At 36.2% G+C, this 243,793-nt stretch overlaps 4 protein-coding genes across 9 annotated transcripts; 1 reads left to right on the top strand and 3 right to left on the bottom strand.

Moving 5' to 3' along the window:
* Nucleotides 1–21,310: 21,310 nt before the first annotated feature.
* FMN1 (formin 1) lies at nucleotides 21,311–146,055 on the top strand. 4 transcript variants are annotated; one of them, XM_060687456.2, is made up of 19 exons: nucleotides 21,311–21,708; nucleotides 35,539–37,419; nucleotides 50,501–50,676; nucleotides 62,443–62,560; nucleotides 78,934–78,995; nucleotides 88,323–89,059; nucleotides 90,765–90,915; nucleotides 95,010–95,097; nucleotides 100,182–100,243; nucleotides 102,411–102,499; nucleotides 108,004–108,133; nucleotides 108,834–108,980; nucleotides 112,024–112,083; nucleotides 115,236–115,356; nucleotides 127,290–127,382; nucleotides 134,525–134,576; nucleotides 135,650–135,799; nucleotides 141,962–142,046; nucleotides 143,474–146,055. In XM_060687456.2, the coding sequence occupies exons 2-19, from the start codon at nucleotides 35,661–35,663 to the stop codon at nucleotides 143,516–143,518; spliced, it is 4,125 nt and encodes a 1,374-aa protein (XP_060543439.2). In that variant the 5' UTR covers nucleotides 21,311–21,708; nucleotides 35,539–35,660; the 3' UTR covers nucleotides 143,519–146,055. The 4 variants fall into 4 exon arrangements, with proteins under 4 accessions (XP_060543439.2, XP_087731523.1, XP_060543440.2 ...); XM_087875397.1 differs by lacking the exon at nucleotides 143,474–146,055 and having other exon boundaries at nucleotides 141,962–142,115; XM_060687457.2 differs by lacking the exons at nucleotides 50,501–50,676; nucleotides 62,443–62,560.
* A 19,895-nt stretch (nucleotides 146,056–165,950) lies between these two features.
* On the bottom strand, nucleotides 165,951–180,294 carry GREM1 (gremlin 1, DAN family BMP antagonist). The gene is made up of 2 exons (XM_034417913.3): nucleotides 180,169–180,294; nucleotides 165,951–169,877 (listed from the first exon to the last, which is right to left on the bottom strand). Exon 2 carries the CDS (start codon nucleotides 169,874–169,876, stop codon nucleotides 169,328–169,330), a length of 549 nt encoding a protein of 182 aa, XP_034273804.2. The 5' UTR covers nucleotide 169,877; nucleotides 180,169–180,294; the 3' UTR covers nucleotides 165,951–169,327.
* A 10,467-nt stretch (nucleotides 180,295–190,761) lies between these two features.
* Nucleotides 190,762–205,908, bottom strand: SCG5 (secretogranin V). 2 transcript variants are annotated; one of them, XM_034417918.3, is made up of 6 exons: nucleotides 205,620–205,908; nucleotides 204,083–204,322; nucleotides 198,184–198,333; nucleotides 197,207–197,319; nucleotides 192,376–192,429; nucleotides 190,762–191,400 (listed from the first exon to the last, which is right to left on the bottom strand). In XM_034417918.3, exons 2-6 carry the CDS (start codon nucleotides 204,306–204,308, stop codon nucleotides 191,296–191,298), a joined length of 648 nt encoding a protein of 215 aa, XP_034273809.1. In that variant the 5' UTR covers nucleotides 204,309–204,322; nucleotides 205,620–205,908; the 3' UTR covers nucleotides 190,762–191,295. The 2 variants fall into 2 exon arrangements, with proteins under 2 accessions (XP_034273809.1, XP_034273810.1); XM_034417919.3 differs by lacking the exon at nucleotides 205,620–205,908 and adding an exon at nucleotides 205,525–205,544.
* Nucleotides 205,909–207,372: 1,464 nt separating this feature from the next.
* Nucleotides 207,373–221,477, bottom strand: ARHGAP11A (Rho GTPase activating protein 11A). Of its 2 annotated transcripts, XM_034417916.3 has the most exons (12): nucleotides 220,980–221,281; nucleotides 217,962–218,029; nucleotides 217,421–217,517; nucleotides 216,932–217,185; nucleotides 215,920–216,080; nucleotides 215,688–215,834; nucleotides 215,481–215,555; nucleotides 214,139–214,306; nucleotides 212,978–213,113; nucleotides 212,064–212,169; nucleotides 211,125–211,251; nucleotides 207,373–209,942 (listed from the first exon to the last, which is right to left on the bottom strand). In XM_034417916.3, exons 1-12 carry the CDS (start codon nucleotides 221,103–221,105, stop codon nucleotides 208,555–208,557), a joined length of 2,853 nt encoding a protein of 950 aa, XP_034273807.2. In that variant the 5' UTR covers nucleotides 221,106–221,281; the 3' UTR covers nucleotides 207,373–208,554. The 2 variants fall into 2 exon arrangements, with proteins under 2 accessions (XP_034273807.2, XP_034273808.2); XM_034417917.3 differs by lacking the exon at nucleotides 215,481–215,555 and having other exon boundaries at nucleotides 220,980–221,477.
* Nucleotides 221,478–243,793: the final 22,316 nt, after the last annotated feature.

Raw genomic sequence — 243,793 nt, 5'->3', positions numbered from 1 at the left:
GCAAAAAAAATTGGCATATGATCGTTTATATCTTTATACAAATATTTGCAGTTTAAATAATTATTGTATTTGTAAGGCTTGGAAGCCACTTCAGACAGCTAACTCAGAGCAGAGTACAACTCGTCAACATGTAATTTGGGTTTAAAGACCACATCAAATTCAAAGCCAAATAATGATAACGGATACAATTTAAACATATGTAGATCCTCTGGTGGAAAGGTATTAGAAGTATGTGCAAATTGAGCCAGTTGACTTCATGGGTTTCTTTTTTTACCCCCTACTCTTCCTCCTCTCCCTTTGGGGATGGTGGTCAAAATCAGTAAAGCTGGTAGCCATCACCACTTGACTAAGGCTCTGTCCTTTTTAACATTTGTGATGTATGTAAAGCAGTTAAAAGGGGGGGTCTTGATTTTTTTTCATCACCCCACCATAGATATCCCTGCTTTTTAAAATCAATATATTTTTTTAAATGGGAACCCTAAAACAGACAGCCCTCCTCGGTAAAATAAGATATATGGACTTCCTAAAATTGACATTTTTTCCCCTTTACTAAATAATCTAAAGCAATGGTCCCAAATCTTTGCAGCTTGGCGGCCTGGCTGGAGGGGAGAGAGGGGAACCAGCTTGCATGAGTGACGGGCCGGTGGGCTGGCACGTGTGCAGCTCCACTCGCATGAGCGGCGGGCTAGCGCACATGCGCACTGACCTTCTGCTCGTGAGAGTGCAGCTGCATGCGCCTGTGCGCGCCAGCCCCCCTCTCACACATCCTGGTTCCGAATAGGCCACAGCCCAGTGGTGCAACACAGCCCAAGGGTTGGGGACCCCTAATCTAAAAAATATCAATAAAGAACATTCTGAAAAATATGTTAATCATATGGAGCAACCATTTCTGAATTGAAAAAAAAACCAGATGCTCAGTAAAGAGCAATAGAAAACCCCATTTTTTTACTGCCCACTATAGGCTATTTGACTGCCAAGGTAAGGTTTAGTAACCCTAAGACATGTTCATTGAATTAGCCAAAAAGACTCATTTCACATAACTTAGTCAGTCATAAACTGTGGTTTACAATTACTGTGGTTAAACAAACACAATTTAAAAAGTTATAACACTATCTAACTTGATGTGTAACATGACGGAACAGGAAAGTTCCAATGCACTGACTCTTCAGCACCTCATATCCTACTGAGTACAAGGCATAGTAGGGTATAGTTAGAGACATACAAAGGCTAACTCTGTGTCCCTTCTTTGCCCATCATTCCACCTGTTCTGTGCCTATGAGCTTGCTTGCTTGCTTGCCTGTTTAATTAATTAATTTAGGCACCACCCATCTCACTCACATATTTCTTCTGCTTTTATTCACAGGCATGCATACCCTTTTGACTTTTTGACTGCTAGGATGTACCTAGCTATTTGCTAAACTTGTTCTTTCTCTGTCATTTATTTCCTTTAGATGCTTCCTTTCTGCTACAGTTATAAAACCTGCCAATCACTGCTCAGATTAGACTCCTATTCTCAGTGATGCTCACATGCCCCAAGCGCTCCCACACCCAAGAACAGAGAAGAAGCCTCTGTTCACCATTAGAAAATCTTCTTACCACTTAAGTATTAGTTCTTTGAAGCTTAAACTCTTACCTAAAGCAGGTAAAATCCACAACAATCTGTACTGAGCCACCTGGAATTTCAGTGGATTGTAATTCAGTCAGGCAGTCTGAAAAGCCTTGCACTGATTCATTTTTGGAAAAAATAAAAACACGCCTCATTATTTTAACCACTGATTGGGGTGGAAACAAAAACCAAAGGAACAACATTGAATAAGGGTCTACCTTTCTGAAAATAAATCAGTAGCATAAATTCAGAAGTCAACAATTGACAAAGAAATGTAATTACAATTGTTTTATCTGGAATCTATTTCTATGTAGCTTAAATTATTGCTACATTAACTTTGAAACTGCTGCAGAAAAAATAATTTGACAATGAATAATTTGACAAATTTAGCTTGTTTTCCCTTGTTAAGAATTTATAACAAGGAATTACCTTACCTATTTAAAAGGCGTTTGTCCCTGACTGACAATTCTGGATTCTTTTGTTCAATTATCCATGTTTTTATTTTCTTGGCTGTCCACAATATTCTCTGAAGTCTTCTCCAACACAAATTTCAAAAGCATAAACATTTTTTCTATACTTTTTTGAAGTCCAACTGTGACTTTCATAGTAATACCACTGCTTGCACTAAGGTGGATGGACTCAGAGCAGTGGTTGGTACACCGTTGAAGGACTGAAAAACCAAGTTAGGGACAGATAGTCATGGAGATAATCTATATGTTCGCTATGAGTCAGCATCAACTTGATGGCACATAATCTGTCTGTCTGTCTATCTGTCTGTCTGTCTGTCAATCAATAATATAATCCAGGATGAACAATATTTGACCTTTTCTTTTAAACCATAAATCACAATACAATTTTTGTTCTGCCTTTCAGCTTCTCTTCATTTTGCTGGGATTCCACAATACAGAGTTCTTAGTGTTCAAGGGTTTATGTCAACTCCATGAGCATCTGCAGGGGAAGTCAACAGCGGTTTGAAAAGTAAATAGAAACTCTGATTCTTTTTTGCATGACCATGACAGTATGCACATATTCAAAAGGGATGGACTTTGGAACTTGACACTGCTTTCTAATGAAAGCACTGAGAGCCTGCAGACACTACTAACTGACTCTATTGTAAGGCTAGTACAATGTTAAAGGATAACCTTCCTCAACTTCCAGTTGTATCTGTCTGCATCTTGCATAATTCCCAGTCAGGACTATAAGAACAATCTGTTCTTTAATCCAATTTAATAATAATCATGGGGGCTGATCTGGGATATAAAAATGAACATATGGAACAATACATTTGCTCTTCCCATACTGATCTATAAATATTCACCAGATGGTATATATCTGTCAACCTTAAGAGGAAGACCAGACAGATAGCATGACCAAATGAGCTTATTCTACTTTATTTATACTAGTTTTTCCAACTGGCAGGAAAGAATGAAGTGAAATTGTTGAGTTACCATCTCTTTGGAGTTAAGAAAAGAAAGAAAAAACAGTGTCCTTGGCTATTAATGATCATATTACCAAAGACTTTCTCAGATAACAACACAATGGGTTTAACTTTTAAAAGGAAAAAAGGTTCTTTCAGATGAAGATTGACTGAGATGCTCGAACAAACGGAAAGGTAGTAGAGGATTGCAAAACAAAATTAAAAGATTTTTTTTGAGAATAATCTTCATAAAGGCACAAATGTATGAACATTGAAAAGAGACCAATATACAGTAGCATTAGTACCTAAAAAAAAAGAACAGGACCTGACTTTAACAAGAAATTATTGACCAATATCTTTATTGAGAAATGACTATAAGTTGTTTCTAATGCTTTTGGCTGAAAGATTGAGAAGACTTAACAGGACTTTAGTCATTAAAATCTATGTGGCTTTTGCCTAAAAGACCATTACAGGATAACATTAGAAATGTGTTGGATATTCTGGAGTATTTGGAGTAGCAAACAAGCTGAAAAGCAAGCTGCATTAATCTTAGAGAAGGCCTTTGATAATCTGAACTGGACATTCTTGTTTAGTGTTCTGGAAGATACAGTCTTTGATGTTGTTAAATGGGTAAGATTGAGTTAGACTTCACAGAAAGCACAAATCTCACAGATCTCATGGAGAATTTCTTGTGAGATTCAAAAAGAGACAAAACAAGGAAACTAGTATCACCACTGTTGTTCAATATAGTTCTTGAGGAACTAGATAGAGACATAAGTCAAAATGAGATAATTTTTTGAGAGATTTAAAAACTTATAAGTTAAGAATGTTTGGTGTTGACCTCTTAGAGGGAGTAGAAATATCAATGGGAAAATCAAAGGATTTTAATATGCTAGCAGGTTTAAAGATTAATAATCAGAAGACAAAGATATAACAAAAATATGAAAAAAGATCAAATAGTACCAATGGAGAAAAATATTTTTAAGATTGAGAAAAAATTAAAATATTTGGATATTACCATGACAAATATGAATTGCATGATATTTCAAACTAAATATGTTAAGACATGGAACAAAATTAAAATGGACATGTTAAGACAGGAAAAAAATAAATTGTTATTGTTAGGGAGAATTTCTGGCATAAAAATGAACATTTTATCTAGAATGATGTTTTTATTTCAGACAAAATCTCTTTTACCAACTGGTATTTCATTCAAGCAATGGCAAAAAGATATATCTAAATTTGTATGGCAAAAGAAAAAAAATCACAAGTTAAATATAAACCTTTAAAAGTTTACAAGGTACATAGGAAATATGCAGATGATACCCAATTATATATCTCCACTCTTGGTGAATTAAGCAATTCTGTGAATGTCTCATCCCAGTGTCTGGAGGCATGAGGGTCTAGATGGGAATAACAGACTTCAGCTGAACCTTGGCAAAACTGTGGACCATGCCACCTTTGTTGCTGGACCATGCTATCTTTTGTGCTGGATGGGATTACCCTATCCCAGACATACCCAATGCACAACTCTGGAGAGTCCTCCTGCTCACAGTGACTCATGTCAAGTCACTTACAGATTGGACAGTTGCAATATACTCTACATGGGTTTCCCTCTACATTTGTTTCATATTTTACTAATGATCACCACATGCCTTCTCCAAGATCCTCTTTCTGGTCTTCAATAGAAAATGGCATACATATAAAATGGAAGAGCTTACATCATGTCATCACAATGTACATTTTGACATCATTGTGACTAACTGCAAACACCTCTGCTAATTGGAGTCAGGCTCACTGACCCTTATTTTCACAGACATCAAATACTATTAAGTTTGGATTTATGCAGGTGTGTTCCATGGGGCATAAATCCAAACTTAATACTCTTCTATATATCGATTAAGATTGGGAGAATAGGATTTAAGCAGGGGTGAAATGCTCCCGGTTCGGACCGGATCGCCTGATACGCTAGCGATGGAGGCAGGTGGTTCGGAGAACCAGTAGCAAAAATCCCTGCCCTCCCCCATGCCCAGCTGAGCTGTGCAATCATCAGAGACTTTTATTTTTATTTTTAAAAGCATTTTTTCTACAACCTCTTCGGCCGAAGAGGTTGTAGAAAAAATGCTTTTAAAAGCCTTTGACGATCCCAGCTAAGTTGTCTGATCGGCAGAGGTTTTTTCTTTTAAAAGCCTCTGGCGATCCCAGCTGAGTTGCCTGATCAGCAGAGGCTTTTTTTCTTTTAAAAGCCTCTGCCAATCAGGCAAGTCAGCTGGGATCGTCAGAGGCTTTTAAAAGAAAAAAAGCCTCTGCCGATCAGGCAAGTCAGCTGGGATCATCAGAGGCTTTTAAAAGCATTTTTTTACAACCTCTTCGGCCGAAGAGGTTGTAGAAAAAATGCTTTTAAAAGTAAAAAAAAAAAAAAGTTGGCCACGCCCACTCAGTCACATTACCCCCATCACCACCAAGCGACCCCCATAGAACTGGTAGTAATAAATTTTAGATTTTACCACTGGATTTAAGTCTCCACACAATTCACTGAAGGTCCATTTTAATTTAAATCAGTTTTGGGAAAATTCTTAAAATGTTTTAGCATGGATATCTTTTATATGTGATACAATGCCCATATATCTAGATTACAGATACACAGAAGGATTTATGTACTATGTTGATTCGGTGCTTCAAGAAGTATATACAGATAGCTCTGATTCTTTGTAGAGGTTCCATTCCAGCATAAAACCACAGGAACCAAATCACAAGTAAAGAGATCTTCATATAGAGGAATTAGAGGGTTGGTAGAAAAGTCCATGGTCATGTATACTTTCCATGAGCATCTCTTTTCTCTTCCTTTGATAGGAACATTGTATTTGCTTCTCCTTTTGCTCACTTGGTCATGGTGGATGCCACTGGGTCAACCCAGTTGTAAGTCTCCGCAACTGGAAACAAGTTGTTGTTGCTACAAATCAGATTATTAATAGATCTGGCAGTGTTAACTCTATATTACAAAAAACAAATGGGGTCAGTCCTCAAATCATGAAAACCTAAAATAAGAGGATATTAATTCCTTAGCGCAAGGTCATGGAACGATACTACATGGACAGTGGTTGAAAGACTCTTACACTGTGTTTCTCTAGCATGTCTACTACAGTATAAAGTTTACCTAGGGACCATGTGCACAACACTAATTTTCCTAAAATATGTATTTATTTAACTAAAGATTCCGGCTTGTTGTATAATTCAAACCCTAAATGGCTGCCATCTTGGATTGTCTTAATTTGGGTGCTGTTCCTAGATAAGACTATCTTATCTGGGTTGCAAAACTGAAGACAACCCTAGATAGCAACAAAGAAATACAAACCTCGGCTGCTACCGTGTTTCCCCGAAAATAAGACCCTGTTTTATGTTTTTTTTTAACCCTGAAATAAGTGCTTGGCCTTATTGCCATACGCTCAAAAGCCTGATTGGACTTATTATCAGGGGATGTCTTATTTTGGGGAAAACAGGGTATCTAGTAATCATCCAGATTTTTGTAACATAAATATGGGAAGCCATACTTTCTTTGTTGGAAGTTGAAACTGAAGTAAGAATTCACATGATGACATTGAAAGCCCTTTAGGATTCGAGCATCGTAATGAATCTTAAGTCTCAAACTGAAGTGACATATGCAAAGTGGAGTAAAATAATATTGTACAATAATTGGTTTTTATGATAAAAATGACTTGTAAAGATGGCTCTGCCCATTGGGCAGGTACAGGCTAAAGCCTCCTCAGGTGGCCTAGTTGTCTTGATTGAATTCAGAAGCTAAGCAAGTTCTGGAATGGTGGGATACCTGGGAATTCCAGGGTTCCCAGCTACACTAGGAAAGTGAAACATACTGGAAGAAGGTAAGGGCGAACCAGTAATGTAAGCAGACCCCGTAACCTGGACCAATTCACTCATAAGAGTTGAATTCCACTCAAGGATCTTGATGTTTTACATGCTAAAAGATTAAGATGGAAAGAGACATTCAAGATAAATGGAAATCCCTGAATCCACAAAACTTTGCAAGTACCCAGTGGCATCATATACTGTTAAATATTCAGTATGTCAGCTTTGGAAGCCATATTAACACCAGAAGCTTCCACGCTGCCAATTTCTTGCACTTGGGAAAGTAGGAGGGGGTATTCAGGAGAGTGATTGTAGTTAGACATAATAGCATTCTTCCCTTCGGTCAAGGTCATGGTGTTTCTGCCTCTGGAGGAGGAGTTGTTGCAATGATGGCTCAAGTTGGGATGGATGATGATTGGGCCATGTGACAGACTAATGGGTGCAGGGGCTGGATTTGGGGTTTTGATTTACTGAGGGAAAACCTGGAACTCTCAGATTCGGGTTTTCCCAGATGTGCCAGTATACCTACTCTAATAAATGGAACTTTGAGAAATGCTTGCCTTGGAGTTTTTAATTGGAATTGGGGCTTTCTGGAACGTTGACACAGTATATGAATACCTGTGAATACCTCTACCTATGGAACAATTCCGTAGGTAGAGAAACTTAATTCTTGCAAATATATCATGCAAGTAATCATGAAATTATGCAAATTATGCACATAATTATATATTGGTTTGGACCCATTCATGTCATTACGCACACCATTGTATATTGATTTGGATATCTACACCCACCCATACACAATGTCACCCCTTAACATTAAATAATGTTCCACATTGGATTGCTCTTGATCTCTCATCAGACATCAATATTACTTGTTGTGAAGTCTGAGTAATGTGTTAAGAACATAATCGACACAGCATGTTCAAGCAATAACAATATATTGAGAACTACGTGCAATAATTTTTCAGCCATTTTAGAGTTTCTTCCCTGCAGAGTCATTTTGTGAATAAACTTCCTTAGGAATGTAAGAATAATATCTTTTGTCTGAGAGCCATGGATACAGATAATCAATTTCAAACAATGCTAAAACTATGCAGTTACGAGGGTAAAATGCTTGGCACTTTGAAATACATGGCAGGCATGTTTCTGAAATACATTGAAAAGGAGAAGATCACAAATAGAGGAGCCATGGTTTGGTATTGTACATCAATAGGTGTACTATATTATATTTAGATTTTATTATATTATAATAAATTATATTATATTTATACCCCTTTGGGATAGTATTGAGTGGAGTCCCCAATACGTGCACTTTAAAAATATTCAGTTTTGTTTGCCATTTTATGGTTTTATTGGTTATAATGGGCTATACTGTTTTGAACCAATTATTTTGAGATTTTATGCCAGCCAGTCATATAAATTGAGTTGGGCAGTCATATAAATGAATCAATAGATTAAAATGTCAACCAACTATTATATCTGAATCTTCCAAATAATTATCTAACATAATTACATAATCTTACATCACCCACAGATGTGGAATGCTGCCTAAGATATAAGGGGGAAATGCATACTAAAATATCACACAGATTTCTGATGAAGAATAAAGTCAGTGCTAACATAATATTTGTGAAGCGCTTACACTCAAGAATAAATAACAAAATCCTTATTGCCAGAATTTGTATTTCTTAGCATTTAAGAATGAAGTTACATACAAATAGCTATATATCTAAAATGAAGAAAAAACCTAGCCTGAATTCTAACAGATGAGTGACTTTTAAAAATAATATGAACCAGACAATAGTAAAACTATGAGAAGGAACTATAAAATACAATATAGAAATGTCTTTCTTTTGATTCATTCACTTAAAAGCCTCATTTTGTTCTAACTCAGAATTGCCAATAATTCTTACTAAATTTCTCTGCCAAAGTCTGAACAACATTTATGTCAATGCATTGAACACAGGTTAATATTTTTATAGAAGACAAGTAGTAAAAAGTATGACTTAGAACACAGGTGACAAACTTGTGGCGTCACGCTGCCATCACATGCGTTTTGTGATGTTTTTCCCATTCATGGAGCTGGGGTGGGCGTGGCCTGCGCATGACACATCTGGCCTGTGGGTCGCCAGTTTGACACCCCTGACTTAGAAAGTCATAAGGTTTTTTTTGGTTCCAAATCATGGCAGAAGGACTCTATATCTGACCAATAGCTATTAGTACTTTACAAAATAAATGTTTTGCAAAGCATATTGGCATCCCTCCCCGAAATATTAGAAGTTGTGGAAACGTCCCATGCAGCACCTTTGAAGGTTTTTCCAGGCAGGTTGTACATTTTTGTATGTGTTCAGCTACCACTTCTACTAGAACGGCCAGAAAATTGAACTGTCTGTGCACAGACATTCCCGGGGAACAAGGCAGGGGCAACCAACAAAAGGATGCAGCCTCTACAATTTGCATTTAAGGGTCACATATCAGGATGGAAATATGTAAGTGTAAATTTTGCATCAATATTGCCACACATATGTTATAATTTTGAGGTAATTTTGGTTTGCTAGAGAATCAAATGCCTCTGTGTGCATTCATGCATACATTCCAATAGGTGGAGAACGCAACTGCACTAACCCCCAGCTGCTACAGCCTAGAGGTGGATCTCTTGCCTCACAATTAGGAGGTTATGAGTTTGATCCTACGTAGAAGCAGATGTACGGTCTCCTGCTTGGGTAGGGGGTTGGACTAGATGACCTGCAAGATCCCTTCCAACTCTTTTAATCTGTTAACCCTTCTAGAAATCATAGTTTTCATACTATACAAAATGCTTTGTGATGTGTCCATTTTAAATGCTTTGCACAGTCCTTTTGGTTGGAACTGAAGGGAACTGAATCTAAGAACATTTGAGCCCTCACCACTTCTGAAAAAAGATCAATTACCAGGTGGAAGAATAAAGCAGAAGAGCAGGTTTTTAGAACGAATAATTTCTCATTAGAGCAAATGCATTGTGAGCCAACCACTCTCTAAGACTTAGAATGAGATAGATCTTACTAAAGGCAGAGGATGTTGCACTTCATAAATACGCTTGGGATCGCACTGATAATCACTGACTTTTAGCGATCAAAGATTTTCTAAATAATACCTTCAGAATAAATTACAATTAAGAAAGTATATTTCAAAAGACTAACTCATATTCTTTCTCTTTTCTACTATATGACATTCACTGGCTTTTATTTACATTTCTTATTAATCTAATAAGAGAACTGTATGTTTTTTATTTCCCTGGATTCATCATAAAGCTGATTATTATTGCCCAAACTTAATGTCATATGAAAGGAAGATCTATTTTTAGTACCTAGTATTATTTGAAACTGCTTGTGTTTTAAATTGCATAAGTGTTCTATTTACTACTCTTTGAAGCTAATTCATATGATCATTTCCACTGTATAGCAATGATGGGAAAATCACGAGATTCAACTGCAGAGTTGTGTCAAGATTCCAGTAGAGGAGAATATTTGTAATTTAAGATTGAAATGAAGGCTCCTTGGTGCTGTCTGAGCTTGGCTGGGGTTTGCAGACATTTTATTACCCAAATCGGGCAATGTCATCAGTGCATTGATGTTTGGATAATGAAACATCTACAAGAAAATAATCAAGCTCAGAGAGCCCCAAGGACCCTTCACATCAAGATTTCTTTTTACTGTTTTTTCTGGTCATTCAGAATATGTAGAGTTCTATTTATCTGAACCACTGAGACGCACCAAGGTAAGGAGCTGGCAAGCTAATACAGATCATACAACTAATTAGTTTAGCAATAGCAATAGCACTTAGACTTATATACTACATCACAATGCTTTACCCTCTCTAAGAGGTTTACAGAATCAGCATATTGCCCCCAACAATCTCATTTTACCAACCTCAGAAGGATGGAAGGCTCAACCTTGAGCCAGTCAGGATTGAACTGCTGGCAGTCGGCAGAGTTAGCCTGCAATACTGCATTCTAATTACTGTGCCACCATGGCTCTGTCATGTTGACATTTTACATAAAACATGGTTTCTTTTCACAGAGTCAGTCCTTCCATTAAAACCTCAGTATTGCTGAAAACCTTGGACATAATTATGTTAGCATTTATTTATTTCCACAGTGGTGGTAGTTTTGGCAAAGGGGAAAATCCACAAGTACTCTTCTTTTCTTATTGTTTTGTTGGAAATCTTAATATTATTTGCACAACATTAATTAAAATTATTGACGTTTTATTGTTTAGATAACTTACAGTATTAGAAGTAAAGGAAACAGAAATATTCCATCAGTATTCATTACAATTTAGGATATAGATACAAGTAATCCTCGAGTTACAACTATAATGGAACCTGTCATTAAGTGAGGCATCCACATGATTGTTTCACTTAACGATTCCCATTCCTGTTCTCCCTGATAGCAACTGCACAGGTTGTTAAGCAGAGCACAGAATGCCTCAGAGGTGGGGAGGCCCTGGAAAGCCTAGCACAGACCAAGGTCTGCCTGGGCTCCAAGGCCTCCTTCTGTCCTCTGGGACATCTCATCCCTCAGGGCTCCTACAGACCTTAGCCATGCTTCCCACCCTTCCCCAGGTCACATCCACTCTTCCCTATCCACCCATCCCCCATCACCAATTGTGCACTTACCTCTAAAAGATCTCTGGAGCTCACATTGGAGAGGACAGGAGGCTGCTCCATTTCTTGGCATCCCTAGGCTCCATCCCAGAAGCAAGTGCTGTTTTTGTAAGATTGACCAAGATTGACCTTTTCCATTGTACATTTCCACAACATAATTGGAAAGAATAAGATTTTGCAAGAAAAAAAGTAAATTGGAGTGAAAGTCAAGAAGGTAATTGAAAACAGATCATATAACTAAGGATTGGTTATAAGACAAGAAATGTAAGTAAGCCCGCTGTATTTTATCTCTTCTGAGCTTGATCAAGAACCCTTTATTGTACAAGATAATTATCAATAACTCCTATTATAATGCCTGCCGATAGATGCACACAGAAAATCTTCTTTAAATTATCAGCATTTAAATCCGGATAAAGTCTTGAATGTTTTTCTTCAATAATCATCAGTATTTTTTTCATTTCTCAAATATTTGGTGATGCTCTGAAACTTTGGAAACTACAATTTTAATATATTTGAAGGAAGTAGGATTAATGACTGCTGCCATAAACTAATATTAATTTAAGAAGGCAATCTTAAGAATTTTTTAGAATAGGATTTCTTCTTTGAATATGTGAACAGCTTTCTTCATGCTTTTGTAGAGTAAGAAGGTAAACATCAAAGTTAAATTTCTTATTTAATTTAAGTCCATTGATTTTAAAGAGGCTGCCTAGCCCTAGTAGTTTTAGGCACTTCTCTGACTAATCAGAGTGAACACAGAACCTTACACTTTGTGGTCTATCCATGATGATTAAACCTAAGTGCTGTAGATACATAGGATCCATCTAGCATGTCAGTGCCATGAAATTGTTCTCCTCTCATTCTGAAGAATGGAAATTGATAAAGCAGAGAAGGGGCTTCAGTATTGTTTATAGATTAGAACAAATGGGGTATCTCTTCCCAAAACTTGAGCTATTGCTCCAAAGTACAATACAACTAATAGGAGGAGAAAGGAATATTAGGTATGTTTGCCATCTAGAGTTATTTATAAAAATAATAAAGGTGGGATAAAAATGAACGAACCAATGAATGAATGAATGAACAAACGAACAAATAATATTTTAGCAACACTGATGTTCTCAGTGTTGGGACTATAGCAGTAGTGGGTTTCAAAAATTTTTTACTACTGGTTCTGTGGGTGTGGTTTGGTAGGCATGGTATGGCATGGCATGGCTTGGTGGGCGTGGCAGGGGAAGGATACTGTAAAATCTCCATTCCCACCCCACTCCAGGGAAGATTACTGCAAAATCCCCATTTCTTCCCGATCAGCTGGGACTCGGGAGGCAGAGAATAGATGGGGGCGGAGCCAGTCAGAGGTGGTATTTACCAGCAATTTTGTATTTACAAAATTTCCGCTACTGGTTCTCCAGAACTAGTCAGAACCTGCTGAAACCCACCTCTGGATTATAGCCTCCAGAATTCCTAATTTGTGAGAATTCATAAAGAAAGAGGAAACTTGGATCAGAAATAGAATTGTATAATATTTTATCCTGTGTCCTTGTTCTATGCATCTCTGAAATCCTGCTATAAAAATAGTAACATACTACTATTGTTATTCATTATTTTAATGTAAAACATAAAAACTGCCTAAATCTTATTTTATGGAATATGAACTTATGCTCTGATACTCTTTTAAAGCAAATATGTATTTCTGAAGGTAAATGCACTTGTTTAAATGATAAAGACATATAATATAATTATTACTGTATGGAGCCTACTAAAGTGAATCAGTCTCATACTGTTTATTGCAAACTACTTACTAACTTATTCTGAAGGAACTGAACCAAATGTTGTTTACAGGACTTCTCTTCATGAATACTATTATTGTCCCTATGAAATACATACCATTTGTTGATCATCATTCCATTAATTATTTGACTTGAAGAACTTAAACAAAACTTAATCTCAGCTACAGTTATTTCCCATCTTTCAGCAGAATTCTTCATCAATTTCTTACTTCTAAAAATATACCTGTTAGCAGCAGCATTTCTTATATATATGTTATAAATAAAGGTATTAACTTTAGTTGTCCTATAATTTTATGAGCCAAAAAAGAGTAGTATTAAAATTCTTTATATAGCACGATTCATTCATATTCTGTGGTTGTGTAATTCATATAAATCTATCTTAAACATAGGATAAGTGAAGCAGAAGGCTGGAAAGCTGATTATGTTGCTGAGTAGAGATGAAGAGAAAATCTCTTAGATTAGGATTTACTTGCCACATGCCCTACATTGCTGATTCACATAACCATTTCATAAAGTTACTTTAAAAACTTTTATTTTAAGCATCATCAGTTTTTGACTCCTGGTGACTGCCTGGGCCTGCAATTTCTTGGCAATTGATGATTTTTGTTAGTGGTTTGCCACTTCCTCCTTCCTAGGGCTGAGAAAGAGTGACTGGCCCTTGGTAACCCAGCTGATTTTGTGTCTAGCAAACCTAGAATTCCCAGTTTTCAACCTGATGCCTTAACCACTACATTAACCTGGAACTTTAAAAACTACTTTTTTAAAAAAATAAAGCATATAATAATAGTTTTCCAGAAGTCTACCTTGCATGAAGGTCTTTAAAATACCCAAACGGTGCTATTGTAATAAAGTGCTTTTAGGACTGTCAGGGTATTGTTACATACCTGTATTAGAGAGGTGATGGCTACAATTAAAGAAGATATTTATATACTCTACAAACATACTGTTGCAATATTTTCAGGATCAGACTCAATAATAATAATAAGAGTTAGAGGTTTAAATATATTTCTCTTTAATTATAATAGGCATTCTATATTCACTGAATATTCACAGATAGAAGCAAAGAAAATGGTGAAGGTGGCTCCTTATATATACAAAGGGTGGAGCCAAGAGTGGGAGTGGTGAATTATGAATACATTAAGAATCAAAGAATAAGTTAACCCCTGATATCCCATATATACATTATTTACACATTAGGGAATAAGGCATTTACATCTGACAAATCCCCCTCTAAATGCCGGTTCGCTATACAACACCAATTACATTCAGATTCAGGACAATATAAGACATACAATTTGGAAGTTAAGTATTTGTGCTGTTTAGAAGGTAAAGGCTTCGTCAATATGTCAGCTAATTGTTCAGAGGTATCACAATGCACTGCTTTGATAAATCCATCTTGAGACAATTGTCTCACATGCTTAAATTTTATATCTATATGCCTGGATCTTTGCCCAATGGCATCGGATCTAGATATTTCAATGGCTGCTTTATTGTCTTCATGCATAACAAAAGGCAAAGTAGGTTTTTTCCAAACATCTGAAATTAAATCATTAAACCATACAAGGTTATTTGCAGCTTTGGATAAACAAACATATTCCGCTTCTGTGGTTGAAGTGGCTACCAGTTCTTGTTTACCAGTGTACCAGTAAACTGGACAGTCATTTAACAGAAAAATATAACCAGAAGTACTTTTTCTGCATGATATATCTCCAGCCCAATCCGCATCTGCGTAACATGTAAGTTTTGGTTCTTTATTATCATTTTATTATTATTATTTTTATTATTATATTCTTTATTATCTTTATTACCTAGGTTCTAATACTAGGCAAAAGTCTAATGTACTTTTCAGATATCTTAAAATTCTTTTGACAGCTTCCCAGTGATACATTGTTGGTTTGCTAACGTGCCTTGATAATAAATTGAGTGGTAATGCAATATCTGGCCTAGTCCAATTAGATATATAAAGAAGTGAACCTATGACTGATCTATAAAATGTATTATCCTTGAATTCAGGGGAAGATTCATCAGTATTTCTAAGGAAATCAGTTTGCATAGGAGTGTCACAGGGTTTGGCATTGTTTAAATTGCATTTGTTTAGAAGTTCAATAATCTTATCTTTCTGAGTAAGTTTGAATCCCCTTCTAGTTTTGTTAATTTGTACACCAAGGTATTTGTTTACTTTACCTAGAGATTTTAACGAGAAATGTTCATTTAGCTTGTTTACAAAGATTTCTCTTCTCTCTTTGTGTTTTCCTATATATAAAATATCATCTACATAAATCAATACAAATTCAATGTAATCATCACTCTTTTTGACAAAGAAACAGTTATCAGCAGTGGTAGCGTTGAAATCCATGGTCTTAAGTACTTTTACCAAGCAATCGTACCATCTTTTGCCAGATTGCTTTAATCCGTATAAACTCTTGTTCAATAGCCAAATTTCATTTTTATTAGTGTACTGACTGTGAGGTGCTCTTACATATATTTCCTTATCTAGTTTTGCGTGTAGATACGCAGTCTGTATGTCATATTGAAATACATCAAGATTGAGTGCGGATGCTACTACTAGAGCTGTTTTAACACTCTCTGTTCTTACTGTGGGGGAGTACGTGTCAGTATAGTCCTCCGGATATTTTTGTGCATAACCTTGTGCAACCAATCTAGCTTTGTATAGGGTATTGCCTCCTTCTAGGTTCTTAATTTTATAAATCCACCTGGTACCAATAATTGTTTTATCTTTAGGTGCAATCGCAGGTGTGAATACATTTAATCCTTGCAAACTTTCCATCTCTTTTTTCATAGCTAGTTCCCATTTTTCCTTTTCTTCACGAGGGAGTTTTAATACTTCCTCATATGTATTAGGTGTTATTTGTTCACCATCCATATGCATTATGTAATCTCTGTATTTATTTGGTATTTGATTTCTGTTGTTCCTAATAGTTCTTTCAGGTTTGCTATGGTAGTCATGCAAATATCTTGCTTCCTTTTTTGTTAATGTGTCTGTCTTTATTTTGTGTTGACTATTTGTCCATGTTTTGGTTTTGTTTTTATTTTTGTTGATATTTTGATTTTCTATTGTCCCTTCCTCACGAGATTTTGTATCTTTGCATTTATTTGGAAATATTTCATTAAGATGTAATTTAGACCAGTTGGCCTGTTCATGGAACACAGCTGTTCTGGAAACTATAAATTTGTTATTATTATCAATGAATCTGTACCCTTTGGTGCCAGTTTCATATCCCATAAATCTTAGTCTTCTGGATACGTTTTCTCCCTTTCTTCTCAACTGTTTAGGTATGTGTACGTCTGCAGTGACCCCAAATATGTGCATGTGTGCTAATTTTGGTTTCCTATTATACATCACCTCATATGGTGTCTTATTCACAATACTGGACCAGGTTCTATTTTGAGTGTAATTTGAATAATGTAAGGCTTCTGACCAAAATTGTTTGCCTAAACCAGCATCCTCTAATGTGCACCTAATCATGGTTTGTAATGTGGAATTCTTTCTCTCTGCAATCCCGTTCTGGAACGCAGAAAATGGACTAGACATGTAATGTAGCATTCCTCTATCCTTTAACCATTGGGAGAATTCTTTAGACATGAATTCACATCCCCTATCTGTCATAATTTGTTTTATTCTGATATCATGTTGTGTTTCTATGCGTTTGTAAAATTCCTTAAATTTTTGAAAGGTTTCATCCTTGTGTTTTAATGTGTAAACAAAACCATAGCGACTGTAATCGTCTACTATTGTTAGGAAGTAACGTTTTCTATAAGTGATTGATGGAGTTAATGGGCCAACTAAGTCCATGTGTACTAAGTCAAAAATTTTGTTAGTTGATCTGGTGGATTTTTTTGGCCTGGGACTAGTTTTTAGTTTAGTAGATTTACATACTGAGCATTCCAAATAATTTTCACAATTTTTTATTTTGACACCTTCTGCGTGTTCAGTCATTTTTTGTACTACAGGAAAACTTGCATGTCCTAACTTCCTATGTAAGATATGAGCACACTCGTCATGAATTGGTTTACCTATTTTTGGTTTCTTCTCATTGTGTGTATCTGTGTGATCATGAGATATTTTACATTCATCATTGTCACTGTTACTAATATTTTCATCATCTGCCTCAATACAATCTTCCATATTTGAATCAATGTTATGTAACCATCTTTCTTTTGTTATCAGATAGGGTAGGCCTCCTTTAATCATCACAGTGCCTACATTTGTTTTATTCTTCTCTAAAGTTGCTTTTCCCTTTGAGAAAACTATATTGATGTCAGAATCTCTGCTTAGTTTTATGGCACTTAGTATGTTATGAGGTATTTCTGGTATTAACAATACCCCCTCTATTTTTCCTAGACCAGGCAAGGTCACATTCCCTCTGCCTAATACTTGAACTTTTTCTTGATTAGCTACCTTTATTACAAACTTATCTTCTGTAAATGAAGATAATATATTTTTGTTATTAGTGGTGTGATTAGTTGCCCCAGAATCAATAAGCCAATTATTGTTCTCATTTTGTTGCGTTTTAGTGCTGTCTTGTTTATTTAGTCCATTCAGTGAACCAGATTTTCTCTCTTTTGAATTTTCTCTGTCCCCTCTACTTTCTCTGTAATTTGGTGGGCTTCTATATTTATGTCTATCTGTGGAAGACTGTCTATAATTGTATTTATTCCTATATTCTGACCTATGTCTTTCCTTTGAAATTTTGGGACAATCTCTTCTATTGTGTTCCCTGGACCCACAATTGTGGCATTTAAAAGTTTCATTATATTTTTCTTGGAAAGCTACCTTCCTAAAAGATTTGTGTTCTGTGTGATTGCTATAACGATTTTTTCTTGAATTGTCTTCTGCTATCAATTTGTTAGACAGACTTTCTATTGATAAATATCCTAGATTGATGGTGTCTAAGTGTGACATAAAACTATCCCATGATGAATCAAGTGAGTTGATAATAACACTTTTCATTGTTTGATCTGAAATCACTTCCCCCCTCAAATGCAGTTCAGCTCTTATTTTGTTTAAAGATATTAAATGCTCACTTATGGAAACCCCTGGTTTTACTCTGGAAGAAAAGAAGTCCTTAGACATTCTTGTGGTGGTAGCTACACTATCGCTGTGAAACAAATTAAACATGCATTGAATTATTTCTGAAACAGTTAGATTTGGTTTGATGCTATGATACATTGCAGGAGACACGCTAGATATTATTAAGAAAAATGCCTTATGGTGTAAACAATCTATTTTTAAAGTCCAAGGTCTTCTTGGGGGACTAGTGATAAAAAATAGTAAATTTTCTTTCATAAAGACAACCTGGAGCTGTTGATACCATTCTTGCAAATTAATGCCATCAACCCTAAGTTTTGGGAAGTCACTGGGTAAGTTTCCCACATTATTTTGTCCATTACTTACAACCTGAGGTAGTCCGTGGTCTCGCAAGTGTAGGAAATTGCAAAACGGCATGGGGATGCTCGCAACGAGTCTGCGCGGTTCTCTGGCCAGTTCAAGTCTTTCCGGACCGTCTACGTAGTTTCGCACATGCGCGTTGTTCATTTCTTCTTTGGCGTCGTCGTGGAAGGTTCTCTCCATTGTAGCTCGCTCGCTCTGCTCCTCTTCAGACGAGGCGGTCTCTGGCTCGGTCTTAGGAGTTCTGATGGCGGCGACTGTTCTTCTCTTTCTTTTGGGTGCGTTGGCACTTGCTTCGGTTTGCGGTGTAGGGCGGAATCGACATGGCTCTCTGGGCTCGGGCGTCGTCGCTCTCGAAGTCAGGATGGGAGCGTGCATGTCTTGAAGTATCGGCTTGTTCGCTTGCTTCTTCGTTGGCGCTTTGGAAATTTTTAATTTCGGCCCAAATGCAGCAAAAAGCGTCTTCATTGCTGACTTTACTTGGGATTTCGTTAAGTCGTCTTCATTTTCTGATTCTGGCTCTTCCGAAGAGTTTGAATCCTCCTTTTCACTTTCGTTGTCTGATAACGTTTTTCGCGCCAGAAATTTTGAACTGAGCATTTTGATTGGCTCTGCTTCGCTCACTTTGGAGGCTTGTTGAAACCAAGATGGCTGCCATTCAAAATTTCGCGCGGGATCACATTTTTTCTTTTTCATAACGACTTTCTCTGTAGTCATATCACTCACAGTTTTTTGGTCTTTGGGTTTCTCTTTAGCGATGTTTTTCTCTCTCGCTGCTCCGCTGTTCTTCAGCATTTCTTGGAGGTTCGCGATGAGGCTTTCATCATTCTTCTGGCTTTTTAATAACTTCAATATCTCTGACCTGAGTTCGTTATTTTCTATTTCGATTTCCTCCTGGCCATCATTTTCATTTATTAATTCTTCTTCTTCAGTGGTGTATTCTTCGGATTCTCTCGAAATCGCGTTTGTGGATTCGTTGATTATTTCTTGTTCAGTTTCTATTTCTTTGCTGTAGGCCCTGGTGTTGGGCCTATCTTTCTTAGACATTTTTAGGTATTTATTGAGTCAATTAACCATCCTCTGCTACCAGCTTGTTGCAATATTTTCAGGATCAGACTCAATAATAATAATAAGAGTTAGAGGTTTAAATATATTTCTCTTTAATTATAATAGGCATTCTATATTCACTGAATATTCACAGATAGAAGCAAAGAAAATGGTGAAGGTGGCTCCTTATATATACAAAGGGTGGAGCCAAGAGTGGGAGTGGTGAATTATGAATACATTAAGAATCAAAGAATAAGTTAACCCCTGATATCCCATATATACATTATTTACACATTAGGGAATAAGGCATTTACATCTGACACATACATCCTGACTTTTCATATACGCATTTGATACTTAAGATATACATGTACAAACATTCCTAATATATAGATGGTAAACTGTCCATCAACAGAGGCTGGACCCTGGATGGTTATCTGTTGGAATGCTGCAATAATTATTTCCTATGCTGTGTGATTGCGTGCGCATCCATGTGTGTTTAAACAGATGATTTCCAAAGTCCATTCCAACTCAAACTTTTCAAATCAAAGTTCTATGATTTTCACATCTCAAAAATTCTCTAGACAGCTCTCCGACATCTATTTCTTGAATTTGTTTAAAATAAGTAACAAGATACTGTAGAACCGTACCATACCTTTATTAGTCCTCGGTTGCATTTCGCATTCTCTTTCTTTTAACATATTAGAAAGGCTCCTCACCTACTTCTGGAAGAATTCAGGGACAAAGACATTATTTAAGTCCACTTTCTTTCCTTTCCCTAACATTATTTTTACACCTTCCCACACCAACTCTTAGCTTACTTTATATATACCCCTCCTGCTCTTATTATCAACCTGTACTTGAAGTAAATAGAGAATTTGGGGCTAACTAATATGTGCCTTATTGTCAGCGGGGAATAGCAGTGTGGTGTTTAAATATTTCAAGAATAAGATTGTAAGGCACGGAGCATGTCAAATTCATCATACACATTTTTAAAAATGCACAATATGTATTTTATGCATATATGTATATGTGTGCCAATGTAACAGCTAAAAGTAGTATATATAAAATCCAAAACTTTTGAGAAGATTTGCTACAGTTGTTAAATATCATGAGGTGCTCTTATTACCTTTGAAAATGTTTATCATCTAATGTTCCAATTGCATTTTACATGGGAAGAAATCCGTTGAATTCCTAAATAAACACAGCTGCAGCTGCCTTGCATTTTCCATGTACTGTTTTCTTTTATTTCATGAAACAGCTTTCACGTGCTTTATATACTATTGAAATCTGTAATAAATAGCTGCTCTTTGAAAGACGTCAGGCAACTCTTTTGATTGATCGTAACGCTTAAAAAAAGATATATATTTTTTAATCTGCCTCTTGGGTTTTGAACTTCAAAGCTTGTACTTTGCAGTACAGATGAAATGTATCCATTGCTTTGGCTCCAATTTAAAATGAGATCCGTCCCGCCCAAAGGAAAACCCCTCTGGAGAGGAGCAATTACAAAAAGAAATAAACAAGGGCAGTCTTCCGCGCTCACCTAACGCGCCCTCGACCTGAATGACCAGAAACAGATGCCCATCTCTCATTTGCGGTGATAACCCGCCCTCCTCCGTTGGTATAACCGGTGTCTTATGCTGTTGTTCTATTGGTTTCCGCACCAAGCCGGCAGATTATTGAGGCTTCGGATTGGCCAGGCGCCCTGCCAGTTTTCTATTTCTTGAAGCTGCCGCACAGCGCCCTGTGAATGAACGAAGGGGACTGAAGGTTCTGAGGGGCTTCTAGACGCAAGGAAGTAGCAGCAAGAGCGGCGGAGGGGAAACTCAATAGCAGGAGATAGCTGCAAAAACAGCCCCTTTGCATCCTCTCTCATTCTGCGTCTGGATCGCCGCCAAGAGCTGAGCCTAGGAAGACTGTCACTTCTTGTAAGGTAAATAGCTTGCGTTGATTTGCCTCTTGCCGGGTAAGTCGACTTGTCAAGTTCTCTGCAGGATCAGCTCTTGCCAAAATAAGAAGACTGGTTATTCTTGGACTGCACTCAAATAAGAATATTCTTTAGAGAACAATAAACTTCTGTCTTTCTCCCTGCACTTTTGCATCATCAACCTTTTCTTTTTATCCAGCACCTGCAGAAGACATTAAATCCATTTATTTATGTATCAAATGTATATGGCTGCCCTTACAAGAAGTGACACTGGGCAGCATACACATTTTAAGGAACCTTTTGCATCTGGCAAGCATATTTTCTTCCCCCTCCCTCCCTCCCTCCCTCCACAACTTTGCAGGTTTAGGAGCTGCTTTAACTAATACAAGACTGAATTTAAAGTTAAAATAAGGGACTCTTCATGTTTGCAGTCCAGTATAATGCGAGCCCCTAAATGCAATGGATATAAATTGCTGCAGATGATCCTCCAAACAGCTTTGAAAAACTGCTCCATATCTTCCTGATTTTGGTATGCTATTGACTGGAAAGAAATGATCCTGTTTATAGTTGTCTTTAAAGTTGTTACTACTGGAGTGGCCACACTGTAAAGGCAAGCTTTGCATTTCCCTGAAATTAATAATATAGTTCAAATAAAAAAATCATATATTTTTCATTTATATATATTCATTCATACATATATTTCTTTTACATATAAACATATACATTACAATATTGTACAATATACAATATTACATATACTTTTATATGTAAGAGAAGTTTGTACCAAGTAAAAGTATACATATGCTTTCAATAAATACAAATCTGGAATAGTATTTTAATGTGCATTGTGCAAAATAATAAGTTGAAGCTTAATGCTTTGAGATAGTTCTTGCTGCTGACTTAACCAGCTTCAAAGTGTCTGCAACACTGATACTGTAAGACTTTTTAGATTTTAATTCATATGAACCCCAGTTAGCATGGCTACAGGCCAGATAGTTGGAGCCAGTGGTGGGATTTAGCAAGTTCGCACCACTTTGGGAGAACCAGTTGTTAACTTTCTAAGCAGTTTGGTGAACTGGTTGTTGGAAGAAATCATTAGGGCAGAGACCTGGTTGTTAAATTATTTGAATCCCACCATTGGTTGGAGCCAACCAGTTTGTCTAACTCTGTTGTAAGCATGTAGAAAAGTTTAGTGTAATTTACTATTCTCCATGTACATTTGGGTACAATACTGATAATGTTGATAGCACCTACAGGCTAGGTTTTTAGTGGAAATTCTAGCTTAAGCATTTGACCTTGGAAAGAACATCCATTTAAGAATCGGAAATGTTCGTATGTTACTGATGGTGATGGTGATTATTTGAACAAGTAGGTAACAACCAACTTTCTTTGCTACTAACTAGCAGTAGTATGGATTTTTTTGCAGCTCAAATACGGTAGGTTTAGATAGTGCTGATTTCACATTAACACCCATATTAGAAACAAATACTTTATTATAGTTGTTGTTAAAAAGTAAGTTTTGAAATTGAGAATTAAAGGAAAAGAAGACAAGCTTTTTCTTAATCTGAAGCTTTTTTTCTTTTTCTTTTTTCTCCCCCAAATGACAAGCAAAGACAGCTGAATAAAAGCAGTGAGGGAGGTAATTAAGTGGAGAAACATTATTATGGACAAAAGTTAAACAGTGATCTCATTCATGCTTCCCTGTCTAGAGTTGCTTCCCTTAAAATGTTTTTGAAAACAATTAAAATTCTTAGGCTCCATATGTGGGCTACTAGAATCTAGACAATTTCATTTTTTTCTAGTTGTCTTCAATGTTATGTTATTTGAACATCATTGTACTATTATAACGTGATGTTTTCATTCTTGACACTTGCACATGCTGCCACCAACTTTATGATGGATTTTTTATTTTAGGTCAACATAATTCCAGTGAAATCACTTTTTCTTTGATTTGTCCACATCCTGTTACCAACAAATAAGTATTGAATTTGTACAGAATGTTCTTGAATGAGTTCATAGTTCCATATGGTTACTTTGCTGTACTCAAATTATGAAAATGTATGACTTGGAACCAAGTATGCATGATTTATTTTTCATGTCAGTGAAAAAGATTACTTATTTTATCTTTTTTTCTTTCTGGAAAATTCTTCATAATTTTAAGCCTTTGCTTTCTTAGGGCTGGGTGTTGCATTTTTCAGTAGTATTTACTTCTCAGACTGCATATAGAGAATTGCAAACATAGCTTTTAAATAATATTTCATAACCTCCAGATGTATACAATTAGAGATGATAAATCTATCTTTGTATGTAAGCAGTTACAATTCTATAGTGCAAAATGATGCATGGGTATTCATAGCCAAAAGTTTTGGATAGTATTCATATGCTTAGTTTGCATATCAGCTTGTTTGAATTGAACCTCCAGAGGCAACCATTTCACTGGTTAATTCTTCTCATCATCAGAAAAAATTCTCCTTAGTTCTAGGTTGGCTGTCTTCTTAATAAATTTCCATCTCTTACTTCTTGTCCTTGGGTGCTTTGAAGAATAGATTGACACCCTCATCTTTGTGACAGTCCCTAAAATATTGGAACACTGCTATCATGTTGCAGTTTGTGTACATCTTCTGATGGGAATAATTCAGTCTTTTTATGGACATTTATGTTGCACTGATTGGCAAACTATTCGCCTAACTAATTATTCTTAGAATATTTCTGGGGAAATTTACATATACAATGGGTATAAATAATTGCTGTATTGGCCAAGAAAGAGCCTATTGTTTTTTTGCCCCTACTTGACTTGTCTGAGGCCAGTAGATCTTAGATACTCAGAAGAATTAGCAGTATGGGAAATGAGCATTGCTGCTATTCCTGTTCTGTAAGAATAATGCAATCATGTAAATTCTTTTTTAAAAAAAAAATACTTGTATTAAAATTTCCAACATTTAAAACACAAATTTACACTCATTACAGCTTTTTCATATCAGTGACAATATCCTTCGCATCAATCATATTTACATAAATTCTATTTCTATAAATCACTATCCTATATCATCGTTTAAATTATAATAATATCTATTCACCTACAATTATATTCTCATCGATATTATAGATTTCTTACACATTTTACATTATATATTCTACTTTTTTCAACTTACTACTTACTACCAAATTTGGAATAGATAGTATACCTGGCTTTAGAATAAGCATAAAATTTAAGGTATAAGTTGTAAAAAGCAATCATGTAAGTTCTTATACACCAATCTGCCTCAACGTGGTGCCTTTACATTCTGCTTTTGGACTTTTCCATTTTCATAACTTTTATGAGAAAGGATATTGTTCTTATGAGCCATTGACTCAACCCAACAGGATTCTCCTTGTGTTCTTTGATAATACCAAGCACTGAACAAGGGACCATTAATTACCAAGCCATTAACTATAGTCTGCTCTTTTCTTCTCTCAACACAATGCATTTTTGGATTATATACCAAACTTTCTCATTGGAAGAAATTGAAGAGTTATTAGTTGATAAGAATTAAACAAGCAGTTTTAGACTGTTTGTTTAATCAAGCACTACTGCTTCAGTGACTCCATCCAGCCACCTCATACTCTGTCGTCCCTTTCTTCTTTTGCCCTCAGTCTTTCCCAGAATTAGGCATGACTCACTGGAGAAGAGCCTAATACTGGGAAAGATTGAGGGCAAAAGAAGAAGGGGACAACAGAGAACGAGGTGCCTGGATGGAGTCACTGAAGCAGTAGGCATGAGCTTAAATGGACTCCAGAGGATGGTAGAAGACAGGAAGGCCTGGAGGAACATTGTCCATGGGGTCGCGATGGGTCGGACACAACTTCACAACTAACAACAACAAAAACAACAACCTGTACTGCTGCGTAAATCTTTTGAAACAAGGTACTTCAAGACACACAGACATTTGCATAAAGTAGTGATTCTGAATCACTAAAGGAGCATGTCATTTTCAGGAACATATGGCTGCTTTTATAGGTGCTTCTAGATGTCTCAGCATGTGCATGGATAATGTGTCCCATTATTTTTTCCTAGCAAAGCTAAGCAGTTATGTATGCATACATATTGATTGAAAGAGAAAGTGATTCATATAGATTCTTGCCTATTGTAAAGATCTTTGGTTGTGGAGCCTTAATATTGAATATTGAGGATGTTCAGCAACTATTTTTCTCTGCATTGTACCTCCTTTACCAAACCACATTCCAATGATCATATCTCATCCAAGCTACTGAGCTGATCTAGAAAAGTTCTAGGTATCCAAACCATACAGTGACAAACACATCACCATGCACAGAGATATTGATATTATTATCCACAGTTCCTATATCAACTCTAAGATACCAAAAGATAACTTTCATATTGCATTATAGTTTAAATACTGTATAAAAGTAAACATATATTGAATTAAAGGCAAATATTTGTAGCTCAGGGTTGAAATGAGGGTCCTTGGTGTTCTCTGAGCTTGCTTATTTTCTTGCAGATGTTTCATTACCCTAACTAGGTAACATCATCAGTGCTAGGTGACCAACAACCAAGTAAACAATATCCCAATTAAGGAACTGCAAAAGAGCCATCAGTTAACAGCCCAATTTAAGAATGTCCTAAGACCGCCCACATCCGCACAGACAAGCAAGTCACCAGAATATAAACTGACAGCAAAAGCACTCTTTACTAGCACTGATGACGTTATCTACTTAGGGAAATGAAATGTCGGCAAGAAAACAAGCTCAGAGAGCACCAAGAACTCCTCATACATTGAATTATAGTTTTGTTTCTGTATATACTTCTGAGCATTCCTTCTACCCTTGTGAAGATACTGAATATATGTATTCATTACAGATTCATAATTATTTATATTGGTTATTTGTTCTTAGTTTTGAACAATAATTTGTGTGTTCAAAGATTAAATAAATTGAATTATAGGACAATCATGCAGAGTAACAAAAGGAAAACAATGCTATACCATTAGCACAACAATTTTCCTAAGAATTCAATTCTTAGGAAAAGTACAGTAATATAGTAGTAGTACATTAGAACCTTTAGTCATGACCATAATTCATTCCATAATTTTGGTCACAAACCTATTTGGTCGTGACCCAAACCTAATTTTGGAAATTTGGCGCTTACAAAAAAAATGGCGTGGAACGGGAAATCGGCTGCGAAAAAAAAATGTGAATTTTTTGGTCAGAACCTGATTTGGTCGTGGTCAGAGGTGTTCATGACCAGAGGTTCTACTGTATTAAATATTTCCAGCCTAGTTTTAATGTATTACATTAAACGGTAAGTCTTTAAATAGTTTTGTTTATAGCATTCTGATATGCTATTTATACAGTATATCTTCCATTGAAAACAAATAGTTAGAAATAGACCCAGGAAGAAATTTTTCAGCAGCTTATAGGGAATGTGCATCTCTCTGGAATACATTCAGGATATTTGTTGCATGTCCAGTGTATCTATTGTCAATGACTTGCTCCCATTTTTTTTTAATGACATTTGAGATTTATACTAAGTAGAATATAACATGAACATAAATGTATATGTTTAGCTTTAATATCCATGTCATATAGAAAGTTCTGAAGAATTTAAAAACGTGCCACATATTTGATTTCTGAAGTGGCTTATTATTAAGGTGTTTTTGTTATGATTTAATATTTTTGTTATAAGGAGAATTGGGTTTTGTGTGACTTGAAGAATACCAAATAACTTAGTAATTGGACATTAAATTCTGCTCTAAAGGGTGAACATTTTATTTGACCTGAAATTGGGACTTCACATTCCAAAACAAGTGAGCGATATGATTTATGATTGAAAAAATATTAATAATCCACTAGTTATATAACGTGGTCCATTTGATTCTTCATAGTCTCTCCTGTTTTTGCAATAAGGGTTTCTTCTTTCATTTTACAGTGGTACCTTGGTACTCAACTGCTTTGAAACTCATTAAATAAATTTTGATGTGAAAATTTTGTCCCAGTACTCATTGTTTGTTTGGTACTCAACACACAAGCTAGAACTTGTTGGTGTCAGCTGTCTTGTGGCTCACTACATTATTCTTATGGCAAAATTTGTTTGGTACTCATCATTTTTGGTACTCATCATGACTCCCGGAACTAATTAATGAAGAGTACCAAGGTACCACTGTACTTGAATTCATGGTTGTCACTGCATTTTTGTATTTACCAGATGAGCTCATATTTTTGGATTTTCAGACTTACCATAGCTTGCCAAGTTTCTTATCAGTAAGCAAACTGCGCATGTCCACATTCCTTCACTTACTTCTATCTTTCTTTGTTCTCCTGCCAAGAGGTCCGGCCGCAGAGAGGTGGCCGGCAGAAGCTTTGCCAAAATGTAATTAATTTAGATAGTGAGATGTTTTATTTTCTTTATAACAAATAAATGAGTTTTTCTTAGAAGTTATATCTTCGGGTTTATTTTCTTAAGTATGCTTCAAGGAAAAGTCTCGATCCACGTCTCTAAATCAAGGTGCAATTACCCAAAAGCAGAATGGGATTAATTAGCACCCTGACACCGGTGGGACATGTTTAACTGGCTTAAAACTTGTACAGACCCCTTGAAATAAGACTGACATGTATTAATTTATTTATTAGCTTTATATGGCACTGAATCGTATAATCAATATTCTGCTCAAAGTTTTGAAAAGTTTTGAAAATGTGTGTATACAGAAGCATGACTAGAATAATTCTAGCATCATAAATAGAGCAGTTGATTGCAAATGAAAAAAAAATCCTACATATCCAGTAGATCTACTGATCTAAAATAGAATGAAGCTATAGGCTATAGAAAACAGAGTGACTCAGGGCAGCCCATCAAAAGGCAAACAACCAAGCCCCAGTTTAGCCTTTCACAAATTGTCACACAGCCTTCCACAACCTATGGTGTTATTGAAATAGTTGAAATTGCAAATTTTAAACTTCCAACACTCTGGGACTTCAAGTTGGCTGGAAGACCATGGTAAAATATAAATAGGCTTTATATGGCTAATTACTTGGCTGAAATAAAATCACTAATGTGGTTGAACCTCTATACCCTCTAGATATTTTCTTTTGTCCGTAATTACTTTTTCTTTGGCTTTCGATTTGCACTTAATCTTTTTCTTGTTTCTGGGCCAGCACAATATGTGAAACAGGTAAATGTGAGCTTTTTGTTTTAGAATAGAATTCTTTATTGGCCAAGTGTGATTGGACACATGAGGAATTTGTCTTTGGTGCATATGCTCTCAGTGTACGTAAAGAAAAAATAAAATATATTCATCAAGAATTATAAGATACAACACTTAGTGATAGCCATAGGATACTAATAAGCAATCAAATCATACTAGGAAACAATAAAAACAATATAAGTTGTAAAGATACAAGCAACATGGATATAGCCATAAGTGGGAAGAGATACTGTAGGTACTAGTAAGGATGAGAATAAGAATAGTAATATAGTCTTAGTAGTTAATTTGACAGTGTTGTGGGAATTAGTTATTTAGCAGAGTGATGGCATTCGGGGAAAAACTGTCCTTGTGTATTGTTGTTCTGGTGTGCAGAGCCCTATAGCGTCGTTTTGAACGTAGAAGTTGAAACAATTTATTATTTGTTGGAAGCATTTTAAATATTCTGCTTAAGTAAAATAGATATGAAGCAATACATTAACAAAGGATGTATTTTGGAGAAGAAGGGGCTTTAGAGATTAAAAAGAGTTGTTTTTATTTATCTTTATTTGATTAATGTATTGATCTAAGTTATATTGTTGCTCATGTATCCAAAGAAAACTGATCTGAATTTCAGTACCCAGTGAAAACAGAATCAGTAGAAGTTAGAGCTATAAGTACTGTGCAGATCTGTTTCACATATAAAAGAATCATCATTAGTGGGAGGGGGATTGCTTTCAGCTTAATAAGTTGCATGAATTTAACCACTGTGATTCATTCTTTACCATGCAAACCCAGCTGATTGTGATTTACTCAACAAAATATGGTCGAGAAAGAATGTTCTCATGTCTAGGTCATCTCCTGTTACAGTAATCATATATTTTTTTATGGATCATTTTCTTTTTTCTTTTTAAACTTCTCTATCCAGTCAAAAGCTCTAAAATTTTAACAGATTCCAGTCCACAAACTCAAGATCAACCATGTTTAGCTAACATTGGTGAGGCATAAATAAACTATATTTAAAATTTTAAAATACATAATGATATTTCTTAGCTATTAAATGTACAAAATAGATTTCCCTACAATGCCAATTTTCCTGCATTAAACTGACATTGGCATATATGCCATCAACCACTGAGAAGAAGCAATTTTATATTTTGAGTCTGAGTCAGTTTACGAGTAAGATTTGTTCAACCTATGAATAAGCTGAACAAATTCATTAAAAATGTGTCTATATTAGGAGTTTTTGATTTTTGATACATAGGATCAGTTTTGATCTGTGCTATACTAAGAGTCTTCTTTTTTTCTTTAAGCAGTCATGATTTGCTAACTGAAATTATGATTTAGAATTAGGCAAGTCAAATCTAACAAAGAAAAGAAGAACCTTGATCATCATAGCTTTTTCCCTAACTTTTTTAAAAAATTCTCCTCAAATCAACGGCTAGTTGAGGCAATTTACTATCAAATTACATAAAAGGACAAAATGGAACCATTTCCAGCAATCAAAAAGAGCCTGATTAAATTCTATGTCACAACAAAATGAAGCATCTTCTTAAATTAAGATATAGGAGTAATCACTGAGTTTAAAAAATCAGCAACCTTTCCAATCTTTGCAGTCATCTAGTGATCATCCAGATTTTTGTAGCCCAGATCCAAACATCTGGATGCCCTAATCTTAGCTGAAAACATAAATAATTTGAAAGAATGTTATCCTGCTCTAATAATATTACTTAAAGAGATAAACATAGGATCCCAAATGCCCTCTGGAAGAGTGCTATCTTCACATGGTTCTGGAAGGCCATGTGTCAGGGCTAGTCAGGGCTAGTCTACTTTCCAATGGGAAGCCAAGGAGTTGGCACTGCTACAGAAGAGCAACCCTTTTGTGTCTTGCTTTTCCATATCTCCTGAGAAACTACCAATAGCTTTCCTGGCAAGATTGAACTGGCCAAAATAACTTGGTGCTAAGCCATAAAGTGCTTTAGCAATAGCAATAGCACTTAGACTTATATATCACTTCATTGTACTTTACAGCCTTCTCTAAGTGGTTTACCAAGTCAGCATATTGCCCCCAACAATCTGGGTCCTCATTTTACCAGCCTCGGAAGGATGGAAGGCTGAGTCAACCTTGAGCCGGTCAGAATCTAACTCCTGGAGTGAGCAGTGAGTTAGCCCCACAGTATTGCATTCTAACCACTGCGCCACCACGGCTCTATTCTAGCCACTGTGCCATCATGTCTCTTTAACACCAACATTTTAAATTACACTGAAAAGCCTGTAGGAAGCCTATAGTGTGTGGTAGTGTATAAAGTTTTTTTTAATGCCTCTAGAAACCTCTTCTGAACTGTTGTCAGAGAAATCAAATGGTTATGTCTATGCAGTCTCCAGAAGTCAAGCTTGATGGGATTTAACAAGACATCAAACATTGACTTCTATTTTATCTAAGTAGTGGATAGGTTGTGGGGGAGCTTAGTACATTTTTTTCTATGGATCTTGCTTGTCCAGCTATAAATAGCTTTTTGGAAAAAAGAGATCTATGTAGCTTCCACCCGGATGATATTCAGGAAATCTTTAAAAACTTGGCAGTGCTCCAAGGCTTTGAGATACGTCGTTTGTGAAGCCCTAGCTATGGTAGAGTTGTTGTTATTGTTATTTTGGTGTATGGGATATGGTTGTTTGGACACTTCAGATTTTCCCTTTAATGTTTTTCTGTTTTTTAAATGGTAAGCTGCTCAGACTTGTTCTGGAGTCAAGTGGGCTGTAAACCTAACAGGTGATGATAATTAAAATAATTCTTCAACCTGCTGGATATTCATCACTTAGAGGAAGATGAAGAGTAATGCATCCTCTTGAAAGGCAGTGGCAAATCTTACTTGACAAAATATGGATATCAAATGAATGGAGTGTATCTGTCTTTGAAAAAACATGATGCACAAGATGTACTATCTCTTTTGTTTTCTTTTTAATTTCTTTTACAAAAATAATTGCCTGTCAATTTTGCTGTGATGGAAATAGTCTGAGGAGTTCATTAAACAACATACACAATGTTCCTCAACATGAAGCAGAACTTTATAAGATATAATACAGATCTGTTGGAGAAATTAAATTAAAAGAAGCATAATATGATTACTCTCTCTATTGCTTCTGCCATGCTATTAGCCCACACTCATACATCAAATTCTGTTATTTTTAACTAGGCAAGAAAAGAAGCAGAGAATAAAACTATGGTTGAATCACCATCAGAAATGAGATGCTTTTTTATTAAATTTAAAGATCAAAACATTTTTACTCATGGCTACTTCATATTTATTTTAAAACAAACATTTCATTTGCTGTGTTTGGTTTCTGTGTGGTACAAGGACCAAGATCTTCCCAATAGAATTAAGATATAGGTAATCCTCGAATTATGAGGTGACAATGGATCCTTCTGGGGATACTTATGGTTCAGTCCTGAAATTCTGATGGTCACGTGACTGCATTTCAGAACCTTGGCACTTTGTCCACATTTACAGTCATTTGAAGCAACTCATGGTCAAATGTTCACCTTTTAGATTATTTTTGCCAAAAAGCAGCATTAAGTTCCGATTTTCAGTAAAATGGCCCATAGTGAACCATTAATTCACTTAACAGTCACAGCATTCATTTAACAACTGCCACAGAAAAGTTTGTAAAATTGGGTGAGTCATGTGGGTGATCTGCTTTACAATTATCACAATTTACAACCATGATGGGCAGGTACCATTATGGTCATATGTCGAAGACTACTTGTGGTCACCATAATTATTTTTGAAAAGAACTTTATGGAGAAGGGTGTAAAAATTGCTGAACTGAACATAATTTAACTAAGAGAAAAGTAGCTTGTACTTCTGAAGCTAAATTTCATGCCTGCATTAGGTATGTGCTTAGGGTCTACAACACATTTTAAATTTAAAAAAAAATACATGAAATTAACAGCAAAATCAACATTTGCATATCTTCTCCTAAAAATAAATATATTTAAGATATTATTCCTATGTGCATGTGTGTGTGTGTGTGTGTGTGTGTGTATACATACTGCAGATACAATGTGGATTTTATTCCCTGTAATGTATTAAAATAATGACATCCAGGAAAAATCTTATAACCCTCAGCATCCAGATGATCACTACAATAACAGACTACAAAGATAATTGTGCTTAGGACCTCCAAGAGTCTTAATGCGCTCCTGGTAGATTATTTATGGTAGTTTTTCATGTGATCAGATGAATCTAAATTGTTTATTGAAAAGTTAAATTTAGAATCCTTACAAATTATGTACAGCAAGCTGCCTAGCATGCTCATTAAGCCATAATAAGAACTACTGTAATATTTTTTACTGCAAGTTCTAAATGCAACGTGGAAAGGGAAATCATGCTGCATTTATTACCCAGGGATATAGCTGAGAAAAAAATCTGATAAATTAAGGTCTGATAAACATTCAACTGTAATCCATGCTTACATAAATGTTAAAGTATTTAAGTTTGCACAGCCAACTCATAATAGAAATGCAATAGCTATTTATTTATTAAACAAATTTATACAACCACCCTTCTTACACATGCTGATTCTGGGCAGCTTACTAAATTAAAAAACCACAGTGTAGAACCCACAAACCTCTACCTGTTCCCCCAGCAACAACAAAAACAAACCAGATACTTGATCAGTTTTGCATCAACCTGGGTTCCCCCAGACCAATGGCAAACCATGGTCTGGGGGAACTTCAGGGCCTTTTGGAAAAACATTAAGTGGAGGCTAATCTTATCTCCAAGAGAATGATATTCCATAGGGAAGGAGCCACCACTGATGAGGCCCTTTTTCTTGGTCCTGCTAGATGTACTGTACTTCTCTAATAGATGGACTCACAACATATCCTGCGTTAGTAATAGGCTGGATAGATGTAATTGGGGAGAAGCTGGGATAACCAGGGCACAAATCATGTAGGGCTTTAAAGTGATAACATGCACCTTGAATTGGACCCAGAAACAAATCAGCAGCCAATACAATTGCCACAAAAATGGTGAGACATGCACAAAACTATGTGGGCCACTGCATTTTGAACCAGCTGAAGTTTCTGAATGCTCTTCAAGGCCAGCCCCATATAGAACACATTACAATAGTCCAAACAGGAGGTGATTGGGACACGGGGACTGTGACAAGGGCATGTTGATCCAGGAATAGGCCTAAACCATGAAAGGAGCCAGATAATCCATTTCATCCAGAATCTATTGGAGCTGCAATGCGACCATCAGCCTTCTTGAAGGGCTGGGGCATCACTCCCCCATCCAAAGATGAATTGATCATTGCCAGTACCCACCCAATGTCACTTTCCAGGAGGCTGTTTCCACCCAGGGAGGACACATATCTAAACCCATGTGATTCAGGTCATATTCACTAGAGTCATGTTCATTTCCTTTGGAACAACAGAGTCAAATCATTCCAAGATAACTGGGCAATACTCCAGGGATTTCCTCTGGACCAGTATCTATGCAAATGTCTAACTGAAAATAAATCCAAGTCACTTTAATTGCCACAAAATCGGCAAATTCCTCAGTACATCCTTGCAGATACAGACCTCTGAGTCCTTACCAGGAGGAATCAGATCACCTTCAAGAGGGCCACTGTGTGATTGTTTGCAGATGCACTTAGTATGGAGAAGTATTTCTGCTTCACTGCCACAAGATAGGCTTTAATAAAAGCATTTACCCATATTCAATCAAGTTAATACTTTGTCTTCTACCAGCAGCACTCTAGATGTCTCTTGTTTCATTTAATCCCTCTCAGTTCCTCTTATACCATGGAGCATGATAAGGTCCATGGGTCAGGAGAGGTCATGGGTGCAATCCTATCTAAAGCTTCATTTGTCCTAAGTCTTGGCAGAACTGTGCAGCAGATCTTCAGTTATAGTCCCTATCTCCCTCTGAAACGCATCAGGGTCCATCAGATGCCCTGGGTGTCCTGATCTAATAATTAAAATCAATTACAGATTTAATCACTGCCATTTATTTAAATAATTAATAGGTTTTAAAAAATGCTTTACTTCATTTTCACTGTAGTATCAAGTAATCAGAAGGACATTCTGTAACCAAGTTACAATTTCTAAGGATATCATTTTCTATGTTGCTGAATTATGGAGAAGGATCTTGGCAGAAGAACTTAAAGTACAAGCAAATTAATATGAAATGAATTTGTTCCTTCAGGTCTCTCACTTCCAAGATATTTAGAGGTTTAAAGATATAAGCATCTTGAATTTGATTCAGATGTGAACTGACAGAAGTGAAGACTTTACTATAAAGCCACCTTGATATAACTATACCTAGTCAACATTTTGCACCCTCTAAAATTTTTGAGCAATTTTCAATGGCAATCCAATGTCTAAACAATGCTGTAGGTCAACTGGATTACTAATGTTGCTCCATTTGGTTCTGATGTTGCTAACGGTTGTTAACCACTACAAACTGAATCAGCATACAAATGTCATAAATAAGAAAACTAGTGTGCTCCGTTATATGCATGCCCTGTACATTTTAGCCTGCTACAAAGATTTTAAAAATATAGATAATAATGTAAAATTCTTAGTTCAAAACTTTGTTCCACTGTGAACTCAGTTTTACTTTTTTACAGTCTCCTTTTTTTTCTCTTTCTGCAGGAAACATCACCATGGAAGATTAGTCAGAAGCCTCTTTTCTTTCTTTGCATCACATGATGTGTCATGCAAAATTAGAAATGTTAATCTCATAACTTTAATGCATGATTAATTAGGTAAGCATAATGGAAGGCACTCACACGGTCCTCCAGTTGCATAGACCCATTATGGAACTTTGCTATGTCAGTTTCTATCTTCCGAGGGGCAAAATCACAGGATTCACATACAAGGGCTGTGTAACTCTGGATAAATCCAGTAAATGTTTTCATAACTGCTATCAAGTGAAAGAAGACTCAGAAGTGGTTGGATCACAAGGGCAGAGCTGCAAACACATTGGCGAAATCTTCTTTAAACAAACAACTACTGAGAATATTCTCGCTGAGTTGTACAAACTAAATGCTGAAAAAGATAGAATCCTAACAACTCTGCTTAGTTCAAGCCACATACTTGGAGTTAAAATGGGAAACCAGGATGGAAAACTAAAAGAAGTTTCAGAACATTTGAAATATAAAGAGGAAAAGTTGGATTTCAAGGATCGGTCAGACTCTTTTTCTGGATCCACACAGAAGTCTAGTCTGAAAAACAGAAAAAGAAGAAAGTCTAGCAAACAGAGAGAGAGCATTGAAGAATTCATAAACAAGAATATCAAAAGGAAGATATCTGCATCTTTGGATCCTCCGGCATTACACTACAAGGAAGCTTTATCGGGAAATGACAGATATCATTCTGATGATTCCTCCAAATGTTTCATGTGTTCTGATGAGAGGAAGGTGGAATACAAAAGTGAATTATCAGATGTGAATAAACCTCCAGAACTATCAAAGAGAAAACAGTGTTTACTTGAGGACTGTCAGGTATTGGAATCCGATTCAGATCTCTCTGTTTCTTTCTCTGAATATGACAATATTGTTTTTGGGCACTGTTTTGCACATTCCAGCCATAGTCTGTTAGATGAGGTAGAGGGTACCTTTAAAGCGATTCAGCAGAGCAGTCCTTTGCTGAATACTTTCCAAGAAAAGTTAGTAACTGAAGAGAGGTGTGATTATAGCCATATTGCAGGGATCTGCAATGGTGCCTCTGAAATTGGAGAGCTTTTAAAAAGACAAGACATGAAAGATGCTGCAGGATACAGTCAGGTGTCTTATGCCACCAGTGAAGAAAGCAAATTATCAACTGGTTTAGGTGCTACCACTGAGAAAGGTCATGAAGGAGTTCCTCAACAATCTAAAGCAGAACAAGATTATTCTTTTGAGGAAGCATGTAGTCCAGTGAAAGCAGTCAATAAAACCTTGCAGAAAGTTATACAGTTTGACAGATTAGATGAATCCACAGAATGGAAGAAGTTACAGTGTGCTGCAAGCCCATCCAGCTTCTCACATGAAAAAAGAGAAAAAAGAACTGCACTAACCCAGAAAAATAATAATCACTTGACCTTACACTTGCAGACACCACCTGAGATTTGTCAGCAGAGAACCAACAATAAGCAGGAGGAGAAAAAACCACCCTCTCCGTCTTTAGTAGCTATTAGCAATGTTTTTAATCGGTCATATCCTTCATCCAATACACATACACAGATGTCTCCCCTGCCTTCTCCTTTATCCTCAAGTCCGCCAAGTCTGAAGCTGCACCACCGAATACTTCCATTGACTGCCCTTGATCTTGAAAATGAATCTGTTGGCCATTGTGCTTCGAGACATTCTTCTTCAGACTTGTCACTGTGCAGTGACTTGGAAGCACAGAGTCATCTCAAGGTTTCTGAAAGTGGAGATCCCAGCCTTTCTACAAGACAACAAGGACTATGTCGAGATACCAGTAAGGATAACTCTGAAAGAAGCAGCCCTCAGGAAAAAATCAGCGTTCAATCTCAGCATCAACTGCTTTCAGGTTAGTCCAATTTTACTATAGCTATAATGCCAAAATGAAGCACATCTGCTCAGAACCTTTTTAGCATATTCTCCCAGATTAATTATTAGATGGGCAATTAAAAAACAGATGTGTTTCCTTGATAGTATGAGTGACATTCATCTTATTTAAACTCTTGTAATTCTTCCCCCCCCCCCCCACATTTACTCGATGAATTTTTTGTTTGAGCTGCTATTTTATTTATATATTTATTTATTTTGCATCCAAAGCTTCTCTTCAGGTTTTGCAATGTTCTTGTTTGGGCATATATTTTTTTCCTCTTTACAAAACACAGAAGAATGAAACTAAAAAAAATTTTTTTTTAAAGACATGAATCCCCAACCAATTCTCAGCTCTAGTTAAATCAGTGCTGCTGATCATATAATAGAGTGCTTAGGCAGAAGTAGAGGATAGAGGTTGTGCAAATAAAAGTGTTGTTATCCAGTAGTAGCACTTTGAATTGTTTGCACATCATCTTTTCTCAACCTCACAGGCTCCAGATGGGTTGCTACTATATGTTGGTCAGGAGTTCTCAGACTTTTATTTCTTTAGCAGTTCATTTGCTTATTTATTCATTCTATTTATATCCTGCCTTTCTGCTCCGGCATATATTCGCTATCTGAAACTATATTAAAGCACTAGAAATTGTAAGTAACTATCTGAGCCTTCTAATTTAAAATGAATGTTTTGGATATGTGTGCATTTCAGGATACGTACCATTCTAATCAAGGAGGCAAGGGCATGAAAAAAGGGAAAGCTTTGATCTTGCAGAGCTTGACACATGTATACACAAACACACCAGGTGGATGCCACTGAATGAGAGAATTGGCAGAAGTGTGATTGGCTGCTTGACACTGGGCTATGTTGGCCATTGTCAAAATCAATCTCTCTATAACCTTCACAAACTTGTCCAGAGTATGATTAGTTTCCTAATTTTGCTCTTGAAGTATGCTTTTTAATTTTTTTCCAACTTGTTTTTCTATAGATTGCAATCAACACATGCAGAATCATAAAATAATGTGAACTATCACTGCAATAGCTAAGATTAACAGGGCCATCCTGCCTGTTAGTCAGCTTCTTCCTTTTTCTGCTGTCCTGTCTAGTGTCTTGTACAATTGGCTGCTTTCTTATGTACCCATTTAACCATTACTCTTTTGGGGATGAATTTTATGGCTTCACTTTGAGCCTTCTCTTATTCTATCTCCTGCCTAGCTGTCATCTGAGTTTTCTTTAGATTTAATGCCTATGCCTCAATGCTGATTGTTGTTACATGCGGCTTATGATCACTCATTCATGTACTCACAACCAGATGAGGTATATGGATCTTGCAAACCCAACCCCTTTCTATTTGAATTTTTCAAATAGGTGCAGCTAAAGCATACATGTTCCTGGTCAACAGCTGGGAAATAATTAGTAAACCACACAAATCTTTCCACCAACAATGCAATACACAGAGACCCAAGGAATTCCAAGTAGCAACAAAACTAATGATAATGTACATGTGCTCTCTCTCACACACACTCACATACACACACATACAAAGAACATCATCCCCAGTTACCCACCTCCTTCTCAAATAGGCTACCAGACACTAGATAGAGGGATGGAAGCAGTGGTGGGTTTCAAAAAATTTTACTACTGGTTTTGTGGGTATGGCTTGGTGGGCGTGCCAGGGGAAGGATACTGTAAAATCTCCATCCCCTCCTCAATCCAGGAAAGGTTACTGCAAAATCCCCATTTCCTCCTGATCAGCTGGGACTTGGGAGGCAGAGAATAGATGGGGGAGGGGCCAGTCAGAATTTTTACTACCGGTTCTCTGAACTACTCAAAATTTCTGCTACCGGTTCTTCAGAACTGGTCAGAACCTGCTGAAACCCACCTCTGGATGGAAGATGGCAAGCCGGATCCAGGACAACTGAAGAGAGGACTGGCATTAAAACCATTTTATCCCTAAAATTCCTTGCTTTGTTAATTTACAAGCCTGGTAGCCGACAGTGGGAGTGGGGGATGGGTTCTGTGTTCTCAGACCTATCCTCCATTGTCTGCTTCAGGTGACCTTTCCCCTTTGATTCCTTAACAACTTGTTTTCTTCTTATCTATCTCCTCAAAGGGATCTCTTCAACAAGAATCCTGGTTTTCTCCTCTCTGCTTACATGTCTGCTTCATTTTAGAATGAAGCATTCATTTTTGATCGTTTCGTCCTCATATAACCATGTATAAAAGAAACCATGTCTGGTTTCTGAAGCACTCACTACTTTTATAGTTTTATTAATTAAGTGGATGGTCTCTTACAGAAGAATATTTCATAAAACAGTGGAAATTAATTTGGCAGAAAAAGAGGCTATTTGAATTAGCATGGAGAAAATGCTACTCTGCTACTACTGAAGCTGGGCCCTGTTGCCTGCCACCCTGCCGTGGTCCAGCTAACGTTTCACTCCTTTTGTTGTAGCTAGCATGTGAAACTGGATCTTTGATCTCAAAAGAAACAAGCTTAATCAAATGAAGTTAGTCAGAAAGTCTTGTGATAAGTTCCTATGTGATATTCTTGGCGTAATGCGTTTATAAAACAAAAAAGACCTTTTACTGGCTCCGTGGAAAGCAGACAGCTGATACGATGTCGGTTGATGTGTTCTGAACAAATCCTGTGAGGCAACGTCTCCAGTTTTAATTTTCCAATAAGATATCCTTAAGCAACAGTTGGCATTTTCCCCCTATATAAAATGTCTTTCTGTTAAAAGCCAATTATTGAAAGGAACAAAGGGAATGAAGCTTGAGTGAAACCCAAACCAACAATTTTTCACATAATCACTAAAGGGGTTTACAAATGTCCTTTAAGTGTATGAAATGTACTTTTGATGATTGAGTATATTAATAAAAAAAAAAGTGTAAGTGTAACCCTCACAGGGTTGTTTGGGGAAAATAAGAGGAGGAAAATGTGTTGGATATGTTTGCCACCTTGAGTTATTAGTGAGAATAATAAAGATGGGATACAAAAAAATGAATAAAATATCATATAACTAATAAAATAGAACCTAAATTGACCTAAATTAATGATGATACTATCTTAATCATAATAATAAAATACCAAACTAATAGACTAAATTTTTGACACGTTCTAAAAACATGAGCTCATTTAAAAAGGCAACGAAAGGAGTTTTCACTTATTAAAAACAGTAATTTGTCCCCTTTCTAAAGTTTAAGGAAGCTTAAATATATAAAACACATGGAAACAGACTTTTTAAAAAGATCCTGAGAAACAACTGCGTTTAATATATGTTTTGTTGAACACTTCAAGAATTCAAATAGGCCGTTGATAGGCAATGATGATCTGATACAGTAGTTTAAAAATAAGCAACATTTATGCTGGGAGTCTTGATTGCTAGTCATCCTCAAGACCAGAGGCTGTTTTGTCATATAAGAAAAGAAAGAATCTATGAAGATTCAAATCAAGTGAAGAAAAACATCATATGAACTTGAATATTCTGCTTTTAGGCCAGTAGCCATAGAGGTTTTAAAGACAGAACTAGACTCCAAAGTAATCTATGATAAAACCCCTAGCATTGTCTGGATTTACAAGAATGCCTTTGAGTCCACAGTGGTGTTAGATAGTTAGGAGATTATGTCACTTACTCCACAATTTGTGGCTGGGTGTGTCTTCCATGACAACTATAACGTGAGTAGGCTAATCTCTTATGGCTATTCTATGTGCTCTCAACAGGTCCAAAAGGCCCTGAGGCTGCTTATCTATATAAAATTGATGCTGTTTGTCTTTCCCTCTGTTTCATTTATTAGAAGCCCATCCATTTTTGGGGGGGGGGGGTGTCTCTCAATAAGTTTTATTTTTTTGACAGGGTTCTAGCCTAGCAATCAATTGCCATTGGAATATTTTCTGTATAAGTAGAGTGTTTATACTAACAATTATTCTAATTCTGGTAATTGAAGTCCACACATCTTAAAGTTGCAGAGGTTAGAAACTCTGTTCTAATTTGTGAGGTATTTATTATTATTTTGTCTAGTTTTACATTCACATTGCATTTTATGTAATATTCAGAATTTTAAAATAGCTGTTTTCTAATTGTTAGATCAGGTTCTTGGTGATGCTTGGTGATTTTTGTGTTTCATGGTGAATCAGTTTTAAGCAGTGCTGATGATTTGTTTTGCTCAGGTGTCAATCCTTTAAAGAACGGAATCTCCACAATGACCATTGAAATTCTCATTTATTTTTATAGGCTATAATAATGAAATATTGAGAGCTTGACAGAGTTTCTCTTTTCTTACTCTTATAAAAAAAAAAGAATCAAGGCAGATCAGTATCCTTCTCACTCACTCCTTTGTTACATAAGCTGATGCATATTAACCATCTTCTAGGTAGAGATTTTACTTCTTAAAAATTTACAGTTAATAAGAATTGGTTCCTGGTTTCCAGTGACAATACATTCAATTCTCTTTTAGAGTATATACACAGGAGCCATGGCTTCTGCAGGAGGGAGTCAAAACAGTCAAGATGGCAGACAAAGCAATCCAATCCAAACTCCACTGCTTTTATATGTGTGTTGACATTACAGGAACGTACAAAAGTGGTGGGGCTTAGATGGAGATGCTGCATCTGCCATCTTGCCGATTTTGACCCTCTCACCCTACAATATCAAAGGAGTAAAATCAGAAACCACTTTCCATTGTCATTTATTTAAAAAAAAAAAACAGTTGCAAAAAAGGAAGCTTGTAAATTAAAATGTCACAATAAAATATGATTGCATGGAAGAAGAGAAACAGATGCCCAATGCTGAAGAACAAAGGAAATATGTTTTCATACATCTGCATTTATTTAAAATTATATTCAAACATTTGTTTAAATATTTTGATTAAGTTTAGAAAGTCTTCTGTGCAAAATTTCAGAGTGAAATAGTGCATACTTCTCTACTACTCATTAAAAAAAAGCCTGAATCTTTTTTTTCATCTTACTTATTAGAAGTTAAAGTGAGTCTTAAAGGATCTATTTTTTCAGGTTAATGGGCACTCCTGAATTAGAAGAGAAATGCTAGCTCAGAAGCCCTTCTGACCAAGTGAACCAGCTTTGCATTGCATAGCGTACAGTGTACATTTTTTATTTTCAAAGCCTTTTACACTAATAAAAGGAACAAAGTTAGGCTTTTTGTATTAAGTATGTAAACCACAGGATTATCAGGCTCCTTGCTGATTTCTTGGGCTCTGTCTGTATTGAAGAACATGAAATATGCAGGATTGCAAATGTTCAAAAACAGTTTGTGCCATCTGGATTCTTAAATTCCACTAAAGGAAATTTTATGATCATATCCATACCCTGAAATCAGTGGACCAAGGTGTGGACACACCCTGGAATAAAGTCTTTAAAAAGAAAAAAAAAAGGCTTCTGGTAGATGTGCATAATATTTCATTTTTCAGTGCTTAGAACAGTTTTTCCATCTCATACTTATAGTCCTTTTCTAAATATAATGGAATCATAGATGCACAATTCTTAGTTAGCACAAACAGATAACACAAACTGAACAGATCAGTTCAGCACAGATTCAGATGTTTTTCAAATTAAAATTGATCATCAAATTCTTTTTGATCTGTTTTGCTTTGATGTCACCTTGAATTCCTAGTTTAGATTGCTATATAGAATACATTAGTATAGATAAATACACTATGGTTTTCTGTGAGCTTCTGTGATTGTTAGAGTTCCATGCATAGTACATTTATTATGCTGACAGATAAAACACTGGTTCAAATAATTAAGTGGAATCCCACTTACATTTTTGTATCATATCGGTGAAAGTTTTACTGCGATGAATGTTTGGTATTATGGTAAATTTTTAGTCCTTGAATTTCCAATGCTGACCACTATGCTTTTCTTGAGTGTAATAATATAATTGATAGCACATGGAAAACGTGAACTAACTGACAAAAACTATTTGAAGAGATCAGAACAGGCTGATTTGGCAGAAGGTTAATTTAAAAATTTAGAAGGTGATTTAGCTGTGCCATAATTTGCTAATTACTGTAATTGTGAATAAATGGGAAACATTGTTCTTCAATGTTCTGGAGAAGCACCTTGACCCCTTCTCGATTGGGACAATGATTAATGGCAGTCGCTCCAGAATAATGGAGATAAGGATGAAGGATCCTGTAAGGCATAGCCCTTCCCCTATTCCAAATTTTTTTTCTCTATTTCATCCTATCTGTTAGGGCATGTCAGAGTGATATAAACAATTGTGAAGCATTGTGATGCAAGCTGTACCTCTTTTATACATGCATAGTGATGTTGCCTGTAGAGTTTTGGGAGTGATGCTACAACTACGCTTTCATTATTCTTGGGATATTGTTGAATGAAAATATTGTGTGATAACAATCCAGGAGATTATCTAATCCATTCCCAAGTCCTCCCCAGTATTTTGCCTCATTGTAGTTTCCTTTAATCTGTTAATACTATATAAACAATCACAACTTCAGTTGTTTGGGATGGTTCAGATTGCAAAAGATGGCATTCTGAAATATATGAGAGTTTTTAGTATTCAAGGCTCTATATACACACAACTAAAACTCTCCTATTTGTCATTTTCAATTAGGCAAAACATAGGAGCACAATTTTTGAATAAAAGTACCTCAAGTGAGCTAATTTAAAGAATGTGTCCAAAATCCAGGACTTATGATTCCCATTGGGTTGAAATTTGGCAAAGATGTCCCATCATACAGATTTTTCAAGGCTTTAGCAAGCCTCTTGAAAATCACTATTAAAAAATTATCCAGGTCCTTCTCTTGGTCTGTCATTTGTATTTTCCTTTTGAAATTTAATTTTTTAAAAAACATAAGCCAATTTCTCTTCTAGATCTAGTGAAGAATCCTTTTCCAAGTCATTCTTTTTGCCTAGCATTTATAAATCCACTTTTGATACCATCTCTATCCTGTCTGATAAATGTTCTATCTGCCATTTTTTCAATAACATATTTTGAACATAGTCTATCCATAGAAGCAAACATCTTTATTAACATTGTTGATATTGATACTGATTTCAGAGCCCATTCTTTAAAAACCTCTTCCCATATTTTCATTGTTGTAACTTTTGCATCATTTTGGAGGGTTGGGTTTTTTCCTCTTTGTCTAGGCCCCTCTGGTGTCCAATTTTTAAAATCATGAAACTACATATCAGTTATGTCTTACAAAATCAAAACCAGAACTATTTCCCTGAGAAACTGTTTGTTCTTTATAATTAATTCCAAATTAATTATACATGTTACAAATGAATTATAAATGTTCCAATATTCCAAGTTTATCTGGACCCTTGGACCATTTATAACTTTCTAAAATCAAAATCTTAGATTCAGATTCTTTAAATTCATAGGATTATAATTAATTAATTATAATTAATTTCATTCAGGATTAAAGGAAGTCTCAAAGGGAATTTTCAAACTTATCACTCCAATACTTTAGAAGTAGTTAATGAGCAATTTCCTAAAGCGATTAGCAAGTGAAGGTTAGCAGAGTTAGTGCCCTTTAAAAGCTTCCAAACATGGTTAGGAACAAAATAGCTATTCCCATCATCTCTAGCATGGGAAACCATCTCCTTGGGTGGAGTAGCCATCCAGGACACACAAAGACTATCTCCCAAACTCTCCTTACCTATAGATATTCCCAAAAAACAGTCTACTTACCATCTCTTCATTCTCCACCACTTTTGTTGACTCCACTTTTTCAGAAATGTCTTCAATCTGTCATTCAGGAATCCATCAAACTATATTTTAGCCATTTAGAGGGAATAGCCAATTATACCTTTTATGGTGACTGTATTTTAAATAGTTTATGCAGTTAATCTATTTATTTGTTAGTAATCACTGACTATATTTCTAGTAACAGCCATTTGTAGGAATTCTGTGCTACAGTCAATATCAATAAAATATATTTTACACGTTTTCCTTTCAGTTTCTAGAAAGACATTCTGTTGAGGTTTTTTCAATAATAATCTAGCTACCGTGTTTCCCCAAAAATAAGAGCCTGTCTTATATTTTTTTGAACCCCGAACTAAGCACTTGGCCTTATATTCGGGGAGGTCTTATTATTTTAGGGAGCGTGGAGCAAGATGGGGCTCCTCTTGGCATCTTACCTGATTTCCAGCTCTGTGTTTTAATATTTTCAGGGAGGGCTTATTTTTTGGGGGGGAGGCTTATTTTAGTGCATGCGCTCAAAAGCCCAATTGGCCTTATTATCAGGGGATGTCTTATTTTTGGAAAAACAGGGTATTTTATTATATACACAATCATATGACCAACAGAATCAAAGTGTTCATCTCTCATCTTGAATATATCAGAAAACCTAAGTTTGCTTCCTGTAGCATCATGCATACTTTAAACTGCCAATGATAGGTTGTCAGAAAAATGCAAACAAAAAGCAAAAAAGCCTTTGCTCCTTTGGTTTCATGAGGGAAACATGTTTAATTTCAGCATTTGTTTTTACCAGAACTTGATCTCATACATTGTTTTATTCATAACATTTAATAGTGTTGCTTTCACCACATTTTCCTATTCAAGCATAAATCTTTCACAAAATGCAAGCTGCCTAATCCTTCTTCTCTGTTAGTGAAATTCACAAAATCCATACATACCTTATGTTGACAGATTTTGTGATTCTAAACCATGACATTATGTTTTCTGTGTTGTTGTTGCCTTTTACGCATTACATTGTTGCACCCTTCAAACTGTAGAGGGCACCAAATCTTTTTTTTTTTAATTCTTGGGATGATAACCTACTTTGCCTTTTTTTTTTTTAATTTAATTATATTTTAATGACAAAAGAGAAAAAATAGAAACTGAAAACCCTTAGAAAAATTAATCAAGAAGGGCTGGAGCATATTCTTTGATCTGAAAATTCAACCTTTGGTATATCTGTTCAAAGTCTAGGAAAGTATTTCGTTAGAAGGTACCGAAATAGTATGTAGGAGCAGCTATGTCTGTCTTTTCTTAAATTGCAACAAAATAAAATTATTTTAAAGCCTGTGAAAAATCCTACTGGATCAGCTCAAAGGCTCGTCTACTTTAGCATTCTACTTCCCTTAATGGACAACCACATGCCCGTGGGAAATCCATAAGCAGGACAATGGGAACTTATTGCAAGCAAGGTGGTTCATGCGTATGCTAAAATCAGTGCATGCTGGCCTTAAGCCACATGTCACAAATGATGCTATGTACTAACTGAATTTGGTGCTGATTCAAGGAAAATGTTTCCTTTGCTATTGGTAGCCACATCAGCTGCTTATCTGGGGCAGTATAATAAAGCATCTCAAAAGATCGATGAACAATGAGATGGATCCCAAAATCAAAAGACTTCAGTGAATGGGCTTCAGTGAAACAGCATCCAGAAATTGACCAGAGCTATGTTGTCATTAATGCTCAGTTGGGATTTTTACCCCTGGTTTATTGAACAAGTTTATTGCTGAATTGGATATTATGCTGAGCCAAAAATCAACTAAACGCTCTGTTGCATAACATTATGGACCTAATGTTTATATTTGGAGTACTAAATTATATATTAACCAATCTCAACCAATCTCATTGTTGTGCACTGACAATAAAGATTTGAAACTTGAAATGTTAAATATTCAAGAGTAACTTGAATATCACTTGTAATAAACTGTAGACTTTTTGCATTCACAATTATTGCTTTTTCGTAATTTTTGTCAAAAAGGCCTTCACTGTGGTCACTTTCTCACCATTTTATTATTTAAAAACTACCATATGAAATATTGAATTAGGATATAATCCTGAGAAATAGCAGTTGTAAAGCTGTTGTGTTTGAAACCTAACGAAATTATGTAATCAAGCAAATAACTTTTCAGATTCTATTGAATTCAGCTGTTTATGCTACAGGTCAGTAACAACTTATGGTAAGCCTCTTATTGTATATTTACTGGTGGCTGTTGACATTCTGAAGAACTGTCCTACATGTATATATGTTTCAAGATACTTGTGTCAGTTATTAGGTTAGGTATGCAAAATTCCTATGAGCAAAGCAAATTTTAAACTACATTCTACATGTCTCTTCTGTGAAAATTGTAGATAGCAAATATCCAAATTTTGACCAGTTGTACAGCAAAGATGGTGTACCAGAAATTAAACATTGTATTGTAGTGTTTTGGCTAAATAAACACACACTTGATTTATGAAAGTAAGCCATATTCAGTAGCTTGGAAAGAAGGAGAACATCATGTCTTTTGAATCTACCTTAACTTTAATGTATTATGAAAAGTTCTTACAGGTAAGATAAATTGTATTCATTCAAAAGTCTTGTTGATTGTGAAGTAGCCAAAATGTTTTCTCATATTTGTATATGATGCATGTACTATTTAGATCATACAAAATCAACCTAATATTCACCTGATGTTTCTGGTCATAGCTGTGCAATTCCTTGCCAATCCCAAAATTGATCAGAAGTGGTCTGAAGTGTTTGGTATCAGATTTGTCACCTCATATTTAGATTATAATTTAACATACCGGTATATACTTACATCAATCAATCATCTTAATGTATTTTATTAATGTTTAGCCACCTTTGTGCAATTCTGGTAAAATATTTGTAAAAAATCTTCAGGAAGAAACTGAGTCAATATTGTTTCAGTACTACATATATCAACTTCAAAGTTCTTTCATTCCTTGGTTTCATTCCATTCCTTTGATTTCATACAAACATTGAGCTGGAAGACATCTTGAAAATATTCTAATCCAACACCCTTCTCAAGGCAGGAGACCTTCTATCATCCTGGACAAATGGTTGTCCAGTCTATTCTTGAAAACTTCCAGCGATGGAGCTCCCTTTCCTTCCTTCCTTCCTTCCTGTTTTAGCCGTTGAATCAATATTAATTCCTGGCACCTGCCAGAATTAATCCATGCAGTTTTCTTGGTAAAGTTTCAGAAGTGGTTTGCCACTGCCTGCTGCCCAGAAGAATTGTCTGCTTCCGGCTGACAAGGTATGACTACCCTAAGATCACACAGCTGGTTTTATGCCGAAGGCAGAACTAGAACTCATGGTTTCCCAATTTCTAGCCTAGTTCCTTAATCACTACATTCTTCAATGGCATACAAATGAAGTGAATGAATGAAACACACATTTCAAAGCTTATGTGCATAATAATGAAAATGGCTTTGAAGTCAGAGGGCATGTTAAGGATATGATAAAAAACTTCTGGGTCAAAGTTACAAATCTTTATCAAGCTAATATACCATTTCATCTTCATTGCACAATTCTGTCATTAGGCTTTGGCTCAGGGGTGAAATTCTCCCGGTTTGGACTGGATCGCCCGATCCGGTACCAATGGCGGCGTGTGGTTTAGAGAACCGGTAGCAAAAATCCCTGCTCCCCCCCCCCACCATGCCCAGCTGAGTCGCACGATCATCAGAGGCTCTTTTTTTTAACTTTTCAAAGCATTTTTTCTACAACCTCTTCCGACAAAAAAATGCTTTTAAAAAAAAAAGCCTCTGATGATCGCGTGGCTCAGCTGGGATCATCAGAGGCTTTTCAAAGCATTTTTTACTGCAACCTCTTGGCCGAAGGGGTGGTTAAAAAAAATGCTTTGAAAAGTCTCTGATGATCCCAGCTGAGTTGCCTGATCAGCAGAGGCTTTTCAAAGCATTAGAAAAAATGCTTTGAAAAGTAAAAAAAAAAAAAGTTGGCCTCGCCCACCCAGGCACATTACACCCCCCCACCACCAAGCCACGCCCACAGAACCGGTAGTAATAAATTTTACATTTCATCCCTGCTTTGGCTTATCAGTTAAAATGTCAAATAGAAAAAGTGAGTGATGTTAATATTCAATCTTGCAATAAACTAATGGTGTAAAGCTGTTTTTCTACTGAATTACATTAATAAGGTAGAGCGAATACTTGAATTGAAAGTTGGAATCTAGTTTCTAAAGTGTGTGTTGTTTATCATACAATCTGGGAATTAGGAATTGAAGTATAATTACAGATTTACAGATTAACAGAGTTGGAAGGGACCTTGTAGGTCATTTAGTGCGACCCCCACCCAAGCAGGAGACCCTAGTCATATACACTTAAAGGGAGTGCAGTAGGCAAAGGGTGTCCATATGTCATATTGCCTATGAGTAATTAAGGAAATTCCATTCCACAAAGTATCAAGATTTCTCAATAAATATGAAAATACAGCTTCTGATTTCTGTCTGCCTGTCATGTTACCCTTCTTCACAATAAACAATTAGAGAGGCAACATCAGTGAACTTTTAATGTTCCAGTCTCTAGTTATCTAAGCAAAAGAACTGTACACACGAATAGGATGAATTACAGCTCTCAAGTAAGCCACATATATAAGTCTTTGTGGCTCATAACATTAGTAGGCAGGATCAGGGAACCCATGTGTTGTTGGCTGGCAGCAGGGACAGGATCCCTGTCATGAATGAAAAGCTATCACATTGCCTCATTCAAGTGTGATACATAAAAGAAATTAGAATGCAGATCCGTGCAGATCTGTTTCTCAACAGCGTACAAATAAACGTGCAGCCGTGGTTAAGATCACCAGCTCAAAGAATGACAATTCTGTTCTGAGAAAGGTAGAAAATACTAGAAACAGGCCCATCCATATTTCACATACTTCTCCTTCACAACCCTCAATGTTTATGAATAGAAAAAAAACCCTTTTCTGCATATGGGAAAAAAACTGCAGTAGGGCCGATGCCATCCTTCCTATGGTGGCCTATTTGTCTGAAGTTGGCTTTGAGGCATCTCTTCAGAGACATCTCTATGCTTGAAATAGTGCACTGCTTCCTATCCATGCCTACATGGATTCTTTTTTAATTCTTTATTCCATGTTCAGAGTATGAAATCAAGTCACGACTTCACTTTGTATTCAGGATGTCCTCATTTGTAAATGGGGGAGTATATTGTTTCTTAAATAAAATAGTGGTGCTTTTTAAGTCTGTTAAGTTGAAAAAAAAGTAAATTTTATGTTGTTGTGACATCTATTTCCTAATGACCTTCAGTTTAAATTTTTTTACAGTTGGAGATAATTCTCTTTCTTCTTCATGTTTGTTAAAACCATATAGGTTTTCCAGTAGAAACTGCTTGGAAGAAAAACTCAGAACAGGCAGTTAAAACACCTGTCACATATAGAGATGATGATGCCTGGGTTTTAGCTTGCAGGTTGAGGCAATCTGATCCTTCTGTCTATTTCACTGAACCAGAAAGAGTGGACAGAAGTCTATTACATCTTGAGCTAAATGTAAGTACCTTTATGAAATACTTTATTGCTGTTGTTTATTTACGCTATTATAGATCTGCTTACTGGGTTGGTTTCCCCATAGTTAGGCAATGATTTTTTCATTTGTTAATATAAAATATCATTTATTGCTTTTACATTCTTCCATCAGCAGTGTGACACAGCCTCAGCAATTCCTTGGCTATTCAGTCAGTCTGTTAAGGATGTAATGCTCTAAAACTAAGAAATTATCTTCTTACAATCATACATCAGATTTTACACAGTTATTGGTAACTGTTACAGAGATATAAGAAACTGAAATTGTAGATACCGTGTTTCCCCGAAAATAAGACCCTGTCTTATTTATTTTTTTGAACCCTGAAATAAGCGCTTGGCCTTATTGCCACGTGCTCAGAAGCCTGATTGGGCTTATTATCAGGGAATGTCTTATTTTGGGGAAAACAGGGTAGCTCTCCAGGCAATAATATTCAGTGAAGTCTAAATTTGAAATCAGAGTTCCATAAATATTTTGGAGTTTTTTCTTCCTGTTGTTTCATACCTTGTCTTAAAATTTGTTCCATGTAAAGTTGTATTGAACTTTATCTGTATGAGTACAGATGCTCCTTTCTCCCATTTCATAAAGGCAGATTGTGGAACGCATACTCTATGTATTAGTTTTTCATCTTCCATTTATATTATATTTTATACATATATATATACATACATACATACATACATACATACATACATACATACATACATACATATATATATATATATATATATATATATATATATATATATATATGATTAATTGTGCTGAAAATCAGTAACTGTTGATTGAAAATAATATTTATTATTTAAACTAGCAGCTAAATCTATACCTCTAATTATATAAAATATGAACTTCCCAACAGCTGGATAATCATGGAGCCTTGGCAAGTTCTTATTAATGGTGGAGAAGAATTTGGCAAAGTTATTTTAGGGAGAAGGTGGCACATTCTCCTCTTCGGAACTTCCTTCCTTCCAAATTAGCTGAAAGAAACCCTTAAAGGTAATATTATATAAAAGTGTTGAACTGCCATTCTCCCTCTGAAATAACAACCATGTGAAGGAGACAAGAAACAACAGAGAGAAAATGGTGTCAGAAAGGACATACCGTATTTTTCAGAGTATAAAACACACCGGAGTATAAGACACACCTTAATTTTTGGGAGGAAAACAAGCAAAAGAGAATTCTGCCTCTGCCTACTTAGCATCAGGTTCAGCCGCGTCCTCACTTCCACTCAATTTTGATAACGAGCAGCACATATCTTTTTATCTGTTTAAAACAAACCCTATCACTACGCGCATTTAACTGGAGTGAGTGCGGTGGGGGATGATTTACATGGGGGCAGAAGAGGGACTTGGCACCGAAGGCTCCGCTCCCCAGACGCCCCCATCTTCCTACCTATAGCCGTAGTTATTGAAAGCCTGGCTTTCTTCCTTCTTTGGCCTTCATTATGGTACCTTTCTATTTTGTAGGAAGCATGGCTTTCTTTCCCAGTTACTCAGAGGCTTTGGTTTAAGGTGGTGCTGCTTTACGCCACCCTCCTCCTCCTGCTGCAAGCAAGAGGTGCCTCAGAGACACTGCTGGGAAAGAGGCTGTCGATTACTGAGACGTTCTTTTCAAGAAAACTTATTGGGGTGCTCCTGCGATCCGCAGGAACTACTTGCTTTCCCCGAAGAGACCCCTCGCATGCTCTGGGGGGAGGGTCAGGGCACAGCCTGAGGAACGAACCTCTTTGGGATGGTCTTGGGGGGGGGAATCTGCCCGGCGGCTTTGGTGATTAAGTGGACTCCATTGTTCATGGCTGGTCCCCCCTCTAGCTGCCCAGCGGGCAGTTCAGGGCAGACAATGGCCAGGATGACTTCACTCCCCAGCAATGTGAGGAGCTGCCGCCACCATCTAAGCCCTTTCCATACCCGGGAGCTTAGCAGGAGCCCCTAAAGCAAAATGTCCCTCCTTTCAGCAACCGCTGCCTGTGGCCGGATTCCCCGATGCAATTCACAGAGCTGTGTTTCAGGCGGCGGCTGGTTCCCCTGTAAGGTGCATTGGGAACCGTTTTTGGATTCGGGGAGGAGATCGCAGCACTGCTGCCTGAAAATGCTTTCCTCCCCGATGCACATTGCAGAGCCACACACCCTCCTCAGCAGACTCACCTTCTCTTTCCTCCTGGCCAGATCCGCCACCTGAAACGCAATGTACTTTTTTTGCCTCCGCATGCCCCATTTTTAGAATTGGGAAGGAAAGCATTTTCAGGCGGCAGATCCACGATCCCCTTACCAATTCCAAAAATGGCCAGGAGGAAAAAGAAGGTGAGTCTGCTGAGAAAGAGGAGGAGGGCGTGCGGCTCTGCAATGTGCATTGGAGAGGAAAGCATTTTCAGGTGGCAGCGCTGCGATCCCCTCCCCGAATCCAAAAACGGTTTCCAGTTCCCTGATGCACATTACAGGTGAACTGGCCGCTGCCTGAAACGCGGCTCTGCGAATTGCATTGGGGAATCGGGCCAATGGACAGTGGTGGCTGGAAAAGAGGGACGTTTCGCTTTACGGGCTCCCGCTCGGCTCAGCTTCTGGGTGCAGAGAAGGCTTAGGCAGTGGCAACGGCGGCTCCTCACATTGCTGGAGAGTTAAGTCATCATGGCCATTGTCTGCCCTGAGCTGCCCGCTGGATGGCCATAGGGGGGACCAGCCATGAACCATGGGGTCCGTCTTTTTTGCCAAAGCCGCCAGGCAGATTCCCCCCCCCCCCGACCGTCCAAAAGAGGTTCGTTCCTCAGGCTGTGCCCCGACCCAGATCCCTGCCGCCTGGAACCACCTGAAAATGTGACACGTGGAGCCCAGAAATATCCAAAGGGTGGAGGCCGGCAGGTGGGCGGGACTACATTTGGACTATAGAATGCAGCCAGATTTTCACCCTTTTTTGGGGGGTAAAAAAGTCCATCTTATAGTCCAAAAAATACGATACCCTTCTTTATCTATATAATTAATATCAGGAGCTTCACATTGGATATAAACTAAACATTGTAGATTGCATTTCTAATAAAAACGAATATTGAAATAATGTAACAAAGTACTATAGCAGGATAACTTAGAAATACGCCAAACAGGTTTTTTTTCAAATATCTGTTTTTACATTATTCCTATATTTACTTACATTTGAACAGACTTTATTTTTTAAAACAAAAGTCCACTTATGTTGCAAAATTTCAAAATACGCAGGATGGGAGTGGTGGTTTCTATCTCTTAATTATAGAAGATGTTTTAAGAGCCTCCTAAGAAGCGGTGAAATCCACTTACTTTTGCTACCAGTTCGGGAACGGGAGTGCGCAGATGCATGCACAGATGGTAAAAAACCGGGATGTAATGATGTCCCAGCAGGTGGGCAGAGCCTCCCACCACCGGTGCTACCAGTTCTGTGAGCCAGATAGAACCGGGGGGGGGGGGGATTTCACCACTGCTCCTAAGTTCTTGCAAGTATTCCTAAACTTACAACCATTCATTTAATGTCCAGCACTGAAAAAAGTGATTTGTGACAAGTTTTCACACTTAACAACTGCTGCAACATCTCCATGGTCATGTGATCAAAATCCAGGGGCTTGGCAATTGGCATATATTTATGACAGTTGCACCGTCCCTGGGTCATGTGATCAGCATTTGTAATCTTCCAACTGACTTCCAACAAGCAAAGATGACAATGAAGGAAGCCAGATCTGCCTAGCAACCTCATGTTTCACTTAATAACCACAGTGATTTATTTAACAACTGTGGCAAAAGTGTCATAAAATGGAGTAAAATTCAGTTAACAACTACCTTGTTTAGCAAAATAAATTTGGGACTCATTTGTGGTTATAAGTCAAGGACTACCTATATTTATTTACTCTGTAAATTGATATCCTGCTTTTCTGTCAGTTGGGCTTTCAAAGGGGCTCTTAGTATAAAATGTTGTCTATTAACACACAAACACACCCAGTGAACACTGAACTACTATTAGTACCATTTCTTAAAAACCTTGGCTGAAGAAGACAATTATTTCTTTTCTTGATTGGAGAAAAAATGATATCGAAATATAGCTCCTTAGCTTGAGCATGAGACATGGGTCACTGCATTGTGAAATTTGGTAAGAGCACTTCTACTGCCAATCCTGAACAGGTTTATGCCAAGAAAGGCATGTTCTACATAAACTCTACATAAAAAAGGGCATCTCAACCAGTGGTGGGTTTCAAAAAATTTTCTACCAGTTCTGTGGGTGGGCATGGTGTGGCATGGCTTGGTGGGTGTGGCTTGTGGGCATGGCAGGGGAAGGATACTGCAAAATCCCCATTTCCTCCCAATCAGCTAGGACTTGGGAGGCAGAGAATAGATGGGGCGGGGCCAGTCAGAATTTTTACTATCGGTTCTCCAAACTACTCAAAATTTCCGCTACCGGTTCTTCGGAACTGGTCAAAACCTGCTGAAATCCATTTCTGGTCTCTACCCTAATGCTTAGCTTGGGCAGGGGTTGAATTAGAAGACCTCCAAGGTCCTTTGCAGCCCTATGACTCTATGATCCTCAGGACCTTTCATATGAATGGACTTCAGCTTCCAGAATTTTCCCACTAGCAAGCTAGCTGAGGGAATCCTGGAGTTGTCGTCCATGCAGATTAAAGTTGTTCAGATTGAGAAACATTAATTTAGCTAAACAAGGTGAAATCTTATTAGTATTTAAATGGAAGACTGCCAGGCTTGAAAATTAGGTTTGAAAGACAAAAACATCCTAGAAAAAAACATTTGCAAATTACTTTTGCACTGTTGCCAAGAAAATGACATGTCCACATAGATAGCAGGAATTAAAGTTTACTCAAGGAGATTATTTTTTTTTTACTCCTGGCTCATCAATTGTCTTTCCCATTTACCAGGTAAGATGAATAGATAAGTCTGAAAGAAAAGAATAAATACTGAGATATAAAAGGAGGTTACATTTTTAAGGAGGTTTACATTTTGTCCAGGAAAGCTTTTAAAAAAAGCTTTCCTGGACAAAATAGGCTGCCAAGCCTGGAATGAGTTTTGAATAATAGCTAAATTCATGAGTCTATCCAATTATCAAAACCATATTCTATAGCAGATTATTATTTTGTTATTTAACTATTATTTATTATTTAGGTGTTTTAATGAAAGGTGCTGCATAATTCATTTATTATTTCACATGGCAGGGTATTACAAAGTTTGATAGGAGAATGAGAGAGAGAGAATGAGACAGAGTGACCGGTGTGGTCCCTCCATTCTATCCTGCATTATGCTTTTTATTAGCATAACCTTAGATCACTGATGGCTAACCTTTTTGTTGTTGGATGCCGAAAGTATGTGCATGCACGTGTGACAGCATGCGTGCGTGACACCACCCATAATGCAATGTGGAGGCCCCTCACGCATGCGCACATGACCCCCCCATGCTCCCCGCACATGTGCACACAACCCCCACAATGCTCCTCTGCCCCCCCGTGCATGTGCATGATCCTCCCGCCCCGTTATGTCTACACCCATATCTATACATTGGTATCTCTATACCATAGGTGTTATGTCTGCCTTGTATGCAGCTTTACTCCTCTTTAGCATTCATCTGCATTGTTTTGTGATGCATTTCCTACCTATCTAGTATTTACCTCTATTTGCTCCTGTGAGGTACTTACTGTTCCTGTTGTATATATGTATTTATATTCTTGATGGCTTCTATAGCGTTTTAACTGCATTTTGATTAAAACTACTTGAAACACCTGCAGCCTCCTGGGACCAAAAACAGGCCGCGGGGGGCACCACACAACTCCACCTTCCCCCCTATCCCTGCACATGCGCACTCATCTCCCGCATGCGCCCTGCCCCCATCCTGAAAATTATCTGGCCGGCGGGAGGTGCACATGTGCAGTGGAGCTGAGCCAGGTGACGACTCACATGCCGACAGTTAGTTTATTATATTATTATTTTCTAAACTAAGATTATTAGTTGAAACATCTCTGGTGAAATTGTAGGTTTGAATGAATCCATGAGTAAACTGAAGCTGAAACTTCCTCTACATGGTGCAGAATTCAGTACAAAATATCTCTGCAAATTTGAATCCATCTTTGCTGTTTTATGAATAGTTAACACACAATTTGATTTAAAGTTTGCATGCAACTGTAAATGCCCAAGATCTCCAGGTTCTTCTTACTCTCATTTAGGGTCATCAATATGTTTTGCTTCCAAATAAGCTCCCAATGGCATGAACTTGTAAGAGGAAGGACATCTTCTAATTGATTCTTAAATTGTTTGAGTCCTTCTAAATACCGGAAGCATTTAACTATAATCTTGTTGCAGTAATAACCTAGGCTTTAATGTGTGAAGCACATTCAGAGATGATATCTGATAATGAGATTGTTCCATTAGAATCATAATTTCTTTCAACAATATAGTAAATAGAAACTACAGTATACCTTTGTAATGTAATATTACATATGAAGGAAATCAACACAATCCTTTTCTTAAATCTATGCCAATTCCCTGCTGTTTTTCAATTTGTTAAATTTGTTGAAATTTATAGTTTAGTTATATCATGGTGTGAGGAACATGGCCTTGGCAATTATATTTGAGAAAGACAAGACCTTAGAATATACTTTTCCAGTGCTAGAATGCAATGGAGAATAATATATTTATTAATTTTATTCACCCTCATTTAATTTAGCCTTGTGATAGAACTTTGGACAAAAAAAATCTTCCAGATGGCACAGTCCAAATGTTTAAAGATTTCTATGACACTAATAATCATTTTTACTTTATTTATCAATGTCAACAGCAGATATTGCTTGCATTTATCAAGTAAACATATATATATGTACAAGCTGAATAGATGGAAAGAGCTGTGACCTATTTAGCCAAAGCAAATAAAATCTCATTACCCTGTCTACAAATATTCCACTTAAGATGTTACATCACTGGTTTTAATTTCCAAAGCACAATAATTAGACTATAATTATATACATTTTGAGTAGTAAGACGTTCATCAAGGTGAGCAGGCTATGACTGTGTTCAAAAAAAGGGAATTTGGGAAGGTGTAAAGGGATGGCCATGAAAGAAGGAGGTAGAGGCAATGATTAGTTAAGAAACTAATTTGAGAAAATGTCTCAGACATACCTTTTCTAATTCACACAAAAATAAAAAGAAGAAAAGAAACACATTCAGGCTTCAGGCTTGCAGGATTCCTCTATGGCTGTTATAATAAAAGTAGTCTTCCTCTTTATGGCATTGGTTTCTTAGCCGGGCCTATCTTATAGGATTGACAAAAAGGCTTTCTTTCTTCCTGCAGAATTGGAGGTTTCTCTCCTCATGTAAGGAAACTGTGCCCTTCTCCATTCTCAAGGGTACACTATGTCCCATAAACAGATATTGAAGAGGGAAGGAATGAAGGGATTTAATATTACACCTAATTTATTTTATTTTATTTTATTTTATTTTATTTATTTTTGTCAAGCATATATAAGAATACAGATAAAAGTATGAACATGATTATGAATACATGAAATGGATACGAATAAAAAGGGACATTAGGACAGGGACGGTAGGCACGTTTGTGCACTTATGCACCTAATGGAATAGACAAAATGTATAAAACTATATTTTAAAAACCTTCAAGGTTTTTGCAGCCACCAAAAGCTGTGGGTGAAGTTCCTTAAGCAGCCCTGTCACTAATTTCTAATGTGATCGAATGTATGGATTATTATATTAAAGAATTATCTTAGCTTCTATTAATTATTCTATTTCCATTTAAACTAAATTAATATTTCTTTTTGCTTTGGCCTTGTCTGGTTTTCAAAAGCCAATGCATGCCTCCAATGTACCCTGTTTTCCCCAAAATAAGACATCCCCTGATAATAACCCCAATTGGGCTTTTGAGCGCATGGCAATAAGGCCAAGCACTTATTTCTGGGTTCAAAAACATATAAGACAGGGTCTTATTTTCAAGGAAACATGGTAATTCATCCAATAAATTTTATATTTTAGGGGGGGGAAAAATTACTGATAAATGTTAAGCAAGTAAGCTGAAAACCTGCTGCTCCTTGACCCACTTTACACTATTAAATTTTATGCCAGCAACACTACCTGTTCAGGATGCTTTCTTTCATAAAATGAATAAATAAGATCGATCACAAGTCCTTAACTGCAGAGGTATTCAGAATTCAAATAATTGTGTGTATAAAGTATATATGCAAATCCCCATGTGTACATTTGAAAAGACAGCGGAAATACATATTTCCAAATGTCCTGTTCTCTCAGAGTTAATGAATATTCTCTCTGTTTACTTTGCCCTCCCATATAACTTCTAATCCGTGGGTGTGGTGAAACTGGCTGATTAGTACCTGTTTGTGGGCCACAGTTTGCAGAGTTTGAAACACGGTAATATGAAACCAGTCCTCTTAGTTGATGTTCACTCGCTGCAAGCTACATTCCAGACCAAACCTGCACCAAAAGCGGAAGAGTGTTTTCTTTTTATTATTATTATTCAGCTTCAAGGGCAGTACAGTCAGTTAACTTCCACTCTTCAACATTTGGAATTCTCCAGAAGACAAGGCATGTTTTAGCAAAGAACTTCAAATAAATTCCAATCCATCAAGATTTTCCACAATTTCTGATACGTAGCCGCTCTGAAGATTTTGCTAAAGCAGCTTTTGACCACAGTGGGGATCTTTCTGAAATTTTCTGCTGACAGCTTTTTGTGACTCCTGAGCCGGCATAAGGAAATAGCAAACTGCAAGTACCAGTTGTTCAGTACTAACCTTTAACTCTATTTTCTAGAAAGTAAAAAGCTTTGGAATTCACCAAACTGTGCCTTGTGCGTTCAGTCGATTAGTTTGCAGATTTGCCTTGACAAAAAAAAAAAAAAGCCTTTTGTGTAAAAAGTGTTGCTGCTGAGAAAACGTGGCATGCAAAATGAGTGAAATCTTCCTATTTCTTCTGTACTAAAGTTGTAAGCGTTGGCAGGGATTTGTATTTCGTACCACTATGTTGTAGGAAAAACAGTGTATGATTTTGAGAAACAGCTTCCCTCCATAATGATTCAATTTACTTACTGAATGAAAAAAACATTTCTTGGAAGCAATTATATAGACATAACTAGTTCTTGTTCCAGGAATATATGTGTGTTTTGATTTGCCCAACATGGAAAAAAATAGTGATTGCAGTAAACTGCCTAATCCAGGGAAGGAGAAAGAGACTGAAGCAAGCCATGCTTTCTTAACTAAATTTTCTATGAAAGCACTGTTTGGATTTAGAGATAAATTAGAACCAGGAACTTCAAATCAGCAAGTGGTTTTAAAAGGAGTTCATAATGTCAATGGGGATATTGATAGCCATGTAGACAAAGAGGATGAGAAGAACATAGTAAATGAAGAAGCTGATCTAAATACAGCTGATCTGCTTCCAGAAACGGTGCAGGAGGAAAGTAATGTTCAGGCTGTTCCAGAAGCTGACACAAGAGACATATTTGTTTTGAAGGCGGTCTCAGGAATGGATGATTGGGCTTCAAATGACCCTGCAGAAACCATTACTGGTGCTTCAAATGTGTGCAGAATTTATGCTGGAAACTTTGTTGATTCTGAAGATAATGACAGCATAGATAATACCTCTATAGACTATGCTTTTGTCTCAGATGATCATCAGGCTGATGTTTATGGGACAAGAGACTTGGAAACACAGCAAAGGGAGCAGAAGGAGCCATCCCTCTCCGATTCCTATTCTAGCCACTCTCCTTTGTGTGAATTCAGCAAACAAGATTATAAGGATTCCATTCTTGTTCAGGGTACTTTGGCTCATACAAGTGACACAGAATTAGACAATGAGGCTACAGATGTAGACTCACATGGAAATGTAACAAACTACCCTGTGTTAAATTGTGCTGTATCATTGGAAGATAATTATCAAAATAAAGAAGACACAGAACTATATACAGAAATGGGTAGTACTATAGCAGGGGATAACACAGAGCCAATTCTACCAAGTTGCAAATGGCCGTCAAAAGAAATGGAGGATACAATACCAGAAATGTATTCAAGTTCAAAGGTTAGAACACCAATCAAGGAACCTATTGGTTCAATTGCTACAGCAAAAGATATTCAGGAAGCTGAAGAAGAGCAGGGATCTCTTTCAAGTAACTGCAGCGCTGATTCTCCTACAAAACCAGCTTTGAGTGAAAAGTCCTTTCAGCTCCCAGCCTTCTTTAGTGGATTACGTGTTCGAAAGAAAGGGTTGTCTGCAGATCCAGAGGAAACTATCACCGAAATCAAACAGAAAGACAGTGATCTAGCTATGCTCAAACTAAGACAGCCCGTTAAGAAGTCAAATCTTGCACCTGAGCCGGTAACCAAGAAGAAAATATCAGAGCCGAAAGGTTCTCCTACCTTTCTAGAACAGCTTTCTCAGTTGTTAGGGCCTAAAACTGAGGAGAAAAGTATTGATGACGTAGTACTAGCATCTGGAGAGGTCCAAGAAAGGAAATCTTATGTGAGAACGGATCCAAGTGAAGAAATGAAACCAAGTCCTGCAGAATCTGCACTGGATGCATTTAAAGCTTTATTTACACGTCCTCCCAAAAAAGAGACAACTGCTGACACTTCAGAATTAGAAGCAATAAAACGCAAAATGAAACATGAAAAGGAAACTTTGATGGCAATATTTGAGAGATCTAAACCAAAATCCGGTGATGCAGCCACAGAAACAAAACCAGTAGGTTGATTGATTCTCTTGTGTGCTACATTTAGAATATAGTTGCAAAAGCCTGGAGTTTTTGATATTTAGGTTTCTTGAGTGGGAAGAATTAAAATAATGACAGTAACTTCTAATGCAGAAAATGTACCACCAAACTGAGGCTGCCCCCCATTTTATTTTTCTCAGCACAGTACTAGATTATCTTGATAAAAGTTGTGCATAAAAACAATATTGTATAAAATAGCAATGTACATTATGCAAATATAGATTATAAATTAATAGGCAAAATCTTGTATGGATGAATTGTCAGATTATATTTCATTTAGAGAGAGAGAGGTGACAATTGAGAGGCTTATTTCCCTATAATTTATAGATTTGTGACTTACTCATTATTTTAATTTGTTTTTAAACAAATCAACAATTAGTCAACATATTGGTAGGCAAATACTCCTGGTAAAAACATTTTAAAATAATTTGTTTATATCTAATGCATTAACATTTTGCTTTTGTCCAAGAGATTTAAACCAGGATCATGATATATGTTACACTTTTATCTTTAAAAATAAACCTACAGGGTAATGTAAATTGATGATTATTATGCTACACAAATTAACACCATGGGTGTTAACAACCTGGACATTCATCTAGTTTGACACTGTCAATTTAATCTTGTGCCATTGTGTGTTGTCTATCATTTTCTATAGTTGGTAATCCCATGTTTGAAATGTATATAAAGATAACAAGCTTACATGGAGTGTTAAGTTACTGTGATACCTTATACAAAGAGGGAAAAATGCAGAAGATGATCCACTAGTAAAAAAATATAATATGATTAAATTCTACCTGAACCACATAAAAAGTCCCCAAATATGTGCAAGCTTTCATTTTTATTCCTCCTCTTCAAGTTAAAAGTACTGCAAAATAAAAATAGGAAAAGAAGAAAAAAAGTGTATTTACAATAATTTATAAAGTTAATGTTGAATATTGTAATACATTTTTTATAATACATTTTTCTGTGGTTTTGTTTTGTTTTATCAGGCTGATGTAATTCCTTCAGAACAGGATGACAAGACTCCAGGAAGACTCCAGACTGTCTGGCCCCCACCCAAAGCAAAGGATGAAGAAGAGAAAATAGGCTTAAAATATACAGAAGCAGGTAACTGAAAACAGGGATACATAGAATTAGTAATGATAGATTTCTTACATGAATGTTTACACAATGTGCTTGAAAACAAAAGTTATTATATCATTTCCGGGCTACAGTTTCAAAGGTTGACATAAGTAAATGATTTTGAGGCCAAATAGTTCTGTTCCTTATTACAATGCTAATAATAATAATTATAATTATAATAATAATTATTATTATTATTATTATTATTATTATTATTTTATTTCTATACCACCCTTCTCCCAAAGGACTCAGGGCGGTGTACAGCCAATTTAAAAACACAGGACACAACAATGATTAAAAATTAAAATAATTAAATAGATTTGGCCGATTTAAAACCCCAAAAATTTAAAATACCCCAATTTAAAATTATTATGTTGATAGCCCTGCCTGGCAGAACAACAGGGTCTTCAGTGCGCAGTGAAACACCCGGAGGTGTGGTTAACCCCTCTTTATTGAAAAGACATAGATAAAAATGAAAGAAGAAATGCAAAATAAAGTGCAGAACTTTCTTACTGAAAAAATAAATCAAGAGGAAAAAGACCAGCATTGTTGCAACAAGGAAGGCTAGAATGGCATTTTAGCAGAAATGTTTTATACTTTGGTGGTTTGCCTTTTGGCAAAGCATAGAATGCCTAGGAAATGAAATATTAAGCATTTCATACTTTGACATCCCAGCTTTGACATTCTATAGAATTCCTAGACATTCTATAAAATGCCTAATTTCACATGTTGATGGTAACCTATATAAAACGTTATCATGGTCCATGACAAGTGAAACATAATGAAAGACATAGGAACGTAACACAGAAAGCATTAAAACGTATATTTGCAAGGTTCTAAAATTAGGAGTTAATAGCTTTATGATATGTCACGTATATATTAGAGTTTCTGAGCAATCCTCCTTAAATGTGATATATATGAGGATACTTTTTAAGGAAATCTTTTTCAAACTATAACCCCAAACTTTAAGAATCATGATGATGTGACTGAGACTCTCAGAAGGAATCCATAGCATCCTGGGAAACAGCTTTGACTCCCCCCCCCCAAACAACTGTTGGATTGGGCTAGGAAAAAGAAACACTGTCACACTCCCTTGGGGAAAAGTTTTGATTATATAGAATGTGCTCTAAATGGCATTTTCACTGTTCGCTGAACATTTAACAAAAGAAGAGAGTTTAGAATGCATGGGGCTGCACTCAAAGATTCTCATCTAGTTTGAGAAATGCCAGAATTAGTCACACTTCAGTAAGAAAGGAAAAAAATTATTCATGATGTCTTAATCCACTGATCGTCAGCGAAGGGCTAATACCTTATAATGTGGGCTGCTCTGGGTGGACACAGTGTTCCAAAGACTTGAAATATTATTACTTATCTAACACATGCAGATTCTCATCACAGCTATTCATCGTTTTGAGCCTAAAATGTTAGCAACTTATTTACAGTCACTTTTGAATCAGCCATTTCCCTCCTAATGAGGGAATTTAGGTTGGCTTCCAGGTGAACTTTTAATCCTAAATGACACAATCAAAATCATTAGCTGATTTTTGTGCTATAATGACTTCTAGAGAATTCTCCCAGGCTATAGCTGTCACAGAACATTCTACTTACATAACAGTATAAGCACCGAGCTGAATCCAGCTCCTTTTCTGAAAATAGGATCATTTCCTTGGTTGACATCTGCTCAGGATATTTTCATCAGTAAAAAAGGAAACATTCATTAATACCCTTTTTCAACTTCTCCCACTATTGCAAATAATCATGGACATATTTAGCTGATTATGGGAGCATGGTGAGGTTTACAGAACAGAATAACAGAGTTGGAAGGAACCTTGGAGGTCTTCTAGTCCAACCCCCTGCTCAAGCCAGAAACCCTGTACCATTTCAGACAAATGATTATCTAATCTCTTCTTAAAACCCTCCAGTGTTGGAGCACCCACAATTTCTGGAGGCAAGTTGTTCCATTGATTAATTGTTATAACTGTCAGGAAATTTCTCCTTAGTTCTAGGTTGACTTTCTTCTTGAGTAGTTTCCATCTATTCCTTTGGAGAATATGTTGACTCCCTCTTATTTGTGACAGCCCCTTAGATGTTGGAACACTGCTATCATGTTACCACTAATCTTTCTTTTTATTGAACTAGACATACCCAATTCCTGCAACTGTTCTTCATCTGATTTAGCCTCCAGTCCCCTAATTATTTTTGTTGCTCTTCTCTGCACTCTTTCTAGAGTCTCAACACCTTTTTTATATCGTGGTGACCAAAACTGGATGAAATATTCCTATTGTGCTCTTATCAAAGCATTATAAAGTGGTGCTAACATTTCATGTGATCTTGATTCTATCCTTCTCTTAAGCAGCCTAGGACTGTGTTGGCTATTTTGGCAGCTACAGGACACTGCTGGCTCATATTTAAATGATTGTCCACTAGGGAGAATTGTCCACTAGATTTACAGGGTAGGGGAATATCAACAAAATTGCTGTGCCATCTCTTCTGCCAGTGGACCTCACCTTTGAATTCCATGGATATCCACTCAGGCAGATTTTGAATCTAATCCAATATTTGATTTATACTATATGCCTATTATCCTAACCCTAACTTCTTGACCTTGGCAACTTTAAGATGTGTGGACTTCAACACCCAGCGTTTCCCAGCCAGCTTTCTGAACTAGAGTTTTTTAAAAATCTCAGAGAAGAGATTCCTGACCCGTCTGTTCTGCGCAAAGAAATTACAGACATGACCATATATTTTGGAAAGCTTGATTGAAGAGCAACTTTCCCTTTTTATTGTAAAAAACTATGTAAAAATCATTAGAAATTTAGAAAATTGGAATTTAATGAGACAGTAGGTATAATATTATTAGGGTCATTACTTGCTGTTGCTGTGCAATAATTATTATACCAAATAAGTTTTGCACACACCTAAGCTTTAACAATTGCATGCTTATTCACCATGTGATTGAGTGAAAAGGAAATATGTAACTGAGAGTGTATGCACCAAGGCAAATTCCTCATGTGTCCAATCACACTGGCCAGTAAATAATTCTATTCTATTCTAGATAGATAGATACAAACTATATAGATATGGATTATAGTTACAAATGCAAATATAAACAAACAATCTAAAAAAATATAAAAGAAGAATTAGGAGCATTAGATGGCTTAGAGCAGTGGTCCCCAACCCCCGGTCCGTGGACCGGTGCCGGGCCATGGAGTACCTGGCACCGGGCCGCGCAGCGGCCGGGGGACATGAACGCTGCAGCGCAAAGGCTCCTGGGCCGTGCGCAAAAGCTCCTGGGCCGTGCGCAATGGGCCGTGCGCAAAAGCTCCTGGGCCGTGCCCCCACCCCTGCGCGCGCTCAGCGGGCCGCGGCGATAAAAAGGTTGGGGACCACTGGCTTAGAGGACTATCAAAGGTTAATATGTGGAAACTATATCAAGCTACAGAGCATTCTAATATGGTGAATTAAGTGCTCATTAAATCTACAGCAAAAAACATCATCATTTTAAGGGAAAACCCACATTCTTATCAAACGTGTCTTTCCTCACTACAAAATAAAAAAGGGCATAGGGATTGAGCATTTATCAGATTAACTGCTCTAATTCAGTACTGTCTGGTCATAAATTTGTACTCTCTAGACGGAAACATTTATGTACCACCTCAAATAGTTATTTTTCTGCTTATGGAAAGAGAAAATTGCATCCTTAAAATATTTATATAAAAATAGTATAGAGGCAAAAAAGAGAGGTTCTTCGTTATATTATTTGTCAATATGTAAGTATTATATTTCATATTACAACCATTGCTTGTGGCTCTGACAATGTACTATGCTCAAAATGATGCTGTGCATTTCAATTGTACTGAGGTACTGTGTATCTAATTATTTACTAAAATGGCTTTCTGTCTTCCCACTCTGAACAATGGCAGTAATTTGAATTTTTTTCTGATACAAGTAGTATAAAAAGAGAACTTTGATTAGCTGACAGTGTTGGAAATAATCACAGTAAGACATAATTTATTTTATGTTTTTCATTTTAACTAGCATTTTCTGGTAAGTTTATATGTTTCATTTCCATTTCATCGCCTTTTACAGTTATTTAATCCTGCAGCAAAGTCATGCTGTTTCTATGGCACCTCAATTTCCATGGCAACAGACTGTGAAGCTATAAATACTATTTTTAATTTAGTGTGAGAAAAAGAAGTAAGGTTGTGAATGAAAACAAAACCAAAGTACCTTAACTGAAAATTGAAAATAATAGTATTTGTCATAAAAAAGCAGATTTCAGTTGTAATATTAACTGGGTTACAGTATCTAACAATATGTTTTAATTACAATAACCTGTTTTGGGTTCGAGTGATAGGTGATCTGGCATTTTGAGTGATTTCAAGTCACAAACTCACAAGTTTAGTTTTCCTTTTTTCATGACAAATGGAAGGTTTTGAAGACTTGCCCATTGTTTATTAATCTGCAGATTTTTGTACATTCCTGAGTAAAATTGTAAAAATCTTCATTCTTTTACTATTTTTGGAAATTATGTTTTAGCTGAGAAAAATAAAATCCTTCTAAAGAGAATTGAATCAGATGGTGCATTAATTTAACCATATTTTTTCTCAATATGGTACTCTTAGGGATACTGGATACCAAATCCCAGTCAAGCCAATTGGTGCATTGACTTGGGGATATGGAAGCTGTTGGTGAGGCCATTTTGGGAAACACTGAATTGCAAAATAGTACTAAATAATTGTACTATATGTGTTACAATGTCAATTTAAATTTATAGTCTGTAAACTGCTTACTTTGGAAAAAGATTTCTGTCAAACAGGTTCCATTAAATTTAATTTACTTATTTATATAACCTATACAATATTATTTGAATATCCTTCATTGTCAAATACTGTATGTAACAAATATACTACCTTTTATAATTAAATCCATACAATGCTGAAAGTCCTTTTTTTTTAACTCAAGAAACCACTCAAATGATAAACAAAAGCTAGCGAACCCTTTTGTGATATAGTTCTGGAACAATTGTCTTTTTCTAAATAAGATTTTCAGTTCTTTATTTTACTATTTTTAAGAGTAATCTAAAAGAAGGCATAGAATTTACATGTGTACATCCTGTTATAAACCTTTGTGAATATTCTATGAGAAGATCCAGAATTAATTTAGATGATGTCATGAACTGAAGTAGCAATAACAATATATCTGAACTATAATCTGCTGTCCGTATGCATATCCTCCATGCTGAATGGCAAACCAATCTTGTGTATCGCTTTATAAATTGTATTTATAAAACCCATGTGGACAATTATGTTCTAGTTGGATGCAGTGATCAATAATGGTTTGTACTAAATATAAAATAAAATATAAGTGAATCTTATTAAAAGAATAAAAGGGATATGGGTGGTTACGGCACATCCTATAATTCAAATAATGTTTGTATCTGAAATGACTCTTTAACAGGGAACTATGTTGTATGACACAAAGTAAACACTCCATTATTATCATTCCTTTGTTTAAGATGGGAAATGGGAGTGTGAAGCATACCAAAGGCATGTCTATTTAACTTTCTTCAATGTTTGCCAGTTGGGCGTAATTATTTGCTGGACTCTAATTTTGAATGTTTGGCCTTACAGCAGAATAACTACTCAGTTTTATCAAGTGATCTGGCAGTGGATTAATTTTTCTCTAAGTCATGAGGCAGCCACATATTTACCAAAATAAAAAGAGGGATTATTTATGGGGCCTAATTAGTGTTGTCTATATGATAAATGAATAGGCATGAATGTGCTGTGTATGGACAAGGGAGCAAGTGCTTCATAGATATCATGTGAATGTAAATATGGTTGAGCATTTACAGATAAACTAAGTAGAAACTCAGGAAAAGGTTTATTTTGACTGATTTGCATTTATGCAAAATTATCTTCCTGTATTTTTTTTATGAAAAGTTCAGTATCTATAGGAATAACATGTTGCCTGAATTGTTTTTGTAATCTTTAAAAAATTAAACTGGAATAGCAAAGTGCCAAATTTACCAAACCTTGAACTTCCACAATCTCCAATACTAAAAATCATTGAACTATGCCCAACTGCCAGTAACTGCACCTTAGTTATTATTTGTTTTTGTTGTGAACCTTGTTTTGCTTTTGTTGTATTGGCTTGTTGAGACACTGGTCTCCAGCAATTTTTAATTTCAGAAAGTTTCCATCATCTGACTACTTTTGTTCCTGATTGTTATTAATATTGTATATTAATAGTGTATGTAGAAGACAGATTAGAAACTTTAAAGCAGTGTTTCTCAACCTCAGCAAGTTTAAGATGCATGGATTTCAACTCCCAGAATTCCCCAGCCAGCAATGAATTCCACTTGCTGAGTTTGAGAAATACTGCTTTAGACTGTTGGAAGTGCAGAGTTCCATTGCTATTTGCAAGTATGTGTAGTTGTTTGAAACCTTTTAATTTAATTGAACCTATGCCAATTCAGTGGCTGGTGTTGATTTTTAGAAAGTTTATATGGACTTAATATGGCATACCTAGGGTTATTTGGACTTGGAGGGGAAATAAGGTCAGCTCTGGTTAGTGTTTGGATGAGAAACTATGAGAAAATACCAGAGCTATAATCTAGACAGGGAAGTTGTAAATTCATCTAGAAGGCAACAGGAAACAATTTCTGTATTATATAGCATATAGACTTCTTTATTGGCCAAGTGTGAATGGACACACAAGGAACATAAATTATGAACACACAGTGTACATAAAAGAAAAGATACGTTCATCAAGAATCATAAGGTACAACACTTAATGATAGTCATAGGGTAGAAATAAGCAATCAAATCATATTAGCAAACAGTCAATATAAATTGTAAGGATACAAGCAACAAGGTTACAGTCATACAGTCATAAGTGGGAGGTGATGGGAGATAGGAATGATGAGAAGATTAATGCTAGTGCAGACTTAGAAAACAGGTTTACAGTTTAGGGAATTATTTGTTTAGCAGAGTGATGGCGTTCGGGAAAAAGTGTTCTTGTGTCTAGTTGTTCTGGTGTTCAGTGCTATATAGCGTCATTTTGAGGGTAGGAGTTGAAACAGTTTATGTCCAGGATGTGATCCAATAATGGATATGCTTGACTCAAAGGAGACCTTGACATAAATGAATGAATAGATAGGAGAGGGACAGGGAGGGTGGGAGGGAGGGAGGTAGGGAGGGAGGGAGAGAGAGAGAGAGAGAGAGAGAACAGTTTCTGGAATTGGGTATATCTTGTTTAATAAAAAGAAGGACTAGGGATGACATGATAGCAGTGTTCCAATATCTCAGGGGCTGCCACAAAGAGGAGGGAGCGAAGCTATTCTCCAAAACACCAGAGGGTAGGACAAGAAGCAATGGATGAAAAGTAATCAAGGAGAGAAGCAACCTAGAACTAAGGAGAAAGTTAGAACAATTAATCAGTGGAACAACTTGCCTCCAGAAGTTGTGAATGCTCCAACACTGAAGGTTTTTAAGAAGAGATTGGACAACCATTTATCTGAAATAGTATAGGGTTTCCTATCTGAGCAGGGGGTTGGAATAGAACATCTCTAAGGTCCCTTCCAAGTCTGTTACTCTGTTCTGTTCTAAATATATGTATCAGTTGACAAATAAAAGCCTTCTCTATAGCTCTTAAAGTATTTTCCAGAGGTTCACGTTGCTTCTTGGAAATATATTTCAGAACTAAAATACTGTGTTTCATTGAGGAATATATAAGAACACAGAATGTAATAATATTTAATTGGAAAATATGTAGGAGACATGGAACATTAATCTGTTAGTGTAATCCAGATAAATTAATATTTTCTAGGTTACAGAAGCTGTAGTTTTGAAGATGCAGTCAGAATGGATTCCTCAGCCTTTCTACCTGAGAATCTTATACAGCATATTAGAGAGATTGAACCTGGGATTTTGATGTATGCAAAGATGACATGTAACTGTGAGACAGAACTAGGATACAACTATGGTCACAATATCATCAGTACATTACAAAATTGAAAATATGAGTTTTATTTTACAAAAATCTGATTCAGTACAGTACCGTTGGATGCACTTCCAGTGGAAAATCATTCAACTGCCACCATGAAAACCAAAATATTTATTTTTCAATCTACTTTTCCTTTTCTTGATTTTATGAAGTCCTAATATGACAGAGTTTTTATAACCTTTTTATTGACCTGTTTGCTGCATTATAGTTACTTGATACTAGAATGCATAGTTTGGGAGAGTAAGGTGCAATCATTCTACCAACGTTTCTTAAAATGTTTACATTTGTGTAAAGAGTCTGTCTGTTGTTGGTCTACATTTTATGTATATATTGAAGCGTCTGTTCTGGAAATGATACTGAATTTACCATGACCACTTTTTTTTTTTTGCTCATACTCAATAGTTCTAAAGATAATCACAAATTGTATACATCACAGATTAATCTAGAATGCTAGGATTGCTAATTCTAGAACAGTTGGAAGCATTTTCAATTGCCTGGATTAAATGATAAATCAATATATTCTGGTTACAGTAACTATGTGTTGTGTTGTAGTTAGTTTTCCCATCACTTTCAACATATCATTTGTATTCTCTGTCAGTAATTACTACTTTGAGTTGTTGTAACATGATGCTTGTGTCATGAGTGATAGTAGTTGGCCACCTTCTCTTCTGTCAGACTTTTTACTGCCTTCAAAGTTGCAAATGATTTATTCAAATACATTTAAAGTATTCCTAAATCGATCTTTTCTATGCCTGTATTCTGACTCACTTAAGCCTTTTGCATTTGTTAGAAGAAAAAAAATGTTCCAAAATGTTGGGCATTGTACCATGCACAGTTCACCTTTGTTGATGCACCTTTGTTGATTTGCAAAGCAAAATTTTATCAAAGCTTTAATAGAAATAATTCACTTCAATGTTTTTAACCATGCAGTTCGATTTTAACAAAGCATAAACTACTGACATCTAGTGGCTAAATCAGAAACTTGAAGAATATTGAAAATATATCTAACATCTTCAATATGAAGATAAATGTGAAAATTACCGTATTTTCCGGCGTATAAGACGACTTTTTAACACATGAAAATCTTCTCAAAAGTCGGGGGTCGTCTTATACGCCGGGTGTAGTTCTCCTGTAATCAGGCAGACCAGCCCGAAAGGCTCTGACGAGCCTTAAATGGCTCTGGCGATCCCAGCTCTGGCGATCCCAGCTCTGGCAATCCCAGCTGAGTTCCCTGCAACTCAGCTGGGATCGCCAGAAACCACGTAAAAGGAAAAAAGTTTTTTCCCTTTTACTCTGACGATCCCAGCTCTGACGATCCCAGCTGAGTTCCCTGCAACTCAGCTGGGATCGCCAGAACCATGGCTCTGACGGTCCCAGCTCTGACGGTCGATCCCATCCCAGCTGAGTTCCCTGCAACTCAGCTGGGATGGCCAGAGCCATGTAAAAGCTTGCTTACCTCAGCTGCTAGTCGCAACGCTTGCTTGCCTGAATCTATTCAGGCAACGCAAGCAACTCCCTGCCTGCAATCAAGCAAGGAGTTAGTTGTGGACTTCAACTCCCAGAATTCCTCAGCCAGCAAAGCAAAGCTGGCTGAGGAATTCTGGGAGTTGAAGTCTACAAGTCTTAAAGTTGCCAAGGTTGGAGTCCCCTGTTCTATTGGGTAAGTTTTTTTCCCCTTTGGGAGCTTTAAAAAAATAGTCAATTGGGGTTGTTTTAGTTGTTCTTTTTTAGACCTAGTCATTTAAAGTTCAGGAAGTTTTAAATTTAGCTTTCATATAAAAATAAAAATAAAATAAAATAAAACAATATTTGTGCAGCTTTCTGAGATTTAGTGTGTTTCTGTAGTGTTTCACTCCAACTACACAAACACACAAAATCTCACAAAGCTGTATGTGGAATTTTGTGTGTGTAAAGTGTGAAAGTTGGTTTTTGGGACTTTTTGTGGCTGTGTGAGGTTCCTGCTTGTTGCAGGGGCCATTTTGGGTCTAGCACAGCTGCTTTTACATTGTGGGTGAGCCAGTTGTGTTGTGTTGTGTGTGTTTAGAGTGTGAAAGTTTTTTGGGGGGGCTTTTTGTGGCTGTGTGAGGTTCCTGCTTGTTACAGGGGCCATTTTGGGTCTAGCACAGCTGCTTTTACATTGTAGGTGAGCCAGTTGATGTTTTTTAATTTTTATTTGGTGTACATTGGAAGAGGGGCAGTCTTATATGGCGAGTATAGCCCAAACCCTATATTTTAACAGGAAAAGTTGGGGGTCGTCTTATACGCCCAGTCGTCTTATATGCCGGAAAATACGGTAAACTGAAATGAGAAAATATTTTAAAACTTTACCCTTGCCACCACTTTTTCTGTTAAAAATTGTTTTTTCATTTGATTTTCTCCCTAAGAAAAAAGTTCCTAGGTCTATAAATTTTTTAAGCTTGTATTATTATAAATATTTGTGTGGTTACTGGTGGTTAGGGAGGTCCAGTTCATTATTTTCTTTTAAGGTGATGTCTGCTTCTAGATGCCATTTCTTTTGTATTACATTTTTTTGTTTATTAATATTGTTGTGAATTTTATATTTTATTCACCAGCTAGGATTACTTTGGTGAAAAGTCTGGCTATATAAATAGAAAATAAAGAAAGAAGGCCTCTTCAGATGTTTTTGCCTCTCCAAATACAGTATTTTACTTAGAATCTGTGGTAAGGCAGAGTAACTGTGGTAAATGGAAACATTTTATAAAAGGATAGCACTGTACCTTCAAAACAAAGACATATTGAGAAATGTTCTCAGTCTCTCTCTGTTCATCCCCTACTTCCAAGTGTTGCATTGGCTGCCCCTGCTGTCTATGTTTAAAAAACTACTTATTTTTTCAAGGCCCAGCAACACGGACTTCTTTCAGTACTAAGCTTTGAGCATTGCATGCTGTAGATATTAGTACTTTCCTACAAGACTTCTTAATACTTGCTGTACTGATGACTTTATGGCTGCTGGGCTTTCTCCAAAATTAGCAGTTTTCAGTGCTGGTAAGTGAGGAGGAAACAGACAAGCGGGTGGACGAGCAGGTTTCACCTCCTCAATCTAGCAGCCTCGGCTACACTGATATCACAGGAGGGTGTGTCAGCTTGTGTGTTTACAGGTAAATATGGTGAAAATGCCTGTGTAGAGCCACTGTTGCAGCTTTCCGCACTACTATGATGTGTGAGCTAGGGTGTTTGACTAATACTAGGGAGATCCAGTCTCAACTTCACCCAAAGTCATGAAACCTCAATGAGTGACTTTTGGGCAATCATTCTCTCTCAGTTCAACATCCTTCACAAGGTTGTTGTGGTAGGAAAGAGCACTATTTATTTTATTTATTAATCAGAGTTGTCTGGCCACCCATCTCACGGAAAGTGACTTTGTGTCCTGCCTTGAGATCCTGATGAAATTATGAGGAGTAATTCTAAGAAGCAAGCAAGTACTGGCAGCCTGTGGGTCCCAAAAGGTTCCCCACCCTTGTTGTAAAGAGCCACTTCCTTTGTTTTAACAGCTGTGTGTTGTGGAAGGAGTTCCTCTTCTAGCTCTGCCCTCCACCAGTGAAGCTCTTAGGGAGGTGGAAGAAGAACTCTGCTTTATCTGGTTCCCCTGAGGAGGAGGTTTTACTGTATAGAGGTGCTCAAAATGATAAAAGGACTGACAATGAAATCCCATTTCCTTCTTCATACAGCTATGAAGCATAACCATAATGGTAACCGTGTTGGCAAAATTCAAAATCCAGATCATAAGTTCTTAATTAAGTCAGTCAAGATTTAATAATAACAACTCTATAAACTTTTGAACATCTGTAAGGTATACCGCACTATGAAATTGCGGTTCTCATTTCCAAAATTGCTGTAAAACAGATTTTTCAGTGAGGTTCTGTACTGTAATCCTCATGTTTCTTTACAGAATCCTGCAGCCAATCCTTGCCTATATATAGATTGGTTTATAATATAATGCCCTGATCTGTCTTCTCTTCTGTTAATCTAATTTACAAGAAGGATTGAAGTACTTGTTTTGAAGGATTTCTCATGAATATTTCCAGCCTGCTTTAAATGTAATAATCCTGAATAATATACTTATCAAAGGCAAATATATCCGCACAGTTTCTTGTTTATCATCTGAGCTTAGCTGTTATTTAATGTGCAACAAATACTGAGCTTCTGCTGTCTTATCTAAAAACAAATATTAGTCTTCATCTTAAATCAGATTAAAAAAGGTATTTTTGTCCTATAACACAATTTTATTTCTAAAGGATTCTCTCCAATATTTACATCTTATAAAGATCTAAAATGAGTATGCACTTTCAGCAGAATTGCCAGCAATAAAATCGGCTTAAATTCTAACTCAGCCAATTAAACAAACTCATGAGCGTTTCTTTTGATTGGCATAATGGCATTTGGAGAACTGTCATCACAAGTAGCCTCAGCTCTTGAATCAATCCCTCATCCAAGTACCTTCTGGACCAACCACTTGAACATTGGTGCCTTCTCAGTTTCTTAATGGCACAAGCAACAGCAGAAGCTCAATCTGTGCTTTTTCTAATTTATTTATTTATTTATTTATTTTTGCCCAAATTGCAATTAGTGCAGCATTCTTCTAGGACAGTGATGGCTAACTTTTTTGCCGTCACGTGCCAAAAGCGGGGGGAGTGTGGGGGGATCATGTGCATGCACCCATAATTCAATGCCCCCTGTGCCCCGCGCATGTGCGCGTGAGCCTCCACCTCCTGCACTCCCCCAGCTTTTGGCACGCGACAGCAAAAAGATTACTGGTGGGCCCAGTAGGCCCGTTTTTCGCCAGAGGCTTTCTTGGAGCCTGGGGAGGGCAAAAATGGATTCCCCCCACCCCCCCTGGAGGCCAGAAACGCCCCGTTTCCTGACTTCCGGTGGGCCCAGAAGGCCCAAAAATCAGCTGGCCGGCATGCGCATGTGCGCTAGAGCTGAGCTAGGGCAACGCTCGCATGCCCACAGATATGGCTCTGCGTGCCACCTGTGGCACACGTGCCATAAGTTCGCCATCACGGTTCTAGGACATCTTTCCAGTCCAGTAACCTTACAGTAACCTTACTAATATGGCCAGAAAGTTTTGTATGACCTGGTATTCAGTTGTCCAATTCTATCAGTTGCTGATAGAGTCTTAAATCCAACACTTTTAGCAGCAGTTCAATGTTCTTGGTGTCCCTTGCTTTTATCTTACATTTCAGCTTTCATGCTGGTCTGTTGGATTGAAATAGAAGCACTTTGTATAAGAGAATGACTAATTGTTTCAATTTAATTACCATAAAAAACATATTAAGGCTATTTTTTTTTTAATTTTACTCTTTAGCTCACTTGATATCTCTTAAGGAGACACAACTGGGTTGATAGAAGATATAATCCATTGGTTTTGTCTGCGCCAAGCTGATGTTACATAAAGGCAATGTCTATCTGATGTGAGGGCCATGTATATGAATTGTATAAAACCATATTTAATTGATCTAGGACAATAATAGGCCTGCTAGATAAAAAATTTGTGTCCAAGTTATTATTTTTAAGTAAAAAATAAATTAACAAAAGAGGGTGTGTCTTTGATGTCAATAAGATGTAACAGATTGCTTAAAGTTTTTTTCTTTGCCCTTTTGTGAGAAAAAAAAATCTAATTGAAATAAACAGTAGATATCAGCAGTTCATTACTGCAATGGGCATAGATTTATTTTTTCACTCTTGGATATATTTAATTTGGCTACTCACCTAATATATGTAGTTTAATATAAGAACTATACATGAGAGAAGAAGAAAAGAAGAAATTTCAGGGTATTTGAAGTTACATTTAGCTTATAATCAGGAAGTGATGTTTTGTTTTGTTTTTTGTTTTGTTTTGTTTCGTTTCATTTTGTGGAGGGAGTTGTACTTTTTTTTTTCAACAAAATCTTAGTCAACTCTACAACAATGTCTAGGAAACTGATTTGACTTTCCAGTAGCCAACTTTAGGACATGATGGCAAGTGGAGAGGAAGTCAGTTCAAATCTATCATTTCCACAATCATATTGACTTCTGGATCACAGTTCTATCTATAAATTTTAATAGCCCTCCGTTCATGAAGAAGGCACCTCAAGATCCAGCCTCTTATGCATAGTAATAGACATGATATTCAAGAGACAGAAGATGTCGAATTTCACTTTTGTATCACAAGTTCATATTAATCTCATAGAAATATATTCTTCACTTGGATAAAAGCCAGTTGTAGAAAAAAAAGTTCCTTTAGGTCAACATGAATTTATGACAATATGTACAAACTTTGACAGAGAAGGAAGAATACACCTTTCTTAAATAAGACTGAGGAGGAAATGATAAGATTTATTAGTACTTGGGATAACAAAATGTTTATTGTTCTTCTTTAACAATATAAATATACATACACACACACACACACACACACACACACACATACATACATACACACATGCTTCATAGTTTTATTTTCTTTAGAGAAACTATGGCAGTTTTGTCTAATTCTATTTTGTCTATGATCATTTGATGTGGGAATACTAGTACACAATTTTGTACTGTACACAATTTTACCTTATTTAATTGAATTTGCTGTGAATTTTTATTTATTATTGGTAGGTCTTTCAGTAATCTAGCCACTATGACTCCAATATAATTTATCGAATAAGTATATTGAATTTAGATTAAATAGCAACCAATTTATTAAAGTTAATAGCTATATTTAGGGAAATGCTATTTTAGAGTGTTTCTGAGTTATCGAAGTGAGAAAGTGGGACCTTCATATATAGCTATCAAGGTTATGATAGAATATCTCAGATGGTCACCAAGAGACAATTCCATGTGCATTATTTCATAAGTATGTTTTGATTATCATATGTGTGTATCAGTGGTGGGTTGCCCCCAGTTCGCATCGGTTCTATAGTAGAACCAGAGGGGCCTCCTGCTGGTAGTAAAACCAGCGGGAGGCTCCTCCCACTGACCCTGATGTCATGAAAATGTTTCTGCGCATGTGCAGAAGAGCGCGTGAGCAAGTAAAATGAGCGTGTGCGTGTGGCCCCGTTGTGAACTGGTAGTAAAGGTAAATAGAACCCACCCCTGGTGTGTATAGATTAACGGTCACTTACGTTCTTTTTCTCCCATTTCTTTCACCATCCTAATATCATCTTAAGTTTTTCTTTTCATAAGATACGTTTTCTAATTCCCCTACTACAGGTTAGGAGTTATAGAATGTATTATATATCAAAACACTTTCCATTCCATATTGCCTTTTTGTGTTTTACAAACCATTGTTTAGTTTTGTTTGTACAATATACAGCAGAACAGCAGACTGTTCTATTACTAAAATATCATTACAGTAGCAATGTAGTAATAACATAGAACGTTGCTAACGTTGTAAATATATATACATAACTCCTCCCTCTTCCTATGTTTCAGCTCTGATACATTTTCTGGATTATTTTTAAGAATTCCTAAGTCAGGAAGTGCGTGAGCACTAAAGAATCAGTCACTCACTAACCACAATATTCATCTGCTCATCCACAAGAGTCCACACATTGTGCTGACTTGAGACTAAGCTTTGTGGGAGGTCGGAACAGAGTTGGAGTCATTCAGTGCCTGTCTGCATTCTTAAGATACTCTATTTCAGTGTTTCTCAACCTTGGAAGCTTGAAGATGGGTGGACTTCAACTCCCAGAATCCCCCAGCCAGCGCTGCTGGCTGGGGGATTCTGGGAGTTGAAGTCCACCCATCTTCAAGCTTCCAAGGTTGAGAAACACTGCTCTATTTGAAGTAGCTTTTCTGAATACCTTTATAAGTGTCTCAGTAACCCAGCACATAGAGATACCATTCCACTAAGTTCTACTAATGATACTACATGCTAACCCATATATTCATTTTTTGCTTACTTTCTAGACATAGTTATGGAAAAGATAAAAATGCTTATACCAGTATTACCCTAGAAGCCATGACATATACTTTTCTCTCTCTTTTTTTGTCATTTTTAACTGTTTTCTTACAAAACCTTTACTTTTTCTTCTTTTTGAAAATGTATGTAACACCATCACTACAATGTTTGTGTTTTGCTATTTTTTGTTATTACCTAATTGAACAGCAATAAAATATAAATAAAAATATTACCCTAATAGCCATTAATACAAAGTGAAAAGCAAAACAATTTATTTTGGCAAAATGTAAGCAACTTGTGCTTCAATATATTTTATAGTTTCCACTTTATCGTTTAGTGCATTGCAGCCAGGAAAAACTGCATGATATCAGATATGGTAGCTCCTTCGATATTTGTGCTGGCATCTCAGGAACCTTTGTAACATTGGTCTGACATATTATTTCACTTTTTATAGAGTACCATTCTGTGATTTTGCAGTTAAAAAGGGAACATAAGGATGAAATTGAGAAACTAAAAGTAAGTATACTTGGGTATTTATTTCTATAAAAATATTTCCTCTTCCACTGTCGAAATGTTATATAAATTTGTTGAAAGTTCTTATTAGGCATCTTTTGTATTGAAAATATTTTTCATCTTCAAATATTGTCAGAATTTTAAACAGTCTCAAATAACACTTCCTTAGAGACATAGTAGACCTCTGTGAATGCCAAGCATTGTTAACTGTTAGAGACACCACAGGATAATATAAATCAATCTTGTCCTATCATTCATGCTGAACTGTTGACTTCATTTATCTTAAAGGAACCATCCTGGTATTTAAAGATTAGGAAAAATATGACTTTTAGGTTAATATATTTGCATTTCTTTGGTTTGCTATTTGCATTTATTTAGTTAGCTACACATGGCAGGAGAGAAAGTTGAACACCTTTCATATGCGCTGTCTCCGATGCATCATCTGGCAGGACAAAGTTCCAAATAGCGCAGTCTTGGAACGTGCTGGAATTTCTAGCGTGTATACACTATTGAAACAGCGACGTCTACGCTGGCTTGGGCATGTCGTGAGAATGGCTGATGGTCGGATTCCAAAAGATCTCCTGTATGGAGAATTAGTGCAGGGAAGGCGCCTCAGAGGGAGACCACAGCTGTGATATAAAGATATCTGCAAGAGGCACCTAAAGGCCCTGGGAATGGACATTAACAACTGGGAAACCTTGACCACCGATCGTTCAGCTTGGAGGCTAAAGACACAACATGGCCTTCTCCAATTCGAAGAGACACCTGTTCGGCAGGCTGAGACAAAGAGGCAGTCCCGGAACCAGCAAAATCTGGGAGCTGGGCAGGGGACAGAATGTATCTGCCCTCAGTGTGGAAGGGATTGCCACTCTCAAATTGGCCTTTTTAGTCACACTAGATGCTGTTTTAGGACCTCTTTCCAGAGCCCGATACCATAGTCTTTTGAGACTGAAGGATGCCAATGAATGCCAGTGGTTAGCTATTTACTGCAATTGGGTTTTCAGGAACAACGATTTAATGTCTGTTATGTAAGAACCTTCAGTTTTTGTGTTATTTGGTAACAGTATATCTAGTTAAACTGATCCATTGCTTCAGAACAGGGCCGTCTTCACAGCATTATGGGCCCCGGGCAAAACAGTGTACTGGGACCCCTATAACAACTACTCACAGGAATAAAAATGTAAATGGTTGATAAAATTGTATTTATTTTATTGGCACTTCCAACAAAATTGGTGTTGAAACATTAAAAACATGTGGGCTTTTCTCATCATCTAAGGGTAAAAAATCAGTGTTAATTTCTATTAATGCTTGTTAGTATTAATTTTTTAAAAATGCAGTAAAATGTAATAAATATGTTGCTGTATTTATATGATAGACAAGGTGCATTGAAGGGTTAACATGCACAGATTAGTATGGGGCCCCTATGCTCGTGAGGCCCACGGGCAAGTGCCCATCAGGCCCATGCATTAAGATAGCCCTGCTTCAGAAACCCACACATCTGTCTGATCTGAAAAGAAAAGGATATAGAATAAATAATCTCATTTACAAAAAGTAATACTTTTATTATTCTATTTTCCTTCATTAGTAAGTATTCCCAACACAAGAGTAAGTTAAATGAAAAACAGAAGCATGTGCCATTGTGTATTGCATTTATATCCAGGGTACCTGATGCGTACATAAGCTTTTTTATAGTCTTTGTTGATAATATCATTCTTCTAATTGTAGTTAAATATTTCCATTGGACTATACTGTAAAATGTAGCATCCAGTATACCTATTTGATATACCTCGTGTCAATTGTGTTGTGAATCCAAAACCACCTGGGTCTATATTGTTTCACCCCACTGATTGGGGAGCAGGTGGGGGGAGGACAATGCATTTCTCAATTTCTGGGTAATGCAAACTTGGGAAGGTCAACTCTTTCATCCTTTGAGACATTTAAAGCAAAATGGTTGGGACCTTATGGTTCTCCAGATGGTGTTGGATCAGTCCTCATCATTACTAACCTATGACTATGTTGGCTTCCATCAGAATGATCTTCTGATGGAAGATCATTCCAACAACATCTGGAGGATGACGGGGTTCCTTGTCTGTTACATACAACCAAATCTTATAAAAATGCATTTAAAAAAAAATATCCACTAGAGGTCAGTTAAGCATCTCTTTCTTTTCCTGGTAGAGAAAAAAAATGTTACAAGGTTAGTTGCTTCCTGTTTTCTCCTATCTTAGAAATATTAAGATTTTGTAGAATGTCCAGGCCTCTGGCTATAATTTTGCATGCTGATGGAGTGGAAAATTCAGAACTTAAGTACAAATACTCAAATGAATTTTCTTTATTGAATATGAGCAACTAATTGCTCGTATAATACGAGCAACTATTTTTATTTATTTTTATTTTATTTTTGATTTATATGCCGCCCTTCTCCGGAGACTCAGGGCGGCTTACAATGCGCTAAGCAACTAATTGCTCGTATTATAAAAAATTGTCCTGGTGCCTGGAGGCCGTGCGGATCTGAATGGAGAGGAATAGGCTCAGGCTCAACCCATCCAAGACCAAGTGGCTGTGGTTTCCGACATCCCGATATAGTCAGTTGGTGCCATCACTGACTATTGGGGGCGAATCATTGGCCCCCACGGAGAGGGCGCGCAACTTGGGCGTCCTCCTGGATTCTCGGCTGTCTTTAGAAGAGCAGTTGACGGCCGTGACCGGGAGGATTTTTCATCAGGTTTGCCTGATCCGCTAGTTGCATCCCTTTCTGGATTGGGACTCTTTACGCATGGTCACTCATGCCCTCGTCACCTCCCGCCTGGACTATTGTAACGCTCTCTACATGGGGCTCCCCTTGAGGAGCACCCGGAGGCTCCAACTGGCGCAGAGTGCAGCCGCGCGGGTGGTAATGGGAGCGACATGGTGTTCCCATGTAACACCCCTTCTGCGCGAGCTGCACTGGCTCCCGGTGGTCTTCCGGGTGCGCTTCAAGGTTTTGGTTACCACCTTTAAAGCGCTCCATGGCTCAGGACCTGGGTACTTGCGGGACCGCCTACTACCACCAATAGCCTCCCACCGGCCGGTACGCTCCCATAGAGAGGGGCTCCTCCGGGTGCCATCGACCAAACAATGCTGACTGGCGGCCCCCAGGGGGAGAGCCTTCTCTGTGGGGGCATCTACTATCTGGAACGAGCTCCCCCTGGAGATACGGAGGATCCCGGACCTGCGCACCTTCCGCCGCGCTCTAAAGACCTTTTTATTTCACCAGGCGGGCCTGGCCTAATTTTCTCCCTCTTTTATAAAAGATTTTTAATTTTTAATATTTTTTAGTATTTTATATATTCAAATTTTAAAATTGGTTTTAAATTGATTGGGGTTTTAATTTGTCTGTGCTAAAACTATTTAATTTGATTTTAATTCTACTTTTTAAATTTTGTATGTATGTATGTATGTATGTATGTATGTATGTATGTATGTATGTATGTATTGTTTGGCTGTGCACCGCCCTGAGTCCTTCGGGAGTAAGGCGGTATAGAAATCAAATCAAATAAATAAATAAATAAATAAATTGCAAAGCAAAGCTGAGTGTTACCGTATTTCCCTAAAAATAAGACCCAACCAGAAAATAAGCCCTTGCATGATTTTTCAGGATGCTCGTAATATAAGCCCTACCCCAAAAATAAGTCCCAGTTAAGATTGTCAGCCAGATGGACGCATTTAGTACATATTTCCCCGAAACTAAGACCTAACCAGAAAATAAATCCTAATGAGTCTTTTGGAGCAAAAATTTATATAAAAATTGGTCTTATTTTTGGAGAAATATGGTAGTTATCATAGTGACCTCTTCAAAAGAAGGTGAAAAGAAATAACATTCTATGGATTAAGAATTAGGGTGCACTTTCATTAAATTCTTTAAGAGAATTACAAATTTAATTCTTTGTTAATTAATCAAATCAGCATTTTCTGGAACATCTCAGAGAGTGAGATCTTCATATGCTTATCAGTTTTTATAGTAGATATCTTTTTATTTTAATGTTAATAGTTAATACTAATTAACCTTTACTTAAATTAATATATTAGATTAATAAATACTAATTTATTATTATAAGCAGTCTTCAAATTTAACAGTAAGGTAAGTCAGGATCCTAAAATTCAAAAATTCAAACCCTGTATAAATGTTAGAACTAAGTATTGAATTTATATCGTAGTACAGTTAGTCTAACTTAAAACCACAATTGGGATTAGAATATCCATTTCTGAGTATGGTGATTGTTAAGTGAGTCATGCTCAATTTTATGATTTGATTTGCCATTGTTATTAACTATGTGGTCATTAAATGAATCTGCCCCCCCCACTTTCACTTTGCTTATTGAAAGTCAGTTGGGAAGGTAGCAAATGGCAATCACATGATCTAGAGATACTGTAACCATTTTAAACACATGTGGTTGCCAAGCACCCAATTTTTAATCCTGTGACCATGGAGATGCTGCAATGGTCATAAGTATGAGAACTGATCATAGGTCACTTTTTACAGTGTCATTGTAACTTTGAATGATCACTAAACAAATGGTTGTAAGTTGAGGACTTACAACCAGAAAATTGCCCTTGGGCAAGTAACGCGTCAAAGTGAGGTGGCAAACTATAATAGAATACAAAAGAATACTGTGCCACCTTATATTTCTACCAGATTCGTTATTTATTTATTTATCTATTTATTTATTTATTGGTTTGATTTATATGCCGCCCTTCTCCGGAGACTCAAGGCGGCTTACAATGCGTTAAGCAATAGCCTTCATACTTTTGTATATACCTGCTTAGTAGGGATTTCGCCCCCCCCCCCACCAGCGGTGTTCTCTTTTATACAAAGTCAGCTTATTGCCCCCACAAACCGGGTCCTCATTTTACCTACCTCGAAAGGATGGAAGGCTGAGTCAACCTTGAGCCTGGTGAGATTTGAACTCGCAGTAATTGCAGGCAGCTGGTGCTATTTAACAGCACTTTAGTCTGCTGCGCCATCAAGGCTCTGTTATGAAATAAACTTTACCAAATGTCCTTCTGTAAAACTTATTTGAGTCCTTCTGTAAAACTTATTTGAGATTAAGTACTATAAAACATATGTGTACTTTTGCGTTCAAATATTTGCGTTCAAATATACATGTGTAGGATTGGGCTATAAAAATGTGCATTTTGTTGCTATATCATGTTTTACAGCTCAGGTCTGGTTACTCAAGCACACCCATTTGTTTATTTACTTTGCAAAACACAAAGCCTTGTTAGACAGTGATAGGAGGGTGGCATGATGAGACATGAGTCACTTCCACCTGCTAAAGCAATATATTGCTAATGGCAGAACAAGCTGTTAGGAGAAGTGAGAGATCTACCACTGTTAGGACTAAAAGTAGAAGAAAAGCTGTGTCCAAAGAAGAGATGAGTTACACCAGATCAAAATTCCAGACACTCTAAGTAAGGGCCTCTTAGGATGATAACACAATGTTAGTTCAGGCTAAGAGTCCCTAACTAATTTCTAACCTTGTGAATTCATTGGGGGCTCTAAAAACACCAACTTCCTCTGTCTGTTATAAAATATGCATATCAGTGTATTATATTTCAATATATTCAAAATATTTGTTTACGGTTAGATATTAGATACACTATTGGTTATGTGTCTTAATTACTGAAAAAGTTTTGAATTGGTAAATTTCTAGGAAGAAGGTGATTGGAAATAGATGTGTAGATATTTAAATGCCTTCATAGGGCAGTTGTCAATTTTCCAAATGTGGGGTGATTGACATGCTAGCTGGTAAATAAAAACTTTGGCTTTTGCAAGGTTGATTTCCAGCAGTTTGGATCAACAATAAGATGCTAGCATCTGGAAGCTATGTGCATAGTCCCACTTGGGATACACGCACAGCAACACTGAAAGAATTAAACTGTTTTGCAAGACAGAAAAGAGGCTGAAATTCCCACAATCTGAGTTTTATTTTGGAAACAACTGCTATCATTTCTCGTTCAGTCCACATTTATTTGGGATCATTATTTCCTGTTTAGAACAGCAGCTGTAGAAAATGCTTACTTCATTGGCTTGTATGAAAGGCAAGAGCTCTCTCAGAAGTTGTCCTGGGCTTTTACTTGGACAAACTGGTAGAGCATGAGAAAGTTGAAATGCTAAGCTGGAATCTTTATTAGATTTGTGTGTTCTGGGTTTTGCTCCCTGCTTTGCTTGGATAAGCTAGCTTCTTGCTTGTGCAGCTGCTGCATAGGTAGAGCAAGAATAATTTTTGACAGCAACCCAGCTGTGGGTGCACAAGCCATGAGCCTTGTGCATGCAGAGCTGACTCAGAACTCTGGGCTAAGTGAAAAACATGTTCTGACAGCAATCACAAAAAAATTCAATGGTGCTTCCTTTTTCTTCTTCCAGGCATTATTCCTGATCTATGGCAGGGTCCATTTCCAATCATGTTTCCTATTTCCCCATAATTCCCTGGCAACTCATAATCCACAATTTGAAAACACCCTGTAAAGTAACTCATTAAGTTTTACATGGAAGGATATTGAATCCCAGCTTGGCTATTATCAGTTGTTTATCAGGAGGCAACATGGTTTGATGCCACAAAATTATTAGAATCCAAATTATTTCTAATAGCTCAACTTTATTGATTGTTGGAAGCTGTCCAGAATTGTTGAGAGTTGAACAGCATGCAAGTTTAATAAATTATTATAACATCAACATGAAATCACGGCTGCCAGTTCTTTAGCTGGTATTGGCCTTCATACACATAAGTGTCCTTCACAAGAAGCTAGTATGTCATAAGGTATCAGTTTGGTATATGGGCGGAGTTAAGCAGTGTCCCTTTGTAATAGAAAGAAGAAAATAGTTACTTTGTGATTTATTATTATTTGAAATTCAATCATTTTTACCAATTTACCGGATGGCTAGAGGAGAGAAAGCATCACTTCTGCTTGATGTCCCAACCAGAAGATAATTTAAAGATTTTCCCAACCTTGGTTTGGTAATCCTTTCTGGATCAGAACCTTTATTCTTGCATCCCTTTAATTTTTGACAAACTTACATGAGTAACAATAACATGGTACTTAATATTTTGCTTATTTGTCTTTTGATTTAGCAAGGGAAAAAATGCACATATATGTAAAGGTAACTTGCCCTGAATCAGACCTCCCACGTGCAATAAGTTTCAGGTCTGTGGAAAGATGTGTTTGTAGAAGCACATAATAAATGATTATTGCAATATATTCTGTCCATCTCTAAAATCCATAGGGAATAACGGGGAAATCCTTTAGAAAATATGTCATTAAACAGCTGCATTTGTCCTGTAAAGCCTATAGTGCTTTAATAATATTCTTGACTGGTTATAAACTGCTGCTCTATGCCTAATATATTCTATTTCTTAGTATATTTGATATGCCTGAAATAAATGTCAGTAGAATTTTTATTATTACCAAAGAGAAAGCTCAGCTGCTTGCATGGCTGCAGATTTATACTATATTTACTTATCATGGAAGACATATACAGTATTGATAGTATTATGAATTTAGGCAACCTAAATGTTTTCATACAGACTATTGGCTTTTCTTCCAGTTCATGGAAGAAACTAAGTAAAAACAATGTGACATGCTCCAAGATGTAGAGAATGGTCTTTATAATGTTTACATAATTCTCTAATTGTCTTTGATCTTCAGAGGAAATTATTTCTGATAACTTTTGATATAGTCTCAGAATTCCCCTTTACCCATTTCCCCTCAAAGAAGAATGTCTGATGTAGGATATATGAGTTTATTTCAAAGCCTCTGTCAGGGTTCCAAGTAACACCCACAACGAAAAGATGACTCTGAGGCTAGAAGTTCCTCAAAGTTCCATTTTATTAGAGATGTCATATTGGCACATCTGGGAAAACCCGAATCTGAAAGCTTCCAGGTTTTCTCCACCCAAAAGAAAATGCAAGTCCCTGCCCAGCACCCACATGTCCATCACATGGTCCAGTCAATGTACCATCCCAACTGGAGATGCCTCCCAGTCACACCACTCCAGGTGCAGGGCAGGATGTCCTTGACTCTCAAAGAAAAGAATTTTATTATGGCTAGATATCTCTCCGTTCCATACAATCTCCCCTCCCAGTTTCCAACAGTACTAAATGTGTCAGCCCTAAAGATCCAAAGTAAAAGATGGCTTCCAGGACTCACAGCCTCTTTTTTTTTCTCTTATGAAGTAGTGTGCAACATTTTTGTTTTGTTTTCAAGGAAAGTAGAACTGATACAAACTGAAAAGTCATTATTTTTTTCCCTACAGTCAGAAGGCAGCACATGGGACTGTTCGTACCAAAATTATAATGTACAGATATTGTATCTCAGAATAATCAGTACATGAGTAAACTCTCACCTTTTTAGTGGGAGGAAAAACAAAGCGGAAAGCTCAATAAATCATATGCTGCCAAGATGCTCATTAAGGAAAGCTGTAAAATTAATAAGAAGACTTTAAATTTTTCCTGTGTAAATATGTTGCTGTAAATACACCTGTTTTTGTAGACAGAGCACAATAATCTAACTAACACACCATGGCATTTTACTTATCATAAACTCATAAAACTAAGAGCAATTAATAGTGCAGATTAGCTTCCTGAAGTCTGGTATCTTCCAGATACATTGGGTAAACTCTCCTGTCAAGAATGTTCTTTTGCTGTAGGAGAGAAATTTAATTCTGACATGCCTGGAGAACAGTAGTTTGGGGGAGACCACTGTAAACCATCATAAATCAGTGGTGAAATATAAAATTTGTTACTACCAGTTCTGTGGGCGTGGCTTGGTGGGGGGGTAATGTGACTGGGTGGGCGTGGCCAACTTTTTTTTTTTTTTTAACTTTTAAAACCATTTTTTCTACAACCTCTTTGGCCGAAGAGGTTGTAGAAAAAATGCTTTTAAAAGCCTCTGATGATCCCAGCTGAGTTGCCTGCTTGCCAGAGGCTGTTTTTTCTTTTAAAAGCCTCTGACGATCCCAGCTGAGTTACCTGATCGTCAGAGGTTTTTTTTACTTTTAAAAGCATTTTTTCAGCCAAAGAGGTTGTAGAAAAAATGCTTTTAAAAATTAAAAAAAAGCCTCTGATGATTGCCTGGCTCAGCTGGGCATGGGGGGGACGCAGGGATTTTTGCTACCGGTTCTCTGAATCACCCACCGCCATCACTACCAGATCGGGTGATCTGGTCCGGACCGGGAGCATTTCACCCCTGTCATAAATTGTATGCACAATAAATAAGGCAAATTGTATGCACAATAAATAAGGCAAAGGTTCACAATGGTTTATACATTGATTTTTCAATATTTTTTCGCAGTCTGAGTTTGAACTCCAAGTCTTTCGAATTCGAGGAGAACACGCCCTATCAATAACAAAGCTTGAGGAACACATTCTATATTTAAAAAATGAACTGGAAAATAAGTTATACAAGCAAAGTGAAGAAGCAAAGGATGCCTGTGTATCCACTGAAGATGACAACCCACCAAAGATATACAGAAATGTATGCATCCAGACAGATAGAGAAACTTTTATAAAGCCAAATGAAGATAAAACACGGATACCAAAAAATAATCAAAAAATTCCAAAGAAACTTTCCAAACCCTATTTGAATAACAGTGTTTTGGCTTCAGCTGATCGTAAAGAAATATGCAGTTCGGCCCAAACCTCAGGGAATGTTTTTTCAAAGTTGGACCAAACAGTGCCGCCTCCTCCTCCTCCACCACCACCTCCTCTTCCTCTTTCACTATCTCATTCAATCCCACCACAACCACCACCGTTGCCGACAAGCTTGAGATCTGCCCATCCACTGCCGCCGCCACCACCACCACCACCACCACTTCCTTCAGCTTTTGGTATTCCTCAGCCATCTCTACCTCCCCCATCAGGGCCACCTCCAACAGGAACAGGACCTCTACCGCCTCCACCCCTGCCGCCACCATTGCCACTTGGCTCTAATTTTTCATCAATAAGTCAAGGTCCTCGAAAACCTACAGTTGAACCCTCTTGTCCCATGAGGCCGCTCTACTGGAACAGAATCCAAATATCAGATAGCAGGTATAGTTATGTCGTCTTGCTTATACATCGAAGGTATGGGTATATTGTTTAGCCACATACATATATGCATACATACATATATACATACAAACATACCATATATACATGTGCATGGATGTGCAATTCACGAAAGAAAAAGTGAACGAGGCAAAATTATGAGAAATAGTCAAATAGATTAAGAGAAATTTGAATAATTTGTTTACACTGCTTCGTGTTATCAAATATTTTCCCCCATAACTCCTATAGTGTTCTTGTTCAGACCTATGCTTGTGGCTTACACAACAATGTCATTTGACATAAAGTATTCCCAGGTTGACCTATCATATAGTTGCGTATAAGGGCCTCAGAGAAAAGAGTGAAGGTGTTCTTGCAGCTTGTAGCAATATTTTGATTTATTTATTTTTTTACATTTTTGCTGCTATATTAAATGCATGTTAACTATTGAAAAGAGTGAAGCATTCACAAAAAAGGAAGATAATACTATAACCAATGTCTTGGTGAAATCTGACACTTTGCAAAAGCAAATTCACCCTTAAAAGTACATTTTGAATGAGGAATTGTCTTCCTTATCTACCCTTAGCAATCGCTCGTACATTTCTTTCTTAAATATTTTTTTAAAAATACCTTGGATATAATAGAATGCCAAACCTGTTTCTCATTTCCCTGCTAATTACTCTTGGTTGAAATCTCACAGAACAACATTATCCATGCCCCATAGCACCAGTCTGCGGATGACTGCTTATAAGTAAATACCATACAGTCTGTAAAAACCTTCCCACTCTCTAGGTATGAATATGATAGCAAGTTTAATTATTTAGTGACTCAACTTATTGTCATAGAGATAGTGACATGTTTGTCAATAATATCTCATTGGTCCATTTGCTACATTGGCTTCCCTTTACCTTTCCTTCTCTTTCTTTCCATGACCATATCATGGAAAAAAAGACTAGAAACTGTATTACATGTCAGGGATAAGTAGAATGTTGTTTGAGTGACCCCTACTGGAAGGAAAATGTCAGTTGCTACTACTGAAGAAAACATTTTTTTTCTTCAGAGAAAAGCAATCTGTCTGGAATAATTTCTTTTGCTAAAAGGCAGTGGAAAATAGATGGGAAAAAAAAGACTGTTTATTTTTTCTTAGATATAGACTGAATTGTAGATTTCAGCATTTAGCAATAGATTTTGTGAACGTTACAAAAGGAATGTGGGTAGAGTATGCTAGAGTATTATGTGAGATAAAGTTTTCTTCATCTTGTTCATCCATAGCAATAGTGAGAAAATATTGATTGGTTTCAAATATTGTGATAAATTGCTAAATCATGCTTTCCTTTAATCACAATTTGTTGAAGAAGACATAGTAGTCTCGTACAAATTATTCTGATTCAATTCATCTGTCACACTAAACTGACCATGATATACATAGCCAACTATAATAATAGAAGATTTTGAAGAGTTACATTTCTACTCAAAGCTTTCCTAAAAAGAAAAGTAGTATATAGAGGAGACTGAAGACAGAAGAAAATCCTGTTGTTCATAAAATAAAATATTTGTAATCTATGAGATACCAAAACAATTGAGGTAACTGTTGGGCATTATACATTTCTTCATATGAAAAATTTCTTTCAAAAGTGATCTAACCCATCTGCAAAACATCTGTACCTTTAAGAGACAATTTATGAATGTTTCTCTTTTTTTCTTATTTTAGTGAACAGTCAATGCCAACTCTTTGGGACTCATTAGAAGAACCCAATCTTTGTGATACAAATGAATTTGAATACTTATTCTCAAAAGAAGCAGCTCAGGAAAAGAAAAAAGCACTAGCTGAATCTTATGAAAAGAAAACAAAAACCAAAAAGGTATTTTTATTTTCCAACTACTGTATTTTTAAAAAAACTAATTTTATTTTAATGATTTTGAGTTTAGCATAGAATAAAAATTACAATATCATTTAATTTTTAAAAAAAAAACTGTGGCCAAGGAATACAAAAATTGGACAAAAGTAATCTGTTTCTGATTCGCCAAGAATGTTTATGAAAGCCAGCATCTGGATTAATTTTTTTCAGACTTGTTTCAGGCTGATAATTAGCCCTTTAAAATAGTACTTCCATCAAATAAAGAACATGACTGTTAGTACCATATCCTTTCATTTCACATAACTGTAACCTAAAATTAAATCTTCCTTGGTACATATGCCATGATATTTTGGCATTGCCCCCAACTAAATGTATGGACCTGCTTTTACTTTTAATACCAATCAGGCAACAGAAATTCAAAGTTATTTTTAAAACACTGGTTCATATTTTACAATCTTCTCTAGATGCTAAATATGAATTATTTTGCTTTGAAAGAAAACAAAATTAGATAGAATGAATCTATATTTTGCACAAAACTCTCACTTATAGCAATAGATTGGTATTATTCTACCTTTCTTAAAATAAAAACTGGATTCACACATATGGGTTATTTGATTGTAAAATAAGATGTATTTATGCAATTCACTAAGCCATAATTTACAATGAAACCAAGTTACATGTATAGTTTTGATACTAATCACTAAGGGTCTAAACAACACATGATCAGAAATTAAATGTGGTCAACACCGCCATTCTGTGATCTACTGTCCCCCTAGAAACAAATCATGCACTTGTCTTATTTCAACTGCATTTAAACCATTTTACTTGTCTTATCATTTGGCATCTTAGAATGATTCTGTTTTCCTACCCATGGCCATTTGTTTATACAGTTTTGATTTGTACTAAATTGTTTGAAGGAAAAAGAGAAGGAGATGTAACTGAAAAGCAGATAGTTATACAGTAAGTACATCATGAATTAGGGAGCTACAGACAATCAAGATGTATTACTGTATTTTTCGGAGTATAAAACGCACCGGAGTATAAGACGCACCTACCTTTTTTGGTTGTTGTTGTTTTTTTTTAAGTTTTTTTTTTTTAGGCAAACACACATACAAACATACAATGTACTTTCTTTGAACAGAGTATTTGGCTGGTTCACAAATTTAAACAGTGTTTAGTTATTTCAATTAAATTTACAATTTCTATATTTCCTTTTGCCATATTTATTCCTCGTCTATTTTTTTAAAAAACCAATATTACCCTTCATCCTCATCTCTAATCTTAATCAAATTCAATTTTTCCCTTCTATTCTATATTATATCCCTTCCCATTGTCATCTATTTTTATATCCATCCTCATATTGGTTAATTATGTAATATTACAATTGTTTAATACAAATTCAACATTTTTAGATAAATCAATTAGTTATATAACAATCTTTTTTGTATATTAATCAATATTAACATGAATATTCCAATTATTTCCATGCAATCCAATTTCTTACAAAGCAATTAATTATATTTACCAATAATAATAAACCAGATAATTTCCCCCATATATTCCTCCAAACCACAACTTAACCATTTCTGCTTTCAATACAATATACAATTAATAGTATCTCAATTATTACAATTCCCTAGTTAAATAGAGCTTTTTTTCTTTTGTGTTTTAAAATCTTGAACTCTCCTCTTTTGCCCTTTCTCATTGTTTGCACCTACCTTTTTTGATGAGGAAAAAGAAATCTCTCCCTGCCTCATTTTGTCATGTTGCAGCAAAGAGCCTGCTTTACTTTCAGTTTCATTTTTTCAGCATAGCTAGGGGAAAAAAATCTGCTCCAGCACTCTTTGCAGCTAGCAGCAGAGCCCTGCACAAAATAGCTGAGAGCAAATCAGCTGAGAGTCGGGAGGCCGATCTAACAACTTGTGCTAATTAACCTATGCTGAAGCTGAAAGGGGCTGTTTTTTCTTGCTGTTTGCTTACAAGAAGGTAACTGCTGCTTGGCACAGGCCAAAGGGTGGGGGCCAGCGGGTGGGCATTATACATTTGGTGTATAAGACGCACCTAAATGTTCACCCCCTTTTGTGGGGTAAAAAGGTGTGTCTATACTCCGAAAAATACGGTAGTTACTAGTATCTTGATACTAGTATCTTTGCGAGGTTTTTCAGAAGTGGTTTGCCATTGTCTCCTTCCTAGAGCTGAATGAAACTGACTGATTCAAGGTCATCCCTCTGGCTTCATGTCTAAGGTTGGACTTGAACCAACGATCTCCCATTTCTAGCGTGATGCCTTAACCACTAAACAAAACTGGCCTTCTCGATGTATTGTAATGAGGCCTTAAGGAAGCATATCTGCTATTCACCTTCTGCTGTGAGAAAGTATATGTATGAAAAGTATGGTTATTACCTGAAATGCTGAGTGAAAATTGTCAAATACATAGCTCAGATAATATTTTTTGAAATTTAAATAACTCAGTTTTGCTGTGGTTTATTATTTGCCATATGCCAGTTTATCTTATGGAAGCTAATGTTACCAAACTGAGGCTATTATACTTTCCTTGTACAAGAAAGGGGATAATTTGTGTCACCTGCATGATATAAATAAGGCTCCATCCATCATTTAAAGCTTTTTAGTGCGGCGATTACTATATCAGTGACAGAAGATAATGGGTTTTCTGCCTCTAACTGGCTTCATATAATTAGTAACACATGTTCTCATTTACAGTGAATGTCAATATTTTGAATGAGGAACATTTTTATATTTTAAGAGAATGTCATCAGGTTTATTGCTTATTTCATAACTATGGAAGATTATAAATGACTATTTCATGGTATTTCTGAAAACGATTTGAGAAGTCTGCATCAGCATTTTATAACATCCTCTAGGCATCAGTACCAGAATTTGACCAGTGTAATCTTGCTGTGAGTTTCAGCAGCCTTTACAATGTAAGATCATTGCCAGATGTCACACAATTGTTCAAACATTTGTATTTATTTATTCAAACATTTTCTAAACTCCCTGTTCCTTAATACATGACTTAAAAGGTATTCTTTGGGCAGTTTATTATAGATAAACTCTTGCATTCTGTAGATTTGTAACAAATAGGTTTTCAGATGAGAAGTTATTTATAGACTATGTGATTTTAACACTGTTATATTTTTGCAAATTGCTATTATTCTGCTGTAATAAAGGAAAATTATTCTTCTCCCTGCTAACAGTTATGTTATGAAGTTATGTTATGTTCTGTTATGAAATTGTTTTTAGTTGTTTATTTATTTTTTTGCACAACAATACCAAACCATGTTAGTGTTGCAAGAGTTCTGTATCTTGGTTCTGACAAGCTATTCTCTTTGAGCTTTAGTTATTCTGAAATCAACATCTGTGGTTTTAAATTATGTTAAAAATAACCCTCAATAGTTATTTGCAATTTAAAATGGGATAAATGGGGAGAGGCTATGCGAGTTCATTCTGATCGTATCTCTGGGGCATACTTACAATTTGGAGAAGCATCACAATAAAAGTTGTGGAAAGATTTTATTTTATTTATCTAAAATAATATGGCAAGCAACGAAAAAAGAATCAGTAAAGGTTCTAACCAAACTATGCTAACAAATCTGGAAAATGACACAAGAACCAACAGATCGGAAAAGGTTAATCTATATACCAATACCAAAGAAAGGAGATTGAGCAGAGTACAGATAGTTCTTCAGAATAAAAGGCTCTGAAAGAAGCTTCAGAAAAAAAGTCTCCAAACAGCTTCAGAAAAAAGCCTTTTTTTTCTGAAGCTCTGTTTCGGAGGCTTTCAGAGGCAGAAAAAAACGTTTTTTCTGAAACAGAATTTCAGAAGTTTCAGAGGCAGAAAAAAAAGCAAGGGACGGAGCTCATAACCAACAAACCTGTTGCTAAAATTCACCACTGGGGAACAGTTGATTGGGGGTATTCCAGGAGGCCGATCCACCCACCAATCAGCTGTTTTCTTATTTTCCTTCCCCAAAACTAAGGTGCGGCTTATACTGCGAAAAATATGGTAGTTACTAAATTAATATAGAAAGCTATAAATATAATTTTTTTCTGACTTGATTGGATATTTTTATTTCCAGATTATCAAATTATTGGATGGGAAGAGATCTCAAACTGTAGGAATTCTGATATCCAGTTTACATCTGGAGATGAAGGACATAGAACAAGGTAAGCATTGCTTTTATTTTAATGGAAATGATATGCCTGAACATTTTTTTAATTTTATATCCCTTTAATAACTTGACTCAGTATATCCATGTATAAATGTTATATCACGCATTACATCTCTGTTGAACGTTTATTACATTTTTTTTTCAGTTATTAGTAATAGTTATTCAATATGTACCTTCTCCCTTCCGTCAGAAGATCCCTGCTGGTCTACAGCAAGAGCACATCTTGCGCGCATCCTGTCATCTGAAGATTAACCAAAATGCCTTGAAAAACCTTAAATCATAAAAATTATTATCTTCTGCAACCGTTTTTCACATATAACTGAAATCCAGAAATTCTTGGTTCTATTTGAAAATTGCCTCCAGGCTTTTCCATATAATTTATGTTTTAATAAGTATTCTGCTCTCAAATCACAGTTGGCTTAGTGATAAGAAAAATAAATATCTAGTCATGTAAAGGTTCTATATTATGTGAAATTAATCTTTAGGAAAACTAAAGTTTGCTGTGGAAACCTAACACATCTAAAATAAATCTTTAAAAGGGGAATTCTTAAGGGTGGTTTTCTTTTCTATTCTGACACTTTTCTACTTCTAATCCTCTATAAGCCAATAACTGACATATTTCACAATTTCTATATAGTTAAGCAATATGTTGATCCATACATCTGGGAGACAGATGTTTAAGTTTGCATTTGATTACCAGCCAACAAATTGAAGACTGCCACATTTGTGAAAAAAATCAGCCACAGATGTTTTTTAGGAGAGAGAGTGGCATTTGTTGTTAATAGAAAAGGTAGATCAGTGCTGTCTGTCTTGTTTAAAGGGATTAATATTAGATAAGGAGAGTAGATAGCAATTTTATGGTTTGATTTGACTTCAGAATCATAAAAAAATATGAAAATAGTTCTAGGCCAGTTTAAAATAGGTTTTATGCCTCATAAAATGAGATATTTAATGCAGTAGGTGGTTCATTCTCAGTTTATTGTCTTCTCAGATGGAATCAAAATGATTCTCCTTTACTCCTATTATTTCCCCATTGACAAGAAATCACCTTGTAATTCTTCTTGTTTCAAATTAATACTTAATATGAAATTTTAAAATGCTATTTAACAGTTTTTGGACATTTTTAAGACCTGTTCATTCCAAAAGATTTGCCAGAATCCTTTTATTATTATTGTTGTTGTTGTGGATCAGCTGAGATTAAATTTCCCACTCACCTCCCTGCTCTTTTCCACAATATAAGCGTATTACCTCCGTCTTTGCTTATGATTTTATAAAACTGTTGAATTATCCCCAGCATTTAAGACCACATTTATATCTAAAATAGATTGCTGTGTTAGAGCATTTTTATAAAACAGTAAAATGGTAGAAGGAAGTTTTAGTGGTACTGTTATTAAAATGCATCTGAAGTCATTAATTGATTTTTTATTTTTATTTTTTGCATATTTTGCTCATTCAGAATTTAACATTTAATAATAGAACTGGTCTTATGAGCTTTACACAAGTTTGGACAGGATGTGTTGATTGCTGACATTGTTTCTTCTTTGATTGCCTTTTTTTGGGGGGGGTCTGGTGCTGGTTTCTGCTTCTCTGGGTTTGATTAATAATAGTTTTGTTAGCATTACCAATTAGTTTATCAACCGTATCAATTTTTGGAAGCTGCAGATTTTTCTGACTTGATTCTGGCTCTGATGTAAATTATAGACTAAGACATGTGGGCTCCAGTTTGGGTAACTAGTTTTTTTTTTTTTTTAATTTGATTTATATGCCGCCCTTCTCCGAAGACTCAGGGCGGCTTACAATGCGTTAAGCAATAGCCTTCATACTTTTGTATATTTGATACAAAGTCAGCTTATTGCCCCCACAATCTGGGTCCTAGTTGTAGATAACCACATATTTTTAATGATATTTATAGCTCTTAAAACTACAGAACACTAAAATGTTATTTCCTTTTGAATAAATGTATAGTAAACTTTAAATCTTGTCTAGTCGTTTCTTATCCATGTTCTTTGTGTTGGGTTTAAAAGAAAATAGTGAAAGTTTGCAATTAAAATGTCCTTCTATTAGTACACTCAGAGGAAACATTTGAGTAGAAGTATATGCTGTTCATGTTGCCTTATTGTGCAATATAGCTGCCAAGTATTTTTATGTCTGTTTTTGAATTTCTGATTCTGATCTGCTTTTTATCCATGCTGACAAGCATTATGTGCTAGTGGGGGGAATATTGCACTAATTATCCTTATATATATATATAAATTATTATGAGTGGGGACCTCATTATGAGAGGTATTATGAGAGGTAGACGAACCCAATAAAATTACTAGCTTCCACAGCTTGTGGGGTTTTTTCCCCTTTGTGAAGTCTATATAACATATTCAAATCCAGCTGCCCTAGTCAGAGGAGAAGCTCACCAAGATTACTGTAAATGCAAAATAAGATTTCAATAGTGATTTCAGGATCTAACTTCTAAATATGTCAGTCCAACTGCCAAAAAAAGAGAGGTTGGTCACTACTGATACGCAGTTAATTAAAATTTAAGATTATTTTACTAGGAGAACTTTCTGTCAATATAGTCATTTTATGTTTGCCAAGATAGCCTAGTGTCACTTTATTTTTGAAAGGAACATCAATTTTTTTAAAAAATGCCCCATTCCAAATGCAATTAAATTAGCCTTCAGCAGAAATGCTTTTTACTGGTTCTACCTGAAAGAGTAATGATCAAGTTGTTTCTGAGGTAACTGATGTTCTGTCATTATCATAGTACATAGTATGGGATCATTCTGCAGTAATGGGTCCATAAATTAATCAATTTGTTCTACAGAAAAAAATATGATTGAATCAGGATTACCTAATATAAGTGCATGTAATTTCATAATGCTCATATATTCAATGTAAATTCAGTTGTAAGCAACCAGGAACAGGAGTTGAGTTCCAAGCATTTCAAGTTTATTACATGCTACGTATACAAAAGAATCTAATTGACTAATGGTCAAGCAAATTGGCACTAGATAAGAGTCAACAGAATTCACAAAGGATAGATTTAGTGGGTGCAAGGGGACTCCAAATTGAAGGGGTATTTGACCTCGCTATCGGACTCAGCCTGATCATCTCCTACAGTAAGCATCCGTTCAATGCAATATCTTAAACAGATATCATATTTATTTTTTATTTATTTTTCACCTTTATTATTGTTTTATACATAATACTCCTTCCTCCTATTTTCCCCACAACTAAGGTGGGTTGGGCTGAGAGATATGATAGATCTTCAGAGAGACAGATGGTAAATACAGAGATGGAGACATATATATATATATATTTGACAGGTGATACAGGAATTTAAAAATAGCGGGAAATCACCTGATTTTTCTCAAAGAAAAGTTGATTTCCCCAAAGTTCTCTTATTTACCCCCTCAACCAATACCACCTTTGAAAAAGTGCCTTGCACCTCTGATGGTGCAATTGGGAACTCCATAGACTGGCAAGTAGGAAAGGGATAAGAAAATCATTATACTCAGACCATTCCGATGTATAATTATTTATATAAACAATTTATATAGCCTGATTCCAACTTAATTTTAACAGGATTGTTAAAATCTATATTTTAACTAACAGGATTAGTTTTTCAATCTATATTTCTTATATTCAAGAAATAACTCTGTGTAACTCTGAACTCTCATTCACCTTTCTTGGCATAAAAAGGTAATGGTTTAAAAATTACAATAGAAAATATTTTGATTAATAGGAGTGCACAGTTAACATTAAATTCTACTTTTTCATCTTTTCAGAACAGTGAAAGCTCTATTATATATGCAAAACCTCTATTAATAGAAAAATTGTCCTTCAGACTGATTATGTGGGGGAGGGGTATAAATTTGTTCAAAATAATAAGAGATATTAGGTATTTCTATTGTGAATGATGTCTCAAACTGATAAGGTGATCAATATCCCACAAAGTTGGGAAAAGAACAATCAGCAAGAAAGGGATAAAACAGGACTATTTCTCATTTTTTTTCCTGTTGTATTTCTCATACAACTCTGAGTTTCTAATAAGGGACATTTTACATGCAAATGATATTTAAGTAACGTATCTGTGCAATATGCAGATAGCTAAGTGGTGGGACGCCACTTGGCTCAGTGGCTAAGAAGTTGAGGTTATTGATCAAAAGGTCGGCAATTCAGTGGTTTGAATCCCTAGTGCCGAGTAATGGGGTGAGCTCCTGTTACTTGTTCCAGCTTCTGCCAACCTAGTAGTTCGAAAGCATGTAAAAAATGCAAGTAGAAAAATAGGGATCACCTTTGATGGAAAGGTAACAGCGTTCCGTGCACCTTTGGCGTTTAGTCATGCCGGCCACATGACCACGGAGACATCTTCGGACAGCGCTGGCTCTTTGGCTTTGTAATGGAGATGAGCACCGCCCCCTAGAGTCAGGAATGCCTAGCACATATGTACGAGGGGAATCTTTACCTTTATCTTTAAGGCTACGGTGTATATGTTTATTTATATCCCATCTTTGTTACTTTTACAAATAATTCAAGGGAGGTTCTACAACAACCCTGTGAAGTGGGTTGGGCTGAGAGAGAGTGATTGGCCCAAAGTTACCCAATTGGCTTTCATGGCTTGAACTTGAACTAGATTTGACTCACTTCTGCTTCTATTTCATTAATATTAAGCATGTTACTAATTATTATCTCATAATTAATTATGATCAATATTAAATATTGATCATTAATATTGATTTAATATTAATAATATTAAATATGTTGATCATGGGATACTTTTTTCTGCTTTGTGTCATTTATGTTGTCCTCTATAAATTATTGTAAATTATCTAATCATCTAGCATGTATCCTACTGATCCAATCTCCAGAGCGGATGGTCAGTAAAATATGTATTTTTAAAAATAGAGAACTGTAGCCTTCATTTTTTTACAGTGTGTTATTCAGGGAGAGTTATAACATTGGCAGCATACAAGAAGCATTCAACCGAAAAAGAAAACATTCCCCAAGTGTTTTTAGTTCATGGCAACAGATAAGCAACAAAGTCAGTTAACATATTAATGTGTTATTTTATTATTTCAACAGCTGTACTAAATATGGATGATTCAGTAGTTGACCTAGAAACATTGGAAGCACTATATGAAAATGTAAGTAATGCTGATAGTTTATTTGAGCGTTAGAAGTAAAACCAGATGAATCTCTCCCTTTGGCACAAGGCTTTGGACCATTATCTTTCACCAAAAAGTATATTAAGAGCCAGTTCAGCATACAAAACAGCATCATTATATGAATGTAATACAAAACATCAAAAACTGCCCATAAAACTGCATTCTGAACCAGCTACAGCTTCCAAATATTCTTCTGGGGCAGTCCTATGTATAGCACCCTACAGTAATCAAAACCACAATGACAGTCCTTTTCTCCAGCCATAGTTGTTACCTGTTCATCAAGCAGTAGCCCTAAATCATTCACTGACTCCAACCAGGGAAGTGCATCTTCTGATGGAAAATCACTGGAGCCAGGCAGCCTTAAAACCCTTAGCCACTCATTTTGCCAGGGTTAAGCTGAAGCCTGTTCAGCCCCAGTCCAGACCTTCACAGCCTTCAGGCACTGGAAAAGGTGTTCATAATACCGATTGGGCCAATTTGTGTATTTTGTAATAATCTGTATTAAATTACTTAAAGTATCTTTATCATTTTAGAATATTTTAGAATTAAGTACATCAAATAATAATAATGATAATGGTAATGGTAATAATACTAGCTTTATTGTCATTGTACGTGTATACACAGTATACCCATACAACGAAATTCATTTAACACCCAAAGACCAGGTTCAACCCCACAGGAGTTATGGATCTCAGATTTTGGACACATTCTATAAATTAGCCCATCTGAAGTACCTTGGTTTTAAAATTATTGTCCTAAAATGCATTGTTTCACCCAGTTAGAACTTACAGACACAAGAATTATAGTAATATGCAGATTTTGTTCATAAAAACAATATTTTCTTACAAGCAGATTTTTTTTTGCTCTGAATTAGAGAAGAGAATGGAGAGTAGACTGGCTGAAACTCAATCTGAGCTTAGCTAGTAATGTCCAGCAAATAATAGACCAGATATTTTGCAAATTCACTTTATCTCAGCAGGCAAGGTCTCTAGAAGGCTAGTAGCAGAACTGAAGAAATAAATACTGCTGCACAGAGGCTTGAGTTTCAAGGAAACTCTACAAATTATTTCCCCCATATTATTGCTGGACTAATTGTTTAAAGTTGGTTAACTGATTTTTAAGATATTTCTAAAGCAACTGTCAGATGTGAAAAAACAGGACCACACGTGAACACACTCTCACCCATCACAATTCCCCACCCCTAAACCACCCAAACATCCACACAACAGACCATGTAATGCTGTCCAACAGCTTACTGATGGTGGTCCTTTAGTTCATTGTTGAGTGCAAATATAGTTGTGGGTTAAAAACTATTCAGAAAACATGTGGTCCGAGTTTTAATTGTTCTGTATCTTCTGCCAGAAGGCAATAGTCCAAAAAGATTGTAAGCAGGATGGGAAGAGTCTCTGACTTAGTCACAATACTTTAATAGAGCAACAGATATCAATACGCCTATACATTATGGTTTAAGAATCCCATTTCTTAAATGACTGCTGAAGTTGTTTCTCTGTTTTGTTACAAAACAACATTTTTTTTTAAATAATAAAGCATTGGAATTGGATGATTGGATTAATAGGTATCTCTGATCACATCTTGAGAAGAATGAAAGAGAAAAAATACCTTTTTTACAGGAAGCTTAAGAAATCTAATTACTTGAATTATTATTATATAAACCGTATCTTTGTACAGCTATACAAGCTCATCAATTTATCGAGATTCCCAAACTAAAGTTTATATCTATGTTTCCATAATGAATTAAAATATATATATCATAGAATAACTTTTTGTTATTCAGAGATCAGTGTATAGTTTATGTATGTTGTTAGTAGTGTGTATAACAGAACAGAAGATTGTACAAACAATGTAACCGGTTCAACCTAGAAAGAGAAATATGGTAATGGAAAACATTTTTTTCTTGTAGGTCAAAAGCAGCATATAATATGTGCTGCATATATTTTCTTTCTTTGTACTTTTAAACAAGTCCAATTTTTGCACCATACAAATGTAAGATGATCTCAGTTTTGATTGTAATCAACTACACTTGTCAAAGTTAATTCAATCTTTCATACTTCCAAAAGTAGAAGTATGCTTCTACTGCCAGATAAGAAAGATAATCTCATTGTTATTTTTGTCACTGACTCTACAGAGAGCACAGAAGGATGAACTGGAAAAAATAAAGCAGCATTATGACACTTCAACAGAAGAAGAAGTTAAGCTTCTAGACAAACCTGAACAGTAAGACCAGATGGGCAAGGTGCCCCATGTATTTCCCAGTCATTCAAAAGAGTCTTGAAAAGCAGAATGCTTGGTACAGCATTATGACAGAACAACATGTCTGAAGGAATTCCCAAATGCCCCATTGTTGTTTGTTTTTCATTTCTCTTTGGTTGAGTATGATTCTTAGTGACTTCATAAACATGTTCACATAGTTTTTTTGACAATAGTATAGAAGTGGTTTGGCTACTGCTGTGCTCTGGAAGCTTTAATGTTTCCCAGTCTAGCCTATAATCCTGACATATTTTGCTTGTTTCCAAGCCGTTTCCTAGTCTGGCTCTCCTTAGCTTTTACAGTTAACCCAAGATCAGCTTCAGACTGCCTCCTGATGTAGATAGCCCAGTCTTAGGAGATGTATATCTGTTCTTTTGCTAAAAATCTCAGAATGCAGAGGCAGCTTCTTCCGTTGCTAAATCTGGGAGGAGAACTTCTTAATTAATCAAAATATTTGCTATTGTAATTTCAAAGCATTACCTTTTTTATGCCAAGTAAGGTGAATGAGAGTTCAAGTTACCCAGAGTTATTTCTTGAGTATAGGAAATGTAGATTTTAAAAACTAATCCTGTTAGTTAAAATATAGATTTTAACAATCCTGTTAAAATTAAGTTGGAATCAGGCTATATATTTGGTTAAGGACACCCCTAATTGCTATCAATTCTTTCCGTAAACAAAAAAAGCACTGGAAATTCAACCCAGATTGAAATTCTGTGCTTTTAGGAAGTTTTTCCTACATCCCAGTCATCTCAGTTGCAACCTTTTGGAGATGGTAGAAAATGCCACAAGATGTTGTATGGTAATTGCTGCTGCTGCTCCTGTTACTAAAATAACATGTTTGATGCCATGTAGCATCAAGAGAAGAGTTTAAGGCAACTTATCTTTCCCTTGCTGTCAAGTGGAAGTATTTCATCCATTTTTTTTAAAGAGGGTGAAATGGGAGAGAACTTTATGCTTCCAGTGATGGTGAGAAAAGCACTAAAATGCTATGGTATGTGGTTTTACATTAGAGATGTATCCTGGTTCAACGATACAGCAGGAGAGAAAGATTCTTCTGGGTGCTAATCAAAGAGAGCTTTCATAGCCACAGAAGGAGCTGATCAAAACCTGCTGCTGTTCAGATGTTTTGAAACTGCAAAAGCTATGTTGGGAAAGAATTCAAGGGTTGGAGTCTCAGTGCATCTGGCAAAGACTTTTTCTCAACTGTCAGAAATGAAGTAGATACTGCTAGTTTATATGGCAACCTCCCAAACTTGCTTTTTATTTAAGAAAATCCACAAATATGTATATAACATCCAGTTTGGCTTTCTAAACTATTCCTATTGAGTGAGAAGCTTAACATGGAACAACACTTATATTTTACCTGTTATATTGAATCCACTGAAAGGTAGAAAGGCTATGAACACTTCCAGCGTATTTAATCCTTATAGAGATATAAAGATCATAACAAAAGAAGACACTACGCTAAATTAGAGCCAGAATTCTAGTTCAGTTTAATTAATGCATAACTGATTAAAACGTTGATATCCTTTGTCTCTATAGAAATCTTCATGATTATGATATAATGAAGTTTGGTTATTCTCAAGATAAGAATTGTTCTTGAAAGGAGTAAAATAATCTCAAACAGCAACCAATTCCCAGCAAAGTAAAATTAGTAAAGTGATTTGCTAATAATAATAAAAACTAAATTTCAGATAAGGAGCCTTTACAGGATCTAAAGCAGGGGTGTCAAACTCAATTTCATTGAGGGCCACATTAGGGCTGTGGTTGACCTCGGCGGGCCAGGCAGGCATGACCAACTGAATGGGTGTGGCCAACTGAATAGCATGGCCAGCTTAACACCACTCCCCAAACTGCTGGCATGTTTCTTCTTCGCATTGGGTAAACTGGGCCAAAGCCACGCTGGCCTGATCTTTCCTCTTCGCACTGGGTAGACTGCGTCAAAGCTATGCTGGCCTGATCTTTCCTCTTCACATATGGTAGACTAGACGGCCCCGTGGACCAGATCAGACCACATCGCAGGCCGAATCTGGCCTATGGGCCTTGAGTTTGACACCCCTGATCTAGAGCAATGTAAAAGCTTGGCATATTCAGTATATCATCATCATCATCGCTGTTATCATTATCATCATTTTAACCACTGTCTATCCACTGTAGGATGAAGGCCTCTTCTGTATGTTTCCAACTAATATGATCCTGAGCTTTCTTTTGTCAATTGGGCCTGCAATACTTGCTGATGTCGTCAATCCATCTCTTTCATGGATGCTTTTTATCAAGTGGGGTCTATTCTATGACTGCCCTGGTGGTCCACTTGCCATCAGTTCTTCTTGCTAGGGACCAACCCATTTCCATTTCAGTTCTTTTACTCTCTTGATGATATCGTATACTTTCGTTTGTGCTCTAATCCATGTGCGGGTTTTCCTATCTTGTCTTGTAATGCCAAGCATGTATCTTTCCATGGCTCTTTGCGCCATTAAAAGAACTTTTGTATTGATTGTGAGATTAGTGTCCATGTTTCACCGGCATATGTTAGAGCACATAGGACACACTGATCAAAAACTTTTCTCTTCATGCATAGGAGAAGTTGTTCTTGAAAATTACACTTAGCTTGCTGAATGCCTGCCGACCACATTTAACACGTCGTTCAATTTATTATTTTATTTTATTTTATTTTATTAAATTTCTATACCGCCCTTCTCCCGAAGGACTCAGGGCGATGAACAGCCAGAAGATAAAACACAGAAATACAAAAATTTAAAATAGATTAAAAACAAATTAAATAATTTGGCTGAATTTAAAATACCCCATAATTTAAACAGATTAAAATTTGTATTTAAAATTTATATTTAAAAGGGGAGAAGATTTAGGCCAGGCCAGCTTGATGAAATAAAAAAGTTTTAAGCGCGCGACGGAAGGTGCGCAGATCCGGGATCCTGCGTATCTCTGGGGGGAGCTCGTTCCAGATCGTAGGTGCCCCCACAGAGAAGGCTCTCCCCCTAGGGGCCGCCAGTCGACATTGTTTGGCCGACGGCACCCGGAGGAGCCCCTCTTTATGGGAGCGTACTGGCCGGTGGGAAGCTATTGGTGGTAGCAGGCGGTCCCATAGATAACGAGGTCCTAAGCCATGGAGCGCTTTAAAGGTGATAACCAGAACCTTGAAGCGCACTCAGAAGACCACCGGGAGCCAGTGCAGCTCGCGCAGGAGAGGTGTTACATGGGAGCTCCACATTGCTCCCATAACCACCCGCGCGGCCGCACTCTGCGCCAGTTGGAGCCTCCGAGTGCACCTCAAGGGGAGCCCCATGTAGAGCGCGTTACAATAGTCCAGACGAGAGGTGACGAGGGCATGTGTGACTGTGTGTAGGGAGTCCCGATCTAGAAAGGGACGCAGCTGGCAGATCAGGCGGACCTGATGAAAAATCCTCCCGGTCACGGACTACCATACATAATAATTTTTAATATCTATTTGTATTAGAATCACTTCTAGTAGTGAAATTTCCACTATTCTTCATTGTCCGTCATTTTTTCATTAGTTTCATCAGAGATATTTGGTACTGTACGAAGTGTTTTTCTGGTGGTGCTATAGATGTAGCAGATTCAATGATGTTTTTGACTATTTGCTCATTTTGGTCTGTAATGTTCTTGTTTAACTCTTCCAAATCCTGCAATAGAGCAATTTGACAGATTAATTTCAAAATTGCTTTTCTCCTCTAACAGCGTATCATTCCTCTAACAGCGTATATTCTTTATTTTTATTTTTGTGACATCTTCATCATTTTTATATGCTGTTTTCGACAGATTATCTTCACTTTAGCTTGTACCATTCTATGGTCACTTCCAACGTTAAAACAATTGATGACAGTACAATTGCAGAATATGGTTTTATCATTCGATATGATGTAGTCAATTTCACTTGTGTACCCAAATGGACTCTTCCATGCCCATTTTCTGCTATCTTTTTTCTTGTAAAATGTTCCTGTCCTTCAGCCAAATCTACTAGACTGTTGCCTCTATTATCTCGTTCACCACTTCCATATGGGCCAGTTGCTTTTTCTCCAGGTATTGTTTTTCCTATTCTTGCATTAAATTCACCCATTAATATTTTGTATCAGCATTTTTCTTTGTCTTGAAGGTGGGTCACATCATCATAAAACTCTTCAACCTCATCATCACTATAGCTTATTGTTGGTGCGTAAGCTTGGATGACTTGAAGCTTGTATTGTTTGTTCAATTGAATGAAGCATTGGGCTACTCTGTCTGATATACTTTCAAATTTTACTGAAATCTTTCAGTTTTTGGTTGAGGAATAAACCAACTCATCATTCTTCAGTATCTCTAATGTAGAGTAAATGCCCAGTCCTGTCAAGTTCAACTAAATTTTCATCTTTTCATCTTGTTTCACATAATCCAATGATATCCCAATGCATATTGTTAGTTCAATCAGCAGTTCTAGTCGAGCATCTATTTTCATTGTTCGAATGTTGACCTTTCCTATGTCCAAAGTCCAAAGGTAGCCTGATTTAACCCAGTGATTCTTAGCATTCTCTGCCTTCAGGCAGGTCTTCACGCTGCCATGGGTAGCTGCCCTAGGGCTCCCAGGGGATGAACGGCCATTTTTGAGGTTGTATTGGCATGTGTAGGAATAGACCATAATCTACCATGCTAGTTCAATGTGGGTTGGCAGATGAGATCAGTGTTAGTCTGGGGTATCCATGATGGCCTGTTTCTCTTGGGAGACCTTCTGGACATATATATGTCCGATGACATAGGCCATGATTTCATTTACCCACACAAGCCCCTTCACCTTGTCAAGGCTGCAATCATAGAAGGATAGAAGGAGACTCAATATATGCTGGACTATAATTCCAGTTATCCCCAAACAAGGCAATTAACTGTGATAGTATAGATGACTAATGTTGTGATCATCATACCTAAAAAGTGCTATATTAGCCTCAAGACTCTAAACATCAACTTTTGAAAGAAGTTTAAGATACAATCTTGTATCTACTTTGCTACCCTATGGAAGTCAGCAGGATTTACTTTTAAGTAGATCTGTATTATTGAAAGTAGAATACTTACGTTATGTTATTAAATAGAATAGAATTAAAGTTTTTATTTTGAAGATTAATTATTTTTAGGAATAAGCCTGAGAATGATAAAATTGTCATAGAATACTTACTCATTGGACTCTAATCAAATGTCACATAACCACAATAGGACTAGAACTTTTGTTTTTAGTTTTGTTTCTCTCCAGCAGAGGGTGGTATCTCTACCTTTCTATTTCTTTCAGACTGTATTATTGTGCTGGAATATTGAATTTATCTTTTTCAATAAAGAGAAAAAGATTGTTTATTTTACCAACAATTTAAATCATAGCAAGAACTTGTAAATATTTCTCTGATATGTTGGATTATATAATATAAAATGCAATCACTTGATTGAAATATACATGATTGCTCCTATTTTCACAGATTTTTATATGAGTTATCCCAGATCTCCAACTTTGCTGAACGTGCCCAGTGTATAATCTTTCAATCTGTCTTCAATGAAGGGATAATTGCAGTTCATCATAAAGTTGACATTGTTCATCATGTTTGTAAGGTACTTGGGACAAAATTTGCAGCATTCTAAGGTTTATTATACTTCACTGAACATGACTATTTCTGAGTAAAAATGATAGAAATTTGATTCAAGTCTAGATAAAGTAATATATAATGTTGTGCTTCCTAACAGATGTTATTTTCAGATTTTATAGTTTTTATGAATACCAAGTATTTTAAGTCAAAATTACTTTCTATTAAAAATTAAAATAATTAAAGGTTTAATAATAGCAATAGCATTTAGATTTATATACCGCTTCATAATAGTTTACCGCCCTCTCTGAGTGGTTTACAGAGTCAGCATATTGCCTTCAGCAATCTGGGTCCTCATTTTACCAACCTCAGAAGAATGAAAGGCTGAGTCAACCTTGAGCCATTCAGGATTGAACTCCTGGTAGACAGGAGCGTTAGCCTGCATTCTAACCACTGCGCCACCATGGCTCTATAATAATAGGCCCAAAGTCATCCAATTAACTTTCTAGCTGATAATTGTTGAATTCCTAATTCAATATTCTACTAACTTGAGCAATGTAGGCTCTTAAAATAATTTCATGGCCTAGAATTGATTTTATTAATTATAGAATTATAGCATTTCTATGTTAATATATTTCACTGTATAAATTTATAAAGAAAAGCTAACATTAAAATATTTCTTCCTGTAATATTTTTCTGATATTATAAATTCCTGCTACGTTTTTCAGGAGTTGATCACAATGAAAAGTGTGAAAAATATTTTAGCTTTGGTTCTGGCTTTTGGAAATTATATGAATGGAGGAAATCAAACACGTGGTCAAGCAGATGGATTTGGCTTGGAAATACTTCCCAAACTAAAAGATGTTAAGAGCAGAGTAAGTACAGTATGCAGATTAAATGAAGATTTTTAGTTGAATTCAATCTTTCAATTAGCAAGCAATGTTTTGTGGATAGACATCTGCTCCTAACAGAAATGACACTAAGTGGTGATAGGTCATAGAAGAGGTGTGCATTCTCCCTGATGCAGTTTTTTGTTATGTACCCTATGATCCTGCAGAAGATGACCCAGGACCCAGTCTCATCTCTGTACCAATCAAGCATTCCATGTCCTGGTTTCTCTTCCCCACCTCCATTTGCTCTTCTAGCACACTTTGCACTTCTAGCACACTATATTCCTTTGATATAACAGGTAAAAGTCTTTGAACTACCTGAGAGCTAAACTTTAGTTTTACTTGACATCTTAATTTCTCCAGGGGAGCTCAAATAGTGGAAAGGAGAGAGAGAAAGAGAGAGAGGGAGGGAGAGAGAGAGGGAAGGAGGGAAGGAGGGGTGGGGCCGGGTATGGCAAATAATTGAACAACTAGTTCTCTGCCCTAATGACTGGCTGGGTAGGCGTGGTTGGAGGGGGTCATGTGACCTGGCAGGAGTGAGTGATGTCAAGTTGGCGATGCCCACCCAGGATTTGTGGCTCCCGGTGTTTTGTTTTCTGCGGGAAATAGTTTCAAATGGCTCTTTGAGTGTTTAAAGTTGCTGACCCTGATCTATACACATGGTAATTGAGGTATATCTTTTATTACTCTATTTTACTATTAATAGTTGTTAAATGAATCTGACCTCCCCATTGATTTTGCTTGTTAAAAGGTCACATAAGGTGATCACATGATGCCATGAGACTGCAACCGTCATAAATATGAGTCAGTTGCCAAGTGTTTGATTTTTGATCAGGCGACCATAGGGATGCTGCAACGGTTGTAAGTGTGAAGTCGTTTTTTTCAGTGCTGTTGTAATTTTCACTAAACAAACTGATGTATGTTGAAGATTACCTGTCATTAATCTGAAATGCTTGTTTTTTGCTGGGAGGAGTGATGATGGTGGAGTGGGATTTCTATGTTAAATTAAATGATGGTCTGAAAAGCATAGTGCCTACTCCTGACACTCCATCACTATGAATGTCCTAAAATTTTTGATATTGTTTGATTCCACATTATATAGAAAGACACATCAGGTAGTGATTTGAAGCAAGGGGCCATGGGAAAGGAATTAATAAACAAGAAGCCATTCAGAGTGACGTCAGAAAGTAAGCCTGCTGAAGGACATATCCTTCAGAACCCTGGACAGGTCCTAGGGAAGACTACAGTATTACTAATGAGGGTTAGTTGTGACTGAATTCTTGGGAGCAGAAATGAAGAATCTGTAGATGTCCCTCATTCTGGCCCCAGCCTTTCTCTAGGCCACGCCCCTCTATGATAATTAGGCTGTTAAAAGCTGGCAATGGTCCATAGGAGGCTTTATACACAATTCATTGTTCGTAAGGTGACCTTTAGATTTTTTTTATATCTCACCTTTATTAATGTTATAAATAATGCACGGCAGAAAACATACTTAATACTCTTTCCTCCTCCTGTTTTCCCCACAAAAAAACAACCCCGTGAGGTGAGTTGGGCTGAGAGAGAGAGACAGGCCCAAAATCACTCATCTGGCTTTCATGCCTAAAGTGGGATTAGAACTCAGTCTCCTGGTTTCTAGCCTGGTGCCTTAAACCTCTAGACCAAACTGGCTCTCTGGCCTTGATGATGCAGTGCAATTGGAAGGAGAAATGTCTATAATTTTTTGAAAATGACTTTTCCTTTGAGGCAATTGTATTACAACAGAATGATAGATCATGCAGTGTAAACTTTGGAGATCATCTAATCCATTCCCCTGCCATGGCCATCCAGATTCTATTGCAGCACCTGCATTATCTTACTGTTACAATTTTTTTTTCTCTATGCCCAATTGAAATCCAAACAGTTTCCTGTCCTATTTTCTGGAACAACTTTGAACACATCTGCCTCACCTTTTACATGCCAACTTTTCAGATATTCAAAAGAGAGCTAACATGTCTCTTTGCAGATTTCTCTTCCCTGGGCTAAACATGTCCAGCTGATTCTTCCAACCTCTTAATGTCTTGGTTTCTTTTCTCTGGTAGCTTTTCTCCCCAAACCTAATATTCCTGTGAGAAATCTGAGAAGAATTAAAATCTCCATCATTTCTTCTATGATCGCTACCATGTTTTAAATTCAATTGGAAAAAAATTTCCATTGATACTTATATAATATTCTTGCCAAGCCCAATTACTCAGTGTGTGTACACACAAAACAAGAGGGAGAGGTGGGCCTGAGAATCCCATTTTCTGGGCTGCTGACAAATTTTAGAATGGAGATCAGGTACAGACTCAGATGGCCTCATTTCACCTGAGTCCCTGCCCAAGTCATTACTGATGATCATTACTGATCATACAAAAGCATCACTTTTGTATGACAGAACTAGCCACAATATGACAAAAACTTTATAAACCTATTTGATTCTGTATTATCCCCATTAATAAGATAAAAGTTTCTTGGATGAGTTTCTTCCCCTTAAATTGCTGAAAAGAGAAATACAACAATAATAGAAAACAGTAGCAATTTACTATTAATAATTTATACTATTTACTATTATAAATTAGTTTTCACAGAGCTTGTGGTCACTTCACTTTTTTTTTTTTAATTTGATTTATATGCCGCCTTTCTCCGAAGACTCAGGGCGGCTTACAATGCGCTAAGCAATAGCCTTCATTCTTTTGTATATTTATACAAAGTCAGCTTATTGCCCCCACAATTGGGTCCTCAATTTACCTACCTTAGAAAGGATGGAAGGCTGAGTCAACCTTGAGCCTTGGCGAGATTCGAACCTGCAGTAATTGCAGGCAGCTGGTCTTAATAACCAGCTTAATAACAGGGTGCCTTAGACCACTGTATTACCAAGGCTCAACTTTTATTAAGAGTTTAGGATGTATAAATTACAGTAAAATATTCTTTTCAGTCTATATTTTTTTATGTACATATCCCACATTTTCTGATATTTTCAAATCTTATTTTTCAATTCTTCCTCTTTTAGGATACAGGAATCAGCCTTGCAGATTATGTTGTAATTTATTACCTACGCCATTGTGATAAGGTAAGTTTTTATCAATTATTGCACTGTGTATATTATTTAAGAAGGTTCTGTAGAGTTATGCTCATCCCATTCCTGTATGAGAAAAGAAACAGGAAGGGTAAGGATAGTAAGCTAGCACACAACTGAAAAAAATTAAACCTGTTGTCTATTATTTTGATTTTTGTTTTTTGGCATCTTGGATTAAAGTTGAAACATAAACTACATGAATAGCTTTACTTGTCTTCCTACGTCTCCTAAACCCAACAAAAAAGACCTTGTGGGTGTGGGATCTTCCTTGATAAGAATAATAAATGAAAAATTGTTTAAAATAGCAGAGCCACCTCACTAGTTTATTTACTTATTTTGTTGTTGTTGTTAGTTGTGAAGTCGTGTCCGATCCATCGCGACTCCATGGACAACATTCCTCCAGTTCCTGTCCTCTCCCATCCTCTGGAGTCCATTTAAACTCACACCTTCTGCTTCAGTGACTCCATCCAGCCACCTCGTTCTCTGTCGTCCCATTCTTCTTTTGCCTCAATCTTTCCCAGCATTAGGAACTTCTCCAGTGAGTCCCTCCTTCTCATTAGGTGGCCAAAATATTTGAGTTTCATCTTCAGGATCTGGCCTTCTAAAGAGCTGTCAGGGTTGATCTCCTCTAGGACTGACCTGTTTGATCGACTTGCAGTCCAAAGGACTCGCAGGAGTCTTCTCCAGCACCATAATGCAAAGGCCTCAATTCTTTGGCGCTTAGCCTTTCTTATAGTCCAACTTTCACAGCCATACATTGCAACTGGGAAAACCATAGCCTTGACTATACGCATTTTTGTTGGCAGGGTGATGTCTCTGCTTTTTAGTATGCTGTCTAGATTTGCCACATTTTTCCTCCCCAGGAGCAAGCATCCTTTAATTTCTTATATACTTATTTTGTACTTATAATAAATTTATATGCCACCCCTGGATGACTCTGGGCCATTTATGAACAGCAAAATGAAAAATATAAAAATATAATTAAGATTATATTTACAATTATTACTCTATCACCCTTCTCCTGAGGTCCACAGGCTTGCTGGCATAATCAGGCCTTGAGGGACAAGGTCACTCTCACCTCAGGGGAGAGAAGATTTCACATTGCTGGTGCCCACACAGAAAAAAGCCTATCACTTAGGGCCTGCCAAATATAAGTCCCTAGGTGATGGAACCCTTAACATCCCTGCTCTATTTGATTTGGTAGGAGAGACAAATGAAACTGGGAAGAGACTATCCCTCAAAGTGGAGCATTAGCCAGGAACCAGCTGGTTCCTAATTAACCAGCTAAATGTAGTTGTTTCAACTTTAAAAGTGTCATGCTAAATATACAGCAAATGAGTATATTTGAATATGTATTCAAAATATTCAGATTAATAATGTATGAATAAATAGTATGAATAAATAGTTAAATTTTACATTGGCTAATGAATTCATATATTTTAAATGCCACAAATAATACATATTAAAATGTATGAGACTTGTTAACATTAAAATATTTTTCAAAATTCTACTTTTGCCAGAAAGTTTAATTTAACCACATTTGCAGTCTTTCATAATTTTAATACTATCTATATTTTAAAGGGAGCAATTTGTAGATCTAGTCACATAACTTTTGGATTTCTTAGATTCAAGAAACATTTAAAGCCTTTATTTGAATACTTCACTAGATATACAAAGATCAGATTTAATAGTTATCAATAGGATATTAATTTATATACACTACGGAGAACTATATTTTAACTTTCCAGTGCCAAGACATTGGAACTGTGAATTTCTGCAGATCCAAATTTAATGATGGAGTGAAGATTTCCATCATCTTCTTTCTTTTAACAACCCCATAATCCCTTGCGGGGTGGAGTCTGAACAACTGAATGGAGCTAGCAGAGTGTTTACTGGATGGATGCCCTTCCTGTTGCCAATGCAGAGTTTTGTTCAGCAGATATATTCTCATTGTGCCAAGAGAGAGAAATATCTGCCTCTACCTAGGATCAAACTCACAGCCTCCTGATTGTGAGGAGACAGCTCTACCTCTAGGCCACCACACTACTCTGGAATGAAGATTTCCATAAGTAGAAAATAAAAGTATGGGGTTTAATTCGTCCTGGAGCACCCCTCAAAACTTCTTCAAAGAGTTGTGATAGTATAAGTAATAGCGCATAAAAATAAAGAAGAAAAGGAAGTATTTATAAATCACTCCTTTTATTTATTCTTGCATAATAATTCTCTGGATTAAAGAATGTCCTATAAAGGGCAAAACACAGTTACAAGCCATTAAATTACAGTTAAAAATTAGGATTTGCTTACACAAAGATAACTTTGTATCTTTGTTTTCCTTGGCAATGCTTTTCAATGAGGTGCCAAGGCTAAGATGAATGGATAAACAGAGAAAACATTTCCGTGATGACTTGAAAAGTTACTATTCATTAACCAGACACTTTTGACACTCTCCCCATTTAGGGAACTGTGGAAATAAATAAAGTTGCCAGACATAAATGTGGATGTCATCAGCCACCTGTGACATCACAAAAGCTGGATGTTTTTGAGACTTATTCTCTCTGAACAAAGATGGTAGCTTATTTATCAATTTATTCATTGGATTTATATTTTGCATTTCTAACTAGGATAACTTGCTATATCATAGTACAAATCAAATAATTAAGAGCCATTAAAGCATGGTTCAAACACCCACAAAAACCACATTGATAAAAGAGTGTGCATTTGGTCAAATAAACTTTATCTCAGAAACCACAGAGTTTATCCATCATACCTGCCAGTAAAAAAATAACCAAAAAGGAATTTAGAATTTTTGGCAAAAAATTCCACAACTTAGAAGCCAAGCCCAAGGCAGAAGGAGGTATGAAAGAGGGTAAAAGCTGTGCAATTTTAAAGGAATATGCTATAATAAATACAATACAATGAAGTTTTATTAGCATGGTGAGCTGTCTTTAACCAAATATTATTATGTACTACAAATGTAATTTGAAGATCACAAGCATTTAATTGGAGGGATTCCAATGTGTCTTCATGAGAAAGGGGTATTTTTTTTAACTTGCATCATTTATTTATATTTATAATTAAGGAAATGTATCTGTTTCAGTAGGACTTATGGTATTGTTACAGTAATTGTTTTTAACTTCCTTGTTTAGGAAGCAGGAACAGAAAAGAGTGTATTTCCATTGCCAGAGCCCCAGGATTTCTTCCAGGCATCACAAGTAAAATTTGAAGACGTGACAAAAGATTTAAGAAAACTAAAGAGAGATCTAGAAGGTAAATAAAAATATAATTTTCTTTTGAAAATATGCTTTTGGACTTCTGAGTCTTCCAAAATCTTTTCAGACATCTTCCCAAGTAAATTGGCTTTGGATTGCAACTTTGGGTAGATTACTGCTGTTTGAGCTGCACTACAGCAAATCCATGCTATTAATTTATCACAGTTAAAAACAAAGCCAACAATAAATATTTTATAATGATGACTTTAATGAAGAACTTTAAGTTCTTCAATGTTAAAAGAACATTGCATTTAAGAACTTTAAAGAATATTTGCTTGAAGAATATGAATTTTAAGCAAATGTCTTCTAAATTTTCTATTGGATTAAATTTAACCTTGTAGATGGAATCCAGTATGTATAATTGGCTCTAATTTTGTAGTAATATTCAGTAAGCTGAATAAAATAAGCAATTTGGGATAGAGTTGACATAATTTACATATCAGTAAAGGCTGTGCTTGCAACTCAAAGCAAAAATTCCATTTGAAAATGATTAAGTTCCTTTTAAACAGAATAGTCTCTTGGCTGCAGCGGGTAGAACTGCTGTCAAGATATATTCTCAAAAGAAGCTTCTACTATTTATGGATTCTCATTGCTTATAGATCAAACACATTGTATCAGGCCATTTTCCAACAAGGGAAACAAGAATTTCAGATCTAGGCCTTCTGCTGTGACTTAAAAGAAATTAATAAAAGTCATTTGCATATTTTTTTAAAAAGATTGGCAAAATTAAATTGGGAGCCATCATAAATTATAGTATGGATATAAAGCATCTTAATGCATATAAGTTATTGGTCACTTCTGTTCTCTCTAAGCAGAAATTTTCTTGAGAAATTCAAGGATCTCTATCCACAGTTGTCAATAAAATTTGTCATTAAATAATTTATTCTTCTAGCTAGCTATCTCTGAATAAGCTCATATTTGTTCTAAAGAAAATTTCAAAGGTCACCAGTGGTAAGGAAATATCAGTTGTTGTTTATTTAACCTTGGCATCCACGAGTGCTCTATCTTCCCTCATCTCTTGGTTCTGTTAAGCCCTCTTGGCCTACCCTCCCCTATGTTTGTTCATGCTGAAATAGGATCTGCGTTTGATCTACCATTTTCAAAAAGTATAGTTTTCCTGCTATACATTTGACATGCACAAGCAGTAATTATTTTAACAGGAAGTCAATAAAATGCTGGTTTTATTGTAGTTTTTTTAACATTGCATATTACTTAAAACAAATAGAGGAATTAATAAAAAATAAAATTAATAAAATAATAAAATAAAATATTAAAATAAAATAAAACAAAATATTATCTTATTTTACAGCTCAGTCAGAGTTAATATTAGAATCTGGTTTACAAAATGAATTACTCTACCATAATTAAGTGTACCTGGGTCCAATTATGAGTTCTACATAGGGTAATAAAGAATACAAACAAGAATACAGACTCCAGAATAAATTTGAATTCTTGAATTTATCATGTCATAATTTGAACTGCTGTGATACATGTAGTATCTATTCTGCTCAGTCCTACAAAGCCCAAAAGGGCATAATATATCTTCTCTCCGTGAACTGAAAATTCCACCTTATTTTCCACCAAAGGTAAAAAGAACCTGGTGGTAAAAACTGAATTTTGGTTAATAGAATTCTTTATTGGCAAAGTGTGATTGGACACACAAGGAATTTGTCTTGGTACATACGCTCTCGGAGTACATAAAAGAAAAGATAACATTGTCAAGAATCATAAGGTACAACACTTAATGATAGTCATAGGGAAAGAGATCAATAATAAGAGATCAAGAAATGGATTTTACAGGAAACAAGGAACATTTTTCCTTCAAACAACTATTTTTGTACATTGTTAGACACAGTACCATGTGAAATGTTTTAATTGAAAAGGATATTGTTTTAGCATGTGCACAAAATATCTGATGAATCTATGTAGTTTCTGGCAACCATTAAAAAGCTGTGGCTGTTGGCAAAATACTAGTAAAAACCTAAAACTGAAACAGATGTCATTTGCAAAAACTGTCTTCAGAGAAGGCTACATCCAGCTATCCAGACGAGCACAAAATTTCCTATATACATTAGATGGACCATATTAAGTTTAACTGTTTATATTGCAGATGTTACACATGCTGTAATTATCCATATCCTTAAATTACTTTTGGTAATATTTAAGAGCTTTACCATCATATTAATTTATAGCTTCAAAATTTTAGACATGCCGAAATAGTGAAAACTTGGAAACTATTCTTAGTTGTAATTGGAAATATTTAAATATATATTTAATGTATTGATCTGTTAATACAAAGATAGTTTCCCTCATCAGAAAAAAATAAATATCCATGAATGACCTAAAAACTTTAAAAGATGTGATTTCTTTTTATTTCAAGAGAAACAGTTATTTCACCTAATGTATTTTTCCCATCAGATATGCATGCACAGAATTTATGACAGCCCTTTTGTTGAAGTCAAGCTTCAGTTGTATTCAAAATGTTAAAAGTGTAGCTTTTAAGCAAGTTAGAATTAAGTAAAGCAAAAGCTAAAATTCAAATGAACTCTTGCCACCAATTTCTAGATACCACAGAACCACAAGCTCAAACAAAAATGGAACTACTGGCAATTTCATCCCTTTGAAGAGATATAGCCAAGCTTTTTAAAAGGATAATACTTCAGTTAAAAAAAGTTTAAAATATTCAGTCTGAATTTCTGTCAGTACAACTATATATTTTTACTTATTGGAATATAGGCAACACTCTGCTTTATAAATTAGTCTATAGGTTAAAGAGCTGTTTTCACCAAAGCTGGATTTTGGTTGTTCTTGTCTCACATTGAGACAAAGCGTGCTCAATCTGACTGGTATGGTCCTTATCATTAGTACCACCCTAGCAACATCCTTTCCCTATCTTACAAAAAAAAAATTATGTGGAAGTCATCAATTGACTAAAGCCAGGATAGTATTGAGAGTTGAAATTGAAGAGAGAAAAAATGGCAAGGAAGGATGAATTAACAAATTAAATGAAAGAACAATAGGTAACTCAAAGGTCTATAGCAGTCTATAAAAAGGTCTATACCTTTTTTTTTTTGGCTGTGCATCTAAGCATCTCTAAAATCCTAATGCCACCACCCCTGTGACGTATAATTCTTTGAGTCTTGTCTATGCATATATTAAAAAGTGTTGCTAAGGTCTAGACTCTAGACACCACACGTTTTCGAATTGCCCCCATTAAAAATCAAATTGCTCCCCTGTGAGGCATGGGCCCCACATTGGGAACCACTGCTATACTATAGTATAGTAAATTTCATGTTTATAATAAAAAACTGAAATGATAAGGATAAATCCTAAATATAGGACTGGGCATTTCTTCGCAGCATCAAGAGTAGATGTTGGATAGGAACGGATATCGAAGTAATAACAATTAGAAAAAAAGCAAAAGGAAATAATAAACCTGTGAGAATATTTTTAAAAATGATAAGACTGCATATGTAAATAGTGAAACTTGATAAATAGTAAAATATGGATTTGTTTGCTTTATGGAGTGATTTTAAAATTTGTTAACATGTATGAAGATTCATCCATTATTCTGTCTTGAATGACATACAATAAATCTTGAGCTACTTTGTGCATCCTTTCAGGCATTGGAAAGGTCCTATTAGTTTTCTCTTCTCAAGGCAAAACATTTACAAAACCTTCTCTCTTCTTGAAATGTACTCCCCTGACCCTTCCTTTTGCCCTTCTTTGCCCCTGTTCAAAAGGAAGACTAGGCTTGGAGAAAGGCAATTCACAGAATGGCTCAAGGAGACTCTCTCCTAAGCCTGTTTCTAATATTACTATGAGTGGAAAAATACAGATGGGAAAAGTAATAGTGAACTAAGGAAAAATGGAATAAGCCCAAGAGAATGATGAAAACCTCACCTCTAATAAGGCTAGTACATGAGTAAGGATTTCTTCCAGTTAATGGAAGGCCTAATATGAATTACTTAAGCAAAGAAATCTTTACTGGTATTTCAGCTTAGAATGATTACATTTTTCATTTTCCCCTTTTCAAATGCTTGGCCACATTTGCTAAATCCAAACAATAGTTTTAAAGCCAAAATACTGTCCAGTGTGTTAGATGAGTTACTAAATATTTAACTGTGTGAAAAGTTCTTACTTTGTTTGTTTTATTTATTTTTACTTTGATTTATTTTCTGAAGCTTCACAGTATAATAACATAGGGTTGATTTTAAAAAGCTTAATGTCAGGGGTAGCATGTCCCTCTACAATAGTACTATTTAAAAAAAAAAAAACCTAAGTAACTATAGAATGAAAGCAATAATTACATAACTCAGTTTTACCCAAGATTTTCTGAGATTTATCTAGCTTTATATTTCTAAAAGTTAAGTCTGCAAGATGGGTGGGGAGGAGGAGAAACATAAAGGGAGGGAGGGAGGGAGAGAGAGAGAGAGAATATAACCCTGAATTAGTTAAACTATAGCCCTTGGAATGGATCTCAGCCTCATTTCACCCTCATTTGAAAATCACACTGTAAGTGATCAATTAAAAGAATAGCAAGCTGTTCCTTACCTCTTCAAATGTGGGTGGAGGAAAGAAAAGAAGCGAGTATTTTTCAACCTCACCAGCTTTAAGATGTGTAGACTTCAACTCTCAGAATTCTCCAGTCAGTATACATTTTAAACGTGTTAAGGTTGAGAAATACTAGAAGGGGATATTAGGAAAAGGAGACATTTAAAAAGGAGGAAAAGGGATTGAATCCTACTTATTTTGGCTCTGGTTCCATCTGCCACTTGTTTCAATCCATTTTTAGTTCTGCTCATCTGCCACATCATTCCAGATTATTTGTAAAGTAAATGTGCTACACCTTTACTAAATCAATACTGAATAAAAGAAGTAAGGAAAGAGACCTCAGTAGTTAATGGTTCCATAATTTGCTGTTGTCTTGTTTATGGTGCCTTACCTTTCTCAAGGCCAAAGTCAGTTAAGAGCCGCAAGACATGAGCCCATGTGCTATGCTGGTGAATCCTGCAATCAGAATACAAAAAATTCAGTAGCTTTTTGGGATTCTTTATTCCCACCTCCCCCACCCCAAAATAAAATATCTTGCATTTAAACTGGCCAAGTCTCAACATTGGTGCAAAATCAATTATGGATATAAATGGAAGCGCCTTTCCTATAATTAGATACTCAAGAACTTGGATAGGTTGTTAGGATTGGTTCATTTCATTAGTTGCCTTCTGAATCATTACCCAAATTAAAATGTAGTTTCTAGCCAAAACATTATTAGAGATGCCTGGGTTAATATAATATATATACCTCCCTTCTAAGAGAACAGAGTAGGGAGAGGAAAGAGCACTATATATCCCTTAAAAAGTTTTTAATGAATTTATTCAATCAGTTATCACAAGGTTTTTCCTTAAAAATATTTTTTTCCATTTCTTCCTTTAAAATGAGATTTTAAATTCTAAAACTTTCTTTGAGATGGCATGGGTTTCAAATGGAATATTAAAAAAGCAGGCCTTTAGAGCCCTGCTGAGTTCTAAGCAGACATCAGGAGACACACAGAGAGAATGGCTCCTTGAAATCTTCACTGGAACATAACTCATGAAGGATTGTATCAGTGACAGTTTCAAGGGTCTATGCTGTTACTTGGCTTGGTTGGGATGATTCCTGTAAGTGCTAGTGGTAGGTCCTAGTATTTGTTCAACAATTCACCCTTATCAACCCTGAACTATTTCTAGTTTTACATTTTGTTTTAAAATGATGCCTAAAAAACCAGCTCCTCTCTGATTGACAGCACAGTGCTCCTTACATGAAGGGTTGCTTACATGTAATGGAGCTCTGGACAGATTTACAGGGGTCTGTGGAGCTTTAAAAGATTATTGTTCACAGACATTAAGGAAAGAAATTCCACTTTGTAATTATTTTACTTGGAGGGTTTTTTTAAAAAAAGAAGTTCGGTGCAATAATGCATTAAATCTTCTGGGAGTGGCAAAATGCTAATCAAACTACATTTTCATATTTTACTATTGAATTTTAGTCATTGCCATGGAAACCACAATGCATATCTAGCAGTACATGCACTGTGACATTTTAAATAATATTCTTGCTATATTCCACTGTCATTTTGGAGAGGAAGTATTTTCATGCTAATATTAGATCTGATGCAGTGAAAATAAAGTATATATCCAGATAGTGTACTTTAAAATGTAACAGCAAATGATTAACTAAAGAAGCTTCTTGTGATGCTAACATTTATTTTTACATTTTATGTAGCTGATAATGTATATGTAATATTTACTTTTTATATATAAAGCCCACTCTTATGTTTAAAAGGCTCCCAGAGTAGATCTTGATTAAGCTGAATCTTAGTTAACAGGTTTCATTTCAAACAGGTAATTCAGAGTGTATTATTTTTTAAAAAATTAACAGGGAATATGAGATGCATAGAGAAGACCAAACCAAAGTCACTGGCCATTTTCTGAAATGTGTAGATTTCTTTTGATCTGGTTGAATGGAAATGTAGGATTGCCAATTTGATGCAGTTACTGAATTCTGCAGTCCATAAATAGAGGAATCACTTCAACTTCCAGCAAATTGTCCTCCCCAAGATCTAAACTGATTTAGTCATTGATTTTATATCTTTCATTTCTTGTGGGAAAGGAGGGATACAAATGAATCTCCCTCAGTTATCTCATAGCAGAAATGTTATGAGACAGGTTGAGCTCAAGAAAAATAACTGGACCTAAGTTACCTGGGTGTCCACAATCTCATGCCAATCCAAAAATCAATATATTATGCAGGCTAATTTATATTGGACCATGCCCTATGGGATGAGTTTTAAGGGAGATTAAAACTAGTAGACAATATCATTTTTTTGCATTGTGTACTAATTATTTTTATGTTAAGTAAATAATAACAACCAACCTCAGGATGCCAAGCATTTCAACTTCCTATTTTTGTATTTTTGTTCCATTGTTAGCTGTCCAGCATTCCTTGCTGCTTTCCCTTGGCTCTAATAATTGCAGCTGGCTTGTTCCAGGGTTTTTCTGTTAAAGTAATTTGAATCTTCCCAAAGATATGTTGCATCTCCAAGTTGGATTGTTAATCCTTATTTCTGTCCTTAGCTGTCATTCCTTTGCTATCATTCCAGTGTGGTCACAGCATGAGATATGACTGTTTACAGTTGTATATTTTATTATCCAGAGAGAAGACTGGCAGAAGCATGAAGAGTCATTAACAGAAACTGTTTTTTCCAGAGCTCTCTAAGAGTTAGCTGAGGAAGTAACTTTGTGTCTGATTTAAGATTTTTTTTAAGAATCCAGTCTCCTTTAGAAACCATCCTTATCTGCTGTTTAAACAAAACAGCAACCCCTCCATAAAACTGACTTGAATAAGCACCAGCATGCTTCTTTACATTGAACATGTGTATATCTTGCATTTGCTAAATTTTTGCCTTCTGTCTCTCAACAGAAATTTGAGTTAGACAGGTGAGACTGGGCCATGCTTCTATGTCTGTTACCTTTCAAACTTCCCAAGCCCCTTGCTTACAAGGATTTCCTGATATAAATATCCACCAAATCTAAGTTCTACTTTATTTGTTGATGTCTCTTATGATCTTAACATTATTGAATTAATTGCCAAAGGATCTTTGGGTGGTATAGAAAGAATGAAATAAATAATGGAATAAATTCCATGTTTTGCTTCTCTATTTGTAGTTTTATATCCTGCCTTTCCATTAAGAGGGAGTTCAGTGTGGTGCTTAGACTTACTAGACGCCCAGCAAAAGGAGGACATGCCTTTTTCTTTGTCCTTACACATTGTCTGCCTTTTTGACAACTTATCATGTTATTGTTGCTATTCAGAACAATATTTTAACAATACTAGTCATTGAAACTGGTCACTTTCTTTCTGTCCCTCATCTGCTGTCTAAATTTACATTATTTATTTCCAGAATCCAGCAATCGGCTTCAATCCAATCCCTTCAAATCTGTGATCTATAATCTATAAATCAAATGACTCATACATTTCTATGGTGAAATTTGCAAAGCTTGGCTTCATCAATTCTATATTATTACCAGCACATATTTTTGAAAACAAAGATTCAAAGATTTGTTCTAAAAATATTGAAATTGAAAAAACAGTCTGGTGCTGGAAAAAGTAATTTCATATACCTGTAGGCCTAAGAACATTTTTTGTGGGTTTTCACTGTAATTTTCCTCACAGATGCCAAGAAATTTAACAGTGTCTTTTTTTCCGCCATTTGTCCTTCTTTTCAATTGTCCATGTCCTCCTTAGTCTGTTCTGGTAATCCTAGCTGTGCTAGAGTTATAGACAATCATTCTTTATTTTCCAGAAATATCAGTGCCAGGAAAACAAAATAAAACTTTGGTTCATTGGGAGAGCACAGAAAATCAAAACTATATTTATGGAGAGTAAGGAAGTTCATATACTCAAATTTTGAAAAATAACAGTTATATTTCACATTTGCACTTCCATCCAAAATTTAAGCATAATTTTCTCTAGGCAAGTTCTAATTATAGGTTTAACTTTCCAGTGTACATTTCAATTATAATATGTATATGAAATAATGCTTTTCCTTCACATAATAACAGAGGATCAGAAATAGAAGAACAATTGCATGGGTGAGCTACTTTTTTGGCAGATGGTATTTTCCTCCAAATGCCAGTTATGATCTCCAGGCTTGTTTTATTCCTTTGCAGAAAGACCGGAACTTTCCTCTAACACTAATTCAGAAACATTGATGAATTATGGCCTAGAGAGAAGATTCAAGAGAGCAGAGTTGTAGTCTTGACCCAGAATGTAATGCTTGATCTCTTGCTGTCCTGTTGCGCAGCATTTGTCATAAATATAATTTGTTAATATTACATGTAACATAAATGTTCAATAGCCAACATTTAAAAATACTAGTTATGATTTTTTTAAAATTGGATCTTGGGTGTTTTAGTTGATATTATTGAATTTTTTAAAAAAAATTGTAACCAAAATTTGATCATATGTGACAGTGTATATATTTAATGAACTAATACATTAAAAATGCCAGATTCATCACCTTACATTGGTACATTGAAATCAGTGTTATGTGCTTCAAAATTAATGTGACTAGGATTAGGCTGTGTGTGACATTTAAAGAAACTTTAGAAGTTAAAAAAATGGATCAGGAATTTTAAAAAATTAACATTTCATTTAGTTGTAGAACTAAATGTTGCACTGTGCATTTCTACCTTCTGAAGTAAGATGGTAAAAACATTTCTCTTTTAATTCAGAGAGTATCTCCCATTTTCTCACAAATTGGATTATCAATTAAGAAATTTAATTTTCCCCATTCTTTCTGCACAGCTTACATATGCAGAGGACACATTATAAAATGTCATTAGAAATTTCATTTTCAATAAGACCATTACTATTCTTTTTATTTTCTAAAATTGTCTCACTGTCAAATTCTCCAAACTGTCACTGCTGCCATAATTGATGGTTCCAATTTCTTTATATTGTTGATTCAAATACCAATGAAGATTTTAACTTGTGTCAAGATTATGTAGACACAGAAGCAGTCTAGCTTTGATGTGATTCTTTTTCATCTGAAGTGGTGGAACACTAGTGATTTCCTGACTCTTAGCCTGGTGAATGCCACCATTGCCCAGTCCAGTGCTTATAATAGTGCCACTGCAGTGTGTCAGAAATGGGCCAGGTCCCCTAGCTATAAGTGAGAACACAGAAAGTAAAACTGACAAAAGGAATTACACCATAATACCTGTCCTCAGTTTAGAGCATTAATGGTCTAGTAACCCTCCCCCCAAATAAAATTAAACATATTGAGAACCTCAGTCTTTCTTTCAGAACCTAGTACATAGACTTGTGTTTTTAAAATGCATCACAAAAATATGAACATCCCCTGGGAAAACAATAGATATCTTAATCTATGAAACTGGGCATATCTTGTGCTTTTTCAAAATAGTTCAGAGCTGTAGTATTCCCTTACATAATTATAGGTAGTAATGTACATGGAAAATTGTTTTTTGTTGTTTTTTTATTAAAAAGTTTTATCAAATATTACAACAATTTTCCCCATCCTTCCCCCCTTCCCTCCTCTCTCCTTCCTTTTTGATTTGTAGTCATGTTTTTAGTTATTATCTTCGTTTTCCCTGCATTTATTTTAAATCCAGATACTTGCCCATATTGCTTAATTATATCCATTAAACCTACAAATGACTGTAATGGTTGGGTTAAAGTAACAACCAAATCATCTGCGAATGCTCGTACTCTGTAATCATACTGCCTAATTTTAATTCCATTTATTTTGTCCGACCCACGTATCTTATTCAACAAATATTCCAAAGTCAAAATAAACAATAATGGAGACAAGGGCATCCTTGTCTTGTTCCTTTTTCTGTATTAAAAGTATCTGTTAAACTACCATTAATTATTATTTGCGCTGTTTGTTTCTGATATATTGCCTTAATAGATTATGTAAAATATTCTCCAAACTGCATCTTTTCTATTATTCTATTATTTTCAATAAGAAGTGCCAATTCAATCGATCAAATGCTTTCTCCGCATCAAGAAATATTAGTACCGCAGGGATTTGGTTGTTCTTCCCCAAATACTCTAATAGGTTAACCACTTGACTTACATTACTCTTCAGTTGTCTACCATTTATAAAACCAGTTTGATCATTATGAATCATTTGTTGCATAACTGTCATTAACCTATTTGCTAGTATTTTAGCAAAAATCTTATAATCTGTATTTAAAAGTGATATAGGCCTATAATTTTTTGGCTGAGTATGGTCTTGCTCCTCCTTTTGGAATCAGAGAAATAAAAGCTGTCCTCCAGGATGGGGCTACATCTCCTCCAGATTGTATGTTGGTAAATAACTCTTTGAGTGGTCCCACCATTTCTAACTGCAAGTGTTTATAATAAGCAGCTGTCAAACCATCCGTCCCGGTGGCTTTACCCACATACATGGAGAATTGTTCATTGAAAATCATATGTATAAATCAAAAATATACAGTATTAAGTTACTCAAATATAAAGGTGTTAATCAAATTGTTACTATTCTTTCTTATGTTACTACCTATAAAGCCAAGAGCAAGTGTCTGATATCTTTAGATACATTTCACATGCTTTAAAGCTAATTGAATTAATTAGATTACACAGATCATCCCAAAAACAGCCAAAGTCTATTCTCACTGTTATTTATTGTATTTATTTTCTGTGCATAATGAAAATGTTTATATTTTTGTATGTGAATAAGTCACTAATAAAAACATAAAAAGTTATATAATTTTATAATATAAAGATCAATGAAAGGAACTATTGAAGTTATTTACTCAGAAGTAAGCAGAACTGAGTTGATAAAGTACTTATGTGTGTGCTGGGTTGCAGCCAGGCTTTTGATAAGCAGTGAAACAATATATTTCTACTTCTTGAATGCATCAGAATAGTTTCTTTTTATTGTTCAAATCGTTTGTACTATTTTACTAAACTGCTTCCTGAAACTCGTTGGCACTTTATAAAATGTGGTGGATGCCTTATTTTCTCTTACAGTGATTCCAATGAATGTGAGTAGTGAAGGCTAATTTGGGAATCGTTCATACTAGAAATTTCTGTTTCATGGAACGAAGCCTGTTAGTGATAGTGAAGCTAAACAATGCAAGACTGTTGCTATGTAGGAGACTGTTTTTCATAAAGATGCGTTAAGTCATTTTATTACAAATTCACTCCATAATAAATCACCTAAATGACTGGACATTTAAGCCTGTTTTTCTTAATTTAGAAATTCTTTTCGTAAAGTATGTTACAGTTCTGGTGGGTATTTATTCCTATTAGTAGGATATAAACTGTTGTTTGAGAATATTTGATTTATTAATCTTTATTAGAGGCTTTGTGTTTTGTTGTTTAACACTGAGTTTATTTTTGTAGGTTGTGAAAAACAAATGAAAGTTGTTTTCAGAGAATCATCTGAAGAACACCTTCAGCCCTTTAAGGATAAGTTTGAAGATTTTTACTGTGAAGGTACATACTGTCCAACCTGTTTAAGCACATTCCCATTCTTGATATATTTCAATACAAATCTGCTTTTAATTATTGATTCAGATTTATGCAGAATGTGGTTCACATTTCTTTATATAGGTGAAAAAACATTTTCAGCAGGTTTCAGAAATTACATCATTTACCTTAGCTTATCTTCACATGGTTCTGGGGCATTCCAAACATAATTCTTCAACTTCAGTTTAGAGTTCAGTTCAGTCAGTAGATCCATATCCTATTTTCTTATCTCCATTCCCTATCTTCAAATCGTTTGTGATATAGGATTTATACTTTCTCTTCTTGGAATCATTCTACTTTCACTTTTGTTTCTTTCACTTTTTGAGTGGATCTTTTGTCACTGGCATTAAATAATAATTGTCTTTATATGCTAGTCACAATATACTAGTATTAATATATTGAAACAGTAATTTATTAATGTGGTTTTATATGGGTAACATAGTATTCTTTATATTTGTATATAATGCTAAACATATTTACACAGAAGATCTCACTGCCTTCACTAAGATTTACAGTATTTCTAATTTAATGTACAATAAGTTTGTAATCCAGCAACTATACCATTATATACACAGACTTTATTTCTCTACTAACGTTTCTAAAAAGAAATGTAATACATGTACGAAGCGTCCTCATAAACTCAGTAGCAATAATTTATTTATTTATTTTGTCAAGAACGTATTAGGTAATAAGTATAAGCATGGATTGGATACATAAAATAGATACAAATAGAAGAAACATTAGGACAAGGACGGTAGGCATGCTGGTGCGCTTATGCACGCCCCTTACAGGTATATATATATAATAGGTTTCCCACTGCAAAGTGAATCCATTGATCAACCTAGGGGAAAAAAACTAGAAGCCACTTCTTTTCACATGAATTACCCTTTCAATTACAATATGGGACTCATATTAGGCCATATTTTGGTTGTTTTTCATTTTCCACAGAAAGATTCCTCTGCATGCTTGACAACTCCTATTGGGTCTTTGGAGAAAGTCCCCATTTTTATTTAACTCTATCCACAAAGTTCATTTCTGTTGCTTACCATCCCATTGAATGGATAGGCATAACTATCTTAAACTATATCTAAACCTTGATCTCTATATAACCATCCATCTTTCTCTTATTTCATGTGTGTGTGTCAGTGAAAGAAAGGCAGACAGAAGGAGAGCATTTCACTTTTTAAAAATGGTTGGGCGGTTAGATTGCAGGGCTTCAGGAATAGGTGGAAATTAAACCAGAAGTATGATATTTAGTGTGTGGAAATTATCTGGTACATATAAACACAATGTAAAATGGTTAGGTAAAAATGAGTGGTTGACCAACTGTATTTACCAAGAGTGATTTATGTGTGGTTAATCTCTATAGACTGTACTTTTCTGCAGGGGTGTCATTCTTTCAGCAGATTCCCTGGTAATTTTAGAAAATGTTTTACAGTACAATTCTGGAACTATCTTTGAAAAACAGTGCAATTTCATTCTGAAAATGCATGCTTAGGGTTATACCATAATATAATTATGGTATGCATAATTACGTGCCTTTGCATGCTTAACTTGCCAATATATATAATCTTGGTAATTTTCTTCATTCAGTTTAGAAATCTGTAAATACTCTCATTTTGATTTTAATATTTCTTGATTAACCATGACAATATTGTTGCAGATATTATTGGATATCAAATTGCAGAATGGAAAAATAGATAAAATTTTAATTTAATAATTTTCCATTGGGTGGGATTCAAGCCACTTATTTTTCACCTCTTACCACTCCCCAAATGTAGTTTTTTTTAAATTTGAAATTAATAAAGATATACAAGTAAAATTGCTCTTCAGTAGCAATAATAATGATGATTACAGAGGAGAAAGTAAAACCAGAACATTTCATGTTCTTCCCATTCCAACATAAAAAATATTATATATTACGCTGTAACTTTCTTAGGGCAAGTCACAGGTCATCAAGCTGAATGCAAACTTTTGAGACTATAGAACTGTTCATCAGCAAAATAGCAATGTCTCCAGATAATCTGGTTATTGAGCAGAATAAAAATATAATAAACAATAAACAAAGCAAAAGTGTGGCACAGAATGATTGAATGGAATTTGAGGGAAATTACACATTTTCACATTTAGAAGTGCCACATATTTTGATGGTAAAGACCGCATTTTTAAAAAAAGTATAAAACCAAAATTGCACTTTTTATCAGCTTTCTAGGTTTGTAAATGCTGGAAAAACACTGCTTTTCCTTTTAAGCACTGCATTGTCTTATAAATGGTTTGTATTTTTCATTTTACTGAAGATCTATTTTTCAATCTCTTGGTACACTAAGATCTCTTTTGTACATAATATTCAATATCATATAATATAAAAAGAACTTTAAGTGATTTGTTACAGAAAAGGCAGAAGATACTAGTATATCAAGGGCAGCTGTTTTTATTTTTTAAAGGAATGGTCTGGGAAGAAACTCCTGGATAACTGTCAAGCAATGCATGATATGCTACATTACTGTCTCAGTTAGTGAATATTTTTCATTAGTGTTAAAAACAAAATGAAACAGTCATTTGGAATCATCAGGAATATGCTTCACAGTGCATAATTTCTTTCATCTATGATCTGTGTTTTTAATGAGACAAAGAATAGTTTTAAAAATCATAATTTCCATGTTTTCAAAATTCCAATGATAACCAAACATTTATTGTGTTCATGATTTTCATTGCTTCATACATAGACATTTTTCTCTTTCTTTCCATACCCATGAATTACAACAGCTGCAGGCAACTGGAAAAATATTAGGAGTGCCAGAGTTAGAACAATTATCCTGGAATATCACAACTCTTATTTAGATGTGATCATACAGATGTTTTCTTTTTTCAAGAATGTTTGTATGCTCAAGCAGTTGCTATTGGAAGCAAAAGGTCACTATAAATCAATATAAATAATAGATCTAAATGCAATCTATAGAAAATATATACATAAGTAATAGAAATGCAGTGAGTAATATAGGTTGGGTGTTCCAGTTTAAAATAGCAGACTGTATCTTCTGTTTGCTTTGAAATTAACACATAATTTTCTTCAAGTAAATTTAGAATTATTTTTGGGAATAGAAATGATCCCAAGTTACATCAGAATTATTTGTGATAATGTATAGAATTTTATTCCAGATTAATAGGCTTTATTGAATTTTCTTAAAGTCAATATAATTTTTAATATAATATTTTATGCAGATCCATGTCCATGGTTCTCCTTAAGTGTTGGAAAATATATAGAAAACCAACACTTATAATACTGTTTATACTATCCACAGAAAGACTACACAATATGATCTTTGCATTTATAAGCCTCCTTGTTGAAAGTTATTTATATGTGAACTGAGATTTTCTTGATCATCAATGAAAATTGATTGCTGGCCAGTTGAGATCTCATATTCAAACTGTTTAGATTTACAGAAATTTTCATCTATAGTTTTTAGTATTATGGTGTATTATAAGATACACAGTAGTTAACACATACGTGTATTCATTACAATTTAGGTCCGTGTAGATGAGCAAGCATTTCAGCCTAGATTTAAAACTATATAACACACTTAGTGGTTGAGAAGCAAGAAAGTAGAAACAGGCAACAAGATGTTTTCCTTAGCAGTGAAAAGTACATTATTTTACTTATATTTCTTATTTACTTAATTCATTAATTAGGGGTTTAGAAGGTCACCCAACTCCAAAAGACAACATACAACATTAGAAAAAAGTTGTGAAAAGTACACACTATATATGTCTGGAAAAGACAATTCCTCAAACAGATATAATTCTTTAAGAGGATGAGACCCATCTCAACCCAAAGCTGGGGAAAATGACAAGTTTCAGAGATTTCTTGCACAAACGTATGATTAAACAGATTAGCAACATAAATTAAAAATGTAAACACAGGATCAAAAATGTATTAAAAGGGGAAAGTTAAACCAACCTTTCCCATTCTGACTCTCTTCAGATGTATTGGGTAAACAAGTAGAATTTTCCATCAGCTTGGAGAAGAGTGAAGTATAATGTAACTAAATCTAATTAATTAATTTAATTTAATTTAATTTAATTGATTTAGACACTGCTCTGTTCAAACTAATTTAGGGCAGATTCCAACCAATTCCAGATAATGTCCATCTCAGCTTCAGATTATTGAGTCTTCATGACCACTAAATTTGGGAGTTTTCATCATATGGAATTGAGGAAATCATATTGGGATTAAGAAGTACCTATCTTTTCAGTGAGATTATATTATTTACCATCCTTGTTTATGAATACATTTATTGCTTTGATATTTATATATAGAACTAACCAATAGGAGAAACATTTGTCCATGGTCTAATTTTGTATACAGATTAGAATTTCAAGTTTGACAATTTTACTGAACCAAAACCTACTGCAATAGTCTTCTAACACTAAACTGTACATACCGGTAGATGCTGTTCCTTCTCCTGTTCTTTTTAAAATATTAATTTATAAAATGGGAAGCTGTCAAAATCATTTTTTAAAGATATGCTTTATTTTTTAAATTCTAAAAAATATTTTACTATATTATTATATTTTAATTCCTATTATTTTTTAATGTTTTGTGCAAAGAAACAGATGTTCCATATAAAACACACATATATTTCTTCTTATAACTTTCTTGCTCCAATATCTGTCACAAACTCTACAATTCTGATGCTAATTCTGATCTAAAAGACTATGTGGCAGAATAATTCATTACCAGCAATAGAAAGGTAATAAATGAGATGAAGCAATTCACAGTGTGAAAAAGTCTACACAAATCCATAGAAAATTACTTTCAATTTTGCCATTTTCCTGCTGTGCCTTTAAAATGAATATGCTCCCAACCACCTGAAATGTTTATTTGTAAAACGAAAATATCCTAATGAAGAGAATTCTTTAATCCATTCTCCCTTCCAGCACTGTAGAAAACTATATCTTAAGTGCAAGAGGCTGCTGTACATATTATATTCCTAAAGTCTTACCTGATTGCATGAAATCAATCTTTACTAAGTTCAATGTATAAAATATAACCTCAGCTTCATAAATCATTCTAAGCATCCCACAGGAGGAAGTAATGCTGTGTGGGTTTTTATTTTCTAAAACAACTCAAATAACCACAACCATAAGCTTTTTTTAAAGTTAGGTTCATGTACAGTAATCGATTTTTGCAACTCAGTATTACCCAATATGCTTATTTGCTCGGTATTTGTGACAATTTCTTGTTTTAGAGAAGACCTGTTTCCTATTCTTATTAACATAATTCATCATACTTCTGAGCACACTAAACTCTCCACCCCTGCCTCCATAAAAAAAAAAAATCCTTCATTTTTATACGGAAAAGTGTAGTCTGTCTGGTTTATTTTTTCAAAAGCTGAACAGATTGGTTTCATACATATTCTGTTTAAAAGAGATTAAAACCAATTTTCCAGTTTCTTAAATTGTTTGCCTGTATTTAACAATCTCAGAAAGATTACTCTTTCTGTTTTCTTTGGAATACAAGCAAATGAAAAATATTCTTTCTTGTTATGTTAAATAATACTTTGTTTAAAAAGTTACCATGTTTAACCACAGTTGGGGTATAATGATTGATTAATAATGTGAATGCAAGAAAATCATATTTGAAAAAAATCATTTTTGGAGTTGTTTCCAAGAAAAATACTGAGTTTTGAGACATATAGTATCATTGGTCTCAATTTATTTTGGTATTATTTTTCAAAAGAGGATATGAACTGAAACATAATTTAAAATATGTTCCATTTCTTGAGTGTATAAAAAAACAAACTCTTTGAAAAGACTTCTTTCTGTTAATATACAAATATATCTGAGAAAAATGAAAATATAATAACCGACTTTGCTGGCTTCATTGCTATAATTGCCTAGTAAACTGACCTTCAACACAATTTTGACAAATTTATAGGCAACATTATCCATTTTTAAATAGAACATAATTTCTTGGTTTCCTTGTATTACCTCTGATAATAAACAATTGAATTTGCTCTGTGCGTGGAATGTATAAATATAGTCAGTATTTTTGTGTTACTGTTAAGTGTATTTAAACTTTCATGCATCATGTAGTTGAAAAATGTCAAGATATTTTTCAAAATATCTCAAGTGTAAGGACAGTAACACTTTACGATTTGCAAGCCCTTGTACAAAAATATTTATACATAATTTAAAAGCAGTTTACTTCCATAAGTTTGCTAAATAGACCAAATTAATCTGGGTTGAAAACAGATTATGTGTAGTATTATACAAATGAAAATAGCATTATTAAGATTTATAACAGATATAGTAAAATATTTTGCTTATTTTCCCTAGCGCCTAAATTTGCTTCAGCTGAAGTAAGAATGGAAACTTGAGAGATCTGTGCTTTCGGTTTTTGTGCCTCTTTTACAACATTTTAACTAAAATTCTAATGTTGGCCCTGTAATTGAAATCATGTACAACTTATATTTCTTCCTTTGTTTCTTCATGTGTAAATTGTGAAAATGATGGCAGGTGAGGACAAAAGGTATGAAATTGACTGGATCTTAAATATTTTAACATACCGTAACTCTGTCCCCTATTCTCTAATATATAAAGACAGGGAGGGGAGAAACATAAAATAGTATTAAAGAGAAGAATAAAAGCAGTTCTGGTCTTCACAATTTTGGTTTCCAAGTCTGATCTACCACAAAGGGGTGACATCTAATCAGATTAAAACAGGGATTGCAGTGCAAAAGGAGAGATGTGGTAGAACAATCTTGTAATTCTGACCCTACATAAGACAACTTTGTATTTAAGCCAATCTCATTTATACACTATCAAACTTAATTTTATTTATTCATTTATTAAGCATATTTATATGGCTTTCTACTAAAGCTGTGATGAACCTATGGCATTACACCAGCCTCTGTATTTCTGGCATATTTTTAGGGTGTCAGTGCTTTTCCTTATAATGTTTACAAGGATGACATAATTTCTTAATTTACAATTCACATTTTAATACTATAAATATTCCTTTTTCTACGAGCAGTGTTAAATTATAAAACCCTTGAAATGTAGCATACTTTCAGATTTCTAAAATTATTTTAAAATGCTTTTTGCAGCTGTAGAAGAACATAAGGCAGCGAAAAGTCACCTGGACAATGCACAAAAGTGGTAAGCTCTATAGTTTTCTTAACTCTGTGCATTATAAATTCAAAAATATCCTTAAATAAGATTAGGATTGGGATTTTTTTTCTTCAAATGCATATTACTCTTTCCAGCATTTTCATACAGTTAAAACCTTTTGGGAGATTAAATTATAGATGAAAATATATACAGTACACAGAGAAATCCAACAGGACTGAGTTAAAGCAAAAGTTGTAGCTTTCCTGTGACAGCTGTCCTTTCATATGAAAGGAAGGTTGTTTGGTTAAAAACATGGAGAGTATTCTGTCACTTCCTAGAAGAAAATAGTAATCAAGGAACAATACTAGATAATAAGCTTACTATTTGTCCAAAAGAGCATTTAAAAATATTTTATAATCATCTTTCAGGTCAAAAATCCAAAACCTCACAAAATGTCTACTGAACATATGCATAGTTTCACCAGCCACATTCTTCTTTAGTATAAGAAACTTAGTTCTAGATCTCAATACCCCCAATTTAACTTTTAAATTGTCCTTAAGCAATAAGTTCTTTCAACTTGCTTGGAAGACACAAATGAAGAAGCAGACAGTACATGAGAGATGAAAATAATCCTAGGAATAGTCACTATAAGATTGTAACTCCAGTAGTACTATATTCTGGTGCTTGCTCTGAGTCAAATGATGTATTTTCAGGATATTAATACGTGAAAACCTTCAATTAGGAAGAGGTTGCCATGACTTAATAGCCTATTATTTAGAGATTTATTAGGGGAATGTACAATGGTTCAATTCAGTGCCTTTTCGTAAACAACTGTTTTTAAAATGTGATTCTTTCTCAAATCTTACTTACCACTTTGCTTTTTTTTGTTTTTTGCTTTTTCTGTTGCAATTGCCTATGTAGACATCTGTCAACTGAATTCACTTAGCTGAATTCAGCTAATATATTGCATCTGGTCTCTATTTATGGTACAGTTTCTACTTGTACCTGATTTTTTTAATTTGTAGCTTGGAATTTCTAGTCAGAAATCTGTGCCAGCAAAATTTCCATTGAATTTCCCCAATGAGTTTATGTGCTGTCCACCTTTCTCCCACCCCCTCCAGCTTTGAAGAAATGGTGAAGTACTATGGAATAAAGCCAAAATCTGGTGAAAAGGAGACCACACCGAATTACGTTTTCATGGTTTGGCATGAATTCTGCAGTGAGTTTAAGGCTATTTGGAAACGGGAGAACAAAAATATTTCCAAAGAAAGGTAAGGTTCTAATAAAGCCATTAATACCATTTTAGAAGTCTGGGGAGCTGTTCTTTTTCAAACTCAACAAATTATACTCCTGTATTTCTCAGGCGTCATTGTTTTCTTTGAGATCAAATGGACCTCAAGGAAAGATTATTCCCTCAGGGTGCCTAGGAAAATTGACCAAAGGGATGCTGTCCCCACAAAAAGATAAACACATATAATCTGATAAATTACACTTTCTTAACCCCTTCCAATTGCTAGCTAGTGAAATGAAAGAGGAGCTGTGCTAATTTGGAACAGATTGCTTCTCTTTGCATTTTCATGTTGGACAACTTTAAGTGAGGCAATATTGGTGTTGCAGACAGCACTGACAAACAAAAGTGAAGTTAATATGTCCACACTTGCATCAAAGGGAAGCCTGTGGGATTCAGTCTCCATTTAGCACAGTGTCAAAATCCTATACTGAATTTACAGCATTATTCCTTGGTATCCTGCTGTGGAGATCAAACTCCATGCCGTGCCATGTTCTATCATTTCCTGATTTTATTAGTTTTTAGTTAAAACCCTTTTTTGTGTTAAGATTTGAACTGTTTGAAGGTTTAAAGGGGGGAGATTGGGATGATTATTTAATGATTTTATTACTGTACACATAACAATTTATGTTAAAAACGTAACACATTTTAAATTACATATTATAATATTAAATGTTTTCCAGTCCAGTGGTCTTGCTACATTTCATTTTCCTTCCCCCTTCCTATTAAATTCACGTTTATGACTCTCACTTCTTATACAGCCAAATTAACCCCATGCTCATTCCTCATAAAACAGTCTTGGAGTGATTTGAAAGTTTGCAGAAGTAGAACACTTCCTCTTCCTGAACCCAGCCTAATGATGACTGGGCATGCTTAGTTTTAGGGAAGGGAAATGGAATAAATATTCTAGAAGAAGACATGGCTAGAAACTTGTACTTCTGGAGCACTCCACATTATTATATTTTGAAGTAGGTCTCATTTGCAACTTTCTGGTATATATAGTCTTCCTTCCTTCCTTCCTTCCTTCCTTCCTTCCTTCCTTCCTTCCTTCCTTCCTTCCTTCCTTCCTTCCTTCCTTCCTTTTTTAAAAATTATGTTCTATGGAACCCCATGGGTTTTGCAAGAATTTATTGTGGTTCTGTGAGAGACTAATACACGCATTAAAAAAAAGTTAATTTAAGTCAGCCAATTTTCTATTGTTTGGACTTTGATTCTTGATCAGGGTAGTGGGATTTTTTTAAAAAAGGTGGTGTTGCCTGAAAAAAACTAAAAACTTCTGTTGTATATTGTTAGTCACACTCATGCTTCCTAATAAATTATATTATTTGTAATCAACTTTTGTAGCATATATGTAAAATATCTGAGTGGAAACGATAAAATGATAACGTTGAGTTCAATTCTAATTTTTGAATATTTATTTAGATGTATTTGTTGCCAAACCCAACAGATTCTATTGTTAAATAGACACCAGCTTCTATTTTAAAATGGGAAATGGAAAGCAACATATTATGGGATTATTTGCCACAGAAATACAAAGTAGGGAATATAGTAGCTTACTGGGAATGAACACAAATTTTGCAGACAAGCATCCCCTTTTTCATGTAACATTTGGTGAAAAGCTAGATGGAAGCTAACAATTACTCAAAACATTTAAGGCATGTCTGTATGTGTGTGGGGTGTCCCTTATATTAAACAAGCAAAGACTACATTACTATTCTTGAGCCTAAATGAACAACTTGCCACATAAGTAGCTGGCATTCAACATAACAATGTTAATTGTCCAATATTAGAAGCATACGTTTGCTTAAGCAGCTATTTTAAATTAGATGCAGATGTGGATAATTCAGTAAATTGCTATACTTTTTATACAAGGAGGTGTGCAAACATTGTGGGTCATTGGTGTCTTTCATCACAGGCAACAATCTTAAGCAGCAGTCAGTTTTTCTGCTCAGAAAGAAAATGTCAGGGAAGGGGAAGTCCTCCTAGACTTGAAATTAGCCATAATAGAAGCTGCTTGCAATTTGCCCTTGAAATGGCACACAAAGATTTCATCACTGCCACCAGCAGCCACATGAAGAACAAGGGCAAGTCAGGAGAAACACAAGCAAATCCTTATCAGGCCTTCTTTTCAAGATCAGTAACAGATATTGATTTTTAGAAAGGATACTCATATAAACAGTGTGGTTCAGTAGGATTAATTAGGAATTAATTGGGAAACTCCATCTGTGTTGTTCTACTCTTGAAACACTCCAGTGTTTTGCAACCTCAGCAAATTTAAGTTGGGTGGACTTCAACTCCCAGAATCATGACTTCTGGGAATTGAAGTCTGGAGCCTGGATAGCTCAACAGACTAAAAGCCTGTTATTAACATTCAGCTGTCTGCAATTATTGCAAGTTCGAATCTCCCCAGGCTCAAGGTTGACTCAGCCTTCCATCCTTTCTAAGGTAGGTAAATTGAGGACCCAGTTTGTGGGGGCAATAAGCTGACTTTGTATAAAAAAAATATACAAAAGTATGAAGGCTATTGCTTAACGCATTGTAAGCCGCCCTGAGTCTCCGGAGAAGGGCGGCATATAAATCTAATTAAAAAAAAAAAAAACATGTCTTAAAGTGGCTTTAAGTTGCTTGCTATATATATATATATATATATATATATATATATATATTCTTTACACATAGAATTTTTCTTTTAAGATAGGAAAGTATTCAAGTTTTAGTCTGTCAAAGTGGAGAAAAATTTCTTCCACCATCTCCCCCATGCTCTAGAGAAAAATAATCTCAACCTACTAATGAGAGGCAGGGTTATCAGAAAAGAAGCAGTAGCATTACTTAAAAAAAAAACTTTATTCAATTCTTTTTCATCAAACCTTCTGTCATGAGCAAATAAATCATATCCCATTCATATTACCCTATGAATGTCAGAAAATTCTAAAATATCATATTCAAACAGCTGATTTTTTCTTCTTGAAGTGTAAATGTTCATTCCTCTATATCTGTAATGGCGAACCTATGGCACGCGAGCCGTTGCCCCAGTTCAGCTCCACTGCACACGTGCACACCCGCCTCCCGCCGGCCAGCTGGTCTTTGGGTCTCTGCCGTGCATGCGCAGGGGGGCAGGGGCGCGCAGTGGATGTGCATGCATGGGAGCATGGAGCATGCGTGGAGAACATTGCATTTTGGGGGTTCGGGCGCACGTGCGCACTTTGGGCACTCGGTTTGGAAAAGGTTAGCCATCACGGCTCTATATAGTACCTGTAACAATCTAGTCCAGTGTTTCTCAAACTTGGAAACTTCAAAAAGAATGGATTTCAACTGGAAGATAGCTGGCTGGGGAATTCTGAGAACTGAAGCCCTCCCCATCTTAAGTTGTCAGGTTGAAAAACACTAGGTTATTCTGTAATCATGGTTTGAAATATGCAGTTAATTACAAAATTATTTGTAATTATAACAGACTTATTTCTGTTATACTTACTTTATTCCCTATAAATTTATTCTCATGGTGACAAATCATGGTTTGATGTTATGCATGAACTCAGCCTAAAACAATATTTATGTATATTAATTTTCAAAAGTAATTGCACACAGACCCACATCCTGAAAATAACTTGACTCAAGCATTAAGTTTGTAATGATAAATGCCAAATAAAAATTAACTATTTCTATATCTATTGAACAACATACCTTGAAAAAGCTAAGAACACTTTTTAAAAAAAAAACTTTTAACATAATATATTATAGTTATTGATCTTTTTTCTTCCTTTTCAGTCATATGTCATTCTCAGAGACTGCTTGGGCAAATCCCTGCAGTTTTCTTGGCCAGATTTTTTCAGAAGTAGTTTTTTATTGCCTCTTTCCTAGGACAGGAAGAAGGTGATTGGCCCAAAGTCACTCACTCAGCTTCATACCCAAGATGAGGTTATAACTCTCAGTCTCCTGTTTTCTAGCCTGATGCCTTAACCACAAAACTAGCTCTCAATTATTGTTGGAACCTGTTGAATGTCAAAACAGTCATCAATAGACATACAGACATTAACAACATGCATATAGACTATGCAAAAGAGACTATCACCCAGCCCAAAAGAGAACAAAAAGACCACGAGCAATCAGCACTCCATATCAGCATGATGATGTTACTTACTTTGGATAATGAAATGTCTGCAAGAAAACAAGCAAGCTCAGAGAGCAACAAGGACCCTTTATGTCAACCCTGAGCTACAAATATTCTCCTTTATTAGTATAGTTGGAACCTTTTTATAAATACCCCAAATTATGTTAATCATAAGGAATTTAATATGTTTTGAGAATGTATTGTGGTAGAAGCTGGTTATATAAGGTCCATTCTGCTGGATTTGATACCAAATCAGTCTTTTGGTATCAAATCACTTCATGCCTTAATTCCTATCCTTTCCACCCTTGATCCTTTGAATGAAAAGGAGATCATGGGGTTAAGTAAGCAACATTTTTCTATCCTCAGCCTGGACACAACACTTAGGTATTCTTGAAAAGATGAAAACTTTATACTAGCAAATAGCAAAAAAATATTTTAAAGCTGGTTAACATTGTTAACATGTGAACAATTTTATTTAATGTTTGTAATTACAAAATATGCACTTTTGTTAATCATATTGAATTGGGTAATAAGTGTAAGTGACTATATATGTGTTTGATATTTGACCTACTATAAAAACATTTAGATTTTAAAAATGCCTCTCTCCAAAGTCGATAATATTGACAATTTGGACTGAAAGTTTTAGTGCTTAATTTTTTTATAGAAAAGTGTTTGCTTGTTTGTTTTTCCATAGAAAATTCTAGTTTAAAGTTTAAAGTTTATTAGATTTCTATACTGCCCTTCTCCCGAAGGACTCAGGGTGGTGTATATCCATATTAAAACACATAGATTTATAAAATTTAAAACCAAATTAAAATCAATATATAAAATTGGCCCGCAAATTAAAACATACATACACCCATAATAAAAATCATAATTAGGCCAGTCCGGCTTTCTGGAACAAGAGGGTCTTAAGGGCGCAGCGAAAAGTGCACAGGTAGTCTTACTTATTTCCATTATTTTCTAGGATTTATGAACCATTAAGGAGACAATTCTGTTCTCTTTTTTTTTTGAATTAGTGTCAAACTGGCATTGCAGTTCTTGTTTCTATATTTCACAGTAACTGAATTTTCTGAAGTAATCTGCTGGGCCATTGACTGACAACGTTTTATAATAAAACAGTACTTTGATGGGGCTACTTTAAATGTCACTTAGAAATGGACAACTGATACAATTTAGCTAATCAAGATTATTGCAGCTTCTGTGCCACTAACCAGTAATCCAACTAACTGTATTATACATTATAGTCCTACTGACTCAACCAAAATAGTTATTAAAGAAGCTTAGGTTTTGCCGCTAAATTCCATGGATAAAATTTTCTTTATACTCAACTCTGTTCAACAAGACATTCCAGTGTTAGATAAAAATTACAGTTTGATCTCTCAGTGAGCCAGGTAGTAGGAATGCATAGCAATTTTTTGTTTGTTTGTTTGTAATGTGGACCACTTGCTTCTGAACACCATCAAAATGGTCATTAGAGATCAAGAACAATCCATGAATTAAGAGCAAGACAGCCAATGTATAACAGTTTAATATATGTCTTCAGTACAAACTACAAAATGCCTGGAATGTCACAGGATTTGCATCTTGGTGTCATTATTGATTGGAATTGGTACTGCATCGCAATGACCTTGATAAAGGTCATACTGGCCTGATAGGTGCTTTCTTACAAGGGAAGGACTATGGTTCAGTAATAGAACATATGCTTTGCAATTAAACACCCCAAATTCATTGGATGGAGAAGCTCTGGGAAACTGCTCCCAATCAGTGCTAATATGATTAAGGGGTTGGATCAATGATTATCTCAGTAAAAGACATTTTGTTAGGAAAACTCTCACTGGTAGTGAATGTAGAATAGGTCAGGTCCTATATCGGTTCTAAAAATTGTTGACAATATTTTTTCCAAAATTGTCAGATAAGAGAATTGGTGTAGATTTTGTGTGTTTGCTTTATAAAGTATAGCTATTTAGGAAAACAACTTTTATGTGGTATATAATTTTTAAAGCTCTAATAATACTTGCTTATATTCTGTTTTAGACTCCGAATGGCTCAGCAATCAGTGAGCAAGTTAACTTCAGAAAAGAAAGTGGAAACTAGGAAAATCAATCCAACTGCTAGTCTGGTATGTTACATTCTTATTGTGATTCTGATTTCTGGTTCTGTTTTAATTAGAGCTGGAAGTTTTAGTTAATTCTTATGTAGTTAATCTATTGAAAAGCAAGTATGTATTTTCAATTTTGGGATGGGTGTCCTAAAGGCTTTCTCCTGCAATGGCATTATATCTTGGAGCCAGCTTACAAAATCATTGTAGATCTTAACATGTTTCTGTATAAAAAAATAATCTGAATGTCAATTGAGCATGGGCATCCTTTCCTGCTGCATTAACTCATCCTTGGCATTGTTTTTGCCTTTCAAGATTCTTTCCATTTCTGTAATATTAATATGACACTGTAGATAGAAAAGATAATTAATAGCACATTCCTGTAAAATGTCCTCTAAATTTGTCATTTTAATTTATTTAAGAACAAGTTCTGGATTGCTGGATTTTGTCCAGTATTGGCTACTGTCTTTTTTATGTAGACAGATGGAAAATTCTTTTGCTGCATGTAGATGCTAAATACAGATACCAGCAAGCTACAGGGAACTGAATCCAATTTAGTAACAAAGATATGACTATTTATTTTCGGGACAATCTGATGTTGAGCATGTATATGAAATCAAAAGAGAGTTTGCTATTAATTAGTTTAATAGCAAATTAAATCATATACTATTATCCAAAATAGTATATGATAATGTATGGCTAGCGAGTTTGTATTTGGTCTGGTCTACAGTTATGGTATCATGCGGTTCACCCAGGGGTGAAATCCAGCAGGTTCTGACAGGTTCTGGAGAACCGGTAGCGGAAATTTTGAGTAGTTTGGAGAACCGGCAAATACCATCTCTGGCTGGCCCCAGGAGTGGGGTGGGAATGGAGATTTTGCAATATCCTTCCCCCAGGAGTGGGGTGGGAATGGAGATTTTGCAGTATCCTTCCCCTGCCACGCCCACCAAGCCATGGCCAAGCCACACCCACCAAGCCACACCACGCCCACCAAGCCATGCCCACAGAACCGGGAGTAAAAAAAATTGGATTTCACCACTGGGTTCACCGTATGGACTGTGTAAAATTCTCATTTTTGAAGGAAAAGGAATGGAAAATCCCTACAAGTAGCTGGCTTCAAATCATGCCGTTACTCTTTCTTTTTTACTTCTACAACTTTTAAACGTCTGTGTTTATTTCACATTTGTAATTTTTACAGACATACACCGTTGACTAAATGTACAGGGTTTTTGATCTATACTTGCTTTAAAAACATATCCTTCCTGTCTTAGTGTGGCACTTCAGGAATTAATTTTCTGGAGAAAATGGAGGGAGGGAGAAGCTTATGTCTACTCTGGTTTCAAATTGCTCCATTCTTTTGGCCTAAACCATATACTCTCTGCAGTTTGAAAACAGATGGGAAACTAAAGCAAAGAATGATAATAAACTCCTTTTCTCTTAAACAACAGAAAGAAAGACTACGTCAGAAAGAAGCCGGGGTGCCTCCCAACTGAAAGAAGACCCCCAAAACAAAACAAAAACCAACGAGAGTATGACCTTGATGATGCTACACATTGCCCCTTCCCTTTGGGAGCACCTTATTTTAGATGAAGTTCTGTTTTGCTTTTTTCTTCCGACAATCCACCAAAGACTTTTCAATCCCTTGGTTTATACAAGCAAGGGAAGGCTAAGAAGTTTGTTTACATGGGAATTAGGAAGGGTTCCCCAGTAACTGTTTCTTATGTGGTTGAAACCAAATGGTTTTCTTAAAAGCGAAGAACGTCTCTATGCAAAGTGCACTAGTATGGAAGAGCAAATCTGGATTTTAGGCAGGGAAATAAATAGCTTTATATCATCTGCAACAGATGTATGGGATGGCTAATATAAGTCTATTGAAGATTTGCTGAATTGGTGTCTGCTTAAAATTATTTTTATGGCATTCAAAGGATTAAGTTTATCTTCTATATTTTATTATAATTATTTTTATAAGAAGCTCAATCTATGCACAGGAATAGAAATACATTTTTTGCAGATATGGAGAGAGAATATCAAAATGTATGCTGCACTTGTATCGACTAATGTATTGAGTTTTGTTCCTATTTTAATGGTAAAATGGTAAAATGAAGAAGTTGCATATCTAGATGAGGTTCAGATAGCAGTTTTCAACAATACATTATTTATAATCATTTAATTGGATGCTGTGTAAAAACTGTTTCCATTATTTGTAATTATTCTAAAGCAAAGCCTATATTCTTTAACAGTTAACATTTTGATATAACCAGTGTTTAGATATTTCTACATAATTCTGTAAGTATGCATGTGTCTGGAACAGAGTGTGCACTTATATACAAACACATTTTCTACTTACATTATATATGTGTGTGTGTGTGTCAGTGGTGGGTTGCTACCGGTTCGCCCCCAGATAGGGCGAACCGGTAGCAGCAGTGGCGGGAGGCTCCACCCACCCAGATGCTTCTGTGCATGCGCAGAAGCATTGCGCGCAAGCGTGCACGCACCCACGAGCAAACCAGTAGCGACAGGATTTGAAACCCACTACTGGTGTGTGTGTGTCTGTGTGTGTGTGTGTGTGTGTGTGTGTGTATCGTTGCCTAGATTAAGAAAAAAGACAGCATTGATCTCCCATTTTTCATGCTGTAAAAACTTGTATGAAGGGCAGCTTAGAATTAAAAAGTATAATTGAAATCAATAAATAATAAAATTAAAATGCAATTCATGTCCTATATCAGAAGCTAAATGGTTGCAAAGCAAGCCACATGACAAGAGAAAGAGATTGCAAAGATTTCTGGGTGCTACAACCTCGTTTAGGAAAAGTTTTGCTGTGCAGCAATGCCAGCCTTACTCTCACGCCAGCATGTGTTTTTGTCCGTTGCGGACATTTGGGCTTAAATACCCATATTAGCCAAAAACTGACTAATTTATTAATTTATTACTACTGTCTTATTTACAGACTGTCACTAAACAAGGTAGCCGCTAAACAAGGAGGGGTTGTAATAATAATTAGGTTAAAAATAGCATAATGTTAAAAAGTAATGAAGCATAGGCCAAAGTTGTTGACTCAACAGCTGAAGAAAATGTGGACTCAGAAGTTGGTAGTTTTTATTTTATTTATTTATTTATTTATTAAATTTATATGCCACGCATCTCACTGATAAGGTGACTCTGAGTGGCTATAATCAGGGTTCTGTGGTCTAGAAGTAGCATGAAAAATATTTCTCCTTCTTATCTCAAAGAAAGACGTGCCACTGAATCTGAGTGGCGTGGTTTTCCAACTCTCTTACTGCAGGGAATTGAAGAAAGATTGTTGATATGTCATCCTCATATCAATAGCACTTATATAGCACTTCACAGTGCTTTCTAGCCCTCTTTAAGCGGTTTACGGAGTCAGCATATTGCCCTCAACAATGTGGGTCCTCATGGCATCTGCCTTTTCTCCTTTTTCAGGGATGCTTTGCATGATCAGAAACACAACAAAGCATTTTTTTTGTTCCTCAAAATGTCCCATCTTTTAAAAATATAAGAAAAGTGCATTTCGTCTTGAATTATGATGAAGCCACAGAGGGTATGATGAACAACAAAAAAAATGTAAAAGAAAAAGACCGCTGCCTGCATGATAATAAAGACTTGGGTTAAGTGAATGCATGTCATTAAAAGTAATTCATTAACTGTAAAGAAAAAAAAATCAAATATGCAATATGTAACTTTTGCACAATTAAGGAAAAGGGCTCTAAAGTGTATCTATTATGATTGCTATTGAAACATGACATTTGTAGAATACATAGTTAAACGGTTCGCAACAAGAACTATTGTTGATGTTAGTAGTGAACAGCAAAATATTATTTTCCTCTTAGACAGAAACATGACGTATTTTTCCCTGTCGTGAACAGAAACCAATACAATAAATTGAGAAAATTAAAATGGGTTGTGTAACATGTAATAAAGAATTTTAGTTTTGTGAAAGTTCACTAAACTATCAAGTAGTTACGCACATAATATAATAAATTTCCCGCTTCGCAAACTGTTTTATTTGCCATATACAATGTCAAATCTTTTGCTTCTAAGATTTAACAACTATCCATAAGTAAACAAAATGCTTCTGAGTCTATCAGTTGCAAATTTTAAACTCACAATCCCATTCAAATTCCAAAACTAGAAGTGGGTAACGGTTGCTTTGTTACAGGACCTTTAAACACTCAAGTAAGAAAAAGGAAAAACATGGTAATTTATGCTGAGACGGAGAGAGAAAGAGACTTAGTGGTTAATTAAATTTTATTTAGTATAATTCAGTGTCGTTACTCTTTACTGTGCAAATATATGGCAGCTTGCCATTTTCAGTTAAAAAATTAACATGACAAAAAGAACACCAAACTCTATCTGTTTATATTTTGCAACTAATAGATGAAATCCCACTTAATGTTATTTTGTAACATTTTAGAACGAATCTATTTATTTTGCAAACTGGAAGACATGTTATCATAATCTGCATTATTTCAATGTCAATACAGAAGAACAAAAGAAAGATGATATTCTATGTATCATTTTCCATGTTTCACCCAAGTTGTTGGAATAGGAAAAACAGGAGTAGAAACGTATTTTGTAGAAAAGGAATGTCCTTATCCAGAAAATATACATCTGTTACCCAGTGGAGAGAATATTTGGATCATATCACAAATTGAATCCAATATCTACACATGCTATTTGGATCTTTATTTTTCTACTAATATATAGATGAATTTCTTTGTCCTGGTTGGCTTGGATTGCTGTGATGTACTTTAGATAATCTCAGTTTATAGCTGGATGAATGATATTGTAGCACTATGTGTTTATAGACTTTGGAAATGGTATATCAAAATCTATATGTGGTACAAACCAGCCATTCAGTAAATATAAAAGTATAAATATACCGAAAATTAGAGAACAGAGTAAAAATAAAAACCAATCATAAAATATAGCTTTAATTTGTTTATTTTAAATGTTTACTAAGTATTTTAAAATTTAAAGGCATTGTGGAAATAATGTGTTTAGGAATGTACTTATTTTTTAAATAATAACTTGATTCTCGATTTAATCTTTCTGTCAAAGCTATCTCTACTGGAAAGTAGATTGCTGGGCCCATTCTACCCACCAACCTATTGTTCCAGAGATTCTCTGCCCCTTTAATGACAACATTTCTCTTTTCATATTTATGTTATTATGGTGGGGAGAGGTTTTTTTGTTAAATTTGTAAACCACCTGACTTTATGACAACTCTGGTCCATGTTCTATCTATAAAAACAGAGAAAACCAATTCCCATCTCATAAATCAGACAACCCACAAGGAGACTGCCACCATTGTAGCTCAAGGCCTAGGAAAAGAGCCAGATTTTAAGGCTCATACAAATAAAGTAGGGTGAGGTTATATGGATCTCTGGGGGAACATCATTCCAGAGAATATGCCTACGGAAGAGAAGCACCAGTCCCTTGGCTTTTCAGGTGGCATTGCTTAATCAATAGAACTTGAGAATGCCAACTTTGTCAAACCATATAGGATGGGCAGCAAGTAACAAGCCTATGCCATGAAGGGCTTTATAGAGGATAACCATAGCTTGAATTTCATTCCCAATTAAGTCTATGGAGCTCCAGGAAAAGATATTTTGTGGGCGTAACAAAACATACCACAATAACCCATGCCTCTGCATTCTGGATTAGCTGTAGCTCCATGTAGCCTACAAAAGCAAATCCATGTAGAATTCATTGCCGTAGACCACAGGCAAGATGACTAGATCATAAGCAGGTACTTTAAGGACCTCCTAGGGCAAATACAGGTACAATTGGTGATACTTGAATCTGTACTTAATCATGGTGTATTGAGGTACGAAATCTTGCAGCTGCCACCTGTTCCTTGATCCACAAAGTACACATCAGTCCTGAAGGAGGCAGTGCAACTCGATGTAGGACTAAAGGGGAGCATGTCCGAATCCAAGTGATAGAAATGCCCTCAGGCAACGGTCTTGTCAGGATTGAGCCTGAGCTGGTCCCCCTCCACTCGGACTCCCACAGCCTCCAGGCATTCACTAGCTATAGATTCAATTAGGCACTGCATTCTGTATTCTAAGTAATGGACACATTTGATAAATGCTTGCACAGGTTGGCACTTAGGGACAGAAACCCAAGTGTGGCTGGTTCTGACTTCTTTGAAGCAATATATCACAAAAATAAAAGGGTATACATGGGTTTCCGTAAAATCATAATGCAAATCATACACACACAGACATTGCCATTAATCACGGGGCTAGAACTTCTCTTTAAACTGTGATGGCAAATTGCTTGAATGCAGTTTAATAAGAGATGTATGTTATGGATACCATCTATGAAAGAATATCATCTGGTAGGCTATCAGGTCTTTTCTGCCATGGCTCATGCCCTGTGGAACATCACTCCCTCCCCCAAACCTTAGATTGGCCCTGACACTCTCAGCCTTTAGTAAGGCCTAAAAACATAGCTCTTCTGCCATATCTGGATGGTCTGGTAATGGTGGGGAACTTTTACAGTAGCTGTGTTGAGTTGATATAGGGTGGATTAAACATTTTCTGATTTAAAAGAATTATGGGTGGTTTTTATATGTTGATATAGTATGTTGGTCTTTAACTTGTTTTTATTGGATTATTTTAACCTGTTGTGAGCTGCCCTGAGCTGCTTAGATGAAATGGCTGGCCACAAACATTGAATAATATTAAAGTAAAATAAATATTTCCTTTCAAACTGCCACATTTGACACAGTTGAGAGTGTTGGAAACATTGTTAGAATTCTCTAGTTCCTGTCTGGTCCATATAACTTTAAAAGGTTTAGTTTCTCAAGTATAGTCCTCTTGTGAGATAGCATGCATTTATTTCCTGATGCTAGTGAAGCATTTTGTTTGTTAGCTTACTTGTTTGTTGTCTTTTAAATATTAAAACATATTTTGACTTAAATCGTCCTTATCAATTAAGCACAATCTGCAGATCACTTTAAGATTGATAGGGCTGGTACAAAGAAACATAATCTGTTAGATGTTATCTGAGCTATTGGTTCTCTTATTTTTTCTATCAACTAAGACTGGTACAGAAACAGGAAGTGACTCTGCCCCTTTTTTGTCGCCACCAAATAAATGCTTTCATAGCATTGCTATGCTGCATAAAAGTTTTTTTTTAAAAAAAACAAAACCAATGGGTAGCCCAAACAGACCTAATTATAAAATTGATGTCCAGTTCAATTCAGTGCTCTGGTCCTCTGGCATATGTATTAGAAGACAGGACATTTTCTTCCAAATGTTGATGCTCTTTTTATATGAACCTTTTTTTAATCTTCTCCATCTGGAGTGACCAATTCAACAGGACCGTATTTGTGTTTGGAAGAACCTTTGTTTTCATTGTTTTAAAGCTTGTTCCTGAACTGCTTGGATTTCAACTACATTGCTTTCCATTTTCAGAAGCACTCTCTAACCAGTGCAGTGCATTGCAGATCTGGGGAAGACAATAAATGTGTCTTTGGAGACACATGACACAGACTCTGTGGAGATTCTCAGTCATCCAGATCATGGTTGTCCCAAAGATGCTTTTTCAAAAGGCAAGTGGACTTTGTTTTTCCTTGAAGACGTTTCACTTCTTATCCAAGAAGCTTCTTCAGTTGGATGACAAGTGAAACTGAAGAATCTTCTTGGATGAGAAGCTTCAAGGAAAAACAAAGTCCACTTGTCTTTTGAAAAAGCACCTTTGGGACAAATGTGACTCCTTGCTTCATTGAAATTGAGTCTCAGAGAATTCTATAGCATGTCAGCTCAGCAGCAGTCCCAAAAAAGCACAAAGCATTATGCACTGAGGACAATATATACTTAGTATTTTAGCCAATTATAATCTTTTGGAAATGCAAATCTGAATGAATGTAGAAGCTTTCAGTGAGAAATTGTTTGACATTTCTGGGTCAAAGTTGCATGAAATGTACAGTATATTGGTTTGCTCTTTCCAGAACCCTTTTTTGCAGTATTGCTATAATGGCAACCTCTTGCTTGGCTAGTTCTGATCATTGTGATGTGTCTTAGAAAATATTTTGTCCTGAGGCCATTTATACTTCAGGTACATCACATTTCTGGGATGTTTTGTTTATTTAAAGTTTTTTTACTTAAGCAATGGGAATGGATCTGAATGATATACATTAATAACTGGTAGCTCCTTGGCCTAGCCTGCATATCTGTATTCTAATATTTAAGTATCTTACTCAGAACAAGAGAAGTAATCTGTTTCTTGATGCAGCATGGATAATAAGAATGATTATAAATGTCATCAAATCTTGGATTTAAGGGCATTCCCTTAAGTTAATGTAGAATATATGATTCTGTTCTGTAAGTGTAAGTTATGGTGGCTACCAGCACTGATTTTATATATGGCAGTATGCAAATACTATAGTTTCTCATATCCATGGTTGCTACAGACCAGAGTTTGATACATATGTGAAGGTTTTGTCTGTATATACACTTTTGACTTTGTTATTTTATCTAATTGCAAAATGCCAGATGGTCGACTTGATTCATTAATGAAATATTTTTAATAGGTTGGATCATCCCTATAAAGTACTTGTGTAGCAAATCTTGCCACCGTCTTCAAAGCAATTTGTAGTGATAGAAGGAGTCACTCTGCTTGCTCTCTGTGGTTTGTGCTAGCTTCTTTACTCTTCATGACCCTTTCAGCTTCTCAGTGGAAGGGCCTTTCATTTGTGCTGCTGAATATTGACACCGCCTAAAACCAATTGTGACTTTCTCCAAGGAGACCTCCCTATGAACCTGGGAGCAGCACAATAAAAATACTCTTCCACCAAGACTATGAAATGAACATGTAGTGTAGGCTCACAAGCAGTCCGTGGATGGTATTTGTGTTCAGTGGCCTGCCACCAAGATCATGAAGCTACACAAAGTGGAGTTGAATTGTTCGATAAAAATGGCAGATTATTGTAATAGTTAAATAAGGACAATTGCAAACTTCAATTTCCATTCTTGATTTGTATTAATGTGTGTTATTTCTGTTGGATGTAGTTTGCATTTTTCTTCACATATTTAATAGATCTTTTTATTTAAAATTTTCTATATTAACTTTCTAAAGGACCAGCACTTCTTTATTCCAAAATTAATTTTGTTGGGTTTTTTTCAAATAACTAGTGCATTTTTAGTTTGTTTGCATGACTTCATTCCAGAAGCTCTTTTTTCTGTTTTGTGTCCTCAGTTCTTTTGTATTACCTTTTAACTAAAAAAAAGTGGTCAAGATAATCAAAACAATATTTTATTAAATAGTTTAAAAACATAACTAAGGGAACACTAAATTACATTAGTGAAAGAGAAAACAGCCACCTAACCAGTTTATATACCAAAGGTTATCTTAGTCCAGGGAAAATAATACATTAGAACTTTTATGTAATAGAATATATTCTGGTTTTTTACTGACAGTGAAGGCTTACCAAAGACATATAGTATTAAGCCGCATTCTGATATTTTTCTCAGTATGCTTGAAAATTGTGGCTATAATAAAGTTTCTCCATAGTATCCATTTCATTTTTTGACAAATAAAAAAAATCCTAGCCATATTGGTCCATGAAAATAATCCAAAACCATCTAACTCTTTAGCAGGCAACATACTTCAAAAAGCACTACTTTACAAACGCAACAACTGTGAAACTTGATTTATGTGATAATCTCTATCTATTTTCAACATTATTTATTTGAGCCTTGTCAGTCCCCAAAAAAATGCCTGATTTCGGAAAATTATGACTGCAAAAGAAGATTGCACATTTTTCTTTCATATATACTTGTGGACTGGAATCCAAACAAATCATGCATGGTTTATCTTGGATTAACTGGTGGATCTGTTTCTATATACAATGGTACCTCAGTACTCATCATTAATTGCTTTCGGGAGGCGTGATGAGTTCCAAAAATGATGAATACCAAACAATTTTTTCCTATAAAGAATAAAGTAGTGAGTCATAAGGCAGCCGACACCAACAATTCTAGCTTGCTCATGAAATACCAAGCAAACTATGAGTACTGGCTCAAAATTTTCACATCAAAATATGTTGAGTACCAAATTCAATGAGTTTCAAAGCAGTTGAGTACCAAGGTACCACTGTATCACTATTTTGTAGAGACTTGTGTAGGATAATAATCCGTTTTCCCATCTTTATGCATCTAAATCTTGTACATTTGTGATACTTATTCATATTGCTCTTCAGCTTTCAGCTATCTAAAAATCTCCTGTTTCATCAAATGATTTTCCCTTTCCAGTGCCTGAAACTGCCATTGCTAAAACCTTTGTCAAGCATTAAATTTTATATTAAATTTTGACATTAACCTCTATTCTTACTATGCTGCTATAATTATCAAACTTCAAGCAATTAAAGTAGTGTTCTGTTTATCTGTTTCTCACTCAATCTCCGTTGCCTCTTGTGTTACTGAATTCTTGATTTGAAGCCCTGTAGAGTAGGGATTTTATAATTTTAAAATGTTTGCTCCATGAAAGAGAGCAAATATTTACATAAATAACATTTTGAAATTTCACAGAATCATTTCCCACTTCTAACAGTTTTGATAAGCATGTGTTTATGTATGGATTCTGGTCTAAGACCATCATAAAATCATATAAACATGGATATGGTGAGTAAAGAAATAAAACTTCCAATTATATTCCTGTGATATGATCTATTCAAATACTTGGTGGCATTTTTTCCATTGTTCTGAATCACCATGGTTCTCATCAGGTATTTAGTCCTTTGTAAAAATCCTATAAAACATGGTTTTAATAAATTCTCAGAACCAAAATTGGTACAGAGGTTAAGGTATCTTAGAAACCCAGGGACTGTGAGTTTTGGTCACACCTTAGGCACAAAGCTAGCTGACTAGGAACTAGGCAATGGCAATCCACTTCCAAAAACCTTTCCAAGGAAGTTACAAAGTCTAGGTAATCATCAGGAGTCAGCACTGACTCAAAAGCCTGCATAAATAAATGAACAAACAAAAAATAAATTGGATTCTGAAATAAAAGATAAATTGGTGTTCTGTAAACTGCTACACCACAAGTTCCTACTAAATATAGTCACAAGCTTTCAGTGAGTATAGTATGTTTAAATGAAACAGAAAATCCAGGTGTGTTAACATTTATAATTCAGTGATGCAACTTATTTGTTATTGAAGGAGTGAGACATATATATAAATTTTCTGGTCAACACTCTGGATAAAATATTCTGCAATAAGATTAATTTTATCAAGTCTTTTTGTAATTTGATAATAACACAAATGTATTTCACCTCTTGTTCCTTTTTTTGCCAACCACTATATTAACATTTCATGTTAGTTTTGTCTGCCACAGTTATCATCAATAACTTTGCTGTGATTATAGTGTGGATATATATGGTACAATCAAAGAAGTAACTGTCAACCATTGATCAGTACCCCAACCCTAATCCATTTGGAGAGGGGGGAAAGTGTGAGATGTAAAAAGAAGATGTAGTCAGTTGTTGCGTGAAATTAATTGGCAAGCAAAGAAGGATGTCTTCTTTAACAACGTCAGAAAACATATAAAAATATTCAGCTTATTAAAACATCCTCTTATTTGGCATCCAATAACACAGTCATCCGTGCTTCAATAAAATCTCATAAGCAACTCTTCTCAATCTGCATCTCGTATGGAAACCACAGAAACTGTAAGAAGTTCAGGAAAATATTGAAAGTTCCCCTGTAGGGAATAACAACGACGAACAAACAATTGTTATTTGAAGTATCTGTTGGGACATGAATGAATAGCAAAATTTAGAACAGAGAATCATTTTGGTCTGCCTTCTAACCTAGTTCTAAATCGAAGAACTTCATGAGAATCCCAAGAATGCTACAAGGTCATATGTCAAGGATGTCATCCCAACCCCAAAATTTTACCATAGCCTACCCGCAGCAGACAATAACCCACTCTTTCAACAAACCCTGCTCTTGACGCAGCCTAATTGTATTCCTGAACAAAGATAGGCTCTATGGGAAAGAGTTCTAGATCTTCTGCATTCTCCTATAGGCAGATTCGTCATAATACTGTTCTCTCAGATTACAACTATCAGTTTCTGACCCCCATGATCAAAGGACATCAAGTTGTGGAAAGTACCATGGGCTGTTCAGAAGTCACAAGAACCTGTTTGGATCCTACAAGAGTTGGGTTGACACTTTAATCCTATACTGATCAAGATAGGCCTGTAATTTAGATCAACATATGGCAAGTTTAATTTATCTAATTTTATCTAATTTAATTTTAATTTTGATTTGAACATAAAAGCTACAGTAGATCACATACTGGCAGCTTATTTTTAGAAATGACCAGCTACAAATAGATTTTGAGTGGGAAAATAGCTAAGCGGAAAATGGCCTAGTAGCTTCCTTTTTTCTTTCCATCACCTTGGACAACCAGTGTGTGGAAAGAACGGGTGGGAAAGATTGTTATTGTGTCTAATGTCTGATGAGGACCTGAACTGGTCATTCAGAAGCAGAATTTAGATACTTGAGGTTAAATAAAGTTCCATTCTTTCAAGTTTGGTTTTATGCAAATTGCTCTCTTGAGGCCTATTTTTAAGATTTCTTGAGTTTGTCAGTGCTTAGAAAATGTTGAAATCTAGAAAGCAGGCCCTTACCCAATATTGAAAAAAATGTCTGAAATTATAGTAATATTGCATGAGACAAAAAGTCAGTAGCTTATATCAGAATTTAGCCACAAATTTAATGAAATAATTATGTGCTGTGGGCACTTAGAAAAAATATCTATAATGATATTAAGATTATTTATTGTTAAAGTAATAAGGCACACAAATATTTTCTTAAAACCAGTAGCATGTCTCTATTAGCTAATGGACAACAGGATTTTAGGGATGTTTCATGTTGCATAAATTCATTAATTCTTCTGGTATTCCAAAGTTTTACCACAAATTTACCACAAATTTGAATGTGGAAGCGCAGAATAAATAACTATAAAAAGGTTTTCTAGGACTTATCAACTGATGGTGCCTGACCCACAAATCTGTGTATTTGCTACCTATTACTGGCTATCATTATGAAATTATTATTATAAGGTATTATAAGTACTTGATTCATTGATGCAAGTATGAAGGATATTTAAAAAGCATAGTTAAAAAAGCAGAATAAGTGTTCTCCCTATCCTATTGAAATATGTTCCTTATCTAACTGCCATTACCACCCTCATGTTAAAAATAAGTCAACTAGATTGTGCTTCATCAGTTTTAATAATGTACTAGTTTGTTTAAGTATTTGGAAATATAATTTTACTAAAACGTCAATATGAGATGAAATTTACAAAGTTTTATTTTTCAGAGAAAAAGTTGTTTTTAAAAATAAGGTATATTTTCCATACTATTATTGTGATGTATTTTATATGCTATATATATTTTTATCAAATCGATTACTGTACTTGGCTGTTTATTAATCCTGTTGCAGTGAATATGTATTTTGACTTTAAGATTAAAAATGTACCTTACAAATATTTGCTGATATTCTAATACAGCTTTTAGTGTCTTCAATACTGATCCACACTTTCTTTCCCATAATTATGATCATGTGTATTGTTAATACACTCTTTGAGTTTGCTAATTGCTATTTGGGAGCTATGTATGTTGTTTTTTAAAACATGTCACTTTCTTTTCTAATATTCATAAATTAAAAATCATAAAACGTAAATTGTTCTTAATCATTTTCTCTGTGCATTTGCTTACAAGTTGTTAGGGTACAAAAATTATTTATTTATTTTTATCTTACCTTTTTTAAATAAATAAGGCAGAAAACACTGACACTGATCAGAGGTGAAATTCAGCTGGTTCTATCTGGATTGCATGATCCAGTAGGGCTGACTGAGCAACCCACCCCCAACCCCCCGGGCAGACGTCATGACGTCCCGTTTTGCGATGATTTTCAGCCTCTGCAAATGTGTGCACACATTTGCGAACCGGTAGGGAAGGTAAGTGAAATTCACCCCTGACACTGATACTAAAATACAAAATTGTATACTTTGTATACAATTGTACGAAATTGTATACTTTGAGTAATACACACCACTGAAAATAGAGAGCCACAGACGTATAATGGTTAAGGTACTAGACCTGAACTACAAGGACTCTGGTTCAATTCATTCATTCTTGGAATATGGTGAGTTAGATAACATTGAGCATATTACTATCTCTCAACCCAATCTACCTAAGGATTGTTCTTCTGGGGATTAAATTAGTGGACTACATCATATAATTTATTTTGAGTTTGCAGAGAAAAGGCAGGAAACAAATGCTAATGAAGAAATGAAATTATATTATTTGTTTTGTAATGTATCTTGACTTGTGCAAAACTCACTTCTCTAAATAGGGTCAATCTGTAGGAAGGATTCCTCCCAGGAGAAACTGCTGATGGTGCCCCAGTTCTAAAAGATAAGGGGGTGGGATGGTGTTGAAACAAGAAGTGCTGTTTTTCATATTTTGGAATAGCTAAATTGCCTTCCTGAGTGCCATCTTTCTGGAATTTAATGAATACCAAATTCTTCCAGTGTATGTCTGTTCACAATTGATGCTTCATGTCTTACGTAATGTGTATTACTTATTTTGGATCTAAGTGTTATTTGGTGTTATGTTGCATTTTATTGCATTTGTTTTTATTTCTCAAGTGGACATATTACTGTAATTTTATTTTTTTGATTGTTACATTTATTTCCCACCCATCTCACCATGGTGCTACTCCAGGCAACAATAAGACAGGAAAAAGATAATAAAATGTAAACATAATAACAAAGGAATAAAACAATAAAAATAAACAATAAAAGTACAATAAATAAAGTTTATGTTTAATAGAATATCAGAGTTGGAAGGGACCTTGGAGGTCTTCTACTCCAACCTCCTACTCGTGCAGCAAACCCTATACTCCGGGTGTCAAAACCGCAGTGTCACGTTGCTATCATGTGATGTATCGTGATGTTTTCCTCCTTCACAGAGCTGGGTGGGCGTGGCCTGCACATGACACATCCGGCCCGTGGGCTACCAGTTTGACACCCCTGCCCTATACCATTTCAGACAAATGGTTGTCTTCTTAAAACTTCCAGTGTTGTTCCACTGATTAATTGTTTAACTGTCAGGAAATTTCTTCTTACTTTTAAGTTGGTTCTGTCTTTGGTTAGTTTCCATCCATTGCTTCTTGTCCTGCCTTTAGGTGCTTTGGATAATAGGTTGACCCCCTCTTCTTTATGGCAGCCCTTTAGATATTAGAAAACTTCTATTGTGTCTCCCTCAGTCCTTCTTTTCATTAAAGACATACCCAATTCCAGAAACTGTTCTTTATGTTTTAATCTCCAATCCCTTGATCATCTTCGTTGCTCTTCTCTGTATTCTTTCTAGAGTCTCAACACCTTTTTTTTCTCATATCGATGAAAACTGGATGCACTATTCCAAGTAGGGTCTTTCCAAGGCATTGTAAAGTAGTATCAATACTTCAGTTGGTTTTAATTCTATTCCTCTGTTAATGCAGCTGGTTTGGCATACAAAATGAAATTTCATCTAGCATTTCTCAACAGCTATTAAAATTCTGCTTTCAGTGTAGTTAGTGATTCCCTTGATGTTTTTCACTCCAACATCAATAGTTTTCTTTGTTTGGAGGAATTCTTTGGCTAAAGTTTAGTTTTTGATGGAAAATATGGCTATTTCCAAAGGTGTCTTAAAATTTATGAATCACAATTTTGAAAATTCACCTACTAGGGCAGCTTTCATGGTGTTTAATGACTATGGAGATTACTGCAATAAGAGGATTTTTCTAGAAGTTCTAACTCAAACCTACTTTTCCAAGCAGGCAATTCCAATTAAAATACATCCTTCAGTATTCTATTTTTCCCTTAACCATTTTCTCTGATAAGAAACAAACACAGGGATCTAAACGAGGGACAACCATCTAATCCACCAGCAGCAGTAAAAGTCTATGAACAATATAATCATTTTGCACTAAATCCTCATTTGGAAGCACCCCTTGTCTCTGCAACAGAATGTAATTCTACACTCGCTTGTTTAGAAGGGTGATTTTGCTCAATTCCAGTATATTGGTTACAGCTATGGTGAAAAAGACTCTCTAGCTGAAAACAGATCTGCTTAAAAACAAAAAGACTCCTAGTTCTGTTTTTATTTTTTTAGGGTATAGACGTTACGGTATAAGTTAATATAGGGTTTCCCAGTTCCCATGTGCATTGTTTTGCTAGCATGTGTTTGGGAAAGAAAAGTGAATGCATGGTTCATGTCATAACCTTGTCAAGTTCTGACCCACAGCAGTTCAGGTTGACACCATACAAATGCTTAAAGGAAAGGCCACAGCCAAAATTAATAATAAACATTAACCATAAAATATTACTGTTGACCTTGCCGAGTGGCAGACCTCTAGGAATAACATCCTGCTTCTTAAGAAAATAACATCGCTGACCAACTGAGAAGAGCAGACGGTGTCGCCTATCCATGACGGACATACTGACCTCTTGCCTCAAGGAGCAACATCCAGATCTAAATGAAAGAGTATGAGGGTGGGTTTCAGGTGACTGATATTTTTTCCAAACATGTCCTTATTTAAACTTCAGCTTCACTTCCTTCCAGAGTCAGCCTTATTCTTGCCACAGTGGACTAAAGTTTGATGTGAGCCCCAACTAATGAAGTATTACACAGGGATCTTGGAGGAATCCATTTACTTTAAAAAAAATCATCCTGTATTTCAGTTTCAGGGACCTTCATACATTTAGACTGTCAAACCTTAATTGATTATTTCCAGGTAATTGATGTAACTACCATCCTTATCTCCAAAGACAGGGGGTAGTCACAGAAATTTGCTTTGGTTTTTGAAAATCTACCTTTAAGAAGAATGAGGTAGCCATTTCAGTCAGTAAGCTGGAAAGCTGAATTGGGGTACTACATATCTGCCATGTACATTCTAAATTGACCTCATCCATTCAGATGCATTGAAAGATGCTATCTCATTGTCAACTTCACCCTGGCAGACAGGTAAACTTTGTTCTTCCACTTAGCTGTGCAGTCAGAGTTTGAAATCACTAGAATTTGAAATCACTGTGCAGTCAGAGTTTGAAATTGAGGTCTATAATATTAAAAGATCAAAACACATTGCTCATAATAGAACATGAAAGCCAACATTACAAAATGAAATCATATTGACAGATGGCATCATAAAAATGAGATAATGGGTTATGAATAAGTCGTGTCATACAGGTAGGATAAAACACTTGTGTAAATTGCCCTGTTCTATAAAACTCATAGATTTGTGATCTTGTTTCTGGTTTTTCTGATCCAGCAGTCCTATATACTGCAATGAACTTCTAAAGCACTGGGGTTATTGAGGTTTATAGAACTCACAATATTTTAATCTTTCCCATAATAGCATTCATTTGCTAGAAGTTCAATAGAAATTATGTGCCATAGATCAGTTGTAAGAATAACACTCTAGAAATATCAATTTGTTTTAATTTAAAAAAACCAGCAGCTGAAAGAACAGAATCAATGCATCTTTTAATTCCTGCTTCTTTTGATTAATAACAGCTATCGTTTCCAATAGCTTTAAGGCAACATGAAAGGTTTACCAGAAGCTGTGCTACAGATGCTTAAAATATTATGATAAGCAACACAATGACACTTCATTATATGAAGCAAATTTATGATTACCTGAACAAGAACTCATGTTGCATGAGTTCTAATTAAGATCTTTTTACAAAGGAGATTAATTACTTGACACTTTTGATGCCACCTCACTTGTCAACATTTAGAAATCTCTCCTTAAAAGCATCAAAATGTGAAAATCAAAGAGACAATAAATTTTAAACCAATCTTATTGTCTGCAACCTAAAGTGTGATTAAGATCAAAGAAGAAGAAACATCTGGCATCTGCTCCACTGCAGAAAATTAGATGCAATCATCTACCGTTGCCATTTTGCAATCCAATTGCCAAGTTTCTCCATCATAGAGACAGATGGCGACAGATGGATTCTTTAGCAGCTTTAATTCTGTAACCTTTCCCTACATCTCAATTGAAAATAAATCATTAAAACTTGAAGACAGATATTTAATCTTTTGTTTGGATTTTCGAAGGGCCTTTCAAATCTTTTCAGTCCCAATAGGTATTTAGATTACTATGGAAGTGAATGTGGAAGAGTGTACTTTGTAAGTGGTTAAGCCTAATTTTTTGTCCTGTACAATCATGTCTGATTCTTAGAAACTGCCTGGACAAATCTCCGCCGTTTTCTTTGCAAGATTTTTCAAAAATGGTTTGCCATTGCTTCCTTCCTAGGATTAGCTCAAGCTCATCCAGGTAGCGTTGTGCCTAAGGTGGGACTGGAACTCAGAGTCTTCCAGTTCCTACTCTCATGTATTAACCACTGCACCAAACTAGCTAATTAAGGCTATAGTCTGATTAATATTTAATTGGCTTATCAAACACCACAGGGACTTATTTCCAAATATTATGCACTGGACTGCATTATAAATATCAGGATCACATTAGCCTATTGCATATTTTGTTGTTGCTGTGTTGAAAACCTCTTTTACAATCCTGGAATCTTTGTGTTCCTTGTTCTGTGGACCTGATAAACCTCTGAATTACATGTCAGAATAAAATTTTAGAATACAATTGTGTGGAGAGCGCTTGAATTAAGATATTGCCCTCAGTCGGTCATTGAGAACCTCAAAACTTCTTTTGCAAAAGAGGTTCTTCAAGAAGAAAAGCTGAAGAGACGAGTATTGTGGGGGAAAAAAGAAAGTAAATCTCTGCTAGGATCTTTACGGAACAGACCTATCAGATAGTGACCACACTGAATACATCTTGGATCATAAAGCTGAGCCGGGAATCTCCTGAAGAAAATCAGTGAGGTTCCTCTTTTCTCATAATGGTCAGTTTTGATCCAGTTGTTATATTTGTCATAGCTCGGCTGAGGCAATTTATTTATTAACACCTATCAAAAAAATGACATGGTGGCTCAGTGGCTAAGATGCTGAGTTTGTTGATTGAAAGGTCGGCAGTTCAGCGGTTCAAATCCCTAGTGCTGCGTAACGGGGTGAGCTCCCGTTACTTGTCCCAGCTTCTGCCAACCTAGCAGTTTGAAAGCATGTAAAAAATGCAAGTAGAAAAATGTGCCTTCAGCGTTTAGTCATGCCGGTCACATGACCACGGAAACGTCTTCGGACAACGCTGGGTCTTCGGCTTTGAAACGGAGATGAGCACTGCCCCCTAGAGTCGAGAACAACTAGCACATATGTGCGAGGGGAACCTTTACTTTTTATCAAAATGATGCCATATCTTGTGGTGAAAGGATGTCCCTTTAAAGAGGAATGTTTATTCCCACTTTTAGAATGAACTGAAAGTATTTGGAAAATAAAAAATAAAAAACAAAGGTATGGTCAAATGTGTGACTGTATTTTATGGACAGAGATAGCCTTGAAAAGATATACAACTCTGTTAGGGAAAATGAACTTTCCTCTGAAAAACAGGAGACTGCAAGGAAGAAATCTGACTGTCTTTAAGAGAGAGGGAAAGAGAAATGTCATCAGGTTGTAAGATTCTGTTATAACCATCATCAATAAAAATGTTATTTTTATCCAGTATTCCTCATGGTGTCTGTTTTCTAACCCCGTCTACCTCAAAGGCCTGACAGTGATAAAGCTTGTGACTATATTCAGATGACAAGTAAAACCTGCTTAGTTTTAACCTTATTGTATAAATCCCATTTCACTCATGTTTCACTTATTGCACAAACTTATAAAACAAAGTTTCCAGGTTAAACATATAAGTAATCAACATACAGCCAAAATAAGAAAGTTCCATGAACAACATCAGAAACCGTAGTTGTGCCTTAAAAAACAACAACTAAAACTAGCCAAAATTCTTCCTATTGTGGTGCTGATTCTATGTGTCGCCTTTGTGATGTGAGTCAGCAATATACTTGTGAATGCTTTTATAAAAAATATTTAAAATGACTGAAATCTGAGAGAGCCAAGACTTGTAGTCTTTTTTTCCCATTTGAGATCTTGGCCTTTTTAAATTTAAAATAATTTACTTTATTGATTAGTAAACACATTGGAATCATTTATTTATTTTTTTCACCTACATGAATAATTGCTATAGGGAATGTTTATATCTTTGTCTTTAAGGAGGACAGAATTTATTGTCACATTATGAGTGGTAAAAATAATCAAACTCTTCTAAGCCTTTTTACTCATGGATGAATGGTTGTGTGTGCAAAATACACTGAAATACTAGTCTATCACTCTGTAGTCTTGCATGTTGTAGATGTAGACATTCAAGCTGGTGCAGGCAACCATGGCAACTGAAGCTCCACCCTTATGGTGTGATGCAAGCTAAGAAGGGGTGGGACTTCAAACCAGTGGTCATGCTTGCTATTATCATGCTATACACAGCCTTATAAACATCCCTGACTGAAACATATTGAATTGTTATTCCTATAAGCTGTTTTGCACTAGATCAGGCTATTTATTTATAAAGTAGACCACTACTATCTAGCCTTGCTAGCCATTGCTTCAGTTTTCCCCTAGAAGTGTTATCCCCAATTATTACTTAACCCTAATAGTTTGAGATGTTAGTTACAATGCTTGAGATCTGCTTTGCAAAATATGCCCTTGATCTTGAGTTGGAACAGTTTCCTCTCTTGAAGACTTCGCTGCTCCACCATACTGCAATGAAAAACACTCCCTGTATATTAATACATCCATAAAAATAAGCAATGTGTGTGTGAACCATCCTTCATGCTTGACAGGGAAAGGGTTTGGTTATCCTTTATGCAATGAAATGAAGGTGATGCAGTTTAGGTAGCACTTGGACCCCATCACCACCGCTGCATACTGTGGCCACCTCCTTTCACCACTGAAATGTTGCACTGCTATGTCAAAGATCTCTCTGCATGCATTTATGTATTATTTATTTATTTAAAGCTGGCATGTCAGCAGTCAGAGGCAGGGCCCTGAACACGTTGCAGGAAAAAGCATCGGAATCTTCCTTTTATTTTCATCTTGTATAGGTATCTTCTAATAGAATTGTAGGCACAATACCTACTGACTGCATCTGTTTGCCATTTTGCTCCTTGGCCCTGCACCATTAACATTTGACTTAAGAAACTTAAGAAACAAATAAAAGTGTTCTTGTTAGAATCTCCTACACATGTTCTGCTCCATCTGATTCATCCCCAAATGTTGAGACTTACATCTGTATCACACAAAAGATAAAAGAGCCAAACCATATTGCCGCTTAGAAATGTTTCTCTTTGACTTAATCAAATCACTCTCTTTTATGTCAATGTATTTGTCTTTCACATCTTCTTATGATTATGTAACAAAAGGCATGGTATAAAAAATGGCTCTAATATCATGGGAAAAACAACAAAAGCAACATCAAGAAACAGTTGCCACAATACAGACACCAGTATCAAAACTCAGCTAAGCATTTCACTTAGGCTTATATGAACCCTTATAAAAGCCACTCAATCTTAGTCACCAGATCAAACTAACCAGATTTCAAATGGTATTGGTATGAATGTCCATCGCTGTTGGGTTTGGGAACAGATGAGTTGAAGAAAAGTAACAAAGAGAAAATTAAGATTGTGTCTGTATGGCTGAGCCAACTACTTGAGACAATAAAGATGAATAATTATGGGTTCTTATGAGAATGAATCAAGCCTCTACGGCTTTGATTAGACAGACAATACACTTGGGTACCAAATGGACTAAACTCAACTGCAGACAATGTGTCTGAATGCTAGGCCTGCTGGAATAACCATTATCTGTCAAACAGACTCTATATAAATATATACTCTGTTGGGATGGACACTTTGACCAACATGCCCATATCCATGGAAAAGTCCTGGACATATAAATGTACATATGTAGCCTCTTTTAAAATGATATATGTTAGATCTTTTAAAACTGCACTGGCTATTTTCATATAACAAGTTGGCCTACATTAGGCCTAACACAAAACTTAAGTGTTATTCTTGCTTAGGCTTTTTATAGCTTAGCATATTGGGTTGAACCAACTTGTTTAGTTGTCTCCATGTAAAACCAGAAAATAGGTTAATTCAAGAATAAGGTAAATGCAACTAGTCTTTCAAATCTAAACAGGAAGATACTGATTAAAATACTTTCCATAATAAGCCAACAGCAAGGAAGATTATATGGGATAAACAGGGTAGCTCTGTGTAAACTGAACGCTGACTCACAATCTCACCAAAAAAGTGATAGATACAGGCTGAATTGATGTTTGTTTGCCACATGAAATTACTTGAGGCATTCTAACTTTTAAGATAAGGAATAGACAACACTCTTTGAGAAATCAAAGATTTATATTTAATGTCTCTTTTTATAATTCTACAGAAAGAGAATATGCAGAACTACATTAGTTAGTTAAGGTTAATTATTTCCCACAATATACCTGCATTTCTTCAAAGCAACTAAGGTAGCATTAATGGGTCACTCTTCATTTTTATCCTAACATAATTAGGGTTAAAAGAGTGGGCTACAAAATAATGAGAACAAAAGTCATCCAGTGAAATCCATCATGAACCTGGGGGCCTCTCAGGTCCCAGACCTATACACCTATTTACTAACCTATTGGCTCTTTGCAGCAAACTCTCCCTATCTTGGGAAAGCTATAAGCTATGGATGCTTATAGCTTCACTCGAAATAGTCAGCCACACTTTTCCCTTGAGTAAGAAATTTGATTCTACTTTCAGGAAAAACAGTTCAGTTCAGGATTTGAAACTTCCGTTGTCTTGGAAATGAAGTTCCAGCCCATCCATATTTAAAGTGAAAGCAAAGTTAGAGGAAAATAACTTTGAAGTAATACATAAACCCAGGAGTTCCCAACCAGAGGTGGGTTTCAGCAGGTTCTGACCAGTTCTGGAGAACTGGTAGCGGAAATTTTGAGTAGTTCAGAGAACGGTAGTAAAAATTCTGACTGGCCCTGCCCCTATCTGTTCTCTGCCTCCCAAATCCCAGCTGATTGCGTGGGAACGGAGATTTTACAGTATCCTCCCCTGCCACGCCCACCAAGCCACATCCACAGAACCAGTAGTAAAAAATTTTGAAACCCGCCAGTCCCCAATCTCTGGGCCATAGTCTACTAACCTGCCCACTATTTGCACAAGTTGAGCTGCGCGCACATGCGTATTTTCCCCAGCTGGGCCAATTGCAAAGGTTGGGGACCACTGCATAAACCAATTATTTGAAAATGGCATCTCCCCCATATAAAGGAGAGGCTGGACAGAGATTGACAGAAACATAGAAAACCGACAGCAGAAAAAGGCCTAGTGGTCCATAAAGTCTGCCCCTTGAGGTTTTTTAAATTTTTATTGTTTTAATGTTTGTTGGATGATGGACATGTGTTTATCCCAAGCATGTTTAAACTCATTTATTGATGTTTGACTCACTATTGCCGCTGGAAGTTGGCTCCAAGCTTCCATTATTGTTTCTGTGAACTAATACTTTCTAAGATTACTTTTGAATTTCCCTCCTGTCAGTTTAAGTTTATGCCCCTGGTATTTTTGATTTTTGCAAAAAATTTAATTTTTGATCTACGCATTAAAAAGCAATCCAGTAAACCCCCTTTTCCCAAAACTTAAAAATACAAACTCTAGGGCTCAGAAAAAGAGAACTGAGGTAAGGAGCTGTAAGCTCTCCTTGGTGCAGTATGTATGCTAGATATACTAAAAGCAGTCCTTTGGATCCACATTTTTCCATAAAATTCAAAGCAATAATACATATTCTTTCAGTATACATTCACCTACAATCCAGGGCACATGAAAAGCAGAATTAGTAGGAAACAATGATGTATTTTTGGTGAAGACTTATGTCCAAGTACTCATTAGTTTATAACAGAGAAAGTTTATTTTTAAAACCAACATTTGCATTGTGAAATTCTACAAGAAGGAGTATTGGCTTAAAGTCACATTTAAATATCTAAGGTTGTATTTTAAATTCTATGTACAGCAAATCAATTTTTGTACAATGGTTTTACTTAAGAATAAACATTTTTAAAAGTTCTTTATAGAATCTGTATTTGTTTGAAAATGTGCTGTTTGTACATAGAGTCAGGACCTTTGTATTAGGATCTCATAGTCTTAGCAAATCTTACTTCAAAATGTCCTATACAGAATGCTGAATTGCTTTGTGTCCTTTATAAGAAATGCTGGAAAAAAAATAAAGATCAGCACAAGTTTCCAACAGTTCAAAAGGGAAAGGGAAGTTTTTTGTCTAAAACATGCTCTGAATTAGGCAACACTCATATCCTACACACATGGCAATGCCATTAAATATCTTTCTATTTCACAATCCACATAGTGGAAAATATCTCTTGTAGCTCAGATATCATATTTTAACAATCACTCCCAAAAAATGAAGCCTGGGGATATGATGCAGTGTAATGTGCTAATATAAGATGGCATATTAGACTGGTATCTGTGAGGTTAGGAAGCATTTTGATGAGAGATTAGATATAGAGAAAATGGTGTTTTATCATGCAGATACTGTAATATGGATGCTATCTGGTTATAGACCTATTGGCTGAAGTGTCTAATGAAAAAGGTCTGTACCCACAGCTGTTCTGTAAATTATTACTGCATTAACAAAAAAAATAACTCTGTTATTGCTGTGACTTCGAAAAACAAATCATTTTTATATCTGTGTTTAATGAGGTGGTATTTGGAAGCTTCCTGATCCAGTCTGTGTTCCCGGAATATAGATATATATGTGGTTATGCTATAACATTATAATAAAGTATCATTCGCTGTAATGTTGGGGAGAAGCAAAAAAGAGACTGTACCATAAAGACCAGATAATGCTTGAAAGATGGTTGATTATAGACCAACGATTAACAGTTTAATGAGGCAGAAATGTCACCTGGTGCCTTCTGTACAACCACATAATTATCACTGTTTTAACGAAACTCAGAATTTCTTCCAGTCTTGGAGCACATTCTTGCTTCTCTTTTCCATATAAAAAAATGCAACTAGGCATAAAGATCAGGTTGAAACTACAATCCATTTGGTTCCCACATAAATTCCCAATTAATTGGGAAGGTTTTTTTCCTGCTGTTCTTCTAATACCACTTGTTCGTCAACAAATATTTCAGCCCAGAAGGCTACATCAGATACCAGACTGGAGATACACATACACATACACACAGCAACACTGCTTAAGTGTGCTATCTTCTTGTCTGTAAAAAAGCAACAGTATTTCACAGAAGCTGGCATCATCAGTAATCTGTAACTTTGCTGTATCTATTAGACTACCAGCACTATAGTAATTAAAAGATATAGCATTAACACCACTTTAGGAGATCACTAGTCAGCTTTGGCGATACACTCCAAGGAAGAGGTAGGGCAGATTCTCTTCCCTAGTGGAACTTCATGGATATTATGATTTCCAAGATGCCAGCTATGCATGTTAAGAAAGCTGGCTACCTGAATGTCACAGACAGTCTCACTGAGTCACATTCTGTATATATTCAACCACAATTTAAGGGTCATGCTGGCTGGGGGAATTCTGAGAGTTAAAGTTGAATCTTAAGGTTGCTAAGTATTGAAAAACATTGGTCTAGCTAACCCTAACCTTCACAACTTTCAGAAAAAGTGCAAATATATATATATAGCTGGTATATTCTGTCCTCTCCTTTGTCTTAAGTGACTAAGAGTGATGTGTAATGGCAGGAATCTGACTGTCTGAAAATAGAACTAGAATTCTCTAGTAAGATAATGCATCTGTCATGATCACAGCATGGAAGCAGCATTTATTTAGCCAGATTCACATTAAAAACTATTCATTATCTTAACTTCTTCCAAATTCCACTCGTGACAGGTTGAAGAAAATTGGGAAACATCAGCAAAATTATTTAGGATTTTCCCTGAAAATTTTAAATCTATGATATTTGGACTTAAAAATGGTTATTGCAATGCTTCACTTTCTGTATGAACTTACAATGTTGGACAGTGTGTGGCTATGGAAGGGATGCATATATAATAATTGTCAACATACATATTAGACAAGTTGACTTTAAAGAATAACTGTGCAATTAAGATTTAATATTTTCATATATGCTTGCAGACAAACTGAAAATTTCAGGTGCCAATTCACCCCCAAAATTTGGGTTTATCCATGGATAGTACCCAGAGGTACTCTGGTAAGTTTTCCCCTCCAAATTTTTAAAGTACTAGTGTATATATCCCTATATAAGCCCATCTGCAAATAAGCAGGCCCTCAAATATTTATGTAAAATGTCATTTTAAAAAAGGGCCACCCATGGGTAAATCAATTGTGAAAATTAAAACAAATCAAAATTTCAAGTGTCAGTTTATCCATAGGTGGGACATTTTACATTGTATTTTAGTGTGTAGCAAAAATATTTCAGGCCCAGCTAGTGCTCCTTCAGCTTGCGCAATGGGGTTGTCTGATGACTTTCTCCTCCATACAATCAGATCAATTAAGAAAGCAAGGAGAAAGGAGAAAAAAACTTCATCCCTCCTTTCTATACTTCTATAGTAGAGGAAGCTTAGACAACCCCAACAATTGTGGCATGCAAGCAGCAGTCACCTTCAATGGGAGATGGTACCTTGAAAAATGGATTGATATCCAAGCAAAAAATTCAAGGGCCATATTATCAGCAGATGGGTCTATAGAGGTTATATACAGTATTGAAAGATACTGTTGGCTTGAGAAATGCAATCAGAAATAACATTCAAAATATTCAAGGGGGCGGTGTATACATCACTTTTCTTTCTCTCGTTCATTTTTCTGCCTTCCCTGTTTGTCTTTCCTTCTTAGCTCTGTTAAATAGCTTTAAAGTGGCTATTTAATGCCCAAATGAAGGTGATAACATGCAAGCTTCCTTCTCCATCACAATGGCACTTGCTGCAATTGACTTAATTCCTTTTCACATTTTCCTCAAAACGTAACTAAATGTGAAAAATGCCTCCAAATCTACAACAGATACTGCTACTGATGATCATTCAATGGCACAGATTCAAGTGCAGAATCCCAGGACGGGAGCAATTAGTGTATTACTAAGCCTAGGATATACTCCAAATGATTTACTTTCAAAGCTGAAGTTCACACCTACAGAGGAGTAACACATACTGTTTGTTGCAATTCTCTTTGATTCATGTCCCATTTGGACATACCTAAAGAGGTTAAGATGCCTGGTTTAAAGGAAGAAATGCACTGGTGAGCAGACTATCCTCCATGATCCCTTCTAGTCCAAGTCTATGGATATACAGCGGCATTCTTTAACTCGGGTGATCCTTTTTTTCTTGATTGGAGGTTGCATTTCTGGGCAGGACAGTGTAACCACCATGGTGGTGAATTTCTTTGGTTTGCAGAATGAACACGATTGGAAGGAGCCTTCTTCCCTATGGATATGCCTTGGGATATAGAATGAATTGCACTGACCATAACAGAATCTATTAATGATGGTTTGGCTTCTGCAGCCTTCCTCTTGGATCGTTTGCTTAAGCGGCTGTGTTTTGCACCAATCCCTTTTCAGATACTTTCGTTCCGTGACATGCAATGCCTCTTGGCTTGATTCCAGCACCTCTTCAGTAGATTTGGCCTTCTCCTTTCCCCGGGGTCTGGAGCCTGGTTGTGGGGGCGGCTGCTGGGTCTGTTCGGAATCATTGGGCTGGGCTTTGTCAGGAGAAGGGATGGTTCCTTGTGATCCACGGTTCCTCTTGCTGCCCTCTGCTGAGGGCAGGAGAAGACTGAACAAAAGGAGGACACCAACAGCAGAAACTGTGCGAGCCATTCTAAGAATACAAAAAGGAATATTATCAGGTTGTTTTCTACCAATCAAAAAGTACATCCAAAGCTGCAAAAAAGATTTTCTGCGCTAGAGAAATTCAGAACTGGACTGAAACTTAATCTATTTATACTATGCTTACTAACAACAATAGCATCAAGTTAATATACTGGACTTTATTATTTGACTCAAGTCAGTGGTACAAATTTTGAATGCTTACATGAATGGATTGTAGTAAATAAGTGTTACATTAAGCATTCCAAACAAGGTTACTTTATTCACCCAGGTCCTTTATTTACATTTTAAACATGTAAATAAAATCCGGCTAAGACCAAGGAAAGCAAACAGAAGTTCAAATATTTCATGAAAATATTTTAAATGAAGCTCAGTGCTTTCACACTAAGATCCTCCATGAGATTTTAAAATTTCTTTCATTTCTTTAAAGTTCTGCAAAGGAAATTTCGTTCCCACCTTTTTTCCCCACTGCATACAGTATCTAGATTCAGACTCAGTGGTGAAATTCAATTTTTTTTACTACCGATTCTGTGGGGGTGGCTTGGTGGGCGTGGTGTGGCTTGGTGGGCATGGCAGCCCACCAAGGCACACCACACCAGGGGAAGGATACTGCAAAATCTCCATTCCCACCCCACTCTGGGACCAGCCAGAGGTGGTATTTGCCAGTTCTCCAGACTACTCAAAATTTCCACTACCGGTTCTCCAGAACCCGTCAGAACCTGCTGGATTTCACCCCTGTTCAGACCTCATATATTGGATTTGCAGTAACATAATTATCACTCAACACACTTAATTGTTAGTCTCAATGACAGGATACATTGAATACAGCTCATCTGTCTGGAACCTGCACTGCATATCGGACATAAATACAATTGAGAGAGTCCAGAGATATTTTACGAGAAGAGTCGTCCATTCCTCTAACCGCAATACCTTGTGCCACCAGACTCCAAATTTTGGGCTTAGACAACTTAGAACTATGCCAACTTCAGTCTTACCTAAGCATAGTACATAAAATTATCTGCCACAATGTCCTTCCTGTCAATGACTACTTCAGCTTCAACCACAACAATACACGAGCAAATAATAGATACAAACTCAAGGTAAACCGTTCCAAACTCGATTGCAGAAAATATGACTTCAGCAACAGAGTGGTCAATGCCTGGAATGCACTACCTGACTCTGTAGTTTCTTCCCCAAACCCCCAAAACTTTAACCTTAAACTGTCTACCTAAGAGGTCTGTAAGGGGCGTGCATAAGTGCACCAGCGTGCCTACCGTCCCTGTCCTAATATTCCTTTTTACTTACTCTTTTCATGTATTCAAATTATGTTTATACTTTTACCTGTTATCTTATATATGCTTGACAAATAAACTTATGATTATGATCACGAGAAGGGATTTGCGGTTGAAGAAAATGGATTTCAAAAAAACGTAGAAACTCATTTTTTAGAAAAATGAGTTAAAGAAAAACAAAAGTAATACTAGGTACCTATTATACAGGGGGGCCCTAGAGAAATTGAGAGCCAGACTGCATGGACGATTAATATAGTTGATTTTTAAAAAATATTATTTTCCAATTCACAGTATGGAGTTGCGGACAAAATGGACAAACAGGATTAGGATGATGGCATGTTTTTGTTCTCACTGCAATAGATTGTGGCCCTTCTGGTGCTGGCTCAGATTAGGATTCTATGAAGAGCAAAACGATTTAACCTTTCCACATATACATTACTTAGATCTGTTGGGAATCTGAGAAAGGAAAAAAATATTTCAAAGAATAAAACATTACATATTATATTTAGTTTGGGTCCTACATCACACAACTCCAACAGGAACCAATGACCAATGTAGCATTAAATCAAGTAATGAAAGAATGCCACTATAGTTAACAGATTTCCATAATATTGGAACATCTTCCCCTAGGAAAATGCAGAAGGAAAACAAAAATGTGCTCACCAAGCCTACTTACTTGAAGATGAGTTGCCTTTGAATAAAACTCATTTAGACAAAACAAGTTCAGGTCATTAATTTAAGAGAAATATTGCTACAATAAAATAAAGTATAACTTCTAGTTAAATGCAATTTAGTTTCTGAACACAACATATTTAAGAATCTAAACCAAAGGGTAAAATTAATGTTTATTCTAGTACTGTCGCATTTTGCATTTCTTGGCCTCCAGTCAGGCTAGGCCATAATTTTCCTATTACTTTACATGTTTCTTTTAGGATGTAATTACTTAATTTTGTTTTAGAAATTTCAAAACTTTTGTTTTCTCAGATCAACATGGGCCAAAATAGTCTACATGTAGGCTTTGGCAACTACCGTACTCCTAAATTATAATTGGCAAGTAATGTTAAATCCTTATGGTGCTCTGTAGAAAACCCCCAATTTTTTTAAAAAGGGGGGGTTCAATTGGTAGCTTTTAACACTCCTAACCTGATTTATATGACATCAGACCCCAAGCCAGATGGCTTTTCTTTAGTTAAAAAAAACAGGTTGCATTTATTTATGTTAAACAAAGAAGCATAAACTCTGACAGATTCCAAAAGGACAGAGCGAGATATGACAAAAATAAGAGACAAGACTGAGATAAACAACAAACTGTATAAAGAGATTCTCTGTAGAAAAAGAAAGATCTAGGAAATAAAACCGAGGACACATATATGATTTAGCAGGAATTGACATAATCAATTAAACGAACCCTAAGATACCTGACAAGCCCCAAAATTCCCCGATGACTTTAATACCACATCCCCAGTTACCCAGAATTTGGCCAATTCTTAAGATCTAGAATAAGCATGAGACTTCAGATGAAGTAGTCAATGGAATTCTAGTTCCATTAAATTAACTTCTCCAGTAAGTTTTACGGGCTTTAGCAATAGTAGTTAGACTTATATACCGCTTCACAGTGCTTTACAGCCCCCTCTAAGTGGTTTACAGAGTCAGCATATTGCCCCCAACAATCTGGGTCCTCATTTACTAACGCACACCCACCCACCTTCTTTTTTGGACACATTTTGTGAAGTCCTGGCTCTCTGAAGAAGATTCTAACACTAGGTAAAGTGGTAGAGAAATAGAAGATGATGACAAGCACCAAGGTGGATAGACTAAGTGACAGCAGAGATAAGTACACTATTCGTAGATCCAAGAGACCAAATTTGGGACAGATCATCATAGAGAAAGTCTATCTATGTGGTTCAATAATGTCAATAATGACTTGGTGGTCAATAATGACTTGATGACATATAATCATCAATCAACATTAACTGTTGAAAGCTAGTTTGGGGTAGTGGTTCAGATAGTCGATTAAAGGCCAGAAAGTTGAGTTCTAGTCCTGCTTTAGCCACAAAGCCAGCTGGTTGATCTTAGCCAGTCACTTCTTCTGACTTTAATTAGAAGGAACTGGCAAGTTGCTTTGGAAAAATGCTGCCAAGAAAACTGCCTGGGAAATTAAAACTAACCTGAAGGCATAATTTTTCCTCCACTTCCAACAGATCTACAGCTGATTGGGCAACAACCTGACTTCACATCTGCTGCTAGCCTCATGTCTTCAGCAGCATCCCCACCCAGGGACCACCTCCCTATTCACCCCCACCTAGATTTAAACCAATATTTTTATTAGTTGTTATTAATCCTCCCTATTTGAATCAGTCTTTAATATGAATCTAATATTTATTTATTTATTTACATATTTTATTAAATTTCTATACCGCCCTTCTCCCGAAGGACTCAGGGCGGTGAACAGCCACAAGATAAAACACATAAATACAAAAATTTAAAATAAATTAAAAACGAATTAAATAATTTGGCTGAATTTAAAATATCCCATAATTTAAAAACAGATTAAAATTTACATTTAAAAAGGGGAGAAGATTTAGGCCAGGCCAGCTTGATGAAATAAAAAAGTCTTAAGCGCGCGACAGAAGGTGCGCAGATCCGGGATCCTCCCTATGTCCGGGGGGAGCTCATTCCAGATTGTAGGTACCCCCACAGAGAAGGCTCTCCCCCTAGGGGCCGCCAGTCGACATTGTTTGACCAACGGCACCCGTCAGCCAAACAATGGGAGCGTACTCTATGGGAGTGTACCGGCCGGTGGGAGGCTATTGGTGGTAGCAGGCGGTCCCGAAGATAACCAGGTCCTAAGTCAAGTAATATACACTATATACACATCTATATATACATTTCTCTTTAGCCAGGTTCTTCCTACGTAAACCAAGATTTCATGGTTTACGTAGGAAGAACCTGGCTAAAGAGAAATACACATAAAGCCTACGAAAAGAAAACAAATCTATATATACCCTATATATACTATAGGGACACAGTGGCTCAGTGGCTAAGATGCTGAGCTTGTTGATCATAAGGTCAGCAGTTCAGCAGTTTGAATCCCTAGTACCGCGTAACAGGGTGAGCTCCCGTTACTTGTCCCAGCTTCTGCCAACCTAGCAGTTCGAAAGGTCATAAAAAATGCAAGTAGAAAAATAGGGACCACCTTTGGTGGGAAGGTAACAGCGTTCCGGGCATCTGGCGTTTAGTCATGCCGGCCACATGACCATGGAAACATCTTTGGACAGCGCTGGCTCTTCGGCTTTGAAACGGAGGTGAACACTGCCCCCTAGAGTCGGGAACGACTAGCACATATGTGCAAGGGGAACCTTTACCTTTATCTTAATATACACTCAGTCTTGCAAACTGCGATAGATTTACATTGAGAATGGGAAAGGGAAGAGAAATATTGTATTTTGTATACAATCTCCAACATTGAACCAAAAAAGGAATCCTTCCAGTTTAGCTTTGCTTCTATTCTAGCCTGATGACCTGGATTGTTCACAGATAGGATACAATTGAGTTGTTCTCATCAGTGTATGTTACAAATTTGCCAAGAAATGCAGTGATACGATCATCTTTTATTTTGCTTGACATCAAAGTCAGAGAACACAATATCAGTGATTATCTATCTATCTATCTATCTATCTATCTATCTATCTATCTATCTGACATTTTAGAGAATATACATTAACAGGAAGAAGAAAAGAAAATACAAGAGTAGAATGCAAATGAGCAAACAGGGATTTAAAAGAAATAATTTTAGTCTATTATTAATCATGAATAACTGTATATTGAAAAGCCTAAAAATAATAAATTCAGCACAGTAAAAATTAAACACATCTCTAAAACAATTGTATATCCAAAGCTGCAAAAAATATTTTCTGTCCTACAGAAATTCAGAAACTGGACTGAAACTTAATCTACCGTGTTTCCCTGAAAATAAGACCCTGTCTTATATTTTTCTGAACCTGAAATAAGCGCTTGGCCTTATTGCCATGCACTCAAAAGCCCAATTGGGCTTATTATCAGGGGATGTCTTATTTTGGGGAAAACAAGAGTATTTATACTATGCTTACTAACAATAACAGCAGCATCAAATTAATATACTGGACTTTATTATTTGAGTCAAGTCAGTGACATAAATTTTGAATGCTTACATGAATGGACTGTGGCAAATAAGTGTTACATTAAGTGTTCCAAACAAGCTTACTTTTTTCACCCAGGTCCTTTATTTACATTAAAAAATGTAAATAAAATCCAGGTAAGAAAAAGGAAAGCAAATAGAAGTTCAAGTATTTCATGAAAATATTTTAAATGAAACTTGGTGCTTTCACACTAAGATCTTCCATGAAATTTTAAAATTTCTTTTATTTCTTTAAAGATCTGCAAAGGAAATTTCTTTCCCACCTTTTTTTCCACTACATACAGTATCTAGATTCAGACTCCATAAATTGGATTTGCGGTAACATAATTATCACTCAACACACTTAATTGCCAGTCTCAATGACAGGATCACGATAAGGGATTTGAGACTGAAGAGAATGGATTTCAAAAAAACTTAGAAACTCGATTTTCAGAAAAATTAGTTAAAGAAAAACAAAAGTAATACTAGCTACTTATTATACCTATTATAATAAATTCAGCAAAGTAAAAATTAAACACATCTCTAAAACAATGGCTAAACTAGCAACAGCATCCTGAGATACAAAGCAAACACAATAATAATGCCCTACTGGCATAGTCACAATTGCAAGTTTTTGGATTGCAGTATAGTACTAACCTTGTACGCCTGCAGTATTGCTCCTTCTTTTAATTTTTCTAATTAAATAGCCAGAGAGAAGGACCCAAACAAGTGGTTGTTAATGCCTTTACAGACAGAGTCAATATAAACTGAATTGCAAATCTCAATCACAGACCTGTCCTGCAGATGAGGAGAGGGCAGACTATATTGTCCTAAGAAAGAGTTTACAATACTTTTCTTAGCAGAAGACTGGATGTTTCTTTGAAGCTTTAAAAAAAATCTACTGAAAGAATAGCATTCTACCAACAGCAAAGTTTTTTTTAAAAAAATTCAAATTAAATTATAAACATGAACTTCAGAAGAGGAAACATCAACTTAGAGTTTCCTCTTCTGCTGTGGGACAATACTTTATAAAGGAATAGTTGTGGGGAGGATCTTGGGTTTTTAATTTTTTGGGGTTTTTTTGTAAGTCATTTTTGATTCCTGGCAACTGCCTGGGCAAATTCTTGAAGTTTTGTTGGCAAGGTTTTTCCAAAGTGGTTTGTTATTGCCTGCTTCCTAGTGCTCAGAGACAGTGCCAAGCCCAAGGTCATCCAGCTAAGCCGTGTGCCTGAGGTCGGACTAGAACTCATGATCTCACCACTACACCAAACTGGCTCTCAAGAATAAATATCAATGGATCGTATACAGACATTTTAATATAGCCTATTGAAACTCATTCAGTTGGTATACGTTTTGGAAACTAATTTATCTATCAAGAAAATTATTTAAATTTCACCTTTTCTGTGAGACCTCAAAGCAGATGTCCCTCTCCCCAAATTTCATTCCAGTAACAATCATACGAGATAGGTTAGGATGAAAGAGAGACTAACTAATCCAAAATCACCAGTGAACACTTTGATTAGATAGAAACCTGATTCCGGTCCCCTCAAACCTGGTCAAACATTTAAACTTGCTTTAAAAGATGGAAATAGACATAACAGAATGTAAATGATCAAATATATATTTCAGAACATCTAATTCTAGTCCACTATTACAGCATCTCCCAAAGATGGTAACCCAGCCTTTGTTTGATCATTTCTAGTGGTGAATGAGATCCATCACCACTCAATCTGATTGTTGAACCAATCTTACTGTCAGATAATTTTTCTGATGTCCGACTAACCTGTAATTTGAACTCAGATTCTTATGTCATAGTGTTGCCTTTTCCATGGTAAACACCTTCAAACATTCTTTTTTTTTTTCCCAAGCCCTTTATTATCTAGGTTAGTCTTCTTTGGACAAACCCTGGTCTTCACTGTCTAAACCAGTGTTTCTCAACCTTGGAAGCCTGAAGATGCTTCCTTGAAGCAGCACTGGCTGGGGGATTCTGGGAGTTGAAGTCCACCCATCTTCAAGCTTTTCCAAGGTTGAGAAACACTGGTCTAAACTATGGTGATCAGATGTAGAGTAACAATGACTTCTCTTGATCTAAACTATAGTAACTGCATTCACTTTTTCATTCAGCCTCATCCTGCTATTAATTTGTATTTAGCTTGTGATCCCTTTTTGCCTATATTGTTGCTTAACACCGTCGCCCTCCACCCTAAATTCTTCCCAGCCAAAAGGAAGACTTCACATTTCTCTGTTGAAATTCTTCTTGCTTAGTTTGATTCAATGTTCTAATGCATTAATATCCTCTTGAATCTTGACTTTGAACTAATTTGAAAGAGTTTTCCAGAGAAGCCTTGGATCTAAACCTAGGTATAAAAGGTCTCCATAGAGAAGGCTGTTAGTGCTTCTATTCTAACTTTTGACTAAAAGATGTTACACATCTCTCTTATCTTTGCCAAAGAAATCTTAATCAAAACACACTAATCATTTTGATCCATGTGGGATTCTATTGACTCTGTTATATTGGAGTGGATAAGGAACTTTTCACAGTATAGTACTGTATCTAGCAACGCTTGTTAAGAGTGATTTTTTAAAAAGGTGCTGACATGAGTTATCTAGGGTTACCCAACATTTGAAGGGGGCGGGTTTAAAAAGCCAGAAGATCAGATGATGACAGCATGGACTTAACTTTTCCTTCACTTCTCTTTGCTTAGCAATTTTAGTAAAATGAAGAGAGTAAGATGAAACAAGGCCAGCATCAAGAAAGGAAGGGGGGAGAAGAGATGTACTAAAATGTTAGTTTGAGTGGTTCTCTTTGGCCTTGTTGACAGCTGGACTGGAAAAATGTTGTGTATTGGATTTGCTTATAGTTAACATGGCATTTAACCTTCCTCCCTGTAGTTACTTTATGTATCCTAATCCAATAGCTTTTAAATTGGCTTTGTATCCAACTGTCCTTCCTCAAAGTCAGGGGTTTTTGAGGGCTTGTTCTCTTTAAAGGAGTAATTGTCCCTCTTCCTAACTTAAGACTTAAGTTTTAGTCTTTTGTTCATACTAGTATACTGGGACCACTTTATACCTTCTAAATGTGGTTTTGCTAATAGTGAGTTGAGATATGGAATGACAAATTTTATATTTGTTAAGTATTATTTTAGGCTCTGTATGGACTTTTTGCTGATACCTGGATGGGAGAACACATTACTTATCAGATTTGCCTATTTGTTTAATTGCAGGATGAATTAGCTTTATATCTGTTAACTATGAGGTGGTGAAAAGATGGTGAAATTGCTTATACTTGTGATGAGGGTGGGAATTCTCTTTCTTGGAGTAGAGGTTCTCTTTATTTATTTATTTTGCACCTCTTATTCTGGTTTTTTTTTTCTTTTTGTTTTATCTTTCACTGCTGTAATTAAAACTTTTAAGTAGCTAAATCTGGGCGGGATGCCATTGCTTTCTTTTAATCCATTTGCATAGCTTGTCCTAGAAACCTCCCTACAATATCAGAGGGAATAGCTTGCGGGAATAGCTTACTCCTTGTGTCCGCAAAAGCGATAGTTCCTGCCTGAAATGTTTCTCCCTCCGACCTTTCTGTGGAAGAGCTACTGCGCCTCGGCCGTTGAAATCTACCCAATTCCCACCAGATCTGCATAAACGACAGCTTATCGTTGGCTAACCGGCGTCAAAAGCAGACGCTTCTCGCTCACCGTGGGAACTCTTGCCTAGTGAAGTTAAGGGGTTGTCAGGGCTGCAAATGGCCCGTGGCAGGAAAAGTTTTACGCAACTATCCACGACGGCTGCTCCCTGAGAGTTATGATCGGAAATCAGGCTTTCGGCTTGCAAAACACCGCAAGGGGCCCAATCTGGAGATCTTTTGCTCAAATCTCCCACTTCTGCTCCACCAGCCACCCCCACCGCCGCCTTCCAGACAACTTTACTCCCAATCCCCGCCATCGCGACTCGGCCGCAATTGCTACCCGAGTGTAAACAATGTCAGGTAATTTACATAATTAAGGTGCCGCTTTATTAATTCAAGTGCCAGCGCGGCAGACATGAACCTCCTTTGAGACGCGGAAGACGCCACATTTAAAACCAATCGCAGGATTTACTCGGGGCAGAGTTTACCCGGGCGTTGCGTCGTCCTCGTAACCCGGCAGGCAGAAAGGGCGAGACGCGCGGGCTCGGAAGCCAAACTTGACGGGGCTGGAGGGGGGGGAGGGGGGAAGGATGCTGGCTGCTGCCTCTGTCCCTGAGCGAAGGACCCCAAACTTTAGGAGATCGAGGCGATCGTCCAGGTCTCTGGAACGCCTGCAACGCACTGAGTAGCTGAGCTTGACTAGCCCTTGGCCAACAATCGCAGAAGCGCATTGTCTACCTTGAGTAACCCCGGTGGTTCTACCCTGGGATAAATTCCCCACCCCCTTCTGCAAGGCTTTTCTCCCGAGTAGTTCACGTGCAGGGGCCTCCGTTTGAAAGCTCCCCATCTAGCACTCAAGAAAACAAGAACCTCCTCTTTTACACTCGGGTAAACTCCCGACTACCACTAGTATCAAAGCCCCGATTTACTCCCCCCCCACACACACACCGGCTTTCCCGCGCCAGCAATAATGCTAAAAAGTCCTACCGCCACCCTCACTATGAAAATAAAGCCCGCTGAACTCTGGGTTTCCTCCTGCCCAAGAAGGCGGCTCGATTCCCTCCGCGTTTGTTTTCCCCCAAACAACGCTCGGCACCGCGTCTCGAGCAGCGCCACGGAGCTCGGCTGCCTGAAGCCTTGCCTTTCCCGCTCTGCGACGTGGAGCGTCGCCCCCTCTCCCTCGGCGAAGGCTAAGCCCGCTATGCCTCACCTGCGACGGCGACCGAAGCTTCGCCGCTGCTCTTCCCGCGTAAGGCGCTCGGGCTCCTGCCTCGGATTTGGGAACGCGGCGCGCTAGCTGCCATTTAAATGCCTGCCAGCTGAGAGCGGCCCTCCGTGTCATTGGCTGAGGCCTCCCAATCCTCCCCCTAACCGCTTCCAGCCGCCGCCGCCGCCGCCAGGATTCGCGCTCCCCCCCCCCTCAAAAAAAAACCCTCACGCCTAGCAATTCCCTACTATTCGCAGGCTGTGGTGCAGGGCGAGAACCTTTTCCCCGCATACGGAGACAACACATGCAGGTCCTACACAGGAGGTGGAAGAGGAACGCAGGTGAAAACCCCGTTTCTCTTCCATCCTAGCCCTGATTTTGTGAAGGATTGTGAGGATTGCTCATGAGCTGGCTCTGCAGTTTCCAGTTCGAGCCTCTTACAAAATTGTGGATGGACATGTGGCCAGGAGCAGTTCACTGTTGTTGTTGTTGTTGTTGTTGTTGTTTTTAATACTGCTCCAGCCTTGTTTCCAGTGCTTAATTCTTATTGTGTAAGGTTGTGGAAAGAATGTATGTATCCACATCCTCACTACAAGGAGCACTGTAAGAGTGCATTGTGAGTTACCAAAAGCAAGATTTCCAACCCCAGGCTTCTAGTTATGAATTCTAATCTTGGAATAATTATCAAAACAAGATCCTTGCTGGTATCCCACCCTGTAAAATTCCTGAACCAGAAGCCTTGGTAGGTTTTTAAAGTTGCATAGTGGAGTTGTTTTTTTTTAAGTGCCTTTGAGTCTGTGGGACTTAACTGGACAAGTCCCTGTAATTTTCTTGGCAAGAATTCAGAAGTAATTTGCCAGTGCCTCCTTCCTGGGGCTGAGAAAGAGTGACTGGCCCAAGGTCACCCAGTTGGCTTTGGCCTAAAGTGGGTTTCCTGGTTTCTAGATTGATACCTTAACCACTAACCAAAGCTGGCTCTCATGGAACCAATCTATTTTAGATTTTATTTAGAAATTAATTCATAGTATTTTTAAATTAATAATTGGAAATTGGAAATTATTTTCTAATAAAATAATTTATTTAGAAATTTAGGTATTTAGAAATTAATTCATAGTTCCAGATACCCCATCAGCCATTACAGTTCTAGTGGCAATTAATTTATAGATCTAGTAACATGCAGCCTAGATTTGAGGTAGGCATATGGTAGATCAGGATGTATTAATAGCTTGGTAGGAGATCTAGCAATTTTAGATGTCCCATTATACTTGTGAAAGTAAGATGCAAAGAGGTGGGCGGAGAAAATCTGAACTAAACATTGTCTATAGAAGTGTAGTGCCCATATCATGAGAAGACACCACCTTAACCTTGTGGGCAAGAGAGTTGTGGGTACAGGAGCTTCTGGTGAAGACATTCTAAAGGTAAGGATGATTTAGAAGAGCTCGTTATAAAAAGAAAAATTAAATGTGAAACTTTTACTGGGCTCGGGATAGGTGGTGTGCTGGAGAAATAAAGAAGTTAATCCTACAGAGGGATTGCATGATTTTGACCCTATTCTATTACCGAGTTAAAATGCTTAATCTCCCCATTTTTGAGTAGGCAGAAAAGTATATCGTTCTCCCTGATCCTGTTTTCTCTTCTGCCTCAGCTGTGTCTGTGCTGATGCATAGATGTGCTGATATCCTGGTTTTGCATATTGCAAAATGTGATAGGCCAGTGATGACTAACCTTTTTTGGCACTAAGTGCCCAAAGCGCAAGCGTGCGCACAGCCCCATAATATGATGCATGTGTGACCCCACACCCTCCCTTGAGCATGTGTGCGCAACCCCATGTGCACCCTGCCCCATGCATGCACGCATGCCCCCCATGTGTGCTCCCGTGCAGGTCCGCATGACCCCATGTGTGCCCACCCCGCACGCATTCATGCGCATCTCCTGCATGCACCTAGTGCATTCGCAGCAGAGACCCGAAGGGAGCAGCAGCTGGCCGAAGGGAGGTGTGCGCCCATGTGCAGCAGAGCTGAGCTGGGGCAACGGCTCGTGTGCCCACAGAGAGGGCTCTGCGTGCTACCTGTGGCACGCATGCCAAAGGTTCACCATCACAATGATAGACTAGGCCATAAATATTTGAATCATATGGGATAGAAGTTTATGTGACATATAGATTGACCAAGTGATGGGTTGAGTGAGTCTCCTGTTACCAGCAATGAAAAAACATCTCCCAACTATGGAGGAAAGTGAGATGGGTCTGCAGGATTCTGTCCATAAGTTTAGTCTCATTTGCCTTTCTTCCTCCAATTCTCCATTCAGTCATAACCTAATCTGAATACAGTTTCTTTGTTAAAGGAAATCAGAATCCCAAACAAAATTGGGTTGCAAGCATCACCCTTACTTAGCATTCCTCTCTGTTTATAATGGTGACAAATGCCACCCTGCAGATTCTTCCATGCTGCTTGGGGGATAATGGGGGCTTTATTGTTTCAGTCTTGCACTAAATCAGAAAGGACTTTAGAATTAAGTATTTATTGTACCGCTGGCTGCATCATGATATGGTTTTGATAAGTCCCTGACATGGTATTGCTGTAATCGGCTCTTTAGTGCAGCAGTGTCCAGTTGGTGGCAGATAATGCCAACCAAGGATTGGAAGAGTGTGAAATGGTAAATTAGTGCTGATCTCATTAACTGCTGGCTATCTGACCTTACTTCCAATATAATGGGTAGATTTTACATTCTTGTTGGATGCTACCATCTTAAGATGAAAGCTACTTTAACAATAATACCAGTAAGGATATTCCTTCCTTGTCTTCCATGTCTTCCTCAGACATGGCTCAGGAATAAGATGAAGGCGGTCTTGTAAGGACACAAGGGAGAAGAAAGACGTGACAGGGCTAGTTTGTGCTTAGGGCCATGGAAGTCCACAAGGGGTGGTAAAAAAAGTGGTAAAAATGTGGTAAAAATTTGAACAATAAAATCGAGCTCTGCCTGTTTTGCATGACGCACAACAGAAAAAGGCAGAGCTTTGATTGATTGACTTTTATTAATTAATTTATTGGATTTCTATAGCTGTCCATTTCAGCCAACGACTCTGGGTGGCTCACAGTCCAGAAACCTATACTACAATTAAAACCCTAAAAACATTTTAAAATAATAAGAACAGTAAAAACCATTAAAACAATGTTGAAGTGTCTGATTCCATTACATGCAAAGCAAGACATCAGGCCTCTTAACAATATAGCCAGGAGGACAGGAGGTGGGGCCCTTGGCGCATGCAGCACCCCAGGCTTGGGAGCAATGTTTGCACCATTGAAACTAGCATCTTGACTTGTTTGACCACATCCTCAAACACCCCTAATGAAGGGCAAAAGGGGAAAGATCCTTAGACAATTCATGAAAGTTAAGGTTATGTCTATGACAACAATCAGAAAAATTAAAGTAGTAATAACATTGAGTTGTGGAAGTTAGCACCCGAGAAAAGGTGATATACACATTTTGAAATATGGATTGAAGGATGGTTTCAATCTAAGAATATCAGGAACCGCAAGAAAAAGCCATCAATTATTCATGGACAAATTAAAGGCAGTTTTGTCCTGTAAGGCAATGTTCAAAAATCAGAAACTTCCTAGGAGTGTGGTGTGAGTAGGTGTTGGGCAAGAAGAACAAATATGCTTGTTAAGGTGAAGGAAAATATAAGAATGGGAAGACAATAGAAAAGAGGGATGAATGCTCTCAATGAAAGCAATAGAGAATCCTTGGAAGATTGGCAGATGAATATGAGAACAGGTTGAGGTGGCAGATACAAAAACATATATACAGATAGTCCTTAACTTACAACAGTTCATTTAATGACTGAAGTTAAAACAGCAATGAAAAAAGGGACTTATGACCGTTTTTCACACTTAACAACCCTTGCAGCATCCCCATGTTCATGTGATCAAAACTGAGTTGATTGGCAACTGACTCATATTTATGAAAGTTGCAGTGTCTGGGATCATGTGATAATCTTTTGTGACCTTCTGACCAGAAAGTCAATGGGGAAGCCAGATTCCACTTAACTTAACAACTGCAGTTATTCACTTAACAGCTGTGTCAAGAAAGGTCATAAACTGGGGCAAACTTCCCTTAACAAATGTCTCACTTAGCAACAGAAATTTCGGGCTCAATTGTGGTCATAAGTCGAGGACTACCTGTATATACCGGTGTGTGTGTGTGTGTGTATGTTTACATATATTTACTTTGCCAGAGATTTAGAGGGCCAAGCAATGTCAATAAAATTTTGTTGTATCCTCAACTAACAATATATTCTGGGAATTTTCCATTTCTGTAGAACAATCAGGCATCAACAATGCAAATCTCATTGTTTTTTTTATTCTTTGTTGCTACAATATTTGCTATAATTATGGTTGTCCAAGCAATCCCGATGTTGTCCTAATACATCACATATTTTTTTTAGTTCCAGCTGGTCTTCCTCAAAGTAGTCCTACTCATTGCCACACCTTCTGTATAGTTAGTAACGGAGCCAATACATTGCTGATTCTAAGTAACTATGGTAAGCAATCAAATGCTAATGTGACAGTATACTTTGTGGAATTGGCTTAATTTTGAAGATTAGCAAAATTGGTATGTATTGAAAATATTCACTGACTCCAACCCATCTGGAAAGCAAAGGGTTGGCACAGACTGGTCTACAATTTTTATCACCTACTTTTGTGTACCTGCAAAGATTCTCCTGTTTAGCCTAGCTGCATCTTTTCCTTTCTTTGTAATTTCTTCTATCTCTATTAATTGATCTAAATACTAAGGCTTTTCATTTGTTACAAAGCCTAACAAACATACCATAGTTTGCAATAAACCATCATGAACTAAGGATATAACCATCTGATTTGTAGAGGCTGAGTTGTAAAGTTTTATTGGATCTCATTTTTCATAAAGAGAAGGAATTCTTTTCAAATCTGCAGATGACAAAAGATTGGGTAGTAATGCCAAGGCTAAAATGAAATTCAAAGGATTTAAGAAATTGGTTGGAAATGAGAAAACAAGATTTTCTTTGCTCACTACACCATAGAGTAGAAGACCCATACCCCCAGTTGTCAATATGTTTTGGGTAATACTTATCCTGTCTATCATACCAATATTACTGTACACCAAATTACTAAATGACTTCTGTCAGTGGCTTCATACATATGTTAAAAAGCATGGAGAAGGTTCTGGCTCTTGTGGAACCCCAGAAAGCAGGGACCTGGGATCACATCTTCTTCTCCATTACCCCTGACTGAATCCGCCAACTCAGAAAGGAGCAGAACCACTGCAATTCCCAGCCCTCAACTCATTATCAAAAGCTACTAAGATATCTAACAGAATCAGGAGAAGGCTTCCTTTTGATAGATACCTTGATGAAGAAACTGAATAGACATCTATTGACTATGTTTTACTTCGAATTTCTGGACTGAAGAAATGGTTCCAGGTCATACTGCAGAATTTAGATTGGGGATAAACTTAGCTCTGGTCTTCTTCCCACATCATATTTCATGAAGAAGATATTTTATAAAGGATTAAATCATCATGTTGTTTAATATAGCACAGAAATTAGAACAGCAGGGTAGCCATAGCTGGCTTGTAGAAAATCTTAGTGTTAATTCAAGGTGGTTTTGAAATGTGTAAACCAGTTTTTAATACCTGGAACTCTTTAATGTGGCTGAATGACAAGAAAGCAAGACCAGTTTATTCACTGGCTTTGGTACTGCTGAAAAATGTAATTAGAACAGTGAATAATATTAATTCTAAAGCATTGGTATGCAACTTCACAGTTTTATAAAAATCATATATACTGTAATTGTCATTCGCTGATCTGGAATGGATGAATCAATATCCCTCATTACTTCCTACTCTGGTACTGGGGCTCTTTGAGAAATTTTGAGAGTTACAGCAATACTCAATAAATGAATCTTAACATATTAGAAAGAACACAATTCTGATCTTGGCTGATTGATATTCAGCCTACTTTTGGTGTTCGTTGCTGATAAAATCATCTATGATAAGAATTTGATCTGCAAGTACTTCTAAAGTTAATGCTGTAGAGAAATACAAATTACATAATAAACAGAAATATCTTTCAGTAGTATTCATTACAATATATTTTTTTGTCTTTAAGAAACTGCCAAGAATGTTCATCTTTCTGGGAAATTTTACCACAAGTCCACGGCCAGTTTTGTTTCTTTTCATGTTTTTCTGTTTAAAAAAAAATCTGTCATGTTCGGCTTCACTTTAGCTGAAGGCAACTGTAAGATATTTTTATTCAATGTCCCTACTATAATATTTTAAAATTTAATTAGTTCTTGTATTTTCCTCCTCAACCACATCCACATCAAGAATGAATCCTTCCCTTTTTGCAAGATTGACCTGCTTAAAGCCAAGATTTTTTTTAAAAAAATTCTTCACAAACAACTGAATTGTTGGTTAGCTTAATTTTTTTTCAACAAGCTGATGTAATTGCAACATCAATAGGATAATGTGCACGTATAAAATAGAGTATTCTACTACAAATAAGTAGTATTTTATTTTAAAAGCTGTTAAAATTCTACTTTCGTTTTAAAAATCCTGTATATATTATATATAGGTTGGAGATCTGTGTGTATAATAGTGTGCTCTCTCTTTCCCTCTCTCCCTCTTTCTCTCTCCCTCTTCCTCTCCCTCTCCCTCCCTCTGTATATATCAGTGGTGGGTTGCTCCTGGTTCGGTCTGGTTTTTGCGAACCGGTAGTAACAGTGGTGGGAGGCTCCGCCCAGACGTCATCATGAACAATCTGCGCATGTGCGCGTTCCCATTGCGAACCGGTAGCAGAGGTAAGTAGAACCCACCTCTGGTGTGTATGTGTGTATTTATGTATGTATGAGATTGTTTTCATAAAATCATAAAGTTGGAAGGAACCTTGGAGATCTTCTAGTTCTGCCCATTGCAGGAATCCTCAGACCATCCCAGAGAAATCTTTGTTTGAAAATCTCCAGTGATAGAAACACCATTACTCCAGGAAACTTGCTGTTCAATTACTTAATTGCTTTCACAGTCAGGATATTCCTCCTTAATTCAGGTTTAAATCTCTCTCTAAAGCTTACACCCATTGCTTTCTGTCTTACGTTTGAGCACTAAAGGTAGTCCTCGACTTGCAACAGTTCATTTACTGGCCATTCAATGTTACAAAGGCACTGAAAAAGGTGACCTATGACCATTTTTCACACTTATGTCCGTTGCAGCATCCCCGTGGCCATGTGAACAAAATTCAGACATTTGGCAATTGGCTCATAGTTATGACAGTTCCAGTGTCCCAGGATCATGTGATCTCCTTTTGCGACTTTCTTACAAGCAAAGTCAATGGAGAAGGCAGATTCACTTAAAAACCACAACACTAATTTAACAACTGCAATGATTCACATAACAACTGTGACAAGAAAGGTTGTAAAATGGGGCAAATTCACTTAACAAATGTTTCACTTAGCAACGGAAATATTAGGCTCAATTGTGGTCATAAACTGAGAACTACCTGCATAAGGATTAAATCCATACTCTTTTCCTTGTGACAGCCCTTCAAATATTTAAAGATAGCTAACATGCTCCTTAGACTTCTCTTCTTTAGACTAAACATGCCTAGTTCTTTTAACCATTTTTCATAGAACTTGCAGCAATAATTTCTTGCCCAGTGAAGAGGACTAAGGATCTTGAAAGCTTGCACATTTTTGTGAACTCTTGAGTTAGGTTATTATATTAATGTGTATTTTGAAATTTGCCTTCTAACTGGCATAGCCTGTTTGGTGAAGTGGTTAAGGTGCTGGCCTAGAAACCAGGAGACTGTGAATTCTAGTCCTGCCCTAGGCCTGAAAGCTGGCTGGGTGACTTTGAGCCAGTCATTCTCTCTCAGCCCAATCCATGGGAAAGTAGGAGGAGAAAGAGGTATTGTGTATGATTGAGCCTTGTATTAGTTATAAAGTAATAAAGGTGGGATATAATTCTAATAAATAAAACAAAATATTTTCTGCAAAGTCAGACAAAGTAAACAGACATTTATAAACAATTTAGAAATCTCTGTAGTGATGTTAAATATGCCATGCTTCAATCCTTTTGGATCTTCTCCAACACCAAAGTTAAAAAGTGATTTGGGAAGAAAGAAAGAAAGAATTAAACATGTTGCAACAAAGCTTCCCATGCTTAGACACTACTTTACAGTTGCCATTTATTCCTCTCCCTGTCTTGTCACTACCATTCAATATTATCTGTCTCAGAGAATCAGGCTTTGGAGCTATTTTCTATAACGTTGACAAAATAACGGGATAGCCATGAAGCCAAAATTATTTACAGTGACCTAAAGCAAACTGAACTTCTTTATGAAGCACTGACACAATTTTGGAAAAACATAGTCAATCCACAAGCAGTCAGTTAAAAACCATAAAGTAATAAAAGTAGAATACCAAGCGTAGGGAGAGAAAGGAAGAGGATGGTTCTTTGGTTAAACAATTAAGAAGTCAATGCTACCAAAAGGAAATTGCTTCAAAACAGAAAATTCTAACCATCAAAGCGCTCCCATTTATTTCTACTAATTTTGGAAGGGGTGAATACTAAACTGAATAGAATATGATCTAGTGTTTTTATTACATTCTATGACATCAGAGATGGTAAGGTAGCTTCCAGGCATGGCTTGTGGTGTAGACTGCCTGGGTATTTTTAGTACCACCAACCTTAACCAGGAGTTCCATCAAGCATCACTACTTGAGATTCATCATCTTCGTTTGTTTCATATTTATTTCTTTATTGGTAAATTTGGTGTGCTGCTGTTATTGATAGCGTTGTTGAAGTGGTCTTGCAACTCGTTTGATTTACTGTTCTCATACCAACTTTGTCTCATTTCAGGCCACGATTTACTAAAAATAATGTAACCCTGTTGCTTTGGATACCAAAAACATCATCAGCCAGTCACAAAATTAGTCAACATGGAGAGAATCGGGATAATTCATCATTATGTCAGACCCTATATTGTTACCCAAAGTGCTGTTCACTCCTGTGGAAAGGATGTTTCTATAGTTTTTCTCTGCCAATTAAAATTGCATCTGTTTGGTATCTGTGAAATCCTAGCATAGCAGATATTTGCCTCTTTTGCCTTCTCTCCCAGAACTTAAAGCCCAGTAATGAATTGACCTCCTTCATTTGAAAAACAGAATAAAAGTATGTGCTGTCTCTGCTGAGAGGAAATAGGGGAAGGGTGTCTCCTGAGCATCAGTGGTTCAGGAGCTACTTTGTAGAAACCAGGACTATTACAATATTATGGGGTGGTTATTTTGCTGGTTTTAAATACTTAATAATGGTAGTATATGTACTTTATGAAGGAAGCTGAATACCAAATAAGCAAACCTGGCAACCATTTTCTTCTTCTGTAGAGATTATGGTATTTTTTTCAATACACATGATAACTTTATGTCCTTTAACTGGATATATGTGTGTGCGCATATTAAATAGGGATTTACAATGGAGAGAAATAGATACAATTGCAGACAGTGTCTTTCTGAAAAGACATAATAATGAACAGGATATCTCTTTTTTTCTCTGAAACAAGATAAATGTTTCAGGGATCTAAAATGTGTACCATATAGTTTTGAGAGAGAGAAATCTGCAAAATCAGTAACAATATCATGTATATCATAATCAGATCATGTACAGGTAGTCCTCAACTTATGACCACAATAAAGTCCAACATTTGTGTCGCTAAGTGAGATATTTGTTAAGTAAGTTTTGCCTCATTTTATAACTTTTCTTGCCATAGTTGTTAAGTGAATCACTGCAGTTGTTAAGTTAGTAGCATAGTTGTTAAGTGAATCTGGCTTCCCCATTGGTTTTGCTTGTCAGAAGGTTGCAAAAACATGATTGCATGACCTTGGGACACTCTATCTGTAATAAACATGAGCCTGTTGCCAAGGATCTGATTTTTGGTCACGTGACCATGGGGATGCTGAAGCGGTCATAAGTGTGAAAAATGGTCATAGGTCACTTTTTTCAGTGGCGTAACTTCAAATGGTCACTAAACAAACTGCTGTAAGTCGAGGACTACCTGCATATCATTCTGGCTGACTACTTAGATATCCTTAAATCTGTCTTATGACAAAGATATTCCTTCTCTTTGTTTGGAGAACAGAAACATTCTGTTTGAATAGGGTAGAAAGGAAATATTAAAAGAATGTCTTATTTTATATCAGTTGACCTGATTGGGTCTGCCATATTTGAACTGCAGAAATTCAGACAAGCAATAAGTGGCAGAAGTTAATTAGTGTTTTCTGTATTTATGCACTTTTTCAATCTAGATATAGGAGGCACATAGGTTATAATTCATCATTCAAAAACAGATAATTAATGGGGTAATATATGCATAATTAGCTAGTTCTGTGCACTTAGGTGACACAGCATTTCCTAGTAGCTGAGTGTAACCATCTTGCCTTCTGGGTAAAAAGCTTAATCACATGCATCTCTTTAGAAATAACATATATAATTTGCCTATAATTGGACCAAACCATTGATTGGTAATTGTCTGAAACATGTAATTTAATGAAAACAGACAATGCTGGCTTTCAATAACAGCAAGTACCTAGATATTTTTTATGCATTATGTTATTATTTACAAACAGAAAGAGATGAAATAATTGTTCCCAAACAGCAATCTTTTATATCACTTGAAAGTATTCAACAACTGGAAAATCTTTAAATGTTATCAACTCTTTAAAGACTCATTTCTTAACACCAGTTTAAGTCACAATGATTAAAATGTATTAATGCTTAAAGTCAGATTCAAAGCAAGACATGATTATATTGTATTAACTTAAAAAGAAGCAAAATCCAGTAGTTGTATACCTGGGATGGCCACCCAAATCTAAAGGCAGATATATTGGATTATAATTCCCATTGGCATCTCAATAATTCTGTGAATCATTGCCCAACACTTCTGAAAGAAACCAGCTTGGTGTAGATGCAGAAAAAAAAAAATTATAAATACTATAAATCCAATTGCTTTCCAGAAAGATTTACATAGTTAATAAACATGCAGCTACTATGAATATTTGAATCACTTTTTATATAATTAATACTCAAGCCATCAATGAATCTTCATTCAGTTTCTGCTCTGTCTTTTTCTTCATCTGAAAAATGTGGAACAGATTTCTTTGCTACGACGTTGTCCAATCTTTGTCCTTGAAGATATGGATTTACATTCTGAAAGATGAAATATTTTAAAACACTTAGGAATGGGAAATAATCCAGGTAAACACCTAGAGTTTTCCACAGTGTATGGGATTGATTTACTCTTGTATTTAAAATTGTAGTGTAATGTTTTCTTCTTCAAAACTCCCTAAATGGGGCAGGACGTCTATTCAATGAATGGACCAGGTCTTAGTTTACTGAAGCAAAAGCAAGAGAAAGAAGGAAGTGGAAATAAGGAAATAAAAGTGAATTATCTTACTGTTCTACACTCTAGGACAATGTTCATATGACAATTTGAACTGTATGTACAACTGTATGTTTACATTTCTGATTGGGAGGGGGGGTATATTTTATTTTATCAACCAGGCCAAAGATAATTTTGGTTCAGCATTTTGTTTCTCACAGGGCCGTCCAGATGTGTCAAGGGTGCTACAAAAAAGATGGCACCATGGTAACCCAGAGTTAATACTGTGTCGTCACTAGCAGTAGACTTTGATAGAACTGTCTTCCATAAATTTATCCATTTTAAAACTATCCAAATAAATAGCAAGTTAAATTCTACAAACATGGTCTAGAGCAGAAGTCTTCAAACTTGGTAGCTTTAAGACTTGTGGACTTCAACTCCCAGAATTCTCCAGCCAGCTATGTCATGCTGGCTGGAGAATTCTGGGACTTGAAATCCACAAGTCTTAAAGCTGCCAAGTTTGGGGACCACTGGTCTAGAGATAAACCTGGGGAAATAGAAAGGTTGCACTTAATTTTCATTTTTTTAAAAATACACACATTGGGATGGCTACGGGTGTACTAAGAAATGCTACTTTAGCATGAAGAGTTGTTTAGCTTACTACAGATGTTTTCTGGAAGTAAGGACTAAGTCCAGGTTTTATATGCTATTCGTAACTATCTCAACAATCTGATTTTATTTACATTCTTGCCTGATTCTGCATTAAGGTAGTAAATGAAAACAAGTTGTGTTCTGAAAATTACCCTTTTCTTTCTTTTCGGTTCACCCTTCATTTTCTCAAAGAGTAAATTCTTATTCTGTAAAACAATAAAACAATACGAAGTATGGATCAAATTTATAAACTCTTTTCAAACAAGACTTTGTGCCATCTAAATATTATCATATGAATATTTTGGAAAGCATTTTGGTAGAGGATGCCATGTTGCTGAAAAGATAAACCACAAGAAAACAGTTGGATTACTACAGCTATTAATAAAATATTTGCTATTCTTCTGGGATCCTCAATGTCATCAGCTATTACAAGAATAGGAATATATGATGATTCTAAGTTACAAGATGTTTTTAATTTTAGCTGTCTCAATAAGGTAGGAGTAAGAATGGAAAAATATCAAGCATAGTAGAACACAGGCTTTGCATGAATGAGATCCTTTTCAGCAAAGGATCTTTGCTGAGCTATAGATCCATCCAGATACTTGCTGTCAGAGACAAGTGCAAGGTGGGCACTTTTTCCCAACTCACATTTAGAGACTGATGAATAAAGATTAGCTTTAGCATACATCATATCTAAACCAGGATAGATCACATATTATGCAAACAGTTATTTTGCATTCCCTGCATCACACCTGTGGTCCACAGCAGATTTCCAGTTGTACAGAACTCTTCTCTTCAATGGAAAAAGCCAGCTAGAGACACTAAAAGAAAAAGTTAGAAAGCCACCACTGTTGCTCATGACCCATCTTTCACCATCTGAGGCACTGGTCCACTCTGCCTGATGGGAAGTCTGGTCATACATCCAAGGCCTTGGAAACCATTTATTAGTCAGAGAAAGCAACGGTGCATTGGATAGACTATTAATATTTAGTATGTGGATGCCATTAAAATGCCAAGACCAGACTTGCCAGACTCTGAGACATAAAGGTAAAGGTTCTCCTCACACATATGTTCTAGTCGTTCCCGACTCTAGGGGGGGGTGCTCATCTCCATTTCAAAGCCGAAGAGCCAGCGCTGTCTGAAGACATCTCCGTGGTCATGTGGCCGGCATGACTAAACGCCAAAGATGCATTGAACGCTGTTACTTCCCACCAAAGGTGGTCCCTATTTTTCTACTTGCATTTTTTATGTGCTTTCGAACTGCTAGGATGGCAGAAGCTGGGACAAGTAACTGGAGCTCACCCCGCTACGCAGCACTAGGGATTCGAACCGCTGAGCTGCTGACCTTTTGATCGACAAGCTCAGCATTTCAGCAACTGAGCCACTGCGTCCCACTTACTCTGAGACATAACTTCCTATTTTATGAAGTCTACATTTGGATTGTATCTATGTTCATAAGGAGAAAGATTATCACAGCTGGAAGAGAGTCTCCCTTTTCATGCTGTCCTCTGGACTACTTGGAAAGGGAGAAAGGAGGAAAGAAATAAGAAGTTCTATTGTAATCATATGGATGTTTCCCTTAAGTTGTGATTTAAATATGTTCCTTATTACTATTTTAATTGCTTCCCTTGCCACCTTCTATTTTTAATTGATGTTACTGTTATAAATACTTCTTTTTAAAAAGACCCTGATCTTCCTTTTCAGAAATAAACTGATCTAAAATTCTTTTAATATAATGAAGCTAAATTTGATTGGGGCGGGGGTGAAGAAGAGGTTCACAATAACAAGAGAAGATGGCTATGACTTTCAGCTCCAACCTTTATAACTAATCCCACACACTGCTGTATTTCATAAATGTTGCAAGCTCAAGTACAGGCTGGAATGTCAGACACATGCTCCACAGATTTGATTTCCATTGGAATTATAATGTGGACCCCAAAAATAAAAAGTTAAAGGAAGAAAAGTTTAGGAGGAACAACTGTGTTTTAAAAAAGCATAATGCTACATGGTGAATTGTAATAAGGAGAGTTACAAAACAGTAATTCCTGAATGAAGTAAGGATTTCTGAGAAACAAATACTGTTAACAAGCTAAAGTGATTTCTGCCTAACATAATTTGCTAGTGCTTCTCATATTAATTTAAGTCCAAGTTCACAAGATGTAGCTTTTGTTTGACCTCAACTATTTCATCTCTACTGTGCCAAAGAGACAAGGAAATGGGAATGAAGCGGGCCAAAGAGACATTCTTGGCTGCAATAATTTGTGCAAACTCACTTGGGGAAAAATCAATTTAACATGCAAAACACAATAGGAGACATGTATTTTATTTCCTCTTAGAAGTGTTTTATTTATAATTTTTCTTAACATATTGTTTTACCTAAATCTCCTTTACAAAGTTAAGTTTTTGAACATTTTTAAAGGTACACTGCAATTAATTTATAAGCAGAGTAGGAGCTAAAAAAAACCCCCTTTGCTCAATTGTTTTGGTTAAAGAAATAATTGATTTTGTTTGGGTGTATGTTAAGACCATAACTAATGCAAATATAAGAACAGGCAGCAACAGAATTCAGATAAGGTAATGTAATCTGAACTAAGATCTTTACTTTACTTTAATCCTGCAGTAAAGGTAAATCTGGCATGTCCCAAAAGTTCTGCAAGGAAAGCATTCTGATTTCTGGTGAAATGTCTACCATCTTTTGATCCCATCTCTACCAAAGAGGAACTTATATCATTTTATACATCACGGGACTTGGTTTTAGAAAGAGCCAAGCACATCACAACTTTAACCCTAAAATATACACAAAACAAGGAGCAGGTTTGCAAAGAATGAACAGATGTCCACAAGGTGACTTCAAATGTATACATTCAACACTCACAGAGTGTTTTGAACTACTGCTTACTGCACGCACATTAGCGTTATTACATCTACTTTGGACATAAAATAGTATCAAAGAGCATCAACAGAACCAATATTGAAGCACTAAGACCATTTGTGTTTTGCACATTTAATTTATATTCAGACATATTTCTAGACTGTTATTTAGATCTATGAAGTATAATAACAGGCAGAACAATACTGTCTAAATTCAAGCTGCTTTCAAAATAAGTTGGTAATTTGATGATAACTTTAAAGAAACAATTTCAATGTCAAATTTCTCTAAAATCTCACGCATGTAAATTTATTCATTTACAAGCCTTCATGTACAAATAATGCTGTTCATGTACAAATAATGAATACATCCCATGATATCAGCATCAATATTTTTATATTAAAAATAGAGTAACTGCTCCAAAATAACTTTTTGTATTAGACAGAATATTCTATAATACTAACTAACTCTGTTAATTCTTAATTTAATATTCTGGAACAGGACCCTTACACGCTGATATTTAAACAGCCTCAATTTTCTTTTTTTTGTATATATTGTTATAAAAACAAAATACTATAATTTGCTTTCAAAAGGGCTTGGGTGATCCTATCTAGAATTAACATGCTTTTGTAAGATCATCCAAAATCTGGTTGTCTATATCTGATGGAAAACCAGTATGGATGCAATAACAAAATAGATAAGAATGAACAAAAGAGTCTTCGTTCATGTATATAGAAATAAGGCTGGTAATTTATAAATGAATTCTACTTATTCCACGACCAGAAGGTCACATTGCAGGAGTTTATTCATTCACTGTTATTATTAGAGGTTTAAATGACTCCAATGTCTTAAAATACCTTGTATTAACTTTGGCTGGTATGTTACCTTTGAATTTACCTGTGCTAAACTTCATTGAGATTATTGCAATATGGTGGGTTTTTTAAAACAGTTCAATTTATTCTAAACATGGCTGCAACATTATGAACTAAGAAAGGACAGTCAAACACCTTACCAACTGCATTTAAAAGCCTAATTGAATCTGCTGTTTAAAATCTTCAAAGACTTTTTCAATTGCTCCCACTAAATGGGATCTTTCAAAAGAGTAAAATTTTTGTATTACCGGTAGTGGCTGTATTATGAAAAGGGTTTGCCTGTTGCTGTACTTGAAGTTTTTCAATTCCATGTGAAGAGTTTTCATTTATAAAAGTAATTTTAACAGCACATGTATGGTATGGAAATCCTCAGACTAAATAAACTAGTAAAGCCCTTCAATTCTGAGATTACTCTGAGTTTCATTTTATTACTATGTTTATGTTGCTGTTGAGTACAAATTTTATGCATGTTTTCTTTTCTTTTTAAATTATGTTTACATTTCTTTATTAGACTGCCTAAATTCTTTAGATTACTGGATAGTATATAAATGCTATAGCTAATGAGCAATACAATCTTCCAATCAAGATTAAGGAAGTTCAGACCACTGATTTCAGTCATAGTTAAGTATATATCTAGCAATTATAGTATCCAAGTGAAATTAAAGGGACTCTGGCGGGAAATGCTTTAAATCCCAGTTTAAAACCCTTGTGGTCACAGCAAGTGCTTTATAGTTCTCAAAGTAGTAGTACAAGAACAAATTATTTGAGTTGGCAAAAATGAATCATTTGAGTTAAACATCTGGTACATTTACCAAAGATTGCAACATTAATCAAGCACAATACAAAAAAGAGGGAAATTTTGTTGACTGCCTAAAATGCTTAAGAATCATGTAAGAATCTGGCAATGTAAACAGAAAGTGGAATCAGCTGTATTTGTTGCATCATTATCTTGGACTTTTACGTGGAAGAAATATTCCCAACCTCTGCATTTGACCATAACAGAGATAGATAATCCTTGCAATACTATTTCTTTATTTTTTGTAATAGTGTTGTTTACATACACATCCTTATACTGTATATAAATTAAAGTTTAGAGTATTTTTTTTCATACATAAGGTCCTTCAGAGAACGTTTATTAAAATACATGGACACAGAAATATTTTATTAATAGTTAAATAACAGGACATTTAACTGATTGAGCACTTACTTATAGGTTTATAAAAATAAACCTGATTTACATACCCATTTACTTAAGCTTGGGTAGTCATGTTCTGGATCAAAAAGATGCTGATGAAGTTGGTAGTCTTTGCTGAACTCTGCTGTGTCGGGTGTGTTTTCAAGACATCCGTCATCAACTACAAAACATTTTGGAAAAACCTGAGCAGTTTGGCATGTTTAAAAAAAATTTTTTTTAAAAGAATACACCAGGAAAATATGCAATTAATTTTATTTAAAAAGTATGGGAGATGAAAAAAAATACACTTTTCTTCTTCAAAACAGGACTCTTGGGATGGGTAAATAATTTCCATAGTTCTTTGGAACAGATACAAAGTAAAATTAATTTGTTTCTGTAGCATCATAGGAGGGTTAAAAAGTACAATAAACAGATGCTTGGATATTAATCCAGTAATGTATATTTATATTTCTACTTATAGACATTTCTAGGCTACATAAATCTTTAATATTTTGTTGTGTGGTTGATTGCGACCTATATTGAGAATTCCCAACCACTACCCAGAATATTTATGTGCATATTCGGTGTAATTGTTGTAAGCATATGGGATAATGCAGTTATTATAATAAAAATTTGCTTATTAGATAAATATGTGCTCAAGATTGAAAGGTAATTCATGGTGATTTTATTACCATACCTCATAAGCCTGATTAAATAAACTAGACCAGAAAATCAATCCCACAGATAAACTAGAACTAGACTTGATTTAATACTTAAATGTATTGATTATATAAATACATTCTGTAAGTATAATTTCTTAGCCTTTGTTTGTCCCTATTCCCACTGATCCTTCCTTTTTTATAAAAAACTAGTATTTCAACAAATGCATCTTAGAAATAGAATACCAATTTGGATTCTTTAATCTGTGTAACTCTGTGTGTCATTTTTCTGAAGGAAAAAAACTGGATTATTTTATAATATAATTTAGATCTGGTTCCTCAGTATAAAGCTACATCAAACCCTGTAGGGAGTTCATACAATTTACCTGTTTTTCCAATTGGGCAGGGATTTGGAGGATCTGGATATCCCTGATCCTCACTGAAATCCTTTGGTATATTATCACCTGTTAACTCAGCAACAATGTTTGGAATATTTCCATAAGGACCCAAATGCTGCAAACCTTCATGGGCACCACCTAATAAACACAGAATTGCACACACACACAAATTACTATCTTTTCATGAGTTTGAAAAAAATATATAATCTTTTTCATGAGTTTGATTAAACATCTAAATCAAAGCTTATGTTCATTTCCTGACTTCAATGGAGTTCACTTAAGCGGGTCACAAAACCTCTGCTTCTTTTTAATATCATTCCATACTCAGTTCTGTTAAGACAATGTATTATGCCTAGTTAGTTGCTAGACTTACAGTAGGCACTTAAAATTAAACCATGCTCGATAAAGACAGAAAGCAGTAACAAAATTGTTAAAATGGGAGAATCTATAATAGTCTAAAGAACAAAGGCATGATATAAAGTGGTGGATGAAAGTGATTAAAACAAGGAGTTTACCAGGATAGATTTGAAAAAAATGAATGGTCTCAGTGTAAACTAGCTATGGTTTCCTAAGCTCTTGCTTTTACTATTATATATTCTTTCTTTTTTTTTTTGCACTCTACATATAATTGCTTATCCAGAAAGAAATAATGGAATGGTGTGTGTGTGTGTGTGTGTGTGTGTGTGTGTGTGTGTGTGTGTGTGTATCAGGAGTGGGTTCTACTTACCTTTACTACTGGTTTGCATCATGCCCGTACCCACACTTTGCTTGCGCGCTCCCATGCTTTTCTGCGCATGCGCAGAAGCTTCTCCACTTGTGCAGATCACCTATGATGACGTCTGGGACAGTGGACAGAGCCTCCTGCCAGTTTTACTAACGGTCCAAACTGGGGGGCAACCCACTACTGGTAAGTATGTCCAAAATTATCATCATCAGTTTAAAAAAATTCCCAGATACTGAATTACAGGCATTTGGGTTAGTTAGGCTACATTTTTCTCCTATTTTAAGAATTCAACTTGTGATTAACCAATGAACAGTGCTTACAGACTAGCTTTAGGTAAAAGTAAAGATTCCCCTCACACATATGTGCTAGTTGTTCCCGACTCTAGGGGGCAGTGCTCATCTCTGTTTCAAAGCCAAAGAGCCAGCGCTGACCGAAGACATCTCTGTGGTCATGTGGCGGCATGACTAAACGCCAAAGGAGCACGGAACCCCCGTTACCTTCCCACCAAAGGTGGTCCCTATTTTTCTACTTGCATTTTTTATGTGCTTTCAAACTGCTAGGTTGGCAGAAGCTGGGACAAGAAACGGGAGTTCATCCCGTTACGCAGCACTAGGGATTCAAACTGCTGAACTGCCAACCTTTCGATTGACAAGCTCAGCGTCTTAACCACTGAGACACTGCTTTAGTGAGTCATTAAAAATGCACCCTCTTTGTGTACCAATTTGCCAAGAACAAGTTCGGTGCAGAGACCCAGTTTTGTGTTATGATTAAGGCATCAGTCTGGGAATCTCTGAATTTTAGTTCCACCTTAAGTAGAAAGCCAACTGGGTGTCATTTTCAGCCTTAAGAAGGAGGCAATGACAAACCATTTCTACAGTTCTTGCCAGCAAGACAAGATCACATACAGAGAGGGAAGGATAGAAACAATTTTTCCATGCAATTTTAAAAGTATGCACTAACCACTATAAAGCACCCAGGTATACAGAACGAACCCAGATACACAGTGTCTGGTAGAAATTGAGACTTAGTGTAGCAGAGCAGATTTGTTCTCACCTCGTATCATGAAAATAATTTGCACTCCATTATATTGACATGCAACTACAAGTATAAGGCATTCACTGTCTTGGCACGAATATCTGTCCACTTTATTCATTATCCATGACTGCCATCTGCTCATTGAGCAGGAATCATGAGTCTAGCAGGACCCTCAGACTGCGCACTGGATCTGTCTGTGGCAGGGTAGTATTGTTGAATATCAATATTGTTGAAATGAAGATCAAATATCTCCATTGAAATACGTTGAAAAAGTCAAATTTTAATGGGTGTGCTTATTTTTTCACATGACTATACACATTATTAAGCAAGTTTGAGTCTGTAATGCAGACCTGTCTCTAAATAAATTCTAAAATAGAAGAAAGAATTATTAAAAAATGTTTCTCTGTGTTATATTAGTCATGGCACTAACAAATAGGAGTTTTTTGCATCCACAACTATTATCTTGACAAGCACAAATACAGGCTTTTCAAAGGAACATGAAGTCCATTGTTTATTGTGTGTATATAGTTAATATAAAAACAGAAAACTGATGGCAGAAAAAGACCCAGTGGCCCATTGTGTCTGAGTTTTCGTTTGTTTTTGTTTACTTTTTACTTTTATTTACTTAATATTTTATTATTTTTATCTTATGTATTTTTTTTTTTTTGGAATGGATGATAGACATGTATTTAACCCAAGCATTTTAAACTCAATTATTGATGATTGACCTACTACCTCCTCTGGAAGTTGGTTCCAAGTTTCCACTATTCTTTCTGTGAAGTAATACTTTTTAACATTACTTTTGAACTTCCCTTATTTAAAGTTTTAAATGTTTGCCAATATTTCCCTGAATAACACTTTTTTTCTACCAATATATATTATAGCACCTTTCAGTTCAAGATCTCAGAAGTCATTGCCTCAGTGTCTCTCTTTCCCCCCCCCCAAAAAAAACATTTCTAAATACGTCCACGGATTGTGCAAATCATGTTCCTCACAAAACATCATGAACTGTTTATCTTGTGAAGAAGAAGAATGGCAGAAGCAGGCTCTGACTGCTTTCTTACAGACAGTAATTCAAACACCCCATTCCTTCTTGCACTGCATTTTTGATATTAGGCTTACTGGAACCTTGCAAATCCAGAATCAAAATAATGCAGGGTGGAATGTGACACTTGCTATTACAATATGTGAACAATTGCTCACTTGATAAATTAAGAAATAGTGGCTGAAAAAAAATAGTCTACGGGAAGTAACAATCTAATGCACCAAGAGTTTATTCTGAGAAGAATCTTTATTTCAGCCTGAGTCACCCACAGATTCTCTAGTCTTATCAACTAGTTAGTACATGCTGCCAAACTGCATATAGCAGCAATTGCTTAACTTGCTGGAAATAGTTAGTTTCAAAGTTGTCACAATATCTCCTTTACACCCCACCTCTGTCCCCGCTATCTATGTTAACTTGGTAACTGGAATCACTATGCACTTCATCCTTTTTTCTGTCTTAGTCCTGGAAGATTTATTTTCCCCAAGGTTTCTCTAAAATATATACAATTGATGGAAATGATTCTCCAAAGATGTGTGAAGCTAGTGATGCATTAATATGCATGACAGTCTGCTACTTTGTTATACATTTTAAGGATTTGGAAAACGTGGGTTATGACCACCCAAGATTGCCAATTTTTTAGGCTCAGGGTTATGCAAGACAAAACAGAAAGCAAAGCCAGTGGGGAATCACTTCCAAAACCTGCTTTCTTTTGCCTGGGGACAGCTTTGGTATTTCAATGATTGAAAATGCCTGTGATGCAGAGATTAAAATTGAATTATTGAAAAACAGTACAGTTCTTCCTTGCCCAACTATAAACGTGATGAAGTACTATAATTGCTTTTAATCATAGAGTGAGGGAGTCACAAGACTGCAAAGGTTGAGAAGACTGCCTTATATGATAAAAGGAACTAGGAGGCTATATATCAAATATCTGTTCTTATTTCTTAAGCAATTTGTTTTGGAAATTTTGTTCTTGCTAGCAAACATTTTAGACTGGCAAGCTCTGTAAATGATGTAAATGGTGGAAAGTTACAGAATAAAATAAAAAGGAAAGGCAATGAAAAACAAATCCATGTTACTCGGGACTGGAAATTAGAATGTGTTTTTTATATTCTCAGAGTTTAATTTTAACAGTCTTCAGGTAAAATGTATCAGATCTTATTATTTAATACTCATTCAAATGCTTGATCAGCAATACCCAACTGTAAGTTCTTTGTGACAATATATCTGAATAGTCAATTTTTATTTTAAATGCATCAGATATGGGATGAGCTGCTGAAATTTCCTCCTTTTTTATATATACTCCTGAAATAGAAAATTTGGACACTCCTTTTGTGAATATTTTAGTTTAGAATAGCATATTTTCCAAATGCTCTTTTTAAATGCTGAAATAATACAAAATAAAATAGAAATAATATTGACATGAAGAATCAATAAATCTCATTGTTTTCCTTCCCAGGAGACATTGTAGAACTCTCAGGCAATCATTATCAAACCAATATATTATCAGAATTATAATACTGTACTATATAGAATGATCTTTACATGTCCTGAATTTTCTGTCCTTAATATATAAGTTGTCTCTGAATTTTCTGGCTCTGAGGATACTGCTTCCCTATCCAGAACAAAATATGAGATCCGGCTCAGTTTTTCCACTGATATCAGGCAATCAACATAAATAAGGATTTTGCAGGAAAATGCTTGATGATGATTTTCTCTCCATTGTCTTGTATGGAAAACAATTTTTATTAAATGTATATGGAGACTTTCAGTCATTCAGGTCATGATTGTCCCAAAGGTGCTTTCTCAAAAGGCAAATGGACAAACAAAGTTGCCTTTTGAAAAAGCATATTTGGAACATTCTTATTAAATATTACAGTGTAATACAGCCTTATAGGGAACAAATCTCATTGAGGATTACTACAGATTATTTCTAGATAGTACAGGAATTCATTTTAACATTTACATTTAATTTTAACAATCCCCCAGTTTCAATTTATACCAATAGTTATGTATCTCTAAATGACCTTTAGTGACTTTACACAGCAATAAATATGAAGTAGGGCCACTGACATCTCTAATATGCTTACTTATTTTTTCTTGTAAAGGAATGAAAGGAAATCTTCCAAAGAAACTGTGTTAATAGCAGATAAATTGCTGTTAACATAGAATGATTTGTGCTGCAAACAACTCAGATGTTATTCTATTACACCCTTATAAAACCATTTGGCTTACACCCAATTCTTAAGAGGCAGTGCGCCATCTTCTGATTAAAATGTATAAAATACAGTTTTAAGCAGATTTCTAGTTTGTATGTCCAGTACTCAACAGCCAACTAATGTTGAAACAAAGAACAACATAGCATTTACCCAGAAAGCCTGTTGGAATATATTTTTTAAAAACTTCTATTCAACATGCCTGAATACATTTAGGTGGATTTTAGAAACTCAACGTTCACTAAAAAAATCTGGGATGTAATCAGGGAGTCTGATTTTGACCATCTCTCTCTCTCTCTCTCCATCCCTCCCTCCCTCCCTCCCTCCCTCTCTCTCTCTCTAAGAAGGGGGAGTATCTTCTCTATATCACAATACTCTACTTGTGAAGTGACTTCCTCACAACTGGTGCCAGTATATTATATAACCTTGCATTACATTTTGACTACTAAAATATATTTGATTACCTGGTCATTTTAAATAACTATTTATTTGACTGGTTGATATGGTCCTTTTATTTTATATAATTTTTTGCCTTTTAGTGCTGTACATATTGCAGTGTTATTTTATATTCTATAATTCCCAGCCACCAGGTTTGTTGGCTTTGCTTTCTTGGAATAATGGACACTTTTGTCCAATGAATTTGGAAACCACCAGATCAGGGAAAGGGTTTTCTGTAATTCCCTTGTATATAAAATTTGGGGTACTATAAAAGCTATAAAGATGTTCCTATGCTGGCTGAGAATTCTGGAAGCAGTAGTCCAACAAATCAGGGGGAGGGGGGGTCATATGTTTGAGGAAAATTAGGATAGAATGTTAATATTGTTTTTAAAATAATAATTTCATTAATTCAGAGAAATAAATGTTTACCTTCAATATTTTGTGGGCCTATGAGATTCATTGCTTGATGGGCTGGATATTCCACTCTGGGTCTTGCAATGCCCAACTGTTCCATCACACCATGCAGGAGTCTTTGGATGTCAGCTTCAGAAACTCTGTCTGGGCTCCTAGCACTGTGACTGAAAGTCAGAGCCAGCCTGCAGACCAGCAGAAGGGACAGGCTGCAGAGCAAGGCTGAAGTCATGGCGATACCCATCTATATTCTGTAACCTATGCCAAGACAACAAGGAACTCAATGAATGATGAAATGAAAGGCCATGATGCTCCTTCAGGTGTCCCCAACACCTGAAATATGCTCCTGTCCAGCAGAGCAGGCATTTGGGGAAGGCTGCTTTAGAAGAATACACAAAGGGATTTTTGACATTACCACAAATGTCAAAAGTCAAGTTCATTGTTGTGGACTGGAAAGTAAATAATGGCCTGGTAAAAATCAATTTGAAAACTGATGTTCAGTTTCTCAGAGGCTTTATGAAGAAGCCTGCAATATATTCACTGAATTCTGTCCAGATTTTCTTTATTTAGTTGTCAACTTTGTGGTTCAAGGAGGCTTTAGCGAATGCAGAGAAGAAGCTGGGACCTTAGACTTTGGGATGCTCCCTTGCAAGTTAACAGGATTTCAAATTTTGGTCCTGTTTCTAAGCATCAGTCACTTTCCAATGAAATATTATGGTGCTCTCCCTCTGTTCCATGCTGTGCTGTGCACTTAATTTGGGAAGGCTAGGAAACAGCTTCTCAAATACGTCAAGAGGCTGGCAGCCTATCACATTCACCGCATCAATTAAATATTATCCCCTCTTTGCCTTTCTGCCCCCATTTGGCTTTGTTTCCTGGAGGCGGAAGGCTGTTTGGTCCCCTCAAATGAGATTACTCTAAATGGCAGCAGTGATTAATCAAAGAAAATCCAACAAACAAAGCTGATGTCAGCTTTGTGCTCCTAAACGTTCCCAATCAAACCTTCAATTCGGCTTCTTCACGATGCATGCTGGGAAAAGTCATGTCCTATGAAGCCGGGCATATGCACCATTATTATTATAAAAAAAAGAGGAGGGGGACACAGAGAGAGCGTAGTTGGGGAAATATTCACTACTACTCATTTTAGCATGTTACAGACAGGATTTGCGGTCATTTTACTATTTCTAACTTAGCTGGTTTCCAGTTGCATTTCTTTTCTTGCTATATTTCCCCAAATATACAGATAATTTCACCAGGTAGGAATCGGCTAAAAAGAAAGGTCGGTGTGACCCCCTCCCTCCCCTCGCCTTTCTTTTCAACTCCTCGCAGAACTGTATTATTTCTCTTGCACCAGAAATTTTGAAAAGATCTCGCCATAAAATTGAGGCGAACGATAGTAACAATAAATGAAGAATAGCCAGCCCCCGGCGCCCATTGCAGAAGCCTCACAATATAAAAACCTTAGCTCGCCATCCTCCTCAGCTCCCCCGCTCTTCTCTCTGAGCCGCCCGGACATCCCCTGGAGCTGTCAAAAACCGTCGCGCGTTGCACTCACCTTTTGGATCCGGTGAGCGCGATGGCTGCGCTCTTCTGGCCCGTGTGAGGCTTGCTTGCCCGGGCGCCACGCCAGAGAAGCAGCGGCTGAACGCGTATTGGGGGAGCTCCGTGGTCACAGCTTTTCCTCTTCCATCCACCCACCCGCCACCCCCCGCCCTTGCTGTGCTTTTTCTTCCGTCCGTGGCGTGTGCGTGAATGGTTGCCAGGATTCCCGGAGGTAGATCGCAACCCGACAGCTGGGCTTTTCGCCTCCCATTACACAGGCTGCGGGGAAGGCCCTCAAAAGCAAGGATGCCCAAGCCGGCTTTGATTTTTTTTGCTAATATCCCTGGAGCTGATCCTTCCAGATAGATATGAATTCATTTATATAAATGAAATTCAAGAAAGTCAGCAAATGCCAACCTTCTCCTGCTGATAGTGTAAATGTGTCATGCTAGAATTGCTATCATAAATTGAGGACAGTTGAGCAAATATAATTTCATTTTCAATTTCACATACTATTAATTTGCTATTCTCTCAAGGATCGCTTGCTTCCTCCCCCTCCCCCTTTCTCATAAAACTAGGATGTTAGACTGAAATATGATTTGTTAACCCAATGAGATTTGAACATGGATCCCTTCAATCCCACTCACATTTATTGTAGCTGCAGTTCTACAATCTTGGTGCCTTTCAGAAGCGTAGTCTTTAGTTTCCAGAACTTTTAGCATTAGCCACAGTAGGTTAGCTATGGTAATAGCCACATAGGATTCAAAAGTATGAGCTCTTTGATGCTATTAAGGTTAAACTCCTACTTATCTAACTATATGCTGGAGTGAAAATTTTCATTCTCCTTAGAATGCTGTAGGATTAAATAATGTAGATCCTCTTTCAGATATGAAAGAAAAAAATATTGTTTGCATTCAGTATCTGACTCAGTATCAATATATTGTATTTCAGTTCAAAATAAAGGATATCACACCTTCCAGCCAGTGTTTGTTCCATATAACTAATGTGTTTGCCAAAGTTAAGCACAGAGCTTCAAGAGAGTCAAATGTATTTCCTGGATAGGGTTAAATCCCTACCACATGATTTGTTCATCAACTAAGACAAAGTGTGACTTGCTTTTGGCTTAGTTTGTTGCATGAATTCAACAAGTTGCAATTTATTCAACAATGCACGAGATAAAGAAAGTGTAGATTACAATGAAACGTAACTATTAGCATGAAACATAACTATTCTTTTGTTTTGTTAATGATGACTTTATCAGTGTGAAAAATCATGTCTATGGAGATTCTCAGTCATCTAGGTCATGGTTGTCCCAAAGGTGCTTTTTCAAGAGGCAACTGGACTCTCTTGGTTTTTCTTTGAAGACATTTTGCTTCTCATTCAAGCTGCTTCTTCAATTCTGACTGGATGGTGGGGAATGGAAGGATATATTTTTCTTGCAGACAGTTGGTCATTTGCATTTTTTAGAGAGTTGTTGAGGCCATTTTGGAGGTTTATCTGTATCCTCAGGGTCACCGGAGTAGTACAAATGGGAGTGGAGCCTCCTTGGAACTGCTGAAAGGCTCCTCATCCTTTTTGGATGAGAAACAAAACGTCTTCAAAGAAAAACAAGAGAGTCCAGTTGCCTCTTGAAAAGCACCCTTGGGACAACCATAACCTGGATGACTGAGAATCTCCACAGACATTAATTGGATGTAAACAGCTTTTCATGAAGGCAGTATATACATAGATGTGTAAAAAAAAATCTAAATACAACATATACAATATAGAAAAAAAATTAAGCTTTTTTTATTTCAGAGGTAAGAGTTTTTAGCATTCTTCTCCCCAAACTATACTAAAACTCTATTTCAAATTTAAATAATTTATATATAGTATACAACAATTATGAATCATTTCAATAGGGCAACTTGATCAAAATGCTGTGCATCTAAACAGTATGGCTTTATACAATGTATCTCAATCACATATGAATTATACAATATCCTATATTATAGTACAGTCATAAAAAAAAGAACTAGCAAGTTCTTTCACTACCTTCTAAACCCCCTCTCCCCAGTAAAGAACATAAGACAATAACATCCATTCAGCAGCTCTGGAACATTCTTCCATTTGCTGTGCTAGAATTCTCAATACATCTCCACTCCAATTGTAAAACATGTGATGATTTGATACATGTACCTAACATTCTACTAAGTCACCATTTGTTTGAGTCTACAAAAAAGTGCACCTGTCCAAAGTATGGATAAAGTACATTTGCTGTTGTCATAGAGGAACTAAATTACCACTCCCAGAAATAAATTTTACAAATACAAGCCTTCTAGATAACCAAATATTACAAAAAAGCATGGCACATTTGTGAAACTTAATCCCTAAATTAAGTATTTTGCAAATGTAGTATTAAGCTTTTTGTTTTCTAGAAACCAATCCTTTAACTGTTTATCTCTGAGTTAAGTTACAGTTAACTTCCAGGTTCTCATTCATAAAATTTGGTAAAACTTAAAAACAAGTACCAAAATTAGGGCTCTTGAAATAAATGCTACTCAGCAGAACTTATTCAAGCTTCATTCACTCAACAGAACTTCAAGTTTCAGTCCCAAATAAATTCAAGAGAGAGACACACTTAAGACAATTTAAAGAAAGATAAAAGCTTGGATTGAGCTTTTTTGCCAGCAGGAATATTGTCTTGAGTGGAGTTCCACTCAAAATGTTCTTTTTCCCCCTGCACAACACAGCAGCATTTGCTTTACTGTTCTGGAGTACAGTCCTGTGCAGATCTGGGGAAGCATAAGTGACTTCAGGGTAAGGGAAAATGACACCAAAAGCTTCCACCAGTGGGATCTGTCTGTGAATAAGGTCTTCAGGGGGAACCGATTCTGGATCCAACATTTTCACTTCTACATTTACAAGCTTAGATATAAGAGCACAGAAATATGGCTGGGATCAAACCATTATAAATCAAGAGGCTTGACAATTGGAAGAAGTTTTGTTGTGGGGATTGGGTTTTTTGGTGATCCTCTATACCGAGACTTTGTTCCTGCCGTTTTCCTGAGAACATATTTATCAGGTGTACCCACTGAAGCATTTAAGCTTGTGCTCGTTTTCACAACAGTTTTTGGTGCTTCGTGGTTAGTTAAGTCCTCAAGGACAGATTTGGAATTATTATTAAACGTTTCTTTGATTGTTTGCTCTGATGGATATATCAAATGAGGGTAGGATTTGGGAAAGAGAGCCAACTGATCATGTTTTTCTTTGCATGTAAGTTTAGAAGGTAGTGAATTTGTCAGTGAATTGTCTGTAGTTACTGCATAGGAAGACAATGCAGTTTCGTAGCTCACTGATTTAGCAAGAGAAGTGCAGCCATCACCAGCTTGTTTACAAGTAACTGGCTGTTTATGAGTTTCCAAGAGGGAATTTATTCTCCTTACAGATTGACGGACTGGGGTACGTTGAAATCTAAGCACTGGCTTTCTTCTGGTTGCAGAATGTGATTCGTTTAATGAAAGTTTGTTGAACCAATGTATATGATCAGCCACTTTTCCTGAAGGGGAAGATTTAGATTTGTCATAGGATTCCGTTTCAAGAAACAGTTGGTCATTTTTATCTCCACCTTCTGAGAAAGAGGTCTCTTTCTTTGAATTACAGTATTTAGATTTCTTTTTTGGACAGATAAATTGCTTATTTGATTCCACTATCTCCTTCTGCACATTATTTACATTATTTAATTGAATAACATGAGATGTAATCAACTGGTCTACTTCTTCTAATTCATCACTTTGATTTAAAATATGAACTGGATGATCACTCTTATTATTTTGGAAGAGAAGTCCATTAATAGCATTGACCTGATCAATGGTATTCGATTTAGTGACTGATTTTGCAAACTGAGGTTCCTCCTTAACATCTACTGTCTTATCTGTTGTTTTAAAGAAATCGTTCAATTTTAGTTCTGGGTTCTTGAATTTTAATACATTTGATGTTGAAGGCTCCATTTCATATAAATCATGAAGGTTGCTTCCAGATTCAGAAAACGCTTTCTTAATTCTCTGTAGCATGTGTTCAGTTAAATTATTTTCATCCTCAAAAAAAGATGGGTTTTTTTTACTGCTATCACATTCACTATTTGCGAACATGGGCTCAACAGGAATAACTAATGGCTTTCTATTGGCAGAAGCAGTTTCGGAAGAAGAGATTTCTGTTTCAGGACATCCCATTAATGAAATTCTGGTCTCCTGAGAGTCTGTGGTTGCAGGACCAATCCAAGACATTCGATAGTTTGCTGCAGTATGACGGCTTGGTATTTGTAAATTTTCTTCTGACTTGCTGATGTTTTTCAAACCTTAAAAAATAGACACTTTAAAAAAAATCAGCAAAATCGAAATTGTGCACATTAAATGAACATTAATACTATAATTCCAGATAATATATCAGAACTCTGCTTTTATACTATAGTACCATGTAATATCATTGTTACAACTTCACTGGCCCAACAGGGTTACTAAGAATAAAAAGAGCCATTAGTGGACTAGCTTTAAAAGAACATACAAATGTAATAGTCATGCCATTCTGGTCTCTTCTTCTTAACTTGGCGACACATTGTACTTCTCCCATGTTAATTCTAGTGCCTTATATGAATTATGTAGGAAGGAACAAAAATCTTAATGTTTGGAAAATGAAGCAATCTCCACAGAATCGTTCTATATATTTAGAATGTATATTTAAAACTGAAGTGTCAAATAGGAACATACTAGGAAAATAATTTCTGGTTACTTTATATCTCAATACATGACCAGAAGTAATAACTTGTATTTTGAAGTGCAAATCTGTACGTATGTCCAATTGTAAATGCATTAGTCTCATTTGGAAAAGGGACAGTACACCAATAACATGCTACTGCTGCCAGTATGGAAACACAGTAGGACACAATAAGGAACACAGTAGGACAGATTTTTGAGAAACCAGATACATCTGGACTGAGATTGACTCAGCCCATCTTAACCTTATGGATAAACTACTGATAAAAACCTCTCAGTTCTAATAGTGACTTTCTTAACTTCAAATAGCCCACAAGATAGTCAAACACTGCAGAAAACTGGCAGCAAAGAGAAAAAGAAGTATGGTGGTCATCATAGTGTAGAAATGTATATTAATACTGCCCAATCAATAATTGTTGGAAGGTTGACATGTAGCAGGCATGATTAACCTTAAAGGTCTGCATGATCTTTTGTTATATTGATTTTTCAACCAGCTTATAAAACAATGCAATTTAGATCAAGAATTAACAGTATAATCAGCTACAACCCTAAAACTCCCTGCGTCAGTTATGTTGCTAAATTCCAAGAATCTGGAAAGTAGTTGGTTGCAATAGAAATAGAATGTAAAATGCAGTAAACATTTAAATATCGTATTTTACCCTAAACCCTCACTCCATAATGTAGTGTAACACAATACTATTGCTACTGAAAAAGGTTTGCTATATCAAGCTTTCGTTATATTTATCCTTTTTTAATTATAGACTTACCAACACTTGGGCTTAACAATGTTGCAGTCTTCATAGTTCCCACTCCATTTTCTTTATCTTGATGACCAGCAAGTCGGTGACCAATGCTTTCAGCTCTGTGGTTACCTTCATGCTCCACTGCAGTATTCTTAAAATTAAAAAAAAAAGTTTGATACAATTTTAATCAGATGCTTCTTTTATTCTTCTATATTGTCCTGAACATAGAGAGTGCCTGGGATTTCTAACAGGAAACCACACCATAAGAGAGAATGGACTAGCAGGCAGTGGCCATTAATAAGAAGAGGACAACAAGGGAAGAAGAATGAAAGCAAGACTAAATTGGTAAATGCTAACAATTAAGAAGTTTAAATCAGAAAAATAGCAAATATCTTCATGGAGCTAATGTCAATAAGCAATTCTTCAGTTTTATAGACTATTTACCACTCATCCTATATGACACAACAGATTGAATTACCCTTCAGTTCTTTATTACAAATAATAAACCAACAAGAATATTGTCCCAAAGGTGCTTTTTTTTTTTAAAGAGGCAACTGGACTTTCTGGTTTTTCTTTGAAGATGTTTTGCTTCTCATCCAAGAAGCTTTTTGGATGAGAAGAAAACATTTTCAAAGAAAAACCAGAAAGTCCAGTTGCCTCTTGAAAAAAAGCACTTTTGGGACAATATTCTTGTTGGTCAACCATGACCTGGATGACCGGGAATCTCCATAGACAACAACAATATTCTGCAAAAGACTGTTAGTAGCCTAAAATTACAAAAGTGGGCTTCTGACAAATGGTCAGATCAAACTGCTGTATTTTCCTCTTCAACTTCCAATCATAATCAGCTGTAATGAATTGTTTTGTGTGTATGTATCTGTGAATATTGGTTGCATGGAATTTATAGAAGCTACTATTTCCATTAAGGAGTGAAACATGGTTTTATATATAGCTATATAGTACCTGTCTGTTGCTTCTTCCAAGAATGAACTTCAATCGTAATGACCTGCGTACCACTTCTTTCCGGCTGATTTTAGGAGAAAAACAACCTGTTTTTCCAGATTCAACTCTGAAAGGAAAGAGAGATAAGTTGACTGAATACTGTTCTAAACTACTGATGAAAACCAGTTTGGTATAGTGGTTAAAGTAGTGGCCTAGAAACAAGGATATTATGAGTTCTAATCCCTCTTTAGGTATGAAAGCTGGTTAGATGGCTTTAGGCTAGTCACCTTTTCTTTCTCCATCCAATGCACATTATAGGATTGTTACTGTGGGGAAAATAGGAGGGAGGACTACTGTGTATGTAGGTAGGATAAAAATAAATAAAATTGATATTCTAAAATCAGCTAATTTACAAGGAAAGTAACTATTTAAGAATAAACTGGTTATAAAATAAAAAATAGCAACAAAAATGAGAAAAAGAATATCTACTGAAAATAGGTTGTGGGAGATCCATTCCTGAGTAAATAGAACATTAGTGTCAACTACAGAACTGATATTACTTTTTCATACAATAAACAATGAACTTTCAATTAATTCCTGGATATTTAATGTAACTTTCCATTCATGAAAACGAATACTAAAACTGAGAAGAGAGCTAAATATTTCTAAATGTTTATTTTATCCTTTATTATGAATAATGAATTATTATCAAAATAACAAAGGATAACGGCATTATATACAGAGGGAAAATATTTTACTATAGTAAAATAACATGAGAACCAAGAGATCAAGTAGCTTTCAAAAAAAACCCAGAGGCCCCTAAGATTTGACTCGGCCATTATGTTTAACACTGTTCAGATTATAAAACATTAACACTTATAAATATAACAAGAAATATATTATTATACCTTCTGTGCCTATTTTAACAAACATACCTTTGTACTTTTTTATTGGCAATCCTTTTGCTCCTTCGACTTCTTACAGTAGAGAGAGATTTCTCACAAGTAGCTGAGGTAGATAATGAAGCTTGAGATGTATCCAGAGACACAAAAGGGCTATCTTCAAATGGAGCTATAGGATTTACAAAAATAACATCTTATTTTAAAATTATTCTACTTAAGAATAGAATTTTTATGCATAAAAATGTCTCATTGGCCCCCACTTCTTGGTAACATTCTTGGTTTATTTAGAGAAATAAACTACAACCATATTCTTTCATATTCTGCTTAGTTAAACAAAAAAAATTATCTGGCCCAGGAATCTATTCTTTATACAATATTCTAAAAATAACCACTCCACAGGTTTTATTAAAATATTAATAGTTTTCATTTTTATTATTTCCAACTCATCTGAACATAAGAAAAGAATGTCTACCTCCAAGAGGAGGATAAACCCCTGAAAAAAACAGAACTGGACCAAATATGGTGTGAATAAAAGAAATACCATGTTAAAAAAAATGGACAGGATGTGGCTGGGGATTGCAGAGAAAAAAAATCCCAAAAAATTCTTGCAATACATTCCTGTGACAAAGAAAGTTGGGCAATGGCTCAGAATGCATGTAGCTGTTCTGTTTAAGCCCCCTTCTCTTTGTACCACCGGGGTACTACTATATTTGTTTATTTACACCCCACCAACACAATCCCGAAAGGTTGTAGTATATTATGGAATATTTCATCTATGATTATCCTCATGGTCAGTTCAATTATTGATGATTTTTTCAAACACATTTAGGAATTTGTGCCAGAAATAGCATGTTAAGAATTCAAATTAGTCTTCAAAGATTCAAGGCTTTCAAAATTACTTGAATTTTTGTTTCTTTTCTAACAATGAAATCTTTTCCAGAACTTTTAGATATAGTTCAGTGAATGTCTACTCAGCGATACTACACCAAACTATCATTTATTTGTAAATTACTCTTAAGACATGTGAAATGCTTTCAACGCTATGTAAATGCTATTAAGCAATGTGAAAAATAAAGAAAATGTCATGGTAGTGTTGTTTGTACAGAGTATTTCTGCATTGTTGTCTGTAATAAAGAAATGTGAGAGGTAGGAATTTGAACACCCAGAGAACATTGCTGAATATTTTTACTCTACCTGATCCAGGTGTTAAGCTAATGTTAAAAAGGGTATTTGGTAGCATTTCAGGACCCATGCTATGTCCAACAGATCGCCTTTTCTTGCTAGATAAGCGTTGACAAGAATCAGCAGGATATTTACGCTTACAATTTGGAGTAACCATCACTGGAGTCATTGATGAAAAGACTGTAAAGAAAAAAAATGTGCAGTTAAATACTTAATATGGGAAAACATACAAAGTATAGATTATTAATGGCCTGTGCAGCACAATTGCAAATAGAAATTATTTGCTTCATCCTGCAATTAGCAATGTGAAGAACAATGAAAAGGAGAAACTGAAAAATGGGGGGAGGGGGAGGCTTACCCTAAAAAAAAGAGGAACTTGTGGAAAACTGGAACAGTCCACCACATCTATTCTTTCATATTAAATATTTAAAAATTAACAACAGTATTCCTTCAAGTATGGACTAAACTTAGGAATGCAATTAATTATGCTTTTTAAGTCTAATTCTGTTCAGTTAAACAAACAAATGCAATGGATTTCATTCACAGGATATGTACAAGCCAAGTCTATATAGCCATTTGTTTTGGATGTCTTCATTTGGATTCCAATGCTGAGCAAAGAGTTAGATTTAGTGGTTTAAAGAGTCCCTTGCACATATTGTTTACCATGTTTTGTAATGCTTATTTTAATTACATGTTTATATTCTTCCTTTCTTCCAAGAGCTCAAGTTGGCCTACATGAGCATCTCCATTTAATTTCACAACAGCAACCCTACGCAATATATTGGGCTGATAGAGATTGACCGAGTCATGTCATTTGAATTTCCATGGCTAAAGGTGGACTTAAAACTGAATCTCCCTAGTCCTAGTCCAACACGTTAACCACTACATCACATACGTAAGATTAAGCACTGCATTGTCAAATGAAAGTATTTCTTTTTCTTTCCATACCGTTTGCCATTATTTTTTTAAAAATGCAACAATTACCATGTTTATTTTTTTCCACATATGAGAACAAAGCCATGCAATGTAACACAAAAGAAGGATTTCTTGTTAGCAATATAATAAGTAAAATGCTTTTGGAGCATGTATGCAAACTGAAATAATAGCTGAAATAGCCTTTTAGTTGTTACAGTGGCAAAGAACAAAATGGCACTAAGCTTTAATATGCAGCAAAATAAGCAGGCCATGTCTTAAGTGTAAAACTCAACTCAATGGAATAGTATATGTAAGGATAAAAACAAGTATTACTGACTTGCTTACATTGTAATCTACCATATACTATTCCAGTACTGTAATATTAACATGTTCAAGCCTTGCTGACATGGAGGGCTTCATGCAAATGCACTATACCTACCACATTGGTCTCTCTGTGGAGTAGTGGAGGGTGTTCTGTTAGATTTAAGTTTATTCAGAGCTCCACTAACAATATCTGAAATTGAAGATACATCAAGCAATCAACATTTTAATGTTTAATTTCTTTTTTTATTTAGCCCTTGATAAAGATTTGCATTTTTAAAACTTGAGTTAAAAAAAACAATTGCAGAAGGAATTTACTTATTACCTCCTATGCTCTGCCGTCTCCTTCTCAAGTGTTCAGAGGGAGTTTCAATTTCGCTTTCTTGATCATCATGGAGTACAGGGGTAGAAGCAGAATCATCAATGCCAAGTATGGATGGTATTTTTTGCAGGATAAACTTTGGTATTTGTCCTGAAAAAGATATAATTATATTCTCAAAAAAGAACAACCCCTAAACAATGTTCTAATATCATAATACCGATCATCATCACCTTACCTATTTCTTCTGCATGATCAATCAATGTCTGCAGAACTCCAGCCTGCAAGCGGAGTTTCTTCTCTGTGTGTACAGATATTTTTTCAATTTCACTTGATTGCAAGAGATTTGGAGAAAAAATTACTGCTAGATTACAACTATCCATCTTGTTCTCAGCAGATCTATGCAATGAAAAAAATAGAATAGCTTTAGATTTCATATTTGTTTAAATATAACACAATTTAATATTCATTGTTCAAAATGCTAAATCAGCACTGATACTGAAGAGTTCTTAATTACTAATTAGTTACTGCAACTTTGGTTCTAGTATTTCTACTATAAACTTGATACAAGATTGCTTTCCCATGCTTGCTGCTATCTGGTGCAGAACAAAACAAAAAAAACCCAAAACATGAAAGTCTATCAAAAGTCTGGATAGGGTTTGCAACTCTTGGGGGAGCTACATACACCTTGGTGCAAATCTCAGTTTAAATTGTTTCAACGAGAAATCTTAGAATGAAATATTATTATAATCAGAACATGATTTAGTCATTTATGCTTTCTAACTACATGCTCCAAAAGAAAAAGAAATATTCTTCCTAATGATCCTGACGAGGTGGCTCAAGTGGCTAAAACACTGAGCTTATCAATCAGAAAAGTCGGCAGTTCAGCGGTTCGAATACCTAGTACAGGTTTCCTGCATGAGCAGGGAATTGGACTAGATGACCTCCAAGGTACCTTCCAACTCTGTTACTGTTACTAATGCTTCATTTTTTAATTGCCTAGAAGTAGTTAAACTGTGATATCTTATCAAGATGATGTATTGTGAGGAAAATTGCTTACTAAAAATAAATGTCAAAATACACATATACATAATACAACTCTGATTAGTTTAAGGCATCAAAAATATTCCAATTCAAAAGCAGAAAATACTCTAAACCTCCACATCGTTATCATATCTTCTACAGTTCCACTGCAGGCATATAAAAGAGGGCAAATCAAAGCCAAAATCTTCATGAAATCTGCAGATTACCTTAGAGACACTTTTTTGAGAAACTGGAAGAAATATCTGAGTGTTTCAATTATTTCCTCATTTACAAGGCAGGAGATGAGTAGTGTAGCAGAATTCCGCTCCTCGCTGTCTAACTTCTGGGCCTTAATAAGAGCTTCTTGCAGATGATATGGAAGGATTGGCTCAGGCAATTCTCTGAAGAACTGCTTCAAAAGTCCTGCAACATCACATGGTAGTGCACTGGATAGGCAATTTTCACCTTTATCCACTTTATTCTAAGAATGGTAAGAAAATAAATATTGTCAATAGAGAAAACAGCATACTTTGAGAAATGGCAATGGAGATCTGGAAATGAGCTCAAATCTACTGAATAATTCAAGGTATTTACACATAGACAACGCATTTTGGTTTTGGTATAAATTTGTGGAAAGAGCATGCAGAAACATTAAGCACATCAGTGTCAACACATCAACACTGTTAAAAATAAAGCAAAATGGGGAAGTGGTGTACCTTTAAAGTTTTTAAGCGAACAACTGATCCAGATTTTCTGAAGAGCCCCTCTATTTGAATATGTTCTTCCAAGTATTGACAAGCCTCAACTAAAAAGCTGATGAGAGGGAGGGAGGGAGGGAGGGAAAGAGAGAGAACACTTGAATTTAGCTTTTGCAATTCTGGTCTTAATTTGCCTATATTCAGATTGGTAAATATTACGTTAATAGGATGAGATATATAAAATATTCACTGTTTAATTCTGGACGAATTCTGGAAGTACAGCTTCCTTTATTCTCTCACTAACAGCTTTGTGAAAATAAAAATATATAGTTACTTTTAACCTACTGCTCTTTCTCACCCTTTCCATTATTGCACTGTAATGCTAGAAACAAATTCCACTCCATTAAGACAAGGAATCATAATGTCTCATGCTTATTGCATTACAGAGCTGATTATTGACTGTTATATTTTTGCCAAAATCTAAGCCTAATTTAAATATTACCTAACATATATTTGCCATATTTGTGAAGACTCTAGTTATAGTCAAATTGTAACTTACCAAGGTATATTTCCATATTCACATACAACTTGAGGTAATTCTTGAAGAGGTATTCCAAATACTTTTCCCTAAAAAATCAAACATGTCATTTAATAATGTAGAAAAATATGTTTCACTAACAAAATAAGGAACTAAAATCTAAACAGGCTTTTGGTATAAATCCATTTACCTCTTTTTAAATGTAGATATATTAGCAAACAAAAAAATAAGTTGTAGTTTGCAAGTCCCTTATTCTAGATTAATCACTAGACAATCATTCCAAAGTTAATAATTTAATTACTATTTGCATTTCAAACACTCCAACTCACTTTATTAACATGTACAAAATATCTAAAACTGAAAAAAGACAACCTTCTAAAAACTTCCAATGAAAGTCTTCTATATAATTTGTATTATAGCAGTAGCTTCTTGAATACTATCTTATGTGATACAGGTTTCGAATAATAGTTTACTTCATAAGCTGAAGTTACCCAATGGTATGTTAACCAGAAGAATAAACTACAGATAGCATTTATCTAATCAGATTGTGCTCTTTTTAAGCATAGGTATACTTGCTCACTCATGCAAGAATAAGTAACCACATGCTTCCTTGCTTTCCCTTATAGCTAAGATACAATATATGCATTGTATCTTTCTCACAAGGAGATGTAACAATCAACTTTTCTCTATTACTAAAATCATAAGGTATTAATGTATCTATCTTTTAATGTATCTTTTAAATTTTCCCTATTTTAAGAGTCTACCAAAAAGTTAAATTTGTTATCTAGAATTTAAAAGAGTTACAGAGCAGAGAAAAGAGGATCAATTCAATTATGCTTATTTGGACAGGGAAAACAATCTAGCAAAGTACATTTCTAATTAAATCAAGATGTTTTCTTTTGAGCCATTAACATATAGATAAGTATCTTAATCCTATTAATCTATTTTAATCCTTTTAGAAATATTTATCTTTTATGGTTATAATGCTTTTAATGATGCAAGCTACCCCGACCAAGTTTGAAATGAGATACTGTAAGTGGCAAATAAATCAAATAAATAATAAAGTCATTACTTGGTTTTATGCATGTTAAATCCTAAATCATTGCAACCTACAATCTCACACTGTATCCCTTCACAGGTAATCTTAATAAAATTCTTTGAATCAGTGAGTTATAGAAAAAGATTCCTCAAGCAAGGAAAACTGCAAGTAGTTTTACTCCCCGCATCTTAAGTTATACTAAATAGATCAAATAGTTTCCGGAGTGAAAAATCAATATCGGATCCAATTTTTTAAGTTAACTGCCGTTAATTTTACTGAGACACAGACCAACAGGACTTTTCATATTCCCAAAGGTGCTTTTTCAAAAGGCAACTGGACTTTCTGGTTGCCTCCTGAAAAAGCACCTTTGGGACAATGACCTGGATGATTGAGAATCTCCATAAACATTTCCATATTACCATTTTCAAAATCAAAGTAGCATTAATCACCTTATTTTTATTGGTTAATCCATAGAACACAGAATAGGGTTGGAAATCAGCCTTGAAGGTCTTCTAGTCCAACCTTCAAGAAGGAGACCCTATTCCATTCTGGACCAATAGCTATCTAATTGCTTCTTGAAAACCTCCAGTGATGGAGCACCCACAACTTCGCTGTCCTACTGATTAATTGTTCTCACTGTCAGGAAATTTCTCCTCTCTTTAATACTCTTCCATCCGTTATTTCTTGTCCTGCCCTCAGGTCTATCTTGCCGCCATAGCAGGCATTGTTTGCTAACACAGATGCATGAGAGCAAATTACTATTGTTTGCAGATAGCTAATGTATTCCCATCCAAAGTTGTACAGGTAAATGAAAAGGGGGGATGGGAGGGGGGGGGAAAGAAAGAAGATTATAAGAATAAATGTACAATTATGATGATAATACTGATAGGTAGTATAAATATGAAAAGAAACTGAAAGAAAGTATATATGATTAGAATACAGGAGTTGCTCGGATACCAAATAAAGAGTATATTCCACAGCAAAGTAGAAAGGAGAGAGGAGTAGAGGGTAGGAAGAGGAGAGGGAGGGAGAGCAATGGAAGAAAGGGAAAAGGAGAGGAAGGAAGGGTAGGGGACAGGAGTAGGAAAGAAGGTGAGAAGGGGGAAAAGAAGAGAGGAGTGGGGGAAAGGAAGGGGAAGTAGGATGAGGTAGGAGAGGAGGAAGGAGAAAGTAGGAGAGGAGGGAGGGAAGGGAAAGAAAGGAGAAGGTTTGGTGAGAAACGAGGGAAGAAAGAGTAGAAGAGCAACTCTGAATGTAATTAAAATGCCTTATTTTAATGCTTTCTTTAAGGAAAACATGTATATGTAGGATTAATTATGTATAAGAAAATGTACATTTTATATTATGTATATAAGAAATAAAACTGAAACACTTTTAAAAACAAACAAACTTGTACAGGTAGTCTTCGACTTACAACAGTTCACTTTGCAACCATTCAAAGTTACAACGGCACTGGAAAAAGTGACTTACGACCATTTTTCACACTTATAACCATTGGCCACGTTCAGATGCTTGACAACTGATTCACATTTATGACAGTGTCTGGACAGTTGCAATCTCTCGAGGAATCATGTGATCCCCTTTTGCTAGCTTCTGTTAAGCAAACTCAATGAGGAAGCCAGTTTCACTTAACAATGGTGTTACTGATTTAACAACTGCAGTGATTCACTTAACCAAGAAAAATCGTCAAATGGGCAAAACTCACTTAACAAATTTCTCCCTTGGCAACATACATTTTGGACTCCGTTGTGGTCGTAAGTTGAGGACTACCTGTGTTTACAAAGCCCTTCTTCTCAACGCCGCCCTTTTGTCCTCGGCAACAACTCAGGAAGCACCTTCGAGCGAAAGAGAAGCCCCAAACGAAGAAGGGCAGCTGCCTCGCTTCCAACAGACGTGGAAGCCTCGGGCCACTGCAACCCCTACGGCTTCGCCAGCGCCTTTACGAGAGTCCGCAAGGGCGCCTGATGGCGGAGCGTCCCCCTCAGTACCTTCCGACTCACCTCTCCCGCGACCGTCGACCTGGACGCTTTCCTCTTCCCGGTGCGATTCTTCAGCTTGATCCCGTAGGCGGCTCGGAGATGTTGCTGCACGGCCAGCTGAGCCAGCCTTTTTCCGGGACCATCCATAGCCGCCCTTCCGAACAGCCGCTGCTCTCCTCACCGCTCGACCGTCATCTCCTCAAGCCGCCCGTCCTCTGGGCGCAGGCCGTCAATCAGCCACTCAAACAGAGCGCCTGCCCAGCCCTGCTATCTGATTGGACGGCTTCTGTCTTCGAACTCTCAGGGCCCCCCTGGGCGCCTTCAACGGTCACCGGCGTAAAAAAAAAAAAAAAAGGCAAGTCGCGTCGAAAGCCCGTCATCCCGTGAGAAAGATAGGGGAGAGGGTCGTAACGATATAGTTAGCTGTGGGGCCTTCGCGTTTTTTTTCCGAGTCCGTGGGATTAGGCGATTTAGGAATAGGGTCAGAGAAATAATAAATAAGCAAAGCATTCAGGCGATAGCTGTAGGCACCTAAAGGTCCTCGCATTTAAAAATAAAACGTAGAGACACTAAACTGAAGAATGACTATTCGTGTTTTTGAAAGCTTTGACTTTTGATTCGAGTCTCTCTGATGGCTCTATGGACAAATGCAACCCATCGTGATTCCCTTTAGCAATAGTTAAAAAAAAAAAAGTTTGAATAGCAAGTTCAAGCTAGTTTCGCTTTGCAGTTCTTGTGGTTCGTATATGGGGGGGGAGTAAAAAAAGCCATTTGGCAGAGTTATTTGGTGTTTCTCTCTAAAATTCGACGTCTGAGCTCTTTCAACTCCATGCCAACTGGGTGTCTGAGTTTTATGAGCAACATAACAAAAACTTTTAAGATCTGTGCTACTTCATCTAATGCAGTGTTTCTCAACCTTGGTAGCTTGAAGATGGGTGGACGTTCACCCATCTTCAAGCTTCCAAGGTTGAGAAACACTGATCTAATGAAACTGAACAAGAGACCATGGTTTGTTAGCTAAGCCAAGGTTGGCTGCGGTCACACAATGCAGCAAACCCAAAAGCTTGCTGTGCAGACGGGGTGTGTGTGTGTGTGTGTGTGCTGGTTAGGCGTAATATGCTAAGTTCATCATAGAGTATCTTTTGGGGGATAAGACTTAGGACTGTTGTGAAGGAAAACCAAATGACTTCCTTTAGTCTTGGTCACAAGGAACAAGGTAATTCAATAAGTTTCTTTTATTTTTTTGCCTTTGCAAAGTGAAATGTTGATTATCCTGCTAATCCTTTTGCAGTTCCACTAATTCAATGGGATTTACAATCAAAGGCCAAGAGATTCAACACTTGACATTTTACTCCATATGCCAATAGTGTAGAAGTATTATGATTATTAATAAGTTGTGGTAAAACTAGTTCGTCTCCTTGTGGTGTACCCTGAATAGTGCAATTATGTGAACAACATGAAGTAGGAACTGTTGGCAGCCAAGCCATACAATAAATATTAATATGTTCAAGTAGCCTTCCCGAGACAACTTGTCCTTAAAGAATAAATAAAACTAGAATGAGTGCAAAGATTTTGGGTAAACCATCAGTAGCAGCATTATTAGATCATTTCTGTTTACAATATTGTGAAATGAGATGTATAACAGAAGGGGGCACTCTTGCCTGAGACACTGAAAGTTCCTCCTGTCACCCACAATACAATATACACAATATTGGTTGTTATTATGTTATATTTCACAATAACAACTGTAGTATTTTATTTTTTATATATCTTTATATATGTAGATTGTTACAAGTAGTCTTCGACTTACAACCACAATTGAGCCCAAAATTTATGCTGCTAAGGAAGACTGTTGCTTTATTTTAAAAACTTTTTTTGCTACAGTTCTTAAGTGAATCACTGCAGTTGTTAAGTGAATTGTGTGATCGTTAAGAAAATCTGGCTTCCCCTTTGTCTTTCCTTGTCAGAGGTCACTGGGAAGGTTACAAATGGTGATCACATGGCCCAGGACAGTGCAACTGTCAAAAATACATGCCAGTTGCGAAGTACCCGAATTTTTATCTTGTGACCATGGAAATGCTGTAATGGTTGTAAATGTGAAAACCAGTCATAAGTCAGTTTTTTCAATGCTGTTGTAATTTCAAACAGTCATTAAATGAATGGTGTAAGTCAAGCACTACCTGTACTTGGAAGTTTCTTGGAAGAATATATTTTAATTCTACAAAACTCTGGATGTTGAAAGAATCAGATAATTGCTAAAGATTCTCTGCCTTCTTTTAATTTAATTCAGTTATTGTGGTATCAGTTCTAAATTAAGTTCTCTGTTGGTGATCTCAACCTATTCTGAAATCTCTATTCAAAGTTATTTTAATTTAAATCCCTCTTCATCAAAGAGCCAAGAAGTTTGAATTCTTTCCTTTCAGCTTATGTGGAAAGATGAGTGAGCTGTGTATTATGATAAGAACAAAGGAATGTTCAAATTATGTTGTTAAGAAATTATGCTGCACAATTGTTCTACTTCAGTTGCCAGGGACATGTATTAAAATTTCAAGATATTTTCCTGATGAAAACTTTCATACTTTTTATATAGAATAAGAAAGACTTAAAATAATGTATTCATAAGTTAATTCCTACAGAAAGTCTGGTGAAGAATCCAATAGACCATATAGCTTTTAAGATTTATACAAAAACTATTTACATATTGTAAATAGTTTTTGAATAACGTGTCTTGTTTTCTAAAAAATCAAATAATAAAATCAAGACACAAGAGAAAAAGTATATTGAAGGGTGTGACCACTGAGAAGGCCCTATTACATAGTTCCTGTAGATAGAATTTCTTTAGTGATGAGATCCTTGGCAAAGTCTCTCCAAGATCTTATAAGATGGATGCTTAATATTATGATTGGTCACACAGTTAGCTAGATGTTTAGAATGGATTTGGCTTTTTTATCCATCTATTGGACACCTTGCTAAGGATAGCAAATGCTGTTGTTTGATGGATTGTAAGAAAGGGAAGGAAGGAAGAGGAAGGAAGGAAGGAAGGAAGGAAGGAAGGAAGGAAGGAAGGAAGGAAGGAAGGAAGGAAGGATAGTAGTGTTCAAGTGATGTTCCAGATGTTTTGAGATTACACCTTCACAGGGCTGTCTCAACACATGGGCCTGTTGGGCACTTGCCCATGGGTCCCACAAGCATAGGGGCCTTATACTAATCTGTGTATGTTAACCCTTCAATGGATCTTGTATCATATAAATACAGCAACTGTATAGCTTACTGAGTATTATTGTGTTTTTCAAGCCTCGTGTATTGTTCAAATGTTTATCATGTTGATTAGTTGTTGCTGCCAGCATGTTTTTAATGTTTCAATACCTATTTTCTTGCAAGTGCCAATAAAATAAATATATGTTTAATTTTATCAACCATTTACATTTTTATTCCTGCTTACACTGCTTTGCCCAGGGCCCATAATGCTGTTAAGACGGCCCTGTCCTGAGTCCTGTGTCCTGTATCCCATTTGTCACCACATGTCCAGCAGCTCCAAAATCTGACATGATACTTTGTTGACCCAGGTGATGACTGATCTGGTATGGTTTCTGTAAATGTCTTACAATATTGTTTACAGGAAAGACATTATTCATCTGATGAGAGCTTTCCAATATAATTGAACCTCTGGCATAGCTTTCATATTCCTCAGAGTACACACGTCCACATTTTCATCAAAGTAGCAACAATAATGATTAGAATATCTGCAACAATACCATTCCCTTGCAAGTAAGGACTAGCAGGACCACAAAATAGACAAAGTAATAGAAAATGAAGACGCTAAAGGGCTCCGGGTCTTTAGAATTGAAACAGACAAACCATATGGGATCCCAAATTTAACAATTGTCAGTAATACAGATCAAAAGTACCTGGAGACGAGATAGAAGGGGTATTGAAATGAAATATGGATATTTTGACAAAATTATTTGGGGTCCAGAAAAGAAAATGCTATCCAAAATTTATAATTTTATATTAGATGAGGATAGAGCGGAGACGATAGCTAAAAAACAGTTAAGCATTTGGGAGAAAAACTTAGGATATGCCCTCAATTTCAATGACTGGGAGACAGCTTGGAACAGGAATCTCAAAATAACAAAATCAGCAACATTCAGGGAAAACCACTACAAAATGCTGCATAGGTGGTATCTAGCCCCGGACAGGCTGGCTAAAATATTCCCAAACTCTTCTGCTTTATGCTGGAAATGTGGAAAAATGGTCGGCACCTTTTATCATCTTTGGTGGACCTGTCCTGAGACCAAAAAGTTTTGGTTAAAGATCCGACTCTGGCTCTCTGAAATAATGGGACAGGAGATAGTCCTGGCCCCGGAATCTTTTCTCTTAGGTATGACGGAAGATGGTCTCAACAATAATAAAACCCATTTGGCAATCCAAATTATCACTGCGGCTAGAATAGCCTTTGCGAAACTTTGGAAATCTAAATCTACCCCCTCTGAGGAAACATTAATAAATAAAATCCTAGAGTGCGCAGAGATGGCTAAACTGACAAACGAGCTAAAAAATGAAGAAAATTCAAAGCACTATGAAGTATGGGGAATTTGGTATAACTGGTTAAAGAATAGGATAAAAGTATGATAATAGGTTATAGTTGCTTAAACATCAGAAATGGACTCAATTGTATAGAAATGTAGAGAATTATATAGTATTGTATAATATAATGTATAGTGATAGTTATGGATGGAATCCATCCAATATTTGACTTATGAAATGTGTATACACCGTACCCCGGATCAAGATTGAGATTGTATTTTGTCTTTTTAAATACTAGAAAACTCAATAAAATATATTAATAAAAAAAAAAAAAAAAGTACCTGGAGACAGTACAATAGCAGAAAAAGACCTGGAGAAAATCAGATCTGCAAATATAAATCAAATGACTGTATCAAAAGAAAGCAAAGATAACAAAATACTAATAGACTCCTTGGGTGTAATCCCAAAACATCTGGAGCATCACTTGAATGCCATCAACATTTACAAAATCATGATCGTTCAATTGCAAAAGGCAGGTTTACTTACAACAGTTTTCATCTTGCAGTGATAGCAATAGTAATAGCACTTAGACTTGCATATCGCTTCATAGTACCTTACAGCCCTCTCTAAGCAGTTTACAGAGACAGCATATTACCCCCAACAATCTGGGTCCTCATTTTACTAACCTCAGAAGGATGGAAGGCTGAGTCAACCTTGAGCCAGTGAGAATCAAACTGCTGGCAATCAGCAGAATTAGCCTGCAATACTGAATTCTAACCACTGCGCCATTAAAAAAATCAGCCTATTTTAGGTTCTTATGAAGGACTTGATAGGTGGATAAAAATGCCCAATGCAGTCTAAACATCTGGTTGACTGATGAACTGTAATAAGTATCATCATCATCCTCAAACTGAATGCTATCCAACTCTCAATGGGTTGGGTTTATCATACAGTTTTTCTGAACTCTTAGGATCTGGTCTGCCATTATTTTCTGTCTTTTTTTATAGGTAGAAATTTTTAGAGAGCCATTTTGGTGTAGTGGTTAAGACATCAGGCTAGAAACCAGGCTTTTTATGTCCCTTGTTAGGTATAAAGCCACCTGGGTGATCTTCATCCAGTCATTCCCAGTGCTAAGAAGGAGGCAATGGCAAACCACTTCTGCAGGTCTTGACAAAAAAACCTATCAGAAACTTGTCCAGGTAGTAGCCAAAAGTCAACACTATAGCTAAGAAATTCTGGGAGTTCTGGTGCACACATCTTGTTGCCAAGTTTGAAAAATGCTGCAGTAGTGGGATACTATACTGTATCTTTTTATTATCATTTCAAAGTAGAAGACACAGAATAACAGTAATAGCAGAGCAGATTCTGACCAAATGGTAGAACAAAACTTTAATAAGAGCAGTTCACATTGAACCATTTAGTCAAAGCTGTGATAGGCTCCTCTTTACTGAATATGTTCATATGGAGGCTGGTCGGCTATCTATTGTGAATTATTTAATTTTTTTTTTTATTTTTTATTTGATTTATATGCCGCCCTTCTCCGGAGACTCAGGGCGGCTTACAATGCGTTAAGCAATAGCCTTCATACTTTTGTATATTTTTATACAAAGTCAGCTTATTGCCCCCACAAACTGGGTCCTCATTTAACCTACCTTAGAAAGGACGGACGGCTGAGTCAACCTTGAGCCTGGTAAGATTCGAACCTGCAGAAATTGCAGGCAGCTGTGTTAATTACAGGGTGCATTAAACCACTGTACTACCAAGGCTCAGCTACATTTCAGGTAGACTGTCTCCCTTCTAGTTGGGGGACAATACTGCCAGCTCTTGGCTGTTTCTTATTTTTGATCGCAGAACAGCATACCCCAAATCTGAATTCCATTCCTAGATTGAACAGATATTTATTCTCAGTGGCCTCCCTAACTCTGCTATTCTAAGACTATGAGTTCAAATAATTACTTGTATATATACTGTCATGGACTGACTGATAATAGAGTAAATATTTCTGTTATGTCTCTATGCTAGAGCTAACTGAAATAATTGCTCTGAAAATGTGTCATTTGCTTTGTGTGTTTCTGCCCTGTTCCCCTCAGCTCTCATAAAAGTAAAATTTAGAACATGCAATTCATATATTAGCCTCTAAGAGTGATTAATTCTGCCAACTTTCAGAATAAACTCTTTTATTGTAGAAAGCAAGTATTTAAATCACGTGAATTTGTAAAATGTACAGCATAATCCTGCATATAATTTTTCAGAAATGTCCCTCTGTATTGAACAGGACTTCAGCTTCTGATCTATAAACTTCGCAATATTTTCTATAGTTGCATATGCATACTTGTAATTCTTCATGTTAATCCTTCTAAGTTGATTGTGACATTTCTCAAGAATCTCACAATAAGTCACTGAGCCATTATAAAAACCCCAGTGTCTTCAGTTTGATTATAGTTCCTTAAAACATCCAGCGCAGAAACACTCCTAACCTTTTTGCTGATCATAATTTTAACTAAACTACTACTCTGTTTTGTTTGGCTTTAATTTTTTTCTCTTTCAGTTATGTTTTTTGCAAGAGCTCAGCTAAACAAGGCTTTGAAGATGCACAAAGCGCCATGTGATGGTTGCAGTTGCATGTCCTCTTCAAGGATAGTGGTTTTGCTGCTACTTGACAGAGTGAAAGCAGGTCTCTGTATTAGTATGGCAAGCTGAACAAACTACCACATCTAAAATTTGCTTCCTGTTCAGAAACCATGAACCACTGAAAGGCAAATGCTACAGGTCTTTTTAAAAGGTTCTGTTGGTGCAACAGCTGTGATCCCAACACATTTCAGGTAGACTGTCTCCCTTCTAGTTGGGGGACAATACTGCCAGCTCTTGGCTGTTTCTTATTTTTGATTGCAGAACAGCATACCCCAAAGAAAAAAATAATATTTCTGCCAATTATGTTAAAAAAGAAGACTATCTGTAGGTTCAATCTCAATTTTAAAATTTTAAAAAATGCATTTTTTTGTTTTAGAATGACAACTGGAACTTGTGGCATGTCAGAAGCTTGTAAACCTAAACTAATTCCCATCATCTCCAACAAACATACATCTTACAAATTGAAAAGATAGAGAATCGGAAAAGAAAAACATTTGAAAATTGGATGAAATGGAAATAACACGTAATAAATCACTGAATTGAATTCCGACTACCTTCACACAGGATTTTCTCTGAGTCACTTTTTTTTTTTGCACGATGTTATAATAAACCATGAAATGTTGTCATCAGCTCTTTCACAATTTGAGCAATTAATCATTAATATAGGTAATTGGCATGAGAATGGAATAACTGCTTAATTAAATTTACCTTCTGTTTAACAATGGAAGGATGGATAACTTCATAACGATTCAGGCATAATGATATAAGAGGCATTAAGTATTGCTCTAAAGCATGGGTCCTCAAACTATGGACTTCAGGCCACATGCGGCCCACCAAAGCCATTAATCCAGCCCGTGCAGGACCACGAGGCTGTCCCACCCACATCGTCCTGCCCAACCTTCAGCCGAGTGCAGGACTTACCTTCACAAGCCCTGCAGGCTGGAACTGAAAGGTAAGGCCAACAACTTTTGCCAGCAGAATGCTGCTGGAGGTGGGAAAGGTGAAAAATGGGGTGCACAGACACCCCAGGAGGCAAAAAAACGGGTGTAAATGGCCTGTTTTTGGCCTGCAGAATGCTGCTGGAGGTGGGGGAGGTGAAAAATGGGGTGTAGAGATGCCCCAAGAGGCCAAAAAATGGGTGAAAACTGCCTGTTTTTCACCTCCCCCGCTTCCAGAAGATAGAGAGAGTGAGAAAGAGAGAGAGTGAGAGAGAGACAGAAAGAGGGACACACACACACACACACACAGACAGACTTGATTGTAAACTCCTTGGAGCTGAGAAGAATTGCTGCAAAACTGAGTTTTCTGAAGTGGACCACTAGATTCCTAAACAACTGAAAAAATGATCTAGTAAAAAGAAAAGTCAACCAAAAGAGCAACATGCAAACAAAAGCAAATAAAACACCCCCAGAAGCAAAACAAAGATTAATTTGTGTGCATTGTTTAATGGACTGTTAAATTGGCCATGCCCACATGACCACCTAGCCACGCCCACCCAGCCCATCTGGCCCCCAACAATGTCAGGGATTGTGAATTGGCCCCGTTTAAAAATTTTGAGGACTCAAACAGTTACAGTATCACTTTTCAGAAAGCCCATCTGAAAATACACCTATATTCAGCCTGAAAATACATTGTATGTCTTTATAATTTAGATTTTCAGCCTTAACTGATCTTTTCTCATATTTTAAAAATATTTTACAAAGCCCTTTTCCTTGTTTAAATGAGTGTCTCATAAATAGTGTGGGCATGCATCTGTTCTACATATTTGATCACGTACTTTTCAGTTTCTGTTTAAGGAACCTTTTGAAAGCTTCATTATTTGTTTGAATTTACAGTACAGTATGTAGGAGCATATGTATCAATAACAATTTGCCTGATAACCATGCTGAGATTGTAGCCTAGATCGAAACCTCATCTTGTGGGTAAGATCATTTCCTAAGCTTCAGCTAAATATTACTTTGAGGATCTTCTGAATGCAGAAAGTATAAAGTCTATTTCTTGTTAGTTTTCTTTCTTTCTGCAGACTCTTCTACAGTATATTTATTAATAAGCCTTTCTGGAGTGATAGGAGATCCTTAAAAAAAGTTAGATAAAAGGATATTCACAAACAGAGACTCATCCATTGTCGATATTGGCAACTAATATCTACTGTGTTTCCCCGAAAATAAGACTCTGTCTTATATTTTTTGAACCCCGAAATAAGTGCTTGGCCTTATTTTTGGGGAGGTCTTATTATTTTGGGGCGCATGGAGAAAACCAGAGGAAATGGTGGGGACCAGCTGCACATGTGTTTAAATATTTTAGGGAGGGCTTATTTTCAGGAGGTGTTTATTCTTAGCGCATGTGCTCAAAAGCCCGATTGGGCTTATTATCAGGGGATGTCTTATTTTCGGGGAAACAGCGTAGGTCAAAAAATTGTATGGATAGAGCTTTTCCATCTAGATCTTGAATCTGGATTCCTTCACTAAGCAGACGATTCACCCGATGTCTAAATTACTCCTTCTATGTCTATGATATAGTGTGGAATGTCTATCCAGCTCCGTATGTTTATCAGAAATAAATCCTATTTGATTTAATGATGCTTACTGCTGAAGAAACCTACATGGGGATTTGCTGGTCTTTCTATAGCAAACAGACCAAAGTGCACTGTCAGAAGATAGTGTAACATTTGTCATACAATCCAAGTATCTGGCATCTGAAAGGCAGAGTTTCCTTCTATTTTTTTAATACATCTGCTCTTTACTCCCTTGTTTTCCAATTGGTGATGCATCTTGCAATATTAAACACATGAAATTTGTAGCTGGTGTACAATTTATCCCTTCTTGACTAACAAATATATTATTAACCCAATCTAAAGGAATGAAAGAATTGCATCCATAAATGGAACACAAACCAGTGAAAACTTATGCTGGGGCAAGGTCTTGCCTTTCCCTACAACCCCCACACTGCCTGCTTCAAGAAAAAAACAGAGAAGAGTAGGGAGAAAGGAATCCTTAAACATACCCTCCTCCTCCTCCTGCCTTCCTCCAGCGAGAAACATTCTGTTCTGTTCATAGTAATTCGGGATGCAGCATTTCATTCAGTCTCCTAGTAAGAAAAATGCTGAACACATGGGACAACAATTACAGGATGAATTAAGTACATCTATTTCTCTGGGTAAGGAAATGTAATTCATCCTATATTAATAGCACTATACTATCAAAGGAATCTCACCTCTGAATGCCAAATGAAGGAAAATAACTGGGAGATAGCTGCCTTGCTGTGATCTTTTCATCACCATCTGGTTTGAAGGTAAGAGGATATTAGTTCAGAGCTTGGTCTGATCCAGCACAGCTATTTCCAGAATAGCCATAAAATAGCATAGCATAATATAACATAACGTAACATAGCATAGCATAGCATAGCATAGCATAGCATAGCATAGCATAGCATAGCATAGCATAGCATAGCATAGCATAGCATAGCATAGCATAGCACAACACAACACAACACAACACAACACAACACACCCATGTTTTCCCGAAAATAAGACTGCGTCTTATTTTCTTTGGGGCCCAAAATAAGTACTAGGACTTATTTTTGGGCAGTGTCTTATTTTTTTCCCCATGTATGGGAGGCCCACTTCTGCTTGCTCGTGGTGGGGCAGTGTCTTATTTTTTTTCCATGTATTGGAGGCCTACTTCTGCTTGCTCGTGGTGGGGCAGAAGGCCACACCACGTGCCAGTGTTGCCGCTGCAAGGCAGGGAAGGGTGGAGCTGCCCCTTATGCCCCGCACAGGCTTACCTCAGGGCAGCCAGGCCACCCACGCCTGACACCTGCCTCGCCTCATGGCAGCAGCTCTGGCAAACCCATCCAGCAGGACCTTACATGGCCCGCAGCCCACTTCTGCTTGCTCATGGTCACAACGGAGGAGGCTGAGCGATGCCATGGCTACGAGGCAAGGTGTGGGGGGGGTGGACCTGCCCCATGCACCCCACACCAGCTAACCTCAGGGCCCCCGCAGCCAGGCCATCCACGCCCCAACACCTGCCTCGCCTCACAGCCGTGGCACCAACACACCACTCAGCCTCCTGCTCCATGGTAGCCGTGAGCAAGCAGAAGTGGGCCAGCGGCCATGTGGATTCCTGCTGCACATGGATATTGGTGCTGTCGCTGCAAAGCAGGTGCTGGGACATGGATGGCTTGGCTTCAGGGCCCCTGAGGTAAGCCGGTGCAGGGTACATAGGGCAGCCCCACCACCCCGCCCCGTGGCCATGGCATCTCAAGCAACCAGATGGAATGGGAGGGCTTATTTTGGGATAGGTCTTATTTTCAGGGAAATGGTAACATAACATATAACAACACATAACAAAACATAACATCATAAATATCATATCAATCTCAGAGTACATAGATCTATAGTATAACTATTATTTTATGTTTATTCATAAGGAATTCCATTGAATTCAGTGAAATTTACTCCCAGATAAATATCCTTATTTTAAATAATTATATGGAAAAGAATAAATATTTAGCTCTAATTCAGAAGTACTGTAAATCCAAATCACACCTATTTAAAGTTTACTTATTTTTTCCTGGTGAGTTAAATTCTACAAAATGTCTATGTAGCATAACTGTCCCTGGAAAAGAGTTTGCACATAATTGCTTGTGTTTCCAAAACAAATTTATCCAAGTTTACTAAAAAATAACATTCTCTGCTATGACTTATTATAATTAATTGAACAATCTTTCACTTCCAGTGAAAGGTATTTATTGTTTTCTATGGGCTAAAAGAGTCTCAGATTAATGGACTTGAAAGATATTTAGTACTGATGCATATCCTTGGTTTCCCCAGAATATGCTGACATTGGTTGTATGTTCTATGAATGAATGGTTAATTTTTAACTGTAATTAATTTTTAATCCTTTTAAACTTGCTGGTTTATACACAATATATTTTGTAACATTGTACTATGAGAGGATTACATTATTATTAACAATGGTTATCCTAAGCACCTAAGAGAAAGAAGATATTTAAAAACTCAATAAACCATCTACTATTTAACCAATTAAAGTTTGGTTTTAATAAACCAAGTAATATTTACTTACGTAAAGAAACAATTTATTATCTTTTCAAGATTTCTTTAACCTTGCATCTGATGGATTCTTAAAAATTCATCTTACAGAAGACTAACAAAATCATGGAACTGGTGAATATGGAGATTAGTCAGTCAGTCCCAACTGGATATTGCAACTTCAGTATCTCTGATAGAAATATTTAAATATTGACAATGATGAACACTTTATCAAAAGTGCTATAATGAATTTGTTAATACATATTTATAAGCCATAGCTTATAAACTGATTCAGACGTTTTTAAAACCCGAACAGCAAACTATATTGTGTTTAGCAAAATGGGTGAACCCAGCCATTCTGCGATCAATAGCAGATTCTGTTTTCTTGTGATTTCTGTTTTGTTTCTATCCCGTTATCTAAAAGAGAAGGGAAGAGAAAGAAAGCAGCTTAGTCCATCTCTGATAATCATGCAGATAACTGAGCTGTCTACCATATTTCTCCTAATCTTGTCTTTTCCAGGTTACCGATGTAGCTTTGAAAGCAACCTATCTTCACTTCCCTGAGAAATGCTTGAGTATTTCTCCAATACACAATCCAGGACAATGACTTGGCGTAAATACCATCTAAATTCAAGCACAGTCTGCCTCCACTCTGCTTATTCTTACCTAATAAAAAGTTCATGGGAACCGAAAGATTGCAGTTGGTTTGTAAACTTTATTTGTTGGCCTAATATTATTTCAGTATGGATTTATGATTTCCCCCCTCACACTTAAGATGATTGTTTGTCTTTGTAAGACCATAAACTCTTCAAAAGAAAACATTTTTATGTATCAATAAAATACCATTAAAAAGCAGTGTGCATGTTTCCAGGTAAAGCATCCAGAAACCATAGGTACTAATACAGTATGAAGGCCTTTGTCCTGTATACTTGTTAGCCCATTGTCTGATGGTGGTAGATAGAATATAGAGAATATATTGTGAGAACTGGAAGGTAGAAAAATACTCTGCCAATATGAAAATCCTAACTCTTTTAGCTTTTTCAAATTGCAATTTACATACTGAATTCAATTTATCAATCCAGTATGAGGCTAAATATACCTGTTTGATTCTCTCTTGTAGAAATTTGCTTAATTTAGGTCTTCTCTCAATCCCTATTGAGTAGTCACGTTATGAAAGCAAGAAATAGCCTCTTATGACCTATACTCAAAATTTAACCCCTGCCCCAACTCAAGTTTATGAAAACCAGAAAAAAAAATTCATATCACACATAAGAAATACTGGAGGATCATTGTCAAAAATAGCAAATGAATATAAGTTATCAGATGGGGTTTGCACAATCTAAAGACTGAATTTTCTTTTTTTAAATGTCAAGCTATTTTGCATAATTAAACACTAAGATAAGGTATTTATGAAGGTAATAAATGTGAAGCTTTGTTCCTTTCATTTGAAAACCTAAAATTCTTTTTAACAGGAACTTTACATGTCACCTTGATTACATGTACCCTAGCAACCAGAAAATTGTTAAAACATTAAGTGCATGAGTCACTGCAGAAGAAAAATGGTGAGATGTGAATTTTAATGTGTGTGGTACATTATTCTTACAAGAATTTCTCTTGTAGAAAATGAACCCCCAACCCCTTTGTGCTTTCATAAGTATTCTTTTAGTTGGATGGTTCTTTAGAAATTTTTTTAAAAACTATATACAAAGAACGATTATGTGGCACACATACATATGTTCTGTCCTCATTCTAAGGGTGCAAAGTATAAATCCAGAAAATAGATACATATATGCATTTTTTCTGTTTCATCTTCACCTGGCATGTACATGTGATTAGTTCATGCACAGAGCAAAGATTTTTCCATTTATTTAGTCCTCTGAAAAGAAATTTTCTCTCATTTCTTTTATGCTCTTCACCTTAAGACAATGACTTTCAAAGTTTTTTTAAAAAAATCTGATGAACTGCTTTTTAGGAAATTGATGAAATGATATGAAATCTCCTTTTCAAACCAACAAACAAAGACCCCCAGCAAAGATTCTACTTTGTTATCTCCAGTCTAAGCTGTTAAGCATACCTAAAATGTCTTTAGACTATATCTTGAAGAATCCTTTCAGATCTTTTCATTGTTATTAACTAAATTTTACTACCTTTTAAGTTGGCATCATAACAGGCTTACAAATGATAGTCCTGAACAATTGTAATCCAATTTCCAACTTTTAGAGGGTTATGGTAGATACATTGAAATGATTGAAATGTATAGATAGATTAGCCCTTCCAGCCTATTGCTCTTGAGACATATTAGACTTCAAAGTCTAAAATTTCCACTTATCATATTACAATTGAAGGTTGATACAGAATGTTATTGCAAAAAAAAAAATACTATTAAAGTCAGGTAAATTATTTTATAAGTTAAAGTAAGACCAATGGGAAATAGTAGTCAATCCTTCCCCAGCAATAACTGATTCCAATTTCCTATTGGAAAAAAAATATTGATTAAAGGTAGTCAACTTGCAACAATTCATTTAGTGATTGTTTAAAGTTACAATGGCACTGAGAAGGGTGAAATGACCATTTTTCACACAACTGTTGCAGCATCCCCACGGTCACATGATTAAAATTCAGATGCTTGGCAGTTGACTCGTATCTACACTATGATGGTTGCAGTATCCCGGCTCATGTTATCAGCTTCTGTGACCAAGCAAAATCAATGAGAAAGCCAGTTTAATTTAACTGCAGTGATTCACTTAACAAATGTGGCAAGAAGGCTCGTAAAATGGGGCAAAACGTACTTAATAAATGTCTCACTTAGCAATAGAAATTTTAGGCCCAATTATGGTCATAAGTCAAGGACTACCTGTACCCCTGTTTCCTGATTTCATTGTTCTAGTTTGTTCTGTTCAGCAAGGAAACAAAAGACTTTTAAATGTATTATTTATTTCACAGACATATGCAGAGAAATACTCATTTTTTAAAAAAGAAATTAAGGAAGAAAGTTTGCCTCTTAGAGTCTCTTCAAAATATACTAACCCTGCCTTATTCATTGAGTTTTACAGATCTTGCCTTTTATTTGTAATTCTTTATTTTTTACATTGTTCTCCCATTATTTTACTTTTCCACACAGATATGCATATACACCAATTATGGAAAAAAAGGTGGAATTGCTACACAATCAGAATGACTGGAAATACATATAAAATCTTCCATGTCATGGGGTGCATTTCTAGCAGAGTTTAGTAGTTATGAGCTAGCCCTAGCTTCCAGAGTGTGGGCATGCAAATGCCCAAGGAGACTTCCCTCTGTCTTCCCTCTGCAAATGCCCAAGGAGTTTTCCCTCAGACTTCCCTCTGATGAGCACAATTCAAAGCGCACTGACAATGTCTCCTCGAATGGTGATGAAACATTTGCAACAAAATTGCCAAGCTCAGAGCTCAAACCAACAGCCCAACTACCAACCTGAGCTACTAATATTCAAATACAGTTCACCTCCCTCTGTGCCTGTCAGATTCCCTGACCCTTCTGACTTCTTACATTTCAACCTTGTTTTACAGGGTTCTGTGGGCGTGGCTTGGTGGGGGGGGTAATGTGACTGGGTGGGCGTGGCCAATTTTTTTTCCTTTTAAAACCATTTTTTACATGTAAAACCATGTAAAAAAATGTTTTCAAAAGTTCTGACGATCCCAGCTGAGTTGCCGGATCGTCAGCTGGGATCATCAGAGCTTGGATCGTCAGAGCTTGGCTCATCAGAGGCATTTAAAAGAAAAAAAGCCTCTGATGATCGCGTGGCTCAGCTGGGCATGGGGGGCGGGGGCAGGGATTTTTGCTACCGGTTCTCCGAACTGCTGGCCGCCATTGCTACCTACTCACCCGAGCCGGTCCGAACCGGGAACATTTCACCCCTGCTCTGGATTCTAAGAAAAATAAAATAAAAATAAAAGGGAACTGTAATCCATCCTTTTCCAGCTGGAAGTTGCTCAGCTGCTTCCAAAAAGATAGATGTAAGCATTGGTTGTAAGGATGGTTGTGATCAGTGATCAGATAACAAGTGCAAAACAGTATTTTGGGTACATGGCAGCTTGCAGTGTGATAAATCTTTTGTTTAGCAGGTTTTATGTTGTGTAGTAGAGGTAGGGGGTGATACCATGACACTTTTCCTTCTTACTGTGTGTAAATAAGCTCTCCTTCCATTAACAGCTAACATGAATGTATCATCTGTGCTATGCTATTTTTCATATATTGTAAGATAGTTCTTGACTTACAGCCATTCATTTAGTGACCATTCAAAGTTACAATGGCACTGAAAAAAGTGACTTATGACCAGTTTTCACACACAGTTGCAGCATCCTCATGATCACGTGATCAAAATTTGGGTGCTTTGCAATTGGAATGTATTTACAACAGTTGCACTGTGTAGAAAGTCAGCACCCACCCACCTTCCTAGAGAATGAAAAATTTTGGAGAATATTAAAAAAGGCAGGATAGAATATTTCTCTTAAATGAGAAATGGGAAAAAAATCTTAAGGGAGGCAGAAACCAGCACCAGTTTCCCTGCCCCAAGTAGAAACTGAGGAGGCCAGCTTTTAGAAATGCAGATTTGGTAATCCATTCAGAAAGACTGGGTCAGACAGAAACTTCAGGGAAGGAAAACAAGCGAAAGGTTGACAAGATTAACTCAGACAATCACCTAGGATTTGCATTTCCCTTTTGCCTATAGAGCCAACCATGACCCCTACATGACCCCATAGGGACCCAAAAGGTATAAAACCAGTGGTGGGTTGCCCCTGGTTCTATAGAACAGGTAGTAAAACCAGCAAGAGGCTCTGCCCACCAAACCCAACATCATCAAAATGCCGTTGCGAATCGGTAGTAAAGGTAAGTAGATCCCACCTCTGTATAAAACCCATCCATTCTCAATTCCATTTTGTCAGCTGTCCCAGAATCACATGCTGTTGGTGATTCTGCTCATCAATAAACCAACTTTCTTTCCAATCAGCCTCCATTTTATTCCCGGCTTGGACCTGGACCTGGATTTTTTCTTCCAACAACTGTCCTGGGGTCATGTGATTACCATCTGTAATCTTCACAGCCAGTTTCCAACAAGCAAACTTAGTGGGGAAAGCTAGATCTGCTTCATAACCACATGATTCACTTAACAACTGTGGCAAAAAAGGTTGTTAAATGAGGCACTTAACAACTGCCTTGATTAGCAACAGAAATTTGGTGTCGTGGTAAGACAAGGACTAAGAATGGTGTGGTGGCCTAGAGGTGGAGCTCTCATCTCACAATCAGGAAGCTGCGAGTTCGATCCTAAGTAGAGGCAGATATTTCTATCTCTGGACACAATGAGAATATATCTGCTGAACAAAACTCTGCAATGGCTAGCTCCATTCAGTTGCCCATACTCCACCCCGCAAGGGATTATGGGGTTGTTAAAAGAAGATGATGTAAGACAAGGACTACTTATATTAAGATGTATATTTGGCACTAACCTGTGCAGATTTGGGAATGTAAGATATGACTGTGAAAGGGAAATGGAATGTAAATTCTGGTGTTGTAAATTTTAAATCTGACTCACCCTAAACAGAATCCAACTGAAAACTTATAAATATAAAAGAACTTATTGTGTTTCAGTTATCATAAGATAAATAAATGATTTCCTTATTAGAAGACATTACTTAAACCACTTCTGTATGGTTGCCAGAAAAATTACTTGGGCAAATCATATATAGAGACTGATAAGTTCTTTTTTAAAAAAACCTAACAAAATATTTGTAGAATTTTGAACTTTATATTTAAAAAAGAAGTAAGAGTCCAAAGATTACAGTACTACTAGCAAGTTGCAGACGCTGTCTCAAATTCATAAAAATTGCTTGTCTTGAAAGACTGAATAAAACAAAATTCAGTCTGTTTAGTTGTTAAAAAGTTGTTAAGGGCTTGTCTTTTTAAAAACTATTTTTATCTCAAAGACTTCCTAACCAGGATCTCGCAGCAGCAGGCTTTGAAAGCATCCCCCAAAGTTATAACAGCATATTGTTTCTTGTTCCCATGAGTAGTCTTTTGAACTGATACATTATTTAAGTAGAAATAGTTATAGTGATCTCTGTATTCAAACTCATCTGTAATCTTTGTTAGAACAAATGATACCTTAAGTTTTTTTAAAAAAAAAAAAACTAATATAAGGGGATTACCAACAAAAGAATCCTTCTGTAACTAACTTAATAAAACAAAAATACAATTCCACTAATATAGTTTTGGTTATTACTATCACCTGATAATGTTGCATTACAGGTAGTCCTCGACTTATGACCATAATTGAGCCCAAAATTTATGTTAAGTGAAGCATTTGTTAAGTGAGTTTTGCCCCATTTTACAACCTTTCTTGCTACAGTTGTTAAGTGAATCACAGCAGTTGATTAGTCAGTAACCTGGCTGATAAGTGAATCCGGCTTCCCCATTGACCTTGTTTGTCAGAATAGAATAGAATAGAATTCTTTATTGGCCAAGTGGACACACAAGGAATTTGTCTTGGTGCATACGCTCTCAGTGTACATAAAAGAAAAGGTACATTCATCAAGAATCATAAGGTACAACACTTAATGATAGTCATAGGGAAACAGTCAATATAATAATAGGTCGCAAAAGGGGATCAGATGATCTTGGGACATAGTAACGGTCATAAATATGAACCAGTTGCCAAACGTCTGAATTTTGTTCACATGATCATGGGGATGCTGAAAAGGTCGTAACTGTGAAAATGGTCATAAGTCACTTTTTTTAGTGCTGTTGTAACTTTGAATGGTCACTAAAGGAACTGTTGTAAGTCAAGGACTACCTGTATTTGTAAACTTCTTCATATTTTAAAATATGAAAATTATTCACAAATGTACATTCTACATTTTTATTTCTAATTCTCATATAGTTTGCTTTATACATATTATATATATGTATATATAGTATAGTACTGTGATGGCGAACCTATGGCATGCGTGCCACAGGTGGCACGCGTAGCCAGATTAGTGGGCACGCCAGCTCAGCTCTGGGGCGCATGCGCGCACCGGCCAGCTGATTTTCGGGCCTTCTGGGCCCACCAGAAGTAGGAAAACAGGCTGTTTCCTGCCTCTGGAGGGCCTGGGGAGGGGGAAGGCCCGTTTTTTTTTCTTACCTGGCTCCAGATCCTCTCTGTGTATCTGGGAACGGCGAAAACAGCCTTTCCCACTTCCTTGCAGGCCCTATGGAAGCTCAAAGGGCCCATTTCCCCATTCCCGGTGGGACAGGAAGTGATGTTTTTTCCTGTCCCCAGCCTCCAGAGATTCCTAGAGAGGCTCCTAGAGACTCCTAAAGAGGTTCTGGAGGCTGGGGACAGCAAAAAATGTCACCTCCTGTCCCACCGGGAGTTGGGAAATGGGCTTTTTCAGCCTCCGTAGGGCCTCCAAGGGAGTGGGAAAGGCTGTTTTCGCTGTTCCCAGATACACAGAGAGGATCTGGAACCAGGTAAGAAAGAAAAACGGGCCTACCAGGCCATCATGTGCCAGGAGCGGGGGGGGAGGGGGAGGATCGCGCATGGGCACGTGCGCGCACGACCCTCTCCTGGCACGCGATGGCAAAAAGGTTAGCCATCACTGGTATAGTATATATAGTATGAGTATATATAGTATGAGTATAGTATGTATAGTATAGTATATATAGTATGAGAGATCAGTTATAATTGAAATTTATACTTTTACATTTAAGTTACTATAAATTGTAAATTCAGGGTTCATAATTTTTTCTTACTATTTTATAACTGTAAATACTTATATTTATATAATAATTTATTATATATAATTATAGGTATAATATATAATTATTAAATAAATAAATAATGAAAAACAAGTTACCATATCTGAACTGTAAAAACCTATTATTTGGCAACGGAGTTATGCAAAGAGCAAATATCAATAAGCATCAGCTTAAATATTTCAAGGAACAATTTATTAATGTTAAGCTTAACGTTAGAAAAATGAAGTAAGTTAAAACACCTGATGAAATGTTTCATCATGAGTCAAGATAGGAACTTTTAATATATGGTGAGCTAGATGGAGAGTGGAGAAGTTTAGTTTGGTAGGACTAAATATATCTCTTGTGGTTTTAAAATGATGGCTGACAAACTAGATTTTCAGTTTCATTACACCAGCTTGTTTTTTCTTAATAACAATAAATATTACTGGTCCAAAACCTTAAAAGATTACTGGAAGTTCCACTAAGTGAACTAAGTCACCTGGTCTGGTATGTAGGCAATACTTTTGCTGTAATAAAAAAGGAACAACTGGAGAAGATACATGAAACAATTAATAATATATTCAAAGTAATAAAATTCACAAGAGAAAAAGAAAACAACAACATACTACCCTTTCTGTATATCCTCCTCAATAGAGGAGCTGGTGGCAAATTAGAAACACAGGTCAAACACCCCAACAATAGACACTGACCAAGTGCTCTATTATCAAAGTAACAACCCAATCCTGCTCAAGAAGAGCTGTGTAAAAATATTATTCAGACAAGTGCAAATGCACTGCAGCAACCTATAACACCAGAAAAAAATGAAAGAGAACATATATACAACACCTTCCAACAAAATGAATACTTATACAACTTTATTAAACTTTTTATTCTTCAGAATAATAACAGAGTTGGAAGGGACCTTGGAGGTCTTCTAGTCCAACCCCTGCTCAAGCAGAAAACTCTACCATTTTAGATAAATGATTGTCCAATCTTTTCTTAAAACCTCCAGTGTTGGAGCATCCACAGTTTCTAGAGGCAAGTCATTCCACTGATTAATTGTTCTAATTGTCAGGAAATTTCTCTTTAGTGCTAGGCTGGTTTTCTCCTTGATTAGTTTCCATCTTTTGCTTCTTGTCCTGCCTTCAGGTGCTTTGTCCCCCTCTTTTTTGTGGCAGCCCCTTAGATATTGGAACACTGCTATCATATCATCTCTAGTCCTTCTTTTCATTAAATTAGACATACACAATTCCTGTAACCATTCTTCATGTTTTAGCCTCCAGTCCCCTAATCATCTTTGTTGCTCTTCTCTGCACCCTTTCTAGAGTCTCAATATCTTTTTTATATCATGGTGACCAAACATCCAGATAATCAAGCAAGACCCTGATAATCAGGAAATATCACCAGACAAACAATCAAGCAGAAACAATACCCTAATCAAGGAACCACCAAGGAGGAAACCACACCACCACCAAAACTGACAGGGCAAGCTACTGTATGTAAACACCACATCTACTAGTGTCTATTATGTCACTCAGTTGGGTAAACATATAACCAAGCTAAGAGAGCACATAGGGTCCTAAACTATATATATTCTCTTCTAACAAAAATATTTAGTTTTTCTATATGCCATATGATATGACTTTATCAGCTGTGCACAATCCTTATCAAAGAGTTTTTTATGTTGTACACCCCAATTACTGGACTTTTATTTCTTTGACAAAAACTATTTTGAGATTAAAATACAAGACTAAGTATGGTTTTTGAGATTTGCCTGGCAGGTGTGCATGAATTTCTAATGTTTCTGATGCTGCCAGCCATTTAGCAATTGGTTTTGCACTACTTTCATTCCATCTAATTTACACCCTCTGTGTTATTTTCCCGCATTGGAAGAGGCAGTCATAGTTAATATTGGGGGTGATGATTGTTTTCTAATTCTGAATCTATGAATCCATACACTGTACATCATTCAGGAGATTATGCAATGTGATCCAGTAACAAATTATTAATCTTCTCCTTCCCTCCCAGTATGTTTTGCTGGATGAGCCTCATCTTGAGACTCACTGAGTAAGCAAAGCGCCAAAGGAGGGAGTCACCTGCCTAGCACATAATCCTGCCCAATTAGATTTTAGTTTCTTAAATTATCTAGGTATTAAGGGTCCTTCTGGTATATCCTCTTCATGAAAGGTCTTGAACTGAAATCATTTTTCTCAGTGGTGAAATCCACTTACCTTCGCTATCGGTTCAGGAACAGGAGCATGAGGGAACATGCACGCACCTCTTCTACACATGCACAGATGGTAAAAAAATGGCATGTAATGACATCCTGGCAGGTGGGCGGAGCCTCCTGCTGCCAGCACTACCAGTTTGGCGAACCGGATAGAACCGGGGGGGGGGGGGATGTCACCACTGATTTGTCCCAATCCAGGTATTTAAATTCCTGTCAATTATTGCTGATTGGTGCAGGATGTACGAATAACTAGCACTGATGTACTATGTACCATCACTAGCACTGATGATGTTAGTTTGGGTAATAAAACATCTGCAAGAAAACAACCAAGCTCAGAGAACATGAAGGACCCCTCGCTGCAGGGTGTGTATCTAAGCAAGTGAGAATAAAATTTTCAATATTGGGTGTCTGGACATGTTTTTTTTTAGGAGGAGGATGTTAATCATTAATGTTAAGGAATATGATTTCAGTTTGTTTGAGGGACAGCAGGAAGACAGATACCCCTGGGTTTAAAGAAGGCAGAGGAACACATTTCAATCGTAAAATTACATTAACTCTCTTGGATCATCCTCCTATTTTACGTGGATAGCCTAGAATGAATTTACTCAGTAACTACCCCAACTCCATCTCACATGAGGC

This window comes from Pantherophis guttatus, chromosome 1 (genome assembly GCF_059756535.1).
Source record: "Pantherophis guttatus breed Tessera chromosome 1, ASM5975653v1, whole genome shotgun sequence".
NCBI lineage: Eukaryota > Metazoa > Chordata > Lepidosauria > Squamata > Colubridae > Pantherophis > Pantherophis guttatus.
This window is presented reverse-complemented; position numbering and strand designations above follow the sequence as displayed.

Bases quoted from the DNA above. Each gene is read 5' to 3' on its own strand.
- FMN1 (XM_087875397.1), top strand. From the start codon at position 35,661: ATGGAAGGCACTCACACGGTCCTCCAGTTGCATAGACCCATTATGGAA. The intron at 102,500-108,003 runs GTAAGACCAGAT...CTATTTTCACAG, and splicing joins CTTCTAGACAAACCTGAACA to ATTTTTATATGAGTTATCCC. The intron at 112,084-115,235 runs GTAAGTTTTTAT...TTCCTTGTTTAG, and splicing joins ACCTACGCCATTGTGATAAG to GAAGCAGGAACAGAAAAGAG.
- GREM1 (XM_034417913.3), bottom strand. From the start codon at position 169,876: ATGGCTCGCACAGTTTCTGCTGTTGGTGTCCTCCTTTTGTTCAGTCTT.
- SCG5 (XM_034417918.3), bottom strand. From the start codon at position 204,308: ATGGGTATCGCCATGACTTCAGCCTTGCTCTGCAGCCTGTCCCTTCTG. The intron at 192,430-197,206 runs GTATGTAAATCA...ATTGTTTTACAG, and splicing joins ACCCAAGCTTAAGTAAATGG to AATAAGAATTTACTCTTTGA. The intron at 191,401-192,375 runs GTAATTTTCAGA...TTCATCTTTCAG, and splicing joins AACCGAAAAGAAAGAAAAGG to AATGTAAATCCATATCTTCA.
- ARHGAP11A (XM_034417916.3), bottom strand. From the start codon at position 221,105: ATGGATGGTCCCGGAAAAAGGCTGGCTCAGCTGGCCGTGCAGCAACAT. The intron at 215,835-215,919 runs GTAAGGTGATGA...TATCTTTTTCAG, and splicing joins TGATCATGCAGAAGAAATAG to GACAAATACCAAAGTTTATC. The intron at 214,307-215,480 runs GTAGGTATAGTG...TTTTCTTTACAG, and splicing joins TCCACAGAGAGACCAATGTG to TCTTTTCATCAATGACTCCA.